This window comes from Salmo salar, chromosome 12, assembly GCF_965601325.2.
Source record: "Salmo salar chromosome 12, fSalSal1, whole genome shotgun sequence".
In the NCBI taxonomy this organism is placed as follows: Eukaryota; Metazoa; Chordata; class Actinopteri; order Salmoniformes; family Salmonidae; genus Salmo; species Salmo salar.
The window spans coordinates 69,539,898-69,827,782 of NC_138302.1; the positions used below are offsets into that span (position 1 = coordinate 69,539,898).

General features: G+C 42.3%; 10 protein-coding genes, 1 long non-coding RNA gene and 1 pseudogene across 19 annotated transcripts; 6 read left to right on the forward strand and 6 right to left on the reverse strand.

Annotated features, from left to right (window-relative positions):
• Positions 1 to 7,109: 7,109 nt before the first annotated feature.
• On the forward strand, positions 7,110 to 39,889 carry LOC106565665 (sodium-dependent neutral amino acid transporter SLC6A17). Its single transcript, XM_014133010.3, has 12 exons — positions 7,110 to 7,260; positions 21,016 to 21,477; positions 23,743 to 23,900; positions 25,951 to 26,077; positions 30,202 to 30,383; positions 30,699 to 30,809; positions 31,412 to 31,653; positions 31,849 to 32,041; positions 32,361 to 32,553; positions 33,209 to 33,368; positions 34,047 to 34,209; positions 34,374 to 39,889. The coding sequence occupies exons 2-12, from the start codon at positions 21,198 to 21,200 to the stop codon at positions 34,830 to 34,832; spliced, it is 2,268 nt and encodes a 755-aa protein (XP_013988485.1). The 5' UTR covers positions 7,110 to 7,260; positions 21,016 to 21,197; the 3' UTR covers positions 34,833 to 39,889.
• On the reverse strand, positions 37,864 to 46,182 carry LOC106565688 (voltage-gated potassium channel KCNC1-like; annotated as a pseudogene).
• A 743-nt stretch (positions 46,183 to 46,925) lies between these two features.
• LOC106565666 (tripartite motif-containing protein 16-like protein) lies at positions 46,926 to 52,333 on the reverse strand. The gene is made up of 7 exons (XM_014133015.3): positions 51,703 to 52,333; positions 51,409 to 51,504; positions 50,414 to 50,647; positions 48,650 to 48,809; positions 48,488 to 48,547; positions 48,296 to 48,349; positions 46,926 to 47,922 (listed from the first exon to the last, which is right to left on the reverse strand). The coding sequence occupies exons 1-7, from the start codon at positions 52,231 to 52,233 to the stop codon at positions 47,372 to 47,374; spliced, it is 1,686 nt and encodes a 561-aa protein (XP_013988490.1). The 5' UTR covers positions 52,234 to 52,333; the 3' UTR covers positions 46,926 to 47,371.
• Positions 52,334 to 52,414: 81 nt separating this feature from the next.
• Positions 52,415 to 72,384, reverse strand: LOC106565664 (striatin-interacting protein 1 homolog). Of its 2 annotated transcripts, none has more exons than XM_014133009.3 (21): positions 72,235 to 72,384; positions 66,216 to 66,285; positions 66,040 to 66,114; positions 65,812 to 65,946; positions 64,212 to 64,332; positions 64,015 to 64,083; positions 63,811 to 63,917; positions 63,596 to 63,723; positions 62,133 to 62,315; positions 61,786 to 62,006; positions 61,573 to 61,638; positions 61,377 to 61,440; positions 59,247 to 59,318; positions 59,061 to 59,135; positions 58,857 to 58,954; positions 58,652 to 58,778; positions 56,659 to 56,759; positions 56,511 to 56,577; positions 56,220 to 56,324; positions 55,900 to 56,104; positions 52,415 to 55,701 (listed from the first exon to the last, which is right to left on the reverse strand). In XM_014133009.3, exons 1-21 carry the CDS (start codon positions 72,340 to 72,342, stop codon positions 55,454 to 55,456), a joined length of 2,445 nt encoding a protein of 814 aa, XP_013988484.2. In that variant the 5' UTR covers positions 72,343 to 72,384; the 3' UTR covers positions 52,415 to 55,453. The 2 variants fall into 2 exon arrangements, with proteins under 2 accessions (XP_013988484.2, XP_013988482.2); XM_014133007.3 differs by having other exon boundaries at positions 52,415 to 55,704.
• An 8,436-nt stretch (positions 72,385 to 80,820) lies between these two features.
• On the reverse strand, positions 80,821 to 151,991 carry LOC106565661 (S-adenosylhomocysteine hydrolase-like protein 1). Of its 5 annotated transcripts, XM_014133003.3 has the most exons (18): positions 151,837 to 151,988; positions 151,486 to 151,675; positions 107,096 to 107,207; positions 106,864 to 107,007; positions 104,564 to 104,664; positions 100,508 to 100,610; positions 92,894 to 92,988; positions 92,662 to 92,768; positions 92,441 to 92,557; positions 89,972 to 90,035; positions 89,085 to 89,173; positions 88,641 to 88,711; positions 88,321 to 88,415; positions 88,056 to 88,154; positions 87,908 to 87,976; positions 84,310 to 84,388; positions 83,811 to 83,931; positions 80,821 to 83,630 (listed from the first exon to the last, which is right to left on the reverse strand). In XM_014133003.3, the coding sequence occupies exons 2-18, from the start codon at positions 151,672 to 151,674 to the stop codon at positions 83,624 to 83,626; spliced, it is 1,662 nt and encodes a 553-aa protein (XP_013988478.1). In that variant the 5' UTR covers position 151,675; positions 151,837 to 151,988; the 3' UTR covers positions 80,821 to 83,623. The 5 variants fall into 5 exon arrangements, with proteins under 5 accessions (XP_013988478.1, XP_013988477.1, XP_082815392.1 ...); XM_014133002.3 differs by having other exon boundaries at positions 151,486 to 151,991; XM_082959266.1 differs by lacking the exons at positions 151,486 to 151,675; positions 151,837 to 151,988 and adding an exon at positions 136,212 to 136,540.
• Positions 151,992 to 152,470: 479 nt separating this feature from the next.
• On the forward strand, positions 152,471 to 155,600 carry LOC106565662 (uncharacterized). Its single transcript, XR_001319705.3, has 3 exons — positions 152,471 to 152,790; positions 153,109 to 153,181; positions 153,622 to 155,600. It is a non-coding gene; the product is annotated as an uncharacterized LOC106565662 (long non-coding RNA).
• Positions 155,601 to 186,513: 30,913 nt separating this feature from the next.
• srsf3b (serine and arginine rich splicing factor 3b) lies at positions 186,514 to 191,378 on the forward strand. 2 transcript variants are annotated; one of them, XM_014132999.2, is made up of 7 exons: positions 186,514 to 186,655; positions 187,422 to 187,486; positions 187,722 to 187,932; positions 188,361 to 188,501; positions 190,210 to 190,248; positions 190,506 to 190,592; positions 190,782 to 191,378. In XM_014132999.2, exons 2-7 carry the CDS (start codon positions 187,480 to 187,482, stop codon positions 190,807 to 190,809), a joined length of 513 nt encoding a protein of 170 aa, XP_013988474.1. In that variant the 5' UTR covers positions 186,514 to 186,655; positions 187,422 to 187,479; the 3' UTR covers positions 190,810 to 191,378. The 2 variants fall into 2 exon arrangements, with proteins under 2 accessions (XP_013988474.1, XP_013988475.1); XM_014133000.3 differs by lacking the exon at positions 187,422 to 187,486 and having other exon boundaries at positions 186,528 to 186,655.
• A 10,198-nt stretch (positions 191,379 to 201,576) lies between these two features.
• On the forward strand, positions 201,577 to 206,675 carry cdkn1a (cyclin dependent kinase inhibitor 1A). 2 transcript variants are annotated; one of them, XM_014132997.3, is made up of 3 exons: positions 201,577 to 201,807; positions 204,232 to 204,688; positions 204,852 to 206,675. In XM_014132997.3, the coding sequence occupies exons 2-3, from the start codon at positions 204,253 to 204,255 to the stop codon at positions 204,905 to 204,907; spliced, it is 492 nt and encodes a 163-aa protein (XP_013988472.1). In that variant the 5' UTR covers positions 201,577 to 201,807; positions 204,232 to 204,252; the 3' UTR covers positions 204,908 to 206,675. The 2 variants fall into 2 exon arrangements, with proteins under 2 accessions (XP_013988472.1, XP_013988473.1); XM_014132998.3 differs by lacking the exon at positions 201,577 to 201,807 and adding an exon at positions 203,575 to 203,698.
• Positions 206,676 to 219,520: 12,845 nt separating this feature from the next.
• Positions 219,521 to 226,413, forward strand: tmcc2 (transmembrane and coiled-coil domain family 2). The gene is made up of 5 exons (XM_014132996.3): positions 219,521 to 219,721; positions 222,653 to 223,027; positions 223,685 to 224,301; positions 224,705 to 224,840; positions 225,028 to 226,413. The coding sequence occupies exons 1-5, from the start codon at positions 219,704 to 219,706 to the stop codon at positions 225,325 to 225,327; spliced, it is 1,446 nt and encodes a 481-aa protein (XP_013988471.1). The 5' UTR covers positions 219,521 to 219,703; the 3' UTR covers positions 225,328 to 226,413.
• Positions 226,414 to 227,363: 950 nt separating this feature from the next.
• LOC106565655 (ubiquitin carboxyl-terminal hydrolase 49) lies at positions 227,364 to 235,502 on the reverse strand. Of its 2 annotated transcripts, none has more exons than XM_014132994.3 (7): positions 235,356 to 235,502; positions 233,947 to 234,061; positions 232,290 to 233,762; positions 231,876 to 232,086; positions 231,075 to 231,183; positions 230,610 to 230,815; positions 227,364 to 230,194 (listed from the first exon to the last, which is right to left on the reverse strand). In XM_014132994.3, the coding sequence occupies exons 3-7, from the start codon at positions 233,691 to 233,693 to the stop codon at positions 230,091 to 230,093; spliced, it is 2,034 nt and encodes a 677-aa protein (XP_013988469.1). In that variant the 5' UTR covers positions 233,694 to 233,762; positions 233,947 to 234,061; positions 235,356 to 235,502; the 3' UTR covers positions 227,364 to 230,090. The 2 variants fall into 2 exon arrangements, with proteins under 2 accessions (XP_013988469.1, XP_013988470.1); XM_014132995.3 differs by lacking the exon at positions 235,356 to 235,502 and adding an exon at positions 234,369 to 235,344.
• Positions 235,503 to 235,831: 329 nt separating this feature from the next.
• med20 (mediator complex subunit 20) lies at positions 235,832 to 237,548 on the reverse strand. Its single transcript, NM_001140883.1, is given in 4 exon segments — positions 235,832 to 236,497; positions 236,608 to 236,861; positions 237,000 to 237,145; positions 237,464 to 237,548. Coding segments are annotated over 4 exon segments (636 nt in total). The 5' UTR covers positions 237,478 to 237,548; the 3' UTR covers positions 235,832 to 236,275.
• Positions 237,549 to 237,759: 211 nt separating this feature from the next.
• On the forward strand, positions 237,760 to 241,245 carry bysl (bystin like). Its single transcript, NM_001140320.1, is given in 7 exon segments — positions 237,760 to 238,155; positions 238,383 to 238,542; positions 238,802 to 238,940; positions 239,077 to 239,210; positions 239,330 to 239,490; positions 239,963 to 240,065; positions 240,307 to 241,245. Coding segments are annotated over 7 exon segments (1,320 nt in total). The 5' UTR covers positions 237,760 to 237,887; the 3' UTR covers positions 240,662 to 241,245.
• The last annotated feature ends 46,640 nt before the right edge of the window (positions 241,246 to 287,885 follow it).

The window sequence follows — 287,885 nt, forward strand, 5'->3', positions numbered from 1 at the left end:
ACCAACCAACTATCATGGTCCAAACACACCAAGACAGTCGTGAAAAGGCTACGACTACACCTATTCCTCCTCAGGAGACTGAAAAGATTTGGCATGTGTCCTCATATCCTCAAAAAGTTCTACAGCTGCACCATCGAGAACATCCTGTTGGGTTGCATCCCCACCTGGTATGGCAACTGCTCGGCCTCCGACCGGAAGGCACTACAGAGGGTAGTGCGTACAGCCCAGTACATCACTGGGGCCAAGGTTCCTGCCATCCAGGACCTCTATACCAGGTGGTGTCACACTGTTTGATGAAGAGATTGATTGCCAATTAAATGTTCAGAGAAAATGCAGTTTCCCTCAAGCAATACAATGTGGCACTGATGCCCTGATAAACAAAATGTCTATTTGTTTTCCCATGTACATCACATTGGTAGTCCTAGTAGCTGTGTGATATCTGGCTGCATCATGGGAATGTTTTAAAGAGATTATGGTGTAAAAAAAAAAATAGGGGCAGGACAGGAGTGTTGTTGCTCTCTGGGCTCTACAAGCCCCTCTCTGGGAGACCATCTGGTGGAGCTCTTCTATAGGCTGTCACATGGCCTGACAGGCCCTGCATGGCAATCTGCGGCCCAGCATTAATATGGGCTTAACTCTCTATATAAAGAATGTATGAGAGGGAAATTTGCCTGTTTTAAATCTCCTCCCGTTATCCAGGCAATCACTCTTCTCAAAGGGAGCAACCACAGCAGCCAGCGATCACTGGTGAATTGAGGCACACAACACTTACAGGTGAAATGTCACCTAACTGGAGTTGGAACTATGGGATGTTTTTACTGTCAGTGGCATCCATGAGGCTACATTTGATTATTACTCTGATGTTTGAAAGATGATGCTGGATTAAGGCCTGTCCTTTTCAGAACAAAAACAAGTCTGTGTCAAATAAGGAGCACTACAGCATCAAATCAATATTTCACGGTGTTGCATCCATTCTTTTGCAATATGACTTTACATGCATTTTGAATGCACTGAATTTGAAATATTGTTATGCTGTACTGCTCTATTACTCCCCTATATGACAGCACTGAGCTTATTCTGTCATGCACCATCATGTAAGTCCAAGCAAGACATGAAAATAACAATCTACTGGTATAGACTTGTCTGTTTCATCTGCTCATACACATATGCTCTGTTCAGATATGGCTACAACAGGCCTGTGATTAAAAGGTCAGTGAAGATCACTTTGGACAGCACCTGCAACAAGGTGACACACACTGACTTGTGTTAATGGACATCAGAAAATCTCATAAGGATCAGTGAGGATCAAAAACACAATATACTGAGTTTCTATTCCTGTCCATGGCAACAGGGTCAAAATATGCCCTGACCTCTTGTACCCTAGCCCACCGACAGATTCCCTGCACTCCCTTTACATAGTGCATTAATATCGCTATATCAGAACTCCATCAAAACAATGCCTTATGATAGTAAAACTGATAAATACAATGGCTGGCATCCTAAATGTTCTTAACAGGTTGCTTCGAAATACTGCTTTGATCAAATAATGTTGATTTGATTGATTGATTGATTGATTGATTGGATGGTTGGTCGGATGTTTAAACTTTATACCATTGGTAAAACACCTAGAGACCATTTGAATATACTGCGGACTGATTATCTAATCTCCAGGATAATTACAGTAGAGTAACAGGCAAGTGTCACTCTGTGTAATGGGCTGTAACGTCTGAACGATTACTCATACATGAAAGATCATATCTGTCGGACACATCTGTCTGTCGCAGCATGTCTACTGTTTCTCACTCAAGCTCCTGAAGCACTCCTTGTGGAAATATAGGACTACAAGCTTTATATTGCTTATCATAACATATTGCATAGGCCTGTAGCACACTCAGACATACAGTAGCATCAGCCCAGCACATACAGTAGCATCAGCCCAGCACTAATTCAGGATGGCGTTACACAACAAACCCGGACCACTTTCTCACCTGTCTACAGGTCATTCCCAGGTCATTCCCTGTGGCTCAGTTGGTAGAGCATGGTGTTTGCAATGCCAGGGTTGTGGGTTTGATTCCCATGGGGGGCCAGTACAAAAAAAAAAAAAATGCTTGAAACGTATGCATTCACTACTGTAAGTCGCTCTGGATAAGATCGTCTGCTAAATGACTAAAATGTAGACACCTGCACAACACCAGTGGAGCTCTGGCCAAAAGGCTGGGAAACAGAAATGTATGAGAGAAGAAGAAATTGGAAAAGAGGAGGGTAGACAGGAAGTCAGAGACCTGTGTGTTCTTTCAGACATGGAACAAGGTCTATTACAGCAGCATAATGAATGACCATGTCATTCAGTGTGTTGAAAACAACCTTTTTTATCATGCACAACAGTATCAATTTGTCAATGGTGACTTAAGAGCACCTACTTCTCGTATCATTGAGGGTCCTCGAACATCAATGTATTGATTGCACACTACCATCTCCTCTTGTTGTTGTTAAATCACTTTGATCAAAAGGGTCTTCGCATCTCAGTAAGTGCTCCTCAGAAAAGATAGCATGTACTCATTTTACTCATGTGAATCATATAAACATGACAGTACTATGAATATGTGGCTGTTTATGTTATTTCTTCTGTGAGTAGCTAAGTGCAAAGGTTGGGACTGCGGGAGAACTTTAGTCTTTGTAGAGGAGGATATATAACGCAGCTTTTATTGCAGCTTTTCAGCCGAAAGTGACCCAGACAACGCAACACAAGGTGAGAGAGGGAGGGAAGGAGGAAGGGAGGGAGAGAGGGATGGAGGAGGAATATAAATGAGACTCCAGTGAAGGAAAAGTACTGGAGGGATGCGCTGACGCAGATGCAGAATGTGCCGGTGCACGTGAGAGGAAGTGTGTGAGGAGGAACACAAAACCAAAATAAAAAACATAGGGCACTGTAGATTGAAAAAAAACGGTGAGGGTCCAGACAACTGAAGGTGAATGGTTGTGTCAGGAAAGGGGTGGAAACATGCGGGGCTGAGTCCCAGGAGGAATGCTCTGACGTCAGCTAAGGAGAGGCTTTAAATAAAGACATTTCAGGAGAAATAGAGAACTGAAGACAAGAGGAGAGAGAGGTACTTTGCAATCTATAATAAGACAAGAGCCATAGAGGAGAGAGATTCTACTGGAGGTAATGATAATGGGGTGATGAGAATGAAAATAGAGGGCGAGAGAAAGGGAAGACGAGGGCAAGATCTGAAGAAAAAGACAGGACAGAATGACTTAAAAACATTACAAAGATAGACAATGACTGATGATACATTAAAAAAAGATAGGATGAAGGAATGGATTTGCGGGAATCACTGGAAATGAGAAGGTAGACCACTAAGGCTGGTACCCAAGCAGCTCTAAACCATATGGGACTGGTGGGTCACATGCTAAATAGAGAGGGCAGCAGCACAGCTGTGCCAACAGTCCCACAGGTCCCCAGGGCAGCTGACACAGAGGAATCATTGCAACCCAAATACAACCCAATGTTCACTGACATTATCTTACTGGCCGGATGCAGCAAATTACATTGAGATGACACAAATATTAGGTGGGCTAATTGTTGGGGCTCAGGTGCAGACCATTCAGATGGTTTAATTCAGTTCTTTATTTTTATTCTCGCAAGTGGGGAAATGTGAAGCTCTGTTACACAAACTTAAATGTGATCAATCATTAATTCTCATGCCTGAATGAAACCTAATTTTGCGGTGTTACATGAACTTCACAGCTTGAACTTTGGTGACCGGTTGGGACCATGGGGAGGTAACTGTAGACCAGATTCTCAATGAAGGATGAGTGTCCTACAAAACAGTGACACTTCTACCGCAGTGTACCATGGGATGCTATAACTTGGCTCTGTCATCTGAACAATGTTTGGCTGCCCTTTTTTTGTCTCTTGGGTTGCTTTTGGGAACCGGTCTTCCCTAAGGCAAGGGGTGTCAGCTGCATGTGAGAAATAAGAAAGGAGCATTCGTAGGAGAAGGTATATCCACTTTGATTGGCGAGTCACAAGAGAGCACTGGTGGCAAGCACACCTTCCATCCACCATCCACGCTCATACAACCTGCCTAGGGGAAGGGGGGGAAAGAAGAGGCAGGCATGGTTGGAAAAAGGGAGGAGATGATGGGGAGGAAGCATGGATGGGAGGGGGCATCCATATGTTATCACTTTGCAAACTGCTTTACCCATGCAGAGCAACTTTACACAGCTAAAGGCTCTCAACATAAATGTACACAGTTGGTTACATTCTGAGAACAATGTAGACTAAGAGATGTCCACCAGAAAATGCCTGGTCTCTCATCCATCACTTAGTGCTGAGTCGTTCAGGGGATAAATAACAAGTTATTATTCTATTCTATCATATTCTATTTTCATTTTGTGGTCTCATGGGAAACCTCTAACTTGAAAGGGAGATTATGCTATTTGGCATTTAGTAACAACCAAAGAGAAGAGGAAAACCAACATTATTTGCCACAGGTTCAGGCTCAGCAGCAAAGGTATTGGTTTTGTAATGCATCTTCCACCAGCAGCAGCATACCACCCAGCATCGCACTGATGGCTTACTGCTGGATGTGGTGTTGGAGGGCCAGTAGGGGGCACTCTTCCCTCTGGTCTAAGATCCCAGGGCAGTAAAAGGGACATTGCCCTGCGCAGGGTGGTTAAACAGGTGTCCTGACTCTCTGTGATCATTAAAAATCCCATGGCACTTATTGTGACCTGGCCCCATTCCATCATGGCCACCTAATCATCCCCCTCATTGCTAATTGGCATATATCATACCTTTTCATCTGTTAGCTGGTGAGTGTTCGGGCACAAAATTGGTTGTGATTTTCCTGTGTTGTTATGATATTTCCAAACTACGAGGACAAAATAACACTGACATTGTGAAAATGATGACAATGTCCTTTTTGTGTAATAGCTGTTTGGAAAATAAATCCTGAAATTTCAGCCTGTTCATGTGGGACAGAGTTTTTGGGCCAGATCATGACATCACAATCTAATCTAAATATATTAACAGTTGTATTAACACACCCATATGTTCAGACAGCATTTCAATGGCAAAAAGAGGTTCAGGGAAATAAATGATTCAAAAGTATATTTGGAGTTATTTTCATGAAATAAACAAACGCAGTGATTTATTAGACATACGGTGATGATTTCTTAAAACGACTGCATGGGTGCTTTAAGAGGAATGAGTTGCAGAAGAGAGACAGCTAAACCCAAATACCTATACTTGGATCCTAAATAGTAGGCCGTTTGAGTATGCGAAAACATGTAGTTTTATAGTATGTGAAATATTGAAAATCTAGTATACTTTAAATGCCCAGATGTCATACTCATTTCCGCATTTACTCTAATAGAATTCGCTGAACGCTATTGAAGAAGATAATCGTATTTTCACACCCACGTGTATTCAACAACAGATGATAATCAGAAAAGAGGACACAGTCGACAAAAATGTAAGAACGGCAGGGAACAAGCACGATTCCGCATTCAATGACAGCTCAGTATGGATGAGTAGTATGTTGATATCCGTTGCTTAATGCATACGTTTGTACTAAACAGTACGTTCTAAATAGTATGTAATACGATTAGTACACAGTAGTTTAAGTAAGTAGTAGGGAAGCCATATTTCGGCCACAGCCGCTGTCTGTGGTATGATCTTGAGGTTGTTGTGGTAAATTATGCCAAAAGCCATCTCTGGGAAAGTGTGTCATGGCAGGCCAGATATTGAAATAAAATGTACACTGGATACCTACTACCAGATTGTTACTGAAGTCCAAAGCCCATGCCACCAGACTGCATGTGCCTCTAGGCAGTGGCACAACTTTGTTTTTAGAAGTGAGTGGGATATAATTATTATTTTTATTTTTTATTTATCTAGTCAGATAAACACTCCAAACAGCCTACCTGACCGCTCAGAGGCATCTGCATGGTCCTAAAGCACACCAGTCCTCATGATAAAACTGGGGGGTACAAAACATGCAATTTCAGAATGCCCGTGAAAGTTGTGCCGCTGCCTCTAGGTATCCTATAGGGTATATTGTAGGCTACTTTCTACAAAGGTTGTGTTTCCTGCATAAAATGAGTGGATCTATAGGTCACTTGTACAAACATGAAATCAATTTCATTTAGATTAGAAAGTAAGATATTGTTAGAATACCCAGTAGTAGATGAAACAACTGTGCTAAAGAGGCATTGCTGATGAAAATAATAAAGATTATTTTATATGCAGTCATGTGGAAAGGGAAGGACAAAATAATCTATTGGGTCAGAATGAAAAATGGCCCTATGACACTACCTACCTCCTCTACCCCGTGGTTTTAAAGAATAGTCTGCTGGAAGGCGCATGATTTATGGTCACCTGTGCATCAGTTGGCTGGAGCCACAGAGAAGTGTCGCCTGTGTCTCGATGTCTCAATAAACATTGATCACCACTCTTCCAATAAATGGACCATGTGATGTCTGGGATTTTTTCCATAGCATCAAAAAGGGATTAACAAATAACATAACATAGTCCTATGTGATTAAGGGGTTGCCTATTATTGTTGGTTTGTAGAATAGACTAATGTCAAAATGTATTATAGCCTAGAATACATACATTTTAAACTGGTCATAATTATTTAGCCTACAATTAATACATGTATCTCGTTATCAATTATCTGTCTTTTATTGCATATGTCTCCATAGGTGTTGACAATGCTATTTGTTATGAATTGAATTGCAATGAATTTTATCAATCAGAAAAGCATGGTAGTAAGTGACGCAAACATATGCGTCAGACCAATACCAACATATATCTTGACCGTTCTATTTCCAAAGATTTTAGGGGGACTCGGTGAAATACATTCAACCTTACTCCAGGTATAGAAATACAAAATACACCTTGGACCACAGCGCGTTCAATTCATTTTCTTCCCCAAATTAAGCACAGGCTTCCTATGTTAAACGCCAGGGTTATTAGATTACTAATATTAGCATGGTGATAACTTGGCAATGTGATCATGTACACTCTTGCGTCACTATGCACTCGCCTGCTCGCCACCCTGCTTGCATGTCAATTGTCAGCCAAAACTGCACGTGATTCATTCTCTCTCATCCTCTCGCGCTCATACGCTGGGTACCACCAGACTAGGTCGAAATTGGCACCGAGCAGATGTGTTTGCCCCATTCTGGTGTGTTCGAATTGTTTTTACATTGTAAACACTGGATATAGGTTATTTCTTCGAAATATTTAAGGTGAGTAATGCGTTACTGACTTGACATGTTTATACAATCGCCAGGTCACTGGCGAAATCTATCTGTCCAGATTTACCAATCATTAGTCACTAGGCTCGTACGTGTCTCACCTTGTCAATTTGTTTTAATTATTGTTGAAATTTGTTTTTAATTTGTTTTAATTCTAGCTGTATATCAGAGCTGTTCTATAGGGACTGCTTTGCGATATTAAACTATGGGAGAAACAAAGAAGGGTCAATTGTTGGAGCGATTTTGTCCCTATATTGTAATGAAAGCAAGGAGTGATTTTTAGTGACACTTGAGAAAACTATTGCTTAGGAACTTACAGGAGTGAACTTGTGTGATCTCATCATGTTTATAATGTGGGGTGAGAGTTGTCCCTGGATGATGACATTAAATAGTCATGCTGTCATGAATCACTGGGTTGTGTGACCTTGAGTGCTATATTTACAATCGTCTGGCCAATAATTGTAAGATAATTGCTTACTCAATGGAATAATAGTATATTTGCGTAATTTCTCCATAGTGTTTGAGTTTAAAATGCCAAGCAGACAGAATGACTGATGGGCTGATGTTCAGTCCCGGTCTATTGTCGTAGATGTGATGGATGACAGGTGTTAGAGCGCTGATCAGATTGATCACCTTTTAGAGCGCTTTCCTATCTGTACTTGGCTGTCGCTTGAGCTTTGTTTTACGACCACAACCTTCAAGTCTCCACGGCAGTATTTCAGATTGTGGAGTTAGTTGTAGGTGTTGTGATTGAACTTGTTGTATTTAATTCTGTTAAAATGACATTTTTGGAGAATTAAAACATCCATGCCTTGTGAGAAAATGTAGTGGTATTTTTATTGTTTATAATCCAAATGAAGTGGCCTTCGTAGGCTATATTGATCCCCATCTGCCAACAAGCATTCTAAAAGACACACACACACACACACACACACACACACCACACACACACACACACACACACACACACACACACACACACACACACACACACACACACACACACACACACACACACACACAAACATTGATATCTCCTACAATGCATAAACTTGTATTGTAGTATACTTAGTTCAACATCAGCGACCTCTTCAAGAGGTATGATCTCTTGGTGTTTTGCCTAAGGTGGTGGAATGACAGTCACAAGGTCAAAAGGTTTGAGACCTGGTTGAGGTACCCCTAAAATTTGTTTCAATGTTGTCAGAAGTGGGATGTTGTGCCCCTGAGGCATTACGTTAACCAGAAGAGCAACTTGGCTGATAAACATACATTTTTGTCACTCGGATCCAATCGGGTCTGGTCTAGATAACGGGTTCCAGGTTGGGTCTAGGTCTGGTTGTCGTCAGATCCATTTGAGTTCGAGGCTAATTGTTATCGGGTTCGGATCAAACTTTTCCTTCCTTCCTTCCTTCCTTCCTTCCTTCCTTCCTTCCTTCCTTCCTTCCTTCCTTCCTTCCTTCCTTCCTTCCTTCCTTCCTTCCTTCCTTCCTTCCTTCCTTCCTTCCTTCCTTCCTTTCGTCTCTCTCTCTCTCTCTCTCTCTCTCTCTCTCTCTCTCTCTCTCTCTGTGTGTTTTTGAGAAAAAGAGTAAGAAAGTTACAGACTCACAAATATCATACTTCCAAGACATGTTGACCTCAATAACAGGGGAAGTTATAATTTTTTTGGGAGGGAATGATATTTGTGCGTCTAATTTTCTCACTCATCATTATTCACAATTCATTTAGGATTATCTGTAATCATGGTAGCATTCATATTAATGTAGAAGTATTTAGAAACTTATTAGTATATATTTTTTTATAATTTCTTTGCATTTTACCCCATTTTTTTCTCCCCAATTTCGATCTTGTCTCATCTCTGCAACTCCCCAACTGCTCGGGAGGCGAAGGTCGCGTTATGCGTCCTCCGAAACATGACCTGCCAAACCACGCTTCTTATTAAAACGTCTTTGGGCTAGGAGTCCCGCTAGCAGGACAACTTCTGGTGAAACTGGAGGAGGCGCAATTCAAATAAATAATCATAACAATTATGGATATTAAACATTTATGTACATACAAGTGTCTTATATCGGTTGAAAGCTTAAATTCTTGTTAATTTAACTGCATTGTCCGATTTACAGTAGGCTTTACAGCGAAAGCATGCCATGCGATTGTTTGAGGACGGCGCCCCACATCAAAATATTTTTACACCGGCACAGGTTTCATAAATTCACAAATAGCGATTAAATATTCACTTACTTTTTGAAAATCTTCCTCTGATTTGTCATCTAAAGGGTCCCAGCTATAATATGTAGTGTTGTTTTGTTAGATAAAATCCTTCTTTATATCTCAAAAAGTCAGTTTAGTTGGTGCCATTGATTTGAGTAATCCACTCGTTCAACATGCAGAGAAAGGAATCAAAAGATCTACCGCTAAACTTTGTTAAAACAAGTCAAACTACGTTTCTATTGACTCCTCAGATACCCTAAAATGTAATCAAACTATAATATTTCATACAGAAAGAAGTATGTTCAATAGGAAAACAATATTAGCAGGTGCGTCTCATCTTCATTGCGTGCGCATACACAAATTTGTATGTAGTAAAACCTGTAGTAAAACTCATTATTCTTACTCGTTTTGGAAGAAACAAGCCTGAAACCTTGAACAACCAGTGGAAGCCATAGAAATTGCATACTGGGAGCTAGATTTAATTATTTCCCTATACTTTCCATTGGAAGAGCATGGGCTCTCAAAAAAATAAAATCTTGTTGGTTTTTCTTTGGATTATCTCCTAACATATCTATTGTGTCATACTCTCCTACATGATTTTAACATTTATACAAACTGCAAAGTGTCTTCTTTCCAATGGTACCAATTATATGCATATCCTGGCTTCAGGGCCTGAGCAACAGGCAGTTTACTTTGGGCACGTCAGTCAGGCAGAAATTGAGAAAAAGGACCCTAGCCTGAAGAAGTTTTAACTCCCACCCACTTAACCCGGAAGCCAGCCACACCAATGTTTCAGAGGAAACACCGTTCAACTGACGATTGAGATCAGCCTGCATGCACCGGCCCGCCATAAGGAGTCGCTAGAGCGCAATGAGCCAAGTAAAGCCCCACTGACCAAACCCTCCCCTAACCTGGACAACGCTGGCCAATTGTTACCGCCCTATGCGACTCCCGATCACGGCCAGTTGTGATACAGCCCGGGATCAAACCTGGGTCTGTAGTGACGTCTCTAGCACTGCGATGCAGTGCCTTAGACTGCTGCGCCACTCGGGAGAACCCTAAAAACATATTATATTCTTATTTACAATAAAAGTGTCTACAAAATTACACAATACATTATTTACCTTGAAATTCTATTGGCCACAAAGTAATCTGAAACACAACCAAAACAAACAGCAAATGCATTCAACAAATGTGTAGACACAAGCTTGATGTAGACATTGTGGGCTGCGAATATGGGACCAAATATTTAGCCTTTTAATATACTGAACAAAAATATAAACACAACATACAACAATGTCAACGATTTTACTGAGTTACAGTTCATATAAGGAAATCAGTCCATTTAAATAAATTCATTAGGGTATATCTATGGATTTCACATGACTGGGCAGGGGCGCAGCCATGGGTGGGCCTGGGAGGGCATATGCCCACCCACTTGGGAGCCAGGCTCACCCACTGGGGAGCCAGGCTGAGGCAATCAGAATATGTTCTTGTTACAAAATGTATTACAGAAAGAAATACTCCTCAGTTTATCAGCTATCTGGGTGACTGGTCTCAGACGATCCTGCAGGGGAAGAAGCCAGATGTGAAGGTCCTGGGCTGGCGTGGTTACATGTGGTCTGCGGTTGTGAGTCAACTTCAGCACAAGAACTGTTCTTCTGGAGCTTCATGAAAGGGTTTCCATCAGTGCTGTAAAGTACTTAAGTACAAATATTGTAAGTACTGTACTTTACTTTACTATTTATATTTTTACAAACTTTTACTTTTACTTAACTACATTCCTAAAGAAAAGGATGTACTTTTTACTCCGTACATTTTCCCTGACACCCAAAAATACTCGTTACATTTTGAATGCTTAGCAGGACAGGAAAATGGTAGAATTCATGCACTAATTAAGAGAACATCCCTGGTCATCTCTACTGCCTCTTATCTGGTGGGCTCACGAAACACAAATGCTTCATTTGTAAATTGAGTGTGGGAGTGTGAACTGGCTATCCGTAAATTTAAAAAAAATCTAGAAAAATGTGCCATCTGATTTGTTTAATATAAAGAATTTGAAATTATACATATACATTTGACATTTTAATCATTTGGCAGATGCTCTTAAACTTGCTCAAGGGCACATCGACAGATTTTTCCCTTAGTCGGCTCTGGGATATTTTAACAATTGCATTTACTTTTGATACTTAAGTAAATTTAAAACCAAATACTGTTACACGTTTACTCAAGTACAGTTGAAGTCGGAAGTTTACATACACCCTAGCCAAATACATTTAAACTCAGTTTTTCACAATTCTTGACATTTAATCCTAGTAAGAATTCCCTGTCTTAGGTCAGTTAGGATCACCACTTTATTTTAAGAATGGGAAATGTCAGAATAATAGTAGAGAGAATGATTTATTTCAGCTTTTATTTATTTCATCACATTCCCAGTGGGTCAGAAGTTTACATACACTCAATTAGTATTTGGTAGCATTGCCTTTAAATTGTTTAACTTGGGTCAAACATTTCGGGTAGCCTTCCAGAAGCTTCCCACAATAGGTTGGGTGAATTTTGGTCCATTCCTCCTGACAGAGCTGGTGTAACTGAGTCAGGTTTGTAGGCCTCCTTGCTCGCACACGCCTTTTCAGTTCTGCCCACACATTTTCTATGGGATTGAGGTCAGGGCTTTGTGATGGCCACTCAAATACCTTGACTTTGTTGTCCTTAAGCCATTTTGCCACAACTTTGGAAGTATGCTTGGGGTCATTATCCATTTGGAACACCCATTTGCGTCCAAGCTTTAACTTCCTGACTGATGTCTTGAGATGTTGCTTCAATATATCCACATAATTTTATTTCCTCATGATGCCATCTATTTTGTGAAGTGCACCAGTCCCTCCTGCAGTAAAGCACCCCCACAACATGATGCTGCCACCCCTGTTCTTCACGGTTGGGATCATGGTTAGAATGGTGTTCTTCGGGCTTGCAAGCCTCCCCTTTTTTCCTCCAAACATAACAATGATCATTATGGCCAAACAGTTCTATTTTTGTTTCATCAGACCACTTTTCTCCAAAAAGTATGATCTTGTCCCCATGTGCAGTTGCAAACCGTAGTCTGTCTTTTTTATGGCGGTTTGGAGCATTGGTTTCTTCCTTGCTGAGCGGCCTTTCAGGTTACGTCGATATATAGGACTCATTTTACTGTGGATATAGATACTTTTGTACATGTTTCCTCCAGCATCTTCACAAGGTCCTTTGCTGTTGTTTTGGGATTGATTGGCCCTTTTCGCACCAAAGTACATTCATCTTTAGGAGACAGAACGCGGTATGACGGCTGCGTGGTCCCATGGTGTTTATACTTGCGTACTATTGTTTGTACAGATGAACGTAGTACCTTCAGGCATTTGGAAATTGCTCCCAATGATGAACCAGACTTGTGGAGGTCTACAATTTATTTTCTGAGGTCTTGGCTGATTTCTTTTGATTTTCCCATGATGTCAAGCGAAGAGGCAATGAGCTTTGAAGGTAAGACTTGAAACACATCCACAGTTACACCTCCAATTGACTCAAATTATGTCAATTAGCCTATCAGAAGCTTCTAAAGCCATGACATCATTTTCTGGAATTTTCCAAGCTGTTTAAAGGCACAGTCAACTCAGTGTATGTAAACTTCTGACCCACTGGAATTGTGATACAGTGAATTATAAGTGAAATAATCTGTCTGTAAACAATTGTTGGAAAAGGTTCTTGTGTCATGCACAAAGTAGATGTCCTAACCGACTTGCCAAAACTATAGTTTGTTAACAAGAAATTTGTGGAGTGGTTGAAAAACGAGTTTTAATGACCCCAAACTAAGTGTATGTAAACTTCCGACTTCAACGGTAGTATTTTACTGGGTAACTAACTTTTACTTGTGTAATTTCTATTAAGGTACCTTTACTGTTACTCAAGTATGACAATTGGGTACTTTTTCCACTACTGGTTTCCTTGGCCGAGCAGCCGCACACAAGCCTAAGATCACCATGCACAATGCGAAGCGTCGGCTGGCATTAGAGTGGAAACGCGTTCTCTGGAGCAGTGGAAACGCATTCTCTGGAGTGATGAGTCACGCTTCACCATCTTGCAGTCCAAAGAACGAATCTGGGTTTTGCGAGTGCCAGGAGAAAGATACCTGCCCCAATGCATAGAGCCAACTGTAAAGTTTGGTGGAGGATGAAAAATGGTCTGAGGCTGTTTTTCAAGGTTTGGGCTAGGCCCCTTAGTGTCAGTGAAGGGAAATATTAACGCTACAGCATATAAGGAAATTCTAGACAATTCTCTGCTTCCAACTTTTTGGCAACAGTTTGGGGAAGGCCCTTTCCTGTATCAGCATGGCAATACCCCCGTGCACAAAGCAAGGTGCATACAGAAATGATTTGTTGACGGTGTGGAAGAACTTGACTGGCCTGCACAGAGCCCTGACCTCAACCCCATCTAACACCTTTGGGATGAATTGGAACGCCAACTGCGAGTCAGGCCTAATCGCCCAACATCAGTGCCCAACCTCATTAATGCTCTTGTGGCTGAATGTAAGCAAGTTCCCGCAGCAATGTTCCAACATCTAGTGGAAATCCCACGCTCTGTGTAGTTGGTTGTTGGTCATTGATAGACAGCTATTTTAAATTTTTGCCGTAGATTAAAAAAATCTAAGTCAAAACTGTAACTAGGCCGCTCGGGAACATTCAATGTTGTCTTGGTAATCAACTCTAGTGTAGATTTGGCCTTGAGTTTTATTGTTATTTCCTTGCTGAAAGGTGAATTTTGTCATGGTTCCACCTGTCATCAGAGGGCGGCAGAGACCGTCCTAGAGACATTAACGACACTCAGGTGTGTCCAATTTACTCATTACGATTTCCCTGTTAAAAGAGGTGTGTTTTCTGTTGTCCTTTGCAGAAGCTTGAATTGTTTACCGTGTGCGGTCGTTTCCTGAGTGAGGTTGAGACTTAGTGTTTGTTTTTTCAAGTGTACTGTGATCCTGGCTACCATTTCTCAGAAAAGTATTATGTTTATCCTTAACCACTGATGCATTGTCTGGTCTCTTCTCTGCACCTGGGTCCAACTTTACCACGTCACAAATTTGTCTCCCTTTTTCTGTTGGAAATCAGACTGAAGCAGGCTTTCCTTTAGGATTTTGCCTGTTTAGCTCCATTCTGTTTCTTTTTATCCTGAAGAACTCCCTAGTCCTTGCCCATGACAAGCATACCCCTAACATGATGCAGCCACCACCATGCTTGCAAATATGGAGAGTGGTACCCATTGATGTGTTGGATTTTCCCTAAACATAACAATTTCTATTCAGGACAATAGTATTACCAGTAGTATTACTTTAGTGCATTGTTGCCAACACAATGCATATTTTGGAATATTTTTTATTCTATATACAGTACCAGTCAAAAGTTTGGACACATCTACTTATTCAAGGGTTTTTCTTTGTTTTTACTATTTTCTACATTGTAGAATAATTGTGAAGACATCAAAACTATGAAATAACACATATGGAATCATGTAGTAACTAAATAATATGTGTGAAATTAGATTTAGAATGGACCATTACAATGCACCTGTATCGAAACAGGTGCAGCAGGAAAAATACATGTCATCTATTGTCATAAGCGTCGTAAGGGACAGACCAAGGCGCAGCGGGTATAGTGCTCATCTTCCTTCTTTATTTAGAGAGAACACTCAAACAAAATAAACAAACGACGAAACAGTTCCGTAAGGCACACAGGCTAAACAGAAAACAACCACCCACAAACCCAAAGGGAAAAAGGTCTGCCTAAGTATGGCTTCCAATCAGAGACAACGAAAGACACCTGCCTCTGATTGGAAACCATACTCGGCCACACATAGAAAACGAACCTAGAAAATGAAAACTAGAACAAATCCCCTCTAAATAAACCAACCCCAAAACAACACCCCCTGCCACGCCCTGACCATACTACAATGACAAATGACCCCTTTACTGGTCAGGACATGACATCTATGCACTTAACTAGCGAATGGAGGATGCTTTTCCCAGTGTTTTTTTTTTCTTCATGCCAGCCAGGTAGGCTATACTCCTTTTGTAAATATAAGCAATGTGCTTAATATTAGGAAAGTTGAACAAGAAAATATAGTAGGCCTAGCCTATAGAAAGCTGATCCTCTTTTCAGTAGAGGTCATCACTCTGCAATTGCATAGCCTGTTGAAATGTTGCGCAACATGACTTCATGGGCTTTCAAAGTGTTTGATTAGATTTTCAAATACATTTGCATTGATGTCAGATTGATTAGAGGGACAATAGAGTGCTCAGTTCCAGGCAGTTAGCAAGTTTGGTAGACTACTAATGACCATCAGCAGCATCAGAGCTTGGGGAAACCTAATTACCGTGACTAAATGGTCACGTGGAATTTGACTGCCTTCATGACTCGTGACCGCCGGTGTGGCGGTAATACGATCACCGCAACAGCCCTAGTCACAACAAAATGTGAAAGAAATCAAGGAGTGTAAATATTTTCAGAAGGCACTGTATGCCCTTGGTGACCCATTGATCATGTTTCTCAGGATTGTATTATCTGCATGTTCCTGTTGTGTTTACATCAATCACACACAGGCTATTGCAGGGGTCTCAAACCCTGTTCCTGGAGAGCTACCCTCCCATAGGTTTTTAATCCAGCCCACTTGTAACTAACCTGGTTCAGTTTATCAGCCAGCTATTTATTAGAATCAGGTGTGCTAGATTAGGTTTGGAGTGAGCCTACAGTAGTAGCCTAGATTTCAGAACAAAACTTTGCTCAATGGGTGTACCTCAGCGCTATTTAAATAAACCTTAAAGGCTTTTGTTTGTCTGTGTAGAAAATTATCACACAGCATCAACTCTACAGAGAAGTAAATGCCAAAAATACACATCTTACAGCTGTGCATGTTTTTGCAGTGCATGTTTGTTTTTTGCTAAAGTGGTTTAGTCAGTGCAATTTTTTAAATTTGTTTTTATTCAAAGCAGCTGGCCCCAAATTAATTATTCTTTTGTTAACTAGATATTCACTGAAACAATATAGGTGAAGTGCTGCAGACTGTTCCACCTAAACTCTTAGCCCTCACTGCAGCCATTATAACACACACAATGGCTTTCAAATTATGTAAAAGTTACCTAGTACTTGTATTTTTATAAATCTTGTCTGTGGTGATCTGAACACCAGCTGGCAGTTGTTGGCGTGCTTTCATGGCACAGTTGCTCTGTAGGCGGAGTGATGCAGCTGTTGATATTGTTTCATGCATGGGATTGAATGTCTGAACCAATGCAGATCTTGTCCAGAGTTAATGCCCATGGGATTATATAGAGGTTCCCATGCAAATTGTTAATGAGCGTGGATTATTTATTTCATCATGAGCTGTACAGGACATGTATGCAACGCAAGGCAGAAAGGGTAATGTTTTCGTTAGTATCGTTCACGTGACCCAATGTTGACATGTATAATATGAAATGGTTGTTGTGTGCTGGAAGAGACTATACACTGTATGTGTATACACTTATGTACTCTTTATAAGGAATTATGTGAATCATGTGGAATATTCTTGTTTAACTTTATACATAGGATTTGGGGTAAATTAAAATATACTGTTTTTTTATATACAGTTAAATTAAGTAAATTATTGCTCTTTGTTGCTTTGCTCTGTCTGGGCTTTTGTAGGCCTACTATACTGTTTACAACAATAGCTGTTTACTTTGTATGTGGGAGGTTCAGTGTATTGTGGAGTTTTTGCGCACAAGTGAAAGTGGGAGGAGAAGAGATGTACAGGCAGAGGTAGTGACTGATAGTGATTGTCGTGACTAGAAGAAGTGCATCACTGCTGTTGTATCATAGTGTAAAAGATGGGGCTGTCAAAATGTTGCCACAGCATAAACTGTCCTCTGTGTGACCTCCATTTCTAACCTTCCCCTACTTCATATGGCCATCACCCAGTCAGTTCTCAACAAAAGTAAATAAAGGATTACTAAGTGAACAGTCATCTCCCACATCGGTTAGCTCTCTTGTTTTTGCTGTCTCTCTGTCCCCCAGAATAGGATATGGCCCTCACATATCCCATGGGGCTTTGCTGCTCTGTATTTCCGTCGATGGTGGATTTTTATAATGGCTGAGAAGTGACTCTCAATAAGTAATGAGCCTACGCCAGGCTTGTGATGTGGATCAAGAGAATGCATGACTGCGTTTCATCCAGCCCCTCCCTTGTACTGACTGACTTCCTCCATTATGTTTGGGCTGAACCAACAGCTCCATGAAAAAGCGGGAGAGAATCCTGCTGCAATGCTTCCGAGGATTAGGGGATTTACAGGAAAAAGCTTCCGAAAGTTAAGCTTACAGGACAGGAAAATGAAGTAGGACAATTGGTAACATTGGGAATGTCTGAAACCAAAACACTGAGGGAGGTAGGGACCTAATCTGCTTTTTCAGTGACAGCTTTGTGTGGAAATGAGTCCACAGGTAGACGAAACACATTTAACAAGTTGCTACCCCCTCTCTCCTCATGTAAGAGAAGGGTTAGGTAACTGGATGTGACCAATGTTCCCGCAAGAAAAATGTGTCACTGAGCAAATTTCAGGTCTGCTGAAGTTGAACATTGTGAAAATTGTGTGCAACTTCCAGCACACGTTTACTGTGAACACTGAGGCTGTACCCACTTTAAGTTACAGTTGTAACTGTTGTCATGTAGGCTACTGTGGGTATTTCATCATATTGTGGGCCTGCCAGAGTGGCCTACCATCAAAAACAATGGAGAAAATGCATCCCATAACATTTTAACATGGAACTAGCTGTTCTATCATTCAGCCAACAGTAGCAGCCAATGTGTATTGTTCAATGTAGGGCTACATTCAATGACACTTCTGGGAAAAAAACGCAGTGCTTGACATTAACCTGTTTATCCACTTGTCCATCAGACAAGGTCACTGAAAATGTTATGTTGTTTGATGCAAGAAACCACTTTACAAAATAAAATTCATTATTATTCCTATACCATTATTACAGAGATTCAGACAAATTATCCTACCCTCGGCCTATTGGCTACATAGGCTTGAATAAGCTGTCTCAAAATACAACACTGCCCCTTTAAGACAAAAAAAAGCTCTTTACCTGACTCGCTTTCAAAGATGTCTAGAACTGTACACGTTATGTGCTCTTGTAGGAAGCAATCACTCCCCTATTTCTGATTACAAATGATCTATAACTGGGCTAGTAACTCACTAACTAGCAAAGGATTATAACATAATGTGCACACGTGGCTACATGCAGCTCTTGCTTTGATCGCAAGTGCATTTACTCATGACCGCTCATGCTATTAAAACAGTCCAGTTCAAAGTAAATGAAACAGATCCATATATGGCAATGGTCTATTTGCATATAGGCCTATTGAAGCTCTGATTGTTTATGCTGCACCGGTCTGTGTAGAATACGGGCTCAGTAGTGCGTGTCAATGCAATAGAATCCTAATCCGATGCATTGTGCCTACAACAAAATATCTTGCATAGTTAGTTTTGTTTCAGTATGTTGCTTTGAAAGTGGATAATATTGCGTTGATTCGATCACAATTGCCACAGCAAAGGGAAACGTTGATAGTGTTAGCAGGGAAAACTCTAAAACAGTGGTCACCAACCTTTTCTGAGTCAAGATCACTTTGAGTCAAAATTCATGACTTAAAAAAACATAAGCCTATGCAACATTAACCCATTTAAAAACAGTCCTGTAGCAATGAGGTTTGTGCAGTAAGCTATAGGCCCAATACATTATCACCGCATATTGGCTTTGCTTGAATCCCCTGCCAATGCATTGTTGTTCGGCCATTTAAAAAAATTAAATTTAAACATTTGAGGTAGGCTATATGATCACACCGGCAATAGATCCGTTGTGTTACTTGTGAAGCACAGCTGAGTGAGCATACGTTTAAATAATTGTATTTTTATTTTACAGGGCTTTCCCTCAGCAGAGGGAAAGAGCTGCAGACTGAGTGTATGCCTCTCAACATCCCTCTGTTCTCCCTTTCCTCCACAGACACTGACCAAAAAGTGACACTGTCTTCCAGCTGATGGCGAAACTGGAGTCGCACCGCATTTTTTCTGCCTCATGCACAAATTGATGTTGTTACTCCTATTGAAAAGAAGTGAAATATTCCTCAATATTAAAGACCCAAGCCGCTAATAATAACAATGCAAGCCTATTGATACACTTTCCTACTCATTCATTACTGCTGAGGTGCTTGTTGTAGCGCTGTCCCCCCGCCTACTTTCGTGATACAAAACTAGGCAACGGTGTGCTTTAGGACCATGCGGACACCTCCGAGCGATGTCCCCCCCCACTTCTAAAACCAAAGTTGCGCCCCTGATTTTATGGTTTATAAAAGTGTTGAATACAAAGTGTTGATAGTGCTGAGTAAGAAATTAAACATGAACTCACTCATAAAAACACCATATCTTTGCTGTATTTGTTGACAGTCTCTCTCTCTAGTCATGGTTTTAAACGTTTTAAAATCTCACAGTATCAACTTTGCTGTAGCTTTCTTTTATGCCTGCTGCGTTACTGCAGACACGGTCATCTGAGCCATCCCATTGGCCAGCGGTAGGCCTATAGTGCACTTGATTTGCTCTCTGGGCCTGCCGGGAAGGCAGACTTTGTACCTTCAGACACATGAAATGGTTAAAAATGGCAACAGTTCACCTACCCAGCGCAGGGCACCTGCCACCAACAACCCGAGACAAATTAAAAAAATAGGAACACAAGGCTTTATCGTTGGCATCATGGAGATGCGATCGACCGATTGGTGAGCACTGCTCTAGAAAGTTGAGTGAAGTTTCATCTCGTGCTTCTCTCTGTGGGCTGATATTTTGTGCGCAGCTTAGAGGGAACATTGGACGTGACCTTGAGATGTAAATACAAGGTGATATGTCAGTGTGTGCTCTTAAGCATATGGTATGAGGCCTAAAAATTAATTGCAAATGAATGAATGGAAAATGAATGGCATTACAATTAATGGCAATCTGCAATACAGTTTAATTCAATTATTGGCTGCAGTGGATATGGAGGTTATTCTAATTACTTTGAGTACCACTAAGAAAGGATTCGTTGTTGTGAGGAGGGAGCTTCATTCTTGTGGAGGTCTAGTCAAGTTAATGCAACCACCCACACTTACGTTGTCTTTAAGGCCACTAGACTGGAGACTCGACTGTGTTATAGACCTGCATCTTATTACAAGCCTGGCTAAGCACTAAATGGAACAGGGTAATTGTGTCAGTGATCCTGTGTCTGAAGTGTTGCTTGAGGCCCACAGTGACACAGGAAGATATGCCAACCTAACTTCCAATGAAAACACAAGTGCCTTGTCAGGACTCAAGGATTTTAGTGGAAATAAACCCTCTCATCTATTAAGGACAGTTTTAATGTGACAATCTGTTAAATGTCCTCCGTGTTTGCTATATTGCTTTGTAAAATAGTAAAAGCTGTCAAGTGACTTGCAGTAACAGATTTAATTTATGTTTTTCTCTCACAGGACCAAAGCCCAAATCTGGAGCCCTGCGCTCGCTCTCTCTCCTCAACGTCTGGCACCTAGTATCCAACCCCTCTACTTCGTACCTACAGTACACTCTGAACTCTCCCTCTCTTTCTGTCTCTCTGTCTGTCTCTCTCTCTCTCTGCGCCCACCCCCTCCCAGCTCCCCCCTCAGCATCCCTGATGCGTAAGAACAGTAAGGTGACGCAGCGTGAGCATACCAGTGAGCATGTCACAGAGTCGGTGGCAGACCTGCTCGCTCACGAAGCGCCGCTCGACTACAAGAACAGTTCTCTGAATGTTGGAGGGGTACCCGGGAAGAAGATTGTTCTCGAGCCCCCCGAAAACGATGGCCGCCCGGCCTGGAACAGCAAGCTTCAGTACATTCTGGCCCAGGTGGGCTTCTCTGTGGGGCTAGGAAACGTCTGGCGCTTCCCTTACCTGTGCCAAAAGAATGGAGGAGGTGAGCGGCAGACCACGCCCCATAAGGACTGGCTGACTAAATAGAAGCATAACTGAATAACTCTTTCACAAAATACAGAACAATAATTATTTATTATTGTAGCTACGTCAATGGATGAGCAAGGTCATTTCCTCCTCATCTTCCTGTCTGCCTCTGATGAAGAGTCTAGCGGCAGCTGCTTTCCAGGCAGCTCAGTGACCCAGACTGTAGGAATGACATGCCAGGCACACTGGCCTGCCATCACAGTCAGGCTGGGCTGCCAAGAGAGAAGCACAGCTCCACAAACACCACTCTAAATATAGCTGTGCTATCGATTACTACTGGCACTGGGGCAGGCCAAGGCTCAACTGATACTCTGATCAACATGAAAGGGATACTCTCAATTAAACATTAATGGCTCTGTATTGTGATGATGATTTGATTTATTTTGTCATGTAGTTACAGGTGCACATTGTAAGTCTTTGCTGGTATAGTAGTTCAGAACACCCCTATTTGTTAGGGCAGGTTGGCATTGATGTACTGGAGGCAGCTCTGCAGAGTGGTCACTAGCTGATTTTTAAACCTAACCTAACCCTAACCTTAACCACCCTGCAAAACCCTAATGCCTAGCCCTAACATTAAATGAAGGCCAATTTTGACTTTGCATCTAGTGGAAATTGCTCAGATTTCTTACTATTGTATGTTTTGTACTTGACAGTGTTTTGCAGAATGTGCTAAATTTAGCTTCTGCATTCCCTTGCTCTAACATAACCTAACCGCTCTACCATAAATGTATAAAAACATGCCCCATCGGTTTTAATGAGCATCACACCTCTGACCGTAAAAGACCACATCTCTTACCTCTGGTCATAGAAATGACGATTAGGCATGCTCAATTCACCTCCGAAAACTCACGGTCTCCCTGTCTTCACCAGATAATGACTGATGTGTTTGGTGCACCAGCCCTGTTCTCTCACACACCTTCTCTTCCTGATTTATTGCTAATAGGCAGGATTTAAAGGCCCCTATACCCAAGCAGCCTCGTCGTTTGACCAGGAGAATGGACATCTTTCACCCCCTAATTTACCTCCAGGCAGCAAATTACAGCCACATTAAATGGCTCTGTGGTGTTAGGTGGTTATCGCTCTGGGCCTTCTTCCCCCTCCTCTCTCTCTCCTTCTCCCCTTCCAGCGTTCTCTGCTTCTCTTTCATACACATGTCTTTACCTCAGTTTGCATGCTATACACTATATCAGGACTGTTAGCTGGCCCCAGTTCAGATAGGCTGCAATTGATTGCAAAAAAGTTATATATATATATATTTTTTTTAATCCAATTTCTTACCTACATCCAATAACCTGGTTCTATTTCTTCTTGACCTCATGTTGAATTGACATTAGTAACAACTCAATTAAAACAAGACATTGAACTGCCGTCTGTGTCCAGTGGGTTATGAGCTCTAGGCTATGTAACTGGTACTCCTGAAGTATTATTAGTGCTCCAGCGTAAGTCTTAGCATCCTGATGATCAAACACAGTAACATCCAGATTAAGCCTCTCTTGGATTAAGCTAGGAAGCACCACATTTAGACATCCCCCATAATTCAAATCAAATACTAAAATAGACCTTAGTAAATCACTGGTTGGATGGGCTCTGACTTGCAGGGTGGGAGAGTAATAGTGACAAGTGATGCAGAAACTGTCAAGTACAAACAGACAGACACCATAGTGTCCTGAGGCTCAGAGCTCTGGCCTCTCCCCTGACTCACTGAGTTGGACTTCATGACCATCAACTACATTTACATTTTAGTCATTTAGCAGACACTCTTATCCAGAGCGACTTACAGTAGTGAATGCATACATTTCATACATTTTTTTTTCTGTGCTGGCCCCCGTGGGAATCAAACCCACAACCCTAGCGTTGCAAACACCATGCTCTACCAACTGAGCTACAGGGAAGGCTAACTAGAGGGTTTGTCTTCCTGTCACCCAGTCTGTCCACCTCTCCCCTTCCCCTCTGGCTTTGTAACGATACACAATGAATTGTAATTAGTGTTCTAGAAACAGCTCAGAAGAATAGAGCCAGGGTCCACAGTAAATGTTAAGTCTCTCCATTGATGCAGCAAGGGAGACAATTGAAACTTGTGCATTATTTCAAAGGAAAGGTGTTCCACATTTTACACAATGCTTAGTACTGTAATATCACACATACAGTATGTGTACTACTCATGTACCTAATAGTCTATTGGGAGAAATATAGCATGATCACTTTGACCCCTTTCTTTCAGGTGCCTATCTGGTCCCGTATTTCATCCTCCTCATCCTCATCGGCGTCCCGCTCTTCTTCCTGGAGCTAGCGGTGGGCCAGAAGATCCGACGTGGGAGCATCGGGGTGTGGAACTACGTGTGCCCCCACCTGGGTGGGATAGGGGTGTCCAGTCTAATGGTGAGTGTCAGTGAGGATGGTGTCTTTGGTTTAAGGTTGCCTATTATCTCACCTCTTGGTTGAAGTTGAGGCTGGAAATCAGTTTAACTGGTCACCCTCCAATCATCAGCTACATAATGCTATAAGTTTTAACATGATTTTGGTTATGTCATCTGTTTATGTTCTGAAGTGCTTGTTCCATGTAACAAAATAGACAGTGTCCCAAGAGAAAAACAGTGTGACTGACCACAGTGCACTCCAGAGGGAACAGAGAGGGTCAGTCAGTGTGATAAGGATAATGGATGCTGGATGTGGGGTTTATCACCAGGAGCTTCAATGAATGGACTCTGATTTCAATAGAAACTCTCTACGTCAGTGACTCTGTGATTTATTAAGTCAACTATTTTCTGCATATACCAACACTGTGTGGCCTCTCCCCTGACTATTTCCATGCTTGGCTGCCTTAGCATACTGTTTTTACCACATGCATTGTGGTGCTGTCACCAGCATTCTATTTAACACCCTCCAACCCGAATCTCTTTAAAGGCCCAATTCAGTCGTTTTTATCTCAATGTCAAATTTTTTGTAGGGAATAGTTAAATACTTTACTGTAATAGTTTTCCATTAAAAGGGTTAAAAAGAAAAAAAGAAACTTTTTAGCAAAAAACTATTTCTCAAGCCAAAATTTTTCTTGGACTGTCTGGGAGTGATCTGAGTGGGGAGGGGGCGGGATATGTAATCTGAAAACTAGCTGTTATTGGCAGAGAGGTTTGGAACTCTCTTTGTTATTGGTCTATATTAACGTATTCCGCCTAGTGATGTCACCAGGCAAGCCAAAACTCCACCCGTGCAAAACCTGCTGATTAGAAGGTTCTGTGCAGATTGTATTTTCAACCAGCAACTATCAGGAAATAACACTGATCAAATTTCTTCACTTTTACATTGTTAGTTTTATCACTTGCTGTACATTATGATACAAAACATTATGGAAAAATGAATTCTGACTGCACTGGGCCTTTAAGATAAAAGCTGTTGTTCATGCTTTCTGTGTATATGCCAGTTTGATAGGATGGATCAATTTAAATGGCTCCAAGTCTTGAATTTGGCATATTGGACATTTTGTGACTTACATCACATAATCTCACTGTCACAACATCACATAACATGCCAACCTCCCGCTTTAATAAGAGATAGGTGGATCATTTATTTTGGGAAGCTTTCACTGTCCATTTCTGAATATTGTGAGAGGAAATAGACCTTGTGTAAGTCTGTTGAACTGGAATGTATAATGAATAATCACTAATGAGGCAAACTCTCTTTAGGGGATAGATAGATATGCCTTGATTTAATTGAGCATAGCAGGTCTAAACATGGATCCCCATGTCTGCATCACCTTACACAGCTCAAAACAAACATACTCTGTTCCATAAGATGTGACATAAAAAGGACTATAGATGAGTAATATGGATAATGTCCTAGATAATGAGAGAGAGGCAGAGATGGTGGGGGGGTTAGGGTGTGAGAGAGAGACAGCCCCTCGTTGGTGTTGTACGTGACTGAGAGTGGCAGCTATAAATACCTCTTAAGAGGTCACTGTGGAAATGGCTGAAAGAGTGTACTTCAATTATTCATGGCTTCTCAACCTTGTTTAGCTTCTGCCTGTCCTTGTTGACATGGATGCTCAGAAGATTTAGCAGACACTCTTATCCTGATTACACTCTTATCCTAATAGCCAGTTAGTGTTAAGAGCCTTGCTCAAGGGCACATTGATAGATTTTTCACATAGTCACTGGCCCAATGCTTGTAACCACTAGGCTATCTGCCACCCTAGGAACATGAGAAAACAACATACTCCTGCCTATATAGACCATCTGAATGAGAAATATATTGAAATTGCCTCTCACGGTACAGTAGTGTATATATCGATATTCACACATGCACTTGCCATTTGACTGAAAGAGTGGCATCAACCAGCAGTGACAGGGACTCGTGCAGAGGAGCACCTCAGGGATAAGTGTGAGTTCCATTGGACTTTCTTACTCTAACAGACTCTGCTTCTCCTACATTCCAGGTGTGTGGCTTTGTGGGGCTTTACTACAACGTCATCATCGGCTGGAGCATCTTCTACTTCTTCCAGTCCTTCCAGTACCCACTGCCATGGGCCGAATGCCCTATCAGGAGGAATGGATCATTAGCCAGTGAGTGGATGCCAGAACTGAACAGCGGGACGGAGGAGAGATGCAGAGGGCAAAGAGAATGGAGTCATAGAACTCCTCTGAACTGTTTGATCAAGCCCAAGCAGCTGGGTGACCATGACCAATGTGGTTTGCCACAGTTTGTCTCACAAACTAGAAAGGATTCAATGAATATTGAATTAAACCTCTCTCCTTTTTTTAATAAGGCCTGTATTTCATTAATCAGATATGACTAATTTCCATCTTGATATACACACTCATTTTACCCTGTAGAACAATCCAAACACACATTTGTGTTTTGTAATTCAATCTTCCAGTTCAATCCAGTTTTGGCCAGGACGGCACTGAATCACACATCTAACTAGATCAGCTGATGGTGTTAGCTTACTTACGAGGATCCTTCATGACTCAGATGGACATAATCCAGATTAAATTCCATTGAGACTTAGATTAGAGGTGGTGATAATACAATCCCAGCGGTTCCAAGAATCACTCAGCCCTCTCCTCCTCCTCTCCTCTCCTCTCCTCTCCCTCCTCTCCTCTCCTCTCCTCCTCCTCTCCTCTCCTCTCCTCTCCTCTCCTCTCCTCTCCTCTCCTCTCCTCTCCTCTCCTCTCCTCTCCTCTGCTCTGCTCCTCACATGACTCAGCAGTATGAAGACAGTCAGCCACCAGTGAGCAGGGAGGAGAGCAGCTGTAGCTGGTCAGATAGTCCTGTTCTAACAGAAGGTTTCTTACACTGACAGACAGAGGCATATTTCATGGTGTTGCAAGTCATCATGTTACTGTCTAATCTAGTCCCTCCAGGATTCCGTGATTCTGCGATCGCAAATCTTTTAGCAAAATAAACCATTCCCCGCATATTATGTGAAGGTTTGCAAATTTGACCAAGCACCACAGTATTTCCTCGTAAAACAATCAAATCATTGCAATATTATTTCATAAAACTGACCCATCACCGCAGTACAAAAAGAAGGCTCGCAATTTACAACCAATCACCGCAAGTTTATCTTATATGGTTCAATCAAGCCATACGTCAATAAACGTTTTCTCTCATCAGCGCATTTTCGCAAACAAATTGGACAAAATCATCACATATTGCCATGCAAAATGTCAGAATTGCTGCAGCAAAATCAAGCATTTTTGTCCACAAATATCACAAAGTCCCAGCGAAATCCTGGAGGCACTGGTAATCATACAATACTACACACACAGATGCTAGTATTGTATGTGATTCCCCATAGGTTTACTCTTTACAAATGGTGGTTTACTACACCATGCCACACTCCTACACTACAGTACAGTGGTATTTGAGTTTTTCCACAGTGGCATTACAGGTTGTCTGTAGAATTGTCTTTAATTCTGTGTGGAGAAAGTGACCTCTTGCCATGGTCATACAGATGTAGGATTTTAATTTGATCACCCGGTTGCAGACTAACTTGTAGTGTATTTGAGGTTTAAACAGGCTTCTGAAGTCTGTAATTTTCACTTTAAAATGTCATACATTTTTCATAAGGGAATATCAAGTATCAACCCCTACAAAAATGTCCATTAATTATAATCCACATAATAATTCACATTTCCTGTTGCTGCAGGATTCCTTTCTTGCTGTAGCAAACTGGCTCAAATGAAGATCCTACAGTGGCAATAAAAAGTATGTGAACGCTTTGAAATTACCTGGATTTCTGCATAAATTAGTCATAACATTTGATCTGATCTTCATCTTAGTCACAACAATAGACAAACACAGTCTGCTTAAACTAATAACACACAAATTATTGTATTTTTATTGTCTATATTGAATACAGTACATCATTTAAACATTCACAGTGTAGGTTGGAAAAAGTATCTGAACCCCTAGGCTAATGACTTAACTAAAAGCTAATTGGAGTCAGCTAACCTGGAGTCCAATCAATGAGACGAGATTGGTTAGAGCTGCCCTGCCCTATAAAAAACACTCACAAAATTGGAGTTTGCTATTCACAAGAAGCATTGCTTGATGTGAACCATGCCTCGAACAAAAGAGATCCCAGAAGACCTAAGATTAAGAATTGATAACTTGCATAAAGCTGGAAAGGGTTACAAAAGTATCTCTTAAAGCCTTGATGTTCATCAGTCCACGGTAAGACACATTGTCTATAAATGGAGAAAGTTCAGCACTGTTGCTACTCTCCCTAGTAGTGGCCGTTCTGCAAAGATGACTTCAAGAGCACAGTTTAGAATGCTCAATGAGGTTAAGAAGAATCCTAGAGTGTCAGCTAAAGACTTACAGAAATCTCTGGAACATGCTAACATCTCTGTTGACGAGTCTACGATTCGTAAAACACTAAACAAGGATGCATGTTCATGGGAGGACACCACGGAAGATGCCAAGAAAACATTGCTGCACGTCTGAAGTTTACAAAATAGCACCTGGATGTTCCACAGCGCTTCTGGCCAAATATTCTGTGGACAGATTAAACTAAAGTTGAGTTGTTTGGAAGGAACACACAACACTGTGTGGAGAAAAAAAGGCACAGCACACCAACATCAAAACCTAATCCCAACTGTAAAGTATGGTGGAGGGAGCATCATTGTTTGGGGCTGCTTTGCTGCCTCAGGTCCTGGACAGCTTGCTATCATCGACGGAAAAATGAATTCCCAATTTTATCAAGACATTTTGCAGGAGAATGTTTGGCTATCTGTCTGCCAATTGAAGCTCAACAGAAGTTGGGTGATGCAAGAGGACAACGACCCAAAACACAGAAGTAAATCAACAACAGAATGACTTCAACAGAAGAAAATACGCCTTTTGGAGTGACCCTGTCAGAGTCCTGACCTCAACCCGATTGAGATGCTGTGGCATGACCTCAAGAGAGCAGTTCACACCAGACATCCCAAGAATATTGCTGAACTGAAACAGTTTTGTAAAGATGAATGGTCCAAAATTCCTTTTGACCGTTGTGCAGGTCTGATCCGCAACTACAGAAAACATTTGGTTGAGTTTATTGCTGCCAAAGCAGGGTCAACCAGTTATTAAAGTGTTCACATACTTTTTTCATCCTACACTGTAAATGTTTATACGGTGTGTTCAATAAAGACATACATTTATAATTGTTTGTGTGTTATTAGTTTAAGCAGACTGTGTTTGTTTATTGTTTTGACTTAGATCAAATTAAATTTTATGGCCAATTTATGCAGAAGTCCAGGTAATTCCAAAGGGTTCACATATTTTTTTCTTGCCACTGTACATCTGTAGAAAAAGGTAGACCCTATCATTCATGCAGGTGTCTGGGACCCCAGAACCACACTGCTCTGCACCAACTCTGACCTGGCCCCATGGTCACATGTCTGCAGTAAACACTTCAGATAAACTGTGGTTCATATTGACATCGGCAGGGTCAGATCAGCTAAACACAGAGACAAAGGTCGTTCAGACCTAGCGTTCACTTTGAATACAGTTCTGTGCTTCTGGAGTGACTTGCAGGAGTGGAGGAGTAAGAAGAAGGGAGATGGGAGAGAGAGATCCAGATAGACAGAGTTACTGCATGTAACCTGGAATGCCATCACTCATAGACAGAGGATAAAAATAGAATTATGGGAGGCCATCGTGATTTCCTCTGCTGAACATTGCCATCTACCTGACATAAATAGAGACTGGTACACTTACTTGACCTGGCAGTTTCTGTGAGTGCATCTGTCTCTGTGTGGGTGTGTGTGCATATTTCTTGTGTGTATGCGTGCCTGCATGTTCTCGCATGTGTGTGGGTGCATATGCATATATTTCTGTAATATGTCTGTATGACTGCTTTCTCCAGACTTAGATCCATGTATCATTTCCCCAAGGTTGAATTATAAAAGGTGAAAATATGCACAGAGAAAAATGTCAATTGTCTTGAATGAGGGCTCACGCTGTGCATACCAAGTACAAGGACGACCTTATTTACCTTTCCTAATGTACATCTGGGAGAACAAATCCAGGGGGGAGAGGGGATTTGGTTCCTGTGTAAACAGTCTCTCCCACATTTAATTTCTCTATCTTTCTCCCTTCTACTCCCCCTATCCATTTACTCTCCCTTCATATCCCTCCTCTCCCTCTCTCTCTCCCTCCCCTCTCTCTGACCACCCCCCTCCCCCTCACCCCTCTGCAGTCGTGGAGCCTGAGTGTGAGAAAAGCTCGGCCACCACCTACTTCTGGTACCGCCAGACCCTGAACACCACCAGCACCATCGCAGACAGCGGCGGCCTGAACGTCAAGATGACCCTGTCTCTGCTGGTGGCCTGGATCATCGTCTGCCTGGCTGTCATCAGAGGCATCGCGTCCTCTGGGAAGGTAGGGGGAGCGCTGTGGGGAGGAAATGGAGTGTTTGTGGGCGGGGTGTGGGTGGAGAGGGGCAGGGGGTATGGGTAGAGGGAGAGGGACAGTGGATGTGGCGGGAGAGGGGCAGAGGGCATCAGGAAGAGGGGCAGGGGGTGTTGGGGGGAGAGTCAAAAGAGTGTAGGGAAGATATATGATTTAAGAACATGACATGACTAAAAATTGCACTGGAATAATAGCCTACTGGACTGGATTCCTACCTTTCTCTGGCATGTATAGTGTAGTTATTGTACAGAATGTGTGACTAAGTAGTTTCCTGTGGTCTGTCAGGTGATGTACTTCAGCTCGCTGTTCCCCTACGTGGTGCTCTTCTGTTTCCTGGTGAGAGGTTTGCTGTTGAAGGGTGCTGTCGATGGCATTGCACACATGTTCACTCCCAAGGTGAGATTCAGAGGAGGCCGTTACACACACACACACACACACACACACACACACACACACACACACACACACACACACACACACACACACACACACACTTGAATAACATGCAGTTTAAGAAGAAATATTAGGCACTACATTTTGTGATTTCTGTTTTGCATTGATATTTAGCATCATGTCATTCATAAGCCAAATGTATATGTTAATACATGTCCATCTTTCTAAACCTGAACCAGCCAGTATTACTGTAGTGATCTTGGTAATTTCATGATTTAGTCTAGTACTTAGAACACAGAGAGAAGCTTCCATTGCAGTTTGCTGTCATTTATGGGAAAAGAAGAGCTACTATACCGATATAATTTATAAACATTTCTAATGATTATAACCAATTAGCCACCTAGCTAACATGGAATTTGTAACACACCATACATATTGTAATGCATAACATATCATATGAAATGTATGATGGACATCCACAAATTAACACATAACATACCAAACGTAAAATATCATACTATTTTGGTGTCCCGGATTTTCTTTAATTATGTTACATCTACCCCTGAGTCCAAGTTTGTCAGCCAATGTGTTGCTGTGTGTTCCAGCTGGAGAAGATGCTGGAGCCCCAGGTGTGGAGGGAGGCAGCCACCCAGGTGTTCTTTGCCCTGGGCCTGGGCTTCGGTGGAGTTATTGCCTTCTCCAGCTACAACAAGATAGACAACAACTGCCATTTTGACGCCGTGCTCGTCTCCTTCATCAACTTTTTCACCTCCATCCTGGCTACTCTGGTGGTGTTCGCTGTGCTGGGCTTCAAGGCAAACCTCATGAACGAGAAGTGTGTCATAGAGTGAGTTCAAATCAAATTCCCTAGCAGCCGTCTATAGTGATGGTGGAGGGAATTCAAGCTGTTTATACAGAATTAAACTACTCTTTGCTCACACCATATATTTATTATCATGCCCTCTCTGTGATCAGATTCAGGATTTTTGCGGTGATCTTCATCTTGTGCTCTATCGACCATGTTTCCCTGTGGTCTCTTCAGGAATGGAGAGAAGATCCTTGGCTACCTGAACTCTAATGTGCTGAGTCATGACCTCATTCCGCCACATGTGAACTTCTCCCAGCTGTCCACCGTAGACTACGCTGAGATATACGGCGTCATCAAGACGGTGAAGGAGGGCAGCTTCGCCGAGCTGAGCCTGGACCCCTGTGTCCTGGAGGATGAGCTTAACAAGGTACAGTCTGTCTGTCTGGTCTCTGAGCTCTATCTCACCCAAACTGGGTCTAAATATGAACCAGTTCCACAACACCAAACCAACTAGGCTTTTTAAGTAAGCATTTCACTCTAAGGTCTACACCTGTTGTATTCGGAGCAAGTGACAAATAAACTTTGATTTGATTTTCTAATCATCCTTATACTGTACTTAACTAATATCCTTCTTGGCTCTTCTGTCCCCCCTCTCTCTCTTTCTCTCTCTCTCACAATATCTTGGTCTTCTTTTGCACCCTCTCTCCTTTGCGTCACTCTCTCTCTCCATCCCTCTTTCTCTGCAGTCTGTGCAAGGTACAGGCTTGGCCTTTATTGCCTTCACCGAGGCCATGACTCATTTTCCAGCCTCTCCCTTCTGGTCTGTCATGTTCTTCTTCATGCTCATCAACCTGGGCCTAGGCAGTATGATTGGCACCATGACAGGCATCACCACGCCGGTCCTCGACACCTACAAGGTCCATAAGGAGCTCTTCACAGGTCAGCCCTAAAAACCGCTGTAGTGCTCCCATTCTCCTCTATCATAGTTACAAACGCAGGTTGGCATTTATTGTCATGAATCTTGGCCTGGAGGCAGCTCTACAGAGTGGACACTAGCTTGCACAGCCACAAAGTCATAAAATCTGATTTTAAACCTAACCCTAACAACACTGCTAGCGCTAATGCCTAACCCTAACCTTAAATTAAGACCAAAAAGCACATTTTTGTTTTCATGAATTTTGAAGATATAGCCAATTTTGACTGTGCAGCTGGTCTTGCTGGCTGACACCGCTTAGTTCTGCCTCCAGGGCAAGATTCATGACAATAAACGACAACTTGCATTACAAACACAAATTCTGCACTTTTCACCAAGACGTAGTGGGGTAACTACATAAGACTCATGAATTCTAAGATTTTTAAGTATGAATAGTTTTTTCTACTTTTGCTGTAGTCCTTTAAGGCTGAATACAAAGTAATAGCAATAAAAGCAATGGATTGAATAAATAAAGACTTTCTCATCCAAGGATCCACAAAGGTTTTACATAATGTGAAGGTTATTCAACTCTACCACAAAAATGCTGAAGACACTGCAAACTTTCAGACGAATGCCTTTACCTCATCTTGCTCCAATTCCCTCTCTATATTTTTCTTTCAGTGTGCTGCTGCATCATAGCCTTTTTCTGTGGCCTCCTCTTCGTCCAGCGCTCTGGGAACTACTTTGTCACCATGTTTGATGACTACTCCGCTGGTCTGCCTCTCACTATCGTGGTCATCCTGGAGAATGTGTCAGTGGCCTGGATCTACGGCACCAAGAGGTAAAGTATGGTGTCTCCTCAGAGAGCCCTATAGTGTCAGAAGTAGCTGTGTGTTTTTCATATGTATTAAGAGGAAAGTTGAATATGAGGAAGGATAAGATTAAGAAAGGATTGAGAAAGAGTCAAGTGTTCTAATTCTCAGAGTAAAAAACTCTACGGACACTTCGATAGCTTAAACCAAGTTAATTCTTCCCAGAGGATCAATACAGCTGCATTAGACAAAAACCTTTTCACACAACCACTGATATTTAACCCTTCCTCCTGAGTCTCCTCCTACACATCTGTATAAACTTAGTATCTTTACTGGACACTAAGTGATACGGGCATAAACTTTTATTTCTCCCTTAACGTGACCTGACCTGATCTTGACCCCCCTTCATTACTAATCCATGGCTCTTTCCCCTTATCAATGCCTGCCACATGTGATCGCTTTCCCTGCACTCAGCACATTCCAAGCTTAATTGCACACACTATATACTTTCCCTCTACAGATAACCATTAACTTCTGGTGTAGACCCTCTAACCTAACTCAATGGAGTTGGCTGGATCTATGTTAAACCCACCTGTGTGTGTGTGTGTGTGTGTGTGGTGTGTGTGTGTGTGTGTGTGTGGTGTGTGTGTGTGTGTGTGTGTGTGTGTGTGTGTGTGTGTGTGTGTGTGTGTGTGTGTGTGTGTCAGGTTTATGCAAGACCTGGAGGACATGTTGGGTTTCCGGCCCCACGCCTTCTATTTCTACATGTGGAAGTACGTCTCTCCTTGTTGTCTCATCGTTCTCATCACAGCTACCGTTATCGAGATGGCCATCAGCCCGCCAGGGTACAGTGCATGGGTAGAAGAACTGGTCAGTCAACCTGTTGGCAAACAGTGCAAAGTTTCATATAGACACTTTGTATTGACACTTATTGACATTTTGTGTATTAGCCTTGTTACAGAGTTTGCAGTCAGCACCAGAAGTATTTATTTTTCACTTTATTTCCCTTCGTAACTTTGTTTCTCTCTCTTTAGGCTCAGGAGCGTTTCCAGAGCTACCCTCCCTGGGCATTGGCCATGTGCTTCTCCCTCATTGTGGTGGCCATGCTTCCTCTCCCCATCGTCTTCATCGCCCGCTATTTCAACCTGATGTCCGACGGCTCCAACAAGCTGTCCGTCTCCTATCGCAAGAGCATGATGAAGGACATCTCCAACCTGGAAGAGGTGGACGAGGCGCGCTTCATCCTGGGGAAAAACCCAGGAGAGACGCCCTCGCCTAAGCCCCCATCCCGAGCCTACCTTGGCCCCCCGGGCACCAACCCCCTGGAAAACCCTAACTCCCTGTCCCCCAACAGCTGCTACGGGACAAGCTACCAGAACGCCATCAGCCCACAACCCCCACCACCCCTATCACCCCCACCACCACTGAGTCCGATTCATGATCACTGTCCATCTTCTTCATGTCCCTCCCCTAGCCTGACCCTAGATCCTTAACGATCTCTCCCTCCCAGGCCATCTCACCCTCCCAACCCTACAGAGTCTCACCACCAGGGGGTGCTGCAGCGCTTCCCAAAACTCCACAACCACCACCCTCACCCACTGAGTGACCCTTATCGCAGGACACCCCTCTCCCCCTCTCCCTTCCTTCCCAGCCCCAGAGGTTAGAGTTTACTGCAGCAGAGGTGGCTGCCACACAGGCCTCTGCTTGGACAAGGAACTACATGTTCAGGTGTCTGAGATGTTGCAGTGGTATGTATCAATCCCTACTGGAGTGTATGCAATGCTGGACATGCAGTATGTTTTGGTCTAGATCAGGGCTCCCCAATAGGTGGCCTGCGGGTGATTTCATTTTGCCCCCCCCAATTTTTATAAACAAAAATGTTCATTGTTGCACATAAAATCATCAGGAAATCAGCTTAAAGAAATATGTTCCTAAGTATTCCCACGGATAAATAGAGGCATATGTGATCGTATCCCAATGTAATCAAGGTTTGAAATGATTCTGTTTTTGTCAAATACTATATCTGTTTGGGATTCTTACAGTCAATTTGCAGTGTAGAAATTATTTCTAACTATGTTCCGGCTCCCCGACCATCCGCTCAAGGAAAAATCGACCCACGGCTGAATGTAATTGGGGACCCCTGGTCTAGATGTTTTTAGAGTGATAGGAGAAGAGGCTCAATAGAGATGGACCCAAGAAAATAATATATTTTTTTCCCCCTCACACATATTGATAGGTAATAATAATGACACTATAAAGTACGAGATTGACAGTAACCTAATAACCTCATAACAGGTTAACATTTGCATAATATTTGGCCCCTAGGGAGTGTTATATGGTCTGCTTTTCATGCTTATTGTAGACAGAGGTCAGGGGAATGTAGAGGAACCTCATATTTACATTGCCATTAAGTGACAACTGAATGTGAGTAGCTATATATGTTTGTTGCCGGTTTGAAGCCTTTTAAGCATTGCAGTTCTTCATGTCAGTCCTCTATACCATATTATAGCCATAGAGTGTGGTAATGCTTTTCCTTTATTTTATGTGGAACATTTCCTTGTAATTTAGTGAGCCACTGAAGCACTTGAGTGAACCACTGCTCTTGACACACCTCATTTCGCTTCAATGCAATACCTGCTTCAGGGCTTTGTAAAGCCACTGTCTTCATTGTCTATTTGCTAGTTTCGGGTTGGGGGGTGGGGCTGTACATTTACAGTTGACGGGGGGGTAATAAAGGCCCAGTTCAATGTGTAGGAGTTATATAATGTTACTTCAGGCTACGCATAGCTGGTGTATTAGAAACTTCAGTACCTCCACCAAAGAGTGAAAACTAGATATTATATTAAGGACAGACCGTCGACTACAGTCGTAGCCAAAAGTTTTGAGAATGGCACAAATATTAATTTCCACAAAGTTTGCTGCTTCAGTGTCTTTAGATATTTTTGTCAGATGTTACTATGGAATACTGAAGTATAATTACAAGCATTTCATACGTGTCAAAGGCTTTTATTGACAATTACATGAAGTTGATGCAAAGAGTGAATATTTGCATTGTTGACCCTTATTTTTCAAGACCTCTGCAATCCGCCCTGGCATGCTGTCAATTAACTTCTGGGCCACATCCTGACTGATGGCAGCCCATTCTTGCATAATCAATGCTTGGCGTTTGTCAGAATTCGTGGGTTTTTGTTTGTCCACCCGCCTCTTGAGGATTGACCACAAGTTCTCAATGGGATTAAGGTCTGGGGAGTTTCCTGGCCATGGACCCAAAATATCGATGTTTTGTTCCCTGAGCCACTTAGTTATCACTTTTGCCTTATGGCAAGGTGCTCCATCATGCTGGAAAAGGCATTGTTCGTCACCAAACTGTTCCTGGATGGTTGGGAGAAGATGCTCTCAGAGGAAGTGTTGGTACCATTCTTTATTCATGGCTGTGTTCTTAGGCAAAATTGTGAGTGAGCCCACTCCCTTGGCTGAGAAGCAACCCCACACATGAATGGTCTCAGGATGCTTTACTGTTGGCATGACACAGGACTGATGGTAGCGCTCACCTTGTCTTCTCCGGACAAGCTTTTTTCCGGATGCCCCAAACAATCGGAAAGGGGATTCATCAGAGGAAATGACTTTACCCCAGTCCTCAGCAGTCCAATCCCTGTACCTTTTACAGAATATCAGTCTGTCCCTGATGTTTTTCCTGGAGAGAAGTGGCTTCTTTGCTGCCCTTCTTGACACCAGGCCATCCTCCAAAAGTCTTCGCCTCACTGTGCGTGCAGATGCACTCACACCTGCCTGCTGCCATTCCTGAGCAAGCTCTGTACTGATGGTGCCCCGATCCCGCAGCTGAATCAACTTTAGGAGACGGTCCTGGCGCTTGCTGGACTTTCTTGGGCGCCCTGAAGCCTTCTTCACAACAATTGAACCGCTCTCCTTGAAGTTCTTGATGATCCGATAAATGGTTGATTTAGGTGCAATCTTACTGGCAGCAATATCCTTGCCTGTGAAGCCCTTTTTGTGCAAAGCAATGATGACGGCACGTGTTTCCTTCCAGGTAACCATGTTTTACAGAGGAAGAACAATGATTCCAAGCACCACTCTCCTTTTGAAGCTTCCAGTCTGTTATTCAAACTCAATCAGCATGACAGAGTGATCTCCAGCCTTGTCCTCGTCAACACTCACACCTGTGTTAACGAGAGAATCACTGACATGATGTCAGCTGGTCCTTTTGTGGCAGGGCTGAAATGCAGTGGAAATGTTTTTGGGGGATTCAGTTCATTTGCATGGCAAAGAGGGACTTTGCAATTAATTGCAATTCATCTGATCACTCTTCATAACATTCTGGAGTATATGCAAATTGCCACCATACAAACTGGGGCAGAAAACTTTGTGAAAAATGTATATTTGTGTCATTCTCAAAACTTTTGGCCACAACTATACATCCTGTACATACACCATAGAAATTAATTAACGGATCACCATCAATTTCAGAGGAGGAATACAGGCAGAAATGCACTGTATAATGTGCTGCTATTGATGTAGAAGCTGAAAGAAGAATAGTTCAGTCAGAATTACAAATGGTAGAGATGAAGCTACAAAATGATTCCCTGACAGACACAAAACTTTTTTGACGATCTCATATTATGATTCCGTTTAAATTACTACCAAGCACATAAAAGGCACAATTTCACAAATAGATTGACATAACAAATCATTTTAAATAATTAATCAACACAAGAAAGATTGTAGTATGTAGGCACAAACTTGAATGGGCACAAATATGAATGCACAAATAGAGTTGTATGGGCACAAATAGGATTGTACTACAGCCAATGTGATGATTAAGGCACAAACTATGGTCATGGCAGACCAATATAACTGGAGCTGAATGTACAGTACAAATAAAAAAGCAGCATGAATTGATCCCTTTAAGCACAAATAAAACTCACCACTTCACCTTCTCTTATGTTCTACATTAATGGACCAAACAATGTGGCAATCACTATTGGACCAAATCAGATCAAAGTCGGATTGTAAGGCAGTCTCAATTTTACTGAGGAATATAAACCTTCTAATGGTTGGTCCTCAAATCTCTATTTATTGATACTCATAAATAGAACGGCAGTGCTTCCTGCTTTAATCATGTCTGAATTTAAACCAAGAGCAATTTTCATTTGACTATTTCAACCCTCTTATAGAAGTGAAGTAATCAAGCCAGATAGAGAACTCATCCAATCACACAGTGTTAGTTTAGTCTGCCGAGACCTTTTCCCGTAAGCATTTACTTACCTTCATTACACACTCAGCAAAGATTTTAAACATGCCGTTGACATAACTCAAAAGTACAGGCTAAATAAGGAAGCACATTCTCCCCACAACATAGCCCAATTTCATAAAACTATACTTGGCCTGTCACTCTTCTCAATTGGTTTACAAACTGATTCCATTTTAGCTAACTTTATTTTTTTAAGAGGATTCCTTTATTTATTTTTTTAGCACGATGTTCAAAGCCATGGTGTTGATGATTAAATTGACTATATTTATATTGCTATATAATATTCTGTGTATGTTGGTGTACATGTTGGTGTACATTTCATTGTATATTTGAATATTTCTCTATTTTGTAGCTGGTGTACCTTATCTGTGATTATGGGAGTGTAAAAGGAGTGGGAAGATGGTTTGGGGGGGAGTACAGTATGTTTACCTTGTGGGATCCCAATGTAGACTTTGTGATGGTATATTGTCGAACTCTGGCGAGCTCTGGTTCTCATGTGTTCCTCTCTCAGCTGCTTATAGAGAGGTGTAGCCCTCCAGATAAGAACACATGGATAAGCATCTCCATACAGTAGGTTACTGCACTATCCCACCAGTCTTTGGTTTAAGTTCTAGTCAAGCTTTGTTTTAGTCATTGGCCTGGAGCCAGTCGCTCTTGTTATTGTACCATGTCGAAATCCCTCACTTTAAAACTCTGTAAATATTAGTGTCTGTAGGATTCTACAACCAATAACAATCAAATTATTAGAAAGATAGAAAAGAACTTGTGAAATATTTAAATGTCTTAACACTGCAGAACTGTTTTAACAGGTCATGTGGAAGAAAATTCTATTGAATGTGAATATGAAAGCACTTTTTCACTTAAAATCTAAAATAAGTATTGTTTTGTTTTTGTTTTGTCTGCATATTGGTACGCTCAATGTTTGCCCTAGCCTGGGTACAGTCTGTGTTAAAGCAATATCTTATTATATATATTATACTGCTGGAGCTACGGGATGGGAGGCTAAAACCTCTATAGGGAAAATGAATAGTGGTTAGAAACTGCCCCTTTGTAGCTAAAGTGTTATAGTGAATCTCAACATAATATATGAGTGTGTGGATATGTGTATTTGTGTGTGTGAATCTGTGTTAGTGTAGTTTTCTTCTGATAATAAGTGGGTGCAGGGCCTTACCAAGCACTCTCTCTTCAGTCATGATGATTGTACAGTACTGAAGCTACATGTGAAAAGAGTAATAATGATTTGTGGATATAGCTGCACATATCAATAAAGAATAAACAACCTGGGAGTGATTTGTGTGGAACTTTTAGGACAAGATATACAGTTGAAGTCGGAAGTTTGCATACACCTTAGCCAAATACATTTAAACTCAGTTTTTCACAATTCCTGACATTTAACCCTAGTAAAAAATCTCTGTCTTAGGTCAGTTAGGATCACCACTTTATTTTAATAATGTGAAATGTCAGAATAATGGTAGAGAGAATTATTTATTTCAGCTTTCATTTCTTTCATCACATTCCCAATGGGTCAGAAGTTTACATACACTCAATTAGTATTTGGTAGCATTGCCTTTAAATTGTTTAACTTGGGTCAAACGTTTCGTGTAGCCTTCCACAAGCTTCCCACAATAAGTTGGGTGAATTTTGGCCCATTCCCGACAAAGCTGGTGTAACTGAGTCAGGTTTGTAGGCCTCCTTGCTCGCACATGCTTTTTCAGTTCTGCCCACAAATTTTCAATGGGATTGAGGTCAAGGCTTTGTGATGGCTACTCCAATACCTTGGCTTTGTTGTCCTTAAGCCATTTTGCCACAACTTTGGAAGTATGCTTGGGGTCATTGTCCATTTGGAAGACCCATTTGCGACCAAGCTTTAACTTCCTGACTGATGTCTTGAGATGTTGCTTCAAGATATCCACATAATTTTATTTCCTCATGATGCCATCTATTTTGTGAAGTGCACCAGTCCCTCCTGCAGCAAAGCACCCCCACAACATGATTTTGCCACCCCCATGCTTCATGGTTGGGATGGTGTTATTCGGCTTGCAAGCCTCCCCCTTTTTCCTACAAACATAACGATGGTCATTATGGCCAAACAGTTCTATTGTTGTTTCATCAGACCAGAGGACATTTTTCCAAAAAGTACGATCTTTGTTGTAAACCGTAGTCTGGCTTTTTTATGGCGGGTTTTGGAGCAGTGGCTTCTTGATGGCTGTGTGGTCCCATGGTGCTTATACTTGCGTACTATTGTTCGTACAGATGAACGTGGTACCTTCAGGCGTTTGGAAATTGCTCCCAAGGATGAACCAGACTTGTGGAGGTCTACAATCTTTTTTTCTGAGGTCTTGGCTGATTTCTTTTGATTTTCACATGATGTCAAGCAAAGAGGCACTGAGTTTGAAGGTAGATCTTGAAATACATCCGCAGGTACACCTCCAATTGACTCAAATGATGTCAATTAGCCTATCAGAACCTTCTAAAGCCATGACATAATTTTCTAGGAATTTTCCAAGCTGTTTAAAGGCACAGTCAACTCAGTGTATGTAAACTTCTGACCTACTTGAATTGTGATATAGTGAATTATAAGTGAAATAATCTGTCTGTAAACATAGGCCAGGGTTGTCATGGTCACCACAGCCCACCAGAAGCTGATGGGGATGTAATTAAAAGGAGTGTGTGCATTCGAAGTTGGGTCTTCAGGGTCACCATGTACTCACTTTGTGTAGTATTCCAGGGTGCTGAAGACAAATATACCAATAGTGAGGGAGACAGCAAGGAGGCAGAACTCTTGAACGCTGGCCTTTAGTGTGTAGACTATCACACGTATGCCCACCATGTGGCGCGTCAGCTTAAAGACCCTCAGGATCGTCACAAAGCGCAGCACACGCAGGAAGCCCAGGGCATTACCGCTAAGCCCCACCTCCAGGAAGAAGGGCAGGATGGCTACAAAGTCAATGATGTTCAGTATGTTCTTTACAAACACCAGCATGTTGGGACAGCAGGTGAAACGGACCAGGAACTCAAAGATGAAGCACACCACACAGACGCCCTCCACCAAGGTGAGAACAGGTTCAGTCACTATCTTATAGAACTTCACCTCTTCGGTGTGGTTCCCCTCCATTTCCAGCTGTGTGCGGTTGTCTATCATGTGAAAGCTCTCATGTGTCTCCAGACAGAAAGCTGTGATGGAGAGGAGGATGAAGAAGAGGGAAACAAACGCAATGACCTGCAAAGGACAAGGGGATTCATCTGACTTTGAGTGGATCATGTCATAATGATTAAAGACACAAACAACACATAATAAACCAGGTTGAAAGTCTGATTTATTCATTTCTAGGTTTGATTTATGTGTTGGACACAATGGTATCAAAAAGGCTGTTGATCAGTGAGATTGTTAGGCTTGTGTGTTGCCTCCTAAACTGACTCAATCCCATGGCTGCTGTTTCATATGGAGCCACGTTACCTTCCATTTGGGTGACATGACTAGATGGGAGTTACATGAATGAACTTTTTAAGGGACTCTGAGGGTGAATCTCAATTGTATTTTCTTGATTCCTCACATCCTCTCTCCTGATTTCCTTCTCAAAGTGTATTGGAGCAGAATATCTGAGGTTTGTCCCCTGTGAACCTCTCCTGCAATGTTTTAAGGAGGCAAGGAAAGAGGATGTAAGGAATCAAGAAAATAGAACTGATATTCACCCTGAGGCATCACTTCTGGTGAGGCTGCTTTTAGTTATTACCCTCTCAGCCAATGGAACAGCCTACTGGATAATCTGAGGGTAGCAGAAACATTGGATATTTTTTAAAGAAAACTTGAGATGCACCCTTTAGCCTTGCTTTTCCTTACTTTAAAATGTTGGTTCATACAACTACTTTTGTACTAGTTGTTATTATTGTCCTTCACTGTCTCCGATTATTATTATTTCATTTGTATTTGTTTTAATTACTTGTGAAGTGAATTGTGTTGCTGCAAGGCAGCAATGAAATGTGGTATAAACATTTATTTTGAGTTGCATTTGTATTTATTTGTATTTATTAGGGATCCCCAATGCAGCAGCTACTCTTCCTGGGGTTCAAACACATTAAGGTGTCACGTCCTGGCCAGTATAAGGATTAATTGTTATTGTAGTTTGGTCAGGACGTGGCAGAGGGTATTTGGTTTATGTGGTTCGGGGTGGTGTTTTTTCTAAAAGGGCATTTGATTTAAGTATTCCGGGGTTTTTGGGCACTGTTCCTTGTTTACGTATTTCTATGTTGATCTAGCTGGTTGTATGTCTATGTTTGGTTAATTGGGGTGGACTTCCAATTGAAGGCAGCTGTGTGGTGTTGCCTTTGATTGGAAGTCCTATATTAGTTGGGTGTGTTTGTCTGTGTATTTGTGGGAGATTGTTCTGTGTTTAGCCTTGTGCCTTGCCAGACTGTTTGTTGATCGTTCTCTTTTTGTTATTTTGGTGTTCATTTTGGAATTTATTAAAAGTCAAGATGAGCATACACATACCTGCGGCATTTTGGTCCTCCTTAACCAACGACGACCGTGACATAAGGCACTTATATCACACATAAAACAAAAGATAAAACAGTACATCATCTAACATTTTTATACCACAACATATCTACAATACAAAATGTATAGTACGTGTCTGTGTGTCTCTTCACAGTCCCTTCTGTTCCACAAGGTGTATTGTTATCTTTAAAGAAAAAATGTGATTCTACTGCTTGCATCAGTTACCTGATGTGAAATAGAGTTCCCTGTACTCATGGTTCTATGTAGTACTATGCGCCTCCCTTAGCCTGTTCTTGACTTGGGGATTGTGAAGAGACCTCTGGTGACATGTCTTGTGGGGAATGCATAGGTGTCCGAGCTGTATGCTAGTAGTTTAAAAAGACACCTCTGTGCATTGAGCTTCTCAACACTTCTTATAAAAACAAGTAGTGATGAAGTCAATCTCTCCTCCACTTTGAGCCATGAGAGATTTACATGAGATTTACAATATTAATGTTAGCTCTCCGTGTACATTTAGGGACCAGCCGTGCTGACCCGTTCTGAGCCAATTGTAATTTTCCGAGGTCCCTCTTTGTGACAGCTGACCACGACTGAACAGTAGTCCAGGTGCGAAAAAAACTAGGGCCTGTAGGACATGCCTTGTTGATAGTGTTGTTAAGAAGGCAGAGCAACGCTTTATTATGGACAGACTTCTCCCCATCTTAGCTACTGTTGTATCAATATGTTTTGACCATGACAGTTTACAATCCAGAGTTACTCCAAGCAGTTTAGTCACCTCAACTTGCTCAATTTCCACATTATTTATTACAAGATTTAGTTGAGGTTCAGGGATTAGTGACTGATTTGTCCCAAATACAATACTTTCAGTTTTTGAAATATTTAGGACTAACGTATTCCTTGCCACCCATTCTGAACTAACTGCAGCTCTTTGTTAAGTGTTGCAGTCATTTCAGTTGCTGTAGTAGCTGACGTGTATAGTGTTGAGTCATCCGCATACATAGACACACTGGCTTTACTCAAAGCCAGTGGCCTGTCATTAGTAAAGATTAAAGGGGGGGACTAGATAGCAGATACCATTATGTTGGAGAGGCTTCCATTGAAGAACACCCTCTGTGTTCTGTTAGACAGGTAACTCTTTATCCACAATATAGCAGGGGGTGTAAAGCCATAACAAATCTGTTTTTCCAGCAGCAGAGTATGATCGATAATGTCAAAAGCCGCACTGGTCTAACAGAACAGCTCCCACAATCTTTTTATGATCAATTTCTCTCAGCCAATAATTTGTCATTTGTGTAAGTGCTGTGCTTGTTTTTTCCAAAAGTTTACTAAGGGTTGGTAACAGGCTGATTGGTCAGCTATTTGAGTCAGTAAAGGGGGCTTTTTTTTCTTAGATAGGGGAATGACCTCCAGGCCTGAGGACACACACTTTCTAGTAGGCTTAGATTGAAAATATGACAAATATGAGTGGCAATATTGTCCGCTATTATCCTCAGTAATTTTCCATCCAAGTTGTCAGACGCTGGTGTCTTGTCATTGTTGATAGACAACAATAATTTTTTCAACTCTTCCACATTTGCTTTACGGAATTCAAAATTGCAATGCTTGTCTTTCATAATTTGATCAGTTATACTCAATCAGTTATACTGTTGATATCACATACACTATCAAGCATTGCACACATATTATCCAGATACTGACTGTTATCACTTGGTGATCTATAGAGGCTTCCCACAAGAATGGGCTTTAGGTGAGGCAGATGAACCTGTAGCCATATTATTTCAACAGTATTTAGCATAAGATCCTCTAAGTTTTACAGGAATGTGGTTCTGATTATAAACAGCAACTCCTCCACCATTGGCATTTCTGTCTTTTCTATAGACATTTTAACATGTTTTTGGTTTTCTATTATGATTATCTTGGGTATTTAAAAGTATTATGGAGCCTTTCCTGGACACACCCCTTTTTTCCCATGTTCCCCTGTCCTTTAACTATTTAGTTTTTTTGCAGTGTGGGTCCACTAGGCCTCAGGTACGGCAGTACCTTACAGTTTACTGACCGCTACGCAACGTCTTTGAACTAAGAAAGCTGCTGCTAGTCTATATATTGTGTTTACAGTTTAAATTTGATCGCTTTGAGTTTGTTCATCGATGGAATACAGCCTACGAAATTACCCTTTGTTTGTTTTTGCACTATTGGAGTTTTGGATTCCCTGTTCTGTGGTTGCTTGGAAGTGCGTCTGACTATGGCATCACATACCTGTGTCCTCAAGGCAAGGTTGGAATTGGATTAAGAATTGCCTTCATACATGTGCATGTGCACATCTTATCAAGTGTATGTGTGCCTGTGTGTGTGTCTTTTCCCAGTCCCCGCTGTTCCATAAGGTCTATTTAAAAAAAAAATCTGATTCTACTGCTTGCATCAGTTACCTGATGTGGAATAGTGTTACCTGTAGCCATGGCCCTATGTAGCACTGTGCATCTCCCATAGTCTGTTCTTGAATTGGGGATCAAAACTACAAGAGGTCAAAGTGGCTTTTTTTTCATTAGGAGAGAATAAATAATACACACCTTGGCAACCATAGACAAGAATGGGTTGTCAAATAGAGCCCATATTTTTGGTTTCCACCTTTTGAAGCAGCTCTGAGAATTTGGTGGGTTGTCTTCAACATCGAATCGATCTTGAAACTCTTCATTGTGGCGCACATTTGAATCAGAAGGGCCTCTTCGGCATCCCTATGCTGGCAGAATGTTATCCAGCAACAAGGTTCCACGGCTGCCTCGTCGACCTCCCAAAAAGCCAACTCTTCTTCAAAAAGCGGACCGTAGACATCTGTTGGACAGTGAAGCTTGCCGGTTCTGTAATAATTCAAAACATTGGAGAAAACACCTGGATGTCTGTCGAAGAAGAAGTCAGTGAGGTCATGGTCCATCAGTTTAGCTGAACGGGTACCGGACAAGCTCTTGAGAGTGCCCATGTAAGTTTCATGATGCATGCCACCAACATTGATCACAACCTTTTTCATGACATCCTGTTTTCCGTCCCAGTCTTCCCCTAGACATGTTTTCGATGAGGTCATGGCGTGGGTCAAAGTATGGCCCTGAGAGGACACACACATTGAGCAGATCAGGACTTGGAGAGAGAATAGCACGTCCAGGAATGTTGTTTCGCCTACGGTCCTTGTTTGCACCAAAAATGTTGAGAAGATTCAAAATGTATTTTAGGCCCAATGGTAAAGAAAAAACACATTGGGACAGGCTATCCGCTCTCTCTTTTGGTAGTTCAGTTTGGGAAGAAACCATGAATCTTCCTTTTATTTATCAGTAGCCCACCCTGTAGGCAGGCCCCTGACTGCATTCCAAAGTGCCACCCCTTCTGTCAGTTAGGGGTACAGCCACATTCTTGCCTATTACCAGGTTTCTATACAACTTGATTTGATTTCAAAATAAGTAGGACATCCAAACACAAATCTGTGGCAAATAACAACCTTTGGAAGACAGTTTTAAGGCAGTTTCTCCATCAGTGAACAACTCTTGTCACTTTCACCTTTACTGCAAGCATTAACAGTATATAATAATAGGAAAATTAATAGGAAATTAATTGAAGTACAAATGGTTGAAAAACCTTTTGAAGTTCTTTGATCTTTAACATTGATTAAACTTTAAATCTTTGAAAAGTGCAAGTGTAAAGCAGTAACTACTGGACTAATGACCCCATCCTCTCATGTCATCCTGCTGTATAAGGGACATGACACGGCCCTCTAGTGTGAAATAGTCCGAAGAAGTATGTCATAAAAGTTGTATAAAAACAACACCTTAGCACTTAATTTGCTTGATTTTATTTTTATAAAAACTGTATGAAAAATGTAAAAACATTTACGTAGATATTACAAATATGTTGATATAAAAAATGTACAAGCTGATTTTAGAGGTTTAGAGGTTTGCAAGCTAATAAAACCAAGATAAGATCCCCCAAAACCTAACAGCAATCTAAAGCCTTTTAACTGTTATCCAGGATGTATATAGCTTTATTTTGAACTTCTATCCACAGTCTACACTTTCTAGTGTATTATTTTCTATATAGGGTTGCATCAATCTGTTAACTTTCCCAAGATTCCCAGAAATCCTGTTTGGAGGATTGTGGATTTCCTGCTTATTCCCTCCTGATTCTGGGAATTATCCAACCTGGATTTCTGGCAAACAGGGAATTTTGGGAAAGTTACCAGATATTTGCAACCTGATCTCGATCTCCTAGTTTTACTCTCATGATCAGAATCTTTCATGCTTCAGATTACATAGTGTGATGCAACTCTCCTCCCCAAGCCAGAACCCTGGGTAGAGGGGTTCAGTGAATGTGAACTTCTTGGTTCTGTAGAGTAACTTCATCTTATCTGAGACTTCATAAAACGTTATGGTGCCCTCCTTATATTGCAGGTAAACCCCTATTCTGCACTGGCTGGGGATTGCACTGAGTCCAACACCTTCACTGTTGTGGCACACAGAATAGCCTTTAGAACGGTCAAGGCTCCAGGATTGGTCACTGGCCCCAAAAGCGGATGTCTTAGAGAGTGATTTTCTGTCTATGCCCCAATAGGCCAGGGCAATCTCAGCCTTCTTCCCCTCCACCTCCACCTCCCAGTAGCAGCGCTCATCTACAAGCCCCTCCTTGCACAGCACCTGGCGACGGTAGTTAAACCTCTCAGAGTGAGGTTGGACTGGCTCCTTCTGCTTTTTAGCATCCCACCTCACCATTCTGCCGTCCTCTGAGAGGGAGAGGTCCTTATGGGCAGTGTTGGGGTCCAGGGTGAGCTCACAAGCATCTGAAGGATCAAAGAAGATCGTAAAATGACGTTCATAGAAAGCTAGTATGAGGGTTAGCGCTCAGGCTAGAATGAAAGGCATAAGGCCGAAACGTATGCCTCTGTATTAGCAGCTTACACTTTCACTTTTTGTATTCTTTAGAACATGGTCTAAATGAATTCTATTATTTTTGCTTCTCAATCTCCTTGGGATATTATTCTTCTTCATGGTTTTGAGTGTGAGTACTTTTTGAACTCTACATGATCATGTTCAAACAGCATTATCATGAGGTTGGTTCAGATCCATTGAAAAATAAAATCTCTTTATTACTATGTTTCTGTTGTACAGGTTGAGTGAAGTTTCGATGTGTTACACAAAGAACATAGGACTCACACTGTAGAAATTCTGTTCTGGTCGCAGGCTCTATGCTCTGTGCAGCACTGATAACTGTGAAGGTCAGGAGAAAGGCTCAGTTGTGGTTAAAGTTCTTGTTAATTACAAACTCTCATTACTAAGGGTCATGTAAAATGTGACGGATTTTCTGAAACACTTGGGATAACACACAAAAAGAAGGATACGATTCACCTGGAAGCTGCTCAGGTATGACTTTATGGTCTGGAGACTGGGAACCTCTATTTCCAGCCACTGTTGAGACAGATCATAAAATCCTTTATAAATGTATTGTATATTTGTCTGTCTGTCCGCCGATGTGTACGTCTGTCTGTGGTATTCCTCCCTTCAACTGACCAGTTTGAGACACTGTACTGATTTCCACCTCAGCGAAAGCCTCCAGTCGATTCCCAAACTCTGAGACAGCACTCCTTATGGCCTCAAAGAGGAGGTGTGGATCCGTCGAGACACTGGACAAGTCAGGGGGCTCTGGGAGGTTAGAGAGAGAGGGCAATCTCTTTTTTCATGATAGAGAGGGAGATAGAGAGAGAGACATGAAAATGAAGGAGTTATCATTATTAGTTGTGAAAATGTACCATGTCATCATGCACACACTTGTGAACCTCAGAACCAGATCCTACATTAACCTACTACAGCCTGTGATCAGTAGCAGTGTGTGGGTAAAATCAATGGGGAAGCCATGCCCCCAAAACAAAGCTTATTGCAACCTATGTGTTGTGATAATTGCGTTGTTTGCTCCATAACCTCTTAATTCATTTGCCTTGCGACCGTGATATACTGTATAGGCCTAAAAGGGCTCCAAAGTGGCTCAGCGGTCTCAGGCACTGCATCTTATTGCTTGAGGCATCACTACAGACACCCTGGTAAGAATCCAGGTTGTATCGCAAAAGGTATTGTTTGGGAGTCCCATAGGGCAGCGCAAAATTGGCCCAGCGTCGTCCGGTTCTGGCCGGTGTAGGCCGTCATTGTAAATAAGAATTTGTTCTTAACTGACTTGCCTAGTTAAATAAAGGTAAAAAAAATACAAAAATAATAATAATAAAAAAGCAGAGACAATAAGAAGACACAGTAGCAGAATAAATTCAACCACACCTTTGTTTTATCACAAAATCGGAGAGCAACATCTGTCCAGTGACGTCCACAAAGCATATCGCATGTAAGAAAGTTACTTTACCTACAGCATGGTCAAGCAAGTTAATGTTTCCGAAATGTTCAGACCACTAAACAGCTATTGATTTAGAACCACAGAGTTACCGCAGGTCACACAGAAAACAGGAGCCTCCACTGTTCCAGCACCATTTCAACATCATCAAATCACCTCTGCTTAGTCTAATACAGTGACAATTAAAATATACCAAAAACTATTTAGTCCAATCAAGCTAAAAATGATGTGTCTGTCCATGGTTCTTATTTCTGTGTGTGTGTACGTTCGTGCAAGTAGAAAAATATGTTGACTCAGCCTACTTGAAGAGAAAAGCCAATGCCATCCTCCTCTCTTTCATGTTGACGACACGGTCATTCTGGCATACAATAAACAGTTTTTTTTTTTTTGGTCCTAGGCTACCTGGCTAAAATGCTTGCTTACTAGCCTAACTTCCATTCATGGGCAACGTTAGCTATAACCTTAGCCTTCCACATCAAGCTACATATTGAACTTCCATCGTCTCAGGCCAGGGGCACAACATTCATGAATTAATGGTTGGATGTTATAATCATTGGCCAGTAGGGAGAATTAAGTAAAACTACAAGTCCAAATCCCTATCTCCATAAATGGCTAATTTAGGAAAGGGCCAATCAATTTTAGCTAGCTAGCTAGGTTCCCTTGACACTTTTTTTTTGTGTGCCAGGACCATTCACAGTTGAGCTCAGTGCTGATTGGCTATTGGACCAGACAGCGTCAAATAGTAGGATCAGATAAAGACACAGAGGGGCGCTGTTTCGCTCGCTCGGATGCTTTCTCCTGTGAGATACATTCAGCCTCTAGAGAATTGAAGGAAAATTATGAAACACAGAGTTTTTTTATTGGTCAATTTTTAGGAAGCCTAGCTTACCTTGGCATCCATGAATACACACCACTGTCTGTGATACAACTAACCATACCTGGAGGAAGTGGATATCATCATCTGTCTGTGAGAGCTGCTCCAGCTCAGCGTCTCTCTTCTTCAGGGCAGCCATGTCTTTCTCCAGGCTGCACAGGGAGCTCTCAGCCTGAGCCACTGCAGCTGTCTCGTGGGCCAAGATCAACTCTCTCACTGTGGAGTAGTGCCTCTGGAGGGAGTCGATCAGCCCAGCGAGGACGCACTCGCAGTGCTCCTCAGCAGCCCTACCACCTTCCTGTTACACATACAGTCAGGGACAGATTTAGTGATTTACGTTTGTTTTTAATTTCAGGACGTTTTTAAATAGGCCATATAAAGTTATTAACACACTGACATTACATATCAGCCTCAAGGCCTTCGTCTGAGCGTTTTTAATTTGCACCCTTATGTTGACATTACTCCAAACCCATTCAGTGTGTAACAGTGTAGGTTCCGTCCCTCTCTTCGCCCCAACCCGGGCTCGAACCAGGGACCCTTGCACGCATCAAGAACTGACACCCCACGAAGCATCGTTACCCATCGCGCAACGCAAGGGGAAACCCTACTTCAAGTCTCAGAGCGAGTGACGTCACTGATTGAAACGCTATTAGCGCGCACCACCGCTAACTAACTAGCCATTTCACATCGGTTACAAGTGCATTGAACGGATGTAGGTGGAGCAATGTCTGACGAAGGCCTTGTAGGCCGATATTTAAAGCTTAATAAAGAGCAGTGATACTAGCAAAAGCAGCGTGCAGGATTCTCGTTTTTTTCTCTCATGTTATTCAATTGTTACCATACACCTGCATCAAAGACACTGTAGCTCAAATGTGCCTTCAGAATTTTGAAACACATTGGGCATTAAAATCTTTCAATGTGGGCCACCTGGGGCAGTACACACCCATGAGTTAGGAAGGAGACTGTGGCCTTGCTGCTATGTTACTATTATAGTTGGTTGTCCAGAGAGCATTGTACATAACTATATTCACTTCCTTGTCTGATCTACTGTATACCCACCTTAACCCTCTTTATGTTCCGTGTTAGGTTCTTCTGCTCCTGTTCCTTCATTTTGATCCTCTGCTTGGATTTCTTCTTAATGTCCTGGAGCTGTTCCTGTGGAGGGCAAATGTATCTGAAGATTAAATATTTACAAGCTCAAACCAATAATAACCTCATAAATCCTGGAATGCACACAGTAATGAAGTGTAATTTACATACTTATTTGAATTGAATCACTAAGGGATCAACTGGGAAATATACACATAACCTTTGGGATACTCGAAGCGCCAGATTTGAGATAAAGGTCAGTACCTGCTTCCTTTTCCGTCCCTCTTTCGCCAACAAATTCTTATGTGCTTTATGCTCAACCAGGGCGCATAGAGGGCAGATGCATTGATCATCATCACAGCAGTAAATCTCCAGCAGTCTGTCATGTATAGGACATTCTCTGCTCTTCAGTGCCTCTGAGACTCTAGTGGTTCTGGGTATCTTCGTGGGTCTGGCCCAACCCAGAGCATGACTGGTCGAAGGCCCTGCCTCCTGACCGTCTTCAACAGGTCTGCGCTTACTTCCAGCACCCACATTATTTCCACACTCGGACTTCTTCATTCCTTCCACCATTTCAGCCAGAACAATGTTCTTGATCAGGATAGGCCTCGGCTGAAAGGAGTCTTTGCATTGAGGGCAGCTGCAGAAACTATCACCCTTTTCTTCATTGTCCCAGAAGTCCTGGATGCAGATCATGCAGAAACTGTGTCCACAGGGAATAGCAGCTGGGTTACTGAGTACCTCCTGGCAGAGTGGACAGCTGAGGTGGTCCTTCTCGACAGATATGCGAGCCATATCTGAGAACAAACTATAACATGTTGGTCTTTCTTTTCCGCCAGGAAGACAACAGTTTCGATTCTGTGAATAGGCACGCCTTGTGGTTTCATGGTATGTTTGTGAGAGCTGAGAGGGAGTGGTGAGTCTGGACTGAAGCCAAAGGGGAGGATTTCAAAACCTTCAAGAGAGTACTGAAAGAGCAAGTAAATCAAGATGTTTATTGACAAAAAGCTTAGTCTTATTCTGTTAAATCACTGGGTATAAATAAAGCAAAAAAAGAGTGAGAGCATTTTAATACAGTATTTAGAAAGTCATACAATGCTAAACATATTGACATGATAAATAAGGGTTTTTCCAACATCCTACGATGTCATAATTACATTTCGCCATTTTAGATTCTCTCTTCAATAACCATTATAATAATCAGGCTGATGTGGAGTCTGCTTGCCAGACTTCTCTCACATCTTTTAATTCTGTAATTCACTACCCTAGTTAAACCACATTAGAGAGCAGCAGAAGGGTTCTGGAAACCTTGGTTTCCAGAAGAAGTTGTATAAAAAGGTTTCTCACAAATCCCTCTCCCCTAAATTCTGCAAATTACAAAATGTATAAGAACAAATTTACTCACCTACTTCAGATATCCCCCGAAAATATATTTTACTACCACATTTCAAGAATCCTTAAATAAAATAAAGTCAACTTGGAAAATCAATCAACTATTGAATAAGAAAATGGCATCAAGAACTAATCCATCTCAATTTATTGTTGGAAATAATACCTATAATGATTCTGATGTTATTTCATGTGAATTTAATACGTTTTTGTGAATGTGGGTTCCTCTCTGTCAAATAATTTAGAAAACTGATGGAAATCACTTGCATTACATGAAGTGGCATTTCCCTTCTCTGCTCCAGTTTGATCCTTCTGCTGTAATGGAGGTGATTGGTAACAAAGATGTCAGCAGCAGGTCATGATGAGATTGGTGCCTCTCTGGTGAAATCAGTGTCTTCCTCGATTACTGAGCCTCTAAAGGTATATCGCCACCAAATCAATGCAAACTGGTATTGTTCCTAAAAAAAAAATTAATTGCCAAAGTTATCCCCCCTCTATAAATCTGGGGATCCAAGATCTTTTACAATTCATCACCCAATATCTGTACTACCATGTTTTTCTAAAATCCTAGAAAAATTGGTGTATAAGAGAATGTTGAAAAAAAACATGGTTTGGTTCATCAGGCTTGCTTCCTAACTCTATACTATAGCTTAATTGACCCATATCTCATTTACGATAAAAAAAAATTCTGGGCCAGTACATATGCCTCGTACCTAGACAAATTACTCATCATACAAAAAACATTTGCAAGACTAGCCTCCTCTAATTACCTGGCTCCATCTGCACCTTTGTTTAAGAAACTCAATATCTTGTCCATTTACGACATTAAGGTACGCCAATTATGCACTTTCATCTACATATACCTCCCAGACAGTTTACCTAAACCGTAAATGGATTCTCCCTGGTAATTCTGAAATCCATCTATATAACACAAGACACTGCGATAACCTTCACCCTCCCCACTGCCTCACATAGAGAATTCTCTATCAGATGCAGAGGTACCATACTCTGGAATTCTTACGTTCACATTGCCAAAGCTCATCATCCATCAATAACTTCAAGCGAAGACTGGGGGTCAGCCTGATGAACCAAACTACCCAATAATCCCCTCCATGTAGCCTAACTCTCACTCACACAGATGCACACAGTCTTGTATATTGAGTATATCATGTTCAATTATAATTAATATGCTTTGTTTAACTGATGGAACAGACTTCATTTTTTATGTACTTATATTTGTCATAAAAGCCCTTTTGGGCTTCCAACCTCACCTGCACAGTTTCTACCATTGTTTTATCTGTACTGTTTTGTCTTTGGTGCGAATAAATAAAACCTAACACAAAAAAAGCAATAGCTGTGGTAAATTAGTATACGCACAACGCAACTATACAATTAACTGAGGAGTTAGCAGGTGGGCAAAATTGAACCCTTGAGTAAAAAAATAAGCATTAGCTAGTGAAGGGTGAGTGAGAATCACTTTCTTCCCTCACTCTCTCAAACATACTGTGCACACACGCATGCGCACACACAAAATTAAGGTTTGTTTCCCAAGTTCTCAGCCAATAAGGTTGTGTAGTGCGCCAGCACGTGTTCCTGTTGCTTTAGGTTAAAACATTAGGCTGTAAATTCCATAAAAATGTCTTAATACCAATCTAAATGGTCTCCACCAGGGTTGATAGAGGTGTGTGATTCATTCAAGCCAACGGTCACTCAGTGAGAAGAGTACTAACGGAACATCAAAAGCCTGGTCAACAGGGGGTTATATCAGTAACCATAAGACATACTGTACGTACACACACACACACACACACAAAATCAAGCAACCCTTCCCTCACAATCTCTCTTCCACACACACACACACACACTTTATTTTGTACTTGTTCCTAAGGGTTATAATAGTATATTATAGTGCTTGAAGGGCAGAGTACTGGTCCGACAGCCAGGAGAGTGGCACCATGGCAGGTTGGATGTGTGGAGTTGTGTGTAAGTAACAGAATACAAAGGGTTTACATCCCCAACCATGGAGGTTGGACAAGGCTGATAAAACCTATAGCACTCTCTAAATGTCCAGTTGAAACCTAGAAAAGGCTCTACATGGGGTAAATCAAGACCTGGTTCACATTGGCCGTGAGTGACACCACTCTCCAAATGGGATATGCAAAAAACACATTTCCATTTCACCACACGCTTGTACAGGTTACACACTTGTACATCTGTGAAACAGGACAAGTATAAGCACCCCCTATTTGCATTATTAAAACATTTTTTTAAAGTGTTGTCTAGTGCCTGGATTCAGATATTATACATGATTGGTCCAACTGTGAAGGGGTAATGCTAATGTGCAAGGTCCACATTTAGGTGACTTAGCTGTTGACCCTCTACCTCCTGAATATCCCTTACTGACTGTTACTCCTCTCTGCATGAGGTGACAACACAAGAATCATGTTTGTTATGGGGACTCTTTCTGCGTAATTTTCAGAAACAAATGCAGTGCTCTATGAATGCTGTAACAGGTATGCTTTTTCAGCACTAAACGATGTGGAGATGTAGACTAGTGTTGCCACCTTGGGGAGGTGTGTTCTGAAAACCTCCCTATAGCACAACCTCCCACCACCCAGCCTTGTTATCACTGCAGAAGCTCCTCCCAGGATATGGGCTTGGAGAAGACTTCTCGCTCCAGCCAGAGGTCATAGTTCATCTGGAAATCCTCCGGCAGGTCGACGCTCTGTCCCAGAACGCTCTGCAGGCAGTTGTCCACGGGCAGGAAGTCAGGGTTCCTCTGGTTGTTGTCGTAGCGGCGGCTGTTGAAGCGCTCAATGTTGGCGCGCAGAGCACACTCCTCTGCCTGGAAGTCCCAGGGCCGCGCATCCAGGTCTGCTGTCAAAGAAACATAGAAGCTCATTACTTGAGGTTCTCTTTAAAACTTGACATACCCCGAGCTACATATGGTGCTTACACTTAACAGTTCAGTCACTGTGGGGTAATATGAGGCTATCAATCATCATATCAATCACTGACTGAAAAACTCAATGGACAATTTGTGGGTTGATTTTGGTGTCGACAGTGACTCACCGTTACCGTAGGCCCAGTCGTCATTGAGGCGATGGCGGACCTTCTGGTAGATGGCAGACATGGTCTTCATGTTGCTCTTCCTCCACTGGCGGCCCAGGTACTTGGTTTGCACTTTGAGCAGCTTGAGGACGTACAGCTGCATCATGGCCTGTTTAACCTTCAGCGCCCTCTTCAGGATGGGAGCAGATTTGAACACCACCAGCATCTGACAGAGAGAAGTGCAAGGTATGCAATTATGATCTAAAAGAATCCCAGACTGATGTCTGTCCTACTGAATAAGAGTAACTGTATTGTTTTGGTTGGGTGGGTCTCTCCCTCACCATGGTTCTGGAGTGCTTCCACTTGGTCAGCTTGTTGAGGATCCTCAACAGGTTGATACAGGAGAACAGGTTCCTCCAGCAGAACTGGTTGTTGTCGCCAGCCTCCTGTAGAACACAGACAAACCAACCAACTGGGTAACAACACCTCACCTCCAACCTTTGACTACTGTAAAATTTCCATTAGGTACACTGGTGTGTGTCCCCCCTTCTACAAAAACATTTCCCAGGCGTTTGAGTTCAGATATTACAATCAGCATTTTATTTCTGTGAGGGATGGAGTGTGCAACTTACCAAACTCTCTGCAGTAAGTTCAGGGAGCTCATGCACCACACAGTAAGGGAAGTCCAGCACAGAAATACTGCAGGAAAGAATGAGAGGTGATTATTAAAAGGGTCACAGATAATCAGGGTCTTGGAATGGCTCAAATTCCCCAACATACCTGTTCTTGGCTGTGATGTAAGAAATTATGTTCTGGTTGAAGAACTTGAGAATGAGAGGAATACAGTTGGCAAACACCAGGTGCTGAGCCATGTACTCAAACTGTCAAATTAAATAAATAAAAAGAAACAGAAGGGTAAGGGAAGGCCACTCACAAGTTTATGGTGCTTGTGAGAAATGACCACTCCTATTAAATGGTTATCAATACTTGGTAGTAGAGGTCGACCGATTAATCGGAATGGCCGATTAATTGGGGCCGATTTCAAGTTTTCATAACAATCGTTAAATCGGCATTTTTGGACACCGATCATGGCCGATTACATTGCACTCCACGAGGAGACTGCGTGGCAGGCTGATTAACTGTTATGCGAGTGCAGCAAGGAGCCATGGTAAGGTGCTAACTAGCATTAAACGTATCTTATAAAAAACAATCAATCTTAACATAATCACTAGTTAACTACACATGGTTGATGATATTACTAGTTTATCTAGCTTGTCCTGCGTTGCATATAGTCGATGCGGTGCCTGTTAATTTATCATTGAATCACAGCCTATTTCGCCAAACGGGTGATTTAACAAGCGCATTTGCGAAAAAAGCACTGTCGTTGCACCAATGTGTACCTAACCATAAACATCAATGCCTTTCTTTAAAATCAATACACAAGTATATATTTTTAAACCTGCATATTTAGTTAATATTGCCTGCTAACATACATTTCTTTTAACTAGGGAAATTGTGTCACTTCTCTTGCATTCATTGCACGCAGAGTCAGGGTATATGCAACAGTTTGGGCCACCTGGCTCGTTGCAAACTAATTTGCCAGTATTTTATGTAATTATGACATAACATTGAAGGTTGTGCAATGTAACAGGAATATTTAGACTTATGGATACCACCCGTTAGATAAAATATGGAACGGTTCCGTATTTCACTGAAAGAATAAACGTTTTGTTTTCGAAATGATAGGTTCCGGATTTTTGACTATATTAATGACTTAAGGCTCGTATTTCTGTGTGTTATTATGTTATAATTAAGTCTATGATTTGATATTTGATAGAGCAGTCTGACTGAGCGGTGGTAGGCAGCAGCAGGCTCGTAAGCATTCATTCAAACAGCACTTTCGTGCGTTTTCCAGCAGCTCTACGCAATGCTTCAAGCATTGCGCTGTTTATGACTTCAAGCCTATCAACTCCCGAGATTAGGCTGGTGTAACCGATGTGAAATGGCTAGCTAGTTAGCGGGGTGCGGGCTAATAGCGTTTCAAACGTCACTCGCTCTGAGACTTGGAGTAGTTGTTCCCCTTGCTCTGAATGGGCCGCGGCTTTTGTGGAGCGATGGATAACGATGCTTCGAGGGTGGCTGTTGTCAATGTGTTCCTGGTTCGAGCCCAGGTAGGGGCGAGGAGAGGGACGGAAGCTATACTGTTACACTGGCAATACTAAAGTGCCTATAAGAACATCCAATAGTCAGAGGTATATGAAATACAAATGGTAGAGAGAGAAATAGTCCTATAATTCCTATAATAAACCTCAACCTAAAACTTCTTACCTGGGAATATTGAAGACTCATGTTAAAAGGAACCACCAGCTTTCATATGTTCTCATGTTCTGAGCAAGGAACTTAAACGTTAGCTTTTTTACTTGGCACATATTGCACTTTTACTTTCTTCTCCAACACTTTGTTTTTGCATTATTTAAACCAAATTTAACATGTTTCATTATTTATTTGAGGCTAAATTGATTTGACTGATGTATTATATTAAGTTAAAATAAAAGTGTTCATTCAGTATTGTTGTAATTGTCATTATTACAAATAAATAAATAAATAAAAATCAACCGATTAATCGGTGTCGGCCTTTTTTGGTCCTCCAATAATAGGTATCGGTGTTGAAAAATCATAATCGGTCGACCTCTACTTGGTAGATGAGGCTAATTCAGGGTTTTGAGAGTTTGCCTGTATGTGGTGGTAGTGGTTGAGTGTCGGTTGCCAGTACCTGGTAGACGTGATTGAGTTTGAAGTGTTTGAGAAGCAGCAGCAGGATGGCAGAGATGGCCTTAACAATGATCTCCTTGTGGCGGTTAACATCCACACCAAGCTTCATGCTCTGGAGCACCGTGGTCCTGTATTCAAATAATAAAACCCTTTCAGTTGGAACTCAACAGAATACAGCCCCCTTTCAAATCAAACAGTTGACTCACGGCATCTCCTCAGGCAGCACATCTGCCAGGATGTTGATGGAGTCTGTCTTGGCCTTGGAGGTGGGGGCAGCCGCTAGCAGGATCTTCAGCAGGGCAATCTGAGAGGGAGAAGAGTCACAGGTCAATTAGAGGTCATAGAGGGTTAGAGGTCATAGAAATGCACTGGAGACCTAGATTCAGTATACAGAGGAGCAGAACACTCACCATGTACTGTGGCAAGCTGGGAAGAATGCCCTGGTATAGTAGCTCAGTGGAGCACATCTCCACATCCTCTTCCCCCTATAAACAAACAAAACATGCAAAATAATTATTTTTTAATTAAACACGTTGCCCTTTCTCTAGGACAGTGATATTCCAACATACATTTCAGTGATATGCACTGGCACTCACCCCTGACAGTGGAGTTTTCTGAAACTCATCCTCCTTGGCAATCTGAATCTCAGCTATAGAGATGTACTTATGCTGCAAGGAAATATAAACAACTGTCATTGTAAAGAATTCCCACTGCCAGTGGTGCTGTTCCTCTCAGCACAGCTCACTCCACCCATCCCCTGATGTTGCCAGAGAGACTGGGGGTAAACACTATAGAATTGCTATAGCAGTCATTTGGACTGCTCATGACTTTCATTATTTTATTACTGACATTTTTTTAAGTCATGCCCCATCCGTCCTTGACTTTTCCTAAAATAAATCTATAACACACTGTTGTTTAAATCTTAATTCACAAACAGAACTGGAGTTATAACCAGTTTAAGTGCATGTTCTTTTTTGAATGATCTTCCCCCGTTATTGCTTTTGTGATGATTTTCACTATTTATCAAGCACACTTGGCACTTTTAATGATATTTAGTTGGTTGGAGTAGGCTACTTTTTTTATTTTGTCGTTATAAAAAGAAGCTGTTAGCGCTTTTCAACACACATATATATATATGCGTTCTATTTCATAGTTGTAACAAACGCAATTCACAAATAAAATGAACACTTGAATTTGTGTTTTTACATATAGCCTACAGTAAGATAAACCAGTGGTTCCCAAACAGGGGTACTAAGACCACTAGGGATACTTTAGAAGAATCATGAGACCATAGGCCTACTGGTAAAATTCACAATTAAGTTGAGAATTTTGATAACAAAAAAAACAAAAAAACAGATTGGAGTCTTTTTTTTTTTTAATACAACTATAGTACTTTCATTAGTTTATCTCAGTGGTTCCCAACCTTTTTCAGTTACTGTACCACCAACTGCCCACCACTGACATAAACTAATGAAAATACTAGTCGTATTTTGAAGAAAAAAATAAAAAAACTTTTCAAATGCTACATAAGACATTAATAAACACAACCAAATCATTATTTTTGCAATAGCATATATTAACTGTATTAATTACACTATTCAAATGTTATTCGTAGCTTGAAGGAGGGCCCCTTGAGACCCAGTGGTTCTAGTGTTAATAAACCTGCCCCTCAAAATCCCAGTGACATCTGTGACCAGGCCACTTATAGGTTGCTAGGGTCCGGTTGCTAGATGGCAGGACACCATGCAGCCCTTCGGCTTCCTCGGTCTCTGTCCAAGTGGACACGTGTGATGGAGTGTGGATTATTTTAAATCGCATAGCCTACAGTCGGAAAGCCCGCAATTTGGGCAGCGCGCAAGGCAAATATCAAATAAGCCTAGAGATGACTGTTGAGTTGCGACTGTCAGTGAAAAGCAGAGAGATTTAGCCAAGCATATCGCAATATTAAAAAATACAAATTGCAGAAAAACAGTTTGGAAAGCAAATAGCTATTGCTGTAAAGAGATAACTAAAAGACAGATTGAAGTCTTCATTGTGATCAAAATTCTCAACTTAATTGAGCGACCAGTAAGTAGCCTCGTTTCTTATTGGCACCAGCTGAGAACATCAGCCATATCCCCAGTGAGTGTGCATATTCACTGTCTTTATCATTGGGTCAGTGCCACTTTTTTTGTTTTTGGACAATCATTTCCTCCTCCAGGTTAGATGGACGTCATATTTTATTTGTCTCCCCCCTTATCGTTGGCCGATTATATGGATCAGACAACATTTTTATTGATCTGTTTGTCAGTGTCAGCAGAGTAAGCTACCTTGTAATTTTTGTAGTATTAAAGAACAATTCTGCTAATGTCTCCTTTCATATAAAGTATAGTAGAATTGCATGAAATGGGTTTATAAAAAGGCCAACAAGAATTGTATCTGATAGGCCTATAGCCTCTATGTGCTGCAATAAACAGTATTTTTTGCAAACTGTGATTGAGTTGTATTATTAGCCTAAATTATGACTTTCCAATCTAATCATGACATTAGTAATAGTAGTCTATCTTACATAGAGTACTTTCACCACTGCTTATCCATCTGACTGGGAAAGGTGTCAGTGAGTCAAAGACCAGCCCAACTGGAGAATGGCTCTCTTTCAGGCATAATGCAGCAATATTATGTAATATCTAGAAAATGTATCCATGTTTCACAATGTTTGAGACTTGTTGAGTACTGTATAATATAACCTGCTTCAAGGTTCTGATGCTTTCATGGATGGGTCTGGGTAGGCCGACAACTGTATCGGTGTCACTGCAATACAAATACAGAAATAACCATGAAATCTAGGTCAAGGATCCTTGACAACAAACGACTTTAAGATGGATTAAATCTCTAGAAGATTTCATCTCTATTAAAGAAAAAAAACACACCAACTGAACTTACTTTCCAAGCGTATAGCCAATAAATTTGCTTCTACTTGATTCCAAGAAATGTTCTATGTCCTTTTCCCTGTAAAAGCATTAAACAAAACAAAATTCTAGTCATAAACTTTAGGGACACTATACAAGACACATAAAATAACAAAGCACATCTATAGAAACAGCACTAATCTGTAGCAAATGTCTCCCTGATGGCTCCCTCAGCCCCGGACTGTACCTGACTTTGGGGGCCCAGGGCAGACCCTTGGGGAAGTTCACCCTCTCTGATGGGGGGTGTAGGATGGGTGGGGGCATGACCTCATCCCGTTCCATGGGAAAAGGCTCCGCCTCCATGGAGTTGTCATTGTCATCATTATCGTCCTCATCTTCACGAGGGTCATCTGACTTGTAGGGGTCCTTCTCATTGAAGGCGTCCAGGTTGTCCTGTTTTATTAGGGACTGTAAGAGAGGAAAGGGTTGAAGAGTATTTTTCAAATAAGCCTTACACAATGGTACATTGAGCAGGTGTTAAACAGGGGGTGGCCATAACTTTTGTGTGCCGCATTGAGACGTGGTAGAGGTTACCTTGTGTTCACGGCGTGCCCTTTTCTGCTGCTGTTCGATGAGGTCAGAGGCGGATGCAGGGGGCGAGGCTGCCCTCATGCTCCTGATGACCCGGATGCTGTCCTCTGGGAGGGGGGGCAGGCGCAGCTCCTCCCGCTTACGCACCTTAATGTTCTGGAGCTGCTCAAACCCCCCGAGGGTGAACTGGGGCAGAGGAGAGGACATGTTGTAAATTGGATATGCAAGCCAAACGTACTTAAGCCTATGCCATTGAAACACACAGGGGTTGATTAATGTTTTGGCACTTCCTATTGCTTCCACTAGATGTCACCAGCCTTTACAAAGTGTTTTGAGTCTTTTACTGTGAGATCTGACCGAACAAGAGCCATGGAACGGTGATGGCCGATTAGACTCTGGCGCGCGAGTTCATGTTGGGTACCCTCGTTCCAATACGTTATAAAAGAGAATGCATTCGTCCACCTTGAATATTATTCATGTTCTGGTAAAAAAGGCACTAATGATTTATGCTATACAACGTTTGACATGTTTGAACGAACGTAAATATATTTTTTCCCCTCGTTCATGACGAGAAGTCCGGCTGGCTTAGATCATGTGCTAACAACACGGAGCTTTTTGGACATAAATGATGAGCTTTTTTGAACAAAACTACATTCGTTATGGACCTGGGATTCCTGGAAGTGACATCTGATGAAGAGAATCAAAGGTAATGGATTATTTACATAGTATTTTCGATCTCTCCAACATGGCCGTTTGTCTGTATAGCAAAGTGTATTTTTCTGGGCGCAGTGCTCAGATTATTGCAAAGTGTGATTTCCCAGTAAGGTTATTTTTAAATCTGGCAAGTTGATTGTGTTCAAGAGATGTAAATCTATAATTCTTTAAATGACAATATAATATTTTACCAATGTTTTCTAATTTTAATTATTTAATTTGTGGTGCTGACTTGACTGCCGGTTATTGGAGGGAAACGATTTCCTGAACATCAACGCCATAGTAAACTGCTGTTTTTGGATATAAATATGAACTTGATAGAACTAAAAATGCATTTATTGTCTAACATAATGTCCTAGGAGTGTCATCTGATGGAGATTGTTAAAGGTTAGTGCATCATTTTAGCTGGTTTTATGGTTTTGGTGACGCCTGTCTTTGAATTGACAAAACATTACACACAGCTATTGTCAATGTACTCTCCTAACATAATCTAACTTTATGCTTTCGCCGTAAAACCTTTTTGAAATCGGACAACGTGGTTAGATTAAGGAGATGTTTATCTTTCAAAGGGTGTAAGATAGTTGTATGTTTGAGAAATTTGAATTTTGACATTTATTTGGTTTCAAATTTGCCGCTCTTGAAATGCACCTGCTGTTGATAGGGTGCACCACGGGTGGCACGCTAGCGTTCCACATAGCCCCAAGAAGTTAAGAAGAGCCAAAATCCACGAAATATGATAAAATCTCTCTCACCAGTATGCTCTTCCACAGCAGCATCAGAACCTTCTTCATGGGGAAGTGGGGGGCGTGACCACTGCAGAACTTCGTCACCATGCCAAAGAGCATGACAGAGATGGGCTCGTTGTTGTACAGAGGAGAGCCTGGAAGAGAGAGGGGAAAGAGAAAAGACTAGTTATAAACTACTCCTTGACAAAACCCTTCTATCTAATAGACACACACACTCCTACCCAGCTCTGTTTTAAAGGTCTCCCTGCTGGCCCTCCACTCAGCTGAGTCGGCTGGGTCCTCCAGCTGGATGGTCACCACCATCAGATACATGATGTTGAGCAGCACCCTGAGGAACCAGAAAAACACCCCAGCATCAGAGGGGGACTCCCATACACTGGTGTTGAACTATATAGAGCTGCAGGAAAGTCAGTGTCTAATCTTACCTGAGGTCTGTGCTGTCAGCCAAGGAGATTGCTGGCTTTCTGACTGCACTGCTACAGGCAGCACTGTTACTGTGAGAGAGAGAGGGGTTGAAAAGAGGAAAGAAAGAATCAGCAACCTGATTTTAACCACATTTTGTGTAGCAAAGAAACTCTTCCCAAAAACAATGACATCTCACTGATTTGTAGTTCCAACTTACTCAACCTCCATGTTGAGCAGCTCCACAAGGGCCGTGAAGGTGCCAACATCCAGCAGCAGGAAGATGTTATACCTCATCCAGTGCTGCACTTCTGCCTCAGAGCTGCACTCCGCAAATGTCCCTGTAGAACCACAGGTAGGAAACATGATTTTAGCGCTGAAACACTGTTTGCTTACTGCATCACTTTAACCTCTCTAGGGTAGGTGGCACCAAATCGTCCCACCTACGTAACAGCCAGTGTAATCCCGTGGCGCGTTATTCAAAAACCTCAAAAATGCAAAAACAATTTTTCAAACATATGACTATTTTACACCATTTTAAAGACAAGACTCTCGTTAATCTAACCACACTGTCCGATTTCAAAAAGGCTTTACAACGAAAGCAAAACATTAGATTATGTCAGCAGAGTACCCAGCCAGAAATAATCAGACATGCATGTTTTGTTCAATCAAGTTCATATTTATATCAAAAAACAGCTTTTTATATTAGCATGTGACTAGCATGTGACTAGCATTCCCACCGAACACTGCCGGTGAATTTACTAAATTACTCACGATAAACTGTCACAAAAAGCATAACAATTATTTTAAGAATTATAGATACAGAACTCTATGCACGCGATATGTCCGATTTTAAAATAGCTTTTCGGTGAAAGCACATTTTGCAATATTCTCAGTAGATAGCCCGGCATCACAGGGCTAGCTATTTAGACACCCAGCAAGTTTAGCACTCACCAAAGTCAGCTTTACTATAAGAAAAATGTTATTACCTTTGGTGTTCTTCGTCAGAATGCACTCCCAGGACTTCTACTTCAATAACAAATGTTGGTTTGGTTCAAAATAATCCATAGTTATATCCAAACAGTGGCGTTTTGTTCGTGCGTTCAAGACACTATCCGAAAGGGTAAATAAGGGTGAGGAGCATGGCGCAATTCGTGACAAAAAATGTCTAAATATTCCATTACCGTACTTCGAAGCATGTCAACCGCTGTTTAAAATCAATTTTTATGCCATTTTTCTCGTAAAAAAGCGATAATATTCCGACCGGGAATCTGCGTTTAGGTAAAAAGACGAAAGAAAATAAAGCATTCGGTCGACTCGGGCACGCGCCTATGCCCATAGTACTCTGATTGGCCACTTGCCAAAAGCGATAATGTGTTTCAGCCAGAGGCTGCCTCGATATCGTTCAGCTTTTTCCCGGGCTCTGAGAGCCTATGGGAGCTGTAGGAAGTGTCACGTTAGAGCAAAGATCCTCAGTCTTCAATAAAAAGAGCCATAAAACACAACTTGTCAGACAGGCCACTTCCTGCATGGAATCTTCTCAGGTTTTGGCCTGCCATTTGAGTTCTGTTATACTCACAGACACCATTCAAACAGTTTTAGAAACTGTAGGGTGTTTTCTATCCAAAGCCAATAATTATATGCATATTCTAGTTACTGGGCAGGAGTAGTAACCAGATTAAATCAGGTACGTTTTTTATCCGGCCGTGTCAATACTGCCCCCTAGCCCTAACAGGTTAAAAACATACGAAAACAGCTGTCTCTTCCTAGGCTTCTTTAGTCACCGCAGGCTACTAAACTGCTGAGTGCTGAGAACTTACCCTGAACCATGTAGAGGATTGCCCTGGACACCTTCAGCCTCTTCTCCCTGGTGATCACCTCCAGGCCGTCCAGTAGACGCATGGCGTGAGCTCTGTGTTGAGCCATATCCAGCTCGGTCCATTTCTTGTCAGACACTGAGACAGGGCAGGAGCAAAACACTCTCAGTCAGAGGTACTATATAACCACACTTGAGGAAGACAATGCATTCAAGTTGAAAAGGTGCATACCATGAGTTCTGAATTCCTCCTCAAAGCATTTTCTGTTGAGAAGAAATTCTGGTCCTTCAGTGTAACTGTATAGCTCTGGAGAAGAGATGTAGGCATAGTTGGTACCAAATTCACAAGAGAACCTGTCACAGAGGTCAGTATTTAAAAGCAATAAGGAGTGTCCAGTAATACCTCACCTGACAGTTCAGCAGACCACTTGTCTGTATCTGCATACTCAAACTCAAGGTCTGGAGACTCGGAGAAGCCCTGTGTTGGAGCACAGACACAAATACAGTGCATTCGGAAAGGATTCAGACCCCTTGACATTTCCCACATTTTGTTAAATTACAGCGTTATTCTAAACTGGATTAAATAGCTTGTTTTTTCTCTCTGCAATCTGCACACAATACCACATAATGACAAAGCAAAAACAGGTTATTCGAAATTTTAGCAAATGCATTAAATATAAAAAAGTATTCAGACCCTTTGCTCAGTACTTTGTTGAAGAAAATTTGGCAGTGAGTATAGCACACCTGTATTTGGGGAGTTTCTCACATTCTTCTTAGCAGATCCCTTGGATTGCGCCGTTCATCTTTCCCTTGAGCCCGACTAGTCTCCCAGTCCCTGCCACTGAAAAACATCCCCATAGCTTGACGCTGCCACCACCATGCTTCACCGTAGGGATGATTCCAGGTTTCCTCCAGACGTGACGCTTGGCATTCAGGCCAAAGAATTCAATCTCGGTTTCATCAGACAAGAGAATCTTGTTTGCCATGGTCTGAAAGTCTTTTAGGTGCCTTTTGGCAAACTCCAAGCGGGCTGTCATGTGCCTTTTACTGAGTGGCTTCTGTCTGGCCACTACCATAAAGGCCTGATTGGTGAAGTGCTGCAGAGATGGTTGTTCTTCTGGAAGGTTCTCCCATCTAAACAGGGAAACTCTGGAGCTCTGTCAGAGTGATCATCGGGTTCTTGGGCACCTCCCTGACAAAGGCCCCTCTCCCCCGATTGCTCAGTTTGGCCAGGCGGCCAGCACTAGGAAGATTGTTGGTGGTCCCAAACTTCTTCCATTTAAGAATGATGGAGGCCACAGTGTTTTTGGGGACCTTCAAGGCTGCAAAAATGTTTTGGTACCCTTCTACAGATCTGTGCCTCGACGCGATCCTGTCTCAGAGCTCTAAGGACAATTCCATTGACCTCATGGCTTGGTTTTTGCTCTGACATGCACTGCCAACTGTGGGACCTTAAATAGACCGGTGTGTGCCTTTCCAAATCATGTCCAATCAATTGAATTTACCACAAGTGGACAATCAAGTTGTAGAAACATCTCATGGGTGATCAATGGAAACAGGATGCACCTGAGCTCAATTTCGAGACTCATAGCAAAGGGTCTGAATACTTATGTAAATAAGGTATTTCTGTTTTTTTATTTTTAATAAATGTGCAAACATTTATAAATACCTGTTTTAGCTTTGTCATTATGGGGTATTGTGTGTAATTTGAAGAGGAAAATGTTTTATTTAGAATAAGGCTGTAACGTAACGTGATTTTTATTTCACCTTTATTTAACCAGGTTGGCCAGTTGGAAACAAGTTCTCATTTACAACTGCGACCTGGCCAAGATAAAGCAAAGCAGTGCGACAAAAACAACACAGAGTTACACATGGGATAAACAAACGTACAGCCAATAACACAATAGAAAAATCTATATACAGTGTGTGCAAATGTATTAAGATTAGGGAGGTAAGGCAATAAATAGGCCATAGTGGCAAAATAATTACAATTTAGCATTAACACTGGAGTGATAGATGTGCAAGTAGAGATACTGGGGTGCAAAAGAGCAAAAAAAACAAAACAATATGGGGATGAGGTAGTTGGGTGGGCTATTTACGGGTGGGCTATTTACAGATGGGCTGTGTACAGCTGCAGCGATCGGTAAGCTGCTCTGACAGGGAGATATGTCTCCAACTTCAGTGATTTTTGCAATTTGTTCCAGTCATTGGCAGCAGAGAACTGGAAGGAAAGGTGGCCAAAGCAGGTGTTGGCTTTGGGGATGACCAGTGAAATATACCTGCTGGAGCGTGTGCTACGGGTGGGTGTTGCTATGGTGACCAGTGAGCTGAGATAAGGCGGGGCTTTACCAACGAGAGCATACTGGTCGCAGTGGTGGGTAGTATATGGGGCTTTGGTGACAAAACAGATGGCACTGTGATGGACTACATACAACTTGCTGAGTAGAGTGTTGGAGGCTATTTTGTAAATGACATCGCCGAAGTCAAGGATCGGTAGGATAATCAGTCTTACGAGAGTATGTTTGGCAGCATGATGGAAGGAGGCTTTGTTGCGAAATAGGAAGCCGATTCTAGATTTAATTTTGTATTGGAGATGCTTAATGTGAGTCTGGAAGGAGAGTTTACGGTCTAACCAGACACCTAGGTATTTGTAGTTGTCCACATATTCGAAGTCAGAACCATCCAGAGTAGTGATACTAGTCAGGCGGGCGGGTGCGGGCAGCGATCGGTTGAAGAGCATGCATTTAGTTTTACTTGCATTTAAGAGCAGTTGGAGGCCACGGAAGAAGTGTTGTATGGCATTGAAGCTCGTTTGGAGGTTTGTTAACTTCTCTAGGGCCAGTGGGACGATTTCGTCCCACCTACGTAACAGCCAGTGGATTCCCGTGGCGCGTTATTCAAATACCTTAGAGATGCTATTACTTCAATTTCTCAAACATATGACTATTTTACACCATTTTAAAGACAAGACTCTCGTTAATCTAACCACACTGTCCGATTTCAAAAAGGGTTTACAACGAAAGCAAAACATTAGATTATGTCAGCAGAGTACCCAGCCAGAAATAATCAGACACCCATTTTTCAAGCTAGCATATAATGTCACAAAAACCCAGAAGACAGCTAAATGCAGCACTAACCTTTGATGATCTTCATCAGATGACAACCCTAGGACATTATGTTATACAATACATGCATGTTTTGTTCAATCAAGTTCATATTTATATCAAAAACCAGCTTTTTACATTAGCATGTGATGTCAGAACTAGCATACCCCCTGCAAACTTCCGGTGAATTTACTAAAAATTTACTAAATTACTCACGATAAACGTTCACAAAAAGCATAACAATTATTTTAAGAATTATAGATACAGAACTCCTCTATGCACTCGATATGTCCGATTTTAAAATAGCTTTTCGGTGAAAGCACATTTTGCAATATTATAAGTAGATAGCCCGGCATCACAGGGCATCAAGTAGATAGCCCGGCATCACGAACAAAACGGAGCTATTTGAATATAACTACGGATTATTTGGAACCAAAACAACATTTGTTGTTGAAGTAGAAGTCCTGGGAGTGCATTCTGACGAAGAACAGCAAAGGTAATCCAATTTTTCTAATAGTAATTCTGAGTTTAGTGAGTCCCAAACTTGGTGGGTGTCAAAATAGCTAGCCATGATGGCCGGGCTATCTACTCAGAATATTGCAAAATGTGCTTTCGCCGAAAAGCTATTTTAAAATCTGACACCGCGATTGCATAAAGGAGTTCTGTATCTATAATTCTTAAAATAATTATGTATTTTGTTAACGTTTATCACGAGTAATTTAGTTAATTCACCGGAAGTTTTCGGTGGGTATGCTAGTTCTGAACATCACATGCTAATGTAAAAAGCTGGTTTTTGTAATAAATATGAACTTGATTGAACAAAACATGCATGTATTGTATAACATAATGTCCAAGGAGTGTCATTTGATGAAGATCATCAAAGGTTAGCGCTGCATTTAGCTGTGGTTTTGGTTTTTGTGACATATATGCTTGCTTTGAAAATGGCTGTGTGATTATTTTTGGCAGGGTACTCTCCTGACATAATCTAATGTTTTGCTTTCTCTGCAAAGCCTTTTTGAAATCGGACAATGTGGTTAGACAAAGGAGAGTCTTGTCTTTAAAATGGTGTAAAATAGTCATATGTTTGAGAAATTGAAGTTATAGCATTTGAGGTATTTGTATTTCGCGCCAAGCGATTCCACTGGCTGTTGACTAGGGTGGGACCTCGCCCAGGGAGGTTAACACAGTGTCCAAAGAAGGGCCAGATGTATACAGAATGGTGTTGTCTGCGTAGAGGTGGATCAGAGAATCACCAGCAGCAAGAGCGACATCATTGATATATACAGAGAAAAAAGTCGGCCCGAGAATTGAACCCTGTGGCACCCCCATAGAGACTGCCAGAGGTCCGGACAACAGGCCCTACGATTTGACACTCTGAACTCTGAGAAGTAGTTGGTGAACCAGGCGAGGCAGTCATTTGAGAAACCAAGGCTATTGAGTCTGCTGATAAGAATGTGGTGATTGACAGAGTCGAAAGCCTTGGCCAGGTCGATGAAGACGGCTGCACAGTACTGTCTTTTATCGATGGTGGTTATGATATTGTTTAGGACCTTGAGTGTGGCTGAGGTGCACCCATGACCAGCTCGGAAACCAGATTGCATAGTGGAGAAGGTACGGTGGGATTCAAAATGGTCGGTGATCTGTTTGTTAACTTGGCTTTCGAAGACTTTAGAAAGGCAGGGCAGGATGGATATAGGTCTGTCTGTAACACTTGGGTCTAGAGTGTCTCCCCCTTTGAAGAGGGGGATGACTGCGGCAGCTTTCCAATCTTTAGGGATCTCAGACAATAAGAAAGAGAGGTTGAACAGGCTAGTAATAGGGGTTGCAACAATTGCGGCGGATAATTTTAGAAAGAGAGGGTCCAGATTGTCTAGACCAGCTGATTTGTATGGGTCCAGATTTTGCAGCTCTTTCAGAACATCAGCTATCTGGATTTGGGTGAAGGGGAAGCGGGGGGGCTTGGGCAAGTTGCTGCAGGGGATGCAGAGCTGTTGGCCCGAGGTAGGTGTAGCCAGGTGGAAAGCATGGCCAGCCGTAGAAAAATGCTTATTGAAATTCTCGATTATCGCAGATTTATCGGTGGTGACAGTGTTTCCAAGCCTCAGTGAAGTGGGCAGCTGGGAGGAGGTGCTCTTATTCTCCATAAACTTTAGTGTCCCAAAACCTTTTGGAATTAGTGCTACAGGATACAAATTCCTGTTTGAAAATGCTAGCCTTTGCTTTCCTAACTGACTGTGTATATTGGTTCCTGACTTCCCTGAAAAGTTGCATATCGCGGGGGCCATTCGATTAATGCAGTACGCGACAGGATGTTTTTGCGCTGGTCAAGGGAGGTCAAAGCTGGAGTGAACCAAGGGCTATATCTGTTCTTAGTTCTACATTTTTTGAATGGGGCATGCTTATTTAAGATGGTGAGGAAAGCATTTTTAAAGAACCAGGCATCCTCTACTGACAGGATAAGGTCAATATCCTTCCAGGATACACGGGCCAGGTCGATTAGAAAGGCCTGCTCGCTGAAGTGTTTCGGGAGCGTTTGACCTCAAGGGGTCTGAATACTTTCCGAAAGCACTGTACTTATCTACCTCGTACATCTGCACATTAATCTGGTATTGGTACTCCCTGTATATACCTCAATTATTGTGTGCATCTTGTTTTACTCAATGTTCTAGTTGTGAAATATGAGTAAATTCAAGAGGGTGGCACACAATGTTACCATCTTAATTTTATAAATCTACAGTGTTGGGAAGGGTCCTTACATGTACACGGTAAAGTCTACACCAGTTGTATTCGGTGTATGTGACAAATAACATTTGATTTTACAGTAAGTGTGTATTTTGCAACTGTGAAATTATTTTGATGTGATTATGTAGAGAGCAGGGATTTAGCTATGTGAGACTCGACTCACATACGTTATTTTGCTGTTTTGGCTTCCAGAGAGAATTCTCCTTTAAATAGAACATGTAAGGTCCTTGGATTATAAAGGAGTAACGTTTGGCTCCTTTAGTCCATTATTGGGCTAGCCACTGTAGTTACTAGTCGGTAACGTAAACTAGCTAGTTAACGTTGGACAAGTGGCAGTTTCAAATTCAGGGATAACCATTCTAATATCGTATTTTAGATACATAGAGAGTTAGCTATACTTCAGAACAGTTGTAATGGGTAAAAAGGGACTGGGGGAGGGGGGCTCAATAATTAAATTAACGTTAGCTAGCAGCAGGTATCGGCTAGAAAATTTGCTAACTTAGCTAGTTCTAGCTAGGATTGTTGATATCACAAACACGATGCAGAACGTACTTCAATAAACCATACATTTTCTTCCTTACCTCCGAGTCTTTTCTTTGATTACGGACAAATTCACCCCTACTTTTGTTGGGTATCATAGCCCTTTGTTTATTGACAATCAATCCACCACCATTACCACCAACGTCCATCTCTGATTCAATAACAAAATCACAGAGTTTCTAAACCCAGAGGCGCAACATCGCGAGACTTCCAGGAAAGCTTTGGAAACAGACCAGACCGGTGTTTGAGAAGTAAAACATTCTTCATTAGTTGTTATTTTTTTCAAAATCTAAAGGTACAACCTAGATTCGAGCCAATGTCCTAAGTAGTCGAACATTTTATTACTCCAACCTCGTGAAAGTGACAAACTCACACGCTTTCTTTTAGTCAAAAACAACTTTATATCGAAGGAGTGGCTTTGATTTGACGGCCTGCACTTGCGCAGTTCGTTGTGTTTCTAAGCATGAGTTTAGCCAGCCAACGTCGCCATGACATCGCCTACAACTTCAACGAGTGTGATTGGCGTTTGCTGTTGGAAGGGCAGCTTTACTGTATCTTCATAATATACTGTCTTTGACAAAGTTCTTCTTCTTCGTATGGCTTTCCGGCAGACTAGACGCTTTCTTTAGTGTTTCTGCCTTTCACATGTCGGAGTGTGAATTGTACATTTGTCACCAATAAAGGGAAAAGGTGAATAAGAAATCGCACCACCATCGAACCCAGTGGTTCCCAACCAGCGGTACTAGGACCTCTTGCGACCCGTCATTCAGTGCAGGTGAGGCAGAGCCACATTTTTAGCCCCCAAAAATAATATATTGTCTAGTTGCATGTTATTTTGGCATTAATACGTGCCACATATCAGTTTGCAAACAATGTAAAAAAAATAATATATATAATTGAGTTAATAAACCTGCATACAAACATGGTCTCTTTTTTGTTTTCTTGAGTATGGCAGCTCCAAAATGCAGGTGTTTTAGACTAGCTCAACACTTTCTGTGGTGGTGGGGCAAGCCAGCAGAAAATACGGAGCGTTGTGCCGTGATTGGCTCAGTGTTCTGTCACTCATGGGGACTTTACGTCACTGCCAAGTGTAAGAGGAGACATTGAAAATTCTAGCCCTTCGGCTGCTACCATAGAAGTCCCCATCCAAGAAGGCTCCAGGTCATTGGCCACAGATAAAATGACGTCAAATCACGTTATATGTACTGTAGCTTTGATTGGACTGATCATGTCAACATCACACCTTCAAAATCATAGCTAGCAGTCATCATCAAGAGAAATTATAGATAACGTATCGGTGCTCATCGGCCATTGGACATAAACATTACACTTGAGTGGTTTCGAAGGAATCAATGACAGTGGCTGTGTGTTCCCAAATCTGGGTTTAAGGGGCTCTTTTCCCAGTTTAAAATGATAAACATTCAACATTGGCCATGCTGTCAATGAAGCATGATTTGTGCTGCGCTCAAAACAACTGTTGACTTGGAAGACCGCCGCGCCACCTTCCTGTTCAAGTGAGCCGAGCACAACAATGTGAGTCCAAAAATGTATTGTATTATTGTATGCTGCTTCATAAATGATGTAATATGCCAGGGAGAAATGTATACTGTAGCTAAGAAAGTAATATTAAGTGTATGTTGTGTAGTAAGATGTTAGTAGCCCATTTGCCTCACCCTAATAATTTGGTCTATTTACCCCTCTTAATTTCGCCTATTGTTCTGACTGTTCTTCTGTAGCCTATAACCTGTTTTAGAGAAATGTAATCATTGAATATTGTAAGAGCTTTCATTGTCTACTTATATGCCCCCTTTATTTATCCTATGGTTCTAACTTGGTGTACAGGGAGAGCACTGTAAGAACGGCCCATGTTCTGAATTCTGTCGCTGTACATATCAAAAGTGCTAAACAAATAGTTATATTGACTAACGTTCATCCTAGCTCGCTCAATGTCTTAATAGAAATGACTGGATTGCCTCTTATCCGCTTGTCGTGTCTTTATGCCATAGTTTGTACATCTCAATTGTCATTAGAAACCACATTTGTTTAAGCAAGTCAGCCATATCAGCTATGTTTTTTTTGGTTTTTTAGTTTTAGTTTCGCTGCCAGACAAGGCTCCACTGATAGCCAGGTGTTGCAGTGGTAAGATGTTAGGACTAGAGGTCGACCGATTACGATTTTTCAACGCCGATACCGATTATTGGAGGGCCAAAAAAGCCGATACCGATTAATCGGCCCGTTTTTTTATAATGACAATTACAACAATACTGAATGAACACTTATTTTAACTTAATATAATACATCAATAAAATCAATTTAGCCTCAAATAAATAATGAAACATGTTCAATTTGGTTTAAATAATGCAAAACAAAGTGTTGGAGAAGAAAGTAAAAGTGCAATATGTGCCATGTAAGAAAGCTAATGTTTAAGTGCCTTGCTCAGAACATGGGAACATATGAAAGCTAGTGGTTCCTTTTAACATGAGTCTTCAATATTCCCAGGTAAGAAGTTTTAGGTTGTAGTTATTATATTATTATAGGAATTATTGGACTATTTCGCTCTATACGATTTGTATTTCATATACCTTTGACTTTTGGATGTTCTTATAGGCACTTTAGTATTGCCAGTGTAACAGTATAGCTTCCGTCCCTCTCCTCGCTCCTACCTGGGCTCGAACCAGGAACACATCGACAACAGCCACCCTCGAAGCAGCGTTACCCATGCAGAGGAAGGGAAAAAACTACTCCAAGTCTCAGAGCGAGTGACGTTTGAAATGCTATTAGCGTGCACCTGGCTAACTAGCTAGCCATTTCACATCGGTTACACCAGCCTAATCTTGGGAGTTGATAGGCTTGAAGGGGTGTGTATAATTTGTGGAACGCTCTAACAGGAATCTGTTCCAAAAAACGTAAAGTAAAAGGTTGCCAACCAACAACGCATACAAAGTAGTAACGCTTTCAAACCTAGCTAACTAGCTGCCGAATAGGCATCAACTCACCACGTAGCTGATTCTTAATGTTTGTCCATAGGCAAACAGACATGTGAGGACAGACATTTTTCGGAATAAACGTGAGTGAAAAACGCAATGAAATAGACCACTCCCTACCCGGTATCTTATTCTGCCGCTATACAACTTTGTATGCGTTGTTTTTTGGAAACCTTGTTATTTACAAAGTTTTTGGAATAGATTCCTGTTGGAACATTCCACAAATTATACCCACCCAGGTTGAAGTCATAAACAGCACAATGCTTGAAGCACAGCTTTGAATGAATGCTTACGAGCCTGCTGCTGCCTACCACCGCTCAGTCAGACTGCTTTATCAAATCATAGACTTAATTATAATATAATAAACACACAAAAATACGAGCCTTGGGTCATTAATATGGTCGAATCTGGAAACTATCATCTCGAAAACATTTTTTTTTTTCAGTGACATGGAACCGTTCCGTATTTTATCTAACGGGTGACTAAATCTAAATATTCCTGTTAGGCATTGATGTTTATGGTTAGGTACATTGGTGCAACGACAGTACTTTTTTCGCAAATGCGCTTGTTAAATCAACACCCGTTTGTCGAAGTAGGCTGTGATTCAATGAAAATTAACAGGCACCGCATCGATTATATGCAACGCAGGACACGTTAGATAAACTAGTAATATCATCAACCATGTGAAGTTAACTAGTGATTATGTTAAGATTGATCGTTTTTTCTAAGTCTAATGCTAGCTAGCAACTTACCTTTGCTTCTTGCTGCCCTTCCGTTACAGGTAGTCAGCCTGTTAATGTTGGACTGGTAACCGAAGGTTGCAAAAACGAATCCCCCTGAACAAGGCAGTTAACCCCCGTTTCTAGGCCGTCATTGTAAGTAAGAATGTGTTCTTAATCTGACTTGCCTAGTTCAATAAAGGTGTAAAAAAATATATATATAAATAAATAAATCGAGGCAAGTCGGTGGCCAAAAATACCGATTACCAATTGTTATGAAAACTTGAAATCGGCCCTAATTAATCGGCCATTCCAATTAATCGGTCGACCTCTAGTTAGGACAGCTTTATGTAGGCCCTAACAGTTTGGGGGCACCGTTTGTCACTGTTATAGTACAATGAATGTATTGTTTAGTGTTGTGTTGTGGCTTTCCTGGCATGCATTCCACTTAATTTTTTATTTTTCACTGACTAGGACCCCTTGGTTCACTGGGCCTGTCCACAGGGGGTACTTGAGAAGACTCATGAGACCATAGGCTTACTGGTAAAATGCACATGAGGGGGTACTTCAGGGGTACGCCAGGCAGAGCAAAATTCAGTTGGTGGTACAATAATCGGAAAAGGTTGGGAACCACTGATCTTACCCAACATTAACCAAGCTCAGTCCTGGAAACCCCAAGGGGTGCACATTTAGTTTTTTTGCCCTAGCACCACACAGCTGATTTAAATAATCTAGTTTTGATTATTTGAATCCTGTGTAATTCTAGGGCAAAAAACCGAAACTTGCACCCCCTAATGTCCCCAGGACCGAGTCTGGGAAATGCCAACTAACCCTACATATACACCACATATATACATCACTATAAGCAAAAACCCACCACCCCTACTGTACCTATCCCACTACTTTGGCCCTAACAAATCCTACTCCAGACCAAATTCTGGGAGGATGCAACCCCTGTCGATCTTCTGCACTAAAATCTCTTACACCCCAAAACATTTATGCTGCTGCCACTACCACAATCTATCTTCTGGGATTTACTCTCCATCAGTTCAGTACAATTGATCAATCAAATGTATTTATAAAGCCCTTCTTACATCAGCTGATGTCACAAAGTGCTTTACAGAAACCCAGCCTAAAACCCCAAACAGCAAGCAGTGCAGGTGTAGAAGCACGGTGACTAGGAACAACTCCCTAGAAAGGCAGGAACCTAGGAAGAAACCTAGAGGAACCAGGCTATGAGGGGTGGCCAGTCCTCTTCTGGCTGTGCCAGGTGGAGATTATAACAGAACATGGCCAAGATGTTCAAATGTTCATAGATGACCAGCAGGGTCAGATAATAATAATCACAGTGGTTGTAGAGGGTGCAACAGGTCAGCACCTCAGGAGTAAATGTCAGTTGGCTTTTCATAGCCAATCATTCAGAGTATCTCTACCACACCTGCTGCCTCTAGAGAGTTTAAAACAGCAGGTCTGGGACAAAGTAGCACATCCGGTGAACAGTTGAAACCGGAGCAGCCCAGGTTGACTGGGGACAGCAAGGAGTCATCAGGCCAGGTAGTCCTGAGGCATGGTCCTAGGGCTCATGTCCTCTGAGAGAGTGAGAGAGAGAGAGAATTAGAGAGAGCATACTTAAATTCACATAGGACACCGGATAAGACAGGAGAAATACTCCAGATATAACAGACTGACCCTAGCCCCCCGACACAAACTATTGCAGCATAAATACTGGAGGCTGAGACAGGAGGGGTCGGGAGACACTGTGGCCCCGTCCGACGATACCCCCGGACAAGGTCAAACAGGCAAGCTATAACCCCACCCACTTTGCCAAAGCACACCAACTTACTGAGACAAGGCAGAGTATAGCCCACGAAGATCTCCCCCACGGCGCCAACCTGGACAGGAAGATCATGTCAGTGACTCAATCCACTCAAGTGACGCACCCCTCCTAGGGACGGCATGGAAGAGGACCAGTAAGCCAGTGACTAGGGTTTGAGGCAGAGAATCCCAGTGGAGAGAGGGGAACCGGCCAGGCAGAGACAGCAAGGGTGGTTCGTTGCTCCAGTGCCTTTCCGTTCGCCTTCACACTCCTGGGGCAGACTACTCAATCATAGGACCTACTGAAGAGGTGAGTCTTCAATAAAGACTTAAATGTCGAGACCTAGTCTATTTCTCTCACATGGATAGGCAGACCATTCCATAAAAATGGAGCTCTATAGGAGAAAGCCCTGCTTCCAGCTGTTTGCTTAGAAATTCTAGGGACATTGAGGCCTGCGTCTTGTGACCGTAGCGTACGTGTAGGTATGTACGGCAGGACCAAATCAGAAAGATAGGTAGGAGCAAGACAATGTAATGCTTTGTAGGTTAGCAGTATAATTTTTGCAATGTTATGTAGATAGAAAAAAGCTGTCATTGAAACAGTCTTGATATGTTCGTCAAAAAAGAGATCATGGTCCAGAGTAACGCAGAGGTCCTTCACAGTTTTTTTTGAGACGACTGTACAACCATCAAGATTAATTGTCAGATTCAACAGAAGATCTCTTTGTTTCTTGGGACCTAGAACTGACATCTCTGTTTTGTCCAAGTTTAAAAGTAGAACATTTACCGCCATCCGCTTCCTTATGTCTGAAACACAGGCTTCCAGGGAGGGCAATTTTGGGGCTTCACCATGTTTCATTGAAATGTACAGCTGTGTGTCGTCCGCATAGCAGTGAAAGTTAACATTTTGATTCCGAATGACATCACCAAGAGGTAAAATATATAGTGAAAATAATAGTGGTCCTAAAATGGAGCCTTGAGAAACACCGAAATGTACAGTTGATTTGTCAGAGGACAAACCATCTACAGAGACAAACTGATATCTTTCCGACAGATAAGATCTAAACCAGGCCAGAACTTGTCCGTGTAGACCAATTTGGGTTTCCAATCTCTCCAAAAGAATGTGGTGATCGACGATATCAAAAGCAGCATTAAGGTCTAGGAGCACAAGGACAGATTTACCCTTTTATCTGTGGATTAATTGTCAGAGTAGAGGACATTGTGCATTTCAGGTAAAATAACCCAATGTTTATATTTTTTTATTTAACCTTTATTTAACTAGGCAAGTCAGTTAAGAACAAATTCTTATTTACTATATGACAGCCTACCCCGGACAATGCTGGGCCAATTGGGCACCGCCCTATGGGACTCCCAATCACGGCCGGATGTGATGCAGGCTGAATTTGAACCAGGGACTGCAGTGACGCCTCTTGCACTGAGATGCAGTGCCTTAGACCGCTGCGCCACTCGGGAGCCCAGGACAAATTAACTAGCAACAGCAACCTAGATAGCTAAATTGCCATGAATGTTTAATGCTTTTCGACCTGTCCCCAAATTAATGTAGTTGGTTCAGAGTTCATGCGCGCCTGGTCCAGTCAGTGTCTGTCAGCTGTTCACATGACTGCAAGACTGGACCCTGCTACTGCATAAACCTCTGCTTTATCTAGAACTCTGAGTCACATCTTGGCAGTAATTTCCCTCTTGTCCATGGAGAACGTCTTGTGATTGGTTTTCCAACCCTGCACACCATTGTGACCAAACGATTGTGACCAAATTTACTGTGGTGCAGCAAAGGAGGATTCCATACGCGTCCTGAGGGACTGGCCCTTTCTGGATGATTTTGGTCAACAAGAGGTCAACTTATAACCAGCAGAGGTGAAAGAGATTGTAGCCTCTGTGTATGATCAACTGGCCCAGCACTCAGAATCCAAGATGATCGTTCAGTACAATGTCTCCTCTAAGAGCCAAATGGTGTCCAGAGACATCACCTGTCTGATGTTGAGGGCCATGAAGGTCTTTCCCAGTGGCTACTCTGGAAGATACCCTGTGAGATATGGTGACTGGGGAGCCACTGCAGAGTGGATGAGCACAAAACGGTGAACTACTGGACTATAATGTAACTTGGAACTGTTCCCAAAGCCCTCTTTCTACACGTTGACACATTTGTGTATGGCATCTTTGCAATTGACCCTACAATAACGAATGGTGAAGATGTGAAGAAGCACTTCTGCTTATCACAGCAGCTTTGGGTTGTTATCCAAGACAAGTTCACCAAAGAGCAAAGCTCTCCTATGAGCCTTGAAGAAATTACCTGATTTTGAAGAGAACCTGGACAAGGTTGACTCTGACCTGGGAGACATGCCCTACTCTGGATACGTTGCAGTATTCTCTGCAAACCAACTGAATATTGATGCCTTCATGGAGGACAAGGAGCTGTGCTTTAATGTCTCCCAAATGGTCTGCTGAAAAGTTGCTGTATTTCTAGAGCCCGTCTGCCATCAACAACAGCCCTGCAGTCATTGTAGGATCAGAAGACAGAGAAAATAGTAAGCTCTCTATGAATACAGTTTGTTAGTCAGACATGCTATTTAGTGAGTTACAACTGTGGTGCTATTTGTCAGTTTACAGTTGAGGAAACTTTGCAGCCTCGTATGCACTTGGCAGATTGACACTGGAGGAGAAACCATGCGAGCCAACAGAATATAATGGATTTGGAGGTGAATACTTAAAATACTTCTTTCAGGTGAACGTGAAATCACCCATAAAAGGAAGTTTCCTCCCGTGTTTGGAGGGCAGTGTAGCCTATTTCACCTGTGGCAGCTGTACACGTCCTAGCGCTGGACTAAAATAGTCATTTTTGGCCCAGTCTTAAAAAAATGTAAACAGCCAAATCAAATATTGTTTATACTTGAATCTATATTTTGTCATTTAAAGCACTGTTCACATGAATAAATTGTTTATTCATTGCATTTACTTAGTTGTTTTTCAAAATGTCTATACTGTGAATTTGTGTAAGAAGTAGTTGCTTAAGTGAAAAACCCTCATACAGTTAGTTCCAGAATTGGGCCTTGAGATCACATTAGGTAAATAATCACTTGTTAAACAATGGTGCACTAGCAGTTTTTATTTCAAACATCGAAAAGTTTATTAAAGGGATCGGTACACATCAACCAACAGAAAGCAGAAAAATAAATAGCAGCATCAGAGAGCAGTCAGATTAAAGTAAAACAACTTGAATTGTGACTCAGCCAGACTATACATCAACCACTCAGATAATACACAGAAAAATAATACATAGTACTGTATAATTTAACAATATAATTTAATTTGCAAAGCTCAAATAAAAAAGGTTGTTTTGTCACAACCAGAGATACATAAGCGATTCTCACATCATGTACATCACATTGATCCTTGCTTTAAATCAGGGATGTGCACTGGCCCCCCTTTTGTAGGCCTGCGGATCAATTTCACCCAAAAAATAAATAAATACATTTTAGGAACTCAGTCGGGGTCTCAACTTATTTTTGATAGTTGGAATAGTAGAATACACAAGGTGCAATTATGAAATTTGATTGTGTGCATCAGCAGTTTCTGTTATGTCAGTCACCGACAGTCACTCAATTAGCCCAAATTGCAGAACACTGTTGCATACAACATCCAAATGACCCTGGACTTGTGAGCTGGTCAGATAACACTTAACTGCTAGACATGGTTTCATTAACTGACTATATTTGTCAGTTATTATGACATCCTGCTAGACGTTATGGTTCTGACAGTATAAACAAATCTAAAGTATGAGAGATTCAATTAACTAAAACAGAATTTGAATTCAGAGGCATTGTAATCAACACAGTGCATGTAAAGGCATTCTGGTTTTACTTCATGGCATGCTTTTGGTAGTGCTATACAGATAATATCCAAGGGAAGAAAAATATTTACTGTAGCTTCAAAAACAATGGTAAGTCCAAAACAGGTAAATTCAAACTATTATGTTCTCTTACAATGGAAATAACTAAATGCTGACACATTAAGCAGTTTGGGTACCCCCAATAAGTACAAATCTTTATGAGACCACTACAGTGATGCACATCTTGGTGCATAGTGATTATACTGCAGAATCAGAACACTGTTGGACAGCTTTCAAAGAGGAATAGAGTGGACAGACATAATCCTACAAGTGATGAATACGTGCAGTAGCAGATGGGTCACAAGGCACTGTCACTTGACCAGTAACCAAAGTTACGACACCAATACCACGCCAACAATGTCCTTCTCACGCTTATGTCCTTGGTTGTAATGCTCAACAGCTTTTAGTGCAAAGAAGAAAGCGCTTTATATCACAGTTACATCAGCTAATATATATATAAATAAAACAGTATCTTTTGTTTCACACAGCTAAAATGGAAGGACAGAAAACACTGAAAATTGTACACACAGATGTGGTCTGTATTCAACCGACCGGTAATACATACAGATTATTTACCCTCTGTAATATTCATCTGCAGGTGGAACTAAAAAACATTACTCAACCGAATAACAACTCTCCTTATGGAGTAGACCTTCAATGTGATGGTGACATGAAAACAGGCAAGTATGGATGCAGAGAACAGACAGAAGGACAACATGGTGATCAGGAACGTTAAGTGAAAAACAGATTCACGTCACACAAAAAGGGATACTAGTTACTACTAGTAATAACAATACTAAAATCAGCCAACTACTGCATTTTAAAAAAATCACTTCAATAAACTTAATTCCACATTGTTTAGACCAGGGATGGAGAAATGGCAATGCACTATTGTCCTTTGAGCCTGATAAGACTCCTACAATGCAAAACATTCCAGTGTTATTACCATGTGAGACTCAATCAAAACCAGTGCCAGATTGGATAGTCACTCTTCTGGTTACACATACCTTTCTGTATCTTACACTTCTAAATGTTGTTAGTGAAGATAATTGCATTTCTGTACTGTACATGCACACATGGACTATACAAAGAAAATCATATATTGCCCTTTTAGTCTATTTAAAAAATAAAAAAAAATTATTTAACTAGGCAAGCCAGTTAGGAACAAATTCTTATTTACAATGACGGCCTAGGAACAGTGGGTTAACTGCCTTGTTCAGGGGCAGAACGACAGATTTTTACCTTGTCAGCTCGGGGATTCGATCTTTCAACCGTTCGGTTACTGGCCCAACACTCTAACCACTAGGCTACCTGCCGCCCCAATACAGTACAGTCAGTACAGATACTCATATTTTCTATCTATCTCTCTTCCTCAGTTCTGTTTCAGAGGAAGAGAGATAGAGATCAGTAAAATGACAAGCTGCTAGTAAACATCTATATGGGTATACACATGGTCCAGCAGGAAACGTGACAATGTCTTTAAATGGAACACTGAGGTTGAGTCTTTCTAGTGTGGAGGCCATTTCTCCCTGTTCCCTTGGCTGGAATGTAATTATTTGAGAAGAGCGACATCAATGCAGACAGAAAATATAAATCTCAATTACAACAATCCCCTTCCCTACACAGTCAATTGGCACAATAATAAAGATCTATCAAACTACAAATAAAACATCAGAAAAATGTCTTATTCTACTGGAGAGTGGGAATGAAATCAGACGTGTGTATATATCTCAAGCAGACAGCTGAGTTTAGGTGCTGTACTTTCAATTGGTGATTCATGACCAGTGGGGTCCTGTATGTTGGTTTCTTAGAGTGTGTATTTCCAGAACTAATGGTGAAACTAAATACACAAAACAGCAAGTGAAACAGGGTCACACCTACTGTAGAAGATGAAGGAATAGGAGTGAAGTGTCTCTAAAAAAACTAAATATATATTTCATTATCTTCTGGTCATCCAAGCCTTGTCCAAGTCAAGGAGTGCAGAGTTGTGGGCCGTTCATGCAAGCTAATACCTATGAATACCGAAAATGAACATATTAGTCAAATGTATGTACTGAAGTTATAAAAACCTTCACTTAACTTGATTGGACCAATAAGAACATTTGTTGTGGCTGTGGGGATGAAATGCAGAAATTAAGATAAATCTGATATTTTGGTGACATTTAAAGGGATGTTAACAGGGACATTTGTACCTGTAGTAGTTGGGTTTGAATGGGCCATTCTTGTTGAGGCCCAGGTACTTGGCCTGCTCATCTGAGAGCTCCGTTAGGTGGGCATCAAAGGTGGGCAGGTGCAGGCTGGCAACATACTCATCTGAGACAATCACAACACACATACAATTATAGAAGTAATAAGCAATGTTTTTATAATTGTATTCATCAAATTTCTGTCTGTATGCTTGAATACCAAATAAGTTACAGAATTGATTTGTAATGTCTCATTCACATCACCAGATGGCATAAGTAGGGCCTCAGAGACTAGTGAAAGTGGTTTGCACAGCATGTCCAAAACAAGCATTTGTGAAACAGTATTATGTCCACAGAGACAGGGATAAAACAGCTAAAGCAAGAATTGTGTTGTGTAGCTAGCTAGACCATAACATAATAATAACTACCACTACAGACATTATTTATCTGTATTTTCTTGTAACGCGCCAAACATGGCAGGGTATAAGGGCTGTCCATTACTCACCCATCTTCTTGGGAAGCAAGTAGACATCCTGTTTGTAGCGGCCCTCTGGAGCATTGTACAGCTCAATAAGAGCCAGAGCCTGTTGGAGAAATTAAGCACAATACACAATCATTAGTATACACACAATCTCAAGAATAGATGGGTCATTACAACAATTAGGTGCCTTTTGATTAGTGTAACTACTTTTGATTTCACGTCATTTTAACCGTGTCATAAAGAAACATGTTCAACGTCATAGAAAACACATTATTTTATTAAATGTTTTTGTAGTCGTTTCTCTATAATACTACTAGTCACCTAGGAATTTTATGAAGTTGGCTTTAGCTAGCCCAGATAGCCTGAAATGGCTTCTTGGTAGCTAGTTATCAATCAAGTTAGTTAGACAAGCGAGTGACTATCTTAGCTGGCATGCCTGCTGGCAAGGTTGGTAGACTTTAGAAAAGTAAGCAATTACTACAAGTACTGAAGACTCACATTCCTTTCAATCTTTTACCCATCGTTTACCAGAGATGCAGAGAAGCATATATTGTTTATTTAAACAAATTACCATCAGACAGGAGGATACAGACAGCTCAAGAGGTATGCTTAGATATACAGAAAATAAAACTTTTTTTTTTACATATGATTATGGCTTTAGATTGCAGGAAAAAGCTATAACTTCCAGACGGGGGGCCGAGCCCCTCTCCTGACCACGCACCCAGACATCCTAACGTACCTTGTGCCCCTTCCGATTTTTGGGGTGCATGTGTAATTCAGGTCAACTAATGTTGAACACTTATCGTTACTAGTGAGATTCCAGTAACCAATCATATTATACTATATTTCTATTGATGTTTAAGTTGACAACTATTACAAATCAGCTGTCAGAAGCTGCATGACAGGCAGTTTATTTTGAGCCAATCAAAACTCAATATTATTTTAGTCCCTCTCCTAACCTCACGTTATACACCAGTCGGCGCCATCATACTGAAAAAAAAGAGCTAGAACGGAACGTGAAGAGCTACTGCCATTCCATAGAAGAAAAACTAAGTTAAAAATCATTGAGAAGTTGTATGAAACTGAACTAAAAAGAGAGAACTGGATATTAACACTCACTTATCTATACAAACGTGCTGTGAAGGGATTGAGGGAAAGATTGACGCCAGGATTTGGTCAGGTTTTTTGAGTATGGATTCAGTTCCACCAAGGAACCCAGGACATCGATAAGAAGATTTGCATGCAAAGATGTATTTTCCTTAGAGAACACTGAATTTGCACTGCCATACTACGGTGTGATAGGATTCTTCTTGCAAGACATCATTCCATCATACATTGCAGTGGGATTGTTATAAGCACATGCTACACTTAAACACCTTAGTGTTATATTGATCCCATCTTAGTGATTTATAAGTCAGTATTTGGGAATTGGTTTGTGTTTTTCTGTGGATTGATGTTTATTGTATTGCTATTGAACATTGACATCAGAGCTCCTCAGATTAAGATAGAGTTGGGTGCACCCTACTAAACTATAGGCAGGATATATGGCCGATATCTAAGTCTATTGTACTATTGATGTATTTCATTCATATTGAGCTGATTGTACAAATTTCACATATCAATATTTACTCAAGGTGATTAATTTCTTTGTAAGTATTTTTATTTACAAAATACATGTCGGCATTCTTTTCCTAAATGGTTTTCATTTCACCCTACTGCTCCAGTAGCGAACCTAACTGGTCCAATAGAGTTTAAGCTTGAACATACAGTAGCCCATAGCGTTAAGAAATTGTTACACATAATGCCCCTGGATTGGTGTAACTTGTTGTTGCACAAGGTGCTTAAGTTCAGAATGGCTGTCAGTCAAAACCCATACAGAGTTTTGAAGCAGAGACCCTGAACTCTGACATCATGTATAGCATGTTACTGTACAGCAACTGCATTCCAAATTAGGTGCTTATCAGTGTCCAAATCTGCCATTTTCAAACTGTATACGGGTATGAGTGTAAAGGGCTACATGAAAAAATTACTACAGTAAGTATCAAATAAAGTAACAGGGTTGATGACTTAATCTTAAATCAGCCATGAATCCCCTTGTGACAGGGGGAATGGAAGCTTGTTGTGTGCAAAAGGGAGGGGCAATTGAATGCAAGCTTCACAATTTTTGTTTTTATTGCTAAAATATTTCTAGCCTCTCTCTATGGCAAAGGGAAAGGGGGATACCTGGGGTAACAGGGTTGACGTGTTATGCTCCACCAATAAACATCAGAAAATGGCCATAAAGAGTAGAACCAGCTCACTTGCTTTTACACTATGATCTATTATTACATGTTCATTACATGTTTCTTTTGAAAACCTTTTTGAAGGAACAGTTTCACCATATTAAAACGAGAGTTCTGTGCACGTAACAGGGTTTACCTTAAAATGAGGGACAGCGTTGTTGTTTTTTTAATCTTAAAATGAATCACTAATCACATTTTAAAATCTTCAGAAATGACCTTGTCAGAGCAACAAAATAATTAGGGCTTTACAATGATGGTGAATAATGTTGGGATTAAGTGGGTTAAAAACTTCCTAGAAGTCACAGAGGATGCTATATACAGCTGCAATATGTAACTTTTTGGGATACCTGACCAAATTCACATAGAAAAGTGAGTTATAGATCTGGCCTTCTCATTGAAAGCAAGTCTAAGAAGGGTTTCTATGTGCATTATTTATATGCTTCCCGTTCTTAAGTATTTTACTTTCGGGTTTGTACACCAGCTTCAAACCGCTGAAAATAAAAAATATAATTTTTGGTTATGAAAAATATATTTCACAGCGGTTTAGATGGTACAGGCGTGGCCATGCACACCTCCAACTCAATCATCAAGTTTGCAGACGACACTACAGTGGTAGGCTTGATTACCAACATGATGAGACGGCCTACAGGGAGGAAGTTAGGGCCCTCGGAGTCTGGTGTCAGGAAAATAACCTCACACTCAACGTCAACAAAACAAAGGAGATGATTGTGGACTTCAGGAAACAGCAGAGGGAGCAGCCCCCTATCCACATCCACAGGACAGTAGTGGAGAAGGGGGAAAGTTAAGTTCCTCGGCGTACACATCACGGACAAACTGAAATGGTCCACCCACACAGACAGCGTGGTGAAGGCGCAGAGGCTGAAGAAATTTGGCTTGTCACCAAAAACACTCACAAACTTTTACAGATGTACAATCGAGAGCATCCTGTCGGGCTGTATCACCGCCTGGTACGGCAACTGCTCCGCCCACAACCATAAGGCTCTCCAGAGGGTAGTGAGGTCTGCACAACACATCACCGGGGGCAAACTACCTGCCCTCCAGGACACCTACACCACCCGATGTCACAGGAAGGCGAAAAAGATCATCAAGGACAACAACCACCCGAGCCACTGCCTGTTCACCCCGCTAACATCCAGAAGGTGAGGTCAGTACCTGTGCATCAAAGCTGGGACCGAGAGACTGAAAAACAGCTTCTAAATTCAGGCTGTAACAACAAAATGTGGATAAAGTATAGGGGTATGAATACTTTCTGAAGGCAGTGTAAACCCACAGACTGCTATCTGTTGCTTGTTAGCTACTGTGGGGAGTGTCTGTATTACCTGGGTCGTGGCTGTGATTGACAGGACGAAAGTAGGAACTGTGGAGCAGCTGAGGTTCAGGAGACGACCCTGAGGGAGAGAAACTTTTTATTTGCTATGTGGGAGTATATGTGCATGTGTGTATGTGTGTGTGTGTGTAACTTCCCACCTCGGCCAGCAGGATGACCCTCTTGCCATCAGGCCAGATGACATGGTCCACCTGAGAGCACACTCTCTCCCAAGTCAGCTCTGGGGTCCGCAGGCTCGCCTGAGGAGCAGGTCACACAGATCAGCAGACCAACACACTATGCACTCTCAAGCACACTACTAAAAGTCTTAATATGCAGTACATGAACTTCATATTCCCTGGAAAGGCTCCGTTGATTTTTATGTTCTACTGTAGTAACGAATTGTGTTGTGTTAAAGTTTCTCACCACGTCAATCTCAGTGTTGGAGTGTCCCATGTTGCACACGATGGAGCCGTTCTTCATACGGTCCAGCTGGTCCCTGGTCACCACGTTCTTATTCCCTAGGAGACCACAGGAAAAACACCAGTCTAAAACCTCCATCTACATAGAGCTTAGCAGCACAAACTCTCCCTATTAGATGATGCAAAGGGCCATGTATGTATGTCAATGCATTTATTGATTGTGACAGGCATGGACTGGAAGCCCATAGATTAATGTATTTCCATAAAAGCAGTCCCCTGTACAGAAAGTTGATTGAATAAGTAAGGTAGTTTGATGTTGTTTACCAGTGCATGTGATGATGATGTCCACCTGACGGATGACCTCATTAAGCTTGACCACCCTGAAGCCATCCATGCTGTTCAAACACATGGGGAGAGACAGGTTAGTAAGAACAGATGGGGGTAGACAGGTGCTCTGCCTACAGTAGAGTTGGTTAGTACTGGTCTAGAGTGCCATTCAACTAATAAGGCTCTTTTGTTTTATTTAAAAGGTTTAATACGCTACCATCTAGTTTCTATCGTGTTATCCTAATGATGAAAGCCAGTTCAGGTTTTCGGGTTTATATTTTGATGGAGAATTTCTGTTTCAAAGGTTTATCTTAGAGCAGGACATAGAGACTCCTCTGTCCAGAGGGTTTTGTGGTCTAATTCATGGTGTCATTTCTCTGGATCAGCAGTGCTCTACATTTGGCACTTTCTGCTTCCTACTTCCCGTTTCCTGTCCCTCACCAGGCCTGCAGGGAGCAAATGGGATCAATCTCTGTGACGTAGACAATGGATCCCATGGCTTTCAGTGCAGCAGTGCAACCTTTCCCAACCTGCAGGGAGAGCATATCACATTAGAATTACATAATATGATCGCATCACATTGACCTCAATCAACAGAAAAGGCCACAATGGACCCACAAAATAACATGCATATCAGTAAACCTTGACGTCCACATTAAAAACTCTATAGAGGCCGAACACTTTAGACGAAATATACAATAACTTAGCATGACATGGCATTGAACTCTTCAGTATATACATGTACAAGTATGTACTGTATAGGTGATTATCATTATACAGAGTGCACATATTTTTTATAGCAGGTTTAGCGTAGCCAGCACAAACTCAGTCTATTCAAACATAACTACATATACAATATGAAAACCCTGTGATGGAAATAAAAAAAATGTGTGCTTTTCTAATAACTAATTTCTGTGTTCATTCAAGTGACTGATTTGAACGAATCCTCACTATCAGTATCTGCAATTTGGCAGTACGCCCAAAACCTTGTTTAGAGAAAGGGTTATCTCAGTTTCAAGGTCTCAGCTTAGAGAGAAGAAGCATTATGAGGTATTGGTCTGTCACATGCATGACCCAGTATTGGTCGATAACATGAATGAAGCAAACGTTAATGATGAATTAATTATGAATAAGCTAAATCATGCAAATATAACTTGTCTGTATATAAGAGAACTAGCGGAACTGCCCCGGGGGGAGCAACTGAACGACATGTGTACTTTGTGCATTGAATTAGTTGGAACCTCTCCAGCGCGCTGATAATAAAGAATAATGCATTTCAGATTGACTTCCGAATGTCCCTGTGTAGAATTTCCACGACACCCCCTTACCTCTCCATAACCACAGACAACCACCTGCTTTCCTCCAAACATCACGTCTGTGGTCCTCTTCAGGCTGCAGACAGAAACATGGAGATAGAGACAGGGGAAACATTAAGATACAGGAAGTTGGCCTTTCTATGTTATATTGAAACGCCAGGAAGAGTGAAGTGGGCAGTAGCAGTCTATAAAAGCAATTTCCCAGGCCACTGGATCACACAGTCCATGTTGTTAGCCTGATGTATTGGCCTTGTGTGTGTGTGTGTGTGTGTGTGTGTATGTATATATATATATATATATATATCAAAAAGTTGCGGCTTATAGTCCGGAAATTACTACATGGATCACACTGGCCATGTTGTTAGCCTGATGTATTGGCCTTGTGTGTGTGTGCGGCTTAAACAATGACGCGGCTAACATATGGATTTTTCCCGCTTTCAATTTTTTTTTAACCTCTCTGGGCAAACGTCCCACCCTAGTCAACACCCAGTGGAATCCCGTGGCGCGAAATACAAATACCTAAAAAATGCTATAACTTCAATTTCTCAAACATATGACTATTTTACCCCATTTGAAAGATAAGACTCTCCTTTATCTAACCACACTGTCCGATTTCAAAAAGGCTTTACAACGAAAGCAAAACATTAGATTATGTCAGCAGAGTACCCAGCCAGAAATAATCAGACACCCATTTTTCAAGCTAGCATATAATGTCACAAAAACCACAGCTAAATGCAGCACTAACCTTTGATGATCTTCATCAGATGACACTCCTAGGACATTATGTTATACAATACATGCATGTTTTGTTCAATCAAGTTCATATTTATATCAAAAACCAGCTTTTTACATTAGCATGTGACGTTCAGAACTAGCATTCCCACCGAACACTTCCGGTGAATTTACTAAATTACTCACGATAAACGTTCACAAAAAACATAACAATTATTTTAAGAATTATAGATACAGAACTCCTTTATGCAATCGCGGTGTCCGATTTTAAAATAGCTTTTCGGTGAAATCACATTTTGCAATATTCTGAGTAGATAGCCCGGCCATCACAGGCTAGCTATTTTGACACCCACCAAACTCAGATTTACTATAAGAAAAATTGGATTACCTTTGCTGTTCTTCGTCAGAATGCACTCCCAGGACTTCTACTTCAACAACAAATGTTGGTTTGGTTCCAAATAATCCATAGTTATATCCAAATAGCGGCGTTTTGTTCGTGCGTTCAAGACACATCAGCAATTTCCAAACACCTGAAGGTACCACGTTCATCTGTACAAGTATAGTATAAACACCATGGGACCACGCAGCCGTCATACCGCTCAGGAAGGAGACGCGTTCTGTCTCCTAGAAATGAACGTACTTTGGTGCAAATAGTGCAAATCAATCCCAGAACAACAGCAAAGGACCTTGTGAAGATGCTGGAGGAAACAGGTACAAAAGTATCTATATCTACAGTAAAACGAGTCCTATATCGACATAACCTGAAAGGCTGCTCAGCAAGAAAGAAGCCACTGCTCCAAAACCACCATAAAAAAGCCAGACTACGGTTTGCAACTGCACATGGGGACATAGATCGTACTTTTTGGAGAAATGTCCTCTGGTCTGATGAAACAAAAATATAACTGTTCGGCCATAATGACCATCGTTATGTTTGGAGGAAAAAGGGGGAGGCTTGCAAGCCGAAGAACACCATCCCATCCGTGAAGCACGGGGTTGGCAGCATCATGTTGTGGGGGTGCTTTGCTGAAGGAGGGACTGGTGCACTTCACAAAATAGATGGCATCATTAGGAAGGAAAATGATGTAGATATATTGAAGCAACATCTCAAGACATCAGTCAGAAAGTTAAAGCTTGGTCGCAAATGAGTCTTCCAAATGGACAATGACCCCAAGCATACTTCCAAAGTTGTTGCAAAATGGCTTAAGGACAACAAAGTCAAGGTATTGGAGTGGCCATCACAAAGTCCTGACCTCAAACCTATAGAAAATGTATGGGCAGAACTAAAAAAGCGTGTGCGAGCAAGGAGGCCTACAAACCTAACTCAGTTACACCAGCTCTGTCAGGAGGAATGGGCCAAAATTCACCCAGTTTATTGGGGGAAGCTTGTGGAAGGCTACCTGAAACGTTTGACCCAAGTTAAAAATTTAGAGGCAATGCTACCAAATACTAATTAAGTGTATGTAAACGTCTGACCCACTGGGAATGTGATGAAAGAAATAAAAGCTGAAATAAATCACTCTACTATTATTCTGACATTTCACATTCTTAAAATGAAGTGGTGATCCCAACTCCCTAAGACAGGGAATTTTTACTAGGATTAAATGTCAGGAATTGTGAAAAACTGAGTTTAAATGTATTTGGCTAAGGTGTATGTAAACCTCCGACTTCAACTGTATGTACAAAGAGCACTGAGGTGTCATAGCGAGGGAACATTCACTTGTATGCTTGAAAGGTACATTTAACACCTACCCATCCAAGATAGACTCTCTGCAGCAGTAGAGGTTGTCAAACTTCTGCTTTGTCACAGAGTCATTTACGTTCATGGCTGGCACACACAGCTTGCCTGCTTTGGACAGCTGGTACAACCTTTAAGGCAAAGAGAAAGTAACAAAGTAACTAAGCTCAGAGTTACCTGTTGATCTTATGAATATGTATGATTGAGAATGTATTGTAATCAGAAATAAAATCACCTGTGGACCCCAGTCACACTCTCCTCCACAATGCCCCTGATCTTCTTGAAGCCGTTGGGGTATTTCTTATACACCCAGTGAGTCAAGTCCCCTCCGTCATCAAGGATCTACCACAGACACAGCAAGAGATAACATTCTCAACACGCAAACACATATCAGTAACAGAAAATGGTCAACAAGGACGTTTGTCTTGCTGTTAAAGGAGGGTAATTGACAAGAGTTCTATGGGTACCATGTTAGGCTGCCACCCCTCCATGTTGATGCACTTGTTGATACACCACCAGAAGTCATCCTCCGATTCCCCCTTCCAGGCAAAAACAGCCACACCTGCAGAAATGACAAGGTAGTTGGGAGAATAAAATGGGTTTAGAAATTACAATATTTCTCCAGATCAGACATAGCTCACAACATACACTGCTCAAAAAAATAAAGGGAACACTTAAACAACACAATGTAACTCCAAGTCAATCACACTTCTGTGAAATCAAACTGTCCACTTAGGAAGCAACACTGATTGGCAATACATTTCACATGCTGTTGTGCAAATGGAATAGACAACAGGTGGAAATTATAAGTAATTAGCATGACATCCCCCAGTAAAGGAGTGGTTCTGCAGGTGGGGACCACAGACCACTTCTCATTTCCTATGCTTCCTGGCTGATGTTTTGGTCACTTTTGAATGCTGGCAGTGCTTTCACTCTAGTGGTAGCATGAGACGGAGTCTACAACCCACACAAGTGGCTCAGGTAGTGCAGCTCATCCAGGATGGCACATCAATGCGAGCTGTGGCAAGAAGGTTTGCTGTGTCTGTCAGCGTAGTGTCCAGAGCATGGAGGCGCTACCAGGAGACAGGCCAGTACATCAGGAGACAGTACGTGCAGTACGTTTGGCATTTACCAGAGAACACCAAGATTGGCAAATTCGCCACTGGCGCCCTGTGCTCTTCACAGATGAAAGCAGGTTCACACTGAGCACGTGACAGACGTGACAGAGTCTGGAGACGCCGTGGAGAACGTTCTGCTGCGTGCAACATCCTCCAGCATGACCGGTTTGGCGGTGGGTCAGTCATGGTGTGGGGTGGCATTTCTTTGGGGGGCCGCACAGCCCTCCATGTGCTCGCCAGATGTAGCCTGACTACCATTAGGTACCGAGATGAGATCCTCAGACCCCTTGTAAGACCATATGCTGGTGCGGTTGGCCCTGGGTTCCTCCTAATGCAAGACAATGCTAGACCTCATGTGGCTGGAGTGTGTCAGCAGTTCCTGCAAGAGGAAGACATTGATGCTATGGACTGGCCCGCCCGTTCCCCAGACCTGAATCCAATTGAGCACATCTGGGACATCATGTCTCGCTCCATCCACCAACGCCACGTTGCACCACAGACTGTCCAGGAGTTGGCGGATGCTTTAGTCCAGGTCTGGGAGGAGATCCCTCAGGAGACCATCCGCCACCTCATCAGGAGCATGCCCAGGCGTTGTAGGGAGGTCATACAGGCACATGGAGGCCACACACACTGCTGAGCCTCATTTTGACTTGTTTTAAGGACATTAAATCAAAGTTGGATCAGCCTGTAGTGGTTTTCCACTTTAATTTTGACTGACTCCAAATCCAGACCTCCATGGGTTGATAAATTGGATTTCCATTGATTATTTTTGTGTGATTTTGTTGTCAGCACATTGAACTATGTAAAGAAAAAAGTATTTAATAAGATTATTTCTTTCATTCAGATCTAGGATGTGTTGTTTAAGTGTTCCCTTTATTTTTTTGAGCAGTATATATAGAAGCTAAGGCCCTTTTTAAACAACAGCACAGGGTCCTGAGCGATTAACAAGTTAAGACCCTTCATTCTGGAGAGAGCAGAACCGATGATGTTTGAACACACGGTGCTTGATGTCCTTATAATCTGTTGTAAAGTCATTAATATAACGACCTTCAGCTTAACTCTAGACATCTGGACCTGCACAACGGTCCAACCACAACACCACAGAGCCTAGAACAGCCCCCGCATCTGTAGGCTCCTCCAGGTAGACTTACATAACCCTGCTCACTAAACACCAGGGCCGGGACGATACTCGTTGGTATCGTAGCAAGGAAACAAAGTGGATTAAACTTCTTTAGGAAAACAGCCCTAATGTTGGAAACAAACATTATGTCATCATCCAGAGTCACATGTATTTATTTTCTAAGCTACAGCTCAAAACATGTTACATACAGCAGGTTTTTAACGATCAAACAGTTATGCCTGCTTCGTGTTTTCCTTTTTGCCATGGAAAGATTATTTCAATACTGGTATCGTCCCAGCTCTACTAAACACTTCAGCTCTCTACCATTAAAGCCCACTTTACACCCTCATAAATCACTCAGGAAACGGGTGTCAATAGCAGCCAGAACTACCAGTATTGACATCAGTATTGAACAGTCATGTAGGATTTAAGGTACACTAGCTTATCAGGGTTAGCTTCACTGTAGGCCTATTCACCTATACTGGTATGTGTGTCACTATACTGCTATTTGTGTCATGACCAATTGTTGTGAACTGACCTAACCTTTGAATATTTAACATTGTGTTATAAAGCCTGCATTATGTTATAAGCATGGCAGAAACAGAGGGCCCTCCATATGTTTATTTATTTATGTAGATTAGCTTCAGCAGAAACAGCAGCTACTTTTCCTGGGGTCCACAAAAAAAATAAACAAGTAACAAAACACTGATAGATCCGGACAGTCACAAATGTAAAATAAAGATAATAATAAATAATTAAGATACCTTGATATTTAATCTAACGGGGACCAACTGTTTTAAAAATATCGGTATCTTTCATACCGTTTGTTGATCATGCTGGGCTAAAGGCTTCCATGTGAAAACCTGTTTGGATGCCATTTTATTTTTTGCTAATCTGTTGCTGCGCATGTTGTGTATTTTGTGGCATTGCATTAGTGCCGACATTGGGGAAAATGTCAGTAATTTCCAGGTCGTCATTACATTTTTTCTGGAAATGTGAAGTGATCCCGGTTACCCATGTTAATCCCTACTTGGTGGCCAATAGCAGCACCCCAAAAGAAGAGGCTTTAGATGAGGCAAGTGAATTTACAACTAAAACAGTTCAACAACATTCGACATGAGATCCTCTCTAAGCTTTACGAGAATATGGCTCTGAATATATACAACACCCCCATAGGCATTCCTGTCTTTTCTGTAGATATACAAGGATATGTGTTCTTTAAACCAAGAGGGGATAATAAGCTAGGTCTCTTGTCTCTAAAGCTGTTATCCTGTGATTTTTAAGAGAGGATCAGACATCAGGTGATAACTGCAGCAGGACAGAAGGCCTTCTGGTAATTTCCACCCCAGAGAGAGCAGAGCAGGCAGGCTGAAACAGAAGCTGCCAGAGGACAGCTCCATAAAGACCAACTGTTTATTAGAAATAGATAGTGTGACAGATGTCGCTTTACACAATGATGTGGGAAAGGGAGGGCTTACGTAAAAAAATAATTACCAAAAAATAAAGTGGTACACAAAAAAAACATCCTAAGCCCTGCTATTGAATGGGAGGGGTGGGGAGATTTTGAAAGCTCTGTGATTCTTCTGCCATGCTACTCGTCCCATATGACCATACAGCTAGAAACACGCTATACAGTACCTGGGCTTAGGACCTCTATTCTACTGACAGTCTTTTCTTAGTTAACCTATCTAGTCCTCAAATCCCTGCCTCTTTCTCTGTGTCTGTAAGTACAGTGCATTTGAAAAGTATTCAGAACCCTGGACTTTTTCCACTTTGTTACATTACAGCCTTATTGTAAAACGTATATCTACACACAGTACCCCATAATGACAAAGCGAACACAGGTTTAGAATATTTTCAAACAGAAATACCTTATTTGTATAGGTATTCAGACCCTTTGCTATGAGACTCAAAATTGAGCTTAGCTGCATCCTGTTTCCATTGATCATCCTTGAGATGTTTCTACAACTTGATTGGAGTCCACCTGTGGTAAATTCAATTGATTGGACATGATTTGGAAAGGCACACACCTGTCTATACAAAGGTACTACAGTTGACAGTGCATGTCAGAGCAAAAACCAAGACATGAGGTCAAAGGAATTCAAATCAAATCAAATGTATTTGTCACATACACATGGTTAGCAGGTGTTAATGCAAGTGTAGCGAAATGCTTGTGCTTCTAGTTCTGACCATGCAGTAATATCTAACAAGTAATCTACCAATTCCACAACAACTACCTTGTACACACAAGTGTAAAGGAATGAATATGAATATGTACATAAAAATAAATGAGTGATGGCCGAATGGCATAGGCAAGATGTAATAGATGGTATGGAGTACAGTATATACATATGAGATGAGTATTGTAGGGTATGAAAACATATAAAGCAGCATTGTTTAAGGTGGCTAGTGATACATTACATCAGGATGGCAAGATGCAGTAGATGGTATAGAGTACAGTATATACATATCAGATGAGTAATGTAGGTTATGAAAACATTATATAAAGTGGCATTGTTTAAAGTGGCTAGTGATACATCTAATTACATCAAGATGGCAAGATGCAGTAGATGGTATGGCGTACAGTATATACATATGAGATGAATAAAGTAGGTTATGTAAACATGATCTAATATAAATAATATAAAGTGGCAAGTGATAAATTGATTACATCAATTTTCCCATTATTAAAGTGGCTTGAGTTGAGTCAGTATGTTGGCAGCAGCCACTCACTGTTAGTGATGATGGCTGTTTATTAACAGTCTGATGGCCTTGAGATAGAAGCTGTTTTTCAGTCTCTCGGTTCCAGCTTTGATGCACCTGTACTGATCTCGCCTTCTGGATGTTAGCGGGGTGAACAGGCAGTGGCTCGGGTGGTTGTTGTCCTTTATGATCTTTTTGGCCTTCCTGTGAAATTGGGTGGTGTAGGTGTCCTGGAGGGCAGGTAGTTTGCACCCGGTGATGCGTTGTGCAGACCTCACTACCCTCTGGAGAGCCTTCCGGTTATGGGCGGAGCAGCTGCCGTACCAGGCGGTGATGCAGCCCGACAGGATGCTCTCGATTGTGCATCTGTAAAAGTTTGTGAGTGTTTTTGGTGACAAGCCAAATTTCTTCAGCCTCCTGAGGTTGAAGAGGCGCTGCTGCGCCTTCTTCACCACGCTGTCTGTGTGGGTGGACCATTTCAGTTTGTCCGTGATGTGTACGCCGAGGAACTTAAAACTCTCCACCCTCTCCACTACTGTCCCGTCAATGCAGATAGGGGGCTGCTCCCTCTGCTGTTTCCTGAAGTCCACGATCATCTCTTTTGTTTTGTTGATGTTGAGTGCGAGGTTATTTTCCTGGCACCACACTCCAAGGGCCCTCACCTCCTCCCTGTAGGCCGTCTCGTCGTTGTTGGTAATCAAGCCTACCACTGTAGTGTCGTCTGCAAACTTCATGATTGAGTTGGATGCGTGCATGGCCACGCAGTCGTGGGTGAACAGAAGATGTTACCTACCCTCACCACCTGGGGGCGGCCCGTCAGGAAGTCCAGGACACAGTTGCACAGGGCGGGGTCGAGACCCAAGGTCTCGAGCTTAATGACGAGTTTGGAGGGTACTATGGTGTTAAATGCTGAGCTGTAATCGATGAACAGCATTCTTACATAGGTATTCCTCTTGTCCAGATGAATTAGGGCAGTGTGCAGTGTGATGGCGATTGCGTCGTCTGTGAACCTATTGGGTCGGTAAGCAAATTGGAGTGGGTCTAGGGTGTCAGGTAGGGTGGAGGTGATATGGTCCTTGACTAGTCTCTCAAAGCACTTCATGATGACGGAAGTGAGTGCTACAGGGCGGTAGTCATTTAGCTCAGTTACCTTAGCTTTCTTGGGCACAGGAACAATGGTGGCCCTCTTGAAGCATGTGGGGACAGCAGACTGGGATAAGGATTGATTGAATATGTCTGTAAACACACCAGCCAGCTGGTCTGCGCATGCTCTGAGGACGCGGCCGGGGATGCCGTCTGGGCCTGCAGCCTTGCGAGGGTTAACAGGTTTAAATGTTTTACTCACATTGGCTGCAGAATTGTCCGTAGAGCTCCGAGACAGGATTGATGGGAGAACTTTCCAGAAGGACAACCATCTCTGCAGCATTCCTCCAATCAGGCCTTTATGGTAGAGTGACCAGACGGAAGCCACTCCTCTGTAAAAGGCACATGACAGCCCACTTGGAATTTGCCAAAAGGCACCTAAAGGACTCAGACCATGAGAAACAAGATTCTATGGTCTGATAAAACCAAGATTGAACCCTAAGGCCTGGATGCCAAGTGTCACATCTGGAGGAAACCTGGCACCATCCCTACGGTGAAGCATGGTGGTGGCAGCATCATGCTGTGGGGATGTTTTTCAGCGGCAGGGACTGGGAGACAAGTCGAGGGAAAGATGAATAGATCAAAGTAGTGAAGTCATTGGTGAAAACCTGTTCCAGAGCGCTCAGGTCCTCAGACTGGGGCAAAGGTTAACCTTCAAACAGGACAACGACACAGCAAAGACAACGCAGGAGTGGCTTCGGGACAAGTCTCTGAATGTCCTTGAGTGGCCCCGCCAGCGCCCAGACTTCAACCCGATCGAACATCTCTGGAGAGACCTGAAAATAGCTGTGTAGTGATGCTCCCCATCCAACCTGACAGAGCTTGATAAGATCTGCAGAGAAGAAATGGGAGAAACTCCCCAAATACAGGTGCTAAGTTTGTAGCGTCATACCCAAAAAGAGGGTGCCTCGAGGCTGTAATCACTCCCAAAGGTATTTCAACAAAGTACTGAGTAAAGGGTCTGAATACCTTTATTTATTTATTTATTTAACTAGGCAAGTCAAGTTAAGAAAAAAATATTATTTACAATGACGGCCTACAACGGCCAAACCTGGACAACTGTGCGCCGCCCTATTGGACTCCCAATCACGGCTTGTTGTGATACAGCCTGGTTGTGATACAACTTATGTAAATGTAATACTTTTTTATTTCACCTTGTTATGTGGTATTGTGTGTAGATCGATGAGGGGGAAAAAACTATTTCATCCATTTTAGAATAAGTCTAACGTAACAAAATGTGGAAAAAGTGAAGGGGTCTGAATACTTTACAAATGCACTGTATATACCTACGTACAACTATCTATCTACTCCCATCATCTGGTCAAGTCAGTAGGTTTCTGGCAGGCTTGCTGTATGTATGGTATGAAGATTGCTGGCATAACTCACACATAGAAAATGTCAACACTGCTGAGAGTGGGTTGTAAATGGTCAGAGGATACTGTGTTTGTAGGACAAGTTAATCAGCCCACAGCCTATGCCCAGTTCTTCTCCCAGCTTGAGCTGTGTGACTGGTGATATTTACTGTAATGCAGTCTGAATCTGTTGTGAACTGCTCAGGCTAACAGGCTGTGAAAAGCAAAAAGACCCCGCTACGGAAACACATATACTTAACAAACACCCAGCAACCTAAGAGATATGTGTGTCTTGGTGCTGTAATTCATTGACTAGAGGACAAGTCTGATGTTCTCCGTGTTTCCCAGGACTTTATTGAGAACAACTCCAAAATGTCTCTTTAGTTTCAAAGGGCACAAGGAAGCAAATCACCCCCAACATTTAGCACCCTTACAAGAAACACCCATTTAACACTCATGTAATTAATTACATATTAATACGAGTTAATGTATAGTATGCAGAAATAGTACCAATTAATATGAATGTGATGAACCACAACTTTCAAAACCCTCTTATGAAGTACAGTCAGTCTCTCATTCTGTTCCACATTGAAGCCATTACTGTAACAAAGCTGTAAAGTAGTCATGTTGAAAGCCTCTACTTACCGATCTCTGAGAGGGCAGCTGCCACTTCATTCTGTGTGGAGTAGATGTTACAGGCTGTCCAGCGACACTGGGCCCCCAGTGCCACCAGAGTCTCAATCAACACCTGAGTGCAGAGCGAGGAGGTTGAATGAGAGGAACAAGAACAATACAGATGTACAGGTAATATTCTGTATCATAAATAGCTGATAGGCAATACAGAACACAAAAGAGAGACCTTTCAATATATTTAGCCTACTGTATATACAGTACCAGTCAAAAGTTTGGACATCTACTCATTCAAGGGTTTTTATTTTTTTTACTATTTTCTACATTGTAGAATAATAGTGAAGACATCAAAACTATGAAATAACACATATGGAATCATGTACCAGTACCCCCTGTATATAGCCTTGTCATTGTTATGTAAATGTTTTGTGTTATTTTTTGATTGATTCGATTTTTTTCCTCTTTTCGTTTATTGCTTGAACTGCATTGTTCGTTAAGGGCTTGTAAGTAAATATTTCAAGGTAAGGTCTACACCTGTTCTAGACCTTACCGAGCTGGTCACGGGTGCACCTCAGCCGCGCTCAAGTTTCTAAGGTCCTAAACGATATCATAACCACAATCAATAAAAAAAAAACTGTACTGTGCAGCAGTCTTCATCGATCTGGCCAAGGCTTTCGACTCTGTCAATCACTGTATTCTTATCGGCAGACTCAACAGCCTTGATTTCTGTAATGACTGCCTCGCCTGGTTCACTAACTACTTCTCAGATAGAGTTCAGTGTGTCAAATCGGAGGGCCTGTTGTCCGGTCCTCTGGCAGTCTCTATGGGGGTGCCACAGGATTCAATTCTCGGGCCGACTCTTTTCTCTGTATATATCAATCATGTCGCTCTTGCTGTGGGTGATTCTTTGATCCACCTCTACGCAGATGTCACCATTCTGTATACATCTGGCCCTTCTTTGGACAATGTGTTAACAAACCTCCAAACGAGCCTCAATGCCATACAACACTCCTTCCATGGCCTCCAACTGCTCTTAAATGCTAGTAAAACTAAATGCATGCTCTTCAACCGATCACTGCCTGCACCTGCCCGCCCGCCTAGCATCACTACTCTGGACGGTTCTGACTTCATGCTGCCAAACATACCTTCGTAAAAAACTGACTATCCTGCCGATCCTTGACTTCGGCGATGTCATTTACAAAATAGCCTCCAACACTCTACTCAGCAAATTGGATGCAGTCTATCACAGTGCCATCCGTTTTGTCACCAAAGCTCCATATACTACCCACCATTGCGACCTGTATGCTCTCATTGGCTGGTCCTCGCTACATCTTTGTCGCAAAACCCACTGGCTCTAGGTCATCTATAAGTCTTTCCTAGGTAAAGCTCCGCCTTATCTCATCTCACTGGTCACCATAGCAACACCCACCCGTAGAATTGGCTCCAGCAGGTATATTTCACTTGTCATCCCCAAAGCCAACACCTCCTTTGGCCACCTTTCCTTCCAGTTCTCTACTGCCAATGACTGGAACGAATTGCAAAAATCACTGAAGTTGGAGACTTATATCTCCCTCACTAACTTCAAGCATCATCTGTCAGAGCAGCTTACCAATCACTGCACACAGCCCATCTGTAAATAGCCCATCTAGCCAACTATCTACCTATCCCCATATTTGTTTTTGTTTTTTTTCTGCTCTTTTGCACACCAGTATTTCTACTTGCACATCCTCATCTGCACATCTATCACTCCAGTGTTAATGCTAAATTGTCATTTCTTCGCCACTATGGCCTATTTATTGACTTACTTCATTTGCACACACCGTATACAGATTTACTATTGTGTTATTGACTCTACGTTTGTTTATTCCATGTGTAACTCTGTGTTGTTGTTTTTGACGCACTAAGCGCTTACCAGATGGGATGGCGTATCGCTGTGGTAGCCATGCTGGTTAACTGTGTCTTGAATTCTAAATAAATCACTGACAGTGTCACAAGAAAAGCACCATCACACCACCTCTTCCATGCTTCACGGTGGGTACCACACATGCGGAGATCATCCGTTCACCTACTCTGCGTCTCACAAAGACACGGCGTTTGGAACCAAAAATCTCAAATTTGGACTCATCCGAACAAAGGACATATTTCCACTGGTCTAATGTCCATTGCTAGTGTTTTTTGGCCCAAGCATGTGTCTTCTTCTTATTGGTGTCCATTTTAGTAGTGGTTTCTTTGCAGCAATTCAACCATGAAGGCCTGATTCATGCAGTCTCCTCTGAACTGTTGATGTTGATGTCTGTTAAGCATTTATTTGGGCTGCAATTTCTGAGGTTAGTAACTCTAATGAACTTATCCTCTGCAACACTGTGTCTTCCTTTCCTGTGGCAGTCCTCATGAGAGCCAGTTTCATCATAGCCCTTGATGGTTTTTGCGACTGCACTTGAAGAAACTTTCAAAGTTCTTGAAATGTTCCAGATTGACTGACCTTCTGTTGTTTCTCTTTGCTTATTTGAACTGTTCTTGCCATAATATGGACTTGGTCTTTTACCAAATAGGGCTATCTTCTGTATACCATCCCTTCCTTGTCACAACACAACTGATTGGCTCAAGAAGGAAAGAAATTCAACAACTTTTAACAAGGCACACCTGTTAATTGAAACGCATTCCAGGTGACTACCTCATGAAGCTGTTTGAGAGAATGCCAATAGTGTGCAAAGCTGTCATCAAGGTAAAGGGTGGCTACTTTGAAGAATCTAAAATAGAAAATATATTTTGATTTGTTTAACACTTTTCTGGTTACTACATAATTCCATATGTGTAATTTCATAGTTTTGATGTCTTTACTATTATTCAAAAATGTAGAAAATAGTAACAAATAAAGAAAAACCCTTGAATGAGTAGCTGTGTCCAACCTTTTGACTGACACTGTAAATATATAATAGCATATTAACATCACCAATATACTCCATCTGCTTATTAAATCTTAGACACTAACAGGGTATAAAGCCTTGTTCACATTGCAAGCCTTAATGCTGAAATCAGTTTTGTTTTTCAAATATGATTTGGACTACTGCCTGTCCAAACAGTAAGTTACAAGTGACCAAATCAGATGTGAGTCCAGAGAGCAGTCATTTGCTAACAAGGCTACACTAGTTGTCATAGTAACAACATGTGTGAGTGTACTGGGGTGTAGGCTGATCGGTGGTTGCGCTTGTGCTTCCTATCACTCAGAAGTTATGTAGCATGCTAAGGTGACAACAATGCCTGCCATGGACATTTCCCAGTAGCTTTGAATGTTCAAAATCCTAGGGAAAGAACACTTTTAAAGCCTCAAAGGATAAGATTCTTGGCTAGCCACAGCAGACAGCCAACTAGGTAGCTGTTTAGCTTCTAGCACATTCACTCATTTGTTTGTAAACAATTAACAAGCTAGTTAGCTACCACGTGTTCTTGTCAAATTGTCAACAGAGTAGCTAGCAAGCGAAAAGATATGCTGAATAACAGTCTAAAAACCACTTGAGGGCAAATAAATCAGATTTGACTGTTCAGACACAAGTCACATGACCAGGAATCAGATACGAAGGTGGTTTGAAATGTGTCTTGAAATATCTGATTCCATGTGCTTTTTGGCTGTTCAGACTGCAGGAAAAAGAACAGATTCAAATCAGATATGCAAATAAATAGAATTTGAGTCACTTCAAACCGCCAATGTGAACAAGGCTTTAGAGACACTGTATATTATTTATGGACTGTCATGAGATGAGCCAGCTACCATTTTTAGTCACAGAGCAAAATGTAGCAGAGCAGTGGTGGTTAGGTACAGTAGAGATACTGTTGTTAGAAAGATCATACTGCAGTCATGGCACTGATATTTGGGTATGTAGCCTAATAAGGGAGAGATATTTCACTGCAGCAAAGCTTGGGTAATGGAGACAGTGTAAGTTAGTGTAAACAACAGGGCCAACGTGGTTACTGAAGAAGCCTCTGTGACCTTCAAATCCTACTTCATTAGGAGAAAGATGTCCCCGTGTAGCCTTGGCACTATGATAGGTAAGACAGGGATAGTTATCTTACTGCAGTCTGGGCAGTGATGTGAGTGCAGCCAACGATTTTAGCCCCAGCAAGTGGCTTCTCTCCCTGGGCTCTCTTCCTGAGCGAGATTAATGCTGACATATCTGTGAGGAGAGAGCGAGCAAGCGACCGAGAGAGAGAGGAGTGAGAAAGTGGGGTGATAAAGAGAGCAAAGGAGATGGAGAGAGGGAGAGAAGGAGATCCCAAAACTTGATAGCCACATTCAGAGTAGACACCAGAAAAGTGGTCTGACTATAAAGACCTTCCCACAAATATCTCTCATAATTAAGGCTCTCAAAGAATCTCCTGCATCAGAACCTTCTTAGCTCCATAAATTCAAATACCCTAAAATAAGCTATGCCATTTGCAACCTGCCAATTCATTAGAGGATGAACACTCCATATCAAGCTCTGGGGTTGTGCAGACAGTGTTATGGGTGTAGATTAAGCTGCAACGCGACATCAATAAAATACACTTACTCATCCTTACACTGTAACAATTAATCCCAGTGCTCAACTTATTATGTCCCGTTTCCAGCAAAGGATGGCTGTACATTGTGTCTGTAACAACAACCACGTCAGACCTGCAATGCTGCATATCACAAAACATTTAGGTCAAGGACAACACATCGAATCTAAATTATTTGGGGAATAATGTCTGAAATTAAACACAAGAATGATAGAATGAGAACTTCATCAAAGGTGTCTGAACCTGTAAACAATGTTAGATCTTTCTGCATAATACATTGAGCTCCATAAGTATTGTTTTGGCTATGTACACCACCACTCTGGATTTGAAATTATACAATGACTATGAGGTTAAAGTGCAGACTGTCAGCTTTCATTTTAGGGAATTTTCATCCATATCAGGTAAACCATTTAGAGATTACAGCACTTTTTGTACATAGTCTCTGGCTCCCCCCCATATTAGGGGATCAAAAGTAAATTCACTTATATGTGTATTAAAGTAGTAAATAGGTAAGTATTTGGTCTCGTACTCATAGTCATTGCGTGCTACATCAAGTTTGTGACTCCACTCTGCTATTTGTTTTGGTTGTGTTTCAGATTATTATGTGCCCAATAGAAATTAATGGTAAAGAATGATAATTCTGGAGTCACTTTTATTGTAAATAAGAATATTTTTCTAAACACTTCTAAATTAATGTGGGATGCTACCATGATTACTGATAATCCTGAATGAATTGTGAATAATGATGAGGGAGAAAGTTAGAGGCATAAATATCCTACACCGCCCCCAAAAAATGCTAACCTCCCCTGTTATTGTAATGGTGAGAGGTTAGCCTGTCTTGGGGGTATGATATGTGTGCGTCTAACTTTCTCACTCATCATGCATCCAACAAGTTTGTAGAGTCACAAGCTTGATGTAATCATTACATGCTAGGAATACGGGACCAACTACAAAAAAATTGACTACTTTAATACACATGAATTTGTCCCAATACTTTTGGTTCCCTAAAATGGGGCCAATGACAAAAAGTGCTGTAATTTCTAAATAGTTGAAAATACCCAACTTAACCTTATAGTCGTTGTATAATTTAAAATCCAAATTGCTGGAGTACAGAGCCAAAACAACAAAAAATGTGTCACTGTCCCAATACTTTTGGAACACACTATGTTTCTCTCTCTGATGTGATGTAGTTGCACTTCGAATGACTGATTAGCAAAACCAGAGAAAAGCCTAATAGTACTACACAGGAGACATTTCTGAATCCCTTAAGAGCAGAAGCCATATCTGCCGACAGATTGGTTGAGGTCAATAAATAACAAGCTTAATATAGATAACAAGCTAGACTCTAGCTGCTAGAGTATTTCAGTCATGCACAGAACTGAGCGATGCTGTCCTTTCTTATGACATACTCTCCCCTCCAATCAGTGTCTCTGTCAATCTGACTTGGCCAATCCTTGCCTTGGAGGGTGAGACTCTAGTACATTTCTGCGCAACAGACCCAAAGTCCTGGCAGGAGCAATATTTAGATGTAGATATACTTTACTGTCCCTTGTTCACAGAAATGTCTTTGTTGCTCATTGCATCCTGATTGACGCCAGTAGTAGTTTAATTGACATTTCCCGATATTACCTAGGATCAAAGACCCTTACCCATCGAGTCGCCTAAGAGATTCATGCCATAAGACAGCAAATTTCAAGAACATGCTTTAAATAACCAACAACCAGTACTTATACCTGGGAGCACCCTCGGGATGTTGAGGTTTATCACTGGTCACTGATTGTATTGTATTGTTCTCTGTGTGAGAGGTGACAGGTCACAGAACCATGTTATCCTACCTTGTTCTGCAATCTCAATCTCGCGGCGACCAAATTCGGCCTGTTTGATGTTCTTCACACAGAAGTCGTTGGTGCCCTTGGAATTGAGCTGTGTTTTGTCCCGTGGTGAAGTTTCATCGTCAGAGCTGTCTGTGTAGGACGCAGCTAGGAAATGAGACCGATGGGAAAAGTCAGCAAGAAAGGGTTAAGCAATCCATACATAGCTGTGTGCGTGTTTGTGTGGGTATAGTACCTGAGCTGTAGCTGTCGGTGGATGACTGAGAGATCGATCGAGACAGGGAGCGTCGTCCTGCCTTGGTAGGAAACCTGCTGAACTCTTGCTTGTCTTCCACAAACTGGATTTGCTGAAGGAGCAAAAGAGAGTACAATTTATACATCCCTAACTTCAATTCACTTGAAACCTGGATCAAAAGATTAGAAGATCTGGTCACAAGAAATCACCCTACACCTATAAGAATAACAATACTTTCCATGTAACAGTAGCCTAATGGTATTCCATTACTAATAGATATGTACATCATGGGTGTAGTATATATGCATGTCAGCCTTGAGATAGAAATGAACAGATTCCTTATTCTGAGAGAGCACTTGAATTTTGAATGCTTTAACAGATAAACCACTGTGGTGTGCTTTTGGAGACGAATTGGGTATGTGCTTGTGGCCTAGTTTGTTTACATGCAGCCTTGTCTTAAAGTGGAGAGAAGAGAGTGAAGTGTGAGAGTTATTCAGGATTACCTTGATATGTGTCAGTGTACTATCTTGAAAAGGTGAGCTTCTATATTTATTGCACGGAATCCAAAATAAACGTGTTATGTAACCCAAAATATTACTGTTAATCGAAAAGTGAAGTCACTTCTAACTATAAAACTGGACAAACCTTGGAAATTGTACTTGGAATAATAGTCTTGCCAGATCAGAGGAACTTCAAAAGTTCAAAAGCCATCTTTAGTGGTGTGTGACGTCTTGCACCTTAGAAGAGGCTTAGCATAGAAATAAGAGTTCCACTGAACTGGCAAGGCTATTATCCTGTTAGGGCTGGCGGGCAGTATTTACACCGCCGGAAAAAAACGTACCCGATTTAATCTGGATACCACTCCTACCCAGTAACTAGAATATGCATATACTTATTACATATGGATAGAAAACACCCTAAAGTTTCTAAAACTGTTTGAATGGTGTCTGTGAGTATAACAGAACTCAAATGGCAGGTCAAAACCTGAGAGATTCCTTTACAGGAAGTGGCCTGTCTGACCATTTCTGGAACTTCTTTGCCATCTCTATCTTTTACTAAGGATCTCTGCTCTAACGTGACACTTCCTACGTCGTCCATAGGCGCTCAGAGCCCGGGAAAAACCTGAATGTCGTCATCCCAGCCCCAGGCTGAAACACATTATCGCCTTTCTCAAGTGGCCGATCAAGGGACTCTGGGCTTAGGCGCGCGACCTGGCCGCCCCCGTCTTTGTGATTTTTTCCTCTGTTTGCCGAAAAGGAGATTCCCGGTCGGAATATTATCGCTTTTCTACGAGAAAAATGGCATAAAAATTGATTTTAAACAGCGGTTGACATGCTTCGAAGTACGGCAATGGAATATTTAGAATTTTTTTGTCACGAATTGCGCCATGCGCGCGACCCTTCTTTACCATTTCGGATAGTGTCTGGAACGCACGAACAAAACGCCGCTATTCGGATATAACGATGGATTATTTTGGTCCAAACCAACATTTGTTATTTAAGTAGCAGTCCTGGGAGTGCATTCTGACGAAGACAACAAAAGGTAATCAAACTTTTATAATAGTAAATATGATTATGGTGAGTGCTAAACTTGCCGGGTGTCTAAATAGCTAGCCCGTGATGCCTGGGCTATGTACTTAGAATATTGCAAAATGTGCTTTCACCAAAAAGCTATTTTAAAATCGGACATATCGAGTGCATAGAGGAGGTCTGTATCTATAATTCTTAAAATAATTGTTATGCTTTTTGTGAACGTTTATCGTGAGTAATTTAGTAAAATGTTAGCGAATTCCCCGGAAGTTTGCGGGGGGTATGCTAGTTCTGAACGTCACATGCTAATGTAAAAAGCTGGTTTTTGATATAAATAGGAACTTGATTGAACAAAACATGCATGTATTGTATAACATAATGTCCTAGGGTTGTCATCTGATGAAGATCATCAAAGGTTAGTGCTGCATTTAGCTGTCTTCTGGGTTTTTGTGACATTATATGCTAGCTTGAAAAATGGGTGTCTGATTATTTCTGGCTTGGTACTCTGCTGACATAATCTAATGTTTTGCTTTCGTTGTAAAGCCTTTTTGAAATCGGACAGTGTGGTTAGATTAACGAGAGTCTTGTCTTTAAATAGCTGTAAAATAGTCATATGTTTGAGAAATTGAAGTAATAGGATTTTTAAGGTTTTGAAAATCGCGCCACAGGCTTCAACTGGCTGTTACGTAGGTGGGACGAATTCGTCCCGCCTAGCCCAGAGAGGTTATTCCAAGTACAATTTCCATGGTGTGTCCAGTTGGCCAGTTTTATAGTTTTCGAGGAACAAGAAATAGGCTTATAAAGCAGGACTCTCCAACCTTTTTCCTGGAGAGCTACCATCCCGTAGGTTTTTGCTCCAATCCTAATCTTGAGCACCGGATTAAAATAATCAGCTGGTTGATAAACTGAATCAAGTTAGTTACAACTGGTGTTGAAACAAAACTTACAGGAGGGTAGCTCTCCAGAAACAGGGTTGGAGAGCCCTGCTATACACTAGAAATAAAAATGGGTCTTAAAGAGATTCTCTGGTGCTTTTGTATACTTTTTAGCCAGTAGTTATGAAAGTAGCACTCACGAGCCAAAAGCGGTCCCCGATAATGGTGTACTACATATGTGCACCACATCATTGCGCTCTCTCGCTCTGCTGTGTGTACATCTTACTAGCAGTCACTCAAATGGCAAGGGGTTGAAGCTCATTAGCAAGAACTCGAATTGCTAGGGGGCTGGCCCATGTGGTGGAAAATGTTGTGGCACAGCTTCCAGTAAAGTTCTTCAAAACTAGGAATTTCGTGGCTCACTGAGGTAAGACAGTAATTCTTCAAGGTTATTGTAGTTAACAAAAACTGAAAATAAAATAAAAACTAAAATTGGAAAAATGTTAGTAAACTGAAATAGAAATTAAAAACAAACTATGCCGAAACGATTATCGTTGTCTGTAAAACAAACTAAAATAAAACCATCAAATTGTTTTGTTTTATCCTTTTAAACGTAAAAAAAAATCTAAAAATGGGCTTTAAGCTTTATTTCAAATGGGGTTTTTGAGCTTCTGAATCTGCGGGTAAATACTGCCAGTAGATGCTGAGGTTTCAAATAGGTCTAGCTTGTGCATCACTATCACTAGATAAAAAGGAATAAATCTGAGGGCAAGCACGGAGCGTGACTGGGCCAAGCTAGAGCAGCTTCTGAAGTTGTTGGAGCCATTCGAAATCCACAACGACCAACTTCAAACTGACAGCCAGTTGCTGTCTTATGTGGTGCTGTGCATTCTCAAACTTGAGGAACACTTGCAGTGAACTAGTGTTGCAAAACAGTTGACACAGGTCCTCCTGAAGTCGCTGCTTAAGCGCTGCGCATGTACACTGACAGTGGTGGAAAAAGTACCCAACTATCATACTTGAGTAAAAGTAAAGATGGCTTAATAGAAAATTACTCATGTAAAAGTCACCTTGCAAAATTCTACTTGAGTAAAAGTCTAAAAGTATTTGGTTTAAAATATACTAAAGTATCAAAACTAAAAGTCTAAATAATTTCAAATTCCATATATTAAGCAAAGCAGATGGCAATTTGTTTTTTTAATTTTATTTACAGAAAGCCACGTGCACACGCCAGATCAGAGGCAGTAGGGATGACCAGGGATGTTCGGTTGATAAGTGTGTGAATTTGACTATTTTCCTGTCCTGCTAAGCATTCAAAATGTAAAGAGTACTTTTGGGCATCAAGGAAAATGTATGGAGTAAAAATTACAATATTTTCTTAAGGAATGTACAGTCGTGGCCAAAAGTTTTGAGAATGACAAATATTAATTTTCAAAGTCTGCTGCCTCAGTTTGTATGATGGCAATTTGCATATACGGCAGAATTTTATGAAGAGTGATCAGATGAATTGCAGTCCCTCTTTGCCATGCAAATGAACTGAATCCCCCAAAAACATTTCCACTGCATTTCAGCCCTGCCACAAAAGGACCAGCTGACATGTCAGTGATTCTGTCCTTAACACAGGTGTGAGTGTTGACGAGGACAAGGCTGGAGATCAGTTTGTCATGCTGATTGAGTTCGAATAACAGACTGGAAGCTTCAAAAGGAGAGTTGTGCTTGGAATCATTGTTCTTCCTCTGTCAAACATGGTTACCTGGAAGGAAACACGTGCCGTCATCATTGCTTTGCACAGAAAAGGCTTCACAGCAAGGATATTGCTGCCAGTAAGATTGCACCTAAATCAACCATTTATCGGATCATCAAGAACTTCAAGGAGAGTGGTTTAATTGTTGTGAAGAAGGTTTCAGGGCACCCAAGAAAGTCCAGCAAGCGCCAGGACCGCCTCCTAAAGTTGATTCAGCTGCGGGATCGGGGCACCACCAGTACAGAGCTTGCTCAGGTGGTGTGAGTGCATCTGCACGCACAGTGAGGCGAAGACTTTTGGAGGATGGCCTGGTGTCAAGAAGGGCAGCAAAGAAGCCACTTCTTTCCAGGAAAAACATCAGGGACAGACTGATATTCTGTAAAAGGTACAGGGATTGGACTGCTGAGGACTGGGGTAAAGTCATTTCCTCTGATGAATCCCCTTTCCGATTGTTTGGGGCATCCGGAAAAAAAGCTTGTCCGGAGAAGACAAGGTGAGTGCTACCATCAGTCCTGTGTCATGCCAACAGTAAAGCATCCTGAGACCATTCATGTGTGGGGTTGCTTCTCAGCCAAGGGAGTGGGCTCATTCACAATTTTGCCTAAGAACACAGCCATAAATAAAGAATGCTACCAACACATCCTCCGAGAGCAACTTCTCCCAACCATCCAGGAACAGTTTGGTGACGAACAATGCCTTTTCCAGCATTATGGAGCACCTTGACATAAGGCAAAAGTGATAACTAAGTGGCTCGGGGAACAAAATATCGATATTTTGGGTCCATGGCCAGGAAACTCCCCAGACCTTAATCCCATTGAGAATTTGTGGTCAATCCTCAAGAGGCAGGTGGACAAACAAAAACCCACAAATTCTGACAAGAATGGGCTGTCATCAGTCAGGATGTGGCCCAGAAGTTAATTGACAGCATGCCAGGGCAGATTGCAGAAGTCTTGAAAAGAAGGGTCAACACTGCAAATATTGACTATTTGCATCAACTTCATGTAATTGTCAATAAAAGCCTTTGACACTTATGAAATGTTTGTAATGCTTTAAATGCTTTAAAGTACTTCTTAAGTACTTTACACCACTGCATACTGAATCCTCTTGCAGCCATCTTCGTTCAACCCCTGCAGCAGCTTGCCTGATGGACCCAAGTGTTTCTCTGGCACTTCGCTCAACAGAAATGGAGCCACTGATGAGGGAAGCGGAGTCTTTTGTACTTCAGCAAATTCAGAGAGTACTGCCGTGGAGCAGCAGGACCCCAGGAAGATGCCAGCACGATAAATTCTGCAAGCATCTCGACAACATTGATTCAGAAAAATAGCTTCCTCGCATCAAAGATTGTGTCTGAGGTCACTGTCCAGCCGGAGGGTCAACCTGGCAGGACATTAAGTGTCCCGTGTGATCTGTGGAAATACCTGGAAGAGGTAAATGGGGGCATGTTCACGGCGTCACCTTTCCAGTTCTGGCAGGCAAGGATGGCGGTTTATCCAGACTGTGTCACTGGTTTCTGCCCATCATCCCAAGCGTTCGTGAAGATAGAATTCTCTGTCTGTGGACAACTGTCATCAGGCTTGAGAAACCGAACGAGCACCTCTCTGAACTGATAGATTTGTGAAGAAACTTTGTATTGCCTATGTCTTTATTAACCCTATTTGAAAGGGATAGTGAGATATATACATGTTTAATATTACATAAACATAACATGTTAAATGTGCCATGACATAATTTGTTGTTTTTTCCTCTCTTTGTCAGATAAAAAGAACTTGATTTGTCTTACATCTACTAATAAAAAAACATTGGATTGGTGTAAACATGAGAGAGTGTCTTTCCACCATATTTATTGCACCAGCTTATCCTTTAACTCATAGTCACATTAGGGTTGATTTAGAATTTAAACATAACCAAATGTACAGTACCAGTCAAAAGTTTGGACACACTTACTCATGGAAGCGTTTTTCTTTATTTTCTACATTGTAGAATAATAGTGAAGACGTCAAAACTATGAAATAACACATATGGAATCATGTAGTAACCAGAAAAGTGTTGGATTCTTCAAAAAAGCCAACCTTTGCCTTGGTGACAGATTTGCACACTCTTGGCATTCTCTCAACCAGCTTCAACTGGAATGCTTTTCCAACCGTCTTGAAGGAGTTCCCACATATGCTGAACATTTATTGGCTGCTTTTCCTTCACCTCTGTGGTCCAACTCATCCCAAACCATCTCAATTGGGTTACACAGCCTGGAAGTGTGTTGGGTCATTGTCCTGTTGAAAAACAAATGATCGTCCGAGTAAGCACAAACCAGATGGGATGGCGTATCACTGCAGAATGCTGTGGTAGCCATGCTGGTTAAGTGTGCCTTGAATTCTAAATATATCACAGTGTATTTAGAATCACAGTGTATTTAGACAGTGTCACCAGCAAAGCACTACCACACCTCCTCCTCCATGCTTCATACTGGGCACCACACATGCAGTGATCATCCGAACACCTCCTCTGCGTCTCACAAAGACATGGCGATTGGAACCAAAAATCTCAAATTTGGACTCATCCGACCAAAGCACAGATTTCCACCGGTCTAATGTCCATTACTTGTGTTTCTTGGACCAAGCAAATCTCTTCTGTTTATTGGTCCTTTAGTAGTGGTTTCTTTGCAGCAATTCAACCATGAAGGCCTGATTGACGCAGTCTCCTCTGAACAGTTGATTTTGAGATGTTTCGGTTACTTGAACTCTGAAGAATTTATTTGGGCTGCCATTTGAGGCTTGTAATTCTAATGAACTTATCCTCTGCAGCAGAGGTAACTCTGGGTCTTCCTTTCCTGTGACGCTCCTCATGAGAGCCAATAACATCATAGCGCTTGATGGTTTTTGCGACTGCACTTGAAGAAACTTTCAAAGTTCTTGAAATGTTCCGTATTGACTGACCTTCATGTCTTAAAGTAATGATGGAATATTTCTCTTTGCTTATTTGAGCTGTTCTTACCATAATATGGACTTGGTCTTCTAGCAAATAGGGCCCTCTTCTGTATACTAGAGGTCGACCGATAATGATTTTTCAACGCCGATACCGATTATTGGAGGACCCAAAAAGACTGATACCGATTAATCAGCCGATTTTTAAAACATTTTTATTTATTTGTAATAATGACAATTACAACAATACTGAATGAACACTTATTTTAACTTACATCAATAAAATCAATTTAGCCTCAAATAAATAATGAAACATGTTCAATTTGGTTTAAATAATGCAAAACAAAGTGTTGGAGAAGAAAGTAAAAGTGCAATATGTGCCATGTAAGAAAGCTAACGTTTAAGTGCCTTGCTCAGAACATGGGAACATATGAAAGCTGGTGGTTCCTTTTAACATGAGTCTTTAATATTCCCAGGTAAGAAGTTTTAGGTTGTAGTTATTATAGGAATTATAGGACTATTTCTCTCTATACGATTTGTATTTCATATACCTTTGACTATTGGATATTCTTATAGGCACTTTAGTATTGCCAGTGTAACAGTATAGCTTCCGTCCCTCTCCTCGCTCCTAACCGGGCACGAACCAGGAACACATCGACAACAGCCACCCTCGAAGCAGCGTTACCCATGCAGAGCAAGGGGAACAACTACTCCAAGTCTCAGAGTGAGTGACGTTTGAAACGCTATTAGCGCGCACCCGGCTAACTAGCTAGCCATTTCACATCGGTTACACCAGCCTAATCTTGGGAGTTGATAGGCTTGAAGGGGTGGGTATAATTTGTGGAACGTTCCAACAGGAATCTGTTCCAAAAAACGTAAAGTAAAAGGTTGCCAACCAACATCGCACACAAAGTAGCAACGCATACAAACCTAGCTAACTAGCTGCCGAATAGACATCAACTCACCACGTTATTCTTAATGTTTGTCCATAGGCAACCAGAGTGAGGACAGACATTTTTCGCAATAAACGTGATGAGTGAAAAACTCAATGAAATAGACCACTCCCTACCCGGTATCTTATTCTGCCGCTATACAACTTTGTGTTGTTTTTTGGCAACCTTGTTATTTACAAAGTTTTTGGAATAGATTCCTGTTGGAACGTTCCACAAATTATACCCACCCGGCTTGAAGTCAAAAATAGCTTGAAGCACGGCGAAGAGCTGCTGGCAAAACGCACGAAAGTGCTGTTTGAATGAATGCTTACGAGCCTGCTGGTGCCTACCACCGCTCAGTCAGACTGCTCTATCAAATCATAGACTTAATTATAACATAATAACACACAGAAATACGAGCCTTAGGTCATTAATATGGTCGAATCCAGAAACTATCATCTTGAAAACAAAAGTTTTTTCTTTCAGTGAAATACGGAACCGTTCTGTATTTTATCTAACGGGTGGTATCCATAAGTCTAAATATTCCTGTTACATTGCACAACCTTCAATGTTATGTCATATTTACGTAAAATTCTGGCAAATTAGTTCGCAATGAGCCAGGCGGCCCAAACTGTTGCATATACCCTGACTGCGTGCAATGAACGCAAGATAAGTGACACAATTTCATGTAAGCAGGCAATATTAACAAAATATGCAGGTTTAAAAATATATACTTGTGTACTGGTTTTAAAGAAAGCCATTGATGTTTATGGTTAGGTACATTGGTGCAACGACAATGCTTTTTTCGCAAATGCGCTTGTTAAATCAACACCCGTTTGTCGAAGTAGGCTGTGATTCAATGAGAAATTAACAGGCACCGCATCGATTATATGCAACGCAGGACACGTTAGATATACTAGTAATATCATCAACCATGTGTAGTTAACTAGTGATTATGTTAAGATCAATATCTTATAAAAAACAAAGTTTAATGCTAGCTAGCAACTTACCTTGGCTTCTTGCTGCCCTCGCATAAAAGGTAGTCAGCCTGCCATGCAGGCTCCTCGTGGAGTGCAATGTAAGGCAGGTGGTTAGAGCGTTGGACTAGTAACCGGAAGGTTGCAAAAACGAATCCCCGAATGCCCCCTGAACAAGGCAGTTAACCCCCGTTCCTAGGCCGTCATTGGAAATAAGAATGTGTTCTTAATCTGACTTGCCTAGTTAAACAAAGGTGTAAAAAATGTTTTTATAATAATAATTTAAAAAAATTAAAAATTGGCTAATCGGTGGCCAAAAATACCGATTTTTATGAAAACCTGAAATCGGCCCTAATTAAATCACCCATTCCGATTAATCGGTCGACCTCTACTGTATACCACCCCTACCTTGTCACACCACAAGTGATTGGCTCAAACGCATTAAGAAGCAATTCTACAAATTAACTTTTAACAAGGCACACCTGTTAATTGAAATGCATTCCAGGTGACTACCTCTGAAGCTGGTTGAGAGAATGCCAAGAGTGTGCAAAGCTGTCATTAGGGAAAAAGGGTGGCTACTTTGAAGAATCTAAAATATATTTTGATTTATTAAACACTTTTTTGGTAACTACATGATTCCATGTGCGTTATTTCATAGTTTGATGTCTTCACTATTATTCTACAATGTAGAAAATAGTAAAAATAAAGAAAAACCCTCGAATGAGTAGGTGTGTCCAAACTTTTGACTGGTGCTGTATGTCCTGGCCATGAAGATATATGAGTCCTCTAGCAGGGTTTCAACAACCCTCTCCTCAGGCCCCCCGCAGACATTCCACATTTTAGTTTTAACCCTAAACTTGCACACCTTATTCAATTAGTCAAAGGCTTGAGTACTAATTGAGTCATGTGTGCCAGTTTAGGGTTAAAACAAAAATGTTAAACGTCTGGGGGGGGGGGGTTAGGAAACCATTAGTGTCCAAAAGCCTGTGCTAGCATGGTCAGCACCATTGAGGACTGTCGCCATTTTGATTTAGTCAACTGGGCGGGACTTCCAACTTCATTGGCTAATCCCTCCTGACCCGGTTGGCATGAACTGATGAGCCGGTTGAATTTATGACAGCAGGGTCATCAGGATGGATCAGCCAATGAGTTTTACTTGTGAAGAAGGAAATTGACTATTTCAACATGGAGATGGCCTCAATGGCGCTGCCCATGCTCTCACAGGCGCCATCATGACACAGATACAGATGTTATGTCTATCCAAGTCTATGGTCCATCACCTTATGTATTACTGCCCCCCAGTTGCACGAAGTGACCCCCCCCCAAAAAAAACATAGGCCTACAAATGGCTCTTAGCCTCCCACGCATTGGCTACTTTCTGTCCCCAACACTAAAACGAAATATAAAAATGTAATTAAATGTTTAAATCAAACAAAGTATACTAAACAAAAATATAAACACAACACGTAAAGTGTTGGTCCCTTGTTTCATGAGCTGAAATAAAATATCCCAGAAATGTTCGATATCCACAAAAAGGTTATTTCGCTCACATTTTGGGCACAAATGTGTTTACATCCCTGTTAGTGAGCATTTCGCCAATATAATCCATCCACCTGACAGCTGTGGCATAACAAGAAGCTGATTAAACAGCATGATCATTACACAGGTGAACCTTGTGCTGGGGACAGTAAAAAAGGCCACTCTAAAATGTGCAGTTTTGTCACACAACACAATTCCACAGATGTCTCAAGCTGAGGGAGAGTGCAATTGACATGCTGACTGCAGGAATGTCCACCAGAGTTGTTGCCAGGTAATTGAATGTTAATTTCTCTACTATAAGCCGCCTACAATGTCATTTTAGAGAATGTGGCAGTTGACCACGTGTAACCACACCAGCCCAGGACCTCCACATCCGGCTTCTTTACTTGCGGGATGGTCTGAGACCGGCCACCTGGACAGCTGATGAAACTGAGGAGTATTTCCGTCTGTAATAAAGCCCCTGTGGGGAGAAACTTGTTCTGATTGGCCGGGCCCTTGCGCCCCAGTGGGTGGGCCTGGATCCCAAGTCGGTGGGCCTATGCCTTCCCAGGCACACCCATTGCTGCGCCCCTGCCCAGTCATGTGAAACACATAGGTTAGGGCCTAATGTATTTATTTAAATTGACCAATTTCCTAATATGAACGGTAACTCAGTAAAATCATTGAAATTGTTCCATGTTGCATTTAGTATAAATAAAAACTAGTAAATCAAGTCTGAAAACTAATTGAAACTAAAGTTAAATACAAAATGAAAAAATAAAATAAAAAAACAAATATTAAAATAACAAAACCCAGATTCACATGAGAAACACCTGGTTCATCATAGGGATTGTGCATGTGTGCTGGTGGTGTCACAATTCCAGGTAATGTGTTATGAATCATGATAAAAATAAGACCTCACCCAAGTCACACAACACAACAATGCTAAAATACAAACCTCTTTCTGCTCAGAATGTACACATGTAGCCTATTCTTAGCAAAAGGGTCCTATAGCTTCTTGGGTCTTTGATAGCTCCCAGTGTTTTGAAAACTACAACCTTATATTTTGATATTTTTTATTATTTAACCTTTATTTAACTAGGCAAGTCAGTTAAGAACAAATTCTAATTTACAATGACGGCCTACCTACCAAAAGGCCTCCTGCAGGGACAGGGGCTGGGATTAAAAATAAAAATATAGGACAAAAACACACATCACGACAAGAGAGAGACAACAACATAAAGAGAGACCTAAGACAACATAGCATGGCAGCAACACATGACAACACAGCATGGTAGCAAGTTAGCAACACAACATGGTAGCAGCACAAAACATGGTACAAACATTATTGGGCACAGATAACAGCACAAAGGGCAAGAAGGTAGAGACAACAATACATCACGCAAAGCAGCCACAACTGTCAGTAAGAGTGTCCATGATGAAACTGTCCAGTTTGAGTGTTTGTTGTGGATCGTTCCAGTCGCAAGCTGCAGCAAAATGAAAAGACGAGTGACCCAGGGATGTGTGTGCTTTGGGGACCTTTAACAGAATGTGACTGGCAGAACGGGTGTTGTTTGTAGAGGATGAGGGCTGCAGTAGACATCTCAGATAGGGGGGGAAGTGAGGCCTAAGAGGGTTTTATAAATAATCATCAACCAGTGGGTCTTGTGACGGGAATACAGAGATTACCAGTTCACAGAAGCATATAGAGTGCAGTGATGTGACCTATAAGATCTCTCATTGGCAGTGACCCCTCTCATAGCCAAGACATGCTTGGCTGACCCACTCTTCATTCTACATGCAGTTACTGGAGAGGTCTAAACAGAGCCAGAGGTTAATGTGGGATAATCTCCCCAGTATTTGAAGAATCCAGTGAGAACATTAGCATGTAAACTGCGGCTGGAGACCAGAGAGGGACGCTGGATATGTACTGAATGTTAGCATGCCAGAGGGTCTTTACATGGATTGAGGGCAGTGGGACCATTAATGAACTTCAGACCAAGGTCTGTGTGGCTCAGTTGGTAGAGCATGGTGTTTGCAACGCCAGGGTTGTGGGTTCAATTCCCACGGGGGACCAGTACGAAAAAAAAATGTATGAAATGTATTCACTACTGTAAGTCGCTCTGGATAAGAGCGTCTGCTAAATGACTAAAATGTAAATGTAAAATGTCTTGTTTGATTTTCACTCATCGATGGCAAATTGTTCTAACCATTTTGCACAAGAAGATTCCCCAAACAATTGTGACGGTATAGATGATAAAGTACCAACAGGTAGGGCCTATAAAATAAAATAAAAATCCCCAAATTTAATTTTCTTCATATAGTTTTCCAGGTTTCCATTTTTAGTTTTTAGGATCTAACTTTGTAAATAGAAAAACAACAAAATTGGACATTCTAAGTCCACAACAATGCTTAAACCACACCAGGAGACCACTTGAGGTCTGGGAAAAAATGACCCTTCACAAAAAACATAACAATTATTTTAAGAATTATAGATACAGAACTCCTCTATGCACTCGATATGTCCAATTTTAAAATAGCTTTCGGTGAAAGCACATTTTGCAATATTCTCAGTAGATAGCCCAGCCATCACAGCTAGCCATTTAGACACCGACCAAGTTTAGCCCTTACCAAACTCTGATTTACTATTACAAAAGTTTGATTACCTTTGTTGTCTTCGTCAGAATGCACTCCCAGCACTGCTACTTCAATAACAAATGTTGGTTTGGTCCAAAATAATCCATCGTTATATCCAAACAGCGGCGTTTTGTTCGTGCGTTCTAGACACTATCCGAAGTGTAAATAAGGGTCACGAGCATGGCGCAATTGCATGGCGCAATTTTTATGCCATTTTTCTCGTAAAAAAAAGAGATAATATTCCGACCGGGAATCTGCGTTTAGGTAAACAGAGGAAAGAAAACAAAGCATTCTGTCGACGCGGGCACGCGCCTGAGTCTCACAGTACTGTAACCAGCCACTACCCAAACGCGCTACTTTGTTTCAACCAGAGCCTGCAAAGCCACGATTCAGCTTTTTGCCGCCTTCTGAGAGCCCATGGGAGCCGTAGGAAGTGTCACGTAACAGCAGAGATCCTCTGTAATGGATAGAGATGGCAAAGAAGGCCAAGAAATGGTCAGACAGGGTACTTCCTGTACAGAATCTTCTCAGGTTTTGGCCTGCCAAATGAGTTCTGTTATACTCACAGACACCATTCAAACAGTTTTAGAAACTTTGGAGTGTTTTCTATCCAAAGCTAATAATTATATGCATATTCTAGTTTCTGGGCAGGAGTAATAATCAGATTAAATCGGGTACGTTTTTTATCCGGCTGTGAAAATACTGCCCCCTATCCATAACAGGTTAATGCAAGTGTGCACCAGCCAGAGTCTGTTGTTTGATTAGCGGTGTTTCTGTAGCACTCATGTGTGTGGAGTCACCGGTACCCCTTGCCCAAACAGTTTATGGCTTTAGTCTAACAATTTTCCAGGGCTTCCTTTCACACTGCCTGAAAGAGGTCCTGGATTACATTTACGTCATTTAGCAGACGCTCTTATCCAGAGCGACTTACAATTGGTGCATTCACCTATGATATCCAGCGGAACAACCACTTTACAATAGTACATCTATATCTTTTTTTGGGGGGGAGGGTGTTAAAAGATTTACTTAATCCTATCCCAGGTATTCCTTAAAGAGTTGGGGTTTCAGGTGTCTCCGGAAGGTGGTGATTGACTCCGCTGTCCTGGCGTCGTGAGGGAGCTTGTTCCACCATTGGGGTGCCAGAGCAGCGAACAGTTTTGACTGGGCTGAGCGGGAACTGTGCTTCCGCAGAGGTAGGGAGGCCAGCAGGCCAGAGGTGGATGAACGCAGTGCCCTTCTTTGGGTGTAGGGACTGATCAGAGCCTGAAGGTACGGAGGTGCCGTTCCCCTCACAGATCCGTAGGCAAGCACCATGGTCTTGTAGCAGATGTGAGCTTCAACTGGAAGCCAGTGGAGTGTGCGGAGGAGCGGGGTGACGTGAGAGAACTTGGGAAGGTTGAACACCAGACGGGCTGCGGCGTTCTGGATGAGTTGTAGGGGTTTAATGGCGCAGGCAGGGAGCCCCGCCAACAGCGAGTTGCAGTAATCCAGACGGGAGATGACAAGTGCCTGGATTAGGACCTGCGCCGCTTCCTGTGTGAGGCAGGGTCGTACTCTGCGAATGTTGTAGAGCATGAACCTACAGGATCGGGTCAACGCTTTGATGTTAGTGGAGAACGACAGGGTGTTGTCCAGGGTCACGCCAAGGCTCTTAGCACTCTGGGAGGAAGACACAATGGAGTTGTCTACCGTGATGGCGAGATCATGGAACGGGCAATCCTTCCCCGGGAGGAAGAGCAGCTCCGTCTTGCCGAGGTTCAGCTTGAGATGGTGATCCGTCATCCACACTGATATGTCTGCCATTTCCTGTAGTCCACGATCAGCTCCTTTGCCTTAGTGATGTTGATGGAGAGGTTTTTGTTGGAGTCGTGTGTGGTCACGCAGTCGTGGGTGAACAGGGAGTATAGGAGGGAACTAAGCACACATCCCTGTTGGGCCCCCGTGTTGAGGGTCAAAGTGGCAGAGGTGATGTTGCTGACCCTTACCATTTGGGGACGGTCCGACAGTCCAGGATCCAGTTGCAGAGGGAGGTGTTCAGTCCCAGGGTCCTAAGCTTGGTGACGACCTTGGAGGGGATAATGGTGTTGAACGCTGAGCTGTAGTCAACAAACAGCATACTCACATAGCTATTCCTCTTATCTAGTTGGGTGAGGGCAATGTGGAGTGCAATTGAGATTGCGTCGCCTATCGATCTGTTGGGTGGGTATGCAAATGTTGGGTCTAGGGTGTATGGGATGATGGAGTTGATGTGTGCCTGATTACAGATGTGAGTCCTCCAGGGCGGTAGTCATTGTGGCATGAAGCCTTACAAATTCTTTGGAACAGGAATGATGGTGGTCAGTTTAAAACATGTGGGGATTAAAGACCGGGACAAGGAGAGGATGAAAATGACCGGTAATATGCCTGCCAGCTGTTTTGTGCATGCTCTGAGAACATGCTCTGGAATACAGTCTGGCCCTGTGGCCTTGCGAGTGTTGACCTGATTAAAGCCCTTACTCAAGTCGGCCTTGGAGAGCGAGATCACCCAGTCCTCTGGGTCGGTGGGGCCTTCACACACAACACAGTGTTTATTGTCGACGCATGCATAAAATGCATTGAGTTCGTCTGGTAGAAGGCATCATTGGGCAGATCATGCCTGGTTCTTCCTTGTAATCTGTAATGGACTGGAGCCCCTGCCACATGCGGCGGAGCCTGTGTAATATCATTCCACCTTATTCCTATACCAGTGGCGGTCAGTGCCGTTTAAGATGAGGGAGGGCGATCATTTTTTCTTCATGAGCATGGCCAGTTTATTGGATGCCTCATTCATTTTCCATTCAATCTGTTCAATGTAACAGCAATAGGTTTAGGCTACTACATGATACTCACATTTTCCCTATACCCATCATGAGGTTGCTACAACCTAGCCTATGAATGAAAGTTACAAACGTTGGTGCAAACAGGTCGAGAGAAAAATATGAGGTGACAGTGACACATGAACAAACAGTGAAACATTCAATACCGGATTGCACACTCTTGCCTGCATCTAGCTGATACAGGGTGCAATCATTAGTCCAACAGTTGCAAAGGAGTTTCTATTGGACAAATTCAGGTATGTTCATCCCTGTTTTGTTCAGTTTGCTTCCTTTTAAGAATGTTTTTTTCAACAGAATCGGCGGAATGAATACACCCCTGATCACGCGTAAACACAGTTCAATTTCATAGCAGCCACGTTGTATTCCTTCTCACATCTAACGTTATGCGCTCTCCTCCACTCACCTTGTCCCGTCGCTTGTGGACTTCAATGCACAACACATTAGCTGTAAGTGACCAGACAAAAAAACCTTTCCAAGCCAAACCATATCATAACTGCTACACATAGCCTAGATCTTTGTCACTATATTTGCTAAAGGAACATCATAGTCAACATAGCTAATAGAACTAATGCTTTAGTCAACCCGCTACGATCATGCAGTAAAGTTAGTGTACAGTCAAGTAAGCAGTTACACTGGCGGGCCACGGTGGTAATAAATGAGTAAAACCAAAAGCTTACCTTGAAAGAGTTCCAGTGTTGTGTTGGATAGTCATAGCCAGCTAGCTAACATAGCATCCCTCTGTTTGATTAGTAGGCTAAACTAGCTAGCTGTATTTGCTAGCTAAGCAAGTGAAACTGAAATAAAATTACGAGATGTCTTGCTTCTTCATTTTGGAAGAAATTAATTTGTTCAAAAACTGTTCAACTATTGTCTTCTCTCTCTCTTTCAGTCAACCATTCACCACATTTTTTGCACTGAGTGCTAGCTAGCTGCATCTTAGGCTTTCAGTACTAGATTCATTCTCTGATCCTTTGATTGGGTGGGTAACATGTCAGTTCATGCTGCAAGAGCTCCGATAGGCTGGAGAACGTCATAATTACTGTGTAAGTCTATGGAAGGGGGTGAGAACCATGAGCCTCCTAGGTTCTGTATTGTCCCTTTGCTTGTTTGAGGACTCTGCGGAGGCCGTAGCAGGACTTCTTGTACTTGGTCCGGTCCTCAGCAGTAGCCTCAGGGTTGTCTGCGATAGCCTTATGTGCGTTAGCCCTGTCCTTTAGTTTAGCGACAACCTCTGTGTTAAAGCTGCAATTGAGCAGACCAAAATCACAGAAATGTGAGTTATAGATCTGTCATTCTCATTGAAAGCAAGTTTAAAAAGCAGTAAATCTGTTCCATGCACATTATTTCTATACTTCCTGTTCTTAAGTTTCGTTTTTGCATCTTTTACTTTCGGTTTGGACATCAGCTTCAAAGCTGAAAATACAATATTGTTGGTTATGGAAAATATATATTTCACAGCAGTTTAGAAGGAACAACGATTCTCTACACTATGCTTGCCTTTGTCACAAACTGAAATTAGGCGAACTATTAGAATTTTAGCAACCTTAGCAACCAGGAAATGGTGGAGAGATTTCTGCAGTGCATCTTTAATCCAGGGCTTTGATTGAGGAAGCAGTAAACCATCACAGTGGGGACAACATCGACGATGCATTTCCTAATGTCGCCAGTGACAGAGGTTGTTAGATCGTCAATGCTATAGGCGGCACCTCAGAACATATTTCAGTCAGAGCTAGCAAAAGCAGTCCTGTAGCATAATCTCTGATTCTGATGACCATTTCTCAAAGGCGAGAGTTATGGGTACTTCCTGTTTGAGCTTCTGCTTGTAAACAGGAAACAGAAGTACGGAGTCATGATCCGATTTGCCGAATGGGGGACGAGGGAGGGCCTTGTATGCTTGCGGGTAGAGTAACAGGGGTCTCGGACTTTATCACCCCTAGTGGCAAAGGAAGCATGTTGATGGAAGTTGGCCATCACGTGTCTTAACGACGCATAATTAAAATCGCTGGCAACAAGGAAAGCAGCCTCTGGGTGCAAGTTTCCCTGCTTGTTTATAGCCTTGTACAGTTCGTTAAATGGAATGTGGAATGTATACAACAGTCAATAACAGCTTAAAATTCCCTTGGGAGGTAGAAGGGTCGGCATTTGACCATCAGGTATTCCAAGATGAGTGAACAATGGGGTCCACTGCGCTCGAGTCAGCACACCATGTTGTTGTTGATGAAGAGGCAAACCCCTCTTCCTCTTTCGATTTCCCTGACTTCACTGTCGTGTCCGCTCGGAGAATGGAGAATCCATTGAGTTGGATTGCCATGGCAGATATCTTGTTCAAAAGCCATGTTTCAGAAAAGCAGAGAATATTTGCAGTTACGCAAGTTCCGTTGGTAGCAAATGCGCAATCGGAGGTCATTCATATTATGATCAAGTGACTGTACATTGGCCAATAGACTAGAGGGAAGAGGTGGCCAGTTTTACCTTTGCTTTAATCTCACCAGAACTCCCCGTCTTGCCTCTAACGCAGGCGTTTCCTCTTGATACCCCGAAAATTGGCTTGTAATTACAGAAAAAGCCCAGGCCAGATGAGTCTAAGTTGAAGCCGGAATTGAGGTAACTGCCAATCTGACATTCGAAAGTTCTTGTCGGCTATAAGAACTGTTTCCACCATAATACTCTCTATTGCAGGGAGTCGGCAATAGGCGGCCCGCGGGCCAATACCGCCCCACAAGTGATTTTTCCGGGGGCCCCAAACAAATACATACAGAAATATTTTGCTGAATTTTAGTCTAATTTTGGAAATGTGTTGCCAAGTATTCCCACAAATAAAAATAGATGTGATCGTGTCAATGTAATCACGTTATGAAATTATTATTTTCAAATATAATCTTTTTGGGCTTGCTTGTGTTCAATTTGCAGTGTGCAAATTATTATAATTATGTTCCAGCCCGCAGTTTAAATCTAGTTGCCTACCCCTGCCCTATTGCATTCAGTCAATTATCCACTTCATTTTTGTAGAGAACCGGGACCGCACAACAGCAAAATTCAGTACACATCCATAATCCTCTTTCAGAAAGCTGACCTCTATCAACTGCAAAGAAAAACATTTGACAGCATATGCTTAGAGGGGAGATTCTATCTACCTTACCAATATAACTGAGCAAGTTAGCATTAAATGGTTGCATTGTAACTTTGCTACAATGTGACTCATATCACCTTAAGGGTGTTGAAAATGTACAACCTTTTGAAAAAAAATGAACTGAGCTGGATAAAAAAGGCAAATAAAAAAATGACAGATTATTTTATCTTCCTAAGTGAGACACGGTCAGGCTGCATGGCTCAGTCAGAGGGTTTTTATGGAGCAGTGCTCAGAACTACTCCTCACCCTCTCACTCACCCTCTCACTCACCCTGTGTCTGTGTGCCTGAGCCATGGCTCCCGCTTGTAGCTCCATACCCCCCACTTGCAGTACAGGCTCCACGTCCATCCCTCACCAGTGCTCAAGCTCTTCTACTGGCTGTTACATTCAGCATCTGTTATCATAGCAATATCCACTCCAGGAGGGCAAAAGAGGGCCGTACCGTAGCCCCCACCATCAGCCACCTGACCAATCCGCTTCCCTCCTCTCTCCTTCTGTCCTTCACTTGAGTCGTTTCCCTGTTTGCAGTATTGTCTCAGTCTGGATCTGTTCCCTCTCACAGTCTCTCTGCTAATGTTCCATTCCCTTCGATTTTGTAAGTTTCGTGCCCCTTTCCATTCAGTGAAATCCTGGCAGTGGCTGCTTGCTAATTGAGCCTGAGGTCATTGGCTAATAAAAAGGATTGAAAGGGAATTAAAGCCTGTTTCCATAAGCCTAAAAGCACTGCAGCAGATCTGACCAGGCCCACAGATATGGTCCAGCCTAAAAATACCCACTATTCTGACCCATCCTACTTACACCACCACCACCCCCCACCAGTGTGGTTTTAGAATGAGCAGTCAGTCATTAGCCATTTAATTCCATTAGCCAATAGTACCCGCACCTGGCCGCCAAGCCAACAATAAGTCACCATGCTCCTCTACGAAGAGGATCAGCAGTGACCTCAGTGACCTCATTACAATATAAACCATAATAAAAGCTACTACCACACCAAAGGGAACTATTATTTAAGCCCACTTCATGCTTAACTGGGTAATATCCAACTGCCATGTAAGTGTCTGTTGCTTAAACAATGTAACTGAATTTATGAACATTTTCTAACAGACGCTTATAACAGCTTCTTTAGATCTGTAGGGCCGGAAAATGTGGTAATATCATATGAAATACTACGGTATCCTAAAATGTTGGGATCATAAGTATCATGACATCTTAGTAACATGATATTATCAGTATACCGTGCAACACTAGTTCTTAGAAGCTTTCTTTCAGTATAATTATATCAGTGATATTTCTCACAGCCTAGCACTATTGGTGTTTTGATTAGAGGTCGACCGATTATGATATTTCAACGCCGATACCGATTATTGGCGGACCAAAAAAAGCCGATGCCGATTAATCGGACGAGATAGATAGATAGATAGATAGATAGATAGATAGATAGATAGATAGATAGATAGATAGATAGATAGATAGATAGATAGATAGATAGATTTGTAATACTGAAGGAACAATGAACTCTTATTTTAACTTAACATAATACATAAATAACATCTATTTAGTCTCAAATAAATAATGAAACATGTTCAATTTGGTTTAAATAACGCAAAAACAAAGTGTTGGAGAAGAAAATAAAAGTGCAATATGTGCCATGTAAAAAAGCTAACGTTGATTATATGCAACGTAGAACAAGCTAGTTAACCTAGTAATATCATCAACCATGTGTAGTGCTCCTTACATTCTTATTGGTGGCTAATGTTTTTAAAGTTGGGAGCAGTGTGTGTATGCTTTGTGGGAGAGAGAGTGGTGTGTGTGTGTTTATGTGAGAAATGGAGAGCGAGAGAGAGAGAGAGAGTGCGTGTGAGGGAGGGAGTGTGTGTTACAACTGAAGAGTAACGGTTTCAGGAACCCTCCACAGCCTCAGAGGATCTAGATAATTTTTCTAACCTCTCTGGATTACAACCAAATTATGACAAGTGTATTATATTATGTATTGGATCGTAAAAAAAAATACAACTTTTACATTACCGTGTTGTAACAACATGGAGCTAACAAAAATATATGGAAATGTCTGCTCTACTCAAAATTACAACCAACTAATTGCAGCATTACTGCAAAAATAGAAGAGGAAAGAGGACGCACTAAGGGCTGAGTGCTCACAGCAGGCACTGGCTGTACCGGGTTATGAATGCGCACTGGAGGGAGAGTGCAAGGAGCAGGAATCGGTCTCACCGGACTGGGGAGACACACTAAGGACCGAGTGCTCACAGCAGGCACTGGCCGTACCGGGTTATGGACGCGCACTAGAGGAAGAGTGCGAAGAACAGGCACAGGACATACTGTGCTACGGAGGCGCACTGGAGGGAGAGTGCGAGAGGCAGGCACATGCTCAAAAAGCACTCGTGTGCCCCCCCAAAATGCCTTCCAGGTAAGTTCCGAAATCTCTCAATTACCTGGTCCCAAGTCCAGTTTCTCCTTTCCCACCATTCTTCCACTGACCAGGTGTCCATATCTACCCGGGCACGCCACTTGATCCAATCATGGTGGGTGGTTCTGTAATAGGGGTCGTCTAAAGGAGCCCAAAATGCGGCGTGTGAAGTGCTCATATTTACTTTTAATGAAAACACTTTGCAAAATAACAAAACAACCAACAACAGTCCCGTCAGGTACAAACAACGAAACGGAAAACAACCACCCACAAAACCACATGAAAAACAGGCTGCCTAAGTATTGCTTCCAATCATAGACAACGAAAAACACCTGCCTCCCTGTAGCTCAGTTGGTAGAGCATGGTGTTTGCAACGCCAGGGTTTTGGGTTCGATTCCCACGGGGGGCCAGCAAAAAAATGTATGAAATTGTATGAAATGTATGCATTCACTAGTGTAAGTCGCTCTGGATAAGAGCGTCTGCTAAATGACTAAAATGTAAATGTAAAATGCCTCTGATTGGAAACCATACCCAGCACCAACATAGAAAATACAACATAGGACAACAATCTAGACAACCCACATAGAAAACAGAAAACCCAAAATACATAGACAAAAACACCCTCCTGTCTCGCCCTGACCAATCTACTATGGAAAAATGACCTCAGACTAAGGTCAGAACGTGACAAGTAACAATAAAATAACAATAGCAAGGCTATATACAGGGGGTACCGGTACCGAGTCAATGTGCGGTGGTACAGATTAGTTGAGGTAATTTGTACATGTAAAGAGTTCCCACATATGCTGAGCACTTGTTGACGGCTTTTCCTTCACGCTGGGTTCAAATTCTTCCAAACCATCTCAATTTGGTTGAGGTCGGGTGATTGTGGAGGCTAGATCATCTGATGCAGAACTCCATTACCCTCCTCCTTGGTCAAATAGCCCTTACACAGCCTGGTTGTGTGTTGGGTCATTGTCTTGTTGAAAAACAAATGACAGTCCCACTAAGCAGAAACCAAATAAAATGACGTATCGCTGCAGAAATCTGTGGTAGCCTTGCTGGTTAAGTGTGTCTTGAATTCTAAATAAATCACTGGCAGTGTCACCAGCAAAGTACCGTCACACCTCCAAGCTTCACAGTGGGAACCACACATGCGGAGATCATCTGTTCAGCTACTCTGCGTATCACAAAGACACAGCGGTTGGAACCAAAAATCTCAAATTTAGTCCAACAGACAAAAGGACAGATTTCCTTAGGTCTAATGACCATTGCTCATGTTTCTTGGCCCAAGCATGTCTCTTCTTATTATTTGTGTCCTTTAGTAGTGGTTTCTTTGCAGCAATTCGACCACGAAAGCCTGATTCACACAGAATTTGAAGGATTTATTTGGGCTGCAATTTCTGAAGCTGGTAAATCTAATTATCCTCTGCAGCAGAGGCAACTCTGGGTCTTCCTTTCCTGTGGCGGTCCTCAAGAGAGCTTGATGGTTTTTGTGACTCCACTTGAAGAAACTTTGAAAGTTCTTGTAATGTTCCGGATTGACTGACATTCATGTCTTAAAGTAATGATGGACTGTCATTTCTCTTTGCTTATTTGAGCTGTTCTTGCCATATGGACTTTTACCAAATAGGGCTATCTTCTGTATACCAACCCTACCTTGTCACAACACAACGGATTGGCTTGATTCCTGCTTACAAGCAAAAACTAAAATAGAAAGTACCAGTGACCCGCTCAATACGGAAGTGGTCAGATGACGCACATGCTACGCTACAGGACTGTTTTGGCTAGCACAGACTGAAATATGTTACGGGATTCATCCAATGGCATTGAGGAGTATACCACCTCAGTTATCGGCTTCATCAATAAGTGCATCGACGACATCGTCCCAACAGTGACTTTACGTTCATATCCCAACCAGAACCCATGGATTACAGTTAACATCCTCATCGAGTTAAAGGTTAGAGCTGCCGTTTTCAAGGAGCGGGACGCTTATGAAAAATCCCGCTACATCCTCAGACGAACCATCAAACAGGCAAAGCGTCAATACAGGATTAAGATTGAATCCTACTACACCGGCTTTGATGCTCATCGGCTGTGGCAGGGCTTGAAAACTATTACTGACTAAAAGGGAAACCCAGCCGTGTTCTGCCCTATGACGCAAACCTACCAGACGAGCTAAATGCCTTTTATGCTCGCTTTGAGACAAGTAATACTGGAACATGCATAAGAGCACCAGGTGTTCCGGATGACTGTGTGATGGTAGCCGATGTGAGCAAGACCTTTAAACAGGTCAACATTTACAAAGCCGCTGGGCCTGACGGATTACCAGGACGTGTACTCAAAGCATGCACGGACTAACTGGCAAGTGTATTCACTGACTTTTTCAACCTCTCCCTGACCGAGTCTAATACCTACATGTTTCAAGCAGACCACCATAGTCCCTGTGCCCAAGGAAGCAAAGGTAACCTGCCTAAATCATTACCGCCGTTGCACTCACGTAGGTAGCCATGATGTGATTTGAAAGACTGGTCATGGCTCACATCAACAGCATCATTCCAGATACCCTAGACCCACTCCAAATCGCGTACCACCCCAACAGATCCACAGATGATAATCTCAATCGCACTCCACACTGTCCTTTCCCACTTGGACAACAGGAACACCTATGTGAGAATGCTGTTCATTGACTACAGCTCAGCATTCAACACCATAGTGCCCACAAAGCTCATCACTAAGCTAAGGACCCCGGGACTAAACACCTCACTCTGCAACTGGATCCTGGACTTCCTGACGGGCCGCCCCCAGGTGGTAAGGGTAGGTAACAACACAATCCGCCACGCTGATCCTCAACACGGGGGCCCCTCAGGGGTGCGTGCTCAGTCCCCTCCTGTACTCCCCTGTTCACTCATGACTACACGACCAGGCACAACTCCAACACCATCATTACATTTGCCGATGACAACAGTGGTAGGCCTGATCCCTGACAACGATGAGACAGCCTATAGGGAGGAGATCAGAGACCTCACTGTGTTGTGCAAGGACGACAGCAACCTCTCCCTCAACGTGATCAAGACAAAGGAGATGATTGTGGACTACAGGAAAAGGAGGACTGAGCAAGCTCCCATTCTCATCGACAGGTCTGTAGTGGAGCAGGTTGAGAGCTTCAAGTTCCCTGGTGTCCACATCACCAAACAAACAAACAAACATGGTCCAAGCACACCAAGACAGTCGTGAAGAGGGCACGACAAAACCTATTCCCCCTCAGGAGACTGAAAATATTTGGCATGGGTCCTCACTACAGCTGCACCATCGAGAGCATCCTGACGGGTTGCATCACTGCCTGGTATGGCAACTGTCACGTCCTGACCAGTATAAGGGTTATTTGTTATTGTAGTTTGGTCAGGACGTGGCAGAGGGTATTTTGTTTATGTGGTTCGGGGTGGTGATTTTTGTAGTAGGGTGTTTGATTTATTATTTCCGGGTTTTGGTCCATGTTCTTTCTGGTTTGTGGTATTTCTATGTGTAGGTTTATGGGGGGGTTGGACTCTCAATTGGAGACAGGTGCTTTCTCGTTGCCTCTGATTGAGAGTCCTATATATGGGTAATTGTTTGGTGTAGTGTTGTGGGAGATTGTTTCTTGTTTTGCATGTGTGAGCCTGACAACACTGTTTTGTTGTTCGTGCGTTCTTTGTTTGTTATTTTGGTGTTCTCTTGACTTAAAATAAATACAAGATGAGCATCCACATTCCTGCTGCGTTTTGGTCCTCCATTCCCGACGACAACCATTACAGAATCTCCCACCAAATAAGGACCAAGCAGCAGGGGAAGGAGAGGAGGAACGCTGAGAAAATGGACTTTGATATGGACGATCGTGAGAAGTGAACGTGGGAGGAGATTATGGCCGGAGAAGGTCCATGGAGGAAGTGGAGCAATGACAGGGAACGCTACAGGGGAACACGACTGGCGTTTAAGCCCGAGAAGCAGCCCCAATAATTTTTTGGGGGGGCACATGGGTAGTTTGGCTGGGCGAGGATTGAGCCCCAGGCCAAATCACCGTACCTTTTCTGGGCAACCAGTGACTGGACAGGTCCCGTGCTTCGGGGTAATGGGTAGTGTGGCGAGGCCAAGTATTTTTAGGCCGGTACGCGCAATACCAGCGCCCCGCATTTGCCAGGGGGAAGTGGGCATCCAGCCAGTAAGAGTGATGCCAGTTCTGTGCTCGAGACCGCCAGTACGCCTCTACGGTCCAGTGCGTCAGCCCAGTCCGACTCGTCCTGTTCTTGCTCCCCGCACTAGCCCTGAGATGCGTGTTCCCAGGCTGATACCTCCAGTACCAGCACCACGCATCAGGCTTCCAGTGCGTCAACCCAGTCCGACTCGGCCTGTTCCCGCTCCCCGCACTAGCCCTGAGGTGCGTGTCCCCAGACTGGCACATCCAGTACCAGTACCACGCATCAGGCTTCCAGTGCGTCAGCCCAGCCTGGAGAGTTCGCCAATAGTGTGCAGTCCAGAGTATCCGGCAAAAGTATGCAGTCCAGAGTATCCGGCACCAGTGTGCAGTCCAGAGTATCCGGCAACAGTGTCTAGTCCGGAACCGAGGGAGACTGCCTGCGATCCGGAACCGAGGGAGACTGCCTGCGATCCGGAACCGAGGGAGACTGCCTGCGATCCGGAACCAAGGGAGACTGCCTGCGATCCGGAACCGAGGGAATCTACCTGTGACCCAGAACCGAAGGGGTCTGCCTGTGACCCGGAACCGAGGGGGTTGGCCTGCAACCCGGGACCGAGGGAATCTACCTGTGACCCAGAACCGAAGGGGTCTGCCTGCGACCCGGAACCGAAGGGGTCTGCCTGTGACCCGGAACCGAAGGGGTCTGCCTGTGACCCGGAACCGGGTGACCCTGCCTATGACCCAGAACCAAGGGAGTCTATCAGCAACCCGGAACTAAATAGGATTAACTGTGTATCAAATGAGTCTGCCTACAGTGTGAAACGGAAGAGGTCTGCCTACGATCCGGAACGAGGGGAGTCTGCCTACGGCCCGAAACTGAGCAAGTTTGTCTGCATTCTGGAGGACAGTAGGCCGGAGCCAGAACCACCTCCTGTATAGGTGGGTTGGGGAGGGGGGGGTGTAGCACAAGTGCCGTCGGTGACAGCAGCCACCCTCCCTTCCCTCCCTTTAGTTTAGGGGGATTTTTGTTGTTGTTGTTGTTGTTGTTTAGTTTTTTTTGTTTATTTATGAGGTGCATCCGGGGTCTGCACCTTTAGGGGGGGGGGGGTACTGTCACGTCCTGACCAGTATAAGGGTTATTTGTTATTGTAGTTTGGTCAGGACGTGGCAGAGGGTATTTTGTTTATGTGGTTCGGGGTGGTGATTTTTGTAGTAGGGTGTTTGATTTATTATTTCCGGGTTTTGGTCTATGTTCTATGTTCTTTCTGGTTTGTGGTATTTCTATGTGTAGGTTTATGGGGGGGTTGGACTCTCAATTGGAGGCAGGTGCTTTCTCTTTGCCTCTGATTGAGAGTCCTATATATGGGTAATTGTTTGGTGTAGTGTTGTGGGAGATTGTTTCTTGTTTTGCATGTGTGAGCCTGACAACACTTTTGTTGTTCGTGCGTTCTTTGTTTGTTATTTTGGTGTTCTCTTGACTTAAAATAAATACAAGATGAGCATCCACATTCCTGCTGCGTTTTGGTCCTCCATTCCCGACGACAACCGTTACAGCAACTGCTCGGCCTCCGACAGCAAGGCACTACAGAGAGTAGTGCGTACGGCCCAATACATCACTGGGGCCAAGCTTCCTGCCATCCAGGACCTCTATACCAGGCGGTGTCAGAGGAAGGCCCTAAAAATTGTCAAAGACTCCAGCCACCCTAGTCATAGACTGTTCTCTCTGCTACCGCACGGCAAGCGGTACCGGAGCGCCAAGTCTAGGTCCAAGAGGCTTCTAAACATCTTCTACCCCCAAGCCATAAGACTCCTGAACAGCTGATCAAATGGCATTTGGAATAAGACTAATGTGAGGTAAAGAATAATTCATTAATTAGAAGACTAATTGATCAGATTTTAATATATCTGAAGAGTTATATTAGGAAAATTATAACTTTAATCTGAAGATTTTCCTTGGTGCCCCGACTTCCTAGTTAATTACATGTACATGATTAGTTTAATCAAGTAATAATAATTGCAGAGAATTGATTTGATAAAATAACAGCCTTCACTTTAAATGATGCCAAAGACACGGCACTACCCAGACTATCTGCATTGCGCCCCCACCCCCACGCTACTCTGTTATTATCTACACATAGCCACCTTAATAACTGTACCTACATGTACATTATTACCTCGACACCAGTGCCCCCGCACATTGACTCTGTACCGGTACCCCCGTGTATAGCCCCGCTATTGTTATTTACTGTGTTGTCTAATTATTTGTTATGCTCAACTCTTACTTTTGTTAGGTAATTAGGTACTGCATTGTTGGTTAAAAGGCTTGTAAGTAAGCATTTCACTGTAAGGTCTACACCTGTTCTATTCGGCGCATGTGACAAATAAAATTTGATTTGATTTGTGGGAAGCAAGCTTATGCTGTTCTCACTACGTGTGAACACCACACAGACACACACACATAAAAACTCTCCCACAAAAGTAATATGGTTCAGTTGGTATATTGCTCAAACCTGTTAATGGATAACACTGACCAGCATACTGAGTGGCAGAAACAAATGAGAGTCCAATAACAACACATCTGTTTCTTGAAAGAAATGCTAGATTAGCAGAAGACAGATGAAGTCAGTATCAACTCTTTCATGGATGAGTAATGACATTTCTATGTCGCTGACAGCCAACAGCACCAATAAGTCACCAGAGGGTAAGAGTCGAGAAGCTAAGGAAGTCACAGGATCAAGAAGGATGTTAAGATAGTGACTTCATCAGCGCATATAAAGTCAAGGAAATCCCAGTTTCTGATAGTCTCTCCATTGTTAGTCATCCAAGGCATTATATCCAATGGTATTGTCGTGTCTTTGGCATCATTAAAACGGAAGACATGTTTATCAAATAACTCTGTAATTATTATTACGCGATTAAACTGTAACTGTAATTAACTAGGAGGTCGGGGCACCAAGGAAAATATTCAGATTACAAAGTTATAATTTTCCTAATATAACTTTCAGATATTATAATATTTGATCGATTTGTCTCCTCATTAATGATGTGTTATTTACCTCACGTCAATCTCATTCCAAACGTCGTAAATTGTTGGTTATCTGCACGAACCCAGTCTTCACTATGAGTCATCCATACATCAATTGTCTTAAAATCATTTATTTACTAAACTAAATAATTCACAGAAATGCCTAACAAACAGATATGGTTACAAGGAAATGATAGGAGAATGTGCCCTAGTGGGCTAAACCGGCATGGCGGCTTGTTACACAAAGAAAGGGGGTTGGGCTTGAATGAAAGAGCGGGAAGACTGAGGAACCAGAAAACAGCTATGCCATCGTAAATACAGAATCTTATGCATTCTAAATTACCGCCAATTTGGAAAAGGAAAATGCAATAAATATTTACTCTGAGCTGCGCTTCGGTAGGTTGGTCGTAGATGCTGACCGTGTTGGCCAACAGAGATCTTCCTGTCCTCAGAAGAATGTCACTGGTGGTAAATTGGATACGTTGTAGTATCTTTGTCGTGTGTTAGACTGGATACGTCGTCCGTCCTTTCCTAGCCCACGTCTACAGCGGCCACTGCTAACTCAACGGCTAGGAAGTATCACTTCTGTAGTGAATAAGGGTTCAAAGTTCATACCATTCGCAACCAAAGCTCACGCTGAGGTTGGCTTAGTTCTGCACTTGACATGTGTGTCCTTTTAACGCAGAGGCTGCAGACCTCACGTAGTGAAACTAACCTGGTTACATTGTGTCATTGTCTTATATAGTGGCGAGGGGAGAAGGGTGTGTTTCATCGTTTATAACCCCTGTCTCTTCACAGGGGCGGGCCACTGATTGGTCAGGGCTCTTTCCTTATGAAAACCCAATTCTCTCCTTTGGAAGCTAAAATTACATTTAATCTCCTAACAAACAGTTTCAATATCAAACATTTAAATTGCACAACAATTCCATGTGAATCTGATAACTACAATGTGTAGACTTTCCCAGGTACAGTTTATGTCGTCCTGTCATCAGTCATAATGTCTCAGATGACAACCGAACTGACATCAATACTCATTAAGTACCTGGTATATTTCCAACTGGTTCTATTACCGAAATATGGTTCCTTTCCCCCCACTTGTTTGATGTTCCCAGACTCTCTATATTGAACAAAGGCTATTCAAAAGTCCTTCAGTAGGGTCAGAGAGAGAGGGGAATGGAGAAAGGTATTTATGTGGGGTCATAAACCTTACACACAGGCCAACTTCATGACAGTATGTATGTCCAGACTGCTGCTTTTACATTCCTGAGTGCTGTTGTTTTTCAACTGAAGTTTAATTCAGGAATGGAAACAATTTAGAGGTAGGTGGAATGTATTTTTCCCAATTGTACTACAGCAGGGAAAATCAACAACTAAGTGGTCATAGTGGATACAACTACAGACTAAAGAGATTTGGGCAGAGGGAAATGGAAAGATTGGAGGCAATGGGTTAATGGGATCAGTGACATTTAGTGCAGCAGAGAGAAAAAACAGATGGGCTGACAAAGTGTCAAGAGTAGTGTATCGCTATTAAGAGTAGTTTGTGGATATATGCTCTTTTAAAAAAGTGCAACATTGGCTCTGTGGTGTTGTATAACTGCCCACTGAATGCTAACACAGATTGCGCTGATTTAGAGGAGTGAGCTAAAGCACATGACAGTCTCTCTTGGCTAAGAGTTGAGGAGAAACTGACTGCATCACTTCTTTTTAGAATAAACATTGTGTTGAACATCCCAAATTGTTTACATAATCAACTTTCACACAGCTCTGAGAAAACACACTTATCCCACCAGACATGCCACCAGGATCCTTTTCACAGTCCCCAAATCCAGAACAAATTCAAGAAAGTGTACAATATTATATAGAGCCCTTGCATGTTACTTCCTTCCATCTCATATTGCTCAAATAAACAGCAAACCTGGTTTAAAAAAACAGATAAACACCTCACAACACTTCTTCCCTATTTGACATAGATAGTTGTGTATGCATTGATATGTAGGCTACGTGTGCCTTTAAAATGTTTTTATGTAGTTCTGTCCTTGAGCTGTTCTTGTCTATTGATGTTCTGTATTATGTCATTCTGTATTTTGTTTCATGTTTTGTGTGGAACCCAGGAAGAGTAGCTACTGCTTTTGCAACAGCTAATGGGGAGCCTAATAAAATATCAAATACTACCCACACACAGCTAAGGTCAAGTCCCAGGATAACTGCTCACCTATAGCTCCTTGTCTGTATCTGTCCTTCCATTTTCTCTACAAACGAATAATAAGCCTACACTGTACTGGAATTATCATGTCAAATAGGCCCATAAATCTGTGTGAACAAACTGAAATGTAACAAAAACCTTTCGCTCTCACTCTGAAACTGTATGTCCACTTCTATTGCTCTCAGACTCACTTCCTGCTGGACTCCAACCAATGATGTGTATAAACCCTAGATTGCTGATGCTATGTTTTGGCCATGGAGAGGCTTTGAAGTCATACTGGCACTCAGAAAAGGAGTCCTCCATAGGAATGAATGGAATTCTACAGTATTTCATTTAAATGTTTAAAGGACAAAATCACATGCATTTAAGTATTTTTTGTTTTGGTGGGGACATTGACATTAGTACTTGCTAAAAAAAAATGTTTTTAAAAAAGGTACTTCAAGGTTTTTATATATAAAACCCTGTCAGTCATCTAGTGCACACATAAATCATTGATTGGAACCAGTGTTGCATAACAACCACCAAGTGTGCGTGTGTGTGCATTCATTGAGTGTAATACTGCACCTCTGGCTTGCATAATATGCCAGGCTGCTTCTGGGTGCTAACGCAGGAGAGAGCTCCAAGCTAATGTTTATTCAGAGCATGAGAAAGTGAGATTGTACAAGGTAGTCTCTCTAATGCTATCCAAGCTGATTTTCAGAGTTCATACAGTGAGGGAAAAAAGTACTTAAAAATACTTATTTCCCTCATTAAAATGCAAATCAATTTATAACATTTTTGACATGCGTTTTTCTGGATTTTTTTGTTGTTATTCTGTCTCTCACTGTTCAAATAAACCTACCATTAAAATTATAGACTGATAATTTCTTTGTCAGTGGGCAAACATACAAAATCAGCAGGGGATCAAATACTTTTTTCTCTCAATGTATAATACTATTATTACCATATTTCCTATGCTATCCATGGATGATAAACACCTAAGTCAGTAGGTTTTAGTAGCTACGTAAAAAAAAAGGGCACCTGTTTAATAAGTTACTAGTGACACAGGACACGGCACCTGCACACTTGCTGACCATATAGTCTTAGAGCTGTACAGTGATGTTGCAGCAGGTGTTACTGATGTTGCAGGTAGGACCAGTTACGAAATGGGCATGGGGCTTTCCCACCCAGACCAGATATGCATAAATGTATTTGTTAATGATGAAAATGTAATGTTATTAAAGTAATGACTACATGCCGTGGCAGAGCCAGGGTGAAATTCCCCTTTGTGTTTTTTTAAAGGTGTGTTTGTATGTGTGTGATGTTTCTACACTTTGCCTTTTCCTGGGTGCTAAAATTCGAATAGTTCGCCTTTCAGTTTTGTGACAAAACAAGCAGTAGAGAATCACTGTATTATCTAAACATCTGAAATATATTTTAATTAACCAAAAATATTGTATTTTCAGCAGTTTGAAGCTGGTGTATAAAACCGAAAGGAAAAAGAAGGGTGCAATTGCAGCCAGCAATTTGGGGCGTTCCTGCAGGTGGCCCCCCCTCGAGCATCCCACTGGTTCCTTTGTGAAACCAGTTAGCTAGCTAGGACACAGTGTCCCCCCAGCCTCCTGCATGTCCTTCACCCCCGCTTGACGGGAGGCGGAGCGACACTGTGTGCTAGCTAGCTAACTGATTTTATGAAGGAGCCAATGGGGTGCTCGGGGGAGGGGTTTCATGAAGGAACCAATAGGGTTTTGGGGGGGTGCCTGCAGGAACGCTCCAAATTGCAGACTGCAGTTGCACACTATTGAGTAAAATACGCAAAAACTTAAACAGGAAGCATAGAAATTGTGCACATAGAACAGATCTACCACTTATTACAATTGCTTGTAATGAAAATGACAAATCTATAACTTACATTTCTATGTGAATTTGGTCAGGTCGCCCAAAAAGTTACATATTGCAACTTTAAAATGCATATTAGGCCTTACTGTAGCTGACAGCTTGTGGCCAATAAATCAAATTCCGTTAACACTGTGCCCAAGTCTGGTTATGGGCAGTGGCGTCGCATTATTCAGGGCATGTGTCACATATCAGTTTGCAAACAATGTAAAAAAAAAATATATATTTTTTTATAAATAAACATTGAGTTAATGAAGCCGCATACAAACATGGTCTCTTTTTTGCTTTCTTGAGTAAGGCAGCTCCAAAATGCAGGTGTTTCAGCCTACCTCAATCCTTTCTGTGATGGTGGGGCAGCCAGTGGAAAAAAACGAGCGTAGGTGTTGGTAATGTTCTCTAGTTGCGCCATGATTGGTTCAGTGTTCTGTCACTCATGGGGACACTACGTCACCGCACAATCTACAGGGATAGCTTGAAAATTCAAGCCCCTTGGGTCCTGCCATAGAGTTACATTAGAAGTGCCCATCCAAGAAGGCTCAAGGTCATTGGCCATAGATAAATTGACACCAAATCCCGATATGTCTACCGTAGCTTTGATTGGACTGATCATGTCATCATACTTTCAAAATCTTAGCTAGCAAGCTAGACAAGCAGTCATTATCCCGAATCAAGTCGACAATCTACTGTACGATGCTCGTCATATGAAGAGAAATTATAGATCAAATGTATAAGTGCTCATTGGCCAAACATTACACAACAAGTTGGAAATCGCAAATTCAACAGTGAGTGGTTTGGAAGGAATCAGTGGCTAACTGCAAGCGTTGCAAAGCAATCACTAGCCTGCTATTCAGTGGAGTGGGTGTGTAGTCCAAGTCTGGGTTTAAGGGTCTCTTTTTCCGAGCTTAAAAGGATAAACACTTAACACCATGGGCCAGAAAAGGTTGTATACATTGTCAACCCAGCATGACTTCTGCCGCGTTCAAAACAACTGGAATCTCAAAACTGGGAAATCTCAGACTTCACTGAGTTCAAGACAACTGGGAACTCTGGGGGGGAAAAACAAGCTCCAACTGGGAAAATACGCTTTGAACGGTCATCCAACTCGGAATTCCAAGTTGGGAACTCAAGCCTCTTTCTAGAGCGCTAACCTGAAGATCACTGACGTCATGATTCGACCTTGTTTCCCCCCCCAGAGTCCCCAGTTGTCTTGAAAGCATCATAAATCCAGAAAATGCCAGACTGATGACAATATTTGCCCACAGAAAGGACCGCCGCACCACCTTCCTGTTCAAGTGAGCACAGCACAACAAGGTGAGTCCAAAAATGTATTGAATGCTGATGCATAAATTATGTAATATGCCAGGGAGAAATATATACTGTAGCTATGAAAGTAATTCTAAGTGTATGTTGTAGAGGTCGACCAATTAATCGGAATAGCCGATTAAAACCTCTCTAGGGTAGGGGGCAGTATTTTGAAGTTTGGATGACAAATGTGCCCAAAGTAAACTGCCTGTTACTCAGGCCCAGAAGCTAGAATATGCATATGCACGGTAGTATCGGATAGAAAACTCTAAAGTTTCCAAAACTGTTAAAAATAATGTCTGTAAGTATAACAGACTGATATGGCAGGCAAAAACCTGAGGAAAATCCATCCAGGAAGTGGGATATTTTTGATGTTGGTACTTCTCTATTGAATGCCTGTGCAGTATGTATTTGGATAGGACCCAAATTGAAGTTCCTATGGCTTCAGTGGACTCTAAATGAACCAAAGTTGTTTTGAGCGCGTGACCGATTGCGCGCCGTTAGTTGTTTTTCTTTTCTATTGAAGACGCTATTGTCCGGTTTAAATATTATCAATTATTTAGACAATAGACAACCTGAGGATTAATTATAAACATCGTTTCACATGTTTCGACGAACTTTACAGGTACTATTAGGATGTTTTCGTCTGCATGTCGTGACTGCCTTTGAGCCAGTGGATTACTGAACAAAACGCGCCAACAAAACAGAGTTTTTGGGACATAAAGAGGGACTTTATCGAACAAAACAAACATCTTTTGTGTAACATGGAATCTTGTTACTGCAAACATATGAAGATCATCAAAAGGTAAGTGATTCATTTTATCGCTATTTCTGACTTTTGTAATTCCTTTACTTGGTTGTAAAATGTTTGTATACTTTTGTAAGCGGGGCGCTGTCCTCAGATAATCTCATGGTATGCTTTCGCCGTAAAGCCTTTTTGAAATCTGACACATCGGCTGGATTAACAAGAAGTTAATCTTTAAGCCGATGTATAACACTTGTATATTTTATGAATGTTTATTATGCGTATTTCTGTATTTTAAATTTGGTGCTCTGCAATTTCACCGGATGTTGGGCAGGTGGGACGGTAGCAAAGAAGTTAAGAAGTTAACCTGTTAGGGTTTGGGGGGCAGTATTGACACGGCCGGATAAAAAAACGTACCCGATTTAATCTGGTTACTACTCCTGCCCAGTAACTAGAATATGCATATAATTATTGGCTTTGGATAGAAAACACCCTAAAGTTTCTAAAACTGTTTGAATGGTGTCTGTGAGTATAAGAGAACTCATATGGCAGGCCAAAACCTGAGAAGATTCCATGCAGGAAGTGGCCTGTCTGACAAGTTGTTTCATCTTGGCTCTTTTTATTGAAGACTGAGGATCTTTGCTATAACGTGACACTTCCTACGGCTCCCATAGGCTCTCAGAGCCCGGGAAAAAGCTGAACGATATCGAGGCAGCCTCTGGCTGAAACACATTATCGCATTTGGCAAGTGGCCGATCAGAGTACTATGGGCTTAGGCGCGTGCCCGAGTCGACCCCATGCTTTATTTTCTTTCGTCTGTTTACCTAAACGCAGATTCCCGGTCTGAATATTATCGCTTTTTTATGAGAAAAATGGCATAAAAATTGATTTTAAACAGCGGTTGACATGCTTCGAAGAACGGTAATGGAATATTTAGAATTTTTTTGTCACGAATTGCGCCATGCTCGTCACCCTTATTTACCCTTTCGGATAGTGTCTTGAACGCACGAACAAAAACGCCGCTATTTGGATATAACGATGGATTATTTGGGACCAAACCAACATTTGTTATTGAAGTAGAAGTCCTGGGAGTGCATTCTGACGAAGACAGCAAAGGTAATAACTTGCTGGGTGTCTAAATAATTAGCCCTGTGTGCCGGGCTATCTACTGAGAATATTGCAAAATGTGCTTTCACCGAATTTTAAAATCGGACATAGAGTGCATAGAGGAGTTCTGTATCTATAATTCTTAAAATAATTGTTATGCTTTTTGTGAACGTTTATCGTGAGTAATTTAGTAAATTCACCGGCAGTGTTCGGTGGGAATGCTAGTCACATGCTAATGTAAAAAGCTGGTTTTTGATATAAATATGAACTTGATTGAACAAAACATGCATGTATTGTATAACATAATGTCCTAGGGTTGTCATCTGATGAAGATCAAAGGTTAGTGCTACATTTAGCTGTGGTTTGGGTTTATGTGACATTATATGCTAGCTTGAAAAATGGGTGTCTGATTATTTCTGGCTGGGTACTCTGCTGACATAATCTAATATTTTGCTTTCGTTGTAAAGCCTTTTTGAAATCGGACAGTGTGGTTAGATTAACGAGAGTCTTGTCTTTAAAATGGTGTAAAATAGTCATATGTTTGAGAAATTGAAGTAATAGCATTTCTAAGGTATTTGAATAACGCGCCACAGGATTCCACTGGCTGTTACGAAGGTGGGACGATTTGGTGCCACCTACCCTAGAGAGGTTAATTAGGGCCAATTTCAAGTTTTCATAACAATCGTAATCGGCATTTTTGGACACCGATTGTATCCGATTACATTGCACTCCACGAGGAGACTGCGTGGCAGGCTGACTACCTGTTAAGCAAGTGCAGCAAAAAGCCAAGGTAAGTTGCTAGCTAGCATTAAACTTATCTTAACATAATCACTAGTTAACTACACATGGTTGATGATATTACTAGTTTATCTAGCTTGTCCTGCGCGTTGCATATAATCAATGCGGTGCCTGTTAATTTCTTATCGAATCACAGCCTACTTCGCCAAACAGGTGATGATTTAACAAGCGCATTCATGAAAAAAGCACTGTCGTTGCACCAATGTGTACCTAACCATAAACATCAATGCCTTTCTTTAAAATCAATACACAAGTATATATTTTTAAACCTGCATATTTAGTTAATATTGCCTGCTAACATTAATTTCTTTTAACCTGGGAAATTGTGTCATTTCTCTTGCTTTCCGTGCAAGCAGAGTCAGGGTATATGCAGCATTTTTGGGCCGTCTGGCTCGTTGCAAACTGTGTGAAGACCATTTCTTCCTTACAAAGACCGTAATTAATTTGCCAGAATTGTACATAATTAAGACATAATATTGAAGGATGTGCAATGTAACAGCAATATTTAGACTTAGGGATGCCACCCGTTAGATAAAATACGGAACGGTTCCGTATTTCACTGAAAGAATAAACGTTTTGTTTTCGAAATGATAGGTCATTAATATGGTCAAATCCGGAAACTAAGGCTCGTATTTCTGTGTGTTATGTTATATTTAGCAGCGCATCGACACCGACCTCGGGGACGACCCGGAGGACGAGGCGCAGGGCGATCCGGATGGAGACGGTGGAACTCCCGCAGCAACGAAGGGTCCAAAACGTCCTCCACCGGCACCCAGCATCTCTCCTCCGGACCGTACCCCTCCCACTCCACGAGGAACTGAAGGCCCCTCGCCCGATGCCTCGAGTCCAGTATGGCTTGAACAGTACACGCTGGGGCCCCCTCGATGTCCAGAGGGGGCGGAGGAACCTCCCGCACCTCAGACTCCTGGAGTGGACCAGCCACCACCGGCCTGAGGAGAGACACATGGAACGAGAGGTTAATACGGTAATCTGGGGGAGCTGTAACCTGTAGCAAACCTCGTTCAGTCTCCTCAGGATTTTGAATGGCCCCACAAACCGCAGGCCCAGCTTCCAGCAGGGCAGGCGGAGGGGCAGGTTTCGGGTCGAGAGCCAGACCCGGTCCCCCGGTGCAAACACCGGGGCCTCACTGCGGTAGCGATCGGCGCTCGCCTTCTGACGCCTCACGGCCCATTGCAGGTGCACATGAGCGGCGTCCCAGGTCTCCTCCGAGCGCTTAAACCATTCGTCCATCGCAGGAGCCTCGATCTGGCTCTGATGCCAAGGTGCCAGAACTGGCTGATACCCCACTACGCACTGGAAGGGGGAGAGGTTAATGGAGGAGTGGCGGAGCGAGTTTTGGGCCATCTCTGCCCAGGGGATGAACGCCGCCCACTCCCCCGGCCAGTCCTGGCAATAAGACCGCAGAAACCTACCCACATCCTGGTTTACTCTCTCCACCTGCCCGATACTCTCGGGGTGAAAGCCCAAGACTGACCGAGACCCCCAGACGCTCCATGAACGCCCTCCAGACCCTTGACGTGAACTGGAGACCTCGATCAGACACTATATCCTCAGGCACTCCGTAGTGCCGGAAGACGTGTGTAAACAGGGCCTCCGCAGTCTGTAGCGCCGTAGGGAGACCGGGCAAAGAAAGGAGACGGCAGGACTTAGAGAACCGATCCACAACGACCAGGATCGTGGTGTTACCCTGTGAGAGAGGAAGATCCATGAGGAAATCCACCAATAGGTGCGACCACGGCCATTGTGGAACGGGTAAGGCCTTTAACTTCCCTCTGGGAAGGTGCCTAGGGGCCTTGCACTGGGCGCACACCGAGCAGGAGGAAACAAACTCTCACGTCCTTGGCCAAGGTGGACCACCAGTACTTCCCACTAAGACAGCGCACCGTCCGACCGATGCCAGGATGACCAGAGGAGGGTGACGTGTGGGCCCAATAGATCAAACGGTCGCGGACAGCAAACGAAACGTACAGATGCCCAGCTGGACACTGGGGGGAGTGGGCTCTGTACGTAACGCCCGCTCGATGTCCGCGTCCAGCTCCCACACCACCGGTGCCACCAGGCAAGAGGCCGGGAGTATGGGAGTGTGATCTATGGACTGCTCCTCTGTGTCATACATCCGGAACAGTGCGTCTGCCTTAGCGTTCTGGGAACCTGGTCTGTAGGACAGGGTGAAAACAAAACGGGTAAAGAACATGGCCCACCTTGCCTGGCGAGGGTTCATTCTCAGATTGCGGTGGTCAGTTCAGATGAGAAAAGGGTGCTTAGCCCCCTCAAGCCAATGTCTCCACGCCTTCAGAGCCTTGACAATAGCCAACAGCTCCCGGTCCCCCACATCATAGTTTCGCTTCGCCGGGCTAAGCTTCTTCGAAAAGAAAGCACAGGGGCGGAGCTTTGGTGGCATACCCGAGCGCTGAGAGAGCATGGCTCCTATCCCAGCCTCGGACGTGTCCACCTCCACTATGAACGCCAAAGAGGGATCCGGATGAGCCAGCACGGGAGCCGAGGTAAACAGAGCCTTCAGGTGACCAAAAGCCCTGTCCGCCTCAGCCGACCACTGCAGTCGCACCGGTCCCCCCTTCAGCAGTGAGGTAATGGGAGCTGCTACGTGACCAAAGCCCCGGATAAACCTCCGGTAGTAGTTGGCAAACCCTAGAAACCGCTGCACTTCTTTTACTGTGGTGGGAGTAGGCTAATTACGCACGGCTGAAATGCGGTCACTCTCCATCTCCACCCCTGAAGTGGAAATGCGGTACCCTAGGAAGGAGACGGACTGTTGGAAGAACAGACATTTCTCAGCCTTGATGTACAGGTCATGCTCCAACAGTCGACCAAGCACCCTGCGCACCAGGGACACATGCTCGTATATCAGAATGTCGTCGATATACACCACTACACCCTGTCCGTGCAGTTCCCGGAAAATCTCGTCTACAAATGCCTGAAAGACTGATGGAGCATTCATCAACCCGTACGGCATGACAAGGCACTCATAGTGCCCTGCGGTGGTACTAAATGCCATCTTCCACTCGTCCCCTCCCGGATACACACCAGGTTGTAAGCACTCCTGAGATCCAATTTTGTGAAGAAGCGCGCCCCGTGCATTGACTCTATCGCACTGGCTATGAGAGGCAGCGGGTAGCTGTACCTCACAGTGATTGGGTTGATACCTCGATAGTCAATGCATGGGCGCAGACCTCCATCCTTCTTCTTCACAAAAAAGAAACTCAAGGAGGCAGGTGAAGTGGAGGGCCGAATGTACCCCTGCTCCAGGGATTCGGAGACATATGTTTCCATAGCCGCCATCTCCTCCTGTGACAGGGGATACACGTGACTCCTGGGAAGTGCTGCATCTACCATGAGCTTTATCGCACAATCCCCCCCATCAAAGAGGTGGTAATTGAGTCGCCTTCTTACAGAAGGTGAGATCCAAATCGGCATATTCAGAGGGGATGCGCACGGTGGAGACCTGGTCTGGACTTTCCACCGTAGTAGCACCGATGGAGACCCCTAAACACCTCCCCGAGCACTTTCGTGACCACCCCTTGAGAGCCCTCTTGTCACAGGGGTTGTGAAATGGAGACCAAGATGCAGCGTGGATAGTGCTCATTCTTAATTCATCCCTGGAGGCTCCGGGCCATGGATCATCCCTGGAGGCTCCGGGCCATGGATCATCACTGGAGGCTTCGTGCCATGGATTATCACTGGAGGCTTCAGACCATTGATCATCACTGGAGGCTTCCTAAGGGGAGCTGGAACCGGTCTCACCAGACTGGGGAGACGCACTGAGGACCGCGTGCTCAAAGCAGGCCCCCGGACGTACTGGGCTATGGAGGCGTACTGGAGGAAGAGTGTGAGGAGCAGGCACAGGACATACAGGGCTATGGTGGCGCACTGGCAGGAGAGTGCGCGGAGCAGGCACAGGACGTACTGGGCTATGGTGGCGCACTGGAGGGAGAGTGCGCGGAGCAGGCACAGGGTACACTGGGCCTTGGAGGCGCACTGAAGGTCTGGCGCTTAGGGCTGGCACAACCTGTCCTGGCTCGATGTTGATTATAGCCCGGCAAGGGCGGAGCACTGGTACAGGACGAACTGGGCCGTGCTGGTGAATGAGGGGTACCGTGCATAGAGCAGGTGCAGGATAACCTGGGCCGAAGAGACGCACTGGAGACCAGAAACGTTGAACCGGTGCACTTCTCCCTGGCTGCCGGCCAACTCTAGCACGGCAACGGTGAGGAGCTTGCACCGAGCGCACCGGGCTGTGAGTGCGCATGGGCGACACATGCGCACCACGGGAGCGCGAGCCGAATAAATAATGAATAGGTAATTGGGGAATTGAAACCAGGTGTGTAAAACAAAGACAAAACAAATGGAAAATGAAAAGTGGATCGGCGATGGCTAGAAGGCCGGTGATGTCGACCGCCGAACGCCGCCCGAACAAGAAGAGGGACCGACGATGGCGGAAGTCGTGACACATTCATTCAAACAGCACTTTCCTGCATTTGCCAGCAGCTCTTCGCTGTGCTTCAAGCATTGAGCTGTTAATGACTTCAAGCCTATCAACTCCCAAGATTAGGCTGGTGTAACCGATGTGAAATGGCTAGCTAGTTAGCGGGGTGCGGGCTAATAGCGTTTCAATCGGTGACGTCACTCGCTCTGAGACCTTGAAGTAGTTGTTCCCCTTGCTCTGCAAGAGCTGCGGCTTTTGTGGAGCGATGGATAACGATACTTCGAGGGTGGTTGTCGACGATGTGTCCCTGGTTCGAGCCCAGGTAGGGGCGAGGAGAGGGACGGAAGCTACACTGTTCCACTGGCAATACTAAAGTGCCTATAAGAACATCCAATAGTCAAAGGTATATGAAATACAAATGGTAAAGAGAAATAGTCCTATAATTCCTATAATAACTACAACCTAAAACTTCTTACCTGGGAATATTGAAGACTCATGTTAAAAGGAACCACCAGCTTTCATATGTTCTCATGTTCTGAGCAAGGAACTTAAAACCTGTTTAGGATAGGGGGCAGTATTTTCACGGCCGGATAAAAAACGTACCCGATTTAATCTGGTTATTACTCCTGCCCAGAAACTAGAATATGCATATAATTATTTGATTTGGATAGAAAACACCCTAAAGTTTCTAAAACTGTTTGAATGGTGTATGTGAGTATAACAGAACTCATATGGCAGGCCAAAACCTGAGAAGATTCTATATGGGAAGTGCCCTGTCTGACCATTTCTTGGCCTTCTGTAGCCTCTTTATCGAAAATAGAGGATCTCTGCTGTAACGTGACATTTTCTAAGGCTCCCATAGGCTCTCAGAAGGCGCCAGAACGGAGAATGATAACTCTGCAGTCCCTGGGCGAAAAACAGTAGGGCTTTTGGAATGTGGTCGTTCTGAGAACAATGACACTGGTGCACGCGTGCATGTGAAGACTCCATTTTCTATTTTCAGTGTTTGAACGAAAACAACGTTTCCCGGTTGGAATATTATCGCTATTTCACGAGAAAAATCGCATAAAAATGGATTTTAAACAGCGTTTGACATGCTTCGAAGTACGATAATGGAATATTTAGAATTTTTTTGTCACGATACGCGCCGGCGCGTCACCCTTCGGATAGTGTCTTGAACGCAAGAACAAAACGCAGCTATTTGGATATAACTATGGATTATTTGGAACCAAAACAACATTGGGTGTTGAAGTAGAAGTCCTGGGAGTGCATTCTGACGAAGAACAGCAAAGGTAATCCAATTTTTCTTATAGTAAATCTGAGTTTGGTGAGTGCCAAACTTGGTGGGTGTCAAAATAGCTAGCCATGATGGCCGGGCTTTCTACTCAGAATATTGCAAAATGTGCTTTCACCGAAAAGCTATTTTAAAATCGGACACCGCGATTGCATAAAGGAGTTCTGTATCTATAATTCTTAAAATAATTGTTATGTTTTTTGTGAATGTTTATCGTGAGTAATTTAGTAAATTCACCGGAAGTTTTCGGTGGGTATGCTAGTTCTGAACGTCACATGCTAATGTAAAAAGCTGGTTTTTGATATAAATATGAACTTGATTGAACAAAACATGCATGTATTGTATAACATAATGTCCTAGGAGTGTCATCTGATGAAGATCAAAGGTTAGTGCTGCATTTAGCTGTGGTTTTGGTTTTTGTGACATTATATGCTAGCTTGAAAAATGGGTGTGTGATTATTTCTGGCTGGGTACTCTCCTGACATAATCTAATGTTTTGCTTTTGTTGTAAAGCCTTTTTGAAATCGGACAATGTGGTTAGATAAAGGAGAGTCTTGTCTTTAAAATGGTGTAAAATAGTCATATGTTTGAAAAATTGAAGTTTTTGCATTTTTGAGGTGTTTGTAATTTGCGCCACGCTCTATCATTGGATATTGGTGAGGCGTTCCGCTAGCGGAACATCTAGATGTAAGAGGTTAAACGTTACATTTTTCAGATGGCACATATTGCACTTTTACTTTCTTCTCCAACACTTTGTTTTTGCATTATTTAAACCAAATTGAACATGTTTCATTTTATTTGAGGCTAAATTGATTTATTCATGTATTATATTAAGTTAAAATGAAAGTGTTAATTCAGTATTGTTGTAATTGTCATTATTACAAATAAATAAATTATATATATATATATATATATATATATATATATATATATATATATATATATATATATATATATATATATATATATACACACACCGGCCGATTAATCGGTATCGACTTTTTTTGGTCCTCCAATAATCAGTATCGGCGTTGAAAAATCATAATCGGTCGACCTCTAGTATGTTGTGTAGTAAGCTGTTAGAAGCCCATGTGCCTCACCCTAATAATTTGGTCCCTTTCCCCCTCATAACTTAGCCTACTGTTGGTGGTGCATAGCCTATATCCTGTTTTAGAGAAATGTAAGCATGGAATATTGTAAGAGCTTTCATTGTCTGTTTATATGCCCCCTTTATTTATCCTATGGTTCTGACTTGGTGTACAGGGAGAATACCTTAAGAACGGCCCATGTTCTGAATTCTGTCGCTGTACATTTCAAAAGTGCTGAACAAAAAGTTATTGACTACATCCGTCCTAGCTCAATCATTAATGTCTTAATCGAAATTACGGAATCCCTCTTATCTGCTCATCATTCCCTTATACCATAGTTTGTACAGCTCAATTGTCAGTAGAAACAACATTTGTTTAAGCAAAAAAGGAAGTAAATGAGGCTGAATACACTCAGACAAGGCTCCGCTGATAGCCAGATGTAGCAGTGGTAAGGATTCACTCCATGGTGTTGAAAAGAAAGCTCTGCTGTTGGGACAGATTTATGTAGGCCCCAACAGTTTGTGGGCACCGTTTGTCACCGTTATAGTGCAATTAATGTATTGTTTAGTGGCGTTGCTGGCATGCATCTAAAAAATGTGTTTGCCCCACTAAGATGTACATGCATTGAGAATAAATGGTTGGATTGCAGAAGCTACTAACGAAGTCAATACTATAATTGAATTACGTTATGTTTAGATGGGACATCCTGAATGGGACATGATGTGAAGATAAGAAAAGTAGCAAAATAAACATACGTACATAGCTAATGTGTCTTACCTTTTTGACAGGTTTGTGAGTAGGTACCGCACTAAACGCAGCGGACGACACTGACAGTTCACCCATGACAATTTCGCTGTTCTTGTTCACTGTCATGGCTGAGTATTTTTCCGCCACGTTCTCGCTCTCCTTTACTTCTTTGCTGGCTTGTTTCAGCTCCAACTTTCCGTCCCCTAGAGTGTCCGACATTCTGATAAATAATGAAAACGTGCAACAAATTAGTTAGAACGTGGTAGTAGCTAGTTAGCTACAGAATAAGTGTTGCTGCCAACTGTTCGGTATTTTGAGGAAGAGGTAATTATTTGTGCAGAAGAAACCATTTGGTATATCAGTTGGTAATTTTATCTTTACAAACTAGTGTAGCAATTGTTGTCATAAAACGGCTGGTTGCCGGCGCAGTTCCTTCGCGTGCACCAAGCTGTAGTCTTTTTGCATAGCCGTCACCTGAAAATATGCGCTATGGGGGGTGATATGAGCCAAATTTAAGCCTAGGCTGTGTGGCTGTAGCCTACCATTGAACGTCTAACTGGCATGACATGAGACCAACGCCTTACAAACTTCTGCGTGACGCCTGCATGTTAATAAACCGAGGCAACAGTACCACCTTGTGGCTAACCTCTGCGTGACGCCTGCATGTTAATGAAAGTCATAAGATGCATAGTTTATATTTATATTGATTAAATCTCAACCATAAATGTTAGTTATGTACTGATTTTCCTGTGCAAGCCGACATTCCGATGTAGCCACCTTGAGCTATAGTGTAGCCTATGGCTTGCGTATTTCCTGTTATCGCTAATGGCTTAGAAAATATTATGTCCAATCTATAGGTAATCTGTCTTTCCCTCAACACCTCATAAGATGGTATATTATCTTATCTCACTGTATACATATCTACATGTTGTTAGCCAATCACAGATGGTGTTGTTACCAGTATCAGACAACCAATAAGAGTTGTGTCCGTGGCTTTCAGTTGAATAGAGGAGTTCATAGGCTTTCCCAGAGGGTCCGTGCTATTCGGGTACCTTGGGATGTCTCTTCCGCAATCAACTTTTTTTTTTTAAATGGTTAATTTTAGTGTTAGTTAAGGGTTATAGTTTAGGGTTCAGGGTAAGGACTTCCCAAGGAATCTGGATAGCAGTGGCCGTTCATAAAGTGAGAGACTGGCACGGTATTTGAGAGCTCGGCGGCAACATTCATTTGATAGGTTTTTTACAAGCGGCAGATGCAATTTTCGAGAGTGTCTGCCCCAGATAGTTTCCTTAGAGACGATGGAAAGAATTACCATGTCTTTGATCCGATTGAGGAGTAAGTAGGCTATATTTAAGTTGCGATATCATTAGGAAATATTTAGGCCTACTGTGTTGATATAGCAAATTTGGTTTATTTGAAAATAATTCATTTTTGTTGTTAACGAGTTGAAGGCACGTAGGCAATATTATTTACTGTGTCAAGTAGGCTAGTGTACAATAATAACATAATTTTATGTGTTAGCATTATTTATTTCATGGATGAATTCAATTGTACATGAAAATATAGACACGTATTGCTTTAGGATATACATATTTTACATTGTAATACACTACCCCGACATGCCATTGTGTGCATTTTTTCCACTGTCACTAGGCCTTCACATTCACACTCAAGCTGAATTGAATGGCAGATGCATAAGTACTTTTCAATGAAGAAGGGAAACGAGGTACAACATACAACTTCGATCGAAGACCTTAAATCATGCCTGACAAGACCCCAAAAATCATAACAGTATCCTAATATAGTCTGGATACAGGGGTAGCCTATTCTACAATAATGTAACTGTATGTGCTAGTATTATTTATCTAATTGATAAATTAAATTGTAAATGCGGATGGGTACGCTACTTCATTCAATGATTACGGTATTGTACATGGTAGATACAGAAGTAGCCTATAGTCTACAATAATAGTGTAATTGAATGATTGAATGTGCTATAGTATAATTTATTTCATTGATTCATGAAATTGTAAATGGGGATGGGTAGGCTACTTCATTCAGTGAATACTGAATGTCTTGCTATCTCTGGAAGTATGTTAATGAAGGCTTTTCAACTGTTGAACTATGGCAATGTCTAACTCATTTCTGAATCGATCTTTCTTTTAGTCAAGAAGTGATGAGACAGAGAAAGAGAAATCAATCAGCATCACTGCAGCTGTTCTACCCACACTGCTCTCCCTCCACAAGCAACCAAATCCTCTTCTCCTGTTCAACTAATTTGGTGCCACACGAAAAGGACTGTACATACATGCCCCTGTGCCCATGTCATTGTAACATGATCCATCCAAGGCCTCAGCTGGATGCCTAAAACGTGAGAAATGAAAACAAGATGCTACAGTTGTGTGTGTGTGTGTGGATGGAGATCCAAGAAAAGACCTGAGAAGATGGCAAAGGAGATAGTGATGAGAGTGGGAGCATACAGTATGAAAATAAAGACCCATTGGGATCTAAAATGACTGTGGGGTACCCTCTTGTGTCTCCTTTTTGTCCGTTTGAGGATACTACAGTCACCCATAGTGGAGGTTATTGGAACACTGCCATTTAAGTCTGAGCAGAGGTTGACGAAAACCTTTTAAAGGTGGTGGTACTATGTTGCGCGTTATCTTGAATACCAGGCAAATGTTTGACTACAGACTGAAATGGTGTAAACTTACAGGCTAAACTTGAGAAAGGGGTTCCAACAGAGTTATTTTGCTGTCACCAAAGGAGAACCCTTTTTGGTTCCAAGTAGAAGTCGTTTTGGTTCCATGTAGAACCCTCTGTGGAATGGAGCCTAAAAAGGGTTCTACCTAGGCACAGAATCAAATCAAATCAAATGTATTTATATAGCCCTTCTTACATCAGCTGATATCTCAAAGTGCTGTACAGAAACCCAGCCTAAAACCCCAAACAGCAAGAAATGCAGGTGTAGAAGCACGGTGGCTAGGAAAAACTCCCTAGAAAGGCCGAAACCTAGGAAGAAACCTAGAGAGGAACCAGGCTATGAGGGGTGGCCAGTCCTCTTCTGGCTGTGCCGGGTGGAGATTATAACAGCACATGGCCAAGATGTTCAAATGTTCATAAATTACCAGCATGGTCAAATAATACTAATCATAGTAGTTGTCGAGGGTTCAACAAGTCAGCAACTCAAGAGTAAGTGTCAGTTGGCTTTTTCATAGCCGATCTTTGAGAGTATCTCTACCGCTCCAGCAGGTCAGGGTTCCAGCAGGTCTGGGACAGCAGGTCTGGGACAGGTAGCACGTCTGGTGAACAGGTCAGGATTCCATAGCCGCAGGCAGAACAGTTGAAACTGGAGCAGCAGCACGGCCAGGTGGACTGGGGACAGCAAGGAGTCATCATGCCAGGTAGTCCTGAGGCATGGTCCTAGGGCTGTAACAGATGTAACAGACTGATCCTAGCCCCCCGACACATGAACTACTGCAGCATAAATACTGGAGGCTGAGACAGGAGGGGTCAGGAGACACTGTGGCCCCATCCGATGAAACCCCCGGACAGGGCCAAACAGGCAGCATATAACCCCACCCACTTTGCCAAAGCACAGCCCCCACACCACTATGGAGACAGAAGGGTTTCTACCTGGAACAAAAAAGGGTTCTCCTATGGGGACAGCGGAAGAATCCTTTTAGGTTGTAGATAGCACCTTTTTTTCGGAGTGTAGGCCTATATTCCAGTGGTGGATGCATGGTTTTCTGTAAAAAATAAATGTAACAGTCCCTGTGCGTCTCTGGAGGATGTAGCAAGATAATGAATCATTGTATCACTGACTCAGTATGACTATAATGAACATGTCACGTCCTGACCAGCAGAGGGAGTAGTTGTGTAGTATTTTGGTCAGGACGTGGCAGAAGAAGTCTGTATGTGTTTTCTAGTATATCTGTTTCTGTGTTAGTCTTGTGACTCCTGATCAGGAACAGCTGGGTATCGTTGTTCTTGATTGGGAGTCATATATTAGGAGTGTGTTTTTCACCTGGGGTTTGTGGGTTGATGTTTTAGCACTGCTTTATGTTAGCCTGCTAACTGGTTCTGTCGGTATATTGTTTCTTGGTGTTCATTTTATTCTAATTAAATAGAAAGATGATCATTCACATCCCGTCTGCGTTTTGGTCATCCATTCACTGTGACAGAACATGTCTAACTTGCACCGTTATGCAATTATTAAGAGACTAGATACAAATAGCTAATCCTGGCGACCAATGTTCCAGAATTAATTAATTGAGGCAAGCAGATCAGAGATGTCAAGGTGGCATCCAAGAATATGCTACAGTATGAGTATAGTGTAAATAACTACCAATAGACCTTCTAAATTATAAGCATTTAGGTAGTCAAACAATTACTCTGTAAAACGAGGGATGCAGTTACTCTATTTAACTAACAATTTAACTAATAATGAAAGAATTGACACAAACAATTACAGTGAACATTATACATTATAGAATAACACAGATTATATGACTATCACCAATAGGATAAAACAATGTGGTAACACAATTCTTCAGTTCAGAATAGTCTCTAAGAGAAAACACGATGTGTGTCTGATACACATACAGTTGAAGTCGGAAGTTTACATACACCTTAGCCAAATGCATTTTCACAATTCCTGTCATGTAATGAATGTGAAATGTCAGAATAATAGTAGAGAGAATGATTTTTTTCAGCTGGGTCAGAAGTGGGTCAGAAGTTTACATACACTCAATTAGTATTTTGAAGCATTGCCATTAAATTGTTTCATTTGGGTCAAACGTTTCGGGTAGCCTTCCACAAGCTTCCCACAATAAGTTGGGTGAATTTTGGCCCATTCCTCCTGACAGAGCTGGTGTAACTGAGTCAGGTTTGGTCCTTGCTTGCACACGCTTTTTCAGGTCTGCCCACAAATTTTCTATAGGATTGAGGTCAAGGCTTTGTGATGGCCACTCCAATACCTTGACTTTGTTGTCCTTAATTAAGCCATTTTGCCACAACTTTGGAAGTATGCTTGGGGTCATTGTCCATTTGGAAGACCCAATTGAGATCAAGCTAACTTCCTGACTGATGTCTTGAGATGTTGCTTCAATATATCCACATAATTTTCCCTTCCTCATGATGCCCTCTGTTTTGTGAAGTGCACCATTCCCTCTTGCAGAAAAGCACTCCCACAACATGATGATGCCACCCCTGTGCTTCACGGTTGGGATGGTGTTCTTAGGCTTGCAAGCCTCCCCCTTTTTCCTACAAACATAACAATGGTCATTATGGCCAAACAGTTCTATTTTTGTTTCATCAGACCAGAGGACATTTCTCCAAAAAAGTACGATCTTTATCCCCATGTGCAGTTGCAAACCGTAGTCTGGCTTTTTTATGGCGGTTTTGGAGCAGTGGCTTCTTCCTTGCTGAGCGGCCTATCAGGTTATGTCGATATAGGACTCGTTTTACTGTGGATATAGATACTTTCGTACCTCTTTCCTCCAGCATCTTCACAAGGTCCTTTGCTATTGTTCTGGGATTGATTTGCACTTTTCGCACCAAAGTACGTTAATCTCTAGGAGACAGAATGCGTCTCCTTCCTGAGCGGTATGACGGCTGCATGGTCCCATGGTGTTTTTACGTTCATACTATTGTTTGTACAGATGAACGTGGTACCTTCAGGCATTTGGAAATTGCTCCCAAGGATGAACCAGACTTGTGGAGGTCTACAATTCATTTTCTGAGGGCTGATTTCTTTTGATTTTCCCACGATGTCAAGCAAAGAGGCACTGAGTTTGAAGGTAAGCCTTAAAATACATCCACAGGTACACCTCCAATTGACTCAAATGATGTCAATTAGCCTATCAGAAGCTTCTAAAGCCATGACATAATTTTCTGGAATTTACAAGCTGTTTAAAAGCACAGTCAACTTAGTGTATGTAAACTTCTGACCCACTGGAATTATGATACAGTGAATTAAAAGTGAAATAATCTGTCTGTAAACAATTGTTGGAAAAATTACTTGTGTCATGCACAAAGTAGATGTCCTAACCGACTTCCCAAAACTATAGTTTGTTAACAATAAATTTGTGGAGTGGTTGAAAAACAAATTTTAATGACTCCAACCTAAGTGTATGTAAACTTCCGGCTTCAACTGTAGGAGCTTGGTAACAAGTTCTCAAAGTATAAACAAAGTCCTTTTAACCAAATTCAAGCAGAAACTCATGTCCAACCTGAATTAACATTTCTTTGCACTTTGCTAGTTAAAATCAAAGACAGGAAAACACAGCCAGATTCAAATCTAATTAACTCAATGTAAATGATAAGAGCGCATCCTTGTGTCGCTCCCTCTTTGAACTATCCGCTGCCCGACGAACAAAATAACACTCCCTGTAACAATAAATCCATAGCACTTACAGTACAATAAAATATATATATTTTCATCTGTCTTCACAAGTCTCCTGGCGTCAGTGACCCCAGGACTTCCATGGAACGCCAGCCAGTCAGGAGTATAGTATCAATGAAGAAGAAGACCCCGTATGTAGTCTAACATAAACGTTAGAAGAAGACGAAAAGACGACAAGTGTTTATTTTTCTTTACCATATATTTGTCTTTATATTACAAAATATTGTTAAATAGGAATAAATCATTTAAGCTGTTCTTGCTAGCTACTGTAACATTACTTATTTACTTACATCAGCCTGCCTAGTCAGCTAGCTAGCTAGCCAGACAGTTTTGTTTAGCTAATGTTAGCAAGCTAGCTAACTGTTTTGTTGTTTTTTTCCCATCTAGTTAGTTGGTCATCTAGAATTTGCTAGTTATACATTTAGTTATATGTCTGTCATATTGAGGTATCTAGCTATATGTTAACCTTGATCAATCAAATGGATAGGTGTAAGCAATTATGGTCATTCCAACTGCCCTCAACTAGGTCCTTTGCTAGACAGACACACAGACAGAGAGGATGTGGACAGCTGGACATGTGAAATTATCTTTTGTTTATCGATCACATTCTATTATATCTCAAGTTATTATGATTTCAATGAATGTCATATCAGAGAGAACACAATGTTTCAATTTGTCAACTTAAAGGTCAGTACCTGTCTAGCCTGACAGAAGTTTAAGAGGGTGAAGACTGTGGCGTAGGAGTTGAAGCCCATTAGTTGTTTCACCATGGCACATGATTGGTAAGTGTCACAGTTCAAATTTTGCCTTGATAAATTTTTTTGTAATGGTTGCTTTATTTGACCACAGCAGAGTTCAATATTATAGATTGTGTGTCATTATCCTTACAAACATAAAAATCTGCTTACTGAATGACACAGATACCGGTAAGAATTAAGTAATCTTCTCTCTAACACTTTATATGTTAGGGGTGGACCTCATCGGACCCTTCACGAAATCCAGGAATGGCAACAGCCTGTGTCTGATGGCGACCGATTATTTTACCAAGTGGGTGGAGGCAATACCCATTAAGGTCTGTAAAGGACAAGAACGTGCTTAACTCTAAATTCCCTTCTGTAACCCATTTAAAAAGGGTGCTTGGAACCAAAAATGTATTTTCTTTTGTATGATACCCATTAAGGACAAGACTGGCAAGGACACCTCTAAGGCGATGATGGACGATGATGGATCTTCAACACCCACGGTTCTCCTGAGGTCATCTTGAGTGACCGAGGTCGTGAACTCTGGAACAAGATACGGATGTTATCGGTTATATTCTGTCACCAATGGTTTGTTTTAGTTTTTTTTAGAATTAGTTTTTGTTTTTCCATGGTACATAATCAGACATTTCTCAATATCATCCATTGTCAATAGATATCTCTTTCCTACTCCCTCCTCCAGGTTTGGAAGAACGGACCAACCACACCCTCAAGACTGCCACGGGCAAGTCCCTTGACGGGTTCCAGGAATGGTGGGAGGACAACCTGAAGGTCATTCTCTTTGCACACAACAGCAGCATCCAGGCCTCCAGAGTACTCACCCTATCGCCTGCTGTATGGACGGGAGCTGCAGCTGTCGACTGAGGTAAACAATACAATTGTATATACAATCATTGGATCAAATTTGTGATTGATTTAGTGTTGTTTGTCTATTGCTATTTACACCCTTCTTTTCAATTTCCGCCTAAAATGACATACCCAAATCAGGATCCGAAGCAATGATATGCATATTCTTGATATTATTTGAAAGGAAACACTTTGAAGTTTGTGGAAATGTGAAATTAATGTAGGAGAACATAACACAATAGATCTGGTAAAAGATAAAACAAACAAAAAAAACATACGTTTTCTATTTTAATTTTTGTTGCATCATCTTTGACATGAAAAATAAGACATACATTCAGATAGGAATGGAGGTCATTTAGATGTTGTCCACAAAAGGTCAACAGTGTATGTGCAAAGTTTCAGACTGATATCTTCAAGAATGAGCAAGCTACATATCATTTAGTATGAAGTCACCCAGGCGTACCTCACGAGTTTGTCCAAATGTACCCAAGTGGCCTCCAAGTGGCCGAATTGGTAGATTGATACATTTTCAAGTACATAACTATAGAGAACATACACAAATGCTATGGTAATAAAAATACAAGTTCACACACTTCCAGGAATGTCATACATGATGGATCATCAGCTTCCCTACATAAGACACTAACCTTCACACATCTAGACGGCCGGGCGGGGTGGGTGTGGAGCCAGAGACAGCAGCAGTGGTCTGACTTAATGAACCAGTTTCTACTGGAGGACTTGAATGTGGTCTCTTTGCTGTTGCCTCCCAGAAGTCATCTGAGTCAGTCTCTAGCACTACAGAAGATTAAAAAAATTCAGTTAGATATCAAGTTTACTATGACTTATATTATTGAACCTTTATTTTAGCAGGGGGTGAACCCTGCATCAATACATCAAATAAACAATACATATCTATAAACATAGATATTATATAGTTTGTGGAACACATTGACTCTAATGAAATTTGCTAACAAATAGTAAATAGGGCACAGACCTACAATGTATATATACAGACCGACAAAATTAGCAGAATACCCAGGCTATTATTCCTCCTACACCAAACTTTACAGTTGGCACTATGCATTCGGACAGCTAGCGTTCTCCTTTCATCCGCCAAACCCAGATGGTGAAGTGAAACCCAGATTCATCACTCCAAAGAACGCGCTTCCACTGCTCCAGAGTCCAATGGCAGCGAGTTTTACACCACTCCAGATGATGCTTGGCATGGCGCATGATGATCTTAGGCTTGTGTGTGGCTGCTTGGCCACTGAAACCCATTTCATGAAGCTCCCGACGAGCAGTTCTTGTGCTAATGTTGCTTCCAGAGGCAGTTTGAAACTCAGTAGTGAGTGTTGCAACCAAGGACAGGCGATCCCATTCTGTGAGCTTGTGTGGCCTACCACTTCATGGCTTAGCTGTTGTTGTTCCTAGATGTTTCAACTTCACAATAACAGCACTTACAGTTGACCAGGGCAGCTCTAGCTGGGCAGAATTTTGACAAACTGACTTGTTGGAAAGGTGGCATCCTATGACGGTGTCACGTTGAAAGTCACTGAGCCCTTCAGTAAGGCCATTCTACTGCCAATGTTTGTCTATGGAGATTGCATTGATGTGTGCTCGATTTTATACACCTGTCAGCAATGGGTGTGGCTGAAATAGCCAAATCCACTAATTGGAAGGGGTGTCCACTTACTTTGTATATATAGTGTAGGTGTTACAGAATCAACGCTACACACACACACACACACACGCACACACACACACACACTTAGCTACTATGGCCAAAGACCTGGCACTTTTACCAAACCATGAATAAAAATACAACCTAGCCCAAACACATGGAATTAACATTCTTACATAGGTACATTTTTCTTAACCCCCTTCCAACATACAAACACACCACACACGTATGCATTAGGATCACCTTCCTAATATTGACCTGCACCCCCTTTTGCCCTCAGAACAGACGCAATTTGTCGGGGCATGGACTCTACAAGGTGCTGGCCAATGTTTTTTTATTTTTTATTTTATTTCACCTTTATTTAACCAGGTAGGCCAGTTGAGAACAAGTTCTCATTTACAACTGCGACCTCGCCAAGATAGAGGCAAAGCAGTGCGACCCAAACAACACAGAGTTACACATGGGATAAACAAACATACAGTCAATAACGCAATAGAAAAGTCTATATACAGTGTGTGCAAATGTAGTAAGATTAGGGAGGTAAGGCAATAAATGAGCCATAGTGGCGAAATAATTACAATTTAGCAATTAAAGACTGGAGGGATAGATGTGCAGAAGATGAATGTGCAAGTAGAGATACTGGGGTGCCAAGGACCAAAATATAAATAACAATATGGGAATGAGGTAGTTGGGTGGGCTATTTAAAGATGGGCTATGTACAGGTGCAATGATCGGTAAGCTGCTCTGACAGCTGATGCTTAAAATTAGTGAGGGAGATATAAGACTCCAGCTTCAGTGATTTTTGCAATTCGTTCCAGTCATTGGCAGCAGAGAACTGGAAGGAAAGGCGGCCAAAGGAGGAGTTGGCTTTGGGGATGACCAGTGAAATATACCTGTTGGAGCACGTGCTACGGGTGGGTGCTGCTATGGTGACCAGTGAGCTGAGATAAGGCGGGGCTTTACCTAGCAGAGACTTATAGATGACCTGGAGCCAGTGGGTTTGGCGATGAATATGAAGCGAGGGCCAGCCAACGAGATGTTGACTCCAATCTTTTCCACAATTGTGTCAAGTTGCTGGATGTCCTTTGGGTGGTAGACAATTCTTGATACACACTGGAAACCCAGTGTGGGTGCCTGGCACCTACTACCATTTCCCTACTTCCCATTCACCCACTGAATGGCACACAAACACAATCCATGTCTCAATTGTCTCAAGGCTTACCAATTCGGTAACACTTTACTTGACACCCAGTGTCCAAACCGGTCATAACCATGTCATAGTATGGTCATAACACTGTCATGACCCCTATATGTACACCTGTTGTGATATATATTGCTATATTTTATGGCTGGTTATGACACCTACATAAGAGTGTCAAAACCCACATTTATTATTTTTTCCCTGCCAAGAAATGTCCTTTCATTTGAAAGTTTGTTTCCTAAGTCTTTTGTTGCTGTTGTAATGAATTCTTTGCAGTGATGTTTTTTTCCATCATATTTAAAATAGCTTGCAGAAAACACATGTTATGACATTGTCATGAAGCATTATGACCATCCTGTGGCACTTTACTTGAACTAAGAAAATGCACTTTATGACACTGTCAAGAAGCATTATGACCATCCTGTGGCACTCTACTTGGACTAAGATAATACACTTTATGACACTGTCAAGTAGCATTATGACCATCATAATCATATAAGCCAGGCATATCATGTACATACTCTAATGTCAGTCATCAGTCAAAAAGAGGGTGTCATGATGGTCTTCATCCATAACCGTCGGTACATGGTTATACAGCCCTACTTAAATGTAATTAAATAATTCATCAAAAGGTCTAATTTATTGGGCTAGGTGGTGGGACAAATGTAGGTGGTCAATTCTCATCTTATTTTTATAAAATTATCTAACTTGAAAGAGTATATATGTTACAGCCCGTTGGCTCATAATAATCGTGCCAATCCAGATTTAAATTGCATTTCAGTATCATGATGACTAAGGCCATGACTTTTTCCCAAATGACTCAGTCAGGAAAAACTTGTGGGCTCTTTTTCAATTGTCCTCCCCTTGTCTTCCCTTCATAGGTAGCCTAGCGGTTAAGAGCATTGGGCCAGTAACCGAAAGGTTGCTGGTTTGAAGCCCGAGCCTGCAAGGCGGAAAATTCTGCTGTTCTGCCCTTGAGCAAGGCAGTTAACCGCCAAAATCAACTGCTCCCTGGGCGCCGATGACGTGGACCTTGATTAAGCCAGCCCCCGCATCTCTCTGATTCAGAAAGGTTGGGTTAAATGCAGAAGACACATTTCGGTTGAATGCATTCAGTTGTGCAACTGACTAGGTATCCCCTTTCCCTTGATTATCCTTTTTCTTGATCTACACTGATTGTAAAAAACTTGCTGACAGGTGAAAACAAAATGGGTCAACATTAGGCAGGCTTTCACCTGGCTGAGTAAACTCAACTCCATATAAATTACATCTCGATGGAGTTAAATTGCGGTGTGTGTCGGCGGAGTGCACCTCCGACTACATTGAGTCGGTATTAGTGATGGGGTAAAATATTGATACAGTTACACATTGCAATATTATTTTGGACTCCAAGTAGGGCTGTTATGGTGACATATTACTTCCATATGACCGTTTAGTCACGACGGTAGGCTTCTCCAAGCTCTGATGCTGCTGATGGTCATTAGTAGCCTACCAAACTTACTAACTGCCTGGAACTCAGCACTCTATTTCCCCTCTAATCACTCTGACATCAATGCAAATGTTTTGGAAAATCTAATCAAACACTTCATGAAAGTCCATGTGCTCATGTTGCGCATCATTTCTATAGGCTATGCAATTATATGAAAAAACTGTTTTGATGGCCTCTTAAAAAGAGGAGGATCCCATCAGCTTTCTATAGGCTAGGCCTACTCGATTTATTTATCAAGTTTCCGAATATTAAGCACATTGCTTTGCTTTAAAACAGGAGTATAGCCTACGTGGCATGAAAATTAACCACGGGAAAAGCGTCATGATAACGGTCCATTCTAAATCAAAACTAATTTCTAACATATAACATATATTATTTAATATATGTAAAGACAACATTAAATTAAGAATAGCCTGTTGGGTGACAATATTAGCCTATCACTTTTGAATTGATGTCTTATAGAATTATTATAATGGCGCCGGAGCAGAAGACAGACGTTTTACGTACCCCCAACTGATTGTGTTTTTTTGTTAGTTTATCTGCATTGTTTCTAACTCATTTTTTGCTCTTTTTGTACATAATGTTGCCGCTACCGTCTCTTATGATCGAAAATAACTTCTAGACATCAGGACTGTGACTGCTCACCACGGACTAGTAGAATCTTTTTTCTTCTTTCACGACTCTGACGAGCCCGAGGCGGAGGATATACGGCTCCCTCAGGAACAGGCCCCAACCCCAGTGATCTGCGTGAAGAGGAGGCGGAGAAAGAGAAGCCAGAGGGCGGGCTGCCTTTTGAGAAGTCGGAGGAGATCGAATAAACCCCTACTCCCCCCAAATTCTGCTAGCAAACATACAATCTTTGGAAAATAAAATGGACAGGTTATTGGGAAGATTAAACTACCAACGGGACATTGAAAACTGTAACATCTTATGCTTCACGGAGTTGTGGCTGAATGACGACAATATCAACATACAGCTGGCTGGTTATACGATGTACCGGCAGGATAGAACAGTGGCGTCTGGTAAGACAAGGGGCGGCTGTCTATGTATTTTTGTAAAGAACAGCTGGTGTACGATATCTAAGGAAGTCTCGAGCTATTGCTCAAGCTATTGCTAGAGTTTCTCATAATAAGCTGCAGACCACATTACCTACCGAGAGAGTTTTCATCTATATTCTTTGTAGCTGTTTACATACCACCACAGTCAGAGGCTGGCACTAAGCTAGCATCGAATGAGCTGTATTCCGCCATAAGCAAACAAGAAACGCTCACCCAGAGGCGGCGCTCCTAGTAGCCGGGGACTTTAGTGCAGGGAAACTTAAATCAGTTTTACCAAATTTCTATCAGCATGTTAAATGTGCCACCAGAGGGAAAAGAATTCTGGACCACCTAAACTCCACACATAGAGATGCATACAAAGCACTCCCTCGCCCTCCATTTGGCAAATTTGACCATAATTCCGTACTCCTGATTCCTGCTTGCAATCAAAAATTAAAGCAGGAAGCACCAGTCAATAGATCAATAAAAAAGTGGTCAGATGAAGCAGATGCTAAGCTACAGGACTGTTTTGCTAGCACAGACTGGAATATGTTCCGGGATTCCTCCAAATGCATTGAGGAGTCTGTCATTGGCTTCATCAATAAGTGAATCGATGACATCGTCCCCACAGTGACCGTACGTATATACCCCAACCAGAATCCATGGATTACAGGCAGCATCCGCACTGAGCTAAAGGCTAGAGCTGCCATTTTCAAGGAGCGGGACTCTAACCCGGACGCTTATAAGAAATCCCCCTATGCCCTCCGACGAACCATCTTACAGGCAAAACGTCAGTACAGGACTAAGATCGAGTCGTACTACACTGGCTCTGACACTTGTCGGATGTGGCAGGGCCTGCAAACCATTACAGACTACAAAGAGAAGCACAGCCGAGAGCTGCCCAGTGACACAAGCCTACCAGACGAGCTAAACTACTTCTATGCTCGCTTCGAGGCAAATAACACTGAAACATGCATGAGAGCATCAGCTGTACCGGAAGACTGTGTGGTCACGCTCTCCGCAGCCGATGTGAGTAAGACCTTTAGACGGGTCAACATTCACAAGGCCGCAGGGCCAGATGGATTACCAGGACGTGTACTGCAAGCATGCGCTGACCAACTAGCAAGTGTCTTCACTGACATTTTCAACCTTTCCCTGTTCGAGTCTGTAATACCAACATGTTTTAAGCAGACCACCATAGTGCCTGTGCCCAAGAACACGAAGGTAACCTGCCTAAATGACTACCAAACCGTAGCACTCACGTCTGTAGCCATGAAGTGCTTTGAAAGGCTGGTCATGGCTCACATCAACACCATCATCTAAGAAACCCTAGACCCACTCCAATTTGCATACCGCACCAACAGATCCACAGATGATGCAGTCTCTATTGCACTCCACACTGCCCTTTCCCACCTGGACAAAAGGTACACCTATGTGAGAATGCTATTCATTGACTACAGCTCAGCGTTTAACACCATAGTGCCCTCAAAGCTCATCAATAAGCTAAGGACCCTGGGACTAAACACCTCCCTCTGCAACTGGGTCCTGGACTTCCTGATGGGCCGCCCCCAGGTGGTAAGGGTATGTAACAACACAGCCACGCTGATCCTCAACACAGGGGCCCCTCAGGGGTTCGTGCTCAGGCCCCTCCTGTACTCCCTGTTCACTCATGACTGCACTGTTAGGCGGAGCAGCACAGGGGAACCCAAGAGCAGACTCAGACAAAGAAACAGGGATGAATGAACCAAGGTATTTATTGTAACACAGGGAGAGATGGAGTGCAGATCCGGGGAAGCTCAGATGAGTTGTAGGAAACCAGATGTGGAAGTTGAGGTTGGAGTGAGCTGGGTTGGGACAGGGTAAACGGGTCCAGAGGGGAATCCAAGGGAGTGGTGGTGAGCTGAATCTAGAACAGGGTAGCAGGGTAGTGAGAAGAGGAACCAGAGTCAGAGCGGTAGGACTGCAGTGAGAGGATAAACAGCATCAGGCAGGGAAACAGGCACAACAGGATACAGGATCTTAAATATCAACAAAGTAGCTAGAAGCATGACTGACTGAATGGAGATTACGATCTGCCAGAGTGGAAGTGGCGGGACTGAGTATTTGTAGAGGTGTTGATTATGGAACGGGTTGCAGCTGGTGGGGATCTGCTCTGAGTCCAGCACACCTGTCTCCAACCACACAATCATACACACAAAGAAGGAGAGGGAGAGAGAGAGCGTACTGGGGGAGTGGCTGCGGGTCATGGAGACACCGGATGAACACAAGAGGGCGTAGCAGGAGCAGATGTGACATGCATGGCCAGGCACGACTCCAACACCATTATTAAATTTGCCGATGACACAACAGTGGTAGGCCTGATCACCGACAACAACGAGACAGCCTATAGGGAGGAGGTCAGAGACCTGGCCGTGTAGTGTCAGGACAACAACCTCTCCCTCAATGTGATCAAGACAAAGGAGATGATTGTGGACTACAGGAAAAAGAGGACCAAGCACGCCCCCATTCTTATCGACGGGGCTGCAGTGGAGGAGTTTGAGAGCTTCTTCAAGTTCCTTGGTGTCCACATCACCAACAAATGGTCCAAGCACACCATGACAGTCGTGAAGCGGGCACGGCAAACCTATTCCCCCTTAGGAGACTGAAAAGATTTGGCATGGGTCCTCAGATCCTCAAAAGGATCTACAGCTGCACCATCGAGAGCATCCTGACTGGTTGCATCACTGCCTGGTATGGCAACTGCTCAGCCTCCAACCGCAAGGCACTACAGAGGGTAGTGGGAACGGCCCAGTACATCACTGCGGCCAAGCTTCCTGCCATCCAGGACCTCTATATCAGGTGGTGTCAGAGGAAGGCCCTAAAAATTGTCAAAGACTCCAGCCACCCCAGTCATAGACTGTTCTCTCTGCTACCACACGGCAAGCGGTACCGCAGCGCCAAGTCTAGGTCCAAGAGGCTTCTAAACAGCTTCTACCCCATTGACTCTGTACTGGCACCCCCCTGTATATATTGTTAATTTTTTTGTTTTACTGCTACTCTTTAATTACTTGTTACTTTTATCTCTTATTCTCATCCGTATTTTTTGAAACTGCACATTTGGTTAGGGGCTTGTAAGTAAGCATTTCACTGTAAGGTCTACACCTGTTGTATTTGGTGCATATGACCAATAAAATTTGATTTGATCACTTGTGAATGTCGGGGCATGGAACAACACATGCCTTTTTTTGGTGACTTTTCCCAAACATACACTACCATTCAAAAGTTTGGGGTCACTTAGAAATGTCCTTCTTTTTGAAAGAAAAGCAAATTTTTTGTCCATTAAAATAACATCAAATTGATCAGAAATACAGTGTAGACATTGTTAATGTTGTAAATGACTATTGTAGCTGGAAACGGCAGATTTTTTATAGAATATCTACATAGGCGTACAGAGGCCCATTATCAGCAACCATCACTCCTGTGTTCCAGTGGCACATTGTGTTAGCTAATCCAAGTTTATCACTTTAAAAGGCTAATTGATCATTAGAAAACCCTTTTGCAATTATGTTAGCACAGCTTAAAACATTTGTCCTGATTAAAGAAGCAATAAAACTGGCCTTCTTTAGACTAGTTGAGTAGTCTGGAGCATCAGCATTTGTGGGTTCGATTACAGGCTCAAAATGGCCCGAAACAAAGAACTTTCTTCTGAAAGTCAGTCTAACTCGTCAGTCTATTCTTGTTCTGAGAAGTTAAGGCTATTCCATGCAAGAAATTGCCAAGAAACTGAAGATCTCGTACAACGCTGTGTACTACCCTCTTCACAGAACAGCGCAAACTGGGTCTAACCAGAATAGAAAGAGTAGTGGGAGGCCATGGTGCACAATTGAGCAAGAGGACAAGTACATTAGAGTATCTAGTTTGAGAAACAGACACCTCACAAGTCCTCAACTGGCAGCTTCATTAAATAGTACCCGCAAAACACCAGTCTCAACATCAACAGTGAAGTTCCTCTGTCCAGTGTCTGTGTTCTTTTGCCCATCTTAATCTTTTATTTTTATTGGCCAGTCTGAGATATGGCTTTTTCTTTGCAACTCTGCCTAGAAGGCCAGCATCCCGGAGTTGCCTCTTCATTGTTGACGTTGAGACTGGTGTTTTGCGGGTACTATTTAATGAAGCTGCCAGTTGAGGACTTGCTCATGCCTTTCATGCGACTTTTTTCAAATCATCATTAGATTTGCATCATGCTGCCTTAGAATGTATTAAAAATCAAAACATATAGCCCAATGTTTGTATCACAACTAAAGTTGCATAAATAACTCTAAATTAAGCATGTAGGAGGACCTGTGTCTTTCAATTGTATTCTTCATACTATAAAATAATAAATATAATGCCACGGAATTCTAAGCAAATCTTGCCTGCTAAATGAACTAGTGTAGCCCACAGCCATATGGCATAGCCATATCAGGGCCTAACATAAGGACAACTCAGTGTATGCTATTCTGTTCTTCTGAAATAGACTACATTTTCTTCGTATCATGTTTCTTTAGACCTGTCTAAAATAAATAATGGATTATTGTGATGGTGTAGGCTGTATTACATGGATTTATTAGACTTTTTATAATGTAGATGTTCCAAAGGTCTGCATCAGTGGCTTGTAGGCTATGCGTGGAAGCCAGGAGATGCTCAACGAGTTTATGTTAATTAACAGTCAATTACGTGAGACAGGCCGTTATTTGCTTGACAATAACCGTCCGACAAAATTTCATGACCGCCACAGCCCTAACTCCAAGTATCCATTTGCAAGGTCGCTTTTGCTAGTGCTAGTCGGCTGTACCTGTGCCAAAGCTCTGGTATTTTTTATCCTATAGCTTGTTCTTTTTAAATAGTCTCCCAACATATTTTTTCATCCTATAGCTTGTTCTCCATCTTCTTTTTAAATAGTGAGTCAACATGTTTTCAGCACTTTTATTTCCATGACTGATCAAAACAAATTTTCTAATGCTCCCTCTTGTCTCTCTGCAGCTGACATAGTGAGCAATATGTTTGTAACGCAATAACATCGATGTAACGAATCGCAATACATATCGTATCAGGACCGAAGTATCGTGGTAATATCGTGTCGTGAGGTCCCTGGCAATTCCCAGCCTTAGTCGGTATCAGTCGATACTTGTAAAAATGTCTATTCTTTAATGCATACCTTGTACCTTTGTTTGTCCTGTATAACTATGTTCCTTTCTACTGCAATCTGCAGTTTTTGATAGAAATATAATTTTACGCCACCCCTGCCAAGGGAGCCGTTGTTTGTTAACGGAGCAGCCCCGTCATTGCACGGCATATTTGTTATTTTTTTGGCAGGGATGCATAGAATGCAATTTATTTTTAATTTTTTTACAATGGATTCCAACTCCCACGGACGACTATAGTAATCAGGACAAGCACAGGTACACAGTAAGTGTTAAATAGTTGATATTTATAAAAGTATTAAGTGGTAGTGCATGTTTGAAGTCCCTAACTTCATACTCCATTGGAAAACAGAGGATTGAAGTTAACAAAAACTAAAGATTGCAGCACTCAAAGAAAAATAATGCATACACAGGTCAAACACAGGTACAAGGTACAAATAAAAACATTTTACATTTTTACATGTATCAACTGATACCGGCTCAATGTAGTCGGAGGTACACTCCGCCAGTGATGTAGTCAAGTCACTAAACCTTGAGTCCGAGTTGAGCCCCAAGTCCCTTGTGCTCCAGTCAGAGTCCAAGTCCAAGTCACCAATGGTCAAGAAACGAGTCACTGTAGCTGAAGTCCAAGTCCCAGTGCTCAAGTTCTGATCTAAGTGCTCAAGTCTGAGTCACTGGGTCCACATTAACCTAATAAAATAAATAACCCAGTCAGATAGTGGTGGCAAGAGGAAAACTTAGTCAATAAGTTGTTTGCCATCCCTTTTCCGTTGCCACCAAATGTTTGCATATGGTAAGGTTACCAGGTTCAAGTCAAGTACAGGCTTAACTGAATGACAACAGAGACAGAATACAATATGGAATTTTATTCAATAGTTTGCGATATTCCAGCTCAGTCTTCATCTGTACTACCACAGTGGATATTACAGTGGACGTAAATCAGCTGCAGAGAAGTATTTGGGTATACGAGATTTATCTTAAGAAGAGTTACAGGGTGTGTTGAGTGGTGGTGTCCCCTAAGGGCCAGCCCTGGCCGTTATGCCACCCTAGGCAACAAAACCTAAAAAATGCCACCCCTAGAGGAATAGTCCCAGTAAGCAAAATTACGTTGAAAAGATGTTTACAATACGTATTTTCCCAGATGTTGAAGTTAGGTTGAATTTAAGTTCTGAATGAAAGGTGAAAATGTGTATTTTCCGGACGTTGAAATCAGGTCCATTTTCAGTTCAGAATGAAAGTAAAAAAATATGTAATTTAAGACATCTATGTTTGGGTCAAATCAAGGCGGGTCCATACCGGACAAATCTGAACCAAACATCGATGTCTATGATTGGTGCAGATTTGGTCTGGACCAGACAAAAAAACAACATCCGTGCAGTCTGGACTGCACCAAAAAAGCCGTCAGAAATGTGTCAGCATCGGTTCGTGCTTACGGAGTTATAGCTTACAGCAGGGTTGAGCAACTCCAGTCCTCGGGGTTTGCAGTGGTGTCACACTTTTCCCCCATCCCTAGTCAAACACAGCTGCTGAAACTAATTGCATTCTAAACTGAAGATTTTGATTAGTTGATTATTGGAGTCAGATGTGCTAGCTAGGGCTGGGGCAAACGTTTGACACCAACCTGGTCCCAGAGGACTGGAGCTCCCGATCTCTGGCCTATAGTGTTGAAATGTAATTTTATGTGGTACGCCTACCGTTTGTAAAACAAGAAAGACGGCCGGTGTAGCCTGCCATGTCGGCCCGCAATGGAATTTCATGAATGCCCATCCATGTTGTAGGCCCACCATTTGCAAACAGGCTGTTGCATTGGCTTTGTTAGTCCTGCTTCCTGTGACTCTGAGCTCTGAATATCAGCTACCCAACTTTATCAGAAAGAGTTATCCTGAGCCTATTTGCAATGTGTTTACACAGCGGGTAATGAAAAATAAGTATTTCATTTTTTGCTATGATCAGCTCGGAAAAAATTGACAGATACAAACTTGAAACCATGATCATGTCAATTTCGCCCACCGGATGAAACTCCTGGATAGCAGTTGTGAGTAGCCTGATTGTCCATTCCATATTGTCCATTTTACTTTGATCTGTCTTGTTTTTAGGATATGTTGTTTGTTAACATTTTTTATTTGATTGGGCGCCATTTAGGTTAGGCTATTTGATCGGAGAAAGCTGCATGATGTAAAAAGTTTCCGTATTGTCATACATTTTATCTCCAACCTACAGAAAAGGCCACATACTCTTTCTACCATATGCTATATCTGCTACATGATTGATGTTAGATACATTTTTGGACTGGATTTTGGTGGAGCGCCACAGCGATGTGTCTCTCCAACAGCACCCTGGAGAGGCGCACTGGGAATGGACAAGATAAATATTTTGCGTCCCTGCCAATGACAAAGTTGTGCAATTAGTTTGTGCTACCGCCGAAGCCCACTTCTGGGCTACAATATCTGGACCCCTTCTACTGCCGGTACGGGGCCCCGCCGATCCTCTACGACTGGAATACCAAACATAATCTGCCCTAGGATTCCAAAAGGCCCCTCAGGCGCGACGTCCGCTGAAGGCCCATTCTGCTAACCGCGGCCTACTAGCTACCTAGAGCTACTTGGAACCCTACTAATTCCACGACTGGTCTATCGACGCCACCGCACGAAGAGGCAAAAACAGACTTACCCCCATTGCGACGTCCCCCAAAGGCTAACTTGCTAGCCCCGGTCTGCTAACTGCTAGCTTGCTTGCCCCGGTCTGCTAACTGCTAGCTTGCCTGCCCCGGTCTGCTAACTGCTAGCCCCGGTCTGCCAACTGCTTGCTTGCTAACCCGGTCTGCTAGCTTGCTTAGCCCCGGCCTACTTATTGTTAGCTTGTTAGCATCGGCCTGCTAACTGTCTGAATTGCCGTGTCCCCAGTCAGCCCAACCACTCACTTGGCTACGCATGCCTCCCTCTAATATCAATATGCCTCGTCCATTACTGTCCTGGTTAGTGATTACTGTCTTATTTCACTGTAGAGCCTCTAGCCCTGCTCAATATGCCTTAACCAACCATGTTGTTCCACCTCCTACATATGCGATGACATCACCTGGTTTAAACATCTCTAGAGACTATATCTTTCTCATCATTACTCAATGCCTAGGTTTACCTCCAATGTACTCACAACCTACCTTACCTTTGTCTGTACATTATGCCTTGAATCTATGCTATCGTGCCCAGAAACCTGATCCTTTTACTCTCTGTTCCGAACGTGCTAGACGGCCAGTTTGTATAGCCTTTAGCTGTACCCTTATCCTACTTTTCCTCTGTTCCTCTGGTGATGTGGAGGTTAATCCAGGTCTTGCAGTGCCTAGCTCCACTCCCACTCCCCAGGTGCTCTCATTTGTTGACTTCTGTAACCGTAAAAGCCTTGGTTTCATGCATGTTAACATTATAAGCCTACTCCCTAAGTTTGTTTTACTCACTGCTTTAGCACACTCTGCCAACCCTTAGCCGTGTCTGAATCCTGGCTTAGGAAAACCACCAAAAACCCTGAAATCCCCATCGCTAACTATAACATTTTCCGCCAAGATAGAACTGCCAAAGGCGGTGTTGCAATCTACTGCAAAGATAGCCTGCAGAGCTCTGTATTACTATCCAAGTCTGTACCCAAACAATTCGAGCTTCTACTTCTAAAAATTCACCTTTCCAGAAACAAGTCTCTCACTGTTGCCGCTTGCTATAGACCTCCCTCTGCCCCCAGCTGTGCCCTCGATACCATATGTGAATTGATTGCCCCACATGTATCTTCTGAGCTCGTGCTACTAGGTGACCTAAACTGGGACATGCTTAACACCCCGGCCATCCTACAATCTAAGCTTGATGCCCTCAATCTCACACAAATTATCAATGAACCTACCAGGTACAACCCCAAATCCGTAAACACGGGCACCCTCATAGATGTCATCCTAACTAACTCGCCCTCCAAATACACCTCTGCTGTTTTCAATCAAGATCCCAGCAATCACTGCCTCATTGCCTGCATCCGTAATGGGTCTGTGACTACCAGGGGTAGTCCCCTCATCACTGTCAAATGCTCCCTAAAACACTTTTGCGAGCAGGCCTTTCTAATCGACCTGGCCGGGGTATCCTGGAATGACATTGACCTCATCCCGTCAGTAGATGATGCTTGGCTATTTTTTAAAAGTGCCTTCCTCACCATCTTAAATAAGCATGCCCCACTCAAAAAATGTAGAACTAGGAATAGATATAGTCCTTGGTTCACTCCAGACCTGTCTGCCCTTGACCAGCACAAAAACATCCTGTGGCGTTCTGCATTAGCATCGAATAGCCCCCGTGATATGCAACTTTTCAGGGAAGTTAGGAACTAATATACACAGGCAGTTAGAAAAGCTAAGGCTAGCTTTTTCAAACAGAAATTTCCATCTTGTAGTATTAACTCAAAAAAGTTCTGGGACACTGTAAAGTCTGTGGAGAATAAGAGCACCTCCTCCCAGCTGCCCACTGCTCTGAGGCTAGGAAACACTGTAACCACCGATAAATCCACTATAATTGAGAATTTCAATAAGCATTTCTCTACGGTTAGCCATGCTTTCCACCTGGCTACCCCTACCCCGGTCAACTGCCCGGCACCCTCCACAGCAACCCGCCAAAGCCCCCACCATTTCTCCTTCACCCAAATCCAGATGGCTGATGTTCTGAAAGAGCTGCAAAATCTGGACCCATACAAATCAGCCGGGCTAGACAATCTGGACCCTCTCTTTCTAAAATTATCTGTCGAAATTGTTGCAACCCCTTTACTAGCCTGTTCAACCTCTCTTTCGTATCATCTGAGATTCCCAAAGATTGGAAAGCTGCCGCGGTCATCCCCCTCTTCAAAGGGGGTGACACTCTAGACGCAAACTGCTACAGACCTATATCTATCCTACCCTGTCTTTCTAAGGTCTTCGAAAGCCAAGTTAACAAACAGATTACCGACCATTTCGAATCCCACCGTACCTTCTCCACTATGCAATCTGGTTTCAGAGCTGGTCATGGGTGCACCTCAGCCACGCTCAAGGTCCTAAACGACATCATAACCGCCATCGATAAGAGACATTACTGTGCAGCCGTATTCATCGACCTGGCCAAGGCTTTCGACTCTGTCAAGCACCACATTCTTATTGGCAAACTCGACAGCCTTGGTTTCTCAAATGATTGCCTCGCCTGGTTTACCAACTACTTCTCTGATAGAGTTCAGTGTGTCAAATCGGAGGGCCTGTTGTCCGGACCTCCGGCAGTCTCTATGGGTGTGCCACAGGGTTCAATTCTTGGGCCGACTCTCTTCTCTGTATACATCAATGATGTTGCTCTTGCTGCTGGTGATTCTCTGATCCTCCTCTACGCAGACGACACCATTCTGTATACTTCTGGCCCCTCTTTGGACACTGTGTTAACTAACCTCCAGACGAGCTTCAATGCCATACAACTCTCCTTCCGTGGCCTCCAACTGCTCTTAAACGCAAGTAAAACTAAATGCATGCTATTCAATCGATCACTGCCTGCACCTGCTCGCCTGTCCAGCATCACTACTCTGGACGGCTCTGACTTAGAATACGTGGACAACTACAAATACCTAGGTGTCTGGTTAGACTGTAAACTCTCCTTCCAGACTCACATTAAGCATCTCCAATCCAAAATTAAATCTAGAATCGGCTTCCTATATCGCAACAAAGCATCCTTCACTCATGCTGCCAAACATACCCTCGTAAAACTGACCATCCTACCGATCCTCGACTTCGGTGATGTCATCTATAAAATAGCCTACAACACTCTACTCAACAAACTGGATGCAGTCTATCACAGTGCCATCTGTTTTGTCACCAAAGCCCCATACACTACCCACCATTGCGACCTGTACGCTCTCGTTGGTTGGCCCTCGCTTCATACTCATCGCCAAACCCACTGGCTACAGGTTATCTACAAGTCTCTGCTAGGTAAAGCCCCGCCTTATCTCAGCTCACTGGTCACCATAGCAGCACCCACTCGTAGCACGCACTCCAGCAGATATATCTCACTGGTCACCCCCAAAGCCAATTCCTCCTTTGGTCGTCTTTCCTTCCAGTTCTCTGCTGCCAATGACTGGAACGAACTGCAAAAATCTCTGAAGCTGGAGACTCATATCTCCCTCACTAGCTTTAAGCACCAGCTGTCAGAGCAGCTCACAGATCACTGCACCTGTACATAGCCCATCTGTAAACAGCCCATCTATCTACCTACCTCATCCCCATACTGTATTTATTTATTTTGCTCCTTTGCACCCCAGTATCTCTACTTGCACATTCATCTTCTGCACATCTACCATTCCAGTGTTTAATTGCTATATTGTAATTTCTTCGCCACCATGGCCTATTTATTGCCTTAACTTACCTAATTTGCACTCACTGTATATAGAGTTTTTGTTTTCTTTTGTTCTACTGTATTATTGACTGTATGTTTTGTTTATTCCATGTGTAACTCTGTGTTGTTGTATGTTACGAATTATAATGCTTTTTCTTGGCCAGGTCGCAGTTGCAAATGAGAACTTGTTCTCAACTTTCCTACCTGGTTAATAACCTGTCTGGGCTAGGGGGCAGTATTTTCACGGCCGGATGAAAAACATACCCAATTTAAACAGGTTACTACTCTGGCCAGGAAAACTACAACATGCATGTTATTAGTAGATTTGGATAGAAAACACTCTGAAGTTTCTAAAACTGTTTGAATGGTGTCTGTGAGTATAACAGAACTCATATGGCAGGCAAAAACCTGAGAAAAATCCAAGCAGGAAGTGAAAAGTCTGGGAATTGTAGTTCTTTTCTTGATTCTCTATCGAAGCTCCAGTGTCTGTGGGGTGACGTTGCACTTCCATTGGCTGTCTAAACCCTTCAGAAAGTGGTTTGAGCATTTTCCTGTCCCTGGGCAGAGTATCGGAGCTCAGTTACTGAGTGGTCTGCCTGGCAACAAAGGGATTGGATATGCTCGGTCCCGTGAGCGCACCCTCCTTCTTTTTCTTCTTGAATGAATATGCTATTCATTCTTGAATATTATCGCACTTTTACGTTAAAAATACCATAAAGATTGATTTTAAACTGCGTTTGACATGCTTCTAAGTACGGTAATGGAACATTTTGACTTTTCGTCTCTCGTTCCGCGCTCGCGCGTTATGCCTTTGGATAAGTGATCTGTACGCACGAACAAAACGGAGGTATTTGGACATAAATATGGATTATTTGGAACAAAAACAACATTTCTTGTGGAAGTAGCAGTCCTGGGAGTGCATTCTGACGAAGATCAGCAAAGGTAATACAATATTTCTAATACTAATTCTGAGTTTAGGTTGCCCCGAATTTGGCGGGTGTCTGAATAGCTCGCCGTGATGGCTGAGCTATGTACTCAGAATATTGAAAAATGTGCTTTCTCCGTAAATCTTTTTTTTAAATCTGACACAGCGGTTGCATAAAGGAGTAGTCTATCTATAATTCTTAAAATAATTGTTATGTATTTTGTCAACGTTTATGATGAGTATTTTTTTTTATTGATGTGCACATTCACCGGAAGTTTTGGTGGGAATACATTTTCTGAATATCACGCGCCAATGTAAAATGCTGTTTTTGGATATAAATATGAACTTTATCGAACAAAACATACATGTATTGTGTAACATAATGTCCTAGGAGTGTCATCTGATGAAGATCGTCAAAGGTTAGTGCTTCATTTCGCTGTGTTTTGGGTTTTATTGACACATGTCCTTGCTTGGAAAATGGCTGTGTGATTATTTTTGTCTATGTACTCTCTTAACATAATCTAATGTTTTGCTTTCGCTGTAAAGCCTTTTTGAAATCGGACAATGTGGTTAGATTAACGAGAAGTGTATCTTTAAAATGATGTAAAATAGTCGTATGTTTGAGAAACTTGAATTATGACATTTTGTTGTTTTTGAATTTTCCGCCCTGATATTTAACTGGCTGTGTCCCACCTAGCCCATAGAAGTTAAATAAAGGTGAAATAAAAAAATAAAAAAAGTGGGCACTGCTTATCATAGGGCGACATCAGCGCTCACCTAAAAAGCCCATATGCTACTGATTGAGAGAAATTGTAATTGTTTTGGGGCAGAATTATGTTAGGTTTTATGTGTTGTTGGAGATGTGTCTTGGACAGTTTAGCTCAGAAAATGCAGCCCTCGTCAATCTGCCACCTAATGAGCGGGCCGGCCTTAATCCCATCCTCCCAGGTCGTTGTCATGGAGCAGGGGCAGATAGGGTCAAAGTAGTGGAATGGGGTAGTGGGAGTATAGGTGGCAGCTGCAGAGAAGGACCTGGGTGTATGAGATTTTACTGCAGAAGAGTTAGTGGGGTGGTGATTTTTATTTTTATGAAATAGGGGTATATAGTGGTTTAAACGTGAAGGCTTAGTTAGTGGTCCAATATTTTCCTTTTAGCAACAGGAATAATGTAGATAAGCCGTGACTGGCCTCACACTTAAGTACAGTAGGTGGCAGTGTATGCACCTTAAAGTTGGATGCAATCCGCCAACCCAGTCCCAAAGAGGAAGAAAACGAGACAATGCTGAAACATCAATCCATGGGGGAGTCAGTACCTCCTTTTAATTTGTGCTGAAAACCTAAATGAAAGAAAAGTTATCTTGCAAACTCAGCAGCTGTGGCGACCAGTCAGACCAAATACCTGTTTTGAGCCCTACCTGTTTAGCAAAAAAATTGCCTATTTTGCAAGTTATTTTGGCATTAATTCGTGTTACAATGTCAATGAAGTTAATGAAGCGGCATACAAATATGGCTCTTGAGCTACAAATGCAGGTGTTTCAGCCTAGCTCAAGCTTTCTGTGTAGGAGGGGCAGCCCGCAAAAGCCTGGAGCATAGGCTTTGGTAATTTTCTCTAGTTGCGCCGTGATTGGCTCAGTGTTCTATCACTCATGGGACACTGTGTCACCACAGAATCTTCAGGGAGAGCTAGGCAATTCAAGTCCCCTTGGGTGCTGCCATAGATTTACACTAGAAGTGCCCGTTCAAAAAGGCTCAAGGTCATTGGCCACAGATAAAATGATGTCAAATCACGTTATATCAAAATCTTAGCTAGCTAGCTAGACAAGCAGTCATCATCATGAATTACGTTGACAATCTACTGGCAAATTCTTTTCAATTCTTGTCATATGTAGAGAAATTATAGATAAAACGCATTGGTGCCAATAATAGGCCATTGGACATAAAGATTACACAACCAGTTGGAAATCGCAAATTCAACAATGAGTGGTTTGGAAGGAATCAGTGGCTAACTGCGATGCAAAGCAATCACTATTTTGCTTTCCCTGCCTGCTATTCGGTGGAGAGGGTGTGTGGTCCAAGTCTGATTTTAAGGATTTTAAATATCTGTCTGAAAGGGTCTGTTTTCCAAGCTTGAAAGGATACACATTCACACACAACACCGTGGTCCAGAAAAGGTTGAATACATTGGCCATGCTATCAATACAGCATGACTTCTGCCAGGTTCAAAACAACTGGGCAATCTCAGACTTTGGTGCGTTTAAGATATCTGGAAACATGGAGGAAAAAACTAGCTCCGACTGGGAAAAGTTTTGAACGGTCATCCAACTTGGATTTCCAAGTCAGGAACTCGGGTCTTTTTCTCATGATTCGACCTCGTTTTTTTCAGAGTTCCCCGTTGTCTTGAAAGCACCATAAATCCAGATGATGACAAAGTTTGCCCACAAGTACCGCCGCGCCACCTTTCTTTTCAAGTGAGCACAGCACAACAACTGTGAGTCCAAAAATAGGCCTATGTCTTGTATGCTACTACATAAATTATGTAATATGCCAGGGATATATGTATACTGTAGCTAAGAAAGTAATAATTAGTATATGTTGTGTAGTAAGCTGTTAGTAGCCCATGTGTCTCACCCTAAGAATTTGTTCCCTCTCCCCCTCAGAACTTAGACTATAGGTCTACTGTTCTGACTTGGTGGTGCACATGTAGCCTATAGCCAGATTTAGAGAAATGTCATCATCAAATATTGTAAAAGCTTTCATTGTCTGCTTATATGCCCCAGTTATTTATCCTACGTTTCTGACTTGGTGTACAGGGAGAATACTGTAAGAACGGCCCATGTTCTGAATTCTGTCTTTGTCCATTTCAAAAGTGCTGAACAAATAGGCATATCATCCGTCTGAGCTCGGCTGTGACCGAGAGACCCATGTGGCAGTGCACAGTTGACCCAGTGTCGTCCGGGTTAGAGGAGGGTTTGGCCAGCTAGGATGTCCTTGTCTCATCGTGCTCAAGCAACTCCTTGTGGTGGGCCGGGCGCCGGCAAGCTGACTGCGGTCGTCAGTTCGACAGTGTGTCCTCCAACACATTGGTGTGGCTGGCTTCCGGGTTAAGTGAGGAGTGTGTCAAGAAGCAGTGCGAATCAGTTTCCATTCCTACAGTTTAGTATAGGCAGTCAGCAGATGGAGCTTGCATACTAAAGAGACCAATTGACTAACTGGAATGTGAAAGGGCTGTCACAAACAGACTTGCCTTTTGATCTTTCTAATGCGTAATTGACCTGTGGGTGAAGTTTTTTATCTTGAATGTGGCAAAAAGTCCTGCAGGTCACATCCTACTGTACATATTTCTTTATATTCCTTTGGAAGTCAGGTAGGATGATAATTTGGCTGATCTTCAGTAGTGGTGTGTGGGTAAAACCTCCAGGGAAGCCAAGCCAGGAAAAACAAGCCATATTACAACCTATGTGTTGTGATAATTGTGTTGTTTGCTCTATAACCTGTTAGTTCATATGCCTTGACAACGTGATATATAGGCCTAAGGCCAAAATAGTAAGAAGACACAGTGGTAGAATAAATTTAACAACAACTTGGTTTCATCACAAAACCGGAGGGCAACATCTGTCTGGTGAAGTCCACAAAACATATTGCATGTAACAACCAGTTACATGACCTACAGCATGGTCAAGCAAGTTAATGTTTCTGACATTTTCGGGCTACTAAACAACTATTGATAAAGAACCACGAAGGGTTACCGCAATGCAAAATAATTTATTTAGTCTCTCTGTGTTCGTAAATGTCCTTCAATTCGCAAGAGGCTGAATGTATCTCACCAGAGAAAGCATCCAAGCGAACAAAACAATGGGGGAGAAGGCCATGCAGGGGTAATCACTAGTTACCACAGCCACAAAGTCATAAACCCTGCCTATTTCTACAATTTATCTTCTTAAAATGTGAATTTAAACCTAACCTTAACCTTTACCAAACTACTAACATTTTGCCTAGCCCTAACCTTAAATTAAGACCAAAACGCTGTGGTAACTAGTGGAAACCCCATACAGCTCAGGGTGGAACCAATACCGTCAGTCAACATATCCGATCGTCCAAATATCCATATCCACAGACGATATTAAAGAAAATGTGAAGGGAGGCAGAGGGATTGAGGCCAAAAGGTTGATCAGTAGGAAAGAGGGTCAAAGAAGTGAAAGCTTATTAGTGATGCTGTCACAACCGTCGTCAAGAATGGACCAAGGCGCAGCAGGTATGTGGATACTCATGTTTTTTAATAAAAATTTTAAAAAGGAGTAAAGTATCCACTGGACAAAAACAATAAAGATGACAGCAACAGTCTTGCAGGCACATACACCGCAGTGCAAGGACAACTACCCACAATCCCAAAGAAAAACACACCCTTCTATATAGGACTCCCAATCAAAGGCAACTCAACACACCTGCCTTCAATTGGGAGTCAAATCCCCAACACAAACCCTTAACATACAAAAAACCTGCCACATCCTGACCAAAACTGATACAACACCTCCCTCTGTTGGTCAGGACGTGACAGATGCTGAGGTTTGAGAAAGTTTTGCCGGGAAAAGTACAGATTCCTTAGTTTTCACTGTTAGAGAATTGAGAAGCCCCTGACTGCAGTGTGCAGTTTGGGGCCGGGGCTCAATGTGTGCGGAGTCAAACGCGTTTAACCCGAACCCTTTCCGTCTCCTTCAAGGTCACCCAAGTTTAGGTTCACGTCGAAGGTATCAACGTCAACGAAAGTGAATCTTAAGTGAATCTTAATCGAATGTAACCTACATGGATAAAAATATAAACCATGGAAGTAAGTGAGACTGTCGTTATGCATTTACATTTTAGTCATTTAGCAGACGCTCTTATCCCGAGCGACTTACAGTAGTGAATGCATACATTTCATAAAAAAAATGTATTCTTTTTTTTTTCTCCGTACTGGTCCCCCGTGGGAATCGAACCCACAACCCTGGCATTGCAAACACCATGCTCTACCAACTGAGCCACACGGGATCATGTGTTATGCATAATGTACTTTGAAATATTCATGTAATACCAGTGCAGTGGTATATTTTTATATAACCAACAACCTCACCGATGTTAGCATAGCGTTAATTAGCACCCATTTGCACTTGAGCTGGCTAATTAGCAATAGCACCCATTGCTTACAATCAGGGAATGTTATTTGGACAAATTTGCCTACTTGAGCAGTAAGCCTAGGTTTACATGTACAGTTATGTAATCGATTTGATCGTTGATTTTCTGTGTTTCTTCAATGTAAGCCTTGTTGTGTTTGGCTGGCTCTAAATGTGTATCGTTGATGTCGACGGCCATTCCCCAAGTTGCATATAGCGAGTCTACACAGCCTGCACATAGTATATACAATAATTATCATGCCTTTTATGTCTATGCTTATTTTCTTTGATGTATAGAGACACGTTAGTGTTATTGGAGGGCGAGAGTCCCAAAATGAAAAAATGCTGCAGCAGTCAACTTCATCACTGTCCCTTCTGCACATATAAGGCTGAACAATATATGGTCAACAACCACAACAGTCATGCTTCAGTGAGGCACAGAGGTACTATTTCTTTCTTTGTTTATTGAATATATTTAACGTTCACTTTTTTTTTGATTTGCCCTATTTTTTTCAGTTACATCAGTGTATTTAATTTTATTTTAGAACTTGTTACTTTAATGTTATTCCTCTCTTTCGGAGTTCACAATCAGAAAGTGTGGCTTCAGTTGTAGAAATACGACACACTATTGCACAGCAACAATAATCAACAGAGCACAGTTTCGAGAAGCACCTGACATACCATCAGCATCCAGTGACCCCTCAAGAGCACCCAGAGGCTCTTAAATTCTCCTCAGTAGTGGACATAAGGTTTTTTGGGATACCCATCCGATTGTGGGATTTGCTTTTTCAAAGGAAAACATGCAGCAAATTAGGCGATGGTGGTGCCTAGTTTTCCTGCAGAACTTTCCCATGCCGTAAGTCTTGAACATTATAAAAACTTTTCATTTGCATTCTTAAAATCACTTGTTTCACTGTAGCCAGACTGACCTGAATATATTTTCATATTGAATGTATGTAATGTATGTCATTCACTCACTAAGGTCTGAAGAAGAGGTTGAAAAATCGAAAAAGGCAGCGAAAACAAAACATACTTCAGGTAGGAGGTGTCATATGATGAGTGGTATACTCTTAAACCAATGTTTAAAGACTTAAACCCCCCCTCTCATATGTTGAGTGGTATAGTCTTAAACCAGTGTTTAAAGACTTAACCCCCCCTCTCATATGTTGAGTGGTATACTCTTAAACCAGTGTTTAAAGACTTAACCCCCCCCCCCCCTCGAATATATTTCAGGATGTAGAAGACGTCACAGCATGTCACATCAACATCCAGCTCTGCAGGATCAGGTACTGTATAGGCTATTAGCTAAAGTAAGGTGACCTCTTTTACACACATCCCTAGAGGTTCCCTTACATTACTTAATGACCACAATCTGTTTTCGTTCTAGACGATACTGAAAACAAATTGCACAGAGAACTAGGAGCTGTGAACTGGGTATGTAGTCTACTGTGTATAATGCTGAAGGCTTGATGCATGGTGAACTGGGAGCTGTGAACTGGGTATGTAGTCTACTGTGTGTAATGCTGAAGGCTTGATGCATGGTGAACTGGGAGCTGTGAACTGGGTATGTAGTCTACTGTGTGTAATGCTGAAGGCTTGATGCATGGCAAGATATAATAGTTGTGAAGACTTGTTGAGTAGTTATAGATATCACTGAAAACCCCTTTAGTAATAGTGTCTATTGTTTGCATGGTGGTATTGTGAAAGTGGGGTGTAATTTGACTTGATCACCCAATGAGGCACTACTCTTAATATTTATTCTTCCTTTTTCTTCAAGGAAGCAGATGTTCTTCTCAGGGACAGCCTACAGGCAGCAAGGTGGTGCGAACACCTAACATTTAAAGACACCGTTTCCCTCCCAAGTGTAACTGGGATGGACGGGGAAAACCGCATTGCAACTCTTAAAGAACTACGGTTGTATGATGGAGGGGGAAGACCACATTACAACTCTTAAAGAACTACGGTTGTATGATGGAGGGGGAAGACGCATTACAACTCTTAAAGAACTACGGTTGTATGATGGAGGGGGAAGACCACATTACAACTCTTAAAGAACTACAGTTGTATGATGGAGGGGGAAGACCACATTAGAACTCTTAAAGAACTACGGTTGTATGATGGAGGGGGAAGACCACATTACAACTCTTAAAGAACTACGGTTGTATGATGGAGGGGGAAGACCACATTACAACTCTTAAAGAACTACAGTTGTATGATGGAGGGGGAAGACCACATTACAACTCTTAAAGAACTACAGTTGTATGATGGAGGGGGAAGACCACATTACAACTCTTAAAGAACTACGGTTGTATGATGGAGGGGGAAGACCACATTACAACTCTTAAAGAACTACGGTTGTATGATGGAGGGGGAAGACCACATTACAACTCTTAAAGAACTACGGTTGTATGATGGCCTGGATGAAGAGGAAAATATTATCCTCAAGGAACCATTCATGTTCTCGTTCCAGTTACAGAGATTATGAGATGTTCTATGTGGAGGCAGTTGACAACAAGAAAATGTTGAGGAGCAGGAGTGAAGCCATTTTTGAGGAGTGGTCAAACCTTGTTTTTGTCTGTTGTGTTAATTGTGTTGTTTAGTAAAGATGACGTAGAAGTCACCCGAGTCTCTGATCTCTTTACTGAAGCTGGTATAACTTAATGTACAGAGCACATTCAGCTTGTCAGTATGTCTATATGGTATAGTCTGTTTCCATTCTCATGAGGAAAATAAGTAGGATTATAAATCAGGATAGGTAGTAACTGTATATATGCTCAATGAAATAATATAATTACAAAGTTATAACATTTATGAACACAATTTTAACAGTACATGACATACATAACAAGTCTGTTGTTCACAGCAACAATATCAGTAGCTTGTCTCAAATATAGCATGAAAGTGTTACATGTGTTTGTACCACTTTATATCATATTTCTTACAATCTTCAAAAATGAAATACATTTGTATTCAACGTGTGCCTTTCACAAACGTGTGTGTTTGTATTCAGTGTGTGACTGTCAAACCTCAGATGGACAACAAAAAAAACTGTGGGCAGGGTCAAACATTTACCTCCACCCACATTGAGCCCGCCCCCGAACTACACACTGCAACAACAACACAGAAATGGTGAGCGAGGTCAAACATTTGACTCTGCCCACATTGAGCCCCGCCCTGAACTGCACACTGCAGTCAGGGGTACTTGAGAGAATGTGACTCTATTCATTGCAGTGTTTTAAATGCCAAAGAATGGGACATGTAGCTGCTCAGTGTAAAGGAAAGAAAAGATGTGCCAAGTGTGGAGGGACACATTATTACAGTGAATGTGGAAGCAATGTGAAGGTTAAATGCTGTAATTGTGGGTGAGAACACAGTGCAGCATTTGGTGGATGCCAGGTACAGAGAGAGGCTAGAGAGGCTCAGAGATATAGGATTAGTCATGATGTATCGTATGCAGAGGCCGTAAAACAGATTGGTAGAACTACAGTGCGGACTGATGGAGCTTACATTAATGTACCTGTAGTAAGTGGACCTACTGTCGGGGATGGTGCTCCTGATGGTCCTGGCATGGTTTTGAGGCCTGTTCAGAAATCTTGTGCTCATGAATGTGCGGTGTCAAAGGACACTTTGATAATTAATCAAGTTGACTTCATAGCTTTTATTGGTAAGGTTATCAATACGACTCGGGTTGTGGAAAGCAGAAATGCTAGGTTGAAGGTTTTTGTGGAGACTGCAAAAGAGATATTGGGGGTAACAGATGTTACTGTTGAAATGGTTATTTGACATGCTGAACAATCCTAATGGTGGAGTGTTTCAGCATGATATAGATCAATTTTAATGGGGTTGGGGAGGTGTTTTGGGGGAGGGTGTGAAAGAAGTTAGGGATTTATTTGGTTTTGAATTGTATTTTCATTTTAGTACAGAATCAGGCAGATCATGATTGATAGTACATTCCAACACAGTAGGTGGCGGCATGCACTTAAAAGATTGTTTGCGGACCGCCAGGATATCCTAGAAGTAGAACAAGAACATATCCGTCAGTTACGTAAGACGGATAGATGGTACACACGATCCATAAAGATTTCCGGTCTCCATTTTATTGTAGCTTGCAGATACAGACAGGCGGTTCGACGAAGGACAGGAAACGAATCGACTATCAGTGTTTGTTTTAAAATACATTACGGTAAATAACACCTCTAAATACTACAAAATGTGACACGTATTTCTATTTATCAGTGAACATTGGTTCTTTGATATTTATTCGAACTTTCTCTTGTATTCGTATTAGCTAGCTGGCCCTAGCTAGCCATTTCTTTCCTCAGGTAGCTAGCTAACGAGTAGCTGAAATGGCTAGACCAAACTGTATCGCAGCAAGTAAATGATTATGTTGCAGTTCATTTGCAATTGTACTCTATACAGTTATACTCTCTCACACGTAGCTATGGCATGTGCAAATGGTGAACTAGTCAGTACAGGGACTGGGGAGGGAGCCAGCAAATGTTGAGGGTTATGGTTATCGCAGCAAGGCCCCTTCTTCCATTTTGCGTAGTAACGTAAGTGAACAAAGGCTGGAGGTGTGATTGGTGTTTACAAGCGTTAGCTAGTTGTTTTACCCTCTTATTATAGTTTGTTATTGCAGTATAGCAGAACCAATTAGCTATTTCACGGAAATAAGAAATCTCGCAATGCATTTCCATGTGCTATGCATTTCCACACCAATGGCTTTATGCCCTATTGTTGCCTACCCCAAATTCAGCCATAATGATACACATCTGCTTGATTGTTATAAACACACCTGGCTGTTTGAATATGGGTTTAATTGTATGTGGAGGACCATTTTTATCTAAGTGTTATGAACAGACAATTGGCCTACTTGAATATACATTGTTGTTGTGATGTGTGGAAAATGTGTACTACATGAAAATCTAAATGGACAAATCTTCTTTCAGTTTCTCATTCACGTTTGCAGAGTATCAATTTTTGTTTTGAAAATTGAGGCCTGTTGAAATGGGAGGTAATTACCTACGTTTTTGTTCCTTGCATGCCAATACAATTCACATAATTAGAGGTGTGTGTAACAGAACTGCTTGAAGTAGCTTTTCTTGTTCACATCTATCTGAATGCAATTGAGCCCCAGGTTCTTTTTACAGGTGCATGCCTTTAAAGTTAAGTAAATTTGCTGATAGGCTGCCTTTTTGAATAATGATTCCTAGAAAGCAAAACATACATGCTGTTTAATATTTTTAAAGATCCAGCCATGCACCGAGATTGCCCTCTCGACTGCAAGGTCTACGTGGGAAACCTGGGGAACAATGGCAATAAGACAGAGCTGGAGCGGTCATTCGGCTATTATGGGCCACTTCGCAGTGTCTGGGTAGCTAGGAACCCCCCAGGCTTTGCTTTTGTGGAATTTGAAGATCCAAGGGATGCAACCGATGCAGTGAGAGAACTTGATGGAAGGTAAAACCTAAGAACAAGTTCCTCTGGTGTAAAAATAACTGAATGATAGAATCAGGAAATTTGAGGTCATTTTTCAGGTTTTTGTTCCTTGCATGCCAATACGCTTGACAGTTTGACAAAATAAATGCAGATAATTTCAGAGGTGTCTTCCAGAACTGTTGGAAGTAGAAGTAGCTTTTCTGGTTTGTACGTATGAATTCAAATGATCCACGTGTGCTTTATACTCTGGTATAAAATAACTTAATGACAGAGCCTAGTTTGCTTGGAGATCTTTGTTTCCACTCTGATATTTGGAAGGACTGTCTTTTTGTTGCCACTTGCCTCCATTTAACTTCCTGAAAGGGGGTGAAACAAGGCCATGCATGCCATAATGTTTTGGTGACTGTTTAACAGCATGCTCTGCAGTAACACTGTATTGCTCTGCACAGGACACTAAGTGGTTCCCGTGTGCGAGTGGAGCTGTCCAATGGTGAGAAACGCACCCGCAACCGGGGTCCTCCTCCATCGTGGAGCCGACGTCCTCGAGATGACCATCGTGGGCGTCGTGGTAGCCCGCCCGCCAGGCGCAGGTAACCCATCTCCCATACAGGGCTTTATGATAGCAATGCCCAACAGACTACTAATCCTTTTCTGTCCATTTTACTAGTTAAACTATTTTTGTTCCTGTGTCCTCTTTCCAAACGGCATCTCCTGTTTCGCTGCACCATATTGATAGTTTAGCACTGACTGTTTGATAACCCTTTTTACATGGTAGTCTACAGTGGTTAGTGTAATGTGGTGCTGAAGGCATGCAGTTTTCATCTTCATTATCATTGTTTAATGACTTCCGGGGTACTTTAGATCCAGGGGGTGGGTACAGTGTGAAATGAAGTGTGCTGATTTGTATGCCAAGTTTAAGCAATAAGTACATTTGCGTTTTCTCTACCACATGTTCTCTAAATTTGGCTTGCAAGCTTTTCACTGTTACCTGAAGCACTGAACGTGTTTTGGAAGTAGGTGATTCATATTTCAAACCAGTACCTCACTATGAACCGGGTGGGAGGGAAGCTTAATGATGCTAGGTTGGTTGTTTTTGTTACAATTTGAGGTTGCTTTTTTATTGACCATTTATATTAATAAAAATGAACCCCGTTACAGAGTCATCACCATGCCTCTTCTCACCACCCTCTGAGTCAGTCAACTAGTCCTCTTTCAGCATCATGTGACCATTGACCAGCGTGCCCCAATCAGCTTGGCTGATGTCGTGTCACATGGCCAGTCGTCAGGTTGCACCAGCCCATTGGTTCCTGCGCATGCAGTTCTCAGCCTCTTCCTCCTCCAACTTTAACCCAATCGGCAGCGGCCCTCCTCACATTCCCGACCAATCAGCGTTTTACGTCCCCAAATGTCTACACTGCAACCTACCAGCAGCAGCCCTCGGCTAACCAATAAAAGCAGGAAAAATCCACAGCCAGCCCCCATCCGCCAGCCAACTAATCACCTCGCAGCATCTGGCCAGTCCTTTTCAGCCAAATCTGCCTACCCGGCCTACAGTCTACCTCCCCTTCGTCATTTCTAGCTTGTTGAAAACCAAACGACTAGTAAGTTTTACCTGCTTCATACAGTACACTGCTGATTACAAATTTAAAAGTGAAGAGAAAGCTGCTTAAAAAAAGGTTCTCCTTTTTTATTTGAATCAAACAGGATTGGTATTACTCCCTCATTACTGTAATCCGTTGATTTAAAGGGGAATGGACATTTTGAGAAACATTCATTATTAATCTGTGAAGGTCTTTCTAATTGTTCAAAGGAGCTATTGTGATCAATGCTTCCCCTGGTTTAGGTCGCAGTGGTCCCATCTTGTGTGTGCTTTGCACTTGTGCTCAATATGTAGCCTTGAATTTACTGCAGCATTGAGAGCATTCTTACCCAATTTTTGACCATTAATTATATTACAACCCTCCATTTTCTTACCCCTTCCCATTTGGTATAATTGCACTTCTCTTTCCGAAGCATTTTTTTTTTGTCATTCACTCAGCTGGCAGTTAACTAACCATGGCCTTTTATGGGAGGCGATGACTGAATTTCAGATTACAAATGCCTTATCTGCAGTCACCCATTCCCATCCCTGGGGGGGGAGGGGTGTAATAGACATTAACTTGGTTCCCCCATATTTTTTTTTAGTGGGGACTGTAGGGTTTACTTCAGGGTAATTTGGGGGTTGGATGGGTTTGGAATCAATGGGCCACCAATGTATCATGCTCTGCTTTTAACATCCTCTTATTCCCCCCTCCCCAGATCACCACGTAGGAGGAGCTTCAGCCGCAGCCGAAGCAGGTATGTTGACAGCCATTAGAGATTGTAAAAGTTAACAGCTGTACTGTGGGCAGGTAAGATCAAGACAGATTAGTTTTCATGGACTGAAGGACCCAATTTTGAACCTTGTGTATGGTTATGATAAGTATTTGATCTCTTAACACACCACACCCCAGCACGGCTTTCCAAACTTGTCAATGATTAGATCCTCTTGTCAGCAGGGGCCTCTGTAAGATTCAGGTTGCTTTGGTTAATTCTCTTGTTCCTTCTGTATGCAGGTCTCTCTCCAGAGACAGGAAGAGGGAGAGATCTTTGTCCCGGGACAGGAACCACAAACCCTCAAGATCATTTTCTCGATCAAGGAGGTAAGCAGGAGGGGTTTTAACAGACAGCAAGAATTTCTTATCTTGTCTTAGCAACAGTGAAACCACTTTAGTTGTGGCTTTTATGGAACAGTGACAGGCCAATGGTGTAACATATTTTTGAGGGAGTGCATGAATGCTCCAGGGGAAGTTTATATTAACATTCTGGCTTAACTGTTTTCGCCCTCGCAGCCGCTCCAGGTCTACGGAGAGAAAGTAAGGAAATGCATGGCAGTCGAGTTTGAAGGCGAAGAAGATGAATGACTTTTTTTTATTTTTTTTTACAAATATTTTAGCGGTTTCGTTTTTGCTTCTCTGTGACATGTAAGGTATCCAATTCCTCTGTATTGTAAATAAGTTGGGGTGCAGGTGTAACGCATGACTAAAATGGCTGTTAGTCCTGTTAATGCCAAGACATACTGTAGTTGTCCCTAAGCAGTATTCCATTTCATCAATCATTATAAGCTTCTCTGTATTTGTCCATGAAAGTACAGCTCACGGAAACACACCATTCTAAATAGTCTAGTGCTCAAGTCATGTTCCATGTCAGCAAGATTAGTGTGTCTGGATGTGGTGGAAGGCTATGGTCAGCTATCCTATTGTTGGTTAATATACCGATATGTTTTCTAATTGACCTCTAGGACTTCCACTATTCTTCCAGTTCCTGTTGGTAAAGGTTTGTCTTTGCAAATAACGGCACCCTTATTTTGACAATAGCCCACTGTTTTTCTTTTCCTTGATATTTGTACTATTTGTTATGTTCTCTGAATTAAACTAGTTGTAAAAAGGCTTCTTACATTTCTTTTGTGGCAGTTTCATTAAATAATGATTCATTCTAAAAATAGGAAACAGAACTCAAAGGTGGTCTCATGTTGACATCCTGAAGCAACTAGAGCAGAAAAACACCGACTACTACTCAATCACAAATCAATGGGAAATGCTGGGCATCATTATGACATTAGGCAGTGATTACTGTATATTTGATGTGCTATGTGAACCTTATTTGAGGTCAGAACAACGTTTGCTCTTTGCATGCACACATTTTGAGGGGTATTCTGAAATGCACCACAATAGGTTACTGTTGTATTGCATACATTTCTGCTCTTAACTCACCTTTATGGCCTCTAGTTGCACAAAACATGCTCTTTCCATGAAATACTGACCAGGTGAATAATGGTGAACGCTATGATCTCTTATTGATGTCACTTGTAAAATCCACTTCAAACAGTGTAGATGAAGGGGTGGAGACAGGTAAAAAAAAGATATATATATTTTTAAGCCTTGAGACAATGATTGTGTATGTCATTTAGAGGGTAAATGGGTAAGACAAGATTTAAGGGCCTTTGAACAGGGTATGGTATTAGGTGCCAGGCGCGCTGGTTTGAGTGTGTCAACAACTGCAACGTTGCTGGGATTTTCACTTTCAAGTTTTCTGTGTGAATCAAGAATGGTCCACCACCCAAAGGACATCAAGCCAACTTGACAACTGTTGGAAGCATTGGTGTCAACATGGGCCAGCATCCCTGTGGAATACTTTAGACACCTTGTAGAGTCCATGCCCCGATTGAGGCTGGTATGAGGGGGGGGCGGGTTGAGCAACTCAATAGTAGGAAGGTGTTCTTAATGTTTTGTACACAGTGTATACTGCATTCAAGTCATGGCTCATCCTATATAACTCCTTTTATACACACCTGGTCTGTTCACATACTGTCTATACACACCATTCATATACTGCATATTAGAATTAACTGTCAAGAATACAGTATGTACTGTAAATGCACAGTACAAAACCCCATAGCAAAATGGATAGAACTGCAGGAAATTGGCTTCTGGACCTGAGTCTGGAATATAAATATATAGCCCTTCTTACATCAGCAGATATCTCAAAGTGCTGTACAGAAACCCAGCCTAAAACCCCAAACGGCAAGCAATGTAGGTGTAGAAGCACGGTGGCTAGGAAAAACTCCCTAGAAAGGCCAAAATCTAGGAAGAGACCTAGAGATTAACCAGGCTATGAGGGGTGGCCAGTCCTCTTCTAGCTGTGCCGGGTGGAGATTATAACAGATCATGGCCAAGATGTTCAAATGGTCAAATAATAATCACAGTAGTTGTCGAGGGTGCAACAGGTCAGCACCTCAGGAGTAAATGTCAGTTGGCTTTTCATAGCCGATCATTGAGAGTATCTCTACCACTCCTGCTGTCTCTAGAGTTGAAAACAGCAGGTCTGGGACAGGTAGCACGTCCGGTGAACAGGTCAGGGTTCCATAGCCGCAGGCAGAACAGTTGAAACTGGAGCAGCAGCACGGCCAGGTGGACTGGGGACAGCAAGGAGTCATCATGTCAGGTAGTCCTGAGGCATGGTATAGGGCTCTGGTCCTCTGAGAGAAAGAAAGAAAGAGAATTAGAGAGAGCATACTTAAATTCACACAGGACACCGGATAAGACAGGAGAAATACTCCAGATATAACAGACTGACCCTGGCCCCCGACACAAACTACTGCAGCATAAATACTGGAGGCTGAGACAGGAGGGGTCAGGAGATACTGTGGCCCCATCCGATGATACCCCCGGACAGGGCCAAACAGGTAGGATATAACCCCACCCACTTTGCCAAAGCACAGCCCCCACACCACTAGAGGGACATCTTCAACCACCAACTTACCATCCTGAGACAAGGCCAAGTATAGCCCACAAAGATCTCCGCCACGGCACAACCCAAGGGGGGGGGGCGCCAACCCAGACAGGAAGACCACATAAGTGACTCAACTCACTCAAGTGACGCACCCCTCCTAGGGACGGCATGGAAGAGCACCAGTAAGCCAGTGACTCGGCCCCTGTAATAGGGTTAGAGGCAGAGAATCCCAGTGGAGAGAGGGGAACCGGCCAGGCAGTGACAGCAAGGGCGGTTCGTTGCTCCTGTACATTTTACATTTACATTTTAGTCATTTAGCAGACGCTCTTATCCAGAGCAACTTACAGTAGTGAATGCATACATTTCATTTCATGCATTTTTTTTGTACTGGCCCCCCGTGGGAATCGAACCCACAACCCTGGCGTTGCACACACCATGCTGGCGTTGCAAACACCATGCTCTACCAACTGTGCCTTTCCGTTCACCTTCACACTCCTGGGCCAGACTACACTCAATCATAGGACCTACTGAAGCGATGAGTCTTCAATAAGGACTTAAAGGTTGAGACCGAGTCTGCGTCTCTCACATGGGTAGGCAGACCATTCCATAAAAATGGAGCTCTATAGGAGAAAGCCCTGCCTCCAGCTGTTTGCTTAGAAATTCTAGGGACAATTAGGAGGCCTGTGTCTTGTGACCGTAGCGTACGTGTAGGTATGTACGGCAGGACCAAATCGGAAAGATAGGTAGGAGCAAGCCCATGTAATGATTTGTAGGTTAGCAGTAAAAACTTGAAATCAGCCCTAGCCTTAACAGGAAGCCAGTGTAGGGAGGCTAGCACTGGAGTAATATGATCAAATTTTTTGGTTCTAGTCAGGATTCTAGCAGCCATATTTAGCACTAACTGAAGTTTATTTAGTGCTTTATCCGGGTAGCCGGAAAGTAGAGCATTGCAGTAGTCTAACCTAGAAGTGACAAAAGCACGGATTAATTTTTCTGCATCAGTTTTGGACAGAAAATGTCAGATTTTTACAATGTTACGTAGATGGAAAAAAGCTGTCCCTTGAAACAGTCTTGATATGTTTGTCAAAAGAGAGATCAGGGTCCAGAGTAACGCTTAGGTCCTTCACAGTTTTATTTGAGACGGCTGTACAACCGTCAAGATTAATTGTCAGATTCAACAGAAGATCTCTTTGTTTCTTGGGACCTAGAACAAGCATCTCTGTTTTGTCCGAGTTTAAAAGTAGAACGTTTGTAGCCATCCACTTCCTTATGTCTGAAACACAGGCATCCAGCGAGGGCAATGTTGGGGCTTCACCATGTTTCATCAAAATGTACAGCTGTGTGTCATCCGCATAGCAGTGAAAGTTAACATTTTGTTTTCGAATGACATCCCCAAGAGGTCTATACTGTATACATAAAGTTGGTGGTTACGTTCAACGTTCTTGTGTTGAATTCCCTCCATTATTACAAAGCAAGAGTGTATTACAGGCTTTCTGGGTGTCCGTAAAGAGTTATGTTTCAGAGTTTTGTTACGTAATCATGTGAATTTAGTGGAGTTGTGAGTGTTTAACCCATCCATGATAACATCTGTCTGACGAAGTGGCCTAGTCATTTGTGTAATATTCCACTGGTCCTGTGGCCCTTGTTAAGGTCAACGACATCATGAACTTTACCAAGTACCTGGTTGCCTCTGCTCGGAGGCTGACACTTGGCCGCAAGTGGATCTTCCAGCAAGACAATAACCCCAAGCACACATCAAAATCAACAAATAAATGGTTAATTAACCACAAAATCTACATTTTGCAATGGCAATCTCAGTTTCTGGATTTGAACCCCATTGAAAACCTGTGGTTTGAATTGAAGAGGGCATTCCATAAACAAAGTATATCAAGTATCTGGAAATATTCTTAATGGAGGAATGGTCTAAGATCCCTCCCTATGTGTTCTCCAAACCCATAAAACAATTTTGAAAAAGACTCAGTGTTGTTATCCTCGCAAGGGGGAGGGTGCTTGAGTACTGAAACAGGTGCTAATAATTGTGACCCCTATCTTTTTGAGTTTTTTTTAATTAATTCTTACACAAAATCTCTTTCTCTGAGCAATTGTGTTAGTATGAAATAATATATATATTTTGCATGCAATATAGCTCAGTATTTTAATTATTTATTTTATACAGTCAATTTTGCTAATCTTTATCAAGGGTGCCAAAAATGATGGTCCTCTCTGTCAATGGAGGCAGCAAAGAGGAGGACGGCTCATAATAAGGGCTGACACGGAGCAAATGGAATGGCATCAAACACATGTAAACCATGTGTTTGATGTATTTGATACCATTTCACCCATTCCGCTCCAGCCATTACGACAAGCCCGTCCTCCCCAATTAAGGTGCCACCAACCTCCTGTACACTGTATATATAATAGATGTAGCCGAAATACAAGATTAAATCGACAATAGTCTGTCGGGTGAAAATATTATCAAATGTCTTGTGAATGAAGAGACTGATGAACAGCGCAGCGTGTGTAACTGACAAAGAAAGGAACAGGGCTTACCAAAAATTTTCAATTCTTCACTCAACAATGTAGATTTTATTTGAAATGATTTGACAGTCTGTTTTAATATGTCATACACCACATGACCAAAAGTATGTGGACACCTGTTCGTCTTACATCTCATTCCAAAATCATGGGCATTATGGAGTTGGTCCCACCTTTGCTGCTATAACAGCCTTTGCTGCTATAACTCTTTTGGGAAGGCTTTCCACTAGATTTTGGAACATTGCTGTGGGGATGTGCTTCCATTCAGCCACAAGAACATTAGTGAGGTTGGAATCAGCCAAGACCTCAGAAAGAAAAGTGTAGACCTCCACAAGTCTGGTTCATCCTTGGGAGCAATTTCCAAATGCCCGAAGGTACCACGTTCATCTGTACAAACAATAGTATGCAAGTATAAACACCATGGGACCACGCAACCATCATACTGCTCAGGAAGGAGACGTGTTCTGTCTCCTAGAAATGAACGTACTTTGGTGCAAAAAGTGCAAATCAATCCCAGAACAACAGCAAAAGACCTTGTGAAGATGCTGGAGGAATCAGGTACAAAAGTATCTATATCCACAGTAAAACGAGTCCTATATCGACATAATCTGAAAGGCTGCTCAGCAAGGAAGAAGCCATTGCTCCAAAACCACCATAGAAAAGCCAGACTACGGTATGCAACTGCACATGGGGGCAAAGATCGTACTTTTTGGAGAAATGTCCTCTGGTCTGATGAAACACAAATAGAACTGTTTGGCCATAATGACCATCGTTATGTTTGGAGGAAAAATGGGGACGCTTGCAAGCCGAAGAACACCATCCCAACCGTGAAGCACGGGGGTGGTAGAATCATGTTGTGGGGGTGCTTTGCTGCAGGAGGGACTGGTGCACTTCACAAAATAGATGGTATCATGAGGCAGGAAAATGATGTGGATATATTGAAGCAACATCTCAAAACATCAGTCAGAAAGTTAAAGCTTGGTCGCAAATGGGTCTTCGAAATGGACATTGACCCTAAGCATACTTCCAAAGTTGTGGCAAAATGGCTTACGGACAACAAAGTCAAGGTATTGGAGTGGCCATCACAAAGCCCTGACCTCAATCCCATAGACAATTTGTTGGCAGAACTGAAAAAGCGTGTGCGAGCAAGGAGCCCTACAAACCTGACTCAGTTACACCAGCTCTGTCAGGAGGAATGGGCCAAAATTCACCCAACTTATTGTGGGAAGCTTGTGGAAGGCTACCCGAAACGTTTGACCCAAGTTAAACAATTTAAAGGCAATGCTACCAAATACTAATTGAGTGTATGTGTAACCGATGTGAAATGGCTAGCTAGCTAGTTAGCGGTGGTGCGCGCTAATAGCGTTTCAATCGGTGACATCACTCGCTCTGAGACCTTGAAGTGGAGCGGCTTTTGTGGAGCGATGGGTAACGGGTTCAAGCCCAGGTAGGGGCGAGGAGAGGGACGGAAGCAATACTGTTACATATGTAAACGTCTAACCCACTGGGAATGTGATGAAATAAATAAAAGCTGAAATTAATCATTCTCTCTACTATTATTCTGACATTTCACATTCTTAAAATAAAGTGGTGATCCTAACTGACCTAAGACAGGGAATTTTTACTAGGATTAAATGTCAGGAATTGTGCAAAACTGAGTTTAAATGTATTTGGCTAAGGTGTATGTAAACTTCCGACTTCAACTGTACTTAAAGGATTTAGATAGTCAAAAAAGAGAGTGAAGGATCTCACAGAAAGGGAAAAAAGACAGGAGCGAAGGAAATGGCGGGTCAGACAGGCAAAACACAGCGAGAGATTGAGAGCAGTAACGACAGTGTTGACCCCCCCCATCCTCTCCAGACAGTGAACCCAGTACTGCAAGGTCAGAATTAAGACAACGTGTCTGTAGGAAGACATGTGTACTCTGTATCTACATAGTTACTTAAAGGGATAGTTCACCCAAATTACAAAATAACATATTGGTTTCCTTACCATGTATGCAGTCTATGGACAAGGTATGACAGCAAGCCATGCTTTTGTTTACCTGGCCACTGTTTCAAATGCTAAATCTTTTGCATTTGTGGCACAAAACCAAAGCATTGATTGCTGTCATACCTTGTCCATAGACTGCTTACACGGTAAGGAAACCAATATGTAATTTCGTAATTCAGATGAACTATCTCTTTAACTAGGCCTACGTAATATTTGTCACATGGCACTAGAATTGATATATACTGTTTAACAAGCTACGTAGTTTTGTGGATAGGCGTGACAGAGTAGGATTTCATGTTTGTATTATGTTGCATGCATCTTACACTGGAAATCGAATACAATTATATATTACATCTTTACAGACAATGAATCCAAGGGACGGAGAGTGCGCGGGAGAGAAGCACAGATAGGCAGAAGAAGTTGGAAGAGAAGTTGGAAAAGTACAAAGCTCCACTTCGTCCAGATGTCATCGAGTCTCACCCCAGGGACAATGGTGTATCGTGAACTACAACGAACAACCATACCCTGGCATTATACTGGAGGTTGAAGAACAGAGTAAAGTTCATGCACAGGAATTGTGTCAACAAGTTCTACTGGCCAAGCCCAAGAGATGATATCAACTGGTATGCGGATGACCAGATTGTTTGTCTGATGCCAGAGCCACTGCCAGTGAACAAAAGATCAGTTCAAATTTGCAACAGTATCTGAAAGTACTTGGAGGAGCACCTGACTGTGTGAAAGTGGCAGATGTGAACAGGCTACTAGTAAAGAAGCTGTCAGTAGCTAGAAAGCAATGGAGATTGGCTCAGAGATGATAAGAGATGGACGCGACACAATAACATGGCAAAGGCAAACATATCTGAAGTAAAAGTCAAGAACAATACAAGAAAAATTCCATTAACATGTTTTACTGCATACAAAATGTTCGTATCAATCTGGTTAGGAAAACAGTTTCAGTTTATGTTCAATGTTAGGGTTTCTAATGTTCTAGTGGTATGTTTTTTATGTTTGTATGACAATGTGTCACACCCTGATCTGTTTCACCTGTCCTTGTCTCCACCCCCTCCAGGTGTCACCCATCTTCCCCATAATCCCTTGGGTATTTAAACCTGTGTTTTCTGTCTGTCTGTGCCACGTTGTCTTGTATGTTCCAAGCCAAACAGTGTGTTTTTCCACGTGAGCATGCCTTTCCTATTCTCTTTTGCTAGTCCTCCTGGTTTTGACCCTTGCCTCTTTTCTGGACTCTGTACCTGCCTGCATGCCACACTGTATCTCCTGGACTCTGAACTGGTTTTGACCTTTTGCCTGTCCACGACCATTCTCTTGCCTACCCCTTTTGGATTTAATAAATATCAGACTTAAACCATCTGCATCTGGTTCTCGACTTGTGCCCTTATACAATGTTGTGTTATGAAATACATTTTAGTCAATAGGCTTCATCTTTTGGTCTTAATCTTTGACCAATAACCCTTATTTTATTGCTCATATTAAATCAACCCATCTTGTGAAATCTGAAATGAAAAGTAATTAAAAATATTACTAATAAATTGATAACATTTGTTTGAAATAATCATATGTTTGTCATTGGTTTCACATTGTGTCAATGGTATTATACTGTATGGCATATTGGTGTTCTGGCATCAGTTGGTAGAGCATGGTGTTTGCAACGCCAGGGTTGTGGGTTCGATTCCCACGGGGGACCAGTACGGGGGGAAAAAATGTATGAAATGTATGCGTTCACTACTGTAAGTCGCTCTGGATAAGAGCATCTGCTAAATGACTAAAATGTAAATGTAAGTTGCCCAATTTAATTGAATATGGTTTTTGTATCTACCTAACTGTTTCTACATTCATTTGTAAACATTTTAAAGATATGATCATTTGATTTTGATGACTCAACCTCTATTTCTGATGTTACAAAAAAAAAACAATAGTATAAATGGAAAAATGTCAGACAATAGAACTTTACACTTGCATGTTTAAAGTAAATTATTACTAATCTAAACAATTTCTTAATATTATCATTAACATTTTCTGTATTTCATTATATATGAAAATGAAAGACTGAAATTAGATTCCAGAAAGTCTGAATTGTCATCTAAAATATAGGTAACACCAGTGACAAAAAGGCAGCACAAGCATTTTATGTAATGTGTGTATATATATAAATATGTTAAGGTGTAATTTATGTTGATTTATAATGTTAAGGGGTTAACTATATCTGACTAAGATTTGATTAAAAAAATAAAAATACTATTTGTAAAAGTTGGCTGTTCAAAAAGCCACCATTTTCATAGAATGACCCACATGTATTTCCAAATTAATTTTTGCTATGCTCGCGAACGCGACGCGGGCGGTGTGATCAGCATTTGGGTCATCTAGCGACTTCAAGCACCAAATCAAGCAACCAAAAGAGATTATCACTGAAAAATAGTTGGCAACACTGATCATCCCCCCAAAATTGAGAAAACCCATAGGAATAGATAGAGGACTCATTTTTATATCTCAGCCATTATAACGTCTATGACAACATGGGTAGAGCTATTGAGGCCCATAGGAATCCCCACCCATTTGACTACTTTGGTTGCAGTCCAAACACTTAAAAGAAACACCCTATCCCCTCAGACGTCAAATTAAGTGGACACTTCTGTTGTCATATCATGACGTCTGACGAGGATACACTTGCAAGGCAAGGACGGAAGGACAGATTTTTAAATGGACCGCCCATTCCCAGAAATGAGTCACTCGTTCAACGCGATGATTGTGTTTTCAGCTACCGGTAGCTTGTGAGTGCTTTATATGAGCTACAGTCAATTTTTGATTGCATGTCTACTTACATTAAATATATAATTATTGATATACGCCTACTGTATGATAGCTAGCTAAATAACGTTAGCCTGCATAGCTAGAACTTCTGAAGAAGGAACATGTTTTATTTATACAATTTCCAAAAGCTAACCAAACAAAAACATTACTTTTACGAGACGTGTTTGTGCCGTCATGTAACAGATTTCTAACTTATTTACATTCGTTTTTACTTCCACTTGTATGTTGACTATTGACATTGACGTTACTTTTTGGCGGACTTAGTGGATGTACAATCGTCGCGAATTGAATTATGCGGTGTTTCAGGCCCCGAAGTGAACATAATTGTACAGTACATTCACAAACTCGACTACAAACGAGGGATGAGGGGTTTACGTTGGAAATGTACCTTGCTTGGCTCATCATTTGGACCGCCCTCCAAGATGGTGACGGGGATTCCCCAAGGACATAAAAACTGAACAGTTTCATCTCAATCTCTTCAAAGACTCAATCGTGGACACTTAATGACAGTTATGGCTGCTTTGCGTGATGAATTGTTCCCGTACCTTCTTGCCCTTTGTGCTGTTGTCTATGCCCAATAATGTTTGTACCATGTTTTGTGCTGCTGCCATGTTATTGTCATGTTGTGTTGCTGCCTTGCTATGTTGGTGTCTAGGTCTCTTTATTTACATTTAAGTCATTTAGCAGACGCTCTTATTCAGCGCATGTAGCGTTGTTGCCTCTTTTGTCCTATATTTATTTTTAATCCCAGCCCCGTCCCGCAGGAGGCATTTTGGTAGGCTGTCATTGTAAATAAGAATTTGTTCTTAACTGACTTGCCTAGTTAAATAAAGGTTAAATTAAAGAAATCAAGTGGACGAGGGTGTGTCTTTTATACGTTTGAACCGCATCCTTTGACTACTTTAAAATGGCTGAAGCATGGGGGAAGGTGCTGCCGGTGTTAAAATGGCTTTTTGGCCACTAGAGGCCTCTATCATTCTCTACTATAAAACCCCACTTCTGCATCACTAGAACACTTTGAGAAAGGTATCGAGCAAAGAGAAGCGAACCTCAGTGAGGGATTGAGTTGATTTAGTTCTGCCACAAGGATTTCGTTTTGAGAAAATTGATATGCTAAGAAAAAGTTTACTTAACGTTGGCTAACGTCGTTTCTTTCATTTTATCTTCAAAGAGTAGCCTGCATAAACCTAAAAAGGGACCTTTGCCTGACATTTACATTAGGCTAGTTTCAATGTAAGTAAAATCTTAAAATATCTATGCATGCTATTTTTTATATAAATTGAAAAGGCTTGTCGATTTGTAGGCTATAGACCGATGGAAATGTATTATTTCATACAACTGAACGAAGGCAAGTTGTAGTCATCCTCACAGTTAACCTTGCTGTTGGTGGCTATGGTTCGATAAGATACGTTTTTGTCAATGATACAATGTATTTGCTTATTAGTCATACATTTTTGTCATTTTACACTAGGGTCAACAACATCTGTCCACTGGAAACCGTGTGTATTGATTTCCTCAGTTACCCGGTTCAAACGTTTTTTAGATTCACGTGGGGTGTAGTAGTAAGTGGGCAGGTTCTGAAGTCATGTGCGTCTGCTATATTTCTCCCGCCACTTACTTGAATCCGCCCCTTTCAGTGATGCCAACGGAGAGCTCTTTGGGTGGAAAGAGGAAATAAGGTTTTCTCCTGTCACGTTTCCATATATTTACCCTATTTTTGTAGACTTCGTTTACTGTAGCTAGTTAACTCGGTTTGTATTGTTTTGAACGACATCGGACATGGTATCATGAAGATACTGTAAGATTAGACCCACATCGACCCCATACTCAACCCTCTGTTTGATATAGATTTTTGAGTACTTATAACAGAAATACCTAGTAATGGATAATACAGGGATTTTAATCTCTCCCCCAGAGTCTAGTTATGTAAAAACAAGCTGAGGCCTTAAATATGATTTGTAATATAACTTCTAACTACACTGATGTCTTAGTCATGGGGCATGCCTTCAAATTCTCAGACATGTCTCATGTAATGACCTCAGGCCAGTCTGTTCTGCAGCCTTGCCCATGTGTGACTGCCCACCCTGTCAGGTGATTTCTCTCAGCAGACAGACAGGGAAAGAGCGACACAGAGAAGTAGGCTAGAGTAGATCAATCCACAGCAGTTTGGAGCCCCTTGTGATATGATTTTCTCTCCCAGGATTTTTAAAAACAAAATGAGAGCAGAAAAGTCCAACTCATGAGGATGTTGTGGGATGGGGTTGAGTTTGCTTTGAGTGGAATTTTGTGTAAATAACTTGACTGACTGTACCAGATCTACTTCCAGTTTGTTCTGGCAAATTTCCCCCTGCATGTCTCCAAAGGGCCCCATCCTGGATATCTCCTACAATTTAGTATACGAGATCCCATCTTCCCCCACTTCCTACTTCCCATGCACTTCAAAGAAATAATACATTTGCAACTCTATATGTGTAAAAATGATCATAGAACTGATTTTCTTGCATGGCAATGAATGGTAAAGAAAGGGGTTCCTTGTCAAAAATGTATACGTTTAGCTTACGTTACATAAATACAGCTTGCATAATTATATCCTAAGGGAGTGATAGAAGCCTCTGCTTCCCCCAGGGTAAACTTTGTTATTGCAAGGGAAGGTTCTTTACCATGAGAGTGCTCTGTGGTCATAGAGCAAGAATATGAGGGCTGGGATTTGACACTCAACACACCTAAACCCCTATTTAACCATTGTCTGACAGGGAAATAGATAGAAAATTGTGAAACCACCTAATTTATGAAACATGACAATAGTGTCAGTTGATAGTAGTGGTACATTCAGACTAGTTATGTAATTACATGAAATATGTTTTGCTTAAATTATGGATGAACACTGGTGCCTAGTAGTTATTGTACTACAGTCATAAGGGTTGATGTTCAGGACTTGTCTCTACATGTCCATAGAGCTTTGCCCAGACATGTACTAGATCAGGAAAGTAGGAAGGCTTTATGAATCACTGTCTGATGGCTGGCTGTTAAATATAACTGCCGCATCCTCAATACACAGTCCAGTTCCTCCGTTACACATATGAAGTACAATTAAGATTTTGAGAGGTTTACTTGTGTATAAATGGTAAGTTCTTTATTGGTTGTGGTAGGCTATACAACTTGTTACATTTAGTATTGTTTAAGTGATTATGGTTTGCTAGTTGGTTTTTGAATTATAATGGAATATCAGATTATAGGATGCCATCTACTAATTTGTTTTTGGTGATAGGGTGATTAAGATCATTTCATTATGTTAGTTTAGTACCATAGTTGAGGTTTAAATCTGCGAGAAACAGTCTTGGTCTTACATATATTCTTGCTATCATCTTTACCTATGTTCAGAGAAGTATCTGATTGGTTGCAGTGGAACATTGCATGATTTTTTTTTTTTTACCACTTCAGCGCTTTTAGATAATTTTGCTATTCTGTAGAAGCCTCAAGAAGAGGACTCAATAGTGTGACATACTCAAAGTACATCCGGTGTCTACATTTGATATGACTTCTTTTCACGTGATCTTACTGATGACGTTTCCTGGACAGCGGCTCAGACCACTATCCTCTTGCTGTGCTCTGTGTGCCCAGTCAGCTAACCATGCTATCCTCTCCCTGTGTCCCAAGCAATCTAGAACCAGAACAACCATGGCCAGTCGTAAGCGCATCCTGAGCTCTCCGGAGAAAAGTCCTGCCAGGCAGAACCTGTTTGGCCCAGTTGACCGTGAGCAGCTGCAGCAGGAGTACCAGGACACCCTGCGCAGAGACCTGGAGGACACCTGTCGCCGCTGGGGCTTCGACTTCCTGTCAGATAAGCCTCTGGCTGGGGGAGACTTCCAGTGGGAGGAGGTTCTGGGCACCAAGGTGCCTCTCTTCTACCTGCCCTGCCTGTTGGGTCAGGGGGATGCACAGAAGATTGGAGGGCTGGCAGCATCCACAGGGAGGGTCAGGGCGGGGCCATGGCACCGTGGAAAGGAAAACATCCCTTGCACCCCTGAGAAGTACGGAGCCAACCTCCAGAACCTGGAGAAACCGCAAGACAAGAATGAGAACAAACTGAAGAGGAAACAGACCAACCTCACAGGTAGGAGGATTGGTGTGGTGGGTGGATGGAGGGGATGTTTTTTAGGTAGGGGATGTTTTTTTGGGGAGGGTTTATAAGTTGGTAGGATTGAACTACTGGTTTACTTCAATTAAGTTTTGAACACTGAGTCCAATGCTAATAAAACATCTATTGGTGTCTGCAGATTTCTACCAAGCCAAGAAGAGAGTGGTGGGTACGTCGCTTAAGTCAGGCCGGTGATTTCAGAGACACCGTCACAGCTGCCAGGGAGCCAACAGTCGGACAAATCCACAGCAAGCACTACTTCTCTCAGGAACCCACATGCTGAACAGACTCTGAGTACATACAGTACACTTACCTGGAGGAATACATAACCAATCCTCTAAACAAATGCAGTGAAAAATGAAACAACCTATTTTATTGCATCCATTACCGATGCATACTGTTTTATTTTTATATCCATGTAGGTTAACTGATGTACTAATGATTTCAATGTAAGGGGACTTGTGTTCTCCCTGTGGTAAGGGAGGGACATTCTAATGGTGCATCCATGACCATTTGTGAGTCATGAAAGAACATCCTCTAAACCTTTATGACCGTTTAGTGTAAGGAAGACTTGAAAATCTAAGTCTGGACAGTTAAGGTTCTGCATTCCACAGCACTGAAATAGACCAATCGAAACCATGCCTCGGTCTACGCATAAATCGTCTTGTTTTGATGACATCTTGACATTATAAAACCATACTGTTTACGGTGCTGAGTTTGAATCTACTGTAATATAGTGTCACATTGAGAGGACTTGAAAAAATGACCACAACAACACAATAGTCTTCAACAATCTTTTCAGGACAAATTTCAAATGTCCAAATGTATGGATTGATGTTTTTTTCATTATGCTGTGTCTCATGAAGAGGGCCAGGAATCATGCTATTGTCTGTCATTTGCAAGCACTTCCTTTCCAAAGTATGTTCTGTTGTACATGAGATTGCACACATTTTTAAATATGTATCTCAACATGTACTCATAGGAATCTACTTGAAGGGTACCGCTGTGCATAAAATTATGCAAACTCCTATATAGAAATGGCACCAATTATTTTTTATTTTTTTTAACTAGGCAAGTCAGTTAAGAACAAATTCTTATTTTCAATGACGGCTTAGGAACAGTGGGTTAACTGCCTTGTTCAGGGGCAGAACGACAGATTTTTACCTTGTCAGCTCGGGGATTCGATCTTGCAACCTTCCGGTTACTAGTCCAACGGTCTAAACACTAGGCTACCTGCCGCCCAATGTCCCCCTTTCTACCTAACTAGGACTTCTTGCTATAATACTCTTGGGAATTTGTTGATAGGGACCTCCGCAATGTTCTTTCAAGCTTTTCAAGTATTTTTACAAAGTCTATTTAGCATCTGGCCATCTGAACACAAAGCCAGACATTCAAGTTTCCTTAGATGAGTATCAGCTTTATCTTGATGTTAATATCAAACTGTTAAGCAGTGAAACATTTAACGTTTTCTTGCAGTATTGCACAACATTTTTCTTCATGTAGCCAACAGCAGGTACAAGTGCCTGTATGGTATTTGAATCTAAACAGAGAGAATTTGTGTCCTCAGAAACATAGCTATTTTTGACTAAGCTACAGCCTCTGTTTTCTATTTTATTTGAAGTTTTTATCTTCCTCAAACATTGGTGCATAACGGTTATTTATTGTTATGATGGCCGATCCTGCTGCTATGGGTAATTTGAATGGTGGTTAGACAACATCACTGTATGGCAACATTCCAAACTTAACTAATAGCTTTGCTTAATGTTCACAGCACCTTATGCACTGCTATGCAAATATAAACATACATTACCCCAAAAGTGCACCTATTTTTGTAGATGTTGGTGCACAGGCTTACATAGTGTTTTCATAGCTACAACTAAGACATTCTTATTTATTGTAAAACAAGGTAGATATGTGTAATTGGTTAATTGACAATAAATTCATACAGTGCAATTGGAAAGTATTCAGACCCCTTGACTTTTTCCACATTTTGTTATGTTACAGCCTTATTCTAAAATGGATTTAAAAATAAAATTAAAAAAAGCATTTTCCCTCATCAATCTACACACACTACCTATTATGACAAAGCGAAAACAGGTTTTTAGACATTTATGCAAAAAAACTAATACCTTACATAAGTATTCAGACTGTTTGCTATGAGACTCGCAATTGAGCTCAGGTGCTTCCTGTTTCCATTGATCATCCTTGATGTTTCTACAACTTTTTATTTAACTAGGCAAGTCAGTTAAGAACAAATTATTATTTACAATGACGGCCTACCAAAAGGCCTCCTGTGGGGACAGGCTGGGATTAAAAATATAGGACAAAACACACCAAGACGAGAGACCTAAGACAACAGCATGGCAGCAACACAACATGACAACAACATGGCAGCAGCACAAAACAGGGTACAAACAGTATTGGGCACAGATAACAGCACAAAGGGCAAGAAGGTAGAGACAACAATACATCACGCAAAGCGGCCACAACTGTCATTAAGAGTGTCCATGATTAAGTCTTTGAATGAAGAGATTGAGATAAAACTGTCCAGTTTGAGTGTTTGTTGCAGCTCGTTCCAGTCGCTAGCTGCAGCGAACTGAAAAGAGGAGCGACCCAGGGATGTGTGTGCTTTGGGGACCTTTAACAGAATGTGACTGGCAGAACGGGTGTTGTATGTGGAGGATGAGGGCTGCAGTAGGTATCTCAGATAGGGGGGAGTGAGGCCTAGGAGGGTTTTTATAAATAAGCGTCAACCAGTGGGTCTTGCGACGGGTATACAGAGATTACCAGTCCTATAAGAAGCATTGCTGGCAAATCTGATGGCCGAATGGTAAAGGTAAAGCCGCTTGAGAGCACCCTTACCTGCCGATCTATAAATTACGTCTCCATAATCTAGCATGGGTAGGATGGTCATCTGAATCAGGGTTAGTTTGGCAGCTGGGGTGAAAGAGGAGCGAGAGAAGGGCAGTGTACCGTCTAGCCATACTGTCAAGTACTTATATGAGGTGACTATTCAAGCTCTAAACCCTCAGAGGTAGTAATCACACCTGTGGGGAGAGGGGCATTCCTCTTACCAAACCACATGACCTTTGTTTTGGAGGTGTTCAGAACAAGGTTAAGGGTAGAGAAAGCTTGTTGGACGCTCAGAAAGCTTTGTTGTAGAGCGTTTAACACAAAATCCGGGGAGGGGCCAGCTGAGCATAAGACTGTATAATCTGCATATAAATGGATGAGAGAGCTTCCTACTGCCTGAGCTATATTGTTGATGTAAATTGTGAAGAGCGTGGGGCCTAGGTTCAAGCCTTGGGGTACACCCTTGGTGACAGGCAGTGGCTGAGACAGCAGATGTTCTGACTTTATACACTGCACTCTTTGAGAGAGGTAGTTAGCAAACCAGGCCAAAGACCCCTCAGAGACACCAATACTCCTTAGCCGGCCCACAAGAATGGAATGGTCTACCGTATCAAAAGCTTTGGCCAAGTCAATAAAAATAGCAGCACAACATTGCTTAGACTCAAGGGCAATGGTGACATCATTGAGGACCGTTAAGGTTGCAGTGACACATCCATAACCTGAGCGGAAACCAGATTGCATACCAGAGAGAATACTATAGACATCAAGAAAGCCAGTCAGTTGATTATTGTCAAGTTTTTCCAACACTTTTGATAAACAGGGCAAAATAGAAATATGCCTATAACAGTTAGGATCAGCTTGATCCCCCTTTAAATAAAGGATGAACCGTTGCTGCCTTCCAAGCAATAGGAACCTCCCCAGAGAGGAGAGACAGGTTAAAAAGGTCAGAGATAGACTTGGCGATTATTAAAATAAGAAGAGGGTGGGAGATGAGGAAATGTTGGACGGGCAAGGAGGCATGGCTGGGTCAAATAGGAATCCTGACTTAATGAAGTGATGATTAAAAAGCTCAGCCATGTGCTTCTTGTCAGTAACAACCACATCATCAACTTTAAGGGACATGGGCAGCTGTGAGGAGGAGGGTTTATTCTCCAGGTCTTTAACCATTTTCCAGAACTTCTTGGGGTTATCCCCACAGAAAGAGAGAACTGCTCCTTAAAGTAACTAACTTTGGCCTTCCGGAAAGCCTGAGTGCACTTATTTCTCATTTGCCTGAGTGAGAGCCAGTCAGCCTCAGTATGTGTGTGCCGAGCCTTTCGCCAAATGCAATTCATGAGGTGGAGTAACTGCAAGATCACGTTCGAACCAGGGGCTAAATCTGTTTTTAATTCTCATTTCCTTTATGGTGGCGTGTTTGTTAACAATATCACTGAAAATATTGACATGAGGCCAAGACATGAAGGATTGCTCATTAAAGTTTTTTATCAAGCATCTTTGACAAATCAGGACAGGTCGTTTGACTGAGCAGCCATTACGAACACAGGCTGTAAAACAGTGATCACTAAAGTCATTACAGAAAACACCAGACTCCAACCTGTGGTATATTCAATTGATTGGACATGATTTGGAAAGGCACACACATGTCTATATAAGATCCCACAGTTGACAGTGCATGTCAGAGCAAAAACCAAGCCATGAGATCGAAGGAATTGTCTATAAAGCTCAGAGACAGGATTGCGTCGAGGCACAGATCTGGGCAATGGTACCAAAACATTTCTGCAGCATTGAAGGTCCCCAAGAACACAGTGGCCTCCATCATTCTTAAATGAAAGTTTGGAACCACCAAGACTCTTCCGAGAGTTGGCTGCCTGGCCAAACTGAGCAATCGGGGGAGAAGGGCCTTGGTCAGGGAGGTGACCAAGAACCCGATGGTCACTGTGACAGAGCTCCAGAGTCCCTCTGTGGAGAACCTTCTAGAAGGACAACCATCTCTTCAGCACTCAACCAATCAGGCCTTTGTGGTAAAGCGGACAGACGGAAGCCACTCCTCAATAAAAGGCACATGACAGCCCGCTTGGAGTTGACCAAAAGGCACCTAAAGAACTCTTGGAGGAAACCTGGCACCATCCCTACGGTGAAGCATGGTGGTGGCAGCATCATGCTGTGGGGATGTTTTTTAGTGGCAGGGACTGGGAGACTAGTCAGGATCAAGGAATAGATGAATGGAGCAAGGTACAGAGAGATCCTTGATGAAAACCTGCTCCAGAACGCTCAGGACCTCAGCCTGGGGTGAAGGTTCACCTTCCAACAGGACAATGACCCTAAGCACACAGCCAAGACAATGCAGGAGTGGCTTTGGGACAAGTCTCTGAATGTCCTTGAGTGGCCCAGCCAGAGCCCGGACTTGAACCTGATCTAACATCTCTGGAGAGACCTGAAAATGCTGTGCAGCGACGCTCCCCTTTCAACCTGACAGAGCTTGTTAGGATCTGCAGAAAAGAATGGGAGAAACTCCCCAAATACAGGTGTGCAAAGCTTGTAGTGTCATACCCAAGAAGACTCAAGGCTGTAATCGCTGACAAAGGTGCTTCAACACCTGCTGAGTAAAGAGTCTGAATACTTATGTAAATGTGATATTTCAGGTTTTTATTTTTAATACATTTGCTTAAAAAAAAACATGTTTTTGCTTCGTTATTATGGGGTATTGTGTGTTGATTAATGAGGGGAAAATACAATTTAAATAATTTTATAATAAGGCTGTAATGTAACAAAATGTGGAAAAAGTCAAGGGGTCTGAATACTTTCCGAATGCACTTTGCAAATGACCATTCAAAAAAAGAGTAATGGAGAGCAATGTACATACAATATGGCGAACTTAGCAAAATAAGGAACTTGTGGTAAGTGCATGGGTGCTGCTTTATGCACCTCCACAATGGAGGTCAAAGCAGGCAACAGATGGCACACAGACAGCAGAGTTGGGGACAGATATGCAGGGACAGACTGGCAGAGACAGGGAGTCTCAGGTAAGTTTGTTGAGTCTTTGTTTGGCAACATTATGAAAGGTTCTCAATTTTTTTACTTGTAAAATAGGAACATAATTGGAAAATGCCATGGATACCCCCACTCTCAACTTAAACTGGTGACTGAACTAAGATTTGTTAAAGGCAATGGTATTGCTGTTGTGATTAGTTGTGTAGTTTTGGGTACCTGTAGTTAGGAGTACGGCAAACACCTTATTTCTTTGGTTCCTCAATATACATTTACCATATTACAATGTAGGCTATGTGTTACAGCACTACTTTTGGTGTCCCCCTCAGGAATTGCTCTTGAGAAATTTTCATGTAATTGTCCCCTCCAAAATTGATATCAGATTTTCGCCCCTGCCTCCACTAGTTTGAAAAAAACAGACTAATCAATTGTAGACTATTTATTTACCTCTATTGAGGTCATTAAAATAAATTACTGGTATTTTTGTATTGATAGCATTGATAGCATTGAATTCCAGGTGTCATAAAAAAGCACCCCCCTCACGTGACCGTCCTATTGTGCTGTAAAATAATTTGCACACCCTCCCGCCTCGTAAAATTAACTACAAAAATAATTATTACCACCATCAATTAAAGCTGTTGCAACCCTGTTTATAAACGTGGATATCGACTTTACCACTTTAGCATGGTTTTGTAGCACATTCGACGCCACACAGGGCTCCCGGGCCAGAAGAGTTTACTTTCCCTGCCTGCCACATTAGACTACAATCATAGCTGGTTGCAGACAACGATCAGTTGTGGAAAATCAGATATTCAACATTTGTATGCTATATTTATAATTAAATTAAATATATTCAACGAATTTTCCACCATCAGGTTTCTGTGCCAATGCACCACACACAACCAATAAGCAATGCATAACTGCATACCGATTCACAACTTCGAGCGAATATCATCATGATTTGAGTTGTCAACACCACAATCAAGTAGAGTATGTCAATCTTGACGAACAGAAAATACATCCCTCCGTACTCCATATCGAAGGCCTGGTTTGACAATCTCCGAATGTCATTAAACTTTTCGGTATTTTGTAACAGATTGTCTCTTTCCTGAACAAAAATATTCATTGTGACTAGTTGTGTTTATGCCACACATAAAAGGTAATACATAGAAAATGTGAAATGACAAGTATTCAGGCTATATTGAAGCGTTAAATTCGCATGATAACATATGCACCATACACATGTAAACATAGATTTTGTGCTATAGATATGTGGTAGTGGAGTAGGGGTCGGAGGGCACACACTTAGTGTGTTGTGAAATCGGTTATGAATGTAATGTAAAACTGCCTTAATTTTGCCGGACCCCAGGAAGAGTAGCTGATGCCTTGGCAGCAGCTAATGGGGATCCATAATAAATACAAATGTAATTGCTAAAATATACTTAAATGTCAAAAGTAAAAGTACAAGTATAAATCATTTCAAATTCCTTATATTAAGCAGATGGCCACATATTCTAGTTTTTTTTATTTACAGATAGCCAGGGGCACACTCCAACACTCAAATATAATTTACAAATGAAGCATGTGTTTAGTGAGTCTGCCAGATCAGATGCAGTAGGAATGACCAGGGATGTTCTGTGAATTAGGCCATTTTACTGTCCTACTAAGCATTCAAAATGTAACGAGTACTTTTGGGTGTCAGGGAAAATGTTTGGAGTAAAAAGTACATAATTGTCTTTACGAATGTAGTGAAGTAAAAGTTGTCAAAAATATGAATAGTAAAGTAAGTACAGATACCCCAAAAAACTACTTAAGTAGTGCTTTAAAGTATATTTTTACTTAAGTACTTTACACCACTGCTACTACATCATACTAACATTTTCCCTATACCCATCATGAGGTTGCTACTATGAATGATAGTTTACAACGTGACAGACAGTGCCACATGGACAGACAGTGACACATTCAATACCTCCTTGCGCACTCTTGCCTGCATCTAGCTGATCTAATGCGTAATCATTAGTCCAACAGTTGCAAACGAGAGTTTCTATTGGACAAATTCAGGTCTGTTTATCCCCGCTTCGTTCCGTTTGCTTCTGTTTAAGAATTTATTTTCAACAGAATCGGCGGAATGAATACAGCCCTGATCACACGTAAACAGTTCACTTTCATAGCAGCCACGTTGTGTTCCTTCTTGCATCTATGTGCTCTCCTCCTCTCACCTTTTCCCATTTTGGGGCGGCAGGTAGCCTAGTGGTTAGAGCGTTGGGCCAGTAACCGAAAGGTTGCTAGATCGAATCCCAGCGCTGACAAGGTAAAGATCTGTCGTTCTACCCCTGAACAAGGCAGTTAACCCACTGTTCCTAGGCCTTCATTGTGAATAAGAATTTGTTCTTAACTGACTTGCCTAGTTAAATAAAGGTTAAATAAAATAAAAATCGCTTGTGGACTTCAATACATAACTGACTTGCCTAGTTAAATAAAGGTTAAATAAAATAAAAATCGCTTGTGGACCTTGTGGACCTGTATGTGTCCAGGTGAAAAAACCTTTCCAAGCCAAACCATATCATAACCGCTACACACAGCCTACATCGTTGTCACCGTATTAGCTAAAGTAACATCATAGTCAACATAGCTAATACAACTACCAAGTTAGTAAACCTGCTACAATCATGCAGTAACATTACAGTGTACAGTCAGTAAGCAGTTTAGCACTTACACCGGCAGGCCCGGTGGCTATAAATTAGTAAAACCAATAGCTTACCTTGACTTGGAAGAATCCAGTGTTGTGTTGGATAGTCATAGCCAGCTAGCTAACATAGCATCGCTCTGTTTGAACAGGGTGTTTGAGTAGGCTAAACTAGCTAGCTGCATTTGCTAGCTAAGTAAGTGAAACTGAAAGTGGAAAAAATGACTAAATCTCTCTCGCTTGCTAGCTAGCTGTAGCTTATGCTTTAAGATCTAGATTCATTCTCTGATCCTTTGATTGGGTGGACAACATGCTGCAAGAGCTCTGATAAGTTGGAGGACGTCCTCCGGAAGTTGTCATAATTGCTGTGTAAGTCTATAGAAAGCGGTGAGAACCATGAGCTTCCTAGATTTTGTATTGAAGTCAATGTACCCAGAGGAGGACGGAAGCTAGCTGTCCTCCAGCTACACCATGGTGCTACCCCACAGAGTGCTTTTGAGGCGACTGTAGACCTTCATTGCAAAACAGTGTGTTTTAATAAATTATTTGGTGACGTGAATATATTAAGTAAAGTTTTATCTAAAAAGGGTAACTTTTAAAATGTTAAAAAATTGTTTTGTTGATGATGAAATTCAATGAGGAGGGGGGTCCCCTTCCTCTTCTGAGGAACCTCCACTGGCATAGGCCTGTGTGGCCACACCACACATAGAACAATGAGACAGATATTTTACCGGATATATAAATGTGAAGCAAACGCTTGGCGTTTACACTCACTACCAATTATGGTAGTGAGAGGAAGCCCTGTGGTCGGCAGTGGGAGAATTGATTTTTGCCGACATCCTACAACTTTTCTCATTGATTAAACATTGATCTCAATACAGTTTTCTGTTCCTAAAACTATAGTATGTTATGAACAGAGTGGACAAAGTTTTGTAGAACTTTGCCAAAGTGTTCAAAAATCGTGTTGTTTCAAAGGGGTGCAAAGGCAAATCGAGTTACTGCACATGCTTACTTCACAGAGTAGGCGTTCCCTAATGGAAATACACAAATGTTTGCTAGAACACGCCAATAGGATCTCGCTAGCTTGTGCTTGGCTCTGCCCACCTCCTTGCTTGTTCTGTCCGATATGACTCATTTGTCCCGATTAGAAACGACAGGCTGTGGTTTATCTTGGGTTAGTTATAAAAATCTTTGGCCACACTATAGGACGACTTCGAGAATGATGATCGGCAACAGTATCAGAAGTAAAAATACAGCCAGACTGGCCTGCTACTGTGCCTTTGTATAATCTGTTGAGAGAAGACCCATAACTGATCCAAATGGAATGAATGGAATGAAACGTTCAAATAACAGGGCTTTCGCGCCATTATTCAAATGAAATTTCCATTGCAGTTTACAGCTTAGAGTAGAATTGTACTCATTTGCACTCACTTGAAAACAATACAATTATTCATTGGATTGTGGTGTTTCTAGATATTCTAGATAAGATACTTTTATTTTTCCTAAACAAGATCAATGGGGGAGCTTTTTGAGCTGCGTTTCTTCACTGTTCTTTCAAGAGCAATGACGCACCTGGCCTCTCAGCTGCCTATCAGCTATTTCCTCTATCTTGTGGATATACTGTATATTGAACATTGGTGCAGATTTGAATGATTTTATGTGTGGTATGACTGCTAGTTAACCTATTGTAGATCTGGACAAACGATCCAACTACCATTATTGTCATTATAGATAGAGCGCAGGATAGACAGTTGAATGGTAGACTACATGTATATTGACCTGTGGTATAGTATGTGCACAGAAAAAGGGTAGTGCGTAAGGGAAGTACCAAAACACCTTGATAGAGGGCATACAAGCAGATGAGGAAATTTGACTATATACTGTATAAGACATGATATAGTAAAACCTGTAAAATGGCGATTGTAAATCAGGGGAAAAAACAAGCAAAGTATGAAATATGTTCTACCCTCTTGTCTCTTTGAGTGTGTAGTGAATATTGTCAAGGAGTGTCCCCTTTCTCATTGGAAACAGAAGATAGACACTAAAAGTGGTAACATCATCAAAAGCAACTGCTCCACTCCTGAGTTTAACATACACCTCCCCAACCTCTAGCTTCAGGGAGACTGAATTGGGAAGTTAGTGTAGTAATCATCAGATGTGTTGTGGAAAGCAGATAGGACCTTCTGGGAGTTCTTGCAAATGCTTAAAATCATGTGCTGTGTTCCACGACCAAATCCAGTAATCGCAAAGTGGAAACCCATCTAACCTTTTCAGTGAACACACCTACAGTGACTTCAGAAAGTATTCATACACCTTGACTTATTCCACAACATGTTGTGTTACAGCCTGAATTCAAAATTGATTCAATGGATTTTACACACTGTACCCCATAATGACAAAGTGAAAACATTTTTGTAGAAATCTTTGCAAATGTATTGAAAATGACATACAGAAATATCCTATTTACATAACTATTCACACCCCTGAGTAAATACTTTGTGGAAGCACCTTTGGCTGCGATTACAACTGAGTCATCTTGGGTATGTCTTTGCACATCTGGATTTGGGGATTTTCTCCCATTCCTTTTCTCAAGCTCTGTTAAGTTCGGGATGGGGAGTGGCGGTGAAGAGCAATCTTTAAATCTTTCCACAGATTTAATCTGGGCTTTGGCTGGGCCACTCAAGGACTTTCACATTCTTGTTCTTAAGCCATTTCAGCATTGCTTTGGCTGTATGCTTGAGGTCATTGTCCTGTTGGAGCATCATTTTTCACCCCAGTCTAAGGTCGTTTGCACTCTGAAGCAGGTTCTCATCAAGGATTTGCCTGTATTTGGCTCCATTAATATTTCCCCTCTATCCTTACCAGTCTCCCAGTCCCTGCCTCTGAAAAGTATCCCCATAACATGATGCTGCCACCACCATGCTTCACGGTAGGGATGGTGTTAGACGGGTGATGAGCTGTGCCTGGTTTTCTCCAGACATAGTGATTTGTATTCAGGCCAAAGAGTTACATTTTTTGTCTCATCAGACCACAAAATCTTTTGCCTTATGACCTCAGTCTTTCACATGCCTTTTTGCAAACTCCAGGTGTGCTGTCATGTGCCTTTTTCTCACGAGTGGCTTCCGTCTGGCCACTCTCCCATAAAGCCCAGATTGGTGAAGTGCTGTAGAAACTGTTCTCCCATCTCAGCCCAGGAACTCTGTTCTGTCAGAGTGGTCATTGGGTTCTTGGTCACCTCTCTGATCAAGGTCCATCTTGGTCAGAAGGCCCTATGGTGCTACCCAGTACAGAAGAGAACACCACTGCTAACCTCTCTGTGGACAAAAAGTACGGTACTGATGGCAGCACTTCTTTTACGAAATAGCAAGAAATGTTAGTTACTTCCATCTGGCAGACAAAAAAACGGAATAGTTATCCAAATCTAGCTTTGTGCGTTACAGTACCTTGCATTTCTTTATCCAGTCCAGCTACCAAGCCCCCACTCACTTTCAGCCTGGCCTCCATGGCTATAATGACATAAATAATTGAAGGATATTTATAAAATAAAACAAACCAATGACAACAGTAGTTGACTTTATATATATCTGACTGCACCTTCATTATACAGAATATGCTGAGTTTGTCCACCACACCCTCTGTGGCGCTGAACTTGACATCTGTGTCTCTCAGCTCTATGCGTTGCTCCACTACCATGTCTCTGACAGCCAGGAGTTCAGTCCAGATGTTGGGGGGCAGCTGTTCATTTCATCCATTGGAGCTGCAAGGACTTGACTAAGGGGGAGGAAGAGGGGAAGAAAGAGAGCAAGGACCTACTTTGTATTGTTCATGTTTCTGATGCTGTCTCTTCTTGTTGTGTGAGGTGCTCGTATGCCTCTGCTCTGCTCCTCACTTCTGATTAATGAATAACTGGGAATGGGAAAGGAAAGGGGGTAAACTAGTCAGCTGAACAACTGAATGTGTTCAACTGAAATGTGTCTTCTGCATTTAACCCAACCACCCTGAATCAGAGAGGTGTGGGGGCTGCCTTAATTGACATCCACATCTTTGTCACCCAGGGAACAGTTCCCTGCCTTGCTCAGGGGCAGAAGGACAGATTTTTACCTTGTCAGCCCAGGGATATGATCCAGCAACCTTTCGGTTACTAACCCAATGCTCTAACTACTAAGCTACCTGGAATGGTGATGTGAAAAATCTATGGAACCTAAGTGTATCTAGATTGGGAGATATCGATAACCCACAATTTGATTTCCTTCTTTGTTCAAAAGCTTTATGGTGGTTATCACATCCACAATCCATTATATTTCATAAAATACTGCTCCTACAGAGCAGTCAGTGACTGTGATTAACAAAGTTCAGGCCGCCACAAATGAAGTGTGGGATGGATCTTAACAAAACATTTATTCACCTACTTGTTGAGGATGGGGGACATTTTCTTCTATAGTAATATACCATGATGAAATTGCATTGTTAACTCCTACTTCCTCCCTGTACGATCATTATTATGTGTATGTGTAACTAAGACATAAACTCTTGACAGTTTGCAAATAGTTCTATAGTTCTTAAAACGGAGAACTAATAATAGTCTCTTTGTGATGGATGGGATCATATTTCTTATATATGTATTTATTTCTCTGTGGTAAGGAGTTGTGGTGTCTTTAGGGATTTAGAGGGTTGCCAGGAGCTCTCCTCAGACTTCCTGAATTGAAGGGTTGGGGAAAAGGGGGATGCAAATCAAATCAAACCTTATTTGTCACATGCGCCGAATACAACAGGTGTAGACCTCACTGTGAAATACTTACTTACAAGCCCTTAACCAACAGTGCAGTTCAAGAAGAGTTAAGAAAATATTTACCAAATAAGCGAAAGTAATTTTTTTTTTAAGTAACACAAAAACATAACAATAACGAGACTATATACAGGGGGTACCGGTACTAGGTCAGTGTGCGGGGGTACAGGTTAGAGGTAATTTGTACATGTAGGTAAGTGACTATGCCTACAGAATGAACAGCGAGTAGCAGCAGTGTAAAAACAAATGGAGAGGGGAGGTCAATGTAAATAGTCCGGGTGGCCATTTAATTAATTGTTCAGTCTTATGGATTGTGGGTAGAATCTGTTAAGGAACAAGGAATGGTGATGTGAACTTTAGTGTGGATTTTCATGATTGCTGATATCTGTGATATGATCCTCCAGTATGTGTGTAGGTTATTGTATATTGTTGAAAATAAATTTGAATCCAAAAAATAAAAACCTTTATGGTGCTTATTCATAAAGAACCCTCAATAAAAACGAATTATGTTATAAACATAACAGAGAATGTAAGCATGACTGTGTGAGACATAGGCTATCAGTAATAAGTAATGTATCAAACATGATGTAAGCCTTCCCTGTAGCTCAGTTGGTAGAGCATGGTGTTTGCAATGCCAGGGTTGTGGGTTCGATTCCCACGGGGGGCCAGCACAGGAACAAAAAAAAAAAATGAAATTGTATGAAATGTATGCATTCACTACTGTAAGTTGCTCTGGATAAGAGCGTCTGCTAAATGACTAAAATGTAAATGTAAAATGTATCAAAATGAGTAATTCAATAATTTGACAAAGTCAAAGTCATCCATTGTCAATCTGAAAAAGAGAGAAAAATATTGTATTTAAAGCATTGTCATCAAAGTGGTGAAATCCTCAAGCCAGGTACTAAAGTTATTGTGCCTTGGTGACCAACTTGTTGTCAAGATGACAATAACTACATCCCCCTTTTCCCCAACTCTTCAATTCAGGAAGTCTGAGGAGAGCTCCTGGCAACCCTCCAAATCCCTACAGACTCCACAACCCCTTACCACAAGAAATAAATACATAGATAAGAAATAAGGGCATCAAATATGAACCCATCCATCACAAAGAGACTATTATTACTTCTCTGTTTTGGAAACCCTCACCAAGCACACTATAACCAGTGTGTATTTCTATTTTCCTTTTTTATGAAAATGGTTTTCATTGTATATCGGCCTGTATAATGCTGCATCGTGGGACACTGAAGATAGGGCACTCATTTTTAAGCCTGGTCGTAGCTCCACAATCTTAACAAACCACTGCAGCAGCCCTCCATAAACATGCGTGGGGCGGTGTATATTCAGGGTTTAAGGGATGAAGGGGCTGCGATAGGTCCTGACACAAGCCCTTCTGTTCTCCCATCCCCCCTCCCCCTCTATGCTTCCCTGGTCTCAGCCCACACAGTCACATGCACGCGTGCGCTAAACTGTCCCCCCCCATCATCTGTGACTCAGCTCACACAGCTGCGATAGAGGAGGGTGGCTAACGTTTGAGAAGGGGAAAGAGAGGGAGGGAAAGAAAGAGAGAGACGCAGAGGCAGACAGAGCGAGCGTACAATATACAAAAGAGAGCAGGAGCACAGAACGAGAGAAAGAGAGATGGAAGACAGGGAGGCTGCAGACATCTTTGCTATCAACAATGGAGCATGAAGCTCTGGTAAGGCGATAGGCAGACATTGGGGAGGGGAGTGACATTGAGGAGAGGGGGTCTTGTGTGACCAAGGGGAGGGTGGGGGGGTGGGGGGGAGAAGGATGGGCCTCCAACATAGACCTGCAGTGGCACTGCCAATCTTGGATTAAACAGTATGGTAATGTTCTCAAATGAATCTGTCACTGCACAGGTTTTGTCTCATCATCCTTTTATGTTGATGTCCATTCTCATTGACACGGTGCATGTCTCCTCCTCATATGTGAAGACCCCTTTTTTTTATGCCATAGCCGTCTGTCATCCCCCTGCTTCTGCTCTGGTTTCCTGGAACATCGGTCATTGCTGTGTGTGTGTGTGTGTGTGTGTGTGTGTGTGTGTGTGTGTGTGTGTGTGTGTGTGTGTGTGTGTGTGTGTGTGTGTGTGTGTGTGTGTGTGAGTGTGTGTGTGTGTGTGTGTGTGTGTGTGTGTGTGTGTGTGTGTGTGTGTGTGTGTGTGTGTGTGTGTGTGTGTGTGTGTGTGTTATTTTTGTCTTATTATCCATCCAGAGAGGAAGGAACATTGTGTATTTCTTCCCTTCTTCATCCAGTCTGTAACTACATAAGCTTTAGCTCTCATTGGAATAAAATGAATAGATGAATATCCTGGTATTGTAGTGCCTGCAGTCATTTGTCCTTTAAAATCCTATGCTTATGTTCCAATGCAGCTACCTGATTGTAACCTACTTTGTTAAAGTGTCGCCTTGCTTGTCAGTGGATCTGTTGGAAAATAGTTCAGGGCCGTTGGGCATATCTGAGACCTCTTTCACATGCTAGGAAAATGGTAATAAATCCTCAGTGGCCTGACCAGGTGAATTAGGGTAGCACTCACTGAGAGATGTGTGGTGTCAGTTGTCTTCCCTAGTTCCTGTCTGCTATGCTGGGGTTGGTGACAGTGATGTTGTGATGTCTTCCCAGTCAACAGGGGGTAATAATTAAACACAACAAATCTCCCATCAGAAACAACTAGATGTTTTTTCATCCTATGTAAACAGTCCACAGATGGTTATGTCTTTCAGTTAGATCTTGTTACGAGGTTCATCACTGAGGGAGATTAGACCTCCATTGTTTGTTGAGCTGCCTGCCACGTTGCAGGGTAGAAGTGATGGAGTACCCCCCCAGGCTTATGTCATGCAGCATCACACCACTAAATCATACATCACACAAGCTTCAAAAGGATAGAATTGGTAGTGCAGATTTTTATACAAAGCAGGCGACTGTTGTGTTTTATTAACTAAAATAGCTAATTATCATGGTATGCATCATTGTCTTAGGCCTAACCCTCATCATCACCATCATCAGGGCAATGTGTTAAGATATTCATGTGAATTAAAATATACACGATATATACAAAAGTATGTGGATGCCCCTTAAAATTAGTGGATTTGGCTATTTCAGCCCCACCCATTGCTGACAGGTGTATAAAATCGAGCACACAGCCATGCAATCTCCATAGACAAACATTGGCAGTAGAATGGCCTTACTAAAGAGCTCAGTGACTTTCAATGTGGCACTGTCATAGGATGCCACCTTTCCAACAAGCGAGTTTGACAAATTCCTGCCCTGCTAGAGCTGCCCCGGTCAACTGTAAGTGCTGTTATTGTGAAGTGGAAATGTCTAAGAGCAACAACGGCTCAGCTGCGAAGTGGTAGGCCACACAAGCACACAGAACGGGACCACCGAGTGCTGAAATGCATAGCGCGTAAAAATCGCCTGTCCTCGGTTGCAACACTCACCACCGAGTTCCAAACTGCCTCTGGAAGCAATGTCAGCACAATAACTGTTCGTCGAGAGCTTTAGGAAATGTGTTTCCATGGCTGAGCAGCCTTGCACAAGTATAAGATCACCATGCGCAATGCCAAGCCTCGGCTGGAGTGGTGTAAAGCTCGTCGCCATTGGACTCTGGAGCAGTGGAAACTCGTTCACTGGACTGATGAATCACGCCTCACCATCTGGCAGTTCACCCCCAATGCATAGTGCCAACTAAAGTTTGGTGGAGGAGGAATAATGGTCTGGGGCTGTTTTTCATGTTTCGGGTTAGACCACTTAGTTCCAATGAAGGGAAATCTTAACGCTACAGCATACAATTACATTCTAGACGATTTTGTGCTTCAAACTTTGTGGCAACAGTTTGGGGAAGGCCCTTTCCTGTTTCAGCATGACAATGCCCCCGTGCACAAAGCGAGGTCCATACAGAAATGGTTTGTCGAGATCGGTGTGGAAGAACTTGACTTGACAACCCCATCGAACACCTTTGGGATGATTTGGTACACCAACTTTGAGCCAGGACTAATTGCCCAATATCAGTGCCTGACCTCACTAATGCTCTTGTGTGGCTGAATGGAAGCAAGTCCCTGCAGCAATGTTCCAACATCAAGTGGAAAGCCTTCCCAGAAGAGTGGAGGCTGTTATAGCAGCAACGGGGGGACTAACTCCATATTAATGGCCAGGATTTTGGAATGAGATGTTCGACGAGCAGGTGTCCACATACTTCTGGTCATGTAGTGTATATATTTTGCGTTTACATTTACAGTATGCATTGTGAAAACACTTTTATTGAGTAAACCTTGATGGGAATGAGATCTGTTTATTAAAGCTAGTGTCCTTAGTTACTACATCCATTTTTGGTATAATAAATTAATGATATATACCCATTGATTTCTTGAAGATAAAATATATAAATGCCTCATGAGTTTGGTTCAACTGTCGTTCCCTATCAGAACCCAAAATATACACTAAACAATGTAAATGTAAACAAACACTGTATAGCCTCCAAACATGGCTAGATGGTCAGTCCTTGCATCCATAGCACTGTTTATGAATTTGAGAGTGGTAACTTTACATCAATCATGGCAACCACTTTCTTTCTGTCTGTGCACTCTGTTACCCCCCCTTCCCTGCTTAGCTGGATAAAAGCGAAGTGACAACATTGTGCCCGCCCCCCTCAGCCAGCCATGGTGGCTCTGACAGTAACATCAGCTTGGACGGGGCCGGGGTGGGGTCTGAAGGTTCAGGGGTCGTCGATCCTCAGCGAACGCGGCTCGCTCTGGAGCACCTGCAGCAGAAGATCCTGAAGATCACTGAGCAGATTCGCATAGAACAGGAGGCGCGAGATGACAACGTAGCTGAGTACCTGAAGCTGGCCCACAACGCAGACAAGCTGCAGGCCTCGCGCATCAAACAGGTGTTTGAGAAGAAGAACCAGAAGTCTGCACAGACCATCGCCCACCTGCACAAGAAGCTAGATCACTACCACAAGAAGCTGAAGGAGATAGAGCAGGTGAGTGTGTGTGTGTGTTTTACCCTGACTGCAGATTTCTGACGAGATGATACATTGTCACTTTCTAAGTAGGGTTGGACGGTATCTACATTACCATATTGATTCCCATATAATTTTTGTGGAAGTAGTTCCATAACAGCGGGTAGTCAAAAATACCTATTTCAATACCTGGGTTTGAAAAAACAAGACATGAGATGTCACTATCTAAAGAAAAACTTGTATAATAGAAAAACAAATAAGAATGATTAGCTTTATTTTTCAACCACTACACACATTGATTGCAGGTATTTATTTAAAAAGTACAAATATTGACTGTTTCCATGGTATTGTAAATCACATCACCAGTACTTCAAAATACATTGGTATACAGTATTATCGTATACTTACCCAACCCTATTCCTAACTAGATTATATGAGTATTTGGTTCAGACTGTTACCTCTTATTGATGTGTTTATGTTCTCTGATCTCCATTCTCTGTCGTCTCACCTCCACCATGCCACTTTTATTTCCATCCCTTTCTCCCCACTTCTCCATCCATATATCTACTGCTCCTTCACATCCTGTCAATCTATTTCCTTCCTCTTCCCCCTGCCCCATTTATTTTAATTTCTCCCTCTCATCTTCCATCCCCCGTCCTCCCTCTACCCTCCTTATAGAATGGTCCAGCTCGTCAGCCTAAGGATGTGCTGCGGGACATGCAGCAGGGGCTGAAGGACATGGGGGCCAATGTACGAGCAGGGTTCCATGGCTTTGGCGGGGGTATGGTGGATGGGGTCAAAGGAGGGGTGGAAGGGGTCAAAGGAGCTGTGGTGTCTAAGCCACGGGAGTTCGCCAGCTTGATCCGCAACAAATTTGGCAGTGCAGACAACATTTCCCACCTCATAGAGGATGGGGTGGGAGGGCACTCGGAAGATGTGCCTGCACAAAGAGCCCTGAGTGGCAGTGCCACCCTGGTCTCCAGCCCCAAGTACGGCAGCGACGACGAGTGCTCCAGTGCCTCCTCTGGCTCAGCGCCAGGCAGTCACTCAGGTTGGGCCGGGGGAGGAGGTGGGATGTCGGGGCATGGGCAGGCTGGCCTGGGGAGCCCCAGACTGGAAGGGCACCACCACCACCACCACCACCACATCCACAGCTCCTGGGACACTCTGCTGGAAGGCCTGCAGGAGATCAAGGCCAGCCAGGCCCACATGGAGGACGCCATCGAGGACATGAAGAGTCAGCTGCAGAGTGACTACTCCTACATGACCCAGTGCCTACAGGAGGAGAGATACAGGTACAGACCAACACCTAGGCCAAGACACAGAGCATGAAATGAGAGTTGGTGGTATACATTGTTCTCACACTAACTGCTGAACAAACTGATTTGCTTTTAGCTTGTTTCAGGCCAGCAGTGTAAATCATGTTCAGTGTTTTCACTCTACATGATTTATGCTGAATGATATTCATGAGGATAATTAAATAGGTCAGTAAAACTGGTACAACAGGTTTGGTACATTTCAAATTGTCAAAATCAGAAGTAGTTGCTTTAACACATCAAATCGATTCTCAAATTAAGTGGATTGAGAGACACCTTGAAAACACAATAAATATGTACAAATCTTTCTCTAACTCGCTGAATTGGTCTTCACTTTGCTGGTCTAAATTATACATACATTTTTACCTATCTTTCTTTTTAGGTACGAGCGACTGGAAGAGCAGCTGAATGACTTGACAGAGCTGCACCAGAATGAGATGACTAATCTGAAACAGGAGCTGGCCAGCATAGAGGAGAAAGTGGCCTACCAGTCCTATGAGAGAGCCAGAGACATTCAGGTAGATACTTGGATTTACAGTATAATATGTACTAAGATAGCACAATACCTTTTCTGTATGACTCCAGAAATTAGCCCCTAATTCTGTTGTAACTTTGTGTGTGTGTGTGTGTGTGTGTGTGTGTGTGTGTGTGTGTGTGTGTGTGTGTGTGTGTGTGTGTTTGTTTGTGTGGTGTGTATACATGCAGGAAGCAGTGGAGTCGTGCCTGACTCGCATCACTAAGTTGGAGCTCCAGCAGCAGCAGCAGCAGGTGGTGCAGTTGGAGGGTGTGGAGAACGCCAACGCCCGCGCCTTACTGGGCAAACTCATCAACATCATCCTGGCACTCATGGCTGTAGTGCTGGTCTTTGTCTCCACCCTGGCCAACTTCATCACCCCACTCATGAAGACCCGAGCACGGGTGGCCGCAACAATCATGCTGGCCCTTTTCCTGTTCATCCTCTGGAAGCACTGGGACTTCCTGGAGCTGTGGCTACTGCCCAGCTGAGCTCCCCACAGCCAATCACCCACTCCCCTGTGTCTGAGTGACCAGGATGTGGATAGAGGGACCAGATTGATACACTAAGCTGCCCCAGACAAACTAAAAGTCTGGAACTCAGTCATATTTCTGAAAGAAAACCGTTGCACTTTTTTTCATAGGGTTTATGCTTGGAGAGTTGTACTTATGAGTGTTATAAGGCACAAAACCTTTTTTTACAAAGTAACTGAGGAAGACTCCCTTTGGATGGCAGATGGTGGCCATTTTTGGTTGAGAGAGACTTTTTAGGAGGTGATTTAATGGTGATTACAAGGAACCCGAGAAACTATCTGCCTGGTCGCTTGGCAACTCAAGCATTTGCTCTTTCTCTTGACTAATCTAGTGGCGTCAACTCACCATCGTAGTCACTATGATTTCATTACAATATGAGAATTAATGTTGAAATCTCAAAAAATTGTAGTATAGGCCTACACTTAAAAGTGATAATAGATAGAATAACAAATTATGCTTTGCTAAACCACGTTTGCTGTTAAAGTTCCTTTGTATTGAGCCATTTGTATATTTGGAGGACATGGCTAAGCAAAAGGATTGCTTTTTTGCTGAATGTTAGGGTATGTACTACTCATGCATGTCCTCACTTGTGCATTTATACCTATGTGATGCACTTGGCATGAGTAACATTCCAACACCAACAAAAATACACTTTGCTCTTTTCTCACTATTCTGTTGTCTATAGACAGTTTGTACCTAAATGTTCCTCTCCATATTAATTCTAAAACAGTCAACTAAATCACTTCTGGTGTTTTAACTACACTTTTTGGGTGCATCAATCGTTTTCGTCTCTTATGTGTGATGTAAAGAACAACTTTGGAGGTCCAGGACGTATTCTGGTGAGATGGATCCTCACAACTACTGAATTATCTATTAGCTATTCTGAGCATCAATGCCATTTCATAACCACTGTTGTAGAGCAGCTAAGAATCTATGTAATGTCAGATCCACAGCATGTTTGACCATTGCTTCCATATTTCTATCCAGTTTGCTAACTCCATCACAACTCTGTTCCATTCTTAATAAATCAATTCTGAAACTATGCTAATGTTGCATGATATTGGAAAGTCGGATGGTTCTCATGGAACTGTGTACATCTTACAGTATCGACTACAGAGAGAAGAATAATACTACGTAATCAGTGATGACCTGTAATCTGTATCATGAAAAAGGTACTAATTTCAAAGACAGTCCCTCAATGTACTCCCCTGCAAAATTGAACTCCAGGCTTGTTCAAGCTAAAGGTTTGTATATCAACTCCCTGTAGGAGACAGTTTGTTTAAGCAGTAACCTATAATAAGTGCATCTTTTTACTAATCGAGTGTCCATCATTTCAGTGTGGGCTGGGTTGAATTTACAATTGGTTTCACATCTAAAATACTGTATGTGCTTACAGACATGCAGTAACAGCCTCTAAAAGTAATGCAGTGAACAGCCTCTAAAAATAATTCTGTAATCCTTTAATCCACATATGTGACCAGGTGAACGGTAACCAATTGGATTTCAAATGGTTTGGGAAAGACAACACATATGTTTGTTCTGTTGCCAGAATTTAGTAGTTCACTATTCTTAGCAACAGTACAAAATAAACTAACTATGGAACACTTAAAGGATAAGACTGAGCCTTAAAAAGAACGATTTGTCATGGTTGCCAGGTGCAGTTAGACCTCCCTTGATCAATTTACAAAAATAATATCCATATTTTCCACCAGGAGGTGCCTTTGTGCAGATGAAACTCACCTATGGGATTGTGGATATGGATATTATTTTTGTAAATTGATCAAGGGAGGTCATACATGTTCAAGGAAATTCTTATTGGATGTGCTAGTAGTTACCGCGACAAAATCAAGAACTTTACTGAACCTGAAAAATGTACTCTCGAAAAACACAGTAAGCTAATATAGTGAGAAACACTGCCAGTTTAAGACAGCCCATCAATGTAAGAGGGTACAGCTGGTAGTACATTAACAAAATATGCAAGTGACACACAAAAATGTAAGTATTTTCTTGTTTTTTAATCATTGTCAGGCAAACCCCATACGACAATTACATTGATGACAGGTGCTTTTACAATACAGAAGAGATCATGACAGGCCAATGGAAAGGCCATACCTGACCTTAAAAAGTAAGACATTCATCGTCATTAGATTATTCCAACTTTTACAGTTCACATAAATGAATTTTGTACACTGAACAAAAATATAAACGCAACATGTAAAGTGTTGGTCCCATGTTTCATGAGCGGAAATAAAAGATCCCAGAACTGTTCCATACACACAAAAGCATATTTCTCCCAAATTCTGTGCACAAATTGGTTTACACATCCCTGTTAGTGAGGATTTCTCCTTTGCCAAGATAATCCATTCACCTGACAGGGGTGGCATATCAATAAACTGATTAAACAGCATGATCATTACACAGGTGAACCATGTGCTAGGGACAATAAAAAGGCCACTAAAATGTGCAGTTTTGTCACAACACAAAGCTACAGATGTCTCACGTTGAGGGACTATAGGAAAGTAGATGAAACTGTGGGTTTGCACAACCAAAGAATTTCTACACAAACTGTCAGAAACAGTCTCAGAGAAGCTCATCTGTATGCACACCATGGTCTTGACCTGACTGCAGTTCAGCGTCGTAACCGACCAGTGGGCAAATGATAATCTTCCATGGCCACTGGCACACTAGAGAAATGTACTCTTCACGGATGAATCCCGGTTTCAACTGTACCAGGCAGATGGCAGACAGTGTGTATGGCATAGTGTGGGTGAGCGGTTTGCTGATTTCAACTTTGTGAACAGAGTGGCGGTGGGGTTATGGTATGGGCAGGCATAAGCTAGGACAACGAACACAATTGCATTTTATCGACGTCAATTTAAATGCAGAGATACCGTGCCGAGATCCTGCAGCCCATTGTCGTGCCATTCAGCCGCCGCCATCACCTAATGTTTCAGTATGATAATGCACGGCCCCATGTCGCAAGGATCTGCACAGAATTCCTGGAAGCTGAAAACGCCACAGTTCTTTCATGGCCTGCTTACGCACAAGACATGTCACCCATTGAGCATGTTTGGGATGCTCTGGATTGAAGTGTACGACAGCGTGTTCAAGTTCCCGACAATATCCAGCAACTTCCCACAGCCATTGAAGAGGAGTGGGACAACATTCCACAGGCCACAATCAACAGCCTGATAAATTCTATGCGAAGGAGATGTGTTGAGATGAGGCAAATAGTGTTCACACCAGATACTGACTGGTTTTCTGTTCCACACCCCTACTTTTTTTTTAAGGTATCTGTGACCAACCGATGCATATCTGTATTCTCTGTCATGTGAAATCCATAGATTAGGGGCTAATGAATTCATTTAAACTGACTGATTTCCTTATATGTACACTCTAACTCAGTAAAATCTTTGAAATTTTTGCATGTTGCGTTTATATTTTTGTTCAGTGTATTTGATTCATATCAAGACCAGCAGTACAATAACTCTTGGGAACCTGGCAAACTAAGACCCCAAATAGAAACAGCAGAGTAGAAAAAACTACGTATTACAAAGCTGAAGAATTCCTGATTTTATCTTGATGTCATGTCATGATGTCACACATATATTGCTTGCAGGTGCTCCACTCCAGTGAAATGGATACCCCTCTTAACCCAAACAATTATCCCAACAACACACTCTCCAATATCTCAGTCCTTTGTTTCATTCTTCCATCCATTTCTACCGATGAACAGAGTTACAGTGCACCGGACTCCAACCAAAGCCTAAACTAGCCTCTACAATTAAGGTAGGAGGAGAAGAGAGCTGCCACATGACATAGAAGTCAATAAAAGATCAGAAGGAGCCCATTGATCATGGGATCAATGACCTAAGCCCCTCCTCCATAAAGGTGCAGCATGACGCCAGTTGGCTCAATACAGTTCCCATCCATCTCCAAAGTAGCTTTCTGACACACAACTCCATACCTCTGTTCAAGGTAGGGAAACGGAGTACATACAGGAATATCTACACACCATATATACCGTTCATTCTGTTGGCCCAGACCAAGGCCTTAAAGCCTGAGATATCCACAGCAGAACGTGTCAGAACGAGAGAGGTCATAGTGAGATACAGATGACACTGGGTTGGAGACTAAAATGCCCTTGGCTGACATCTCATTGTGGTTGAGAATACAGAACAGAGGTAGGCTAGGCAACATTGGTTATGGAGTGTCTGATAGTATCTGCAGGCTTGCCGTAATCCACCCAGGCTCTGAATCACCTGATGCAATTAATAATCTTTGATCCTGAGCCACAAAGGAAACTCAATTAGTTTAGACACAGAAGATTTCCTATTCCGTTCCAAATGGCTTGTGTTCATCACCCCAGGAGGGAGATAAACATTGGTGAGGATGAGGCAAGTTAACTCCTATACAATGTAAAGCACTTTGACACCTGGTGAAATATATAACTAACCGTGATCAACATTGCCTTCCCTTGTGGTACAACGTTCGGTAGCTCTCACATGGCTGTTAGCATACCAGACTCAACAAATGTGGGCTGAGTTGTTTCAAGCCAAGGGAAATCTAGGAGTAAACCAGGATGTAGCTTGGTAGAGGGAGTGTAACATGCCCAGGCAGACCTCTAGGCAACAGACACAGATATAGGTCTCAGTCCCCCAGACTAGGTAGACATCAGTCAGGTAGTACACCCTGGTCTAGGGTGTAGGAGGGAGAGGGGCCTAGGCAGACCTCTGGGTATAGAACAAAATGTAGGCCTGAGTGTTGCACACCTCCTCCACACTGCACACGTTCATCTCAGAGTCATTACAGTGGACCCAGAAACCTGGAAACACACACAGGGAGAGGGCTGGTTACGGCTTGGTAAACTGTGCCACCTACAGTCCCAACAGCAACTCATGTAATCTCACAGTATCAGGTTATACGGGGCAGCAGGTAACCTAGTGGTTAGAGCGTTGGACCAGTAACCGAAAGGTTGCAAGATCGAATCCCCGAGCTGACAAGGTAAAAATCTGTCGTTCTGTCCCTGAACAAGGCAGTTAATCCACTGTTCCTAGGCCGTCATTGAAAATAAGTATTTGTTCTTAACTGACTTGCCGAGTTAAATAAAGGTAAAAAAAAAAATACAAAATAAAAATACAAAATATTCGGAGCAAAACGTTTATGACAGTTATTACAGGCTATTCTAAGACAGAGTTGTTAGCTTGGATGCAAGTTTCTGGTATCTTGGTCCCACTTACCTCCCTCGGTGTTGTAGCAGTATGCCGTGTAGTGCCCTGAGCCAAAGCCTTTCCCGTGGTGCATGACTACAGCAGACAGGTCGTAGGTGTAGCCCTCTCTGTGAACCGACTGGCCCGAGTCTGTGCAGCAGTAGGGCTCTATGTTCAAAACCTGGTCAAAGGCCACATGGACGCCAATCTTCTCCCTGTGGTTCCGGCCTGACCATCTGTCACAGAACAGGGATTGGTTTTATGCCTGTCCTTGTTACAAGACATCCCCTTGCAGAAATGTACAATCTTACCAACTAAACCATAACACACATTTGGAAACCAAGAAGGACAGACAATCGGTGGGTGTAAATCTTGACTGTGTAAGCAGACCAAGTCTTCAAATGCAGTAGACAAACTGGGTGTTTGAATACATGCTTCCTGCAAATGTAATAAATGCTCTGAATGACCAGTATGGACTAAAGTTCAGGGGCTAACCTGAAGCGTTTGAGGTGCAGCCGTAGAACCTGAGGTAGGCGGTAGATCAGCAGCTGCTTACATGCCTCTGACAGAATCAGGGGCTTGTGGGACGTCTTCCGTCTTTTCCCTGACAATTATAAAACATACAGGTCACATACGTGTAACATTTGTGTGACATGGAGGTACAGTACGTAACCACTAGAAAAGCAAAACTATATTGTGATTACCCTAAAAGCACAAACTCAGTTTCACTTTCAATATCAATCAATTGGCTAATTAGTCAAATAAAACCTAGCTCGAAATGAGAGAAACACACAATAGTGCTCCCCTGCTTGTAGTCCTTGAAAACAGAATTTAGTTACCTCGGGTTCATTCAGCCATTCCTATGGGAAAACACATACTTAGGAGATCTTATAGGTTTTGTTCTATGAGATAATATCAGTCAGTTAACATGATCTTTATGAATGACGCCTTTGTGCTTTTTTTAAATTAAATGCTTAAAAATTCAAAAAGTGACTTCAGTTGATTAAGATCTCATAGAACAAAATGTATAAGATCTCCTAAGCTTGTGCTCATCACAGACATTATTTTCAGCGTGTATCCAAAACCTACAAAAACTCCATTAATTTCCCCATAGGCTTTGTCCAACAAACCATGGCGGCATTAGTGCCTACAAAAAGACGCCATTACTATTGCTCTCTATAGGCCTACTTCCCTAACCATGATTCTGGTCGAATAGCTGAATAAAAAGAACAGCAAAATACACTACAGGAGGATTTGTCTATTCCATTAACAGACAGTCTCTGTCCCAGTACTAACTGTTGCAGTGGTTGCAAGCATAGATGCTGCCCTCCAGAGCCTCTGTCTCAGTGAACTTGGCCAGCATCTCAGTGAGGGAGCAGCTGCGCTGGTTGGCCAGAGACGCAGCCGAGCCCTTCTCCGTGCTGTGGTAGCGCTCCGGGAACTCCAGGGACAGGTCCCAGAACGGCTCCACCGTGTTCGACTTGTGCTTACAGGACAGACAAGTCACCTGGAGGGATAAAGGAATAACCAAGCAAACATTTCACCAAGGGGTTATTGTTTGAAAAACCAGACAGAGCCGACAGCTAAGTCCTGGTTTGCAACTGTGATTAATAAACAAGTGAATACCCTCAGCCATGATAGGGTGCTGAAGGTCAAACCTAAATGAATGTGTTGAGTACTGTTGTCATGGGAATGAGTAGAGTCCCTTACCTGGCTGAGTAGCTGTCCGTGAAAGATCGTGTTGAGGACCTTGAGCACCTGCTTGGACAGCTTCCTCTGGGTGATAGGGATGACGATCCTGCGCTTGCTGCCCTCTGACTCCAGCTCTTGCTGCACCTTGTCCAGCAGCTCACACAGGAACTCCTGGGCATCCTGCTGGTCGTAGCCGCGGAACGCTGGGATCAGGTTCCACACAGAGTGCAGCATGGCAAAGGGCGACACCAACGACCATCGGCCAGACCACATGACCCTGAACAGTGTGTGCAGCTCGTGGCACAGTGACATCTGCTGGCGGGTGGAGGATCGCGGCTCCTTGGGCTGGACCAGCTCTGCTGCGTTTAGGCAGGGGGGCGAGCTCTGCTTGCTGACAGCAGGGAGACCCCCACTGGCTGCCTTCCCCATGCCACGTCCCAGAGGGCAGCCTGGTGTGGCTGCACTACCACTCCCCACCACAGTCCCAGCCACACCCTGGTTTGTCTTGGCCAGCAGCTCCTCACTCTCACACATGTCCAATGTGAGGAAGCACTCCCTGAATTTCTGCAGGTGGCTCAGCACCTGTAAGATAGAGTTCATGTAGCACGTGTTCCCAAGGTTGCGTAGCCCAGTGACCCCCGGGGCCAGTCTACGACGGGTCGCTTTATGGGAGGAGTAGTACCTCCGTACTTTGAGTTTACGAGTCCTGCCATTGCTGGGGGGCTTCAGGGATAGAAGGGAGGGTTTTTTAGGCGGAGGCAGACGCTCCGGAGGGTCGCGGAACTTCAGGGGGATAAGTGTGATGGTTGAGCGGGGCGCCTGGGTGAGCAGCCTGGCACTCTTCCTGGGCGGCACATTGGCCAGCTCTCCCATGAGTCTCCTCTTCATCTCATTCTTCTGGCGCCGGACCTCCTCCTTCTCCTGCTCGAGTTTCTCCTCCCGCTGGCTCTGTTCCTCCTGCTGCCGGTTCCTCCAGCGGCGCAGCATCTTCCCCAGCAGCACCTTCCTTCGGTGCCACAGGGCCGTCTGCATGGCAGGCTGGGGCCCGCTCTCGCCCACCCAGGGGTTGCAGTCACCCCCTGCAGAGGAGCGCAGGGAGCGCCTGCCAGGGCTACGCACAGTGGAGAGCGCCCCCCGCAGGAGCTTGAGGTCTCCTTCAGCATTGTCGTTGAGCACATAGTCTCCACAGGCGAAGCAGAAGACGTCCAGCTCCCGCACTTCCATGGCCAGGGGGTGGTTTGACTCCTGGAAGTGTTTGAGGGAGTGCTCTTCCATGAAGCGGCCACAGGCCACGTGAGAGCACTTGAGACAGGCCCACACTGACTCGGTGGTGCAGCAGTCCATGCAGCGCCATTTCTGTGAGTTAAGGATGGAGTGTTCGTGGCCTAGGCGAAGACGCCCCACGTGCTTACAGCGGTCCATCTCTCCAGATGCACATGTGCCTGCCCACAGCGTCAGGACACACGCCTCTGTGCCAAGCAGCAGCTCATCCTGCAGGAGGGAAAAGGAGATCAACTTCAGTAAATCACAGGGATAGAAATCAACCGCTTCATTTCAGATATGCTAAATACAAAATGTGTTCTCTATTTGAAAGTAAACTGACTGGTGTAGGGTGTGGAAAAGATTGAGGACTAAGAATATGAACTTGAAAACCATGTAAGCTTGTTTTACTTACTGTAAAAAAACACTGTGCGCTGATTTAAGTCAGTGTTCTTTCAACATAAGCAAAGGGACCTTCACAGGTGCAATCAATCAGCTTCACTCATGTCTGGTTCAGGATCCTGAATAAACTGAAAATAAAATCGGAAAAGAGGTTGTGCTTGTATAGCGAATTTTTTTTTTTTACATAACAGTTGACAGATTGAGCCATTCATTTGAGCAAAGCAAATGCGTTTCTAACAAACTTAAAGCATGTAGCTAGTTCACTAAGTCTGAACATTTACTCGACAGTTTCTTAGCAGAATTTAACACAGTTTATAAACAAATCATAATCATGTTAGGCAATTGAGTTGAGCAGTTTAACACTATTAGTCTGACTTAAAACGAAGAAACAATCGATTTATCCATAACAACAAACAAAGGGATCAAACTGCATACTTTTTTTTCTGCTGGTCAACATGCATTGGTTTGGCGACCAATCATTTCGTTCGATTCAAACTACTAACTAGCTAACTTAGGTTAGCAGTTTTCCATCTTGGCTTGCCAACTGGCACCAGTTTTGCCATATAACGTGGCGTCTCGGCTCGTGCCACAATGAAAATGTAACGTTAGCTACTCACTCCAGCTGACCACTCGACGCGGGTTAGAGAGTGTGTTCTTGTTCACTTAACTAGCAAGTTCCAACTTATTGTCATGTTTAATTAGCTATAACGTTAACTAGCTCGCCAATAGACAGATATCCAGCTACTTGTTGGTAACGTTAGCTAACGTTAACTACCAAGCTAGCTAGCTATGAAGGTTAGCTAGCTAGGGCGATTAAGTTTTATAACACATTCACTGTATTTCTTCAATCATTTGGCTAATGGTACAATAGCCGACATTGTGATCAAATAAAGAAAATGTTTTAAAAAAACACCTCAATGGTGTCCCTTATACCGGTGTAATGTATTTATTTAGTTTAACACATTGCAGGGAAACAATAGCCTAATGGCTAGCATTTGCTAAGCTAGCTAGGCTTGCTAGCCATCAGAACAAAGACTAGTCTGAAATCCACTCTTGTGAACACTGAACAACTTCTAGTTGATATGGTTGACTACACGGAGGGGGGAAAACAATCACTGCGGTTTTGTCATCTAACTAGCTAGCTTGCTAGCTAGAATCCACATAGCCGCAATGTAAACAAAGCTAAATGTGTCGTATATAAACTTTTGAGTACATCTTCAAACAAAACACCGGGAGGTCAACATACAAATAAAGTCACTGATTCTCAGAAAACCTGCAATGTAGCTATCTAGCTAACGGTAACATGAACCCATAACTTTCAGAGGTTGACAAAACAGTTCACGACAATGTCAGTAGTTGATCCATAAAATAACTGTTTGTTGTATTTGTAAAAAATACAAAATGAATTTCGCTTCTATTTACCGCCATCATCTGCACGCGAAAGCTGTTTTAGACCTCGAGACAACCGAACTATTTCGGTCCTGGAATCAAGTCATTCTGATTGGATTGAACTGATCCCTCTTCCGTCGAGCTTTAGCTCTCATTGGTACAGACAGGATGTAGCGTTCATTACTATGGTCGTGAAAAGATCCAAACTGATCGGATGGTTATTATTACCATACCAAACCATTTTTGTTATTACCCATAGTAGTCCTCATGAGCTCAGTTGGTAAACCCAATGTCATTTTTACAAGTCATGGCTTTTCACCTGGAGACTGATTCATTATTGGCATACTTTTCCCATTCATAATAGCTGACAAAGTCCCCTATAAACCATTCACGACAGGACTGTACTTGGTGAAAAACACCAGCAACAGGATACGAAATATGCATATGTTTAATAAGTCTAATATATTTCCGAAAATATTGTTATGAAAAAGAGGAGCTTAATCAAGTAAGGTAAACATAGGTTTATTGAGTTTAAAAAAACAGTGTTACAAAGTGTTGTCAGAAATTTTTTACATCAAAATAACCAACTATTAGTAGGACCATAATGCCCAGATCAAACATTGGTATCTAAACTGAAGGTTCTTTAAACCAATTACTCACAAGGATAATCCACAAGACATTTGGGACACAGCATTATTCCTTCAAGAGTTCAGACTTCAACCAGTAAGGTTTTGTTCTCATTTTTGCCATGATATATTCCTTGCAGTGGTTGTGAAATCCTTTGATCAGTTTGAGTTGCTGTACTGACACTCAGTACAATTTAAGTTACACAACATTGTGGTTTAAGATTACATGTTGCTTGTGTTGGGGTGTGGAGGAAGTACTGCTGTCCTCTTGGTGGTGCTTCTTTATCATCTGAGATTATCCAGGACATTCCTGCTGCCATGAAGATGTCAACGCGTGGTCCCTGGGAGCACCTGCTGTTTGCGCACTTTGCTGAACAACTCCAGGTACTGGGTCATGGTGTCAACACAGTCCGCGGGCACATAGAGGCCCTCAGGCTTGGTGGCGAACACAGAGGGCAGCTCCGGAATGCTGGGGCCCAGAAAGCTTTGCATGAACTCTTTCATCAGGTTCCAGCAGTCCCCAGGGACCACACAGGGACAGTACTCCACCTAAACAAATAAAGAGATTTGATCGTGGATATCAGTTTAGAAAAAGTGTAACACAGATCAAAAACCCCCTTTACCCTCCATTTTGATAATTGGATGTACAGACCACTCACCTCTACTGAAATGCCCCTTGCGCTGGAGCTCATTGTTACTGCTCCAACCTTTATCAGGAAATCACAATAGCGGTAGCGGGAACCACGGCTCTCTACCTTGTGTCCCTTGGCGTTCTGGAAGTGGCTTTTCAGCTTAATCATGAGCACGTCAAAGTTTCCATCTGCTGTGAGGCAGGGACCTCCTTCAAACAGGGCTAAGCAGCTCAGGGGGGTTTCTGAGTTATGCATCACATACAGGAGTTTGGTGGGCTGGCCTGTGACAAACCGAGAGAAAAGAAAGACGGTTGTTGCCCCCTTGTGGGTATTTGAAGGATGTAGTCCAATGGATTACATGATAGGATATGAAAGACAATTTTGTTTAAGTCATAGCTTTGCAGTACAACTTTAGTTACCGCTGGCATTTCCTGTGGCATGGTACGTCTCACAGTCCACAGTAAAGTTTCCCTGCTTCACAGCGCCCAACTGCTCCAACTTCTTGTGCAGAATGTCTATTGTCTGCTGCACACTCTTTCCCTCTGCCAAAGGCACCTGACACACACTAAGCAAGGGAGACAGCACACAGACTATAACTGTTAATAACATTAAGATATTGTTCAGCATTAACTTACTGATTTCCAAAAATCACATATTGAAACAATGTCAGATCTGAATGGTGATGTATGATGATAGGAAGCTTGGAAGAAAAATCAACCAGGTGACAGATCATTGAGTTGTGTACTGTTCCATGTGGATCCACATGGGATCTAGGGCCATGTAAAATACCAGGTGTGATAAGTAACGTAGCTAGCTAGCAATTTATATTTTGTTAGTGGTTAGATACAAGTTTGATAAAAAAAAGCAAACAATAGAATCTCACCAAGTCACCCCCATTGATTCAAGACGTTTGTTATTTTCTTACTACGAAAATGAACACGCTTCCTGCTGAAAAATTGTCTGTTTCCGGTATTAGGAGGAAATTAGGTAATCTGTCTGCGCCTACGTTTTTCTCGTGCGAAGAACATTTTAATACACTTATTTTGTTCATATACATTTTTTGAAGATGGAACATTCCAATATATCCAGTAATACATACCAAAGACATATGCGCTGTTTCCTTTTCTAAATCTCTCTGGTATTATGTTTCGCCTCCGATAGTACGTCACTTCCGTTGGATAAAAAAAGCACGTGTGTTGACTGGAACTTTGGTGAGAATTTCCACATGAGCTACTTTATGAATTGTTAAACTAGGTAGCTAGATTAATAGTACATTTCGAACAGGTCTGTATAATAAACTAGCACAGATGCCGAAAGTGAAGAAGCCCAAAGGAGGAGGTGGGGAGAAAAGTGGCGACGGAATGGTTGCGCTTGCTGACCAGATTCTTCAAGGGGATATGGTTCGAGTACATGGCCGAGTGAAGACCAGGGATCAACGGGGAGAAGATGAAGACGAGTACGTGGACGAACGCCTATCAAGGAAGATCCTGGAGCAGGCACGAATCCAACAAGAAGAACTACAGACAGAATATGGTTTGGCACCAGAGGTCAAGAAAAAGCAAGCCACTTTTTTAGGTAACGTTGAGGTGGATTTACAAGCCAGAAAATGCTTATCTGCTTTTGTTTTTTTGTCTTGCTAGCTAGCTATCCACAACAACCACACATTACTTTACACTTGACTACTGATAACTTTTGCATGGAGGTCAATTCCAGTCATTATTATTCTTGAAGTGTTGTGCTATGCTCAGTTATACTGGTGGTACAATTTCATGGAATATGGATGTTGTCTTATATCCTTACAGGGCCAGATTCTCAGGATGCAGACTCTGATGAGGAGTGGCCGGCACTGGGTGAAGCCGGGGCCGGTGAGGAGGAAGAGGCAAACTGTGGGACAGAAGTGGTGGTGGACCCAGAGGATGAGAAAGCTATGCAGATGTTCATGAACAAGAATCCTCCCATGAGGTACAGTATGATGCCCCAAAACGCTGTGCCAAACCACTGAGCTAAAAACCTTTATTGCAGTGAAAAATCTTGATGATGAATGATTTGCCATTTTTTGTCTTTTTATTTATTTTGTGTGTTAAAGACACCTAGATTCAATTGAATGACAAGAGCACTATCATTCCATAAAAGTGAATTTCATGTTGTCTCTTCCAAAAAAGAATCATAACTTTGTAGCTGAATATGGATTTCCTCAGTGTTGTTCTGGTTTTTCTTTCAGACGAACTCTAGCAGACATCATCATGGAGAAGATCACAGAGAAGCAGACAGAGGTGGGGACAGTGATGTCTGAGGTGTCAGGAAGACCCATGCCCCAGCTGGACCCAAGGATCATTGAAGTGTACAAAGGTGTCAACAAGGTAAGCCGTGCACCTGCGACCTCCTGTATTAATTTGCTTGGCCACCTGTTATTTTCCACTTAATCAGATTTCAGTCAGAACAGTCGGAGGCTGAATATTGCCAACTATTATTAACTTGTTTTTTCGGTTGCTCCAGGTTCTGTCAAGATATCGTAGCGGCAAGCTGCCCAAAGCTTTCAAGATCATTCCAGCGCTGTCAAACTGGGAGCAGGTTCTGTACTTGACAGAGCCTGAGACCTGGACTGCTGCTGCTATGTACCAGGCAACAAGGTCTGATAAAAACTTAACAGGATGATTTGTTAACATCTATTAAAAACCTTTATTTAATTATTAGAAAGCACTTTATGGATATTCATGACCGACTCTTGATTTTTCTTCTTTCTGAACAGAATCTTCTCATCCAATCTGAAGGAGCGAATGGCCCAACGGTTCTACAACTTGGTGCTACTGCCAAGGATACGAGATGACATTGCAGAGTATAAAAAACTAAACTTCCACCTGTACATGGCCCTGAAGAAGGCTCTTTTCAAGCCAGGGGCATGGTTCAAAGGTGAGACAAATCAAGAACATGTATCAAAGGGGAAATAGTCAGGTAGATCATTTAAAAGCTTGGTTGATAATCAATGTATGGTTGCCAGGATGTAATAATGGGGGGTGAAAGTAATTAAGATAATACACATTATCTGTCAGGTATTCAACATTTTTGCCAAGGATACTACTTAGTGGGTTTTGTTCTGAGTTCACTTTGGCAATCAGCCAAAATACAGTCATCGTCACTAGGTGGCAGTATTGTCTAACCAGATCACAGACTGAACCAGATTTAGAAAGTTCTTTCAGCTCTTTGTGAATTTGGTTGGGTTGCCCAAAAAGTCACATATTGCAGCTTTAACATTTCTTGTGCATTTGTACTATGTGTTGTACAGTATTTTATCTATTTGTTTCCAGGTAATGACTTTGTACCCCTTAACCTAGTATATGTTTGTGTTACTGTGTGTTCACACATTTCTCTTTTTCTCACTCAGGCATCCTCATCCCGCTCTGTGAATCTGGAACATGTACTCTGAGGGAGGCTATCATCATTGGCAGCATACTCACTAAGTGCTCAATCCCTGTACTGCACTCCAGGTAAGAGACACTCTTTTACCTGCGTTATGTGTGTAATTTTGTAAGGTCTATGATGCCCTAATGCGACTGCTCGGCTTGCCACTTGGCTAGGGACTTGGTTTTTAACCGTGGCAGCTTGACTGTTGCTGATCATGTAAGTGGGAATTCATGTGAATGTATGGTACAACAGTATTTAAGGTAGTAGAACAGCATGGCTTGTCAGAAAATAATGCGGTAAACAAATGACTGATTCTCTCTGCAGCGCTGCCATGCTGAAACTGGCAGAGATGGAATACAATGGAGCCAACAGCATCTTCCTGCGACTCTTACTGGATAAAAAATACGCCCTGCCCTTCCGTGTCCTGGATGCCCTGGTCGGCCACTTCCTGTCCTTCCGCAGTGAGAAGCGTGTCCTTCCTGTGCTGTGGCACCAGAGTCTGCTTACCCTGGCACAGCGCTACAAGGCCGACTTGGCGTCCGAACAGAAGGCTGCTCTACTGGAGCTACTTAAGGTGCAGACACACCCACAGATTTCTGCAGAGATCCGTCGGGAGCTGCAGAACTCAGAGTCCCGTGATCTGGAAACCGCTATGCCTGTCACAATGGCCATGGACTGAGTATGGAGCTGAGCAAGGCCGCACCCTCTCAGTCCCCACCTTTCCCCTCTTTCTCCCCAACGTACCATCATTTACTAAACTGCCCACAACACATACACGTATGAACTGTTTTCCCCCTGCCAAATGCTCTATCATTGCTATGGAGACAAGAGTAAAGGCCACGAGATGGATTACAGATTAACATTCATTCAACATCCTGACTATCAAAGTGATATTATGGAATTCCTTTCTGATGTGCAAGTGAGGATGTCATTAACAAACTGAAATACATAACTGTTGTAAACATACATTACATTTATTGAGTGGAAATGATAGAGATGTGTTTGTTAGTTTTGAAGCAATGTCAGTTTCACAAGTAAAGATAATCTACAGCTGACTTGTTTGTATGACACCTACATTTCCAAAGGAATTTAGAGAAGCAACAGCACACTGACCCTTTTGGTGGGAAAAAAAACTATTTTCAATGAGTGCATGTTTGTAACATGGTTAAGTAGCTAATGAAGGAAAATTATACAAAATACTATTCAAATGTTACTGTAAAAATTAACATTTTGAATAAATTATTTCCTTGGTTTAAAGTGAAACGTCTGAAGTTGCATTGCTACCATTCACAAAAAAATCCCAGAGATGCTGACTGGTATCCTGGCCAGGTGTGACAGCTTGAGCGTTTCTGAAATTCCCACAGTGTTGGGGACAAGAGGGCATTTCACAGCTAGCTAGAACTCGTACCTATGGATGCCTGTTCCCGCTACCCAAAAACAAATCTGACTATGAGATAGTAAGTCTGGATCATGGATGTTGAATAGTCCTGCAGATCTGCCCCCTTTAAAGGGGCAGTCTGGGATTCAAACTAACAAACCACACACCCTGCCACTTTATTTGGTAAACAGCTGAGGAATGGGGCAGGAGAAATGTAACCACTCTCAAATACATAGTATACACAAGGACTCTCACATATGGATACAAGGACTGACTATCCATGAGATCAAAATGATAGTTATGTTTCACTATATGGATCACTCCAATATATTGGTATCACTCTGCGGTGGAGGGATACATCTGAGGTGAGGATTTACTCCCGTGTATGGATAAAGTAATCCTTCTAACCCCCCCCCCCCCCCCCCCCCCCTTAAAAGATTTAGATGCACTATTGTAAAGTGGTTGTTCCACTGGATATCATAAGGTGAATGCACCATTTTGTAAGTCGCTCTGGATAAGAGCGTCTGCTAAATGACTTAAATGTAATGTAAATGTGTACACCGGTCCGGCTGGGGTCCGCCCCTATATATAGACCCCATGGCCGCGACACACGTTCTCTTTCATTTTCTCGGCGGATGGCCGTATGGTTTGAGGTATAAACTTTCTGAAGTTCGCTTGGTAAGTGTAATATCTTGTGTGGATGTATACTCACTGGCTGTTTGCAGCCTGGAGCAGCTGGCCACATGCCCAGCCCCTCTTGAGTGCTGCACGCGGTTGATCTGTATCTTCTGCCCATGGTTTGTCGTTTCGTTAGCATTACACTACGACTCTGTGTGCATTAAACCGGTAGGTAATATTGCAGTTGGCGTAAAACCCCAAAAAACTAATCAAATCCATTATCATGTTGCTGTTCTTTTGTCTGCCTGTTTTTCCCACAGGGGCCCTGTGTTTGCAGATACTGGGTCATTTATTTCTCAACGGGTTCCTATTCCTCCAAGCGGGTCACGACATAAGCTCTCCCAGGGCGTCGGACCCCTGCTCCGTGGCCTTGTTGGCTTGGCTGAACTTAAGGCTTCCCTTTGTGACAGGTATGATGGTGGCATCCCCTCTGGGGATCCGCATACTTTGTGTATGCACTGCCTGGGTTTGAGCCACACGGTGAGGGCGGTGAAGCGCCCTACTGGATGCCTGTTTTGTGTGGTGTTCTCAGAACGCCTGCACATGGCACGATTGGAGGCCATGCGCGAGTGGGTCAGCCAGGCTCAGGCTGGGGACGAGCTCCCCCAGGAGTGATGCGTCAGCGAGCTGTTAGTCTCTCGGCTGGACCCGGTACTCCTCCCAGGAAGCGTGGCCGGAGCCACCGCAGGCAGAGCCCGTCTGCTACCAGTCCTGGACAGGGGCATGAGTCGGACCCCTGGAACCACCTTGAATGGAGGGCGCATGCCCTGCGTCAGGAGGTTGATAGCTTCGATGGCGAGGACAGCTGTTCCCTGTTGGCCAGTGATAGGCTGTTCCTGGGGGGCGATGCTGGCACTGTTCACCCCCGTGAGTGGGGCTACCAGGCTGACAGGCCATCAGAAGCCGCCAGCGGGGCTTCATAGCCCCCAGTGGCTCAGCAGGCCTACCTGCAGACTCTGTTTTCCTGGCTGCAGGAGGGCACATAGGAGATCCTCTGGGAAGTGATGGAGGTGTCTCGTCTGCTTTCCCTGCTCCAGAGGGATGTGGCCCACGCCAACGGACGGGCCATGGTGCAGGTGGTTACCTCCCGGCGCCATCTCTGGCTGGCCCAATCCCGTCTGCCACCTGCTCTCCAGAGCACATTTGCCACTCACCCCATCACCCCAGGGCTGACGTTTGGCCCAGGGGTTGATGACATTCTAGAGCAGACCGATAAGGTTCGCAGGGACCGGGAGACCCTGAGACGGTTCATGTTGACTCCTCAGGATTGTTGATCCTCAATTACCTGGATGATTGGCTGATTTGTGCCCCAACCAGGACCGAGGTCCTGTCAGACAGAGACATGCTCCTGACCCACATTGGCAGGCTGGGCATTACTGTAAACGACAAGAAGAGTCATCTGACGCACACCCAGAGGGTGGCCTTTATTGGCATATATTTGGACTCAGTCCAAGGGTTCAGGCGATCTTATCTTGCCTCGACCACTTTCGGCAGGGGCGGGTGGTATCCGCCCTGACCTGCCAATGCCTGTTGGGCTTGCTGACGGTGGCCTTGTTGCTGATTCCTCTAGGTCTGCTCCATTTCCGGCCTCTTATACGGTGGTTCAGCTCCCACCGGCTGCACACGAAGCCCCACCGTCACCGCCAGCTGCGGGTGACCACACCGGGCCTCAGGGCATTGTTGAGGTGGCGCTGTCCCTCCTTTCAGGTGGGGTGGAGATGCTGAGGATGTGCCACCGGGAGCTGGTCAGCACAGACGCCTCCCATCGGCTGGGGGGGTGTGACCAAGGGCAGGTTGGCCAGCAGCTGTTGGCTACCCCCTCGGAGTGGCAGGCACATCAATACACTAGAGCTCTGAGCTGTACTGCTGGCCCTGCAGTCTTTCTTTCCACATGCGAAGGGGAGACATGTCCTGGTGAGAACGGACAACACCACAGTGGTGGCTAACATCAACCATCAGGGTGGACCTAGGTCCCACCACCTCAATCTTAAAGCACGGGAGCTACTTCTCTGGGCTCATGGACGACTAGTGTCTCTATGAGCAGATGTAACCGATGTGAAATGGCTAGTTAGTTAGCGGTGGTGCGCGCTAATAGCGTTTCAATCGGTGACGTCACTCGCTCTGAGACTTGAAGTAGGGTTTCCCCTTGCGTTGCAAGGGCTGCGGCTTTTGTGGCGCGATGGGTAACGATGCTTCGTGGGGTGTCAGTTGTTGATGTGTGCAAGGGTCCCTGGTTCGAGCCCGGGTTGGGGCGAAGAGAGGGACGGAACCTTCACTGTTACATTGATGCTGTTGACCCGGATCATTGGTTGCTGCGGAAAAGGAGGAGGTCAAAGGGGGGGTGAGTGTAACCGATGTGAAATGGCTAGTTAGTTAGCGGTGGTGCGCGCTAATAGCGTTTCAATCGGTGACGTCACTCGCTCTGAGACTTGAAGTAGGGTTTCCCCTTGCGTTGCAAGGGCTGCGGCTTTTGTGTCGCGATGGGTAACGTTGCTTCGTGGGGTGTCAGTTGTTGATGTGTGCAAGGGTCCCTGGTTCGAGCCCAGGTTGGGGCGAAGAGAGGGACGGAACCTACACTGTTACACAGAGCACGCACCTGGCATCCTGAGTGTGGCAACGGATATGCTCTCGAGGGAGGGCCCGCCACCTTGGGACTGGAGCCTACATCCCCAGGTGGTGCCGCACCTGTGGGACAAGTTCGGGAGGGCGCAGGTGGACCTGTTTGCCTCCCTGGACAATGCACACTGCCTCCTGTAGTACTCCATGTCGGAGCCACCAGGGCCTCTGGGCTTGGATGCTCTGGCGCACGATTGGCCAGGGCTGGAGCTTTACGCATTTCCCCCCTTTTTCCCTGATCCAGGCTGTGCTGGACAGGACCAGGATGGCAGAGCATCGTCTGCTTCTGGTGGCCCCATACTGCCCCAGACGACCCTGGTTCAGCCTTCTCCTGTCCCTGTTGTGTGGGACACCTTGGCAACTTCCCCTGAAACCGGACTTGCTCCCTCAGGCCGGGGGAACTCTGTGGCATCCGAGGCCGCACCGCCTCAGTCTGTGGGCTTGGCCACTGAAAGGCACCAATGGTCCATGTTAGGACTACAGGGGATGAAATGAACACCATGTAGAGCACAAGGGCGCCGGCTACAACCGTGGCATACCAGTTGTGCTGGCGGTTGCTCTGCTCTTGGTGCACTGGTATTGAGGTTGTGCCCGAGTCATGCGGGGTGCAGTATGTCATCCAGTCTCTCTTGGATGAGGGCTTGGCAGCCTCTACACTGAGAGGGTATTTGGCCGCTATATCTGTCTGCCATGTGGGGTGGATGGACAGGCCAGTGGGGTGCCTTCCCTTGATCTGCAGTTTTATGAAGGGGGTTTGTCACCTGCGTCCCGCTAGGAACCCCTCAATGGCGAGCTGGGATCTGGATGTGGTCTTGGCAGCTTTGGCAAAGCCGCCTTTCGAACCGTTTGAAGTCTGCCTCCCTGAAACACCTCACTATGATGGTGATTTTTGGTAGCGATTACTTCCATGTAGATGGTGGGTGAGCTCCATGCTTTTTCAGTAAGTTCTGAGTGCTACCGGATGGACCCCTGGGGGAGGAGTATATCTCTCCACTCCAACCCTTAATTCCTCCCGAAGGTTCTGTCAGACAGGCATGTGAACATCCTTTTATTCTGTCTGCTTACGACCCCCCGGCAGTGGCGGGTGAGTCTGGGCTTCCCTCCGGCATGCTGTGCCCTGTGAGGGCACTGGCTGCCTATGTGGAGCGGACACGGTCAGTGAGAACAACAGACCAGCTCTTTGTCTGCTATGGTGACAGAGTCCTGGGGGCTGGGCTATTAAAGAAGAGGCTCTCTCACTGGATCGTGGAAACGATTACGACAGCATACCGCCTGGCTGGCAGGCCAGTGCTGGGATCTGTGGTGACACATTCAACACGAGGTATGGCTGCATCCTGGACTCTCGATGATATCTGTGCTGAAGCCAGCTGGGCTTCCTCTTGCACCTTTGCTAGGTACTATCGGGTAAATGTGGTACCTCCCTCTGCGGTTGGTTCAGGGGTCCTGGGCATCGCCTCCCCTTCTGGGGACTGTGCCGGGACCCCCCCATTCCACATTGACGGCCCCTGCGTCTCGGTCCTGCGCTGGGACTTCGCCGCTGGCTGGCCAGGTCCGTCTAGCACCGACTAATCTGTTACGGGTATACCAATATATTGGCGTGATCAATATAGTGAAACATAACGAAGGTTATGTATGTAACCACGGTTATGTGAGCTATATGGATCACTCCAATCCTCTACGGTGCTAGAGGCGCCTCAAAAATGATGTAGAGAACGTGTGTCACGGCAATGCGGTCTATATATAGGGGCGGACCCCAGCCGTGACACAGGTGTATACTGTAAATCTGTAAATCCTCACCTCTGATGTATCCCTCCGCCGCGGAGTGATACCAATATATTGGAGTGATCCATATAGCTCACATAACCGTGGTTACATACGTAACCTTGGCTTTAACCATGTTTTGAAGCTATGCAGTTTTTGTTTACAATTCCATTCTTTATAAACAATGGAGTAAAGCAAGCTTATATTTTGGGTTCTGACCGATGCTCATGAGGCATTTCTAAGTTACATTCTTCAAGAATCAATGGCTGCATATTAAACCAAAATTGGATGTACCAATCCCAGATTACCCCTTTATTGGATTTAATTGAATTTATGAATTAATTAAATCTGACATCATCCAGATATCATCAAACAGTCACCAATTCACATAAAAAAACTCTCCAATCCATTAATATGGAACAATATCACCACAAACTCTCTCACGCACGTCCGCACACAAACACCCACACTAAAGGATATACATAATGTTATCCTTGAAAGTTAAGAAGAGCCTGATGCAAAGTGCCCATTGGATTCATGTGATACAGATCGCCTAAACGTATCTCATAATTATGACTTACATATCTCATAAAAATGACTTACTATCTCACAATTAGTGGTGTAAAGTATTAAGTAAAAATACTTTAAAGTGCTACTTAAGTAGTTTTTTTGGGTATCTGTACTTTATTATTTATATTTTATTTTTTACTTCACTACATCCCTGAAGAAAAGAATGTACTTTTTACAACATACATTTTCCCTGAAACCTGAAAGTACTCATTACATTTTGAATGCTTAGCAGGACAGGAAAATGGTCCAATTCATGCACTTATAAAGAGAACATCCCTACTGCCTCTGACCATCTAGGACCTCTATACCAGGCAGTGTAAGAGGAAGGCTGAAAAAATTGTCAAAGACTCGAACCACCCAAGTCACAGACTGTTCCCTCTGCTACCACATGGCAAGTGGTACCACCGCACCAACTCAGGAACCAACAGGACCCTGAACAGCTTCTACCCCCAAGCCATATGACTGCTAAACAGTACATTTTTTGCAGTAACTTGCACTGACTCTATGCACACACATTGGACTCTACCCACACACTCACACATACTTACACTAACACCCCAACACAAACATACACACACAACATACGCCCATACACACATAACATGCACCCACATGCATACTTACGTCATACATATATTCACATACACGCACACACACATACGCTGCTGCTACTGTCCATTATCTATCCTGCTGCCTAGTCACTTTACCCCTACCTCGTACTCCTGCACGTCGACTCAGTAGTGGTACTTCCTGTATATAGCCATGTTATTTGTACTCGTTACTATTATTCGTTAGTCACTGTGTATTTATTCCTCATGTCACAACTCGGCATTGTTGGAAAAAGACCCGTAAGGAATCATTTCACACTTAGCCTACACCTTCTGTTTAAGAAGCATGTGACAAATAACATTTTTATTTGATAAAAAAAAGATATACTTGTATTTTCCTTGTTTGTCTGGCTTCTCCCTGGAAGTACAATCTAGTCGTTCATTCCACAAGGTGAAGAAAAAAGGCCTCCTTTATTCAATAAGGAAGCAAACTGGTTTAAAAACATAGTACAAATGTAATTGTTTTCTCTGGGCCTTGGTTGGTGAGGACTCTAAGTTTGATGTTTTACAGCTTTTTATTTCACCCTTCCTAGACAATTTCTTTACTGCTCTGTCCTCAAACAGGAGTCTCTCTGCTGCTGCTCTGACCAGTTGGGGGGTGTGCTGGAGCTCAGCCTGCCCCCCTCCCCCCAGGCACCAGGGGCTTGTCGTTCAGGGATGCCCCTCCCAGAGGTCAGCTAGACCGCCACTGACATCCAAGACTTACTGGGATAGAGATGACACCAAGCAGACAATCACTTAACAATGACTGGGGCTTATTTTACCATAGTGACCATAAGGGGGGTCTTCCCTGTGGCTCAGTTGGTAGAGCATGGTGTTTGCAACGCCAGCATGGTATGTGTAATGCCAGGGTTGTGGGTTCGATTCCCACAGGGGGCCAGTACAAAAAAAAAAAAAAAAATGTATGTGAAATGTATTCACTACTGTAAGTCGCTCTGGATAAGAGCGTCTGCTAAATGACTAAAATGTAAATGTAAATGTATAATGAGAAAGGTGTCTTAACTACCCCCTATGACAATTTTTGGCAGAGAAGTACTAGCTCATTCACTAAAACAATGTATGTGATATGAAGAATCATGTATTTTAAGATGAATTGTGATCTTTTTGATAAGATGTCCATGTTTCTTTCTGTTGACATTTGTTTGAGTTCTTTATTTCATTGCTATGCTCTTGGTGTTTTAAGGACATTTTAAAACGTAGAAGTTACTGTTGTTAGCTTCAGGGAAGCTCTCTGAAGAGTTACCACAGAGGGGTATCCTTTTAACTTAAATATGCTATTTGTGATTTTGCCAGCCGTTTTGCACTACATTTTTATTTCAATGTTTGCACTGTGTGAGCTTGGTGAAGACATTATTCACTATTATTAAAATGCTGCTTTTAATTTTGTACCCCTTCTGACATCTCTCTCATCCTGCGAACATCACTAAGTCAGAACTGTTACGAGTGTTGTAATACACCTCTATGTTGACTAATGCCAGCAGAGTTTGATCAGCACAAACATGCATTGGTTTCTGGTATCAGCATTCTACTATAATCAGCCTACTAAATCAATAGTAATGCCACAACTATCATATGTCGCAAACGAGGTCAAAGACAATGATAGAATCATTCATGTGGGTATAGTTTCATTCCCGTTTTTAAGAATGATTACTCAGTGGGATAGAGCATAAGGTGACGCAAAAGATAAGCTGGGAACTTTGGCAAACATGGATCACGACCTACATATCATTGCTTAGATTAACCTGCATGCTGCATCTATTACCTGGCAACATATTTTTAAGGTTGTGTCGACATGAGTTGGCAAACAATTGACAAAAACGTATTTAGGTCACTTAAGGGAATTGTTCGAAAGGTTTGTAGTTCCTGTATAATACTGAAAAATCACCTGAATATGTTTGAGCATCAAAGTGAATATCTGTGTTTTAACCTCCTTTGTCGACCACTCTTGTATACATCTAAAACCAAGTTAAACTGTATTTCCCTTTACATTTAAAAGCATACTATTAAAAATGCAACTAAGTAATCTTCAGATTCCAGTCCCTGAATAGCAACTTGATGTTGCAGCCCCTTGTGCGAAGCTTTGTGTGCATTTTGTTACACATTCAAGTGAACCCTGATGAACATTTTATATAATCATCAGGTTTCAATAGTCTGATTAGGCAGCTCCTAGGCACTGTTTTTAATAACACAAATAATGTCAAAATGGAATAAATGGAATCAATTCTGGTCATAATCATGAAATGCCCAGAGGGCACATCATAAAATAATAAATTCCATTCTTTGGCCACCTGCAGTAAATTAGTCAACTCATAAAAATGTCCCATGTATTGGTTTGGACTAGTTCTTCAGTTCACTGGGGAAGTTACACATTAACTAGTTACCTTACATGCTAAAGACAATAAAAGTCAGTTGTAGACCCTGCAGCTCTGCAGGCCCAGATAAATCTGTCTGATTATTTATTTTAGTTATTTAACCTTTATTTTATCAGGCAAGTCAGTTAAGAACAAATTCTTATTTACAATGACGGCCTACAACATGGTGATTGAACATAAAGAGAGAACAGTCGCTAAATGCGTCGTTGTAGCATGTGTAGATACTGAACTTCGAGTTTTAATCACTTAATAATTCATAAACAAAATATACATCAGTAAAAACACTAACTAATTGATAGCTCTACCTTTACTTGTTACTTCTGTGAACTTTCATTTTCCTCCCTCCTCATGAGGGAGAGAAATGTGAAAATATCTTAAAGATATGTTGGTTTTTGGAAACAGAATTTCAAGGCACAAGGCAATGTTTCTTAAACGTACAGAAGGCAGAAACATTTCTCAAAAGTTTAATATAAGTGTTGATATTAGTTGGAAGGGGTCATTATTGTGTTTTGATGTATTTCTAATACCTTTTAAGACTTTTTCTGGTAAAAAGTAAAAAAATACCCCTTTTTCATCTGTTTGACCAGAAATCAAAGCCTTTGCTTATTCCACATTTTAAGGATGGAAAATGGTTTAAAAATGTATATATGCCTTAATTTCTCAAAAATATAGACTCTTAGCTTTCATTTGACACTCAATTTGACATGCTCCTATGAACATCACATGCTGGTGCTCATGGGTCCTTTTACATGGAAATGACCATATTTCAATATGTTTGAAATAGACCTAGCATACTGTTTATATTTTAATGCAGTCATCTCGGTTTTCATTTTATGCATTTAATAAGTCACTTGTTTGTATCAATTGCAAAGTATTTTTATTTGCAGTCAACTTTGTTCTGAAGTTATCGGCGGTCACAGAGAGAAGGATAAAGCATGTGATTCTTTTTAGCAGAGATCTTCTGTGTATAAAGTGATGTGCAAAAAAGGGGGCAAAAAAGAGGGCAAAAAAGCATCTAATGATGCACTTTTTATATGGCGGTTGGCAACCAACTTTAAGGTGCATTACAACCACCAACTGGACTGAAGTGTGGACTTCAGTTCATCTTCAATCACCCACGTTGGTATATGCTCCTAAAAACCAATCAGGATGCTGACCACATCGCTCGCATAACATGCGCGAGTGTTGCAAAAATACATTTACACACATGTTATTCAATCATTGCACCCACACTGCTCGCATGGGTCAATGAGCATCTGCATAGCCAGGTGCTAAAATAGAACTTGGTTCTATTTGTGACGCTCGACGCAATGCCCGCCTCTCCCGCCTCTCCCATTGCCTGATTGTTTTTTAGCAGCATATTCCCATGTGGGTGATTGAAAGATGAATTGAGGTCCACACCCCAGTCCAGTTGGTGGTGGTAAAGCACCTTAAAGTTGGTTTCCAACCACCATATAAAGTCCAAAGAAAAAGAAGAAGACTGAAGGAGGGGAGATTACTAGAAACGAACTCAGTTTACCCTTTCATCTGTGGATTAATTGTCGGAGTAGAGGACCTTGTGCATTTCAGGTAAAATAACAACCTTGTGTTTATATCCCAGGACAATTTAGCTAGCAACAGCAAGCTAGCTAGTTAAATTGCCATGAATGTTTAATTATTTTCCACCTGTCCCCAAATTAATATAGTTGGTTCAGAGTTCCTTTTGATATTTCAACCTGCGTGTCCTGATCACGTCTGGATGTACAAAATCAACGCGCTCGCACGTCCGGTCTAGTCCACATGTTAAATTACGAGCATTTGAGTGCAGCGTTAATAACGATGGTTTTGAGAAACAGCTCTGAGATTTAACAATTTTTCTATGAAGGTTCTAACGATGAACTTAGCCTTCAGATGCTTTTGGGAAACCGAGCCCTGATAAAGTCCCTAACATCCTGGACAAAAGTGTACTATTTAGAAATCAAAATTCCAAAGTCAACATTGAAAACCCCCAAAGCCAATTGGAACTCAAACCAGACAAATGTCACTATTAACAGCTACCTCCATGAGTGAAGCCACTGGTCCCACGCAGTCAGGCAGATCCAGCTGGTCAAAGGACTCTGAGGAGAGGATGCTGTCCTCGCTTATTTCTCCGCTGGGTTGTGCTCTGGTGCCACCTCTTGCCAGGGAGGCCGCCAGCTGGTCCAGAGGCCCCAAACTCCTGCAGGCTGACTGAGGAGAACTCGCTGTGGCACTTCAGGATGCCCTTCCAGTGGGGCGTGCTGAGGGGCAGAGCTGGGCCTGGGGTGTCCGGGCAGAGTCACTGTTGTTTTGGGAGGAGTAGTAACCATACTCTCACTTGGCTGGTTTCTTCAAGATGCCTTTGCGGCGCAGCGATGCAACATGTGGGGGCTGGGCCGGGGTGGAGATGTCGAAGTCCTTCATTGGTTCCTCTATCGCTGGGGTCGGAGCCTCTCTGAGGACCTTCTGCTTCAGGCTGCCTTGTCTCTTCAGAATGCCCTTGGAGGGCCGAGCGGTGGTCTCATAATGCATGGTTTGGGAGATGTTGCTCTCCTTGCACTCCCGTGAGACCGCAGCAGGCAGCGCACCTTGGAGCTTTTCTCCAGTAAGGGCTGGGAGTTTCGACGCAGCCAACTGTCAATGCTGGCTGGGCCTCCAGACTGCTGAACGGATGCAGAGGTCTTCTCACTTGGTTGTACCAATGTCGCAGTCTCACTCTCGGCCAGTAGGAAGTTCTGATAACCCCAGTTGAGCCACCAGTGTCCAGCGATCTCCTCTATAGTAGCTCTGCGCTCAGGTTTCACCATTAGCATCCAGCGAATCAACCCACATGCATCTGAGACAGGGAGAAAGAAAACATACCAGTGTTTACAACTGAGATAGAGCTCTGCTGGGCTACAATACGATATGACTAAAACACAGCACTTCAGGGCAGATATACATCCCAGTGAGGAGAGGCTGTACTCTGTAAAAGACTCACCTAAAGTGTTGGTGGGTTTGTGGTAGTTTCCAGTGTTAATCTGCTAGACCAGGTTCTTGTGGTTGTGCCCATCGAAGGGCATGGACCCGTGTCCTCATCGAGCCCCTTGTATGGCCGCCCGTTAAAAATCTTTGGAGAAGCATACATAGGGCTTCCACCAACATCTGCAGGTACTCATCATCACGGAACAGGTTGGGCAGCCCAAGGTCAGCAATCTGGAACATCATTAAAATAGAAGTTTGACATTAGGTACATTCACTAATCAATGAATACTAGGAACTACAAACACAAGTGAAAGTAGATGACGGGAATCCTTTGCCACCCGTATGTGAGAGTTGTTCATGTGTAAATTCTCCAAGCACACTGTAGTGGAGCGTTAGGTCAATTCCATTTCAAATCTAGTCAATTCCGGAAGTGCACTGAAACTCAAATTCCAATTATCTACAATGCTTTTCAATTGGGAAAATTTGGAAGTGAGTTTATTTTCTGAATTGACTGGAATTTAAATGGAAAATTGACCCAACCCTGCTGGAGTATGAAAGTGTGAATGCCTCAGGCTTGCAAATGCTAAAGATTGTAGATTGTCACAGGTGCTGAGACAGTTGCTCTTTGTCCTTACCTTAATATTTGCGTTTCCATCTAGTAAAATGTTCTCCAGCTGCAAATCCCGATGCACTATCCCATTCTGTGTGATGGGAAGATACAAACTATTAAGGTCTTCATGATTTTAAACAAATAGAGATATGGCTGATATGAGTCTTTGCTATTTGCCCACAGTTACCCACAATGTGAAGCCCTCTGAGCATTTGGAGAAGAAAATATTTAATTCCAACAGAAGATTGTTCCGGAATGTTAGCTGTGCTCCATTGTACTCCACTCTACAGGGGGTCATGTCCCTAACAGATGCGTGGAGCAAGAGCTTAAAGTAGCTCAACTTCAAGAAATGCAGGTCAAACTACTTTGATCTTGCAAATCCTGTTATTAATTTGTAAAATGTTTAACTATGCTGAATTTCCATTTTCATTTCAGGTAAAGAAAACATACAAGAGCCAGTGAATATTGAAAAAAAAAAACACTTTTAGTAACTGTAAAAGAAAAGTGTTTAGAACATATTACTAAATGTATATTACATTAATACAGAATCATTTCTTTAATGAGGGACCACATTTTATTGGACCGACAATATTCTACCACTAAACAACCAGCCTAAGAGCAATTCCATACAGCTCAAATAGCAATAAAGTACCAAAAATCTTTACATATTTGTAAAAGGACAAACAGAATCTAAGTGGTTCTTAGAGTAATGTACAGCAAAACAGTATGACTCACATCAAAACCATCATCCCAGACACCCTGGACCCACTCCAATTCGCATACCGACCCAACAGATCCACAGATGACACAATATCTATTGCACTCCATACTTGCTTTCTTCCATCTGGACAAAAGGAACACCGACGTGAGAATGCTGTTCATTGACTACAGTATTCAACACCATAGTGCCCTCCAAGGTCATCACTAAACTAAGGACCCTGGGATTAAACACCTCCCTCTACAACTGGATCCTGGACTTCCTGATGGGCTGACCCCAGGTGACGAGGGTAGGTAACAACACATCCACCACGCTGACCCTCAACATGGGGGCCCCTCAGGGGTGCGTGCTTAGTCCCCTCCTGTACTCCCTGTTCACCCATGACTGCGTGGCTGTGCACTAGTCCAACACCATCATTAAGGTTGCCAACGACATAACCGTGGTAGGCCTGTTCACCAACGACAATGAGACAGGGAGGAGGTCAGAGACCTGGCAGTGTGATGCCAGGAGAACAACCTCTCCCACAACGTCAGCAAGACAAAGGAGCTGATCATAGACTACAGGAAACAGAGGGCCGAGCACACCCCATCCACATCGACAGGGCTGTGGTTAAGCAGGTCAAGAGCTTCAAGTTCTTCAGTGTCCACATCACTAACCCTTGCAAGGCTGCCGGCCCAGACGGCATTCCTAGCCGCGTCCTCAGAGCATGTGCAGACCAGCTGGCAGGAGTGTTTACGGACATATTCAATCTCTCCCTATCCCAGTCTGCTGTCCCCACTTGCTTCAAGATGTCCACCATTTTTCCTGTACCCAAGAAAGCAAAGGTAACTGAACTAAATGACTATCGCCCCATGGCACTCACTTCTGTCATCATGAAGTGCTTGGAGAGGCTTGTTAAGGATCATATCACCTCTACCTTACCTGACACCCTAGAACCACTTCAATTTGCTTACCGCCCCAATATATCGAACAGACAATGCAATCGCCCTCACACAGCCCTATTTCATCTGGACAAGAGGAATACCCATGTAAGAATGCTGTTCATTGACTATAGCTCAGACTTCAACACCATAGTACCCCCCAAGCTCATTATTAATCTCAGGGCCCTGAGTCTGAACCCTATTCTGTGCAACTGGGTCCAGGACTTCCGGGCGGGCTGTCCTCAGGTGGTGAAGGTAGGAAACAACACCTCTACTTCACTGATCCTCAACACAGGAGCCCCACAAGGGTGCGTGCTCAGCCCCCTCCAGTACTCCCTGTTCACCCATGACTGAGTGGCCATGCACGCCTCCAGCTCAATCATCAAGTTTGCAGATGACACAACAGTAGTAGGCCTGATTACCAACAACGACGAGACAGCCTACAGGGAGGAGGTGTGGGCCCTGGCGGAGTGGTGCCAGGAAAATAACCTCTCTCTCAACGTCAACAAAACGAAGGAGCTGATCGGGGACTTCAGGAAACAGCAGAGGGAGCACGCCCCTGTCCACAGACGGGACCGCAGTGGAGAAGGTGAAAAGCTTCCAGTTCCTCGGCGTACACATCACTGACAATCTGAAATGGTCCACCCACACAGACAGTGGTGAAGGAGGCGTTAAAGCTCCTCTTCAACCTCAGGAGGGTGATGAATTTTGGCTTGGCCCCTAAGATCCTCACAAACTTTTACAGATGCACAACTGAGAGCATCCTGTCGGGCTGTATCATTGCCTGCTATGGCAACTGCACCGTCTGCAACCACAGGGCTCTCCAGAGGGTGTTGCGGTCTGCCCAACCCATTACCGGGGGCACACTGCCTGCCCTGCAGGACACCTACAGCACCCGATGTCACAGAAGGTGAGGTCAGTACAAGTGCATCAAAGCTGGGACCGAGAGATTGAAAAACAACTTCTATCTAAAGGCCATCAGACTGTTAAATAGCCATCACTAGCTGGCTACCACCCGTTTACTCAACCCTGCACCTTAGAGGCTACTGCCCTATATACATAGACACGGAATCACTAGTCATTTTAATAATGAAACACTAGTCACTTTAATAATGTTTACATACTGCTTTACTCATTTCATATGTAAATACTTTATTCTATTCTACTGTATTTTAGTCAATTCCACTCCGACATTGCTCATTCTAATATTTATATATTTCTTAATTCCATTCTTTTACTTTTAGATTTGTGTGTATTGTTGTGAATTGTTAGATACTACTGCACTGTTGGAGCTAGAAACACAAGCATTTCGCTACACCCACAATAACACCTGCTAAATATGTGTATGTGATCAATACAATTTGATTTGAAAGAATTATAATGTTCCATACACAACAACACAGTCATGAAGATGGCCCGACAACGCCTCTGCATGGGCCCTCAGATACTCAAAAACTTCTACAGCTACACCATTGAGAGCATCTTGACTGCTTGACATCCGACTGTAAGGCGCTAGAGGGTAGTGCGTACAACCCAGTACATCACTGGGGCCGAGCTCCCTGCCATCCAGGACCTCTATACCAGGTGGTATCAAAGGAAGGCCCTAATAATTGCCAAAGACTCCAGCCACACAAGTCATAGACTGTTCTCTCTGCTACCGCACGGAAAGTGGTACCGATGCACCAAGTCTGGAACCAACAGGAACCTGAACAGCTTCTACCCCCAAGCCATAAGACTACTAAATAGTTAGTTAAATAGTTAACCAATAGCTACCCGGACTATCGGCATTCACCCTTTTTGTAGTAACTCGTTTGACTCATCACATATGCTGCTATTACTGTTTATTATCCTATTGCCGAGTCACTTTATTTATCCCTACCTACATTTGAAAGAGTAGGGCTCACAAAAGTATGTGAACCCTTTGGAATTACCTGGATTTCTGCATAAATTGGTCATAACATTTGATTTGATCTTCATCTAAGTCACAACAATAGACAAGCACAGTCTGCTTAAACTAATAACACACAAATGATTGTATTTTTCTTGTCCTGCGTTAACAGGCAATGCGGTGCCTGTTAATTTATCATCGAATCACAGCCTACTTCGCCAAATGGTGATGATTTAACAAAAGCGCATTCGCGAAATAAATCACCATCTGTCACGTCCTGACCAGTATAAGGGTTATTTGTTATTGTAGTTTGGTCAGGACGTGGCAGAGGGTATTTGTTTTATGTGGTTCGGGGTGGTGGTTTTGTAGAAGGGTATTTGATTTATGTATTCTGGGGTTTTTTGGGCACTGTTCTATGTTAATGTATTTCTATGTTTAGTCTAGTTAGTTGTATTTCTATGTTTAGGTTAATGGGGGTTTGGACTCTCAATTGGAGGCAGGTGCTTTCTCGTTGCCTCTGATTGAGAGTCCTATATATGGGTAATTGTTTGGTTTAGTGTTTGTGGGAGATTGTTTCTTGTTTTGCGTATGTAAGCGTGACAAGACTGTTGTGTTGATCGTTAGTTCTTCGCTGTTTGTTATTTTGGTGTTCACTTTATTTTAAAATAAATCAAGATGAGCATCCACATTCCTGCTGCGTTTTGGTCCTCCATTCCCGACAACAACCGTGACAGAATCTCCCACCAAATATGGACCAAGCAGCAGAGTAAGGAGCAAAGGGATTTCGAGATGGACTGGCGGGAGAAATGGACCTGGGAGGAAATTCTGGACGGGGCTGGACCTTGGCACCAGGCTGGGGAATACCGTCGCCCACGGGAGGAACTCGAGGCATACCAACCCTCAGCTTCCCTCAGCCCATCCCATCTATCTCTGCTGGCCACCCACTTCGTGTTTCTACGCAACACATATCTTTCAACTATGCTATGATGTTTAATGTACAATTTGAATCTATCTAATCTATAGAATAGAATCTACAGATTGCGTGTTGAAGATAAATACTTTTACTAAGAGTATTAGTAATTGACTGACCCGGTCTCTCCAGATCTCCTAACAGTAGTATTTCTAGGGTCAATTTTAGATCAATGCTATGCATTTTCAGCCATTCCTGAACCTGAGACCAGAAACAGGCTACCTGAGGGCAATACCAAAATAAATGGTCTTTTGATTCTGTATCCTCACAACAAAATCTGCAGAGCTTCGATGATTTTATGCCCCAAATATTCAACATTTTGTTGGTGGCAAGAATTCTATATAATAATTTTAGCTGAAAAGCACGAAGTCTTGAATCTTGCGTTCAAAAAAATCATCAAAAATCTCTTCCCAACTATTTTGCAATCTGTATGGCACAGTTGTCAACATCCTGGTCTTCAAATGAAACCGGTATACTTTCCTATTTATGGTATTTTTATTCCTCCACCAGTTTTGATCCTTTATATTGGGCAGACAGACCAGTTCCCTACCTCCTCCCGCTGCCACCCGCCTCCTCCATTTTTGGGGCAATGCTGTAATCAATTGGTTGTACTCTTGGATTGAGCAGACCTTCCCGTACAATTCTGATAACTCCATGAAGGGCATAACTCTACCATTACAATTTACAATATCATTTAAGAACAAAATACCCTTTTCAAACATCTTTCCCATAAATACAGGTATTTTATCAACCAGCACATTTGAGTTCAGCCATAATATTTGTTCTATCTTTTCAGGGGGATGAAATTGAAATTGTAGCCAGCTCTGCAATGCTTGTTTGGAAAAGACAGATACTTTGAAAAAAGTATCATTTTCAATTAATTGAAAATAAGACATGGCAATCTGCAAAAAGGCAATTTTTCAACAATGGATGAGCTTTTCTTACTAATCTACTTGAGAACCATTTAGGGTTCAAATAAAACTGTTGAATGAGTGAAGCTTTTAGAGAGGTTTAGTGTTTTTAGATTTAATCATTTCAACCCATCCAATTCATATTCATTATATAGATAGGTTTGTTTTATTTTGTCTGGTTTAGTGTCCCAGATAAAGCTAAATATTTTTTGCTCATATGATTTGAAAAACGAATCATCAGGAGTAGGCAGCGCCGTAAGTGAGTAAACTGAGATATGACTAAGGAGTTAACCAGGGCAATTTTTCCATAAATAGACAGGTATTTACCTCTCCATGGTTGCAGGATCTTGTCTATTTTACAAGTTTTCTATTGAAATTCATTGTGGAGAGCTTATTTATATCTTTTGTGATATGAATACCGAGTCTGTCTACTTCACCATCAGCCCATTTTATAGGTAAGCTGCAAGGTAATGTAAAAGTTGTATTATTTAAGGATCCAATACGTAATATTTTACACTTATCATAATTAGGTTTTAGTCCAGAGAGTACAGAAAATGTATCTAGATCTTTAATGAGACATTGCAGGGATCTAGCTTGTGGACTTAACATAAAACTTGAGTCATCGGCATACATGGACACCTTTGTTTTTAAGCCTTGGATTTCTAATCCTTTAATGTTATTGGATCTGATTTTAATAGCTAGCATTTCGATGGCCATAACAAATAGATATGGTGACAGCGGACACCCTTGTTTAACTCCTCTTGACAATTCAAAACTCTCTGAGAAGTAACCGTTATTTACTATTTTACACCTGGGGTTGCAATACATTATTTTTACCCATTTTATAAGAGAATTATCGAAATTGAAAAAATCCAGGCATTTATAAATAAAATCCAGTCTTACTTTATCAAATGCCTTTTCAAAATCCGCTATGAATACCATTCCTGGCTTCTTATATGTTTCATGATGTTCTATTATTTCTAGTAGTTGTCGTATAGTATCTCCAATGTATCGTCCATGTAAAAAACCTGTCTGATCAGGATGAACAATACCTGGTAAAACCCTTTTAATTCTGAGTGCTATGCATTTTGATAGTATTTTTGCATCACAACATTAAAGTGTAAGGGGCATCCAGTTTTTTAGATAGACCGGGTCTTTATATTTGCCATCTGGGTCTTGTTTTAATAATAGAGAAATCAGACCTTCCTGCTGAGTACCTGACAGACTACCATTTCTATAGGAGTAGTTAAAACAATCTAACAATGGAGCTTTTGGTATATCAAAAAATACTTGATATACCTCTACCGGTATGCCATCAAGCCCTGGGGTTTTTCCAGACTGAAAGGATTTAATAGCCTCAAAAAGTTCTTCCTCTGTAATTTGGCCTTCACACTGATCTTTCTGTACATTTGTTAATTTTCAATTTTTTATATTATTTGGAAATAATTCCATACCGTAATCTTCATTCAGTGGGAGAGGATGAGACGGAAAAGAGAACATCTGCCTAAAATAATTAGCTTCCTCTTTTAAAATATCATTCGGAGAATCATAGATGACTCCGTCTTCAGTAATGAGTTTCTACAAATTATTTTTGTTAGCGTTCCTGTATTGGAGATTCAGAAAGAATTTTGTGCATTTTTCTCCATATGCCATCCAGTTTGCTTTATATTTGTAATAGATTACATTAGATCGTTCTTGAATAAGTTCCTCAAGTGTGGGTACTATGGGTAAGGTTTATGACCCCCCCATAAATACCTTTCTCCCTTCCCTCTCTCTCTGACTCTACTGAAGGACTCTTGAATAGCCTTTGTTAAACATAGAGAGTCTGGGAACATTAAACAAGTGGGGGGAAAGGAACCATATTTCGCAAATAGAACCAGTTGAAAACATGCATTGGTACTTAATGAATATGATGTCAGTTTGGTTGTCATCTGAAGATTATGACTGATGACAGGACGACATAAACCTTATCTGGGGAAAGTCTACACATTCTAGTTATCAGATTCACATGGAATTGTTGTGCAATTTAAATGTTTGAATATGAAACTATTTGTGAAAAGATTAAATGTAATTTTAGCTTCCAAATGAGAGAATTGGGTTTTCATAAGGTTAGAGCTCTGCTCAATCAGTGGCCCGCCCCTGAGAAGAGACATTGGTTATAAACTATGAAACACACCCTTCTCTCCCTCCACTATATAAGCCCTTGACGAAAATATAACTTTCTGTTCCGAGTACGCGAGGCCTGCAGCTTCTGCGTTAAAAGGGCGAATAACTTTCTGTTCCGGGTACATTAGGGCGACGGTCCGATGTCAGAAGGATTCAGATAATAACTACAGAACTAAGCCAACCTCAGCGTGAGCTTTGGTTGCGAATGGTATGAACTTTGAACTCTTATTCACTACAGAAGTGATACCTCCTAGCCGTTGAATTATCAGCGGCCGCTGTGAACGTGGGCTAGGAAAGGACGGACAACGTATCCAATCTAACAAACAACGACAATACTACAACATATCCAATTTACCACCAGAGACATTCTTCCGAGGACAGGAAGATCTCTGTTGGCCAACACGGCCAGCATCTACGACCAACCTACCGAAACGCAGCTCAGAGTAAATATTTATTGCGTTTTCCTTTTCCAAATGGGCGGTAATTTAGAATGCATAAGATACTGTATTTACGATAGCATAGCTGCTCCCTTTGTTCCTCAGTCTTCCCACTCTTTCACTCAAACCCAACCCCCTTTCCTTTGTGTAACCAGCCGTCATGTCGGCTCCGTCCACCAGGGCGTTTTCTGTATGACATAATTTGCATTCTGTGTATATGTAATTCTGTGTGATTAGTTAGGTATTTAGTAAATAAATAATTAAACCCAATTTTGTATTGCTGATTCAACTAGTTAGCCAGGGTTCGTGAAGATAACCAAGAATTTACAACTTTCAGAAAAGACTGAAACAAGGTGACGATTAATATTGACTGCTATTGATGTAAAATATTACTAGGTCTTTAAGAGTTTATTCGGAAGATAACAGCTCTATAAATACTATTTTGTGGTGCCCCGACTTTGTAGTTAATTACATTTACATGATTAGCCCAATCAAGTAATATTAATTACAGAGAAAGGATTTTATAGAATAGCATGTCATATCACTTAATCCGGCATAGCCAAAGACACGACACGTTTTTATTGCTATCTACCTGTACTATTAGTTCATGGATTTCCCTTGTTAGTCTTGTTTCTTTAGCCAGAAACTGCCTTTTTATTATTGATGAATATTGAATTGAATGACCCCTGAAAATACATTTAAAGGTATCCCAAACAATAAGGGGATTTTCTCAACCTATAGTATACTGGAAAAATTTCTGTTATAAATCATTTTGTCTTAGTTAAAAATAAGCTGTTCTCCAGTAAACTTTGATTAAATTTCCAATATCCCCGTCCACGTGGAAAATCTAAAAGAGTTATGTGAATGCCAATTAGATGATGATCCGATCGCATTCTGTCTCCTATTAAAACCTTTTTGACCTTTGATGCAAGAGAGTAAGAGACAAGAAAGTAGTCAAGACGACTAGCTTGATTAAGTCTCCTCCATGTATATCTCACTAGGTCGCGTTTTTTTAGTCTCCAAATATCCACTATTTCTAATTTGTCCATAATATTTGTGATTTCCTTAACCTCTTAGGGTTGGGGGCAGTATTTTCACGTTCGGATGAAAAACGTGCCCAAATTAAACTGCCTCCTACTCAGACTCAGAAGGTAGGATATGCATTTTATTTATTAGATTTGGATAGAAAACACTCTGAAGTTTCTAAAACTGTTTGAATGATGTCTGTGAGTATAACAGAACTCATATGGCAGGAAAAAACCTGAGAAAAATCCAATCAGGAAGTGGAAAATCTGAGAATTTTAGTTATTCTTTTGAATCACTATCGAAACTACAGTGTCTAAGGGGTCACGTTGCACTTCCTAAAGCTTCCATTGGCTGTCAACAGCCTTCAGAAAGTTATTTCAGCCTTCTCCTGTTGCTGTGCAGAAAATAGGAGCTCAGTCAATCAGTGGCCCATTTGAGGACATGGGACTTGGTGATGCGCGATCCCGCGAGCACGCCATTCCTTATTTTCCTCTGGAATGAATACGCTATTGTCCGGTTGGAAAATTATCGCATTTTTACGTAAAAAATACCCTAAAGATTGATTGTAAACAGCGTTTGACATGTTTCTACAAACGCTAATGGAACTTGAGCTTTTCGTCTATTTATTTGCGCCCCCGCCTCGTGCCTTTGGAATAGTGTTCTGGACACGCCAACAAAACGGAGGTATTTGGACATAAATGATGGACTTTATCGAACAAATGAACAATTCTTGTGGAAGTGGGAATCCTGTGAGTGCATTACGCCGAAGATCAGCAAAGGTAAGTAAAGATTTTTAACACTATTTTAGAGTTTTGTTGACGCCGTGACTTCGTGGCTAACTGTATAGCTTGCATTGATGGTTGAGCTATGTACTCAGAATATTGAACAATGTGCTTTCTCCGTAAAGTTATTTTGAAATCTGACACAGCGGTTGCATTAAAAAGTAGTATATCTATAATTCTTTAAATAATTGTTACATCATTTGTCAACGTTTATGATGAGTATTTCTGTAATATGTGTGCTCATTGTGCTCATTCACCGGAAGTTTTGGAGGCTAAACATTTTCTGAACATCACGCGCCAATGTAAAATGCTGTTTTTGGATATAAATATGAACTTGATCGAACAAAACATACATGTATTGTGTAACATGATGTCCTAGGAGTGTCATCTGATGAAGATCGTCAAAGGTTAGTGCTTAATTTAGCTGTATTTCGGGTTTTTGTGACGCCTCTCCTTGCTAGGAAAATGGCTGTGGCTTTTCTTGTTTCGGTGGTGTCCTAATGTAATGTTTTGCTTTCGCTGTAAAGCCTTTTTGAAATCGGACAATGTGGTTGCATTAACGAGAAGTGTATCTTTAAAATGGTGTAAAATAGTCGTATGTTTGAGAAATTGAAATTATTCGATTTTTGTGGTTTTGAATTTCGCGCCATGCTATTTTGTCAAATGAGAAGTGTATTGTTTGTCTATTTTTTTATGTATTTGTCTAAGTTTATATATGTTTACAACAAGCAAGAGGAATATATCAAAATAGGGGCATTGGGGAATAATAACATATTGTACAGAATAGATTTGTACTGTAGTGAAGCCGTCTCTAGAGTAATGCAATGTCTCTTTCTTGATCATGTGAAATGTCAATTGCTATGGAAATGCTGGGATGTGTTTTTCAATTATGTTAAAGGTAATTATGATGCAACTATGATGGTGATACGATATGGATTACAATTATGAATATTAAGGCTATACGCACTACATGTTACACACACAGACACTCAAACATGCAAATTGGCAGAATTATTATTTATTTGGACATCACACATTATAGTCTTACTCTTATACAGACATCAAACACACTCTCATTATATCATATCCAATATCATACCAATATCAGTTTTCGAAGAAGTGTGGATAATCCTGATTTGGACCAATCTCTAAGGGGTCCTACGGTGATGATAGTTTGTAGAGTGATTACCTTTACCGTCCATTGAGGTACTTAACACTGTGTTATAGTCTCCTACCATAATGATTAGATCATTTGTTGCCTGCAAGTTCAATAAATTGGTATAAATGTTTTCGAAGAAGTGTGGATCATCCTGATTTGGACCATATAGATTAATGATCGGATGGGGCCACAGTGTCTCCTGACCCCTCCTGTCTCAGCCTCCAGTATTTCTGCTGCAGTAGTTTGTGTGTCGGGGGGCTAGGGTCAGTATTTCTCCTGTCTTATCCGGTGTCCTGTGTGAATTTAAGTATGCTCTCTCTCTAATTCTCTCTTTCTTTCTTTCTCTCTCTCGGAGGACCTGAGCCCTAGGACCATGCCTCAGTACTACCTGGCATGATGACTCCTTGCTGTCCCCAGTCCACCTGGCCGTGCTGCTGTTCCAGTTTCAACTGTTCTGCCTGCGGATATGGAACCCTGACCTGTTCACCGGACATGCTACCTGTCCCAGACCTGCTGTTTTCAACTCTAGAGACAGCAGGAGCGGTAGAGATACTCTCAATGATCGGCTATGAAAGCCAACTGACATTTACTCCTGAGGTGCTGACCTGTTGCACCCTCGACAACTACTGTGATTATTATTATTTGACCATGCTGGTCATTTATGAACATTTGAACATCTTGGCCATGTTCTGTTATAATCTCCACCCGGCACAGCCAGAAGAGGACTGGCCACCCCTCCTAGCCTGGTTCCTTTCTAGGTTTCTTCCTAGGTTTTGGCCTTTCTAGGGAGTTTTTCCTAGCCACCGTGCCTCTACACCTGCATTGCTTGCTGTTTGGGGTTTTAGGCTGGGTTTCTGTACAGCACTTTGAGATATCAGCTGATGTAAGAAGGGCTATATAAATAAATTTGATTTGATGAGCCAAATGCCTTTTTCGTCCACTTTCATATTCAAAAGGATCCACCTTCCTTGCAAATCATTCCTGATTATTTGCACCTTCAGTTCGAAATTTTTGCTAATTAATATCATCACACCCTTTGTCCATGACAGAAAATTATTTCACCACCCCATTCCTTTTTCCACGTAACTTCATCTAAGGATGTAGAGTGAGTTTCCTGTAAACAGTATATGTTATTCCTTTTCTTTTAGCCATGTAAAGACTGATCTTTTTTTATAATCTGCCAAACCGTTACAATTAGAACTAGCTATACTTATTTCACTCCTTACCATAACTAGATACTATTCTCAGGCTAAATTGACCATAATTAGTGCTTGTGAAGTTACTGCCATCAGAGGTATTATGAAGGTCAAAACTAGAGCTTTCAAATGTCTGATATTTAGAATTCAATAAATAGGTTCTAGCAATATTTTTTTATTCCCTTGCCTGTTTGCCTGTGAGCCAATGCCACATATGTTAGAAAATTGAGACCAATTATGCGTGTAACAAATCAGAGTAGGTTGATGTGTATGATATGGGATATGATATAATGAGAGTGTGTATGATGTCTGTATAAGAGTAAGACTATAATGTGCGATGTCCAAATAAATAATAACTCTGCCAATTTGCATGTTTGAGTGTCTGTGTGTAACATGTAGTGCGTATAGCCTTAATATTCATAATTGTAATCCATATCGTATCACCATCATAGTTGCATCATAATTACCTTTAACATAATTGAAAAACAAATCCCAGCATTTCCATAGCAATTGACATTTCACATGATCATGAAAGAGACCTAGCATTAATCTAGAGACGGCTTCACTACAGTACAAATGTATTCCGTACAATGTGTTATTATTCCCCAATGCCCCTATCCCCAATGCCCCTATTCCCCTTGCTTGTTGTAAACATATATAAACTTGTAGACAAATACATAAAAAAATAGACAAACAATGAACACATTAAATTATAAAACAGTTCTCGACAATAGAGAGAGGGAGAAAAGAGAAAGAGAGTGAGAGAAGAGAGTGAGATCAGGTGTGTGTGTGTGTATGTATCAGTCCATATGTGTAAGCAAGCATGTAGTTGAGTACGTGTGTGTTCATATCCACTTCATAATGTTCAGATATTTTAAACAGTTCCCATACCTTCTTTTTTTTCGTAACCTGAAGTCCCTGTAGAATTTAGTACAGCCATGGTGTTATGGAGCTGTCTCGGAATAGCTGTCCATTTATAAAGAGTTTGTCCACAATGATAAAGGCACGCCTACCATCCATCCTTTGTTGTCTTTGTATCGGATACAGTCTCTTACGACGTTCGTAAGAGACTGTAATTGGAAATTGGTAATTGAGACCGAATTTGGTCCCTTTAAGCTCCCTTCCTCTGCTTTTGATCAGCTCCTTTTGTTGGTAGTGTTCAAATTTTGCGATGATCCCTCGGGGACCCTTGGTCTTGTCGCTCAGAGCTCCAAGTCTGTGTACTCGGTGGAAAGCTACCTTGTTTACAGTCTCTATAGGAAGTTTCAATGCGGATTTCATGAATTCTCTGATCGCGCCCTCTGGATTATTGGATGCATCCTCAGGAATACCAGAAAAAATTTGATTCACGCATTCTATGACTTTGTATGTCTAGTAGCGTCTCCTTCATCACCCTGTTATCCCTGAGTAGACAATCCATGTTGGAATCGTGTATTTTTACCTTGGCTGTGCGTGTCTTGTTTTCTCTTTGGAGCTTGAGAATTTCACTCTGACTGAACTCCAAACTCCCCCTCAGCCCTGCTACGTCCTCACACAACTTTTCCATTGTTGCATGGATTCCAGCCAGAGCACTAGCCTCTACCTCAATGGTAAGTAAATCATCCGTGTCTGTAGATGAATCTGTTTTTCTTTTTTTTGTCGGGTTAAAGTTATTTTGTGAGGTGGTTGGATCTTTCCACGAAGGAGTGTGTTGTTCCTCCATAGCGTAAAGCTGTTGGTACTCATCGATTTCCCTCAGGATCTGCTTGGTATGCAGATTACCTCTACACTGCAACCAGTTGTTTTACGAAAAGATAACAATGAGTCTTTCCCACGACGACGACAGGTGTCTGTAGTACAGCCATCTAGCACTCGCGGAATCCACCCCCCCCCAAAAAAGGAACACAAACTTGCAGTCCCAGCCGTAAAGGCTAACCGCATTGTGGAATCCTTAGTAACAAAACTTTAGTTCGGCTTAGAGGTCGACTGATTATGATTTTTCAACGCCGATACCGATACCAATTATTGGATGACCAAAAAAGCCGATACCGATTAATTGGCCGATTCTTTTGTTTATTTATTTGTAATAATGGCAATTACAACAATACTGAATGAACACTTATTTTAACTTAATATAATACATCAATAAAATCAATTTAGCCTCAAATAAATAATGAAACATGTTCAATTTGGTTTAAATAATGCAAAAACAAAGTGTTGGAGAAGAAAGTAAAAGTGTGTGCCATGTAAAAAAGCTAACGTTTAAGTTCCTTGCTCAGAACATGAGAACATATGAAAGCTGGTGGTTCCTTTTAACATGAGTCTTCAATATTCCCAGGTAAGAAGTTTTAGGTTGCAGTTATTATAGGAATTATAGGACTATTTCTCTCTATACCATTTGTATTTCATATACCTTTGACTATTAGATGTTCTTATAGGCACTTTAGCATTGCCAGTGTAACAGTATAGCTTCTGTCCCTCTCCTCGCTCCTACTTGGGATCGAACCAGGAACACATCGACAACAGCCACCCTCGAAGCAGCGTTACCCATGCAGAGCAAGGGGAACAACCACTCCAAGTCTCAGAGCGAGTGACGTTTGAAACGCTATTAGCGAGCACCCGGCTAACTAGCTAGCCATTTCACATCGGTTACACCAGCCTCATCTTGGGAGTTGATAGGCTTGAAGTCATAAACAGCGCAATGCATTGCGAAGGGCTGCTGGCAAAACGCACAAAAGTGCTGTTTTGAATGAATGCTTACGAGCCTGCTGCTGCCTACCATCGCTCAGTCAGACTGCTCTATCAAATCATTGACTTAATTAAATGACACACAGAAATACGAGCCTTAGGTCATTAATATGGTCGAAACCGGAAACTATCATCTCGAAAACAAAATGTTTTTCCTGTCAGTGAAATACGGAACCGTTCCGTATTTTATCTAACGGGTGGCATCCCTAAGTCTAAATATTCCTGTTACATTGCACAACCTTCAATGTTATGTCATAATTACGTAAAATTCTGGCAAATTAGTTCGCAACGAGCCAGGCAGCCCAAACTGTTGCATATACCCTGACTCTGCGTGCAATGAACGCAAAATGACACAATTTCACCTGGTTAATATTGCCTGCTAACCTGGATTTCTTTTAGCTAAATACGCAGGTTTAAAAATATATACTTCTGTGTATTGATTTTAAGAAAGGCATTGATGTTTATGGTTAGGTACAGTCGTGCAACGATTGTGCTTTTTTCGCAAATGCGCTTTTGTTAAATCATCCCCCGTTTGGCGAAGTCGGCTGCATTTGTTAGGAAGAAATAGTCTTCACAGTTCGCAACGAGCCAGGCAGCCCAAACTGCTGCATATACCCTGACGCTGTTTGCAAGAGAAGTGATACATTTTCCCTAGTTAAAAGAAATTCATGTTAGCAGGCAATATTAACTAAATATGCAGGTTTAAAAATATATACTTGTGTATTGATTTTAAGAAAGGCATTGATGTTTATGGTTAGGTACAGTCGTGCAACGATTGTGCTTTTTTCGCAAATGCGCTTTTGTTAAATCATCCCCCGTTTGGCGAAGTCGGCTGCATTTGTTAGGAAGAAATAGTCTTCACAGTTCGCAACGAGCCAGGCAGCCCAAACTGCTGCATATACCCTGACGCTGTTTGCAAGAGAAGTGATACATTTTCCCTAGTTAAAAGAAATTCATGTTAGCAGGCAATATTAACTAAATATGCAGGTTTAAAAATGTATACTTGTGTATTGATTTTAAGAAAGGCATTGATGTTTATGGTTGGAGCAACGTGTACCTAAGCGATTATATGCAACGCAGGACAGGCTAGATAAACTAGTAATATCATCAACCATGTGTAGTTAACAAGTGATTATGATTGATTGATTGTTTTTTATAAGATAAGTTTAATGCTAGCTAGCAACTTACCTTGGCTTCTTACTGCATTCGCGTAACAGGCAGGCTCCTCGTGGAGTGCAATGTAAAGCAGGTGGTTAGAGCGTTGGACTAGTTAACCGTAAGGTTGCAAGATTGAATCCCCGAGCTGACAAGGTAAAAATCTGTCGTTCTGCCCCTGAACAAGGCAGTTAACCCACCGCTCCTAGACCGTCATTGAAAATAAGAATGTGTTCTTAACTGACTTGCCTAGTTAAATAAAGGTAAAATATATATATATATATAAAAAACAATCGGCCAAATCGGCGTCCAAAAATACAGATTTCCAATTGTTTTGAAAACTTGATATCGGCCCTAATTAATTGGCCATTTCGATTAATCGGTCGACCTCTAGTTTGGATTAAAATCGATTTAATGAAAAAGTTTTAATGTAAACAACAAACCGAATGTAGATAGTACAGTGTCCTGTTGCGCACTCTGATGACGTCTCTCTCTCCTGAAATATGCCTTTGTTTTGTATTGATGTATGTATAGTGGTGTGTGTAATAGATTGCACTCTATCCATGTGTACCTGGAGGCTTGTTTAGATGCCTGGGATTCCACACCGGGGGGAATCCCATCTTCATCGGCCAAACTAATACACAATAGTCCCACTGAGCCAATGTTAAAGTCATGATGACCTGTATTGAGGAATAACACGCTGAGTATAGCCACCAAATACTGGGCCTGTAAAACACTGTGGCGAGGACGGAACACCTTCCAGAAGGACAACCATCTCTGCAGCACTCCAGCAATCAGGCCTTTATGGTAGAGTGGCCAGACGGAAGGCACTTTTCAGTAAAAGACCCATGACAGCCCGCTTGGAGTTTGCCAAAAGGTACCTAAAGGACTCTCAGACCATGAGAAACAAGATTCTCTGGTCTGATGAAACAAAGGTTGAACTCTGGCCTGAATGCCAAGCGTCACGTCTGGAGGAAACCTGGTACCATCCCTACGGTGAAGCATGGGGGTGGCAGCATCATGCTGCAGGGATGTTTTCAGCAGCAGGGACTGGGAGACTAGTCAGGATCGAGGGAAAGATGAACAGAGCAAAGTACAGAGAGATCCTTGATGAAAACCTGCTCAAGAGTGCTCAGGACCTCAGCCTGGGGTGAAGGTTCACCTTCCAACAGGACAACGGCCCTAAGCCCACCGCCAAGACAATGCAGGAGTGGCTTCGGGCCAAGTCTCTGAATGTCCTTGAGTGGCCCAGCCCGAGCCCGGACTTGAACCCGATCAAACATCTCTGGAGAGACCTGAAAATAGCTGTGCAGCAACGCTCCCCATCCAACCTGACAGAGCTTGAGAGGATCTGCAGAGAAGAATGGGAGAAACTCCCCAAATACAGGTGTGCCAAGCTTGTAGTGTCATCCCCAAGAAGACTTGAGGCTGTAATCGCTGCCAAAAGGTGCTTCAACAAAGTACTGAGTAAAGGGTCTGAATACTTATGTAAATGTGATATCATTTTTTTATTTGTAATAAATTAGAAAAAAATTCTAAAAACATGTTTTTGCTTTGTCATTATGGGGTATCGTGTGTAGATTGATGAGGGGAAAGAAACAATTGAATCCATTTTAGAATACGGCTGTAACAAAATGTGGAAAAAGTCAAGGTGTCTGAATACTTTCCGAATGCACTATATATACCACTATTTCCGGGAAAAATGTAAATCATCACTCCGTTCCGCAACTTTGGCCCTAACTGATCCTATACCAGGCCGATGGCCTAGGAGGACGATGGGACTCTTCCGTTCAACACACCTTCTAACTTCTGCAGTAAAACCTTGTACACCCAAGTACTTCTCTGCAGCTGCTACCACAACATCTATTTTCTGTGATTTACATTCCATTTCTGCGGTACAGTTGATAACCGTGGAAATTAACGTTATGAAGCCAACCTGACTGAAACACATTCGTATCACTCTATTCTACTCTGACCCTGGCAACCTCAACCTCTCTCTCGCACCAGGCACGTCTGATCCCTAGCAACATGGTCACCCCAACAATTGTTGACAGTCAGGCCTACAAACCTGACTTAGTTACACCAGGTCTGTCAGGAGGAATGGGACAATATTCACCCAACTTATTATGGGAAGCTTGTGGAAGGCTACCCGAAACGTTTGACCCAAGTTAAACAATTTAAAGGCAATGCTACCAAATACTAATTTGGTGTATGTAAACGTCTGACCCACTGGGAATGTGATGAAATAAATAAAAGCTGAAATAAATCATTCTCTCTACTATTATTCTGACATTTCACATTCTTAAAATAAAGTGGTGATCCTAACTGACCTAAGACAGGGAATTTGTACTAGGATTAAATGTCAGGAATTCTGAACATTTTTGTTTAAATGTACTTGGCTAAGGTGTATGTAAACTTCCGACTTCAACTGTATTCCTCTGCTGTCATCAACCAAAGACAAAAGGCTGTTTGATGGAAATACAACAACAATTTGGTCAGACATGGCATCCAATATCACAAACAATGCAGACTAGGTATAATGTAAACATAATAAATACAACAGTCTGCATAATTAGACCAACAAAGTAGGCCAATACATTAATTAGGCCTAAAATATAAACCTTGAACAAATGAATACAATTGTAATGACAATTCATTAAATATTCCAATTCTATTTTTTTAAATGAGGATAAGCAAAAAAGGTACCATTCTACCCGACCTCTCGATTACTTTCTTTACTTTTCATCATACTGATGCTTCAGATTATGTTTTTGATTATGTCTCTTTTGCCTTTCCATGGGAGCCTCAGAGACAGTTGCCAAAAGGTAAGGTTATTTATCCTACAGTTGAACGAATAGACAATACAATCTAACACATTAAACACGTCTTTGGTTGGATATCCTCCTCAGGTGGCCTTGTCTTCTCTGTCTTGCTTTCCTGAAGTCGATGAAGGTAAGCACGCCTCCAATTTCAATATGCATCAAACAGGCATCGTTGACCATTTGCTGTTATCTTAGCAGGGGCCGTGTTTAACACTAGAAAAACCGGTGTGGTGATTCTGATGATTTGTCGCCACAGATGGTTTGTTTACGTTTATACCATTGTGGCTAGATGGAGTAGGCCTACAACAGCTCCACCTAGTTGTCGCATCGGGAACAACAGTTGATGACAACTAGTTTCAAGTTTTAGTCATATGAACGGGTTACAAATGGTACACTGTCCAACGACATGTTTACTTGCAGGTTTCTTTTCAACAATGCAACAACTGTAGGAAATAATAAAAGCTAAGAATACGAACATAAAGTAAATGGCACAGTAGAATAAAATAAACATTTAAGCATAAGTATAATACAGGAAGGCACAATTTATAGTCCCAATATGTACACGTGTTTTGGGAAAGGGGGGATTGGGGGGCAAGTGTTTAAATTGTGGAGTATTTAGCAATCATAATACGAGTAGCAGTAGTTGGGATGTGTGTGTGTGTGTGTGTGTGTGTGTGTGTGTGTGTGTGTGTGTGTGTGTGTGTGTGTGTGTGTGTGTGTGTGTGTGTGTGTGTGTGTGTGTGTGTGTGTGTGTGTGTAGCATGAATGTATTTGTGTGTTTGTGCATGGGGGGATGTCTGCGTGGGTCTGTGCATGAGTGAGTGAGTGCATGTCTGCCAATAAGATGCGGAGAATCAGAGCAGGTGGTCAGTCCAATTCAAGTGTTTAGCAGTCTGATGGCTTGGAGATAGAAACTGTCTATGAGCCTGTTGGTAACAGACCTCATGCTCAGATACCATCTGCCCAACGGTAAGGGAGTGAACAGCTTGTGGCTGGTGTGTGTTGGGTCCTTGATGATACTGTGAGCCTTCATCAGGAAATGTTTTGAGTAGATGTCCTGGATGTGTGGGAGCATAATCCCAGTGATGTTGCCTAGCAGGTAAGAGCGTTGGGCCAGTAACAGAAAGGGTGCTGGTTTGAATCCCTGAGCCGACTATGTGAAAAATCTGCCTATGTGCACTTGGGCAAGGTACTTAACTTTAATTGCTCCTGTAAGTCGCTCTGGATAAGAGTGTCTGCTAAATTACTGAAATGTAAATGTAAAATTGACCACCTTAACCACCTGCTGGACAGAGCACCACCTGCTGGATGGAGCACCAGGCTGTGATGCAACTGGTCAGGATGCTCTCGACAGTGCAGCAGTAGTATTTGGACCAGGGTGGCATACCGAATTTCTTCAGCTGCCTTAGGAAGTAGAGATGCTGATGCGCCCTCTTGACAAGAGTGGTGGTATTGTTGGTCTATGTCAAGTCCTCAGTGATGTGGATACTTGGGAACTTAACTGCTGACTCTACTAAAGTCCCGTTGATGTGGATCGGGGCATGTTCCCTCTGCTTCCAATCAATCAACAATACCAGTTCACTTACCTCTTCCCTATAAGCTAACTCATCATTGTTGGTTATCAGGTCTACAACCGTGGTGTTGTCAGCATAGTTGATGATAGAGTTGGTGTCGTGCAAAGCCACACAATTGTGGGTGAACAAGGAGTACACTCCCCTGGAGGGCCCTGTGTTAGGAGTCTGTGGAAGAAGTGTCATTGCCAATCCACACAGCCTGTGGTCTGTCGGTCAGAAAGTCCAGGATCCAGTTGCAGAGGGTGGTGTCCAGACCCAGAGCTCTGAGCTTGGTGTCGAGCTTGGAGGGAACAATAGTGTTGAATTCTGAACTGTAGTTAATGAACAGCATTCTCACTTACAGTTGAAGTCGGAAGTTTACATTTACATTTACATTTAAGTCATTTAGCAGACGCTCTTATCCAGAGCGACTTACAAAATGGTGCATTCACCTTATGATATCCAGTGGAACAACCACTTTACAATAGTGCATCTAAATCTTTTAAGGGGGGGGGGGGGGGGGTTAGAAGGATTACTTTATCCTATCCTAGGTATTCCTTAAAGAGGTGGGGTTTCAGGTGTCTCCGGAAGGTGGTGATTGACTCCGCTGTCCTGGCGTCGTGAGGGAGCTTGTTCCACCATTGGGGTGCCAGAGCAGCGAACAGTTTTGACTGGGCTGAGCGGGAACTGTGCTTCCTCAGAGGTAGGGGGGCCAGCAGGCCAGTGGTGGATGAACGCAGTGACCTTGTTTGGGTGTAGGGCCTGATCAGAGCCTGAAGGTATGGAGGTGCCGTTCCCTTCACAGCTCCGTAGGCAATCACCATGGTCTTGTAGCGGATGCGAGCTTCAACTGGAAGCCAGTGGAGAGAGCGGAGGAGTGGGGTGACGTGAGAGAACTTGGGAAGGTTGAACACCAGACGGGCTGCGGCGTTCTGGATGAGTTGTAGGGGTTTAATGGCACAGGCAGGGAGCCCAGCCAACAGCGAGTTGCAGTAATCCAGACAGGAGATGACAAGTGCCTGGATTAGGACCTGCGCCGCTTCCTGTGTGAGGCAGGGTCGTACTCTGCGAATGTTGTAGAGCATGAACCTACAGGATCGGGTCACCGCCTTGATGTTAGTGGAGAACGACAGGGTGTTGTCCAGGATCACGCCAAGGTTCTTAGCACTCTGGGAGGAGGACACAAGGGAGTTGTCAACCGTGATGGCGAGATCATGGAACGAGCAGTCCTTCCCCGGGAGGAAGAGCAGCTCCGTCTTGCCGAGGTTCAGCTTGAGCTGGTGATCCGTCATCCACACTGATATGTCTGACAGACATGCAGAGATGCGATTCGCCGCCTGGTTATCAGAAGGGGGAAAGGAGAAGATTAATTGTGTGTCGTCTGCATAGCAATGATAGGAGAGACCATGTGAGGATATGACAGAGCCAAGTGACTTGGTGTATAGCGAGAATAGGAGAGGGCCTAGAACAGAGCCCTGGGGGACACCAGTGGTGAGAGCGCATGGTGCGGACTTTACATACTTTACATAGGATTACATACTCCTTAGCCAAATACATTTCAACTCAGTTTTTCACAATTCCTGACATTTAATCCTGGTAAGAATTCCCTGTCTTAGGTCAGTCAGGATCTCCACTTTATTTTAAGAATGTGAAATGTCAGAATAATAGTAGAGAGAATTATTTATTTCAGCTTTTATTTCTTCCATCACATTCACAGTGGGTCAGAAGTTTACATACACTCAATTAGTATTTGGTAGCAGTGCCTTTAAATTGTTTAACTTGGGTCAAACGTTTTGGGTAGCCTTCCACAAGCTTCCCACAATAAGTTGGGTGAATTTTGGCCCATTCCTCCTGACAGAGCTGGTGTAACCAAGTCAGGTTTGTAGGCCTCCTTGGAAGTATGCTTGGGGTCATTGTCCATTTGGAAGACCCATTTGCGACCAATCTTTAACATCCTGACTGATATCTTGAGATGTTGCTTCAATATATCCACATAATTTTACTTCCTCATGATGCCATCTATTTTGTGAAGTGCACCAGTCCCTCCTGCAGCAAAGCACCCCCACAACATGATGCTGCCACCCCCGTGCTTCATGGTTTGGATGGTGTTCTTCGGCTTGCAAGCCTCCCCCTTTTTCCTCCAAACATAACGATGGTCATTATGGCCAAACAGTTCTATTTTTGTTTCATCAAACCAGAGGACATTTCTCCAAAAAGTACAATCTTTGTCCCCATGTGCAGTTGCAAACTGTAGTCTGGCTTTTTTATGGCGGTTTTGGAGCAGTGGCTTCTTCCTTGCTGAGCGGCCTTTCAGGTTATGTCGATATAGGACTCGTTTTACTGTGGATATAGATACTTTTGTACCTGTTTCCTCCAGCATCTTCACAAGGTCCTTTGCTGTTGTTCTGGGATTGATTTGCACTTTTTGCACCAAAGTACGTTCATCTCTAGGAGACAGAACGCGTCTTCTTCCTGAGCGGTATGACGGCTGCATGGTCCCATGGTGTTATACTTGCATACTATTGTTTGTACAGATGAACGTGGTATCTTCAGGCGTTTGGAAATTGCTCCCAAGGATGAACCAGACTTGTGGAGGTCTACAATTTATTTTCTGAGGTCTTGGCTGATTTCTTTTGATTTTCCCATGATGTCAAGCAAAGAGGTACTGAGTTTGAAGGTAGGCCTTGAAATACATCCACAGGTACACCTCCAATTGACTCAAATGATGTCAATTAGCCTATCAGAAGCTTCTAAAGCCATGACATCATTTTCTGGAATTTTCCAAGCTGTTTAAAGGCACAGTCAACTTAGTGTATGTAAACTTCTGACCCACTGGAATTGTGATACAGTGAAATAATCTGTCTGTAAACAATTGTTGGAAAAATTACTTGTGTCATGCCCAAAGTAGATGTCCTAACCCACTTGCCAAAACTATAGTTTGTTAACAAATAATTTGTGGAGTGGTTGAAAAACTAGTTTTAATGACTCCAACCTAAGTGTATGTAAACTTCCGACTTTAACTGTTGGTGTTCCTCTTGTTCAGATGTGTTACAGCCCTGGAGTCCCAGGGTCCTCACTCTTTTGAGAGTTTTTCTCACCTGCAGTATATATTTTTTTTATTCTGATTTTTCAGGGGGTGCTGCAGCTCCCTCAGCACCCCTACTTCCCGCAACGATGCCTGCGACTCTTTCATACTTTTGCTTGTGCCTGTCATTTTTTACCATTAATTTTAGAACTGTTGAAATGTTTGTAATGACCTGTGAAACACACCCCGATAATGGCTGAAATGGGCTCATTGGGTTACATTGTCTTTCTGTAGAACCTGTAAGAACGTTAATGCTTTTTTCGAGGATTTAGTCGAGGTAGTTTGTACATGTAGGTTGGGGTAAAGTGACTATGCATAGATAATAAACAGCAAGTAGTAGCAGTGTAAAAACAAAAGTGGAGGAGGCAATGTAAATAGTCCAGGTGGCCATTTGATTAATTGTTCAGGAGTCTTATAGCTTGGGGGTAGAAGCTGTTAAGGAGTCTTTTGGACCTAGACTTGGCGCTCCGGTGCTGCTTGCTGTGTGGTAGCAGAGAGAACAGTCTATGACTTGAGTGACTGGAGTCTTTGACAATTTCTTGGGTCTTCCTCTGACACTGCCTAGTATATAGGTCCTGGATGGCAGGAAGCTTGGCCCCAGTGATGTATTGGGCCGTATGCACTACCCTCTGTAGTGCCTTAAGGTCGAATGCCAACCAGGTGCCATACTAGGCAGTGATGCAACTGGTCAGGATTCTCTCGATGGTGCAGCTGTAGAACTTTTTGATGAGCTGGGGACCTATGCCAAATCTTTTCAGTGTCCTGAGGGGGAAAAGGTGTTGTTGTGCCCTCTTCACAACTGTCTTGGTGTGTTTGGACCATGATAGTTTGTTAGTGATGAAGGATCTTGAAACTCTCGACCCGCTCCACTACAGTCATGTTGATGTTAATGCGGGCCTGTTTGGCCCTCCTTTTCCTGTAGTCCACGATTATCTCCTTTGTCTTGCTCACATTGAGGGAGAGGTTGTTGTCCTGGCACCACACTGCCAGGTCTCTGACCTCCTCCCTGTATGCTGTCTCATCGATGTCGGTGATCAGTCCTACCACTGTTGTGTCGTCAGCAAACGTAATGATGGTGTTGGAGTTGTGCATGGCCATGCAGTCGTCTGTGAACAGGGATTACAGCATGGGAATAAGCATGGCCTTGTTTCTTTTACAGCATAATGGATGACTGTCATTCATATTCCATTCACCCAGTTCAATGTAACATCAATAGGTTCAGGCTACTACATGATACTCAAATCTTCCCTGTACCCATCATGGGGTTGCTACAACCTAGCCTATGAATTCAAGTTTACAACGTAGGTGCACACAGACAGTGACACATGGACAGACAGTGACACATTCAATACCGCCTGCATCTAGCTGACCTAGGGTGTCATCTTTAGTCCAAAAAGTTGCAAACGAGAGTTTCTATCATTCCATCTGCTTCCGTTTAAGAAACGTTTTTCAACAGAATCGGCAGAATGAATATACACCTGATCACACGTAAACACAACTCACTTTCAAAGCAGTTGTATTCCTTCTCGCATCTACACACTCTCCTCCTCTTACCTTTTCCCTTCGCTTATGGATTTCAATGCACAACACATCAGCTGTATGTGACCAGGTGAAAACACCTTTCCAAGCCAAACCATATCTTAACTGCTACACACAGCCTAAATTGTTGCCACCATATTAGCAACAAAAAAATGTCATAGTCAACATAGCTAATAGATCTAACACGTTAGTAAACCCACTACAATCATGCAGTACAGTGTACAGTCAGTAAGCATTTTAGCAGTTACACTGGCGGACCCCGGTGGCAATAAATGAATAAAACCAAAAGCTTGCCTTGACTTGGAAGAGTTCCAGTTTTGTGTTGGATAGTCATGGCCAGCTAGCTAACATAACATCCCTCTGTTTGAGCCAGGTATTTGAGTAGGCTAAACAAGCTACCTTAATTTGCTAGCTAAGTCTCCTTCTCCTTCATTTATGAATAATTTTTTTTTTTTCAAAACTGTTCAACTATTGTCTTTCTCTTTGTTTGAGTCAACTAATGTTACTTAGCACATTTTATGCACTGCAGCGCTAGCTAGCTTTAGCTTACGCTTCCAGTACTAGATTCATTCTCTGATCCTTTGATTGGGTGGATAACATGTCAGTTCATGCTGCAAGAGCTCTGATAGGTTTGAGGACGTCCTCCGGATGATGTCATAATTACTGTGTAAGTCTATGGAAGCGGGTGAGAACCATGAGCGCCGTTTTGTATTGAAGTCAATGTACCCAGAGGAGGATGGAAGCTAGCTATCCTCCGGCTACACCATGGTGTTACCCTACAGAGTGCCAATGAGGCTACTGTAGACCTTCATTTCAAAAAAGTGTGTTTTAATCAATTATTTGGTGACATGTGAATATATTTAGTACAGTTTTATTTAAAAAGGATCACTTTTTAAATGTTTCACTATTTTAATTTGTATTAAATTCACTGAGGAGAATCGTCCTCCCCTTCCTCCTCCTAGGAGCCTCCACTGATGACACCATGTCTGTGTCAGGTATCAGTTAATCTGACTGATCATTGATTTTATTTACTTATTTCAACAATTAAGGGCTTTCTATATAGTTGTCTGATGTTGGTGGGGCATATTAACCTGTTTAATTGATACTCCTGAGTCACTGTGATCAATAAAATATTTCTTGATTGTACATGTAACAGAGCTGAGATCTACTTAAAAGTGCATTAACCCTATTGCTTACACCAAGTTGTTTCAGATCTACACAAGTGCCTAGGGAGGAGGAGTTAAGGCAGGGGTAGTCAACCCTGGTCCTGGAGTGAAGCAGGCACTTAATGTTTTTGATTTAACCAAATTGGACGACTAGGTGTGTCAAATTTAAACGATCACTGAACTGATCAATTAGCTCAGTTGGTCAGGTGTGGTGCCTAGTTGTAACAAAATCCTGCAGCACTCCAGGAACAGGGTTGCCCACCCCTGGGTTAGGGTTTTTCTGGACAGGACCTAACTATAATGGTCAGAGGAGGCTGGTGGGAGGAGCTATAGGAGGATGGGCTCATTGTAATGGCTGGAATAGAACTAATGGAATGGTATCAAACACATAAAACTCACAATGAGCCCGTCATCCTATAGCTCCTCCCACCAGCTTCCACTGATACTGGCCCAATAAGCACATGCCCTAGCAATATCCCTTTTTGGGGCAGTGGTTAGAGTGTTTGTCATTGGTGCTGGAGGCCTGGGTTTGAGACCCGCTAGGGGAATCACCTTACTCTCTCATTCTTAGCAATATGTGGTGTGGGATACGCTAAAGACTTTTGGCTCGATTCAATCTGTAGGCAATTTAAATGCAATGTTTAAAGGCAATGTTTCCACATTCACGGAGACAACATTCACGGTAAACGCTGCAAATGTTAGCTCAATCGAAAATGACCTTTAATTTCAACAACGCTACATTGCAGATCTTCTACCCTATAGATTGAATCGAGCCCATAGTGCTGATCAGTAGCCTGCCAATTGGCGCAAAACTCTGATTCACATCTTACTCACATTTTCAGCATGCCATTTAATAGTCAAAGCTTTTGACAACCTTTTGATCTTTATAGTCAAATACACTTAGAGGCCCAACTTGAGTGATGCCAAATAGATTGAGACGAGACACAGGTTGAAGATCCTCACTGAAATTGTTTACACAAGTCATCTCAACTGTGAGTGGAAATACCTCGTAATGAGTGAAGAACTGACATGCATGAATGGAAGCCAATATCACACAACATATATATATATATATATATATATATATATATATATATATATATATATATATATATATATATGAAGGTTGTATAGTTTTTTATCCAGAGGCTAGCAGCATTTGGATTTTAATTGGAACAGCTTACCTTCATCATCCATGCAGATACATTACAATTCAATTAAGCCCTCAAAACTCAGAGGGGAGGCTAAATGTGCAACAAAATGTCAACATAGAGGAAAACACCCTTTTAACATTTGATATTTTGAATGTTAACACACTAGTACTTTACATACACAACATTGTCATTTGAAAGCTTCTTGTGAATTCTACATAGACAGACACCACCAAGTGGTGCATTTTAATCATGAAATGTAGGCCTACTTTTGCCACAAGAGAGAGCTCTTTACATAAAAATGTATAATCCATGTTGCGAGTTGGAAAATAAATGGTCCTTATCAGCTACTGGCAGAGATTTGGGGTTTTGTGACAGTTGATCATGCCATTACATTATACCTCATGTAATGATTGTAGTTGAGTTCCTGGAATATTGCATGAATCATCAAACACAACAATAATCAAATGAATTGGGGGCATTTAATGAGGAGTCTTTGCGCAGGTCTCTGAAATACACCAGTATTATAAATCTATTAAGGCTATGGGTAAGGTTTGTGCAACATGCGTCACTGTCTTGGGACACAATGAATGACAAGGTGAGGATTTGATGAGCCCTTAAAGTAGTACAGCTGACTAAAGCTTCAAGGAGCACGTTATATGTGGATTGGAACATATGTGAAACAAACACGACTCAAACTCAACAAAGATGAATACTACCAGGCTGACAATAGTGAAAGAGTATGGGGCATGAAAGGGGGTCAACTCAGTTGAGCTACCCCCCAAATTTTCTACATGGTGTAAGAAATGGGATTGGCTGCTGGAAGTCTATTGAAAGTGTTCTCTGTCATTATGGGTATGAGGGACTTGCACGTTCCAAAGGAAGGGGGTAGTTTAGCGACCAAGAAATCCACCCTCTTGGTGTCATAAAGTGTTCGACTGACAGTCACAGGGACCCAGGTTCAATTGTATTTTAAAATAAAAAAATCGTCACAAATACCACTTTTCACACATTGCCCTGTCAGAGAGAGAGGATGGAAAACCTGAGCCTTTTTGGTCCTGTGTATCCTAACAGGCAGTGAACTACATATCCCAGAAGGCAGGAGAAAAATATTGTTTTTCTTTTTTTATATATATTAACAACAAATATAACAAAATATACAAACATATTTGACAAAACAGTATACCAAATAAAACAGACCAACTTAATACATAGGGAGAAATACTGTCCCCCTCTCCTTTCTCCAAGGTTTTTCGATGGGAGTGCAGTTAAACTGTAACATGCCAAATGTTGATCCCCTGGAGTGATAGTGACTTTTTTCCAGCTAGTTAAAGCTGCACTGTGTACCTATGTGGATACAGGTGTTTTTTGAGACCCCTCTGGCAAGAATGCGGTATTTTTTCTAGATTTCAACAGAATTTGTTGAGAGCTCAGACTTTCCGACTTGAAGGTCAAGGAGTCATGATTTGACTTAGTTTTTTTCAGAGTTCTCAGTTGTCTTGAAAGCACTAAAAGTCTAGGCTGTTGGAAATTCTAGACTGGATACGATAACAGCTTCACACAAGATTGAAAAGAAGATACATCAATTCCATTTTACAATGTCTTCCCTACAGGTAGCAAAATACGTTATACACTGAATACAGCTGTCCTCAGGCAGGCTAAAAGCACAATATTGTTCCTGTTGCGTTACATTTGATGACCACTAGCGACATATTGGAGCTTTTGAACATAAAAAATAGATTAAGTTGCAGCTTTAACTGATAAAGGATTGACTGAGGAGTGCAGTGCCAGCAACCGACATGTCGGTAGCGTTCCCCTGCTCAGATGTCCCCTGCTCAATGGTTGCGTGCCACGTCATAAACTGACAGAGCTCTATAACATATCGGGCGTGTTCCTCTGCCTAGGCGTTAATGACACCTGCCAGATATTACAATGCCAGTCAGTGGATGATATAGTTGATGACGTGGCACGCAACCATTGGTTGATGCATGAAATGTCTGAGCAGGGGAATGCGACCTTTTATTTAACCTTTATTTAACTAGGCAAGTCAGTTAAGAACAAGTTCTTATTTACAATGACGGCCTAACCCGGCCAAACCCTTCCCTAACCCGGATGACGCTGGGCCAATTGTGCGCCACCCTATGGGACTCCTGATCATGGCTGGTTGTGACACAACTTGAGAACGAGCAGGGTCTGTCGTGACGCCTCTAGCCAGTGTTGCCAACTTCTCAGTAAGGAAAGTAGCTATTGGCTGTCCTAAAAGTCGCTAGAAGTCGCTAAATGACATCATCACCTAATTTGCATAATTGGCCATGTGCATGTAATTGTGATGGACGTTGTAGGAGAGAGGAATAACGTCGTGGGAGAGACAAAAAGTGAGTAAAAAAACACCCTAAATATGTTTACAACTACAAATGAACTTTCTTCTGTCAATTCTTGTTTTTTTTTATGTCACAATTTCAACCCTCCTCCTTTATCCGGGCTTGGGACCGGCAAAAGTGACCCAAAAGAGACACTCTGGCGGAGTTACTTAGTTTTTTATAAAAAAATAGTACTTTTTTAGTTTTTTTTGTTTAGTTTTCTTAATTTGGTTTGGTTTTTAACCTTATGGTCCACTTAGGAGCCTACAACAAGTCACAGTAAAACATGAACATTTTTAACCATAACATTTTTTACATTTTTTTGGTATACAATCTACATTAACAATCTAAATGGACCAAAAACAGACAACAGAAAAAAACTGTCAATGGCAATGTGAGAAAATGATGGTAACTAGTCTGGCCCTAATTCAGGTTAATAGTTTTTTTTTCTTCATGTAAACCAGGGCGGGATCAGCCAGCGGCGGCTTCCCGCATCACGTCAGAGTCTCCAAACTGATATCCAATTTAGTTGTTTAAAAACCGAAAAACAACCCGAAATGTAGGTCTTGTAAGATCTGGCAGGTGTCAGCAAGGCCTAAGCAGAGGAGCGCGCCCTCAATCTTCTGGTCTGTTGACCAACTCCGAGTTCTAACTCGGAAACTCGGGCCTCTTTCTAGAGCTCCATAGGGCGGCGCACAATTGGCCCAGTGTCGTCCGGGTTAGGGTTTGGCCAGGGTAGGCCATCATTGTAATAATAATTTGTTCTCAACTGACTTGTCTAGTTAAATAAAAGTTAAATAAAATACAATAATCCGACCGGAAGATCACTGACGTTTTGTTCGAGTTTGTTTTGTTCGAGTTTGTTTTGTTAGAGTTTGTTAGAGTTCTCAGTTGTCCTGGAAGCACCTATAGCTAGCTACCCATGTCTTCCTTGCAATCTTGGATGGAGATTCAAACACTGAGGTAAAGTTGGTTTTATATTCACACATTCGCCCCCTTATATTCACACATTCGCCCCCCCCCAAGCCCCATATACTACCCACCACTGCGACCTGTACGCTCTCGTTGGCTGGCCTTCGCTTCATAATCGTCGCCAAACACATTGGCTCCAGGTCATCTACAAGACTCTGCTAGGTAAAGTCCCCCCTTATCTCTGCTCACTGGTCACCATAGCAGCACCCACCTGTAGCACGCGCTCCAGCAGGTATATCTCTCTGGTCACCCCTAAAGCCAACTCCTCCTTTGGTCGTCTCTCCTTCCAGTTCTCTGCTGCCAATGACTGGAACGAACTACAAAAATCTCTGAAACTGGAAACACTTATCTCCCTCACTAGCTTTAAGCACCAGCTGTCAGAGCAGCTCACAGATCACTGCACCTGTACATAGCCCATCTATAATTTAGCCCAAACTACTACCTCTTCCCCTACTGTATTTATTTATTTTATTTATTTTGCTCCTTTGCACCATATTATTTATATTTTATCTTTGAACTTTCTTCAAACTACAAATCTACCATTCCAGTGTTTTTCTTGCTATACTTTATTTACTTTGCCACCATGGCATTTTTTTGCCTTTACCTCCCTTATCTCACATCATTTGCTCACATTGTATATAGTCTTATTTTTTTTCTTCTACTGCATCATTGATTGTATGTTGTTTTACTCCATGTGTAACTCTGTGTTTTTGTATGTTGTCGAACTGCTTTGCTTTATCTTGGCCAGGTCGCAATTGTAAATGAGAACTTGTTCTCAACTTGCCTACCTGGTTAAATAAAGGTGAAATAAATAAAAATAAAAAAATTCGGACATTCAACGGACATTCAACGGACATTCAACGAACATTCAACGAACATTCAACGGACATTCAACGGACATTCAACAGACATTCAATAACTTTATTATGTATTCTATAAATGTCTAGCATACTTTTACAACCTTTGTTTTGAGTAGAAATTCCATTTTTGACTTGATGGAAATACATAAAATCAATAAAATGCCATTTAAAGCAATATAAATCAATAACTAATTCACTGTTTGTCACAGAAACATCAAACTAGGTATGATTTATTCTATAAATGTCTAGCATACTTTTACAGCCTTTGTTTTGAGGAAAGATTCCAGTTTTGATTTTATAGAGGGCATGAAGTCCATCTAGAGGGCGTGTGGTCAAAGTTCTAACAAGTCTGTTATACCCTATTAGAAGGGGCCTGGCAGAATTAGATTACAGGAAAAATCTACGGGATGAAGGGGTCAGGCCTGACTAACAAAGAAGACCGGTGGATGGAGGACCAAGATAACCAAGAGGATCAACATGGACATTCCAGTTATTATTTCTTGGCCACTAGGGGGAGGTGTTATTTTTATTCTGCATTAAGGCTAACAGGAAATACAGAAAAAAGGAGGGAAATTATCAGATTTATAGTAGTTTACAACAAGGTTGACTAGGTGTTTTAAAGGTAAGCTTTGGCTCCAATGGGTTGTGTAAAGCAGAAAGACGATCTTTGGGGAACCCTTTGCTACAGGGTGAGGGAAGGGGGCAAAGCACAGACAGTGAGAGAACAATGTAGTACGCAACTGTGAGGGACAGATTTTGTCTTCGAAGCACAACCTTTAGAACTATGGGTTCCAGAAAGCATCTTTAAATGTGTCAACAATGCATAAAAATGTGGTCCTCTTTTTTTCAAGTCTTCATTGAGAAGCAAGACTGCTCAATGTGTGCTTTGCATCATCCAGAGAAAAATTATGATCATCTGACCAACTGAGTTTGTCTTTGTGTAATATATGTAAGCTATGAAAACTCATGTAGTTTCATCCTTCAATACATTTAGAAGTAGGAAACTTTGTCTTGAAACTTTTTTGTCAGGGTTATCCTTGTGTTATTATTGCTGTTCTATTATCATTACGCTATTTTATTATTCTACTATGAGAGATACTAGATACATACTATGACAGCAATTCACTGTAATAGGTACACACGTTGTATCTGGCACAAGTGACGAGTAAACTGATTTGGATTTCAAAGACTGCCATTATTGTAATGTTTGATATTTCAACATTGATGTGTGATATATTTTTTATCAACGCATATGTTTTTGCAAATGTATGCCTTTATTACTATATGATTTATATTGCCTGAATACTCAATGATGATTAACACCTCAGTTATGAGTGCTTCTATCAGGGTTGTGGTCAAATGCATGTCATTTAAAGTCAATTTAGCAATTGAACAAAAATCCAATTCAATTTGAAAATGTTCCTAATTGCAAAAGCATGTAACGTAATTTGGGTATTCCAGCACTGTAATTTACATGTAAATAAAAAATAACCCTGTTTTATGTGTTTAATACTGCAGATAGAATGCTCTGTGTGCCAGAGATGGTACCATTCAGCTTGTCTGAGGATGGCAAAGAAGGACTTCAACAACGCCAAAATAAAAAATGATTGGAAGGGGCCTCTTTGCTGTTAAATTAGAGACGTATAAATAAATGACTGCTGTACCTTGTAACTACTTTAAAATGTGGAACTGTTGCACTAAAAATGCAAACATTGATTTGGTATACAGTTTAAGATTATTGACATTGTCTAACTTCTTATAGAACAAATTGCACTTGAAATTAACATTTCTTTAAAGATATTGCAAATAAATGCATATTTTAACTTTTTTCTGAGACAATCACTGAATTAGATTTCTTCATCTTTAAATGCAATATTTGAGATGTTATGTATTTCTATCAAATCAAAACTGGAATTTCTACTCAAAGCAAAGGTTGTAAAAGTCTACTAGACATTTATAGAATAAATCATACCTAGTTTGATGATTCTGTCATAATCAGTGAAAACGGTATTGATTTATATAGCTTTAAATCGCATTTTATAGATGTTATTTATTTCTATCATGTCAAAACTGTAATTTTTCCTCAAAACAAAGATTGTAAAAGTATGCTAGACATTTATAGAATAAATCATACCTAGTTTGATGTTTCTGTGACAAACTGTGAATTAGTTACTGATTTATACCGCTTTAAATAGCATTTTATAGATTATGTATTTCTATCAAGTCTGCGACAAACTGTGAATTAGTTATTGATTTTTACATTTTTAAATGGCTTTTGGTGAATGGTTTTTGGTGAATGTCTGATGAATGTCTGATGAATGTCTGTTGAATGTCTGTTGAATGTCCGAATGTGTGAATATAAAACCAACTTCACCTCGGTGATTCAAACAGACCACACAGAGCCCCAGGACAGCAACACAATTAGACCCAACCAAGTCATGGGAAAACAAAAAGATAATTACTTGACATATTGGAAAGAATTAACAAAAAAACATAGCAAATGTTAATGCTATTTGGCCCTAAACAGAGAGTTCACAGTGGCAGAATACCTGCCCATTGTGACTGACCCCAAATGTGACTGACCCCAAATTTTAGGAAAGCTTTCACTATGTACAGACTCAGTGAGCATATCCTTGTTATTGAGAGGGGCCGCTGTAGGCAGACCTGGTTCTCAAGAGAAGACTATGTGCACACTGCCCACAAAATGAGGTTGAAACTGAAACTGCACTTCCTAACCTCTGCCAAATGTATGACCATATTAGAGACACATATTTCCCTCAGATTAC

Excerpts from the sequence above, each read along its gene's own strand:
- LOC106565665 (XM_014133010.3), top strand. The coding sequence starts at position 21,198 with ATGCGTAAGAACAGTAAGGTGACGCAGCGTGAGCATACCAGTGAGCAT. Across the intron at positions 30,810-31,411 it reads CACACATGTTCACTCCCAAG|CTGGAGAAGATGCTGGAGCC; the intron begins GTGAGATTCAGA and ends TGTGTGTTCCAG. Across the intron at positions 34,210-34,373 it reads GTGCATGGGTAGAAGAACTG|GCTCAGGAGCGTTTCCAGAG; the intron begins GTCAGTCAACCT and ends CTCTCTCTTTAG.
- LOC106565666 (XM_014133015.3), bottom strand. The coding sequence starts at position 52,233 with ATGGCTCGCATATCTGTCGAGAAGGACCACCTCAGCTGTCCACTCTGC. Across the intron at positions 51,505-51,702 it reads AGGGACGGAAAAGGAAGCAG|GAACAGCTCCAGGACATTAA; the intron begins GTACTGACCTTT and ends TGCCCTCCACAG. Across the intron at positions 50,648-51,408 it reads GGAACATAAAGAGGGTTAAG|GAAGGTGGTAGGGCTGCTGA; the intron begins GTGGGTATACAG and ends TATGTGTAACAG.
- LOC106565664 (XM_014133007.3), bottom strand. The coding sequence starts at position 72,342 with ATGGACGTTGGTGGTAATGGTGGTGGATTGATTGTCAATAAACAAAGG. Across the intron at positions 61,639-61,785 it reads CCCTGGGCCCCCAAAGTCAG|GGAAAAGGACATAGAACATT; the intron begins GTACAGTCCGGG and ends ATGCTTTTACAG. Across the intron at positions 56,578-56,658 it reads TACATCACAGCCAAGAACAG|TATTTCTGTGCTGGACTTCC; the intron begins GTATGTTGGGGA and ends TCTTTCCTGCAG.
- LOC106565661 (XM_014133002.3), bottom strand. The coding sequence starts at position 151,674 with ATGTCGGACACTCTAGGGGACGGAAAGTTGGAGCTGAAACAAGCCAGC. Across the intron at positions 104,665-106,863 it reads GATTGAGATTGCAGAACAAG|ATATGTCAGCATTAATCTCG; the intron begins GTAGGATAACAT and ends CTCTCCTCACAG. Across the intron at positions 88,155-88,320 it reads CCAACACTGAGATTGACGTG|GCGAGCCTGCGGACCCCAGA; the intron begins GTGAGAAACTTT and ends CCTGCTCCTCAG.
- srsf3b (XM_014132999.2), top strand. Across the intron at positions 187,933-188,360 it reads GTGAGAGAACTTGATGGAAG|GACACTAAGTGGTTCCCGTG; the intron begins GTAAAACCTAAG and ends TGCTCTGCACAG. Across the intron at positions 188,502-190,209 it reads AGCCCGCCCGCCAGGCGCAG|ATCACCACGTAGGAGGAGCT; the intron begins GTAACCCATCTC and ends CCCCCTCCCCAG.
- cdkn1a (XM_014132998.3), top strand. Across the intron at positions 204,689-204,851 it reads GAAACAGACCAACCTCACAG|ATTTCTACCAAGCCAAGAAG; the intron begins GTAGGAGGATTG and ends TGGTGTCTGCAG.
- tmcc2 (XM_014132996.3), top strand. Across the intron at positions 224,302-224,704 it reads CTACAGGAGGAGAGATACAG|GTACGAGCGACTGGAAGAGC; the intron begins GTACAGACCAAC and ends CTTTCTTTTTAG. Across the intron at positions 224,841-225,027 it reads AGAGAGCCAGAGACATTCAG|GAAGCAGTGGAGTCGTGCCT; the intron begins GTAGATACTTGG and ends GTATACATGCAG.
- LOC106565655 (XM_014132994.3), bottom strand. The coding sequence starts at position 233,693 with ATGGACCGCTGTAAGCACGTGGGGCGTCTTCGCCTAGGCCACGAACAC. Across the intron at positions 232,087-232,289 it reads ACGGACAGCTACTCAGCCAG|GTGACTTGTCTGTCCTGTAA; the intron begins GTAAGGGACTCT and ends TTATCCCTCCAG. Across the intron at positions 230,816-231,074 it reads CTGCACCTCAAACGCTTCAG|ATGGTCAGGCCGGAACCACA; the intron begins GTTAGCCCCTGA and ends GTTCTGTGACAG.